Genomic DNA, 243793 nt, shown 5'->3' on the forward strand with positions numbered 1-243793 from the left:
TGAACAAAAACCTTGAGCTTCTCGGTAAGAGATTTGTCTACCATCTTCATCAAGGTGTCTTTAATCACTATGAGCTGGGGCTGAATTTGGTTCATTCCAGGGCGAAGCATGTATTTGAGAGTGTAAGGGAATTTGTTGAGTTTTGTTTTTAACAATGCGTTCATTTAAGGTGAGGAAGCATTTATTTTAGCGCGCGTTTTTAATCTACATTAAGCTGGCTTTCACCCGACAATCAAAGCGAAACACTAAGATGTGAGATTTAATCTTTTGTAAGGATTACCAGGTGCGTTCCTCTCATTGCTATTCACCGTTTTTACCAAATGGTAGATGATTAGAAAAACAGACCCTACGCTGTGCTGGCGCAGCCGATAAAAATCGTAACACGAGTCGGGTAAACATGTGTATTAATATAAGAGACTACCTTCAATATTGGGTGCATTGGAGGAATGTGATAATTCTTTTTACTTTAATGGTTTAAACTTCAAAATCACTATTTAACTCAGTCAGTTATTTTAATTCTTTACTACTCTCCCATTCTTTTTAAATGTAACGACGTTTTATTTCATATTTGACGCAATCGTTAATAAAATGACGTCAAATAACGTTTTTATCGCTTTTGATAAAGTTCCGGAGAAGAGAGAAGTTGCTCTTTAAAAGAAATATTATTATTTATGTGTAAAATGCATAAAAACAAAGATCAACCTTGAGTTATTGATGGAGTTCGTGTAAGTTATGGAGAATCGAACGTGTGTGCTGCCACAAGAGAACGAATGATGGCTCCAATTAAAGTTGACAAGAAGAAGAAGAGAGAAAAAAGTACGTTGCAAAAATGGAAAGCTATGAGACCTGAGCAAGCCAATCGATACTTGTGCAGCGAAGTTCAAGTTCGATACTATATCAAAATAAAAGAAAAATTTCGTTGCGATATGGCTGACAAGAATAATAACGATTCGAAAGAAGTTTCAACGATTTCCAATCAAGATGAATTTGTATCAGAAAGTACAATGGTAAAATCTTTTGATATAAATGAGAAGATAATGTCCTCGCAGAAAGCAACAGCAACAGTTGAGAAAAAACGAAAACAAACTAGAGGAAGATCACGACGTAGAGGACCTGCTGCTGCAGACATTCCAATGATACCACTTGGAGAGAAAACAGTTTCGTTTAAAGAAAACAAAAAGTTTTACCCTCACTTAACGTTAACTAAGGACAAAAAGAACTTGGTACCACCACCTCTGCTACTACCACCTCCGCCCAATGTTGCGAACACTATAGAAAAGCACAAGGAGAATAATAAAACACTTCGACAGAAGGTCGCAAAATCGAAAGATTATCTAGTTCAACAAGGTAAAGACGCTTACAACAAAAATAAACAAGTTAAGCCACCCAATCCAAGTGAACCCAACAGCATTCGTGTCCATTCTGACTATGTGATGAACGTCAGCGAGGAAGATAGCGTCTGGTTAAAAAAACAAGAGAAATTTTGCCATGCGTACGTGGTTTCACACAACGATTTGAGATTAAAAATTCGTTTCAATGTTCCACAAGAAGCTTGCTACGAAATTTCAAAACAAAACGGACTTAAAATGAGATTGCAACGCAAAAGAAAGCAATCAATGTATGAAGATGCTGAAGCAACCTTGATAGCATCAAGCCCTCTTAATACACCATTACCAACACTAAGTCCGCACAATTCAGCAAAGATTGCTCGATTACAGTAGAGCAATCACAACACACGTGGTTTACCATCTCCACATCTAATGGAAAATGATGAACATTTGGTTTGACAATGTCTCCTTTAGTTTACGCTTTGGGAGACGCAATTTCTACAAAGAACAATGGTAGAAACATAACTGCAAGAAATATACAAAAGTGGAAAGTGAATAACATCTGGTTTGAGAATGTCTTCTTTATTTTACGCTTTGGGAGACGCAACTTCTACAAAGAACAATGGTAGAAACATAACTGCAAGATATATACAAAAGTGGAAAGTGAATAACATCTGGTTTGAGAATGTCTTCTTTATTTTACGCTTTGGGAGACGCAACTTCTACAAAGAACAATGGTACAAACATAACTGCAAGAAATATACGAAAGTGGAAAGTGAATAACATCTGGTTTGCAAATGTCTTCTTTAATTTACGCTTTGGGAGACGCAACTTCTACAAAGAACAATGGTAGAAACATAACTGCAAGAAATATACAAAAGTGGAAAGTGAATAACATCTGGTTTAAGAATGTCTTCTTTATTTTACGCTTTGGGAGACGCAACTTCTACAAAGAACAATGGTAGAAACATAACTGCAAGAAATATACGAAAGTGGAAAGTGAATAACATCTGGTTTGCGAATGTCTTCTATAATTTACGCTTTGGGAGACGCAACTTCTACAAAGAACAATGGTAGAAACATAACTGCAAGAAATATACGAAAGTGCAAAGTGAATAACATCTGGTTTGCAAATGTCTTCTTTAATTTACGCTTTGGGAGACGCAACTTCTACAAAGAACAATGGTAGAAACATAACTGCAAGAAATATACGAAAGTGCAAAGTGAATAACATCTGGTTTGCAAATGTCTTCTTTAATTTACGCTTTGGGAGACGCAACTTCTACAAAGAACAATGGTAGAAACATAACTGCAAGAAATATACAAAAGTGGAAAGTGAATAACATCTGGTTTGAGAATGTCTTCTTTATTTTACGCTTTGGGAGACGCAACTTCTGAAAAGAACAATGGTAGAAACATAACTGCAAGAAATATACGAAAGTGGAAAGTGAATAACTTCTGGTTTGCAAATGTCTTCTTTATTTTACGCTTTGGGAGACGCAACTTCTACTAAGAACAATGGTAGAAACATAACTGCAAGAAATATACAAAAGTGGAAAGTGAATAACATCTGGTTTGAGAATGTCTTCTTTATTTTACGCTTTGGGAGACGCAACTTCTACAAAGAACAATGGCAGAAACATAACTGCAAGAAACATACAAAAGTGGAAAGTGAATAACATCTGGTTTGCAAATGTCTCCTTTAGTTTATACTTTAGAAGATACAACCTTACAAACGGAAATGAACGCACATTGTGTATGGAAAATATAAGTAAAAGAAAAAGAAAACATCTAGCTTGCGTATTTTCAGTTTTTGATTTACGATAGATAAGAAATATAACTGCCCATAATACACTTTCCTTTTTTCGTTTTACATGTAAAACCTCTCTAGGGTAGCAGGGTATAGTAAAACCGTGCCACCAGACTGATTCTGAAGAAAGAAATTGAAAAGGTGCTATTTTTCGTTGAAAAAAAAAAAAACAGAATCAAGACTTCAAAGTTTGAGATTTTGCTTTTTCTTAGAATGTAAATGTTGTCTTATGTCAAACGCAAGCTAAATTTTATAGCAAAAATTGTATTTTATGACCCATTATTAAGTGTGTTTGCCATATGAAGTCAGTTGTAAACTGAATTCGTTATAGAAAGGTGTCGGCTAAAAACTGTCCGCTACTTTAAAGCTTTTGTTATGTCATTTCATTTGTTCCTGATAAAAGTTCCGCTGTAGAAAGAAATTCGCTTACTGTATTCATGATTTTTTTCAACATTTCTAACTTCTCTAAGATTTTGATGACTTCATCTACAATCTTCATTAATTCTTTGTTGTGAAACGTAATTTACAATCCATCGGTCCTTCCCAAGTCATTCCTTGTTGAAATTACCATTTAAATTGAACCCATAATAACTAAACATTCGTTTTCTCCATGCATTCTGGTCAGCCCTTTGTAACCGACGAATAACTGCAAGATCGCGAAGACATTTCACTTTACAAAGCACAAGAATCTTCCGTCTTAAAGAGTGACTAATTTCAAAATTTGGTCTACAATTTTTCCATAAAGCATATCATGCGAACTGCGAACTGCTGAAGTTCTCTTACTACTTTCAAAATATTAGATCATACTAATTTTTGCAGACGACAGCAATTTTTGCAGACGACACCAGTTTTCCCAATATTACTCACTTTAGCAGGCCGTCATGTTGACTATTCCGTAATGCGAATATGGCAAAAACTCTGTAGCGCATTTCGGCGATGTTTACATGATCGACATACTTTTGCATATGCAAAGCTTCAGCAGCCAGCCGATTTATTACTACTAGCTCTGATGACATCACTAAATCGAATGGTGTTTAGAAATTAGACAACATGGTATATCGTCATCAGGGGGTACTACATCTGTTTTAGTTGCTTTTACATTGTCCCCATACCGCCAATGCTTTTTTAAGCTAGCGCCCTAACTAACAGGTCTAACCTTATTTTCCTAAAAAGTAAATTAATTTTCACGGATGCTTGATTTGCAAAAAAAAAAAACTTAGGGAGTACTTACCATATAACCATCTCGTTTCCAGAGCTTCTTTTTTGCTTTTTCATATGTGACTAGCACGAACCAGCACGCATATCATAAAGCGAAAAATAAGCTCTGGTGACGAGATTGGCAAGCAATATAATTGATCGCACGTTGTTTCTTTGTGTTTCTTCTTTTCGAGAATTTATTTTCGCGAATTAGGTACCCTTAAATACTTCGCGGGTATTAAATTCAGCAAAAATGGACGAAAAATACGCCCAATTTACGAAAAAGTCTCCCTGCGAAAATCAGTTAACTTCTAGTTAACAGACAATTCAGACACTTCAACGACACTTTCAGTTTTTCGCTGTTTTTTAAAAGTTCGCAAAATTTTATTTACGCAAAAAGTATGGTTCGCCATAAAACGCAGCATTTTTTTCCTGCGAAATGTGCCAATTAGAAATCGTCTTTAAGAATTTTGCTGCCATGAAACAAAATGTGTAAAAAGTAGTCGAAAATAGATGAAAAAACTGTAGAGCAACAAGTTTTTTCTCGCAAACACTTACTTTCCTTAAAGTACTTTAAAAATATATAAATAAGTCCTAAAGAAAATACACTAAAAAGTAAAAATAAAACAAACTCCAGTACATGAAAATGATTTGTTGTCCATGTATCAAAACATTTAGCAGATTCGCCAAAAACAAAAGATTTCTAACTGAAGGTCTTTTGATTGCTCCTGAAATTGTGCATTATATTGAGGCTAGATTTGGTTTAAACATCGAAATGAATGTAATGACAGAAAGACTTTAAAATAACAGTGATATCACTCACAGGTACAAAGAGCTAAAAACATACAAATTCTCACGAAGTTCAAATTGGTTAAGAATAATTGTTTAAAACGTTATTCATTTTTGTATTAAATAAAGTCAACATCTCTCTGGTAATCGTCAACTCCTCATCAAAAACTTTTGGCATATTCTCATGTGTATCACAATAGCTGACAATATATTCGTAACACTCCTTTTCCTTAAGCATGTACTGAATTTTAGTGTCCCTATCGTTGGTATAGTACTTGGAGTAAAGCCTTGACAAACAGAAAAAGGAAGACAAAACTGGTCGCACATCATCTTCTTCAAACGCGGTTGGCAATTGGTTTTCTTTTTTGTACGAGTCAATGAAACCGCTGAAATATTTCGCTCCTTGGAGTAATAAGAAGTTTATTTTCTTAATGGAATTAGCAGAAAACTTTTGTGGGTTCTCCTCTATGATGGCCTTTTTTAATTCTGCCATTTCACCATAGGTCTCGGCAATTTCGAAGGTTAACTGCCTAGAAATCTGTAAAAAGTGTTGTGGGTTGAGTTCAATAAGAATAGCGTTCAACATATCTATACGACGCTTGTGCATTTTACAGCGATTCTCGAAATCGTTATCAAAAAATGCAAGATACTTATAAAGTTGACTAATGTCTTGAGTGATTTCAACAAAGTCTGATACGTAACCATCTAGTTTGTAAAATTCCTTTGCTTCTTGAAGACATTTATTGCTGAAAACAAAAAGTGCTTTTGAAGATTTCAAATCTTTAGCGATCTGATCAGTTACCCGTTCTTCAGTAACTGAAGGCTCCAACCCGCTAAACTTCAGAGATTTAAAATCTTTATCAAAGTCATTTTTGTTTTCCTTTACCAATGACTCACCACTTGTGTTACCTGTAATATTGACATTGTGAGATTCTTTTAAAAGGTTTAATCCATATTTCCCCCAACATCTTAAAATGTCTGCCCTTGATTTTTGTGCTTTTTCTAGGGCACGTTCACGATCACTGCTATCTTCATACTCTTTTTTGCTTACATCACCAATACCCTCCTGATTAACTATCTCAGCACATGACAGACAATACCGAGCAGAAGAAAACTGATCTTGAGTCACGTAATATTGAGACAGCGTGGCACAGCTTAAAGACCAGTCTAATGGCTCGTATTGCTTAGTAGCAATTTGTCTAGCCAAAGTGACATGACAATACTTAGCAGACATTTCAGGTTTTTCAAGGCGGGCATAGACTTGCGCCAAATAATACAGTGTAAGCGTGTGGATACTTTCAAAGTTTGATTCACGTTTAACAATCAAATTCTCGTCTTGTTTATCAGGTTTTCTCCAAATCTCATCAAAGTCAAAAGGAGCACTATGACCACTTTCTTTGATTTGTTTGTACTCATCTTCAGCCAGAAGAAGGTATTCCATTGCTTTCTCGGATGAAGATCGGTTTGACCATAAAATACTTAGCTGGTTCTTTACGCAAATACTAAGGCAGCAGTATTTAGGCGTTTGAGTATATTCTTTAATTAAGGATGCACATTTATTTAAATATTCTTCACCAGTTGATACCTCTTCACATTCAATAAAATTTAAACCAAGATCATAATTTAACACAGCTATCAAATAGTTTGGTGTTACATTATCTTCAATGCGGACCTCTTGTTTGCCTAGAAATTCTAGTTGTACCTCATCAGCTGATACCTCCTGTTCAACAACAACCTCACTTTGATCTTCAATTAAATCTTCAAGTTTACTTTTCAAACTTTTTAAAATTTCCCTTGCTTTGTACTTGGAAGCATAAGGTTTATCTTCTTGATCTGATTTTGAAGTTTCTGTACTAAGAGTTCTAGCTTCTCTGTACTTTTTATAACCATGATCACACAACCATTGTTTTAAATAAGCCATTTGATGCTGCCTAAATACATAAAAACATGACTAACAAGGAGCACACATCTCAATCTCAAATCAAACGCACATCAGTGTCTGGCTCTATATAATACAAAAGAGAACTACTTTTAGAAATTTTGCACTTTTGTAAAAGTCTTGCAAAATTTTCTTAAAATGTGATTACTATTTTGTTTTTGTTTTTCTGCATTTATATTATGATGACGTCAGCAGTATTTGAAGAAAAATTGCATGTTGCCTGATTGTATAGAACCTATAAAATTATCATTATAATTATGTATAAGATCATGTGCTTTCAACGAATGGTTCAGGAGGGTGTTAAAAATTTTGCTGACGTCAGCATGGAACCGCCAATAAAACAATTTTTTTAAGAAATTCCTCTACCCCTTCATGCTATTGTGTAGACTTGAAGTGTCGATTAAGAAAATGTACAGGTTCATCTGCTTTTGAGAAATGGTTACAGAGATATTTTGGTTAGGGCTTTTTAATGACGTTATATCAAGATTAAGGCTACCCTGTTGATGTTGTATACCTAGACTTCAGTAAAGCTTTCCATAAGTCCCCCATAAGAGACTGCTTAAAAAATTCTTAGCATATGAAATTGGAGGAAATGTTACAAACTGGACTGACTCCTGGTTATCTGGAAAGCAGAGAGTAGATATTTCTATTACGAAATCAGCTTGGTTACCAGTACTTAGTGGTGTACCACAGGGATCTGTTTAGGAGCTTGTTCTTTTTATAATTTACCATTAGCGACATAGATGATGACTTAATCAGCCATGTTTTCAAATTTGCGGACAACACAAAGTTATTTTCCAAAGTGAAAAACAGAAGTGATAGATGGGTTAAAAAAGTAAAAACAAACAAGTTAAAATAAAGCAAAAGCTTTTCGGTCTAAAACCATCATCAGTGCATATAAAATGTTCAGTCAGTAATGCAAAATAAAAAGCATAAGATAGAGATTAACTACAAAATGATCTTGAAACTATTGGTCAAAAGACTGGTGTATGCTTTTTAATTTTAATAAATGTAAATGTCTACACGTTGGTTAGAACAATCAACACTATGAGTACTATATCGATAACCACCAGACATTGACAAAGACATCGACAACACAAAAAAAGGTTCAGAGAAGATTTATTTAGATGATCACAGGTATTGGTCATTTACCATACAAAGAAAGACTTAAACAATGAAATGTGATATCTCTGGAAATGAGGAGATTAAAAGCTGACCTCATAGAAGCTCAAAAAATTTGTATGGTAGAATAAAATGCGCAATTAGTATTTGCCAATTTGTCTCCTGTTTGATTTTTCTTTAAATTCAATATTCACTTTTGACAATAAGCAAAACAATAGCTAGTCGTAGTTACTAGTTCGAATGTGTTAAAAATAATAAATAGGTATAAAAATTTAAACCTGGATGACTTTTTTAAACTGAGTGAGAATTCACTGGCAAGAGGACACTCAAAAAAGATATGGAAACCTCATATTAGTCTGGATAAAAGAAAATTTTCATTTGTTCCTTGGGTTATTAATGAATAAAAAATTATACCAGAGAAAGCAGTGTCTGCCACTTCAATAAAAATTTTAAGTAAGTTTATTCAACTGCGTTTGGAGACTGTATAGGGGCTCTACACAAGTCAAAGAAGATTGCCTGCTCCAGTTTTCTAAAACGGCCACTGATGTTGGCCTACTAAAGACCATACCGCCTGGACCTGGTAAGTTACAAAATGCAGACATTGGAGATGGAAAGTGCAGCAAGCGCATACACAGCCTACACCCTGGTGAGGTAAAACTTCTTGTATTCTGGCTGCAGAGCACTGGTCGAGAAATGCTGTTTTAACCAGAAGAGCTAAAACAGACAAATTCCAAATAATGTTCCAGAGAGAGGTGAGAGGATGATTGTGCCAAGTACAAAAATCTCATAAAGATATTCCCAGACTACTTTCAAAGCTTTTTTAACTTGTTTGTTTTCGCAGGAGGTAGTTAAGCATTAAAAAATCTAGAACTATCTTTGTGATTTTTTCACAAATATTTTATAATAAATATCCCTCAGAATCACGAAAACCATTTTATGCTTAGCTAGCTGTACAATACAAACAAGAAACCAACATACCCCACATCAACGTAATATATTCCACCCGCATTACTGAGCCCGCAAGGGCCCTATGTTTGTTCACGTGACCTGACGTCACGGGTAATGCAGCCATTTTGCGAAAAATAAATTGTATAAAATGCAGCCCCAAGACTGATAATATTATTTCCTAAAACTAAATTTGAAACGCTAACAGTGATATAAAAAATCCTTTTTAATGTTGTTATTTCTGATGCGCAAGAAAATTAATATGAAATATTTCTATTTTTGTGCATGGTAACGATTTTAAAACATAGTGTGTTTCCTCCGTATTTTGTGACTTCACAAAGTAGGTTTTACTACGGCAGAGAGAGCACGGCTGGCTGGTTTATGTCTGGTACTTTAATTTTTGTGATATTTTCAAGCAATAAAAGGATGCGATAGCTTTTGAAATTGTCGATAAACTGGTATGCTTGTTTGCTTTGATTTCCTTTTTCAAATGATTTGTTATACCTGTCAGCGATTCAAAATGGAACGTATACGGCCCCTTCATAGGTCCTTGCTTGTGTGTTTAGAGCCAGCGCAAGGCTGTTTATATCAAGTCACTGCGTTATTGATTTGCTTTAGCCAGCTACTTATAGCAGTCACATTTGATACATTCTACACTATAGATATAAATTATTGGCTTGCATATTTATTAAGGTATGCCAAAAATCTGTTTAAAGAGGTCAATAAACATTACAATCAACTTTCATTTTAAAAAAATCATATAGCTACAGCTAATAATGTTTGTAAACTGTTAGTAGTGAACAATTGTTGAAGAAGAAGAATTTTCTCCTACGCATGTAGCTAAGACAATATTACTGGAACTTTTTTAAGCTTTTTTTTTAATATCAATAAATTTCTTTTTTACCACTCTACTAGTTGGCGGACGTCAGAAATATCTGGTGTTAGAGTCATTTAAGCACCAAGAATAGAGTTGGTCGGCAAATGATAACTCAAAAATTCGCAAAATTGTATCTAACCATCCAGCCATTAACGCATGCCATTAAATCGCCGATATTTAATGATAACTTTGGCACCTCGTTTAAATAGAATTTCCGCGCGCCGTTTTCAACTAGTTCTCAGAACCCTTTTCGCATTTTAAAGCGAAGCACAACAATAATAATGGGTAATGGCTGTGGGGAGACAACAAGCATATAATATTTTTTTTCATTTTTCCGACTCAGTATATCAAAAATTTTGATCAAAAATAGGGTTGGTCGGGTGACTCTAACACCAAATATTTGTGACATCCGCCTTAGCTCAACAAAACAGGGAACCATGATCCAGGCATCTGATCCCCGGAACTGGAGATATTGCAGTTTTCACTTTTGTCGGCATATGCACTTCTTAATCAGAAATTATTTGCTGTTTAGTTCATATCTGCTAAAGTATTTTAATAGATTTAACTGTACCAAATCATATATTTTATGCATGAATACACCTTTACGATAATTCGGGAAAACTAACACTCTATCACAGCTTATTTTACCATCAGAGGAGGTAAACTACACACTTTTATTATATTGTCGTGTTTTGTTTTTAATAAAAAGTACACATAAGTTGTATCTTAGTATATTAGTGTTTCCTGGAAATTTGAAAGAAATTTATACAAAGGAAGTTGAAAGATTGGAGAAAACACACTTTCGTCTCTAACAAGCTCTTATAAAAACACGTTTTTTACCTCCTTTTTTCTGATATAGTAAAACGATGCAAAGCCGTATGAATGCATGTACAATTGAATTATCATAAAGGTATTCATCTTGTTTGACATTATTTAAAAAAATCAACATAAGCATTAGGTTCGACAAACATGACACATGGGTTCTCTGTTTTAAGAGTTATATGCAGATTGTTTATTGTAACGAATGCTAGGCATGCTTAACACAAAATTGCACTATTGTTAAGTTTTACACCATTGTTTTTTGTTTGAAAGTCACATTTTTAAACAAATTATTATCATTATTCTAAACATTATATTCGTATATTTTTTTACAAAACTTTGATGAAAACTCTGCAGAATTATTTTTTTAATAGCAAGTCTTTTTCACTTTAACACCTGGTCATATTATAAGGGATTCTCCTGTGAAGAAGCTGTGTTAGGTTTCCACAATATTATTGAGATAACGTTCAAGTGAACTATGACGTCTTATTACTCTTTTACAGTCCCATATTAACAGTTTTCAAGAGAACTACAGCGACATTTTAGTACAGCAAAAGTGTATTTCCAGCCAATAAGAAAGTTTGTCATGCAGTAATTGTGTATATCTTAATTTGTAAATTTCATTGTGTGAGTTTTTTTTCAGATTAGCATTATGACTACTCACACGAGTTACACTTGTTTACAAATTCCAGGCCTTGTCAGGAAAAAAATGCTGACGTGCGAGCTTTGCACGCCATGATACTTTTCAATCATTTTGAGGTGTGCGATGTTCGCACGGCATAATTTTTAATGGTGTGCGATGGCGTGTGCTTATTATTGTTCCATTTTTTCTCAAGTAATCATAGAACTCGAATACAGCAACACTAATTTGCCATGTTTTAAAGCAGGTAATTTGTTGCGACGAAAGTAAAATGTGTGATGCGTTCATTGTTTATTATTTTTTTTAAAAAAAATTTACATGTTTTTTTAACTCAAACAAAGAAAGTGCTGCAAGACGCCAATTTTGTAATCGTAAAAGTAGTTACGTGGTTAAACAAAAGACTAAAATTTTTATGACAATTTATAACAAAATTATTTCTTTAGCTAAAATAAACAAGATGGAAAATTTTCGTCACTAAAGAAGGCTACTTTCCTTATGTGAAAAGCCTCTTATTTTAATTTTAAAAGAGCAACTAAATTTAAAAAAAAATTAAATGTTTGTCTTCAACATAACTTGCAAGTAACATGATATATTTTTAAGATTTACTCGCGAGTAGTGTAATTATTGCGTACTCCCGTTATCATCATCATCATCATTATTCTTGGCTTAACGTCCGTGGTATATTAATGACCCTTTTCCAATCTGATCTAGACTGTGTTAGATCTAAACTCAACTTCCTCTGTATCAAGTCTGTCCTTATAACCTCCTGCGAAGTCTTTCTCGGTCTGCCTCTGGGCTTTGCCCCAGGAACTATCAAGTCTCTACACTTACTTACCCAATTATCCTCCTCCATTCTTTCTAAGTGCCCCAGCCAATTCAATCTTCTTATCTGGATAGCATCTTTAATTCTACGGAGACTTAGCCTGCTTCTTAACTCATCTGACCTCTTTCTGTCTCTCAGCCTGGCGTTACACATCCACCTAACCATTCTCATATCATTTCTATCTAAACGGTCAAGATCTTCCTGCTTCACTGCCCATGTCTCACTACCGTACAACATAACACTTCTTACACAGGTCTCATACAACCTACCTTTTACCTCAATTGACAGGACTCTGCTAGTCAACAAAGGAAGTAACTCCCTGAACTTTTTCCAAGCAGAACCTATCCTGCAAGTAACACTTCTACCAACACCCTTTTCACTGCCCAACATATCACCTAAGTAACAGAAGTTCTTAACTATCTCTAATGAGCCACTGTTGTACATCATTAAAGCTGGAAATACTTCATTCTCTATAATCTCACCTTTGCAACGCTTGCATACAATCTGTATGTCAGCTCTTCACCTTCCACTAATACTACTGCACTTCTTATGTACCCAATGCTTGCAAGTCTGACAAAAAATTGAGTTACTACCAATCTTTTATGAAAAAGATTACTCTTATTTATTTTACTCACACTTGCATTGTACTCTCACTCTGAATTATTTTACTTGCATTCATTGCAGTACTCGTACTCTCAAAGATGTGTAGCTTTACTCGAATTTGACCTTAGAAATAAATAATTTACAACTTATTCGTCGACAGAAAAAAAAGTGTTGTCATTGTGTGAACAATCATTCGAATTATCATCACTTGAATTATCATCGTTAGTTCCACTCTCATTGTTGAAGTGAATATTATTTCTTTTGGTGTGCGATTAGCGCATCCTGAGGTATTTAGTGTTATTTTTTGGTGTGCGAAGATCGCACAGGAACATTCAAACATGGCGTGTGTGGGTGTGTGCGCGTGCAAAGATCGCACGCCATTCCTGACGAGGCCTGAATTCTATAGACTTTACACTTAAAGTATTCTTAACATTGTCACGTGTAGGTCATTGCTAATTAAATAATAAGTTTTTTCTGATCTTATTATTTAGCTCATGTTAATTGCGGAACTTCAGTAAGCCTCTTAGCTATCCTGTAGAATAATATACACTTCTTTGGCCCTGAACTAGTCCAGTATATCGGATAAAGTTGGAGAAAGAGGCACCTTTGAGTGAGTGACCCCAATGGAAGCCTTTTGGGCTTGTTCCTTCTGTTAGTATTGCCTCACTTACCTGCTTGTCAACATCATAATTTCTTGCCTCTACATTGCCTCAGGCACATAACATGCAGTAAATTACATGTCTCATATTTGATAATAGTTTGAACCACTTCTCTCCTTTGTTTATATGACAAAGTCTGGTATTGGATCACATGCTTTTTTGAACAGTTAATGAGATCTACCTCTGGGTTTAATAAAGGATTTGAGATAATTGTCATTAGCCTGTTCACATGCAAAAAAACCTAAAGTTTAAAAACCTGTTTTCTCTATTGCACAGAGCTTGAAATCAAGGAAATGTATTAATTGCTTTGGGTTCCAGAATAATAACAAAAATTGATAGAAACAATGTATTTCTGTTGGAATGAGTTGATACAACACATTCAGTATGCTTAGACTATTTATGGAAATTTTTGGGGAATGGGTAGGAATGAAGGTGCCTCCTTCGTGCTTCGTCATATGCACAAATATATAATGCATAACCTGAGCGTCAGGATATGCGTTATGGGCGTTTTCATGCCCTGAGCGTCAGGTGCATGAGACAGATGAGATGCCCTGAGCGTCAGGTGCATCGACATGTCCTGAGCGTCAGGCACATGCTAATTACTGGTGTTTTTATTCATACCCTGAGCGTCAGGTGTATGAGAGATGCCCTGAGCGTCAGGGCTTCATCATGCCCTGAGCGTCAGGCGCATGTTTCTTATTCACATGATGACTACACTAGAGATGCCCTAAGCGTCAGGTGCATCGACATGTCCTGAGCGTCAGGCACATGCTAATTACTGGTGTTTTTATTCATACCCTGAGCGTCAGGTGTATGAGAGATGCCCTGAGCGTCAGGGGCTTCATCATGCCCTGAGTGTCAGGCACATGTTTCTTACTCACATGATGACTACACTAGAGATGCCCTGAGCGTCAGGCGCATCGACATGTCCTGAGCGTCAGGCACATGCTAATTACTTGTGTTCTTATTCTACAATGACTTTTATCAACACATTACTTGCCTAAACGGCTGACGAAGGAGGCCCAACACACCCAAATTCCCCCATATTGTAAAAAGGAACAACAAGAAGAAACATACTATTGCATAATTCTCCAATATGACGTGATACAATGTAGTAACACAATAATAAATTCACATATGTAATCGACTGACACTGCCACACTTTATTGCACCAACACTCACAGCTGATATTACACAATGCAGTCATAAAAAAAATTAATTTTGAATAAAGAAACTGTTAATGTTAAATAATATTAAGACAATTTAAATATGTCAACAAATTACACTGAACACACAAAAGAAGCCTCACATTCCATAGCCTGGTGTATTAATCATTGGCAATATTATTAAACCAGTTTTCTAAAACATTGTAATTAAGTGAATATATCTGCGATTACAGTCACATCCTGGCTAACCAGATCTTACAGACTCCAAATGAAATTTTTTAACTTGATATGAATGTTAAGAATGTTATTGTCCTATGAACTAAAATCATGTGGTGATAAGTTTGTGAGAGGATTCCATTTGTGTTTGGTAGGAGAGATGTACTCTGATACTGAAAATGGCTGAAAATGTCACTAATACTAAGTAATGCAACATAGTTTTATCGTAGTTAAGAAATTGGCTATCCCTCTAAAACAACAAAATCTCAGATAGATGAGCTGGAGTCTAGCCTCCTGCTAAGCAGTCCGTTGAGCCTGGAGTTTAAAATTTCAATAATTAGTTTGTGATAAATAGATGCATGTGTGAGAAACTCTTTTTATTCTGCCCCCCTTTTTTTCTGTTGTATGTAAATAAGTTTCTTAATGTTGAAGATTATATCATCCTGCTCAAGTTTCTTAAAAGTTTCTTAAAATTTTTGACTTTTCAAGCCAAAGGTTTCTTATAGACTGGTTTCTTATTCATACCCTGAGCGTCAGGTGTATGAGAGATGCCCTGATTTTCAGATGCTTCATCATGCCCTGAGCGTCAGGCACATGTTTCTTATTCACATGACAACTGCACTAGAGATGCCTTGAGCGTCAGGCGCATCAACATGTTCTGAGCGTCAGGTACATGCTAGTTACTGGTGTTCTTATTCTACTTTATGAGAAACTCTTTTTATTCTGTCCATCCTTTTGTCTGTTATATGAAAATAAGTTTCTTAATGTTGAAGATTATCTCATCCTGCTCAAATTTTTAAAAGTTTCTTAAAATTTTTGACTTTCCAAGCCTAAGGTTTCTTATAGACTGGTTTCTTATAAAAAAACCCGTGTAACATGCATAGTTTATTCATGTTTGGCATTGTGTTATAACCATAATAACGCTCTCATATTGGACTGAAAAACTCTCATGGTTTTGATTTGACCATTGACACAAGGGAGGTACTCAAAGATTTTAAACCTAATTCCTGAAGTGGAAATAAAGGTGTTGACAATTTATAGCAGAATCTTTTGTATGCACGAAAACCAATACTTTCATAAAATTGTTTGTAAATTTAGCTTCTGTTAATCCTTGTACTTATATATACTACAAGCTTTAAGTAAATATTTAGACTGAAGATGACATAAGAGTAGCTCAAAACATGTATATGAATTAAAAAAATGTGAGATTTTATTAAATTAGTAGTTATTTTTATAATGCAATAAACGTCACAGTCAAAGCACAAGAGTGACTTAATCTAACAATTTTTGTAACACCAAAGGTGGAATGCCAACATGATAAAATGTTTAATATACATTTCCTTTTCTTTTAAAGAACCCCCTTGTCACTATGGGTGTTACCAAAATAGAATTCCCGTAAATGGAAAGCCTGACCATATTTATACCTTCACTTACTTTGCATCTAGAATCGTTTTTAACAATTTATTTCCTGATTTCCAAACACTCAGTGATCTAATTTATATGATTGTAACAAAATTGTGTGATGATTGCAAAACAGAATTTGTATTTATTATTCTCACAACGAGTGAACGTTATAAAGTCATAGCAAAAGCATGATAAAGTTAATATGCATTTCCTTAATTTTAAAGAAGAATTACAAGGAAAGCCTGTCTAGTTTTATACCACCAATCGCTCAGCATCTAGGGATCAGCCAATAAGGTTATAAATTGTTCTAAATTGACAAAAAGTCATGTACCTAGGCACAAGAGTAGCCTAATCCGACACAAAATTGCGTTCAACATCGATGTTTGTTAATGTTACCCCAAAAAGTGTTTAGATGAAATCACCTTGGGAGCTAAACTCCTTTTTAAGACAAGAGAGAAGAGCTCTTAAGAGGCTTTTCGACTTAAGAACCCATCATAATGGGAACATCTTTGATTTGTTTGCAGATACTCAGATTGATATTATAAGCTATTTAATTAAAAGGATTGCTTGCTTAAAGTTTCATTTTTGTGAGAATTGTCTATTTGTGTTCCTTAACAGGCCTGGCTAAATTAAATTATTAAATTCTTCAGTGTTAAAGGAGGCCGACCATGGTTGAGGCCAACAGGCTAAGAAAATTTTTTAAACTTTCGCCCCCCTAGATTGGCTAAAACATAGTTCAAATTCTGAAATATTGCGCTTGAAAGCCTTCACCAATGCAGGATTATATATAGAAACACCATATTGTATGTAAGATATATTTTCAAAATAAGCAATATTAACATGGAAGCAAAATAAAGATAATGCCCTTTGTAAATTTTCCGAATACTCGCTTCCAGTTGTTGTGTGATTGAATGAGTTGGCAATTTTGATCAGGTCTAGTTTATCAGTCCTACCTTTTTGGAAACAGAGAATCGAGACAGAGTTGAAACGAGATGGAAGTATTGTTAATCTCATACAGAGCATATATATATTAATCAAGTAATTATTAGAACACATGATAACCTTATAAAAAACATCACTTTTTGACAATTCAGCCTGGTAATGTTTCTTACATGTTTCCCAAGTATCTTTATACATTTTTATATAAGCAATTGAAATTATAAAATGGGGCTTACAGAGGCTTATGAAAAAAATGATCAGGCCCAAAATAGTCTAATTGTGTTCAGCATCATTAATTACAATTTAAGTCTTAAGACATACTGGTTAATGCAGATATAAAGAATAAAGAAAAAACTGCTAACGAAACAAAACATAAAAACTTAAGAATATTTTCTTCGGCTTATATATGCTTAAAATGACTAAATTTAAGCCTAGGGATGCTTATAAATGTCATGCTCATAAAATAAACATGTATAAGAATTGGAGCTTCGCATATAGAAAACTTTTATTTGCAGTACCACCTGGTAAAGGAATTCATAATAAAACAGCTATGTGTAGTCATTCTGACACTGTTGTTCAGGAATTTCGAACAGGTTTTAGGATGTTAACAACCGTATGTAAACAGGGAAGCTAGGCAACTTAAGGAATGAATGTATATATATGTGTGTGAATCTAGAAATAAAGCAAAATGAGCCACAACAACATATAGTTTTTCCTGTTAAGTAAGGATCTGTTAGATAATCCTACCTACCACGACTCACAATGTTGGCCTTTGTAGCCCCTAACTACTATTACTTAGTATTAAGAAATGTAAAAGGATGATGAATTAAAACCACAGGGTTCAAATTGAACTTGCATAAAATCCATGATGGCTACTAGAGGTGCATAACTAATTTGGATAACTAAGCTTTCTATTCCATAATACCTTCTCTGCTAACCAGATTTCTTAGAAAGAAGTGTGCTATTAACCCTATGCTGGGGCCCACAGTTGCAAGAGACATGCCCTTTGCCTTCTATAGTTTAAAAGTAACATTGCTTTAACTCTCTTAACATTAATAGATAGTAAATGATATGAAAAGAACTGACCTGGCTACATGCAATGTCTCTTCTGATGAGATATCCAAAGCTTTTAATCTAATGCCTCCTTGTGCAATATAATCCAATATATACATAGAAGGATAATGGCTAGATAGATAGATTTGGCTTCCCAAATAACTGTAAGCTGTAAGGTACATCTGAAGAACTTGTGCAGTGTGGGATGTTGGGTTCTTATATGCAACCATTAATAATCAAGACCTGGGTAGGGTCCAGTTCCTTTACAGGCAAGTGAGACTAATAACCCTGGCAATCTTTAAGATTAGGTGTATAGGTAGAAACCACCCCCACTGTGTCATGCTCTACATGACATGTTCAATGACTAAGGTAAACCTAATGTATATTAACCACAATACTAGAGAACTGTAATTCTGTCACCACAATTAACATGAGCAAAACTTGCAGTTTAGCTCCATTTTTTTGCGCGTATGTGTGTATATATCATGTTCTATTGAAGAATGTTTACACAACGCATGAATTGACCTAGCTGTAAATAATATTTATTACTAAGTTGTATAGCTTTAAATTTATAAGTGCAGTGCAATAGCTTCACTAGTTAATATTTATAGATTTAACGAAATAACAGAACTAATTCAGAATCATCTTTTTCAAACTTTTTATCTAAGACAAAAACAAAATGTCTTTGACATATTCGTTTTATTAGACTTTTAGCTTGTACATGAGCCATGATCACAATAATTAACAAATCTTACTATGACGCTGATAATGTGAAACGTTAGACACTAGAATTGTTGTCATCAGAGTTGTGTGACGTCTCTTTTACCAGTGAGACGTGATACAATAACTAATAAATATTATTAACGATATGATAAACAAGTAGCAAGTGTTGCTGTTTTATTAAACTTAAGCCTTAGACAAATTTTCAAGAAAAGATATATATATGCTTTACTGTCCAGGCATTTAAATATAAGACTACCCTCAATTTTGTTAAAAACTCTTTGCTATTTTTCAATTTATTTATCATTATTCATGTGGTAGGGTCAACCCTCGAATTTAGGTTCATGATCCAGCGCTGTAAAACAATGACCAAGTAAATAAGTAATGATCTTACCTTTGTCAGGTTTAAAAAAAATGCTGGTATTGCTACCTTTTAAAGAAAAATGAAATAAAATAAGTAGATAAAAGATAAAATTATTTTATCAATAATGTAATATTATTTAAGAAATGATTTTTGTGATCCATCTTTAGCATTATTAGCCACCAATCACTTAATTAATGCTCCACTTACGACTTGTTTTTCCCAGCCATGAACATTTCTGTGACTTGAACTGCATTTGCACGCCAAAACAGTACAGTATGTCAAAGGGATTTATTAGTTTACTCTTTTGAATTATTTTTGTAATTTCTGTGTTTTCAGATTACTTGCGCAAATAAAATTATGGAAGCTTAGAGAGTGCAATTTATTTGCCTCGTGCTTTTTTTCTTATTGATAGGCCTTATAAAATGTGGCTTGTAAAACTAAATAGTTTGATATCATTGTTTTCTTTAAGGTTTATACAGCTAAATTTGAAGGGCATATATGTTATGAGTATCACAGATGCATTGACGTCATCTCCACAAAGTTTGATTGATGAAACTAAAGCTTTGTCAAATGGCTCTTGCTATGGGATTTACAATGGCAAAGCAGATAAGAATCTGTCAGTTTGTAATGGACAAAATAAATCTTTGCAGAATAATATAGAGCACAAAACAGAACATGGTATGATGTTTGTTAACCTTTATGTGTTAAATGTACCAAGTTGCTGTAGTGCAGCATATGTATTTCACAACAAGTCAAAGATTGTAGCTTGTGACTTTTCTTGATATCAAATAACTCTTTACCAGGACATGGTATTTTCACTTAAGCTAAACATTGAAAAACAGCATTGTACTTTTATCATTTGATTTTTCAACATTTTAAGCTTTTTTTTTCTTTTCGATTGCGTGTCTTTTTCTACTGTGTTTGCTGGAATAATCATGTTATGACATGGTGTATATAATTATTTTCTCCACAGCGTAGACTAGTTTTTGTGCTAATTTTCAAATTTCAAAAAAAGGTTAAAGAGCAGAAGAAAGTGAAAAAAAATCAAAATCATTTGCAAATATAAAAGCCATTATGGAACATTCCAAGAGATTAAGGGTAGTCTCCACTATCGACTCAGAAATAATAGTTTTAATTTGTATAATATTATATTTGAAACAATCTCTATATGATTTTGAAATTAATTTAAAAAACATTTTTTTTAAAAAAGATTGTTTTAAGGTTGTTTCAATTTGTTTCAAAATAGTTTCAAATCGCTTTATAGAATTGAGAATCATTTTGTAATTGTTTCGCATTCATTTTCCAATAGCTTGCAAAAGATTGCAGTAGATCATTTGAAAACAGTCAAAACAGGATGGTAGAAAGTGAAAAAATCGCCATAGATCATTTAAATCGAAACTGTGAATACACAATTTTGCTAGTCTTTTTTTAAAAAAATTAATCTAGTGTAAATTTTTGTGACATTAGAGGTGAGAAAGAAATGTCTAAAATATAATTTTTCACATTTTTAATTGTTTTCAATTGCTCTGGGAAAATAATTTGTTGATCGTTTCAATTTCAAATTGTGAAACGGTGGTGGAGACAGTCCCTAAGTAAACTTGCATACTTTGTTTTCTTTACTAATTCGGGTTTTTTTTTCTTTTTCAGATATCCATTTTCACGTGCCCTTTCCCTTACTTGCTGGAGAGAACATTGGACAAGTTACACGTGGCAAGGAAGCGCATGTCATACTTACAAACTTTCGACTTTTTGTGTCTGTACCACAGTGTTTTTACAATGTATGTGTTAGTTTCAGTCTGGCTTCGTAATTAATTTGTTATAAAGCGCTGCATTTTCAAGGTTAGATTACAGTTACAGTACTGGAATCAGAACATCTAACATCATGGACCACGTATCATGCGCGTGACGCACGATTCGTGATGCTGTTGCGATAATAAATTTTTTTTATCATCATGAAAGTCAAGATCCATCTTGAGGTCGAATTTCACGATGCATCATGATTTTCGCGATCCACATCGCGACCATCATGATACACTCTTAAGCATTATAATAATATTGCCATGAAATATAAATAATTTTTTTTTTAATCAAGAATATTTTTCGCCATTGTAAGCTTCTTTCTTGTTTATTTCTAAAATCCAATCTTTGTGCGTAGCTATTAAATTTGTCTCGTTTTTGTGAAACTCGCCTCAACTTAATTTCTAAAGTTGATCCTACTAATAAATCCACTTTAGCTGCTATTTTGTCTTGCTTGTACTGATGCTCTATAGGGTAGCTGACAGAAAAAACAAAATATGCATATATATCTAAATTCGCAAAGATGATTTAGAGTTTGTTGGTAGCAGTCAACTATAAACTTGAAAAAAAGTGTGTTTTAAGAAGTGTGTTTTAAGATGACACTATTGTAAAGCACAATGGACTTTGTGTCACGTTCTGCAAAGTCCAATCTTTTTTTCTGAAACATATCTTGCCATACTTATCCATCATAATGGTGGATTCGTCCATAAAAATGATGTCATCAAATGTTTTCCCTTCCCTTAGTAATTTTTTACAGAATTCCAATCTCTTTACTTGAGTTGCTTCCCTAATTAATTGGCAATATTACGCCAGTCAAAGTCCATCCCAGCTTCTGTCTTGTATTTGGCAAGCTTTTGGTAGTCACATCCAAATTAAATTATTTTTAGATAAGTTTTTAAAGATCTAAACGAAAGTCCTTATTAAACCCAGAAAATGTGCAAAAAATACATATGGCTACTAAAAAAAGAAATTCTTTATGAAAAAAAATGTGCAAAAAATACATATGGCTTATTAAACAAAAAAAATCTTCATGACATGCTTTCTCCCAGCAAAAAGAAAAGAAGTAATTATAATTATATAAATAGAAACAAAAAAATTATACCAACAGATGTGAGTTCAATATTTTGTTTATAGCATTTGTCTATAAAATCAAAATGTTGTAAATTCAATATTTTTTGACGCGAAGGCCAGTTTAGCTGGTATAGTGAACAATTTTTTTGTATTTTGCGTTAACCAAAGATTTTGCTTGTCTTGGAATCTTTATATTATCCTCAGACAATAAAATTGAAGAAATTTGGGTGTATTTATTTCCAAGCTTAACAAGGTTAACAATCCTCTGTTGTGTATACAAATTTTGACCTATAGCCATTTTGTCAACAGTAATTGTTAAAGGGTACTCCAGTGAAAAAAATAAAAAAATAGGAAAAAAATGTTATTTTGATAAGACAATACATAAATATGTCAGAGTAAACCTTTTACAATTGTTAAAAATCTTTATTTATACCTTAATCAGGTCTGTAAACATCTTCAATTTTAAATAAATTTGCAAGTTTGCGTAAAGTCGAGAGGACTAGGTCTGAATAAATAAGCATACGTCACATCGTGCAGAAAGTCTGTGAGCTCAGCAGCACACCTTCTAAAAGTTTGTTTACTTACTCTTTACATTGTTCGTTGATAAGACATCTTGTAATAATGCTGAATATTATAACTTAGAAAACATAGAGTCGGATAATTCTCTTCATGAAAAAGATTTTAAAAAGCTATAGCCACACAATTTCGAACCTCTTGTGTCTCACAAGGGAGAAATTAACATGATGCAAAGTGACGAGGTCTTTTACTGACTCAAAGTAACGTTCTTAGCAAAATATTTTCTTTTTAAAAAAAATAAAAATATATTTAATCGCTTTTTTAACATTCTTTTGTCAAACAACTTCATCATTTGCTTCAGTAAAAAAACTTTCTTACTTTACAAGCCAATTTACAGTCATATATATGAATTTATTTTTATTTCATAGTTCAGCAATATTTTTCCTCCGCACATGCTTTTTTGCGCACAAATGCAAACAAATTTTATGTAACGTTGAAATTTTCTCTGTGATGGAGGACCATTCAAATGCGTGACCAAAAGATCGAATAATGTTCGGGTTGTGATAAGTTAGTAAAACAGGGGTAAATAATGTATAAATAAAAATCATTCTTATGATTATGGTAGGTCATAAATCTGTTGCAGAAGCTACTGACTTATAAGTAGTTGTTTTGACAAAGCTGTTTTAGAAACTGCATTATCAGCATTAAACAGTTCAGCGATTGAAGAAAATACAGGGGGAAAATATTCGGCATGTCCTTCCATCAAAAAGCTTCTTTTTTTGAAAAACAAAGAATAGAAACTTGAGTGCTACGAAAGATACAGGTGTAACTAGAAAACTTTTTTGTCTGTCTTTGTATTGGAAATTGGTATAATGTTCTTTTATTTAATATAACAATGTGCAAAACGTTATTTGGTTGTGTTCTGTGGATAAGTACAAATGAGAAACTTTGATCGCACTCACTAGCTGAAATGGCCTTTTTACAAAGTGGCAATATTTTAATATGGAAGTTTATTTCCTGGAGATCTCTTTTAAAAGAACTATCTGTGAAGTGCGCCAACCAAATATAAAAACTTTGATCGCTTGGTAGATCACCTGCACTACGTATTTTGTTTAGCCATTTTTAAGTTCTTTCTTTTTCACAGATTTGATTCTGTGAAAACTTACTTCTTTACACTTCTCTAATCAATTGGTACATCGAAACGCAGAGCAACTCACCATTTTTTAAAGATTTGAACGTAAATTACATACAAAAAGCGATTTAATGTAAGCTATAGGTCTTAACATGAACGTTCTCTGCGCTCGCTTAAACTTTCACACGATGTGATGTCATTTTTTATAATCGGGTCCAGTCCTAAATAAAATCGCGCCTGCCTGTTTTTTATGAGAAAAAAATTTAATATGCGAAGGCAACAATTTTATTCAAGGCGTCTGAATCTGCAAATTTTTTTTGCGAAAGAAGTACCTCTTCTGTGGTTATATTCTGCCAACTTTCAATTTCCTCCCAATCAACACATGACAATGAATTACTATCTACATCTTGTATATTCAAATAGGATTTATATTTCCAGTTGCTTTACCACCTTTGATATAATTTCCACATCTTAAACTGTATCACAGTCCTTGAACTTACACTTTGCAATTGACTTAGCTTTGGGTTTAACGGAACCATCAAACCACCTTTAGTCTTGTGTGTCACTGTTTGTTATATCTAAAGAAAGTTGACGTATGCTACTGGTTAGATTATTTATATCATTGATTTCATCTGATGCAACTTGTCTCTCCTTTCTAATGGCATCCCTTCTTTCTGGTTCATCACTTTGGAAGTTTTGCAAATCAATATCAGAATTTTCTTGTTTTCAGCACTGTCATCACTATCTCCATCACCTACTATTTCTTCATTCACAGGATTATCGGTGGCAGTTAGAGATATTATTGGTTTACTTCTGCAACTTTTTATGGGAGTGGCATCAATCAGAGAAAACCCTGTGTTTCTTTGGATACGACAAGGGTGCACACGGACATCCTGTCCTATGACACTACCAGGACCTTTCCAAGCATTGCTTGTGTTTCTTTTATACTTGTCCCCAGTTTTATCTATTATCAATCTATTATCACCTGACGTTCTTGTTTGATGCCTTAATGCTCTTCTAACCCTTTCCGCTAATTCACTTTGTATGAACGCCTTCCATGCACCGTTCATAGCATTTAGATTTGTTGCAACAATCTCACTGGAAGTCTTTCCTTCTAAAGCTTGTAACTTCGCATTATCGCAATTCGGAAGATTTGGGTTGAATCCAAAAACAAGTTGGTTCGGACTATAGCCATCGACATTTTTCAGGGAATTTTTTGGCGCTCACTGACCATGCTACTGCCATGTCTAAATCAACTGTGACTTTATCCTCCATCATCTTGCTAACATTATAACCAAGAATAGCATTATGTCTTTCCACCAAACCGTTGCTCCAAGGGCTTTCTGCAGCTGTTGTGCATATTCTGATCAAACCTTTGGCGAATCTGACCATTCTTTTAGATCTAATGCTACTGTTTCATTGAATCGTCTTGCCATTGGAAAACCTACAATCGGGGTTGGCTTTGGCTTTTTGAATTTCAAACAAATTTGGCAGGAATGCTCAAGCTCATCAAGATGATTAAAGATCTCAGCATCATTAATATTTGCATCTATCAGCAACTGTTTTAGTCTTGAACTATTAGGATGACTGAACTGTTGATGAAGATGGACTGCAGCAGCCTTCTTCTGCAGTGGTGTTTTCTGTTGTATAACATTACATATCATTACATATTTGTTTTGTTTTCCTGTCCCTGACTTATATCTGAGCATGACTTTGCCCAGTGAAAAACTGATCCACAGATAGCACATCTACTAGGCTCACCATTTCTATCTAATGGGTTCAATCTTCTATTCCCATCTGCAAATCTTCGGGTATATGTTCTTCTGTTGTCTCTAAATCGACTTTGAGTTTTATTTTGTCTGTAGGTAGCTCCATAGTAAATGTCTTCAGTCTTCTCGATTTTGATATCACCACTACCTTGACCAGTCATAAAATTTGAAGGATCACTAAAAATCTTTTTTAGCTGCTCTTTGGCTTTGGTGTATTTTAGTTCTGTCAAAGTCGCTCTAATAAGCTGTTTATGACTTTCCAAAATATTTGAACTGTTAATGAAACGATAAGCTAAAACTCCTTCAGTTAATTCCATATCATAATTCTTGAGCTTGTTGTATAGTCTTTCAAACTCAATAATATAATCATTCATTGTCATTGATGAAGGTCTACAACATTTTTCAAACTTTTCTTATGCTTCATAAGCAGAATGGCGCGAGTCCTTAAGATACAAGGAGTCTAACTTCTTCACAAGTTTCTTAACACCATCATCAGAACTTAACACTTTAAGTTCCGTCTCTAAAATTGCTTCTCGTGCTTGACCAGTCAAAGTAAAAAAAATAGCAGGTGCCTGCTTCTTCTTCTCCAGCGAAGTAAATAATTGCTATATCTGTACTTCTTTTTTCCAGTTCTCATAACACATATCTGTGTTATCACCAATTGTCGGTGAAATATGTGACTAACCTGATAATCGTTGTAGATCTGACTTGAGTTTACGCAACAATCATTAAACACAACAGCAAGGCAACGTTGTACCAATGTATCAGATCTGCACCAAGCAGAACTAAAACCCCATCCAACACTATTGTAATTAGTTATACTGTCTAAACACAAACCGGATGTTAACAGTAACAATGCAATGCTCAAAACTGGAAAAAAATTGAGAGTGTAACCTATTTATAACGATTTTTAATTGCAAGAAAGCTGACATAGAAAAGTATTTAACACCTCATTCAAATGGAAAAGAATTTTTAAATGAAAACAAAACAAAGACACAATATTATGTGTATCTATTGTTAACATTTAATGTTATTTACGATCCATTGCGACAATCACAATTGATAGTGACGATTGCAATAGCACTGTTACTTTTTTATACATTGGGACTTTTGCTGGTAGCAATGACTTTGTGGCAAAAAAAATATCTAAAGATAATATGCAATTATATAAGGACAAAGCAAAAATGACTCACCTGTTTTTCGTGTAGAATGTTTTGAGCTTTGGTTAGTAAACAATGTGCTTTACCCACATTAACAACAATTCCCTTCAAGAAAAAAGAAAACTGACAGACACAGGTGAGCAAACCACAAGGCAGGCAAGCCCTTTTATGCAGAGAATGAGATCTCTGTCTCTAGAGCCTTTTTGTTTACCTATAAGTAAATTATATTTATTTACAGCGTAACCTTCTGTATTAGCTGATAACTTCCTAAAGTAACTTAAACGATGCTAAACATGTGGCTAACGAAATATTTCAAGTTGAAAATTTAATTCTTAAACTTCGTTTGTATCGTAAATATACTTCATATGCGAAGTTACATTACACTGATTCGTTTGATTACTAATTAAATACAGCTCTGTAATAGACTTTATTCTTACTTTTTTGTCTCACGTTTGTTTACAACATGCTGCCATTTTTAACTATCTGAACCTTTTCTCTAATCACGTGGCTATCTATTGTTTTGAAGAATTTTTGCTGCTGACTGCAGCATGCTGAGAGCTTCATTGCATATATCTTTACTTAATGTTTATACATGATTAAGAATTCAGAAATATTTACTAAAAACTGTTATCAGTATGCGCCCTGTAATAATTAAAATGTAACAAAAGAAGAAATTGTGTGGTCAATATAAAAAGCATGATCAAAATTGCAGGAATCATTTGCAAACCTGATTTGTGAATCAATAGATTGCAGCAATTCACAAATCAAGTTTGTTGAATTTACATTTTAGCTTTAAATTCCAAGTTGGAGCTTGTATAAGCTACACTATGATATACATGTTTTATTTTGGTTATTTTTTAGATACCAGTCAAAGCAATTGAGTATGTAGAGATGAGAGAACTTTTAAGTTTGTTTGTTTATTGCAAGGATGGGACGGTCACACGGTATGTCAGTGTATTTTTAGAAAGACAAATGTTTTTACATATTATTTGTCGGTAGATAGACATAGGGGAAGTGATTCACATCTTTAATGTTTTTTTGTAGGAAGATTTTAGTATGAACACCTAACTCTTACTGTTTTAGAATTAGTTTTGATTCAGCTGAAGAGTGTTCAGAATGGTGGAGACATATTACATCCAGTGAAGCCCATCAAACAAAATCTGAAGACTTGTTTGCATTCAAATATTTCCAGCTAATGAAAGCAAATCCACCTTTTTCTAGTTTTTCTGTGGATTCAGGTAGGCTGTTTTTGTCTAAATATACTTTAGTGTCACGATTCCGCATTATGCACACAAAGTAGATGTATTATTTTAAGACATAAATGTTATTGCATGTTGTATGTATGTGCTTTTGTACCTGTTTGTGATGCTCACTGCACTTTGTTGTATAATTTAAGTTTCTAAATACATTAAGGATTAGAATGTCAGGCTATCTGAGTTAGTAGTCTCAAAATGGTTGATTTTAAGTTTATAATTCCCTCTTTCACTACTCAGGTAAACTTGAAAAGACTAATAATTTAAACTATAGTTGGCTGAAATGAACTAAATGACTTTCTTGTTTTTAGATGAATTTGAAGCATCAATGTATGTTAACGATGTAAAGCGAATGGGCTTTAACATTGACAGTATTTGGCGCACCACTGAAATCAACTCTAAATTTGAGTAAGAACGATAAACGACCCAAACTTCTTTTTTAATTTGCATACTGCTTGTAAACTTCATTTTTTGCACTTTTTAATGTGATAGTTAAGAAAGCATATTTTATCTAGAATATCTAAAACATACCCGAAATTTCACATTGTTCCAGCATGGATTACAGATGATGATTTAAAGAAAATTGCACAGTTTCGTTCTTTGAGACGATTCCCATCTGTTGTCTGGAGGTAACTTAAACCTTTAATTTATAAACAACGTGTGATTCAGAGAAAACCCCTAAGTATGACTCAAGAAGGCCTAGAAAATTTAGGAAATTTTATTTTTATGCTGTCTGCACTCAGAAAAACTAGACTATTATTGAACTTTTAACCACAGTCCTAAACTAAAGCTCAAGTAGGGATGGATAATATTTTCTGAAAAAAAATGTTTAAAAGGCATTGCCTAAGCTTGTGTCAGGAAAAATAGCTGTAATTTTCAGGGAAAAGTCCTTGATCTTTTAAAAATTATATTAGGACTGTGAGATGCAATCACACAAGCCATTTTTTTTAAAAAAAATTATTTCTGAAGAAAAACCTGCCAGACCCCTGGAAATAGCCAATGGATTTTTTTAAGGTTGATTTTTATCAAGGTTTGTTTTATTTGATTTTATATAATATTTTTTTACCATTTTTTTGTCTCTGCTTATAATGTTTGATATCCTGCAAAATATTTTTCAATTGGTTATCTTTAATCGATAGAGAAGCTATTATAATTTTTGCTAACCTTGAAAAAAAAACTTGTGAACAAGTCTTTAGGGATTTTGCGAATTTAGCAAAAAATCGCGAAAATTTGTGTCATCAACAATTTTCGTCTTTAAAAAAATCTGGGAAGTCAATGTCTGCAAAAATATTGACATGAATTACAAAGGTTGATAATTAACTGATTAATCTCTTCTTGAACTTTTGATCATTGTTATATGTGCAGATTCAGTTAGACCATTGTTTGTTTAGAAATAAATCAAATGGTGCAGTAATTGTTCGCTCAAGTCAACCAGAGTTGGGTTGGTTTGGCTGGCGATGTGAAGAAGATGAGCATTTACTGTCGGCAATTGCGCAAGCTGCAAGTCTGGATAATCACGCACAAAATCATAATATGACGCTGTCAGGTTTGTTCTGTTTGTTTGTGTGTTGATTGGTTTATTTTTTTATTTTCTTATATATATGTTTTTTATTTATTTTTTTATGTATACATATGTATACATTGAGGGCAAAATAATAATAATACATTGAGTACATAATAATATGTACAACCTGTCCTTTTAACTGTGTCACATCACGTCCTGCAGATTGTCTGCTGCCCACTACATAGTGATTACCATCATTGATTTTTAACTAGCTACAAATAGGCATTTTTTTGATCGTTTTTGCATGTTCTTTGAAACAATTATGTACCAACATAAGGTAAACACTACTTGTTAATATTATTGTTTTTATTTCAGTTACTAACATGGCAGCTGCAAAAACAAGTCAATTTCTCTTGCTTGATGCTCGTTCTTATCCAGCGGCAGTTGCCAATAGAGCTAAAGGTGGTGGATGTGAATGTCAGGGTACAAACAATTTTCTTTAACTTATCAGCCTTTTCTGTACATATAAAAATATGAATAGTTGAAGAAAGGTGTCGGCTACAAGAATGAAAGATGTTCCTAGCCTATTAAGGTTGTTGCGCGTTATCCTGCCTGACTTTTATTTAAACTGCAGCTTGGAAATATATTGAAAAGGCGCACAACTGTAAGCACTAAACACAGGTGTGCAACATTTGTTGTTGTACTAAGTCCTCATCCTGTTGTCACTCATGAATAATTTTTAAACTTCTTTTCGAACTTTTTGTTTTGACTGAGTAACAACAGGTTTTAGCCTGTGATCATGTTTTGGCTAAAAGAAGAGGAAAGTTATTTCTTAAAAAATTCATTACACCTAAAGTGTTGTACTGTTGTACTGCATATATCTGTAAAAGCGCTCAACTTGTATGCACAACACAGTTTATTTGCACTTAAGTGCTCAGCTCAACTAGTACATAACTATACTATGTATACACTTTGTGCAATGTTTTTTGGAAAAAAAATTAAAATTAAGACATTTTTTTCTGTTTTTATTTCAGAGTATTATCCTAACTGTGATATACAGTTTATGGGCTTGCCAAATATACACGCCATCAGAAAGAGCTTTCAGAGTGTTCGTGCATTGTGTTTGATGGGCTCGGACCAAACAAAGTAAGAATAAGTGTTTAAATAACTACTTAAAAAATTCACACACCAGGGGTAGTTTAAACTTTTGGTTACATGGGTGATGTGTAAATATATTGATTGTTCGATTGCTATGAAAATGCACAAAACATCTGTTGCCACATTTAAGTTAAAATTCTTTTTAAGTTTGTAATATTTCCAAGCTTAGTTCTGTCTAACAAGTACTTTTGCAACACTATTTATTACATTCCAATTTTTATTTTACAATTGTAGGAATGTTTTTTAAAAGGTTTGACTAAAATGATCACCAGATTTGCTGTTTTTCCTCTGTCTTTAATTTCTATTGCTCCAATTATCTCCTTCCGTTTTTTTAGTTGGTATTCCGCTCTTGAAGCTACTCGCTGGTTGCACAACCTGTCTGCATTGATCAGGTCAACGCTAACCATTGTTGAAGCAATTGACGTGAAGTCGAAGTCGACACTTGTGCACTGCTCAGATGGTTGGGATAGAACAGCTCAGCTTGTGTCGCTCTCAGAATTGTTGCTTGACCCATATTATAGAACAATCAAGGTACATTTTATTTTTGTAAATGAGTTTATTAGGGTGATCACGCCTCTAAAACAATGAATCAATAAACATCTCTGAAATTTGGACTGAAAACATTGATCCTCCTAAATTCTGCGTAGTAGTTAAATATAACGTTTTAAAGAAGGATTGATCAACATATATTTTAGAAAAGAATTGATTTATTAATGTTCATTTCCTCTTAAATTTTTGTGAAAGCCGCATAAAGTATGGAATTCTTTATATGGTTTTTAGTAAATTTTGACCTTGATACCTTCTAAATTATCCTAAAATCCCATAAAATCGTGAAATCTTAAAGCTGGCCACAATTTAAGTTTCCTACATTAAGAGTTTACCAGCTCAATGATCAGTGGTCTTACCAAATTGCACTATATTGCTGTTTCCATTGGTGGTCATCAAATGAAGTGTTTGTTCACCATAATAAGATGAGTCTGTTTTGTCGACTTCAGCACTTACAAGAATTAATAATGCATTTCCTAAACAAATAATCTTGCATCTTTGCATTTCAAATCACTTTTTTACGGATGAAGATCTGGCACAATGTAACAAAACGGAAGTTAACATTTGGTGTCAATGAATTGTATTTTCTTTACAGTGTATGAACTCATGTGCTTTTCTACTGCAGGGTTTTAGGGTAGTTATCGAACGTGAATGGCTCGAATTTGGTCATAAATTTGCAGATCGATGTGGCCATGGCAAGGACGACCTAAATGAGCGCAGTCCAGTTTTCCTTCAATGGCTAGACGCTGTTCACCAGTGCATGAAGCAATTTCCTGACGCGTTTGAATTCAACGAGTTTTTTCTTGTATGTTGACTAAAATTTTTATGTGCCCAATGCGCACTAACGCCCTGCGTGTATGTGTGTGCATGTGTTAAATATGAATTCATCAGTCATTGTAAGTCCCATTTGCTGGTAATATTTCTTACTTAAAAAAAGTAACTTTATAAATCTGAGAAGTTTAAATTTCTGTGAATTGTTAATTATATCCGATGCGACCCCAGTATATATGTGGGCGGGGGCTATATGTTCCTCGTGCAAAAAATTTTATGTCAAAGTTTTTGTTTAGGTAAAGCTTGCCCAACACGTGTACAGTTGTCTGTTCGGCACGTTTCTATGCAACACAGTGTGTGAACGGCGACAGTTAAAGTTGAAGAGCAGAACGTTTTCAGTCTGGGACCTGTTGCTGTCAGGACGGAGAGATTTTGTGAATTTTATGTACGATGCAGCAAACAAAAAGGTACATGTTTTTTGATTCTTTAAAGTTTGAAGATGAAGGGGTAACCCTTTTGTATTGCTATTCGCTTGTGGAGGCTGGAGTCACACTTTCCATGGTCGTAATTCTCCTAACTTTCTCTCAAGAAATCTTGAATTAGTCTTATATCGTTTCACATATGATATGTCGAAATACCTCAGTGCTATTCACAAGAATATTTATGCCCTGTTTATCAACATGTGAAACCTAAGGATACGGAATATAGTCGTAAAACAGAAATATAAGGATTATATAATTTTTATAATATTATTTGCTAGTGCAGCGTTGGTAAACGAAAAAACTGCGTCTGTATGCATACATGTATTTATTGATTTATTCCTATAGAAATATCATTTGATTTTTTTTCTAACTTGTGTATACACCGTCAGCAGGGTGACCACTCCTCCTTAAATTTCTTTAATAACCTTAGAAAAAGAAAATCTCCTTAAAAGTACTTAAATATACTTAAAAAAATTAAAATTGTAGCTATTCTCCTTAATTTCTCCTTATTTTTTAATTTTTCTGATCGTAACTTTTTTGGAAATGTGTTCATGGATTGTTCATCATCATTGAAATATGACATATTTCTCTATTGCCTGAAATCCCATATTTTTTTATCTTTGAGGGTGTAATTTATATGTATATTTGTATAATATGTTTAATTTTCTTATCATAGAACATAGTATGTAACATTAAAGATAGAGAGCTAAAATTGGTTTTCTCCTTAATTATCATTATTTTTTTCTTTTTGTATTCTCATTCGCAGCAAAATATCCTTAGGAAATGTCAATTTTTCTCCTAATATCCTTACTTTTGTTCTCATTTTATTAGTGGTCACCGTCAGTTGATGTCCACCGTCTGTTTGTTTTCTCCAAATAGAGAAAGTAGAAAAAGACTAATGCTGCGGCGTTATTTCTTTTTCTAATTTATCGTTTTTGTTGCTGTTGTTGTTGTTGTTGTTGTATGTTGTTATGGTTTTTTTTATAATTTCCTTAAATTTATTTTCCAGGTGTTATATCCAAATTTTCAAATTCGAAGTTTGTTGTTGTGGGAAAATATGTTTATGTCTGGTTATAACCACAATCATCTCGATGGATTAAATAACGCCGCACAGTGTATGGAGCTGAGTGATTCGGGAAACTTTACGTGCAACTCAACAGAGTCCTCCAATAAGAATAGAGTTTTCCGAAAGAAACTTTCTCATGAGACATTGCACAAAGTAGAAGTGAATATCGATAGTGAAGTAGACAATAGCAGCGTTTCTTCTTGTGCGTCGGCCAACGGTCACGCGCCGCATGCTAAACCGCTTAAAACAAGCGATGTGGAGAAGAGCACATGTTTCACTTGTAACGGTATAACTAACGGAAATCTGTCTGAGAGCGCAGACAGTGCGATTTCGAACGATATGGCATCTCAACGGGATGTTGGTACGACTGAATCTAATATAATTGAAGAAAAGACTTCTCTAAATAAACTTTCGTGCTTTACAGATAATCCTGGCGGCGCAGAGAACTGCGCGATAAATAACGCAGAGATCTCGACCAATGGAAATAAATTGCTCTCTATTTCACTGAGTGCAAATACTATACAAGAACCAATAACTAATCCTTCTCACGATGAACAAACGGACCATCTAGAAAACATTGCAAATTCGTATAATGAAACTTCTGTTAGTAAAAAAGAAAATTTTAGTTGTCAAGATAGCATGACGGACAGTGTTCGCACTTTAACCGACGAAGTCAACGAGCATCGTAAGAGTTTCGACGATTCGTGCGTCAATGTACGGTCGTCACCGCTCTCCGATGCGGACCTCGTTTCTTTGCAACACCGAAGCAACGGTTTTTTAAGGGCGCATTCGCCTGAAAGTAATCGTTTACAGCGCACGAAATCCGTGCCGGACGTCATGACTACTTCTGTTTGCGTAAACACTGATGTTGCCAGGCAACATCCGTCTGTCGAATTAGCACAAAAACAAAAAGATTTTGAGAAAGATTTAAGTAGATACATAGATTCCGATGGTTTAACGCTGTCGTATAGTTTTATCGATAAGAAACTTATCGACCTACATGCAAAACATTCTGTAGAATTATCTAGGCTACAAAGAAAGCTGGATGTGGAAAGGCAAGCTAGAATATTTTTGCAGCAACAACAGTGCACGCACGACACCTTGTCACATTTACCGGCTTCGATATTGGAAAACTTGCAGGATGACAGAGTAAGTGTTTTAATTTGCCCACACTTTATTGATATGTGAACTTAAGTAAATTTGGGCATTGGAACTGTGAACGTAGTTATTTTGCCATATAGGTTCGTATACTTTTTGACCTACCTAACCTAAACAAGTAAACCATGATGCGAAGTAAGGCTTTAAAAATATACTTGTTTTGAATCATGCACGATGAAGGAGTATTCCAATAACGATAAAAATAATGTTGTCCGTAGATATTAATGAAATAACTTTTTGTTAGTCCGTGAAAAAAATCCACGCATCCGCACGTCGCAAATATTCCAGTAGTCATTTTTTGAATCTTCGTTATTTCGTGCATCCTTAGCTCTTAGCAGGGTTTTGAAAATACAGATGCAATACAACTACTAATATAATTTCTATCAGATGCGAGATGTCTTGATCTTCATTGTGTCATCCCTTTCTATTATATCCCATGTTTTTTTGTTTCTTAAGCTGTCGCTTCCTGACTCAGTGAACGGTGAACGGTCTTCTGTTTCGAGTATTAGTAACGACGACGGCTGGGAACAGGTGCAGTTCGATGATGTCCAACCCACACGGTGGATGCCAGACCACTTGTCGTGCGCATGCGCAAGTTGTGGATGTCCGTTTACTGTAATCTATCGCAAACATCATTGCAGGTAAGAAGATTTGTCTAAATTTTTAGATGAGTAGGATTCCAACCTACGTAATTCTCGCTTTTTGTTTGGCATGAAACCGGGAAGTTAGAATTGCGTGGTTTTAAATCTTACTTGTTCGACAATTTTAACATCTCATAGGAAATAATCTCACCTTTATAAATAACAGAAGTTCGACTCCTGCCAGTTTATTAGCATTCATTTTTTGTTTTGTTTGTTTGTTTAAAGCAAACCTTGCCTTACAGTATTTTTTTCAGGGAACGCCGCCCTCTTATTAACGCCATGGTTTTTATTAAAGGCTATGTAAAAGCCTAGAATTAGAATTCTGAAGGGTTTTCGATTTCACTAAGACCAATGGCATTTCTTCCTAAACTTTTTAGCGAGTGTTATGAACATTTCTAAACCCGACTGACGAAAATGAACTTAAAATCTTTTTTTTTTAGAAAATGTGGTGGAATATTCTGCGACACGTGTACAAATTTTAAACTTACGGTACCGGAAGAACAACTCTACACACCTGTTCGAGTTTGCGCGAAATGCTACGAAAGCCACACGAGAATATGAAGCAGCCGATTTAAATACTACGGCCCGATTTGATTATTTGGTGATTGGCTCGTGGTTGATTGACGTATCCTCGTGTCACATCCCTTTGAATGTGGTAAGACATCAATGATTCCAGAATAGGTTTTTTTACATACGCATCCAGTGAGCTACCTTTAGCTGGCGCAAATGTGAAGTGGTGCAAAAAGGTTTTTAGTTGCATTCATTTGAATTTTGATTTTAATAAAAAGTCGCAAATTTTTGAAGTAATACCGGAACGTGATGTCAATATCGTTTATTTGTTTGTTTATTTTGTTCATGATACCCCTGAACTGAATAAAACATTAAAGGGAAAATTAGAGGGAAGAAGAAAAGTTCTTGAGAAGCTTAAATTTATTAGCCTTTTTGCACCATCCAGGAGAAGCCTAAATTTAGCTTTCCTGCACCATTCTTCAACTAGTGAGCTCTAATTTTAATCACGTGATGAAGCAGTATGAGGAACGAACGAAATATACGGTTAAGAGATGTTGAAGTCAGATTTGTAACATTGCTACAGCCTGCTCTAATCCTGAGATGAACGTCCATTGTCCATTTTGAACAGAACTAAATATACATAATATTCGGTTTACACCGTTTTTTGTACTTCCCCTGTGATCAATGCAACCGACCAACGTTTGTAAATGTTTTTTTACTGTTTTTTTAAACTGAAATTAAAACCTTATGAATATTGGTCTTTCTACACGTCCGTTTAGAACTTCAATATTATATTGTTACCATTTTTTGAGTTTGTAGATATGTAACTAGAATAGATGAATTGAAAATATCACATTGAAAAAATAACTAACTTGTTCACTTTTTTTTTAAAAGACTCAGCCCTAGAAACATGTTGTCGAGTCTCCAAACAATAATCTGTGTATCGTCTCCTTTTTTAAACAAATAGAGATTATGCAAGAAATCTACAAAGTGTTCTAATTATTGCTGACGTCAGCATGGCCATTTTTCTTGCATTTCGAAACACAGGAGTGCCAGAAAATGCGACTGGCAAATTTCTAACGCTACCACCTAACCTAGAAACCTGTGAAAGTTCCACTGTCTCAGCTGCAAAGTATTGATACTTTTATTTATGGTTGATACTTTTAGCTAACTTTGAGATAAGGCCATAAAATGCTGGTGTGTCAACATTTTGGGAAAGGATTGTTGAGATGAAGGAAGCACTGTGTATTGTCCTTTCGAAAGAACAGTTTAATTTCGCTTGCGATGAGAAGATGTTGAAAAATCAACATAAATAGCATGCGAACCATAAAATCCCAACCTAGTTCCCCGCGGTTTTCTACGCCTATAATAGTCAGATGGGACGGCTTATCAGGATATCACAGGCGTAGAAAAACCCTATGGGACGAGTTTTTTTTATCCTCGTAAATAAGGAGGGACGGAGTATTATGCCCCCTTCCCTAAATATCTCCAGCTCTGTAAAGTTGTCGCATGACACTCATACAATGAAACTCAATGAAATACAATGAAATTTGACAGATTTGAAAAGAAAAAAATCATTTTCTTATCTGCGTTCAAATGTACATATATCTTTGGTTTTTATGGTTGGAAGGATTTAAGGCAAAGTCACAAATAATCAGATCGTTTCAATGACATGGAAAACCGATTTAAAAAACAAAAGAATCCCCATAAGCTAATAGGGTTAAGGGAATTAATTTTCACGAATTTTATAACTTTGTAAATAAATTGTCGCGAAAAAAGTTTCTTGCGAAAAGTGGAACAAGGTTTAGATCTGGGAACGCGGTTGAGATCTGAGAACAAGATTTATTTTGCTTGTTTTTAAACAGCATTAAGATTAACTTGTGTGCATATTGTGGCAGTAGACCGAAAATGTAATTCTGCATGATATGTCACGGTTGATCGTTTTGAAGCGGCTCTCGTTCGTTTTATTAGTTAATTTCGCACGATGCGTTAACATGGCTCAATCTGCGGTGGAGAACATATATACAATATGGCGGCACATAGTGAGTATAATATTTTTAGTAAGTATGTGATACTTTTCACCATTTTTGATTTGTCATGAATTTCGAGATTGGTAAAAGTAAAATGAATAGATGTTGGTTTAAAATTATATTTTCCATTCTTTTAACCATCTACTTGTTAAAGGGACTCATCACTTTTCTTTCTTTATCAAATGGAAATTCGTTCTTGAAAATTAAAACGAAATTTTACAACATCAAAAGAACGCTTATCAACTTAGACAGCATGGATAAGCATTTGAAGCAACTGGAAGATATTTATGAGCAGAACGTGCGAGAGTTTTATCGAATATATAACAATTACTACAAGCCAAGACTTACAGATGCTTTTCATACTCCGAGCAGCAGGCCGTTAAATTTAAACGGCGTTAAGCCATCTTGCGCTAATAGACCGTACCTTTTAATTCAAGTTCATTCGGCGCCTTTAAACGTCAAGAAACGCCTTGCAATACGTTACAGTTGGGGCGCTGAATATAACGCCTTTAACACTATCGAGATAAATAAAAGCAAGCATCATGTAAACAGAGCGTTCCAAACTGTTTTTGTGATTGGACGTAGTGGAATACATGGTGTAAACAAGGTCTTATTAGAAGAGTCAAAAGCTTACAAAGATGTGCTTATAACAAATTTTACGGATTCTTACCGGGGATTGTCACGAAAGACGGTTTATGCATTGAAGTGGGCTTCTAATAATTGTCTTCCAATGTACATGTTAAAAACGGACGACGATTGTTACGTTAATGTGAAAAACATAATACAATATTTGACTAATAATTTCAATCCAGTGAATCTATACACGGGACGAATACAGTGGTTCATGCCGGCTAATCGAGACACAACTAGTAAATTTTACGTTTCAGAGAAAGATTATCCACACTTTTTACTACCCCCGTATGCATCCGGAGGAGGGTATTTATTTTCGGGAGCGGTTATACCACGGCTTGTTAATGCTAGCAAACATATCAAACTGATTCCAAATGAAGACGCAAACTTTGGTATATTAATGCATTCGTTGAACATAAAACCCGTCGAAAACATTCGCATTTTACCGTATATATACTGTAACGAATCGATTTGGATTCGGCCAACTTGCGATTTTCTATCGCCTTTTGTAGTACACGGCGTGCAAAACTATGCCCAAATATGGGTGCATCATAACGTAAAAATATTAAATAAAATCTCAGGTATATGCAAGCAATCTTTGAAATATCGGCGTCATTTAAGGCCACCGTTATATTGTCCAACGGATAATAGTTGACTGAACCAACACGAATTTATCATCATGATGTCACTACAAAGTTAGTCAAGCATCATTCGATGAACAAAAGGTGTGCCAGAAAATAGAAGACAATTGATGTTATTTTCATTAATTTTTTTTTGTAAATTCTCTTTCAATTCTTATATATTTTACCGAAAGCATACAAGTTGCCAAGCAACGTAAATACAACAACGAAGTAGCACCACTAAATATACTTTGTGTTCCTACCTTTCTCATGAAAGCAAATCTCCAACCTCTGTCATAAAATGCATGCGTCCATCTTTAAAATTTTTCGAGGAGCTACGGTCGTGTCCATTTATACAACAGTTTCTCCATTTTCTCCTTCATCATCCTCATCATGCGTTTTTGCTCTCCTCAGTAATTTCTTCCTCGATCCTTGTTTTCGACCAATTTGAGGAACTGTCACCGATCTCCATCGCGGAGCGCTTTCAGATTTCCATCGCCGTTCTAATTCTTTTTCGGATATGAACAAGTTAACGCATGCTTTTCGGAGAGCTGTTAGTCGCACCAAAAAAATAAATGTTTTAAAGACAGCGCTAGCCATAATAAATATGATTATTATCTCCGTAATAACTTGCGTAGCCAGACAGGAACACTGTTTGCACAAATGTAAATAAATGCTAAGTCCGACAACAGGCATGTAGCATATCAAAAACGCTAACGTCATATAAAAGAATGTATTTGTGGCGCGCTTTTCGATTTGATAAATTTGATGCTCCTCCAACTTTGCCTGATTCACACACGTAAGTGAAACTCGGCTCATCTTTTTATTTTTTAACATAGTAAGTCCACTTATCTTTCTTACAAGAGATATGTTTTTACTATTGTTTGCATTAGTGTTAGCTGAGGTAATCGAGTCTTGTTTGGAATAGCAAGATTCGTTATTCTGTATATTCTCGTCTGTGGAGTAGGTTCTGTTAAATGATCTTCGCAAGTTGACTTTATAGAACATGTACGTTATAATCATTATAATGGCGGTAATCAACACTATACTTATGGAGAATATAACCAGGTACAAGGTAAAACTTAAAAATAAATATGCTGGAGATAACAACAAGGTAAATACCCAAACAGCTATCAAACTGATGAAGAAATAACGCTTCTTCATTTCACGATATCTTTGTGTAAATTTTAAAGATATAATGCGATCAATACTTAGCACTGTCACACTCAATATAGATGCCGTACCAAGCGCTATTAACCCGAATCGGAATACCTGGGTTTTTAAATCAGATGTTGGGTTGTTTTTCGCTTCGTTTATGTGTAAATCAACCGAAAGAGGACATATGATAACTCCAATGAGAAAATCTGCTAATGTAATGCTAAAAATGATGCTGTGGAAATTAGTATGAAATTTCTTGTTCTTTGCCACCGTGACCAGGACGGTTCCATTCATTGGTACGGATGTAACTATAGCAATAAGTGATAACACGCAGGTAAATATAGCCAGCCATTCTTCATGTTGGCGACAATTTATTTCTGTTAAAATAATCATCGTGGAAACAAGGTTTTAAGTTGCGGTGATGGTATTATTCATTTGCTAAATGTAATTAGTGGCTTACTTTGACAAAATACCATAAAACCAAAAACATAGCCTTGGTTCTTCGTATAATTTTTGCCAGTTTTTTTGCTATCTGCGAAACCATCTGTTACAGCGATTTTTTTTTATTCCCGATAAAAAACTTCTATGATCAATAATTGATAAATTAATATTTCCCAAAACATAAAAAAGAAAAGAAAAAGACGAAGGAAGAAAAAGAAAAAAAGAAAAGAGCGAAATTTTTCATTGTGGGACGTGTAAAAGAAATATAATATATTATTTATGAAAGCACAATATAAGTTGTTGTTGTTCTTTTTCATTCTTTTCATCCTCCCCAATAAATGCTACAATTGCAGATATCATATTTTTATTATTTTCGGGTTTTTCCATGTATTGTTGTCTAATCATTTTATTTCTTCTCCCTTAAAGTTTTATTACCGACCACTGTTTTGTATACATAAATTTTGAATTTTGAATTAAAAAAATTAGTTTCTATGTTTGATTTTAAAAGCCTATTTTAGACATTAGGTAGTCGTGCCAGATGCGACATTTTCCTCTATTTTTTTCCTTTTGTTAATTATATATTTCTTATATTTTTCCTCAAAACAATTCATTATTAATTCTATCACTATTCTGCCCCCACATTTTCTATTTTTATAAAAACGTCAATTTGATATGTGATTTCGGGAAATTGCCGCCTTCATTAAAAATAACATATTTGACCACCCACTTAAGACGAGCTACCAGCAATGACCAATATCCACTGTTCAGCCCCCATATTGACTGTTAATAAAAAAAGTGGATTTAACAAATGGTTTCCATCTTCATTAAAAATAACATGTTTCGCCACCCACTTAAGACAAGCTACCAGCAATGACCAATATCCACTGTGAAGGAAATATTATTGTAATATTTTATCTTAGCAAACATTTCAGGATTTGTAGCATAGAATTGACTGCGCCACCTTCGCAATTCAAAAAAGTTGATTTTTTGTGGATTATAATTTTTGCGATGGTTTATTTTCTCAAATTCAAAAAGTGTAAAAAAAATAATATGAGAGAAACGATATGCGATTTCTGTTGTTATTCTTTTCTCGCAACTTTATACTTGTTTTTTAATTCCACAAAATATCCCAAAATCTGAAATTAAAAAAAGTCCAGTGTACCTCATTCTTGAGACTTTAGTTTCCTTCTATCGTCCTGATGTAAAGAAGAAATGGGCACAAGGTTGGGCGTGAGTAAAATAATTATCAGTTATTGATGACAATCCAAAAATATCCTGTTCCCTCTAAGTTAAAACCTGGTTCACAGAACTTTTCGTTTTTTGATAATGTCTCAGATATCAAAAAAGTGAAAGCAGGTTCTTGGAATGAGATTTTCTTATTCGATGTAAATCAACTCAATCCTCTTATTATAGTGCATCAAGTTAATTTAGCTTTCTTTCCCGTTTGTGAGTAAGTAAGTAGTGTAACGGGAAGTTTTATTTGCCTTGTAGATTCCGCCCAAACGGCTGGCTCTTCCTCCCATTTGACTGTAACTATGTTGCATTACCGCCAGAGATACATATAGCATTGCTCTAACATGCTTGCCTGCCACACAAGCCAATTGCCAGTCAGTAGATGGCACCAAATGGGTTGGCAACACTACACTTACAGTGCGCTGAACTCGAACCCGAAAATGATGACAAACCGAATGCGCTACCACTACACCATCTCCGTTCCACAAATTTGTTATAAGCTACTATATTTAAATTAGCATAATTGATAAGCAACTTTTATATCATTTTTAGAACTTTTTAAGTAACTTTTGTAACATGTCTAAAGTAAAAGTACGTATAAAATACGTGTTTGCAAAATCATTCTTACTGTAAAAATGACGAACATTTTTCTTACTTAACTGTCATTGTAGGTTTTGTGCATTGGATTCAAGGATGTTTTATTTAAGCAGGTATCAGCCAATTACAATTTTTTTATAAACTTAAAGATTTCTAATGTTTCCCAACTCGAACACATCTCGTTAAAATGTTGCGTTAGTTTTACTGTATCGCAAGAAATGAATACCTTGTCGAAAAAAAATATATTTATAAAATAAATAATAAGAAGAGCCCTAGGGTTAAGGTTGGGTATTTAAAAGAACAAAGAACTATTTAAATTTTGGCACATAGTCATATTTTAAAAATAACTTTATCCTGAACAAAATAATCTCATGGTACCGATATTGTGCTTGACAAAAAAATATCAGCTTTTTAAACGAGTACAATTTTTTATAAAGAACCGGGAAATTTGGTTTCGGCCTGTTGTGTTCTTATTTTTAAGGTTATTCCCCATGTTTTTGTACGTTTATCTTTAAGAAAAACGTGGAATATCAGTAAAATTTTAGTTTTTACGTTGTTCTTATTTTTCAGGAATTCCTAACCTCATTGCTTTTTTGAAAAAAAGTGTCGTTCGTTGTCACTCATTCTCCACTAATGTCGAGACCGACTTAACGCCATCCATATGTATTTTTAAAGGTGTTTTCGGCATCACTCGTAACTATTCCATTTTGTCTTTGATCTTTCAGACACTATATTAAGTACGGAATCGGTGCTAGCAAATTTCCGCTTACCTTCTTATGATCCGCCATTACGTTACCCATAAGCACGAAAAACTTTCCAATGGACGAAGTCCATTCAGGAACATCCTTAGCTACTTGGTTTTATATTAGTGTGGATTTCCGGGCTTAAAATCGGACGTCCTGAGAAGGGCTTTTTTGGTGATGACAGGACGGATGATTAAAAGGGCGCGCAGAGGTCTTTTTTATGAACTAGTCTTCAGGTTGTCATTTTTAGGACCGCTCATGGACGTCCTTTTCAAGTATATCCGTAAGTCGTATTGCAAGAGAACATCTTTAAAATGACTTTTTTACATCGTCTAAGAGATAATTCTTTTGTAACAATCCTAAGACATCCGGATAAGAACGTCCTTTTGAAGTCTTAGTTTATCGTCGTTCTAAGACTTAAAAAAGAAGGATTCTAATTCGTCATTTTTTATCTCGCACAAAGCAGACACAGGCAATTTCAAAGGTTAACAAATGGAAACGATATCTTGTCAGCATAGTTTGGAATTTACTTCAAGGTCCCATGGAACTCGTTACCTGTATGTTTATTATCTAATAAACGATCCATAGTTTTCAGTCAATGTCGTGAAGGGATAATTCCTTGAAAAAGCTACACGCTTCCGTGCTCTCTCTTTTGTGATGTGAATTTATCTTTGTTGGAAGTACTCATGCACTTCAGTTTTGGAAACACTGTTATCAATGTGGGTCCTGTGTTTAGAATGTATACATTAAGTATACACTGGCATTACCTACCCAATTTCCCTCATATGGCATGGTTTGACCCGTAGCTGTGGCAAAGGCACTTGCTAAACTTGCCCGCGCTGTGGACCGAACCTCGGATCTTGTTATTACGACGCGAACTCCATAATCACTAGGCCACGCGCCACAAAACACTGGCTACCTCGTAGCTTTATGACATCCCTTGTACTTGCTAATGTTTTTCCTAGTTCGCTCTAACACTGTTTTATGACATTTCTAACTTCCTTTTTTGTTAAGAAAAAGTGACGTGTTTAGGGCATTGATTGGAAAATTATTTATCAATGTTATCATTTTAATACTTTCTTTAATTCCGCCATGATCTAAATCAGTTTATTGAGGAGGGATATGGTAATTCTTGTAAGATTGGTGAGCATTGTAGGATGGAAAAAACACATACTATCGACTGCTGCATTAGTGGTCGTCTTTCTAGTCTCTTTTTGTGCTTTCATTGTCTAGAAAACAATTTCTGCTTTGAAAGATATGGTGTAGTTGTGTTCAAACGTTTTTACTTTAATCATTTGTCTGTTTTTCTTGACCTTTCACTCTCTTAAGGGACGTTGCTTTAACCTTGATATTGTATATTTTATCGTTAGCTCCTTTTTGCACATCGTAAAATCTCTTGACCCACTAAAACTGATTTGAAAATGATACTAATTTTGTTTCTTTTGAGATTGCTTTTAGGTCTTATTACGGTTTAAAAATGCTTTTATATTCCGTCCTGCCAACCCGTTTTAAGCGCTTGTCGTCTCTTTTTTATAACCAGAGTGTTTGTCACTCTGTTCCGGTGTAAAAAAGAGACAAAGAACGCTCGGAACGAGGTTATAGACCTGCATAATTTACTTGGATGAAAGACAGCTTTCCGCTGATATTTTCGTGAAGAAAATTGATGAAATAATCTTATTCTCCTCTTTAGAGTAATTGTTAAATAAATATTCCGTGCACGTTGTCCGGTATGACGTAAAGGAGTGTCCTAAAAGTGTTGCCGTGATGACAACTTGTCCATATTTAGAGCCAAATATATTTATGGATTTATCTTCCCCAAACTGTGCTGTCACCTTTACACTGTCTCGCATTTTTTATCTAGTAGTGAAACTATTCAATGGAGACTTAACCTCCAGAATAGAACACATATTTCTAAATACGCTACATTTATTTTCATTTCAACAGTCAAATATTGCATAAAAGAGTATATATTATTTCTGTAAAGGCTTAATTCGGCGTATACTCCTCCTTCGTATGATATATGCAAATAGTATGACATATTCTCGTCCAATTGCTACGTGTTTTCTTAGGCATACGGAAAAAGTGAGACCCGGGATCCAGGGACATTTAGAGGGTGGGACCTGGGACCCGGTTCACAGGGTAATTCACAGGTTATGCTTTGAAGCATAACAAAAAACTAGAAGTCACTATAATAGGGACGTGGGCGCCAGACTTTAGAAGCGCATTAAAAGAGACCAGATTTAAGCTTCTGAAATGAAATATAAAACGTTCAAAAAAGATAAATCAATCTATTTTTACACTTTCAATGTTTCGTCGACTGATACAACAGACACTTTTTTCTTTTTACCTTGTGTTAGTGACTTTTGATTATTTTTTTATTCACATTCATTAAAATATCTTAAATTCCAAAATTTTCTCTGTGTCTCGGGTACCGGGTCCCACCGTCTAGGGTCCCTGGATCCCAGGTCCCACTTTTTCGTATGTTGTTTTCTTGTAAGATAATAAGTTTGCTTCTTGCACCCCACGTCGGAGGATTCAATCATCTCATTGGCATTCACGTAATCTGTGATACGCCCTTCCTTGCGCAGGTATGTTTTTCATAACACCCTGTGGCATCAAGTTTATTTACATCCTCATCATGCTGGAGCTTGTTTTGTTTATTCTACGGCGAAATGTCTGAAGACATTGTCCAATTTAACAGATGGAAGGGGGAATTGTGTATCTTAAATGCGAAATTAAAAACCTGTATTTGTAATAATTTTCTTTGTTACTAATGTTTGCGTGTCAGCGCAAAAATTTGACAAAAAACGGTAATGTTTGTTAGGCGCAGAAATTAATACACCTAAAAATTAAATTTCCATTTTTTAGGAATATATCCTAACCACTAAATTATTTTCATCAAGATAAAACGGATACGACGGGTGGTTTGGCGGGAAAATGAAGATACACAATTTATGAAATATAGTTTTTGCAAAAAATCAACGAGCAGAGGTGATAGATATACTTTCTCGTGAAGTCGATCAGCCGCAGTGCAATTTATAAGAAATTTATGAATTTGCTGGCCAGTGATAAAATAAAATTTTCAAAGGTATGAGAGCGAGTTTGATTTTCACAGAAAAAAGAAAGGATGTTTTGTAAACAAAAACGAGGAACTTTAAATACGAGAAAACGATAGTGAAAAATAATAACAGAAAGGACGTTCAATCACTCGAACAAATATTTACCTTTGTTAACTTTTGCATATTGTTATAAAGAGACCAATATTTTAGGATGTTCTCTTGTAACTTATGAGTCATCCTAGGGTATTGATTTTTAGACCTCTTCAACTGTAACATTGCTCCCCACCATGGTCCCTGCGTCGTTATTAAGGAGCGGCTAAAATTTTACTGCTATCTAAATCAATCAAAAAGGCAAAATGCCCTGGGAAAGAGGCTGAGCCTACACAAGCAGAATCACTCAATCAGCGATCTTATCTTCTTTCATGACAGATAGTTTCGCAGGCAGCAAGAAAATCGCAAAATTTATGGCACAAACTTTCAGGAAAACATACCGCTTTTAAAAAAAAGCGTCCGCTATGTACAGGTATCCACTATATAAAGGTTATTTTTTAAGGGTTTGATCGTACATGGTACATGAGAAAATGTCCGTTATAAACAGTTGAACTGCATTTTCAAATTTTACAAATATGCAGGTACTGAAGCGATCCCTTATTTAATGGGTATGTTTTCCCTTTTTGATATGAGGGCCAACATTCAACATCGTTTTAAAAGCCTTTTTTTCTTTCTCGATGTCATGGTAAGTCAGCTTCATATCAAAGAGAAAACCATCAAAAAAGACTGTAAAGGAGTCTAATTTTATTTTAAATTTTTTAGTTTATATTTTTTAATTTTTATATTAGTGTTATGTTCAGGCTCAATTATTTGACTCGATTACCTGTGTATATAAGATGTAAGTTATTCCTATCTCCATATGGTAATCTGATCCAACTATAGTCCAGCAAAACCTTCCTATAGCAGGCACTCTCGGAACTTAAAAAGTGTCCGCTATAGGAAACTACTTTTCAAGGTTTTCACTAATTGGCTTATTTTGTTTCAAAACTTACGCTTGGGCAAACTGCGTCAAGACACCACGTTTGGCGGAAGAAAGAGACTTAAAAACGAAAAGTAAAACAGATGCAAGATATCCCTGTGAGGTTTTTATTTGTATTGCCTGGAAAACCCATAAACAGGCTAAAACAATAACAAAAGTCGAATAATTCTTAAACGAAAATGCAAATATGGTGTTGTTAAGGGAAAATATAGACAAATATAACCTCTTTTTAGTGCGTGTCCGCTTTAAAGGGCTCAGTTCTAAGGGGTAATGTAAATTGGAATCTTGAAATTGCGTCTGCCCTAAAGAGGTGTCCGCTATAAGTGTCCATTACATCAAGGAGGTTTAAACCTCCTTGTTTACATATATAGAGCTTATGAAAGTTTGAGCATGATCTCAACCGTTCCTGAGATAAGTGCCCGCTGTATTTAGGCATCTGCAAAGTTTCCCTGTAGGTTTTTATTTAAGAGTAAACAAAATAATCTCTGCTACAGAGAATCTATATTCCCATTAACAAAAACTGTTAGAAACCGAAAGATGCCAAAAATTAAATGAGTTGTTTGTTTACAAATTTCATTGGCTGTGGAAAAGATATAAAGTCGCTCTAAGTATAAAATAAAAAGCACAATATATTTCCGTCGAATTATTTTGTTCGTGGAAATCCAACTTTACGAAGCCTATACTAACTGTTCATAGAGGGCGTCACCAGCAAATATTGACTGACGTCAAAGTATAGCCCAAATGTGAAATGACACAAACCGTAAAATATTTGATTATTAACTATTAACATTTCCGTTTAGAATGTTAGTATAGGTTTTTGAAGTATTTCATTTTCTTAAACTTTTCCATCGCTTCGTTTTTTGTTTACCATCAAAGTTATCACCCCGATATTAATGTCAATGTTATAATTCAATGCGCTTGTTAATTTAAATTTACAGCGCATTGGCCGGAACTGAATGTACATTATTACCTAAAAATGATGACATTATTTTGATTAATCTTTCTGATTATTACGTTAAATTATCCTATTATGAAAGGTTTTATCGGACATTCCTTTGTTTAAGGTGCGTTTACACCGGGTTATTTTTAATTTCACCTTTCTAAAAACATCAAATATGTGTCACACTGTCCGTAGAGTGCAAAACCTTAACTAACTTTAATCTAATGAATGACTCAACACTTTGTTGAGAATTTTTCAAGGAAAGCGTTAATTTAATGTGTACGACACGTTGATATTTTGGTTGAAACAAGTAGACTTCAAAATTATACATCCCTTTTTGGTTGCGCTGTCGACTGTATCAAGACTATATCAACAAAAGAATAATTATTTCGTTATGGAGTCTTCTTTTATGGCTCCATGTGTTAACCAATTTTCAAAGCTAAAACAATATACTATGTTGTCAATCTTATTTCTAGAGTTTTATTTTCGCTCATATGTGTGGCTGGCGTGTTCTGTATTTTTTATAAGAACTGCGACTAAACAAACTTCAGTCCTATATTTGTCACTAACTTCCTTTGCACTGTAACCATACTGTAACGTGATTATTGTCCAAGCATAATTCTAATAATGTCAGATCATTTAGATAGATTCATCAAGTAAAACAGCTTATCAGAATATCATAGGCGTAGAAGAGACCCGAGGACGATATATTTACGTTCATTTCAGTTTTTCACTCCCTCTTCGCCCAGTTTAAGTTCTTTCTTCCTCTTATAACTCTTTAGCAAAATCTTACACTCGACGTATTTTATCTTACGCTAACTTTTCTATTAAGGTTTAAACATGCATTCTGGAGGTACTTCTTTGTCAATCCTTAGTGCATGTGATCTCAAACAAAATTTAGTCATTCAAAAAATAAAAATCATTTTATTTTATAAAATCAATGTTATATACTTTGATGAAACGCAATCACCCAATTCCTTAATAGATTACCAAAATAATGTGAAGTGTAGCAAAGATTATTTCCAAAAACAGTTTTTCCTTTTTTACTAATATACATGAATCTTTTTAGGATTTTAAGTTTCCGCATGATAAACACAAGCAACTAAAAACAAAGAAAAGAAGCACATCATTTGGACGTTCTTCTTATAAAAAAACATGTATCATTATGCCGCCATTTTGAAAGCATACGATACTGCTAGGTTTTGTGACATTTTTCAACAAAGTTTAAAAACCACATTTCTTAGTAAAATATTTTTAACTAACTGAGAGGTTTTTCTCTATCCACTTGTAGTTATGGATCTTTATTGAAAATTTACTTTTTCTTGTAATATGAAGTTGTGTCGAGATATAAATAAATAAATAAATAAATAAATAAATAAATAAATAAATAAATAAATAAATAAATTGTAAGTATGTTACTGGCAGGTGCATAACGCAATTCTAATAACTTGAATATTCTAACATTGTTTTGTTGTGCTTTCTTTGTTCACATAAGCTTTTTTGGTTCCTTCTCATAGCTTGTTTTCGACAATATGTTTACAAATTAGTTGTTGCCATGCAACAACAGGAAGATTCACAGCACAATTGGTGTATAGTCAATCTCTTTTCCAGAGCTCCTGTTTTGTTTTGTGACATATGGCTAGTGCCAGGAGTGCGAGAAGCTTTGGGGAAGAAATCGACGTATAGCATTTCCTGAATACGATCGAGATATTTTGTAGTAAAGTCGTTTTCAAACAATTTCTTGCGGTGTGTGCTCTGGTGAAAAACGATTTTTTTCTTTTTTTGAACGAAGAAAGAGCAATATGGTCCATGACAATAGAATCAATTTCTAGCCGGCAAAGCAAAAACAAAATTCAATATTTTTTTGTTTCCCGTAGACAATAAAATAGTAAAGTTCTGATGAATAAATCCAATTCAAAGCCTATATTTCCATTTGCTCTCCTTCTTCTTTTGAAAAACGAGAAATTTGAGAAAGCTGTTAAAACCTCTTTTGCATGTTATTTTGGGTCTTTGGTACAATTTTAGAAAATTGAAAGCACGTTCATTATTTGATCGAAATAACAGCACTAACTTCTTGTAGAAAATGTGTGAATTTGCACATAGTCATGATTTACATAATGTAGTAGAAACTTTTCAACTGGCGCGAAAAAAAAGCTCTGTGAACGAGATTAAGGTAGTAGACGTGAAAGCAAACGCGATTATACTATACAAAAAAACTAAAAAGGTACATCAAAATGTTAAATTTTTAATTTTATTGTTTTTCCACCTTGTACACAGACAAAATAATTGTTCCTTTCAAAATTTCAGAACAACTTCATCCTCAGGGATTTTTTGCCTGTGACAATCGGTTCCAATTAAAAGGCGTACACAAAAAATTCAATGATCTGGATTTTCCCCCGCCACTTTCTCTTTTGATCGTAATTTACAAAGCGATAAGGTCTTTCACAAAAACGCGTGTTTACCGAAACAACACTTGGACCCCACCGATATGCATTATGCATATACATATACGCCTTTGCATTATTGACCCATTCCCTGCTTCCATGGATAACTTTGGTCTCTTCTTTGTAAATATTTATGGGATTTTTTTTAAAAAAAAAACATATAGTGGTGCAATTATTTGAAAATTTCTTCTTTGGAAAGGGAAAAATTTAAAAATAAAAATTACTGTCAATATTAGATAATTCTGATGTTGCGTGCACGCTTTGCCTTTGATATTTATCCGTTGAAACCAATGCGATATATCTTTCCCTTTATGAATAATTAAAATGGTCAGAAAAGAAAAAACGAAGAACTTCGTGGATTTTCAGTAATTTTTCTAATTTCTTTTCAACTCTCTCTACGAAGGAGTTCAAGAAAGCCAAGTTAGCAAGAAGAAGGACGAGGAATTCGAATTCAACTTTCAACCAAAATAAAAACAAAAACAGTCCAAGATGGCGGACCTCGAGGCCGTCTTGGCCGATGTCTCTTATTTAATGGCTATGGAAAAATCTAAATCTACACCAGCAGCTAGGGCAAGTAAAAAGATAGTACTACCAGATGCATCGTAAGTGCCAGTTCTCTACATTTTAAGTGCACATTGTCAACAATTATCTCTGCGTATATACTTTTTAGCCAGCTTAGCTGCTACCTAAACCTAGCCAGAGGTAGCTAGCTAGCTGGTTAGTTAATTGCGAAATGACAATATGATATGGTACGATAGAGTTCAGCTAACCAGTTAGTTTATCTAGCTAATAGATGGATCGCGATTGTGTACAAACGTAGGTTTTAGCACGTGTGTTTAGTAAGTAAAAGAGTAGGACCATAGCTGACTGGCTAGTAGCTAGCTAGCTATAGATAGGTTAAAATGATTTTTGGCAATTCATAACTATACATTATAAACCCAAGGTACAAAAGGCACTGCCACTAATTTTTTAACTAGCATACAATAATCACATATAACCTTCATTCATCAGACCCAAGGTTCACCCAGAGGAGATACAATTTCACCAGTTAAATTTTTATAGAAATGAAGCAAGATATGCTGGGTAATCTAGTAAGCCTATTTTTAAGCATATTGTAAATTGGTTTACAAATAGGTTTACGAAGTAAATTTTCTCAAAACTATCAAGATGAAGACTGGCGAAATAGTACCACCCTTGCGAAGAAAATAAAACCATAGGTCTAATAATGGGTCTAATAATAATTTTTTAATGTTAATTTCTATAAATTTTTGTAGTTTGTATCTAGCGAATTACTTACGCATGTTCATTATTCTCATCACAAAATTAAAACATTTTATCGTGCAGAAAGTTGTATATTAGTTAACTCTACCCTTTTTCACCTTTTTTAAGTTGTGTAGGTTTAATAGAAAGTTTAATAAAAATAAAAAGTACAATTTTTTGAAATTGTGTGCTTTCTTTTTTTCAATCCTACCAGTCTCTGTTTAATTGACATTGGCAAGTTTGTCAATTGGTTCCCTGTTCCATGTTTATAACTTATTGGTGAGATGAAACATAAATGGAGAAGAATGGAATTGGTTTCACACCATCTTATACTTGCAGTTGCCACGTGAATGCAGTGAGGTGAACTTTAGAGTCCAAATTTTTTAGTTGCAAAATAACTGCTAAAAAGTTAATTTATGTAACACAATAAAGATTATTAAATCCATGGCATTGCACTTGTAACTTTTGGACCAATTCTAAAAATCATATGAAAAAATGATTTATGTGGGTAACTAGGAATTCTTATAAACAAATTTGGAGGAATTGCCCTAAGTAAATTTCAACCACCCTTTGGACAATTAAATTCTTTCCAAAACCTTTAGACTATTGCCTTCTTGTTGGGAATAGTCTAATTTTGATTGATATAAGCTCAACCCAATAAATGCAGTTAAAAATTGATTTAAGAATTTAAAATGACAACAGCACAGTGTCAACACAGTATCATTATTTGTGCCTAGTAACATCAGAATGTGAGTAAAATTATTCATCAAGTTGCATTTTGAAAACATTGTAGCTCTTGTTGTGTATAGCTTGTGTACAGATTTTATGCAGAATGGTATATAGTTAAAAAAGTTTTGAGTAACTTCATCTCTGCAAAGATATTTACTGCAAATTTTTTCGTATATCAATTTTCTGCAGGACGTAACCCATTAAGTTCTTTGTTGGTCAACTAAAAGTATCTTCACTTCTGGAAGTTATTTTAGGAAAAATACTATTGACATATCACTTGCCACTTATGTCACAAATTATAACTTAACTGAGTAATATCCAAGTGATAAACTATAATAGCATGTCAGGTTATTGTTTAAATGTTTTAGGACTTGATTTAAAGGGTTTTGTCCTTATTTTTGAGTATTAATTGCCAACTGAAAAGAGAAAATTAACCTGTGCGTGATTTAGCAAAGAAAATAATAAAATAATAATAATATAGCAAGTGAAGTGTTAACTGAAACATGTACAAGTGAAAAAGATCAGGAATCAGGCTTTGACCCAATCAAATCTAAATCCAATATTGGATTGATTCAGATTCACGTTGCAATGGCATACTCCTGTGAGTATCAGAATGAAATTCAAAGTGCTCCCTGGTCTAGAGCCTCTTAACCTTTTTACCCTTGCTCAATTTGTCATCTAGAATGTTGGATGCTACCTCTTTGTGCTTGATAATAATTAAAAAATGACAAAAATGCAATCTTTACCTGCTTGCAAGAATTGTGTTGCAGTGTGAATTGGTGGGGAAGACTCTGTTAAGGCAATAAGTTTGTACCACAAACAAAAAAATTTGTTCAATGCACTTTTGATTTTGCCAAAGTTGTTAGAGATATGATGCTTGGTATAACTGTCCATCTCATGGCACAACATCATCTTGACTCAATAAAGAATTTTATTGAGAACATTTATTTAAATGTCAAGTTGGACAAAGCAATCAAAAGTGTATGAGCATCAATTTTAACAAGCAACCAGCATAAAAAAAAAGTCTCTAATAGTAAAAATTGTAATCTATCTGTTATTTTATTTTTAAAGGTTTAACAATTTTTTTTTTGAAAAATGCCAGTAAAGCTACAGCTAAATTTTTTAAAAGATCGGATTTTAATTGAAACATGCCAAAATTTAATCAATACTCTACCAATATATTATAATTTGTGGGCAAAGTTATAGACTTTTTTTGAAGGGCTTTTTTACATCAAGATTCTGGAACACTTTCTAGTTTCAGGGTCTTTTAGCCCTCACATCAAGATTCTATAACACTTTCTAGTTTTAGGGTCTTTTAGCCCTCATTCTTTTTAGGACAGAATTTAGTGTTTCAAACCTAAAAACCAAACTGTTTGAAAATTGAATGCTGACCTGTTTTGCCAGTGTGTTAGCAGTCCATCCTAACAAAAATGTTTAATGCAGCTATGTTGACGTTAAAAAAGCATAATTTTTAAAAAAAGTCGAAATACACATTGGTAGTAACTAAAATGGAATATGGTAGAGTTTTTGACAAAACTGCTAAGAATTAAAGTATATATAGTTTTTAAAACTTTTTTTTAAACTTAAACTATTTTTGTCCAGCATCTAAAAAGAATTATATATTATTTTACTTTTCTTTATAGAGTCTACAGTGTTATGCACAAATACCTTTCAGACAGAGAAGAAGTTAAATTTGACACAATCTTTGATCAAAAATTAGGTAAGGTTGTTGATGTTTTATCACAAATTTCGTCACTTTCCACCGTTTTTTTTTTGTAACTAAACAAGCAAAAAATACAAACCCAACCTTGTAAGTATATAAACAAAAAAATCTCCTACGTGGAAGGTAAACACAAGCAATATTTTATGCGTGTGTTTTGTGTCAAAGATCAAGCAATATTTTATGCGTGTGTTTTGGGTCAAAGATCGGTCTTCAACAAATACAATAAAAAAAACTGAAATTGCTTTGAGTGATGTAGCAATATTGAAGCTGGGTGAAGTAAAGTTTATATTTTCTTTTTTCTTACTTTTACAGGTTTTTTATTATTTCAAGAATTTTGTGAACAACAGTGCGATGAACCGGTACCTCAAATAAGATTCTATGAAGCTGTAAGTATATAATGCAGCATATCTGTATATTTTCGAAAACCTTTTGTTGTAATATGCAATGCATTGTTGGATCTAGTGAGAACAACTTGTTCAGATGTCTGTCATACGGATTACTATCTTCTCTTTGAGAATTCAAGAAAACCTTTCAGTCTTGTCAAAGAAAAAAAAGCTAGGTGTATGGTACTTCACATGCTCAAAGTGGGCAATGTATGCTGCTTTTATTGGCATGTTTGCATTTTGAAGTTTTTATTTAACTACACCCTTTTTCTAATTAAGCATGTCACATATCTTTTTCATATTTTTAGTAGTATTTATATAATCAAAAATCTTCATAAATAGGAATATATGCATTGTACTGCACTGCACAAAGGTAAAACAATTTTAAGGGTTGGAAAACATGAGTGTATGCAACTATTAACCGAACATTAACTTGGTAATTTAGGACTAATTTAAAAAGAAGAATGTAGCAATGAGAAAAAAAGGAATCAATAATTTTAAATTGTTTTTCTCGTTATTAGATTAAAGAATATGAAAGTTTACAAAGTGTCGAAGATAGATTAAGCAGAGCTCGTGAAATATTTGATAACTACATTATGAAGGAGTTACTGTCCTGTTCTCATGTAAGTTGTTTGTGCAATGAGACAAATTACAAAGATTGTACCAACCTTCCCTTTCGATTTCTGCCTAAGAATTTATTAATAAAAAAATAAAAATCTGCTCTGACTGGTCAACTGTTTGTAATTTTATTTTCTTATTTTATAGTCTTTCACATTTTCAGCAATTGAGCATGTCCGAGCACTTTTAGTAAAGGGTGAAGTACCTGTTGGGTTGTTTGAGGTTTGTACAAATTTGTGTTTGCATCTATATTATCATTAATAAACTTTCCATATGGTAGCTGTATTTTTTTATGGGTTAAGGACTAGTAAATATGTGATACCCAGTCTTGCCTAATTAATTTTTTTCTCATAACGATGTTAGCAATGTCAAGTATTTTAGGCTTCCAGGTTAGTTGTACTGGTCAGATTCTCATAAATTTAATGTTTTACATCATCAATAAAATCATTCTGCACATGTGCATGTAGTATCACCTACCTCTCCTTAAATAGTCTGTTGGTTAAAATTGAAGTTGAATATGCTAAACAGAGTTTGCCATAAAAGCATGTCACATAATGTATGAAACATCTGAGACATTTATTTAATAAACAAAAATTTACCTTAGCATATCAATCCAAATTAATTATGGAAATCAGTAAAAGTTTTGATTTTTATGTTGTCTTACATAAAGAATTTGCAGTGCAACTTATTTGCTGTGATTAGAACCACGAAAACCAAGATTTTTTGCATAGAAGTCCTGCATCTATTTAAGAGGCAGATCAATTGAACGTGTAAAAAACCAGCAAGGGGCTGATGTCTTTTGAATCCTTAAAAACTATAAATATGTGAAAAGATAGAACTTAACAACTACAGCTGTTATATCTTATTCTCCTCATAGAAACAGGGACAAATACAGCAATATTATAAGTTTAACATGGCAAAGTTGAGATTTCTGTTTGAATGATTTACTGTGAGAAAAATGGCTGATGTTAGCAACAATTAGCACATTTCCAGAGTTAGGATCTAACCAAATAAACGTTGAAAGTTCAAATTGCGTGTACCTAGTATAAAATGACTGCAATCAAAAACATGCAACAAATTTTACCTGAACAAATATTTTTTTTCTTTTAAATTCTTGAGCAGCAGACCAATTACCAGCACCATTTACTACAAAATGCCCTGCTTGCCTTGGATAAATTTGATGCCCTGAACATTGTTTGTTCTGCTAAGATTTTTACTGACTTGAAGAAATTTCTGAATCTTCCCCTGTATTCATTTTGGTCAATTGCTCTGGATGTTTATTTTTAGTGATGTGACTTCATGTGACAAAAATGCAGCCATTGTAGCAAAATCTCACAAGGAATTGATGTCATATCCATGTTAAAGCACTATCACAATGACACTGCAAATGTTTGAAAAATATTTTTTCTTTTTAGCCTTATGACAAAGAAATTAGAGATAGTCTTCGTGGTAGAGTCTTCACTAAATTTTTAAAAAGGTAAAACTTTGTATCCCAACTAGACTAATGTATTAGGCAGACTGTATTTTGAAACTATTTTGTGATTAAATTTGTTTTAGTGAAAAATATGTACGGTATTTGCAATGGAAGAATCTAGAACTTAACCTTCATGTAAGTAACAAGATATGTTTTTACGTTTATTAAAAAAGAGAAAAATTATTTTTGTTTGTCATAGTTTTCCGCCATGATTGAAACCTGGGGGTTAGGGGTGCAGGAAACTATGAATTTAGAGGAAAATAATTTGGTTTTGCCTAGGAGGTGGGGGGACAAGCCAGTTTACTGGGAGGAGGTTTTGCCTGGCGTGGACTGAGCATTGGTCAGTATTACCAGTAGAACTAAATGTTTATATGTTTACTTACTTTCATTATCAGTAAAAGTTTGTATATGGTATTTATTATATTATATTAATTAGATTTAATTGCATGCATAGACAAAGTCAGTTCTTGAACCTGTACCATATTCCTTTGTATTTTTTGAATAAAAAAACAATTATTTTGTTGATTTTTCTGCTGCTTCAGAATCGTTCTTGTAATATATTTTTGTCTTTCTTTTGTAACTTTATCACCCCTCAAGTAAGCCTGTCAAAAAATCAATGATCTTAAATCAATAAGTAATTTACAAACTAGCTGATATATTTGCATATTAAATTTATTTGGCAATATGCACTCCTAATTTTTCTCAATTAAAATTGGATGTCTTTTACGTAGTACACAAAATTAATGTGCCAGCCTAACTAAGAGACAATACTATGTTGTTTATTACGCCTAGAATCTCTTAAACTTTTAAAAACACATTAAGCCACACTAATAAATTGGTGCACATATCTAAAAATAGTCAATGAACTCAAATCAGAAGAAATAACTCATTTTATTGTTCCTGTATCTTTTCTTTTCAGTTAACAATGAATGACTTCAGTGTCCATCGTATCATTGGGAGAGGAGGATTTGGGGAAGTATACGGTTGTAGGAAAGCAGATACTGGAAAAATGTAAGCAAGTTGTGTTTGCTTTTGATGACCATATTTATAATTTTAATTTTTTATCAATGCTTTGTTATTTTTAACAGTAGACAAAACAGTCCTCAAGCCACTAATCTTTTTATTGATGATATATACAAGGAAATTTAATCCATTTTTCTATTAAAAAAGTAAGAACTAGTTGCCAGCCTGTGACCGTCTTGCAATTTTTTCGCAATTACTTGAAACTAATCCCTAACAAGAAGCCCAGGGGCTTGAAGATTTCCGCCATTAGCCTAAAAGATTTTAAAATTTGAAGTTGATCTTGAAAACGGAGAATTATGGGGTAAATAAATCATTGAGTATTCTCAATTATTATTGTAAAGGGACTGATACACTTGTACAATATCACTGAAATATCACTTATAATATCAATATAATTTCTTAAAATATGTTTAAAATAGAGTTATAATTTCTTATAATTTCTTATAATATAGCTATATTATGTATAATTTCAACACCTGACATGTGCGTCATAACCTCATAATTTGCTGCATGGCTATAATATTTGAATAAAATCAAACAAGTTTGATTTTAATAATATTGTTGGTGATCTGGTTTCGAATGCTTTTTGTTTGTGTTACAATAGATCTATTATCTGCTAGCGTTGTTGTTGCAACGATGATGAAATCAAATGAAATTATAAGATATTTTAACAAATTATAAGTATATTGTAGAAAAATTATAACTGTATTATAGAATATATTTAATGATATTATACAAGTGAATCCTGGCCTTAACTAACCTGCAATGTTAAAATACAACTCAATAAATAAAAATAAACATTCATGAATAATTAATTAGTTCTGCTGAATATAGCTTTAGTCTACGTGCTTGAAAAATTGTACAAAAAGAAATGACATAACATCAAAGATGGCGCATTATAAGACGATATTCATTATGCTACACTGCATAAGCTTTAACTTTTGATAGCATATAAACTTTAATAAAGTATTGTTCATTGGATAATAAAACAATCTGTTGCACTGTTAGGATTCTTATTGGCATAAAACTCATTTTTGCCTCGTTCTCAGAATATAATCTGTCAAAACGAGGATTAAAACTTTAGCCTGGATAAGTTTCGGCCGTCCAGCCTAGCTGTGCTGTCTCTATCTATCTCTCTATCTCTCTATCTCCTCAGGATTCCGCCTTTGCTGGCGGAAATCAATTATTGTATTAATTTTTTGTGTCTTTTTTCTTATAGGTATGCACTAAAGTCTCTTGATAAAAAACGAATTAAATTAAAGCAAGGCGAAACTTTAGCACTAAATGAAAGAATTATGCTCTCCATGGTAGGTGTTTGAACAAGACAAAAAGGCTGGCCCTGTTAAGGTTTTTTTTTAATCCTAAATTCACACTTTGTCTACACGAAGAATATAAAAAATCTGTATAGAATTGACAGTTTTTTAAATTCAGGTCTGCAAAAGAAGTGCTGACATAGCCTTATTATTATTAATGTAGTCTGCATTTTAAAAGGGTTTTTTTTGTGAACTAAAACTACAAATTACAATCACTCTAGCCCAACAAAAAAATAACACTTATGGGAGTGGCAACCCTGCTTTTTGACCTGGATTGACCTGGATAGTAGAGTGGACTTTTTTAATGCCTGGAAACTTTCTCAGCTTTAATTACCTGTATCTTCACTGTTATTGTGTTTGCAGATGGAATGATTTAAGGAATGTAGTTTGATGTTTGCAATTTGAAACTAGCACTAAAAAGTCTACCTAATCTATTCTGAAGCCTTAATTTCTTCTCAAATGTTTTAACCTATGTTCTGTTTTCTATTTTTAGTAATTCTACTTTCTTTTCTATTTCTTCTAGGTGAACAACCCATTTATAGTATGCATGACGTACTCCTTTCACACACCAGATAAACTCTGCTTCATATTAGACTTAATGAACGGTAGGTTTTTTTATGTTTTCATATTCCAGATATTTATGATACCAATATGTAAAAACATGTTTTGAATATAAAAACCTTAAATTTTTGATAGTAATAACTTTTAATTGGAACAAAATTGTTACAAAATGTTGATTGGTGCATTTAGGTGGCGACTTACATTATCACTTGACACAACATGGCGTTTTTGACGAAAGCAGTGTAAGTACTTCTATCACGTGTAGTGTTTATCAGTTTTAAACTCTTGTCAATTTAAAACCCTATTCATTTTTTATAAACATAGTGTTGTCAGCCTAAACATGACTTAAAAATCACTAACACAAATTCATTGATAGGAATTAAACACATAGATAACCAGCACCATTTGAACATATTTTGGGTGAATGTTCTGGAAAAATAAGATCAGTTAATTCTTGTTTTGATACAGGTCTGAAATAAAAATTAAGGATCGGGTTGTGAAAGCAAGTGCAGTACAGATAAATTTTTAAGAGAGTGACAGTTCGCTATTTTTCTTTGTAGGCAGCTCAGCCTCAAAATTGTGAATAGTTGAAATTACAAAAACTTACATGGTTAAGAGGACTCTATTATAAAGCTTTGAAGTTTAGTCAAAGTATGTTAAATATGGCTGCTGATGGTCATAAGCAAAACATTATTTCTAATTCTGCAATATTTAAAGTTTATATAAAATATGTATCCATATCTTGTTTGTTTATTTGTTCGTTCCTTTTTTCATTTGTCCATTCATCCATTTATCTGTTTTATGTCAGCCATGTTTTTCTTTGTTCTGTATTTTAGACACAATTTTATGCAGCAGAGGTCATGCTTGGTTTAGAACATATGCACAAAAGATTCGTCTGCTATCGAGATTTGAAAGTAGGGTTGTTATTTTAAAAACACACACATAATTTTAAACTCACTTATTCACTTTCCTCCACAAGTTTTACAACACTGACTTATTGACAAATGCTTTTTTTTAGCCCGCCAACATCTTGCTGGATGAGAGTGGACATGTCAGGATATCAGATCTTGGTTTAGCCTGTGATTTTTCCAAAAAGAAACCACACGCTTGTGTGTAAGTAGTTTTCAGAGAAGAAGTTGTTTTTTCTTGTTCTTTTTCTTGCTTGTTTGTTGTTCGACGCCATTTTTTTTTATCTTACCCAATAATATCACAATATTAAGTTTAATATTATCTTTTTTGATATAAAACATGCATATCTATGTAAGCCCATATTTTTTCACAATCTTGATCAGTCTTAAAATCTAGTTTTGATGAGGCTGATAAAGTGTGCTTTTCACCTGATTTCCAAGACTTTATTATTTAGAGGTACACATGGTTACATGGCACCAGAAGTCCTTCAGAAGTCAATAGCATATGATTCATCAGCTGACTGGTTTTCACTTGGTTGCATGTTATATAAATTATTAAGAGGGTAGGTTAACCAATTTTTTTAAGCTAGGTACAGCCTAGCCGTACAGAGCTCTGAAGCTGGATTAACGTGGATGGATTCTCCCACCCATTCATCCATGCCTACCACACCCATTTTTTCGGGTTTACAATTTGCTTTTTAAACAGCTGGTATTTGTTATCGCCTATAACTAAAACACATGACCAACTCTCTGTCTTTAAATTATACTACATAACACGTGAAGTAATAGTAGCAAGAAATAAAGAAATGTAAATGTCAACAAAATTTGGACACACAGTGATATTTATAGTTTTTGCTCTTTACTAGTCAACTTTAGTTTTAAATCACGCTTTATGGGAATGTGAAACTTCCTGTTTCCATTGAAATAGAGTTGCGTCCTGAGGAAATAAATATCTGTATTTCTATTTAAGTGTAAAATAGACTTACTTTCAGCAAAACTATCATTCCCTGTAGAATTTTTTTTGAACATCCATATTTATGTGCATGTTGTATTTTTAGTCATAGTCCATTTCGCCAACAAAAGACGAAAGATAAACACGAGATTGACAAGATGACACTAACAATGGTATGTACCGTATGTAGCTACTGTATGTCTTCCCGTTAACAAAATACATCCGCTTTTGGTATAATGAATACAATGTGTGGAAAAAGTAATGGCCTATCTACTAAGATATTGTAATGAATTGGTATGATGAATACAATGTGTGGAAAAAGTAATGGCCTATCTACTAAGATATTGTAATGAATTGGTATGATGAATACAATGTGTGGAAAAAGTAATGGCCTATCTACTAAGATAGTGTAATGAATTGGTATGATGAACACAATGTTGGGAAAAGGTAATGGCCTAGTTACTAAGATAGGATAAAAAAATAAAAATGTAAGTATGCATTTTTATAGGATGTAAAATTTCCTGATGAGTTCTCAACGAATATGAAATCTTTACTTGGTGGCTTGCTACAGAGGAGCGTTCCGAGTAGACTTGGTTGTGGTGGAAGAGGGTGAGAGAGCTTTTTATGTTTACGTGTTGTTGTCACTTATAGACAACCTACATATTTTTGTTTTTACTTATGTTAATGATTTTAACAAAGGATTTTTTTGGCGAGAAAATGTTACTATTGTGGGTATCTTTGTAATTTCTTATTTGCATGATTGATAAACTAAAAAATGTTGCCCAAACATTTTCTAAAAAATTAAGTCCTTTGAGCCTTGAATATTTAGCAAATAATTTTTGAATATGTATTGACTTGCTTGACATACTGATTCCTTAATAGTTTACTGTTATGATGTTGCCCATAATTTTGGTTTTAGAGCCGACGAGGTGAAAGAACATAAATTCTTCAGTGGTATCGAATGGAAACAGGTCGAACTGCAGAAGGTTAGTTGTCATAGCAACAAGATGCTTAATATTTTATTTTCACATTTACAGGTCATAAAGTGCGAAGCCATATTATCCCAATAGAATTGTTAACTTTATCCAAGGACTTTAACAATGTGAAAAACGTTGTACCTGGATATTTTTTTATTCTTAGAAAATAATTATAACTGTTAATTCAGTAATCAGTTCTTTTAATGAAGTTCTATCTAAAATTTTGCTTGGATCTGAAATTCAATCTAAAATTCTGATTCGATTTGAAGTTCCATGTAAAATTCGGATTGAATTTGCAATCAAACAACTGCTACGCAGCAGGTATGGACGCTCAGTAGCAGGGAAACGTACAGATAGGGTCTCCAGCGGCCTGACAAAGTGTCCATCCCAGTCACATTATACACATTGTTAAGCAAGATCAGATAAAAAAAAACGTATTCGTGCCTCCTTTCGAAAGTTGGGACTGCTCTCTCCACTTTCAAAAGTATGGACTGCTCTCTCCACTTTCAAAAGTATAGACTGCTCTCTCCACTTTCGAAAGTTGGGACTGCTCTCTCCACTTTCGAAAGTTGGGACTGCTCTCTCCACTTTCAAAAGTATAGACTGCTCTCTCCACTTTCGAAAGTTGGGACTGCTCTCTCCACTTTCAAAAGTATGGACTGCTCTCTCCACTTTCGAAAGTTGGGACTGCTCTCTCCACTTTCAAAAGTATAGACTGCTCTCTCCACTTTCGAAAGTTGGGACTGCTCTCTCCACTTTCGAAAGTTGGGACTGCTCTCTCCACTTTCAAAAGTATAGACTGCTCTCTCCACTTTCGAAAGTTGGGACTGCTCTCTCCACTTTCGAAAGTTGGGACTGCTCTCTCCACTTTCGAAAGTTGGGACTGCTCTCTCCACTTTCAAAACTATGAACTGCTCTCTCCACTTTCGAAAGTTGGGACTGCTCTCTCCACTTTCAAAACTATGAACTGCTCTCTCCACTTTCGAAAGTTGGGACTGCTTTCTCCACTTTCGAAAGTATGAACTGCTCTCTCCACTTTCAAAAGTATGAACTGCTCTCTCCACTTTCAAAAGTATGAACTGCTCTCTCCACTTTCAAAAGTATGAACTGCTCTCTCCACTTTACACTTTTCTTCTTTCAGCTTAAACCACCTTTAATACCTCCTCGAGGAGAAGTGAATGCAGCTGATGCGTTTGATATCGGTTCCTTTGACGAGGATGACGTAAAGGGTGTTAAGGTATGACGTCATAGTGATTTTCTATTTTTAGATGGTGTTGTTATTTTTTCCTCCTAACATGTATTGCGTTATACGTTTGTCATTTATTGTTCTTCCGTTTTGTTTTTGTTTTGTTGTTGGTTTATTTGGCTTTTTTTTATTTCATTTATTTCTGTATTACTAGCTTGCTGATAGTGATCAAGGACTGTACAAAAATTTTAGCTATGTAAACTCTGAGAGATGGCAACAAGAGATAGCAGGTTGGTATTTTTATAACTTTTGTACAACATTTCAGGGACTCGTTATCTTTATGTTTTTGAGACGCGGTGTTTACCAGAAGGAAGAAAAAACTAGATCTAAATCTCCGTGCATTTGATTTTCAAAAATTTGCCATCACATGCAATTAAGACAGCTAAAAGCGTTACTTGGTTGGAAAAAAATCAGTATTTTAAGATCCATTGTAAACTAAATCTTAAAAAAATGGTTGGCTGTTTTTAACTGATAGAATGTCTGTCTTTTAGTGTCTAGTGTCGATAAAAAGGGAGTAGAAATTCAAAATTTTGCTTCTGTCACTCCTGATCCACCATTTTAGCTTTTTTCTACGGCCTTTAGTTTATTATAAGTAGTAAGTTGTCATTTTTATTTTTTTGTTAATGTTTGAATTTCTTACTTTTTTCTTTCATTTAGAAACCGTTTTTGATGTAGTTAACCAAGAAACTGAGCGTATGGAATCAAAGAAACGTACCAAACATAACCTAGCTTTAGGTAAGTCTTGTGTGTGTGTGTGTGTGTTTGTGTGTAAATCAGATAATAAAGGCATCAATCTTGGCAGATAGTAAAGTTTGATTTTTGTGTCGCTTTTGCTATGATTTTAAAGCTTGCGGTTATTGTTACCGAATTGCACCACAGCTGGTGTTAAGGCAGTGAAAATGTAAATAAGCCTCAAACGATTCTAAATTTCGATAATAATAAACGAACAAAAAACAAATATAAATAAGAATAAAATATAAAAAACATTTTTTTAACTCTGCTTAAAGTTTAAACAACTTTTTTTGATGCTTGAATTTATGTTTGTTTGTTATTAGATGTTCAAAATGGCGACTGTTTGTTGCATGGGTACTTGCACAAATTAGGCGGTCCCTTCGGTTCAGTTTGGACAAAGAAATATTTTTACTTATTTCCCAATCGTTTGGAATACAGAGGCGAGCAGTCAGTAAGTTTTAATTTTTTTTTGTGTGTCTTAGTTCAAAGTTGTAGTAAATCTGAATCTTTAAAATTTGTTTAGACGTATATTTGAAACGTTCCTTGCTTATTATGCATCCAGTGACTCTCTTGTTTTTATTTTTGCTGATCCAGGGAGCGACTATTGAAGTTATTTTTTCATTGAATCGAATGTTATCGAGGAAGGTTGTTATCCTAAATAGAGCTTGTTTGGTGGTTTTACTGTTATTTTTGTTGCTGTTGTTATCTTTCGTTGTTGTTGTTATTGTTGTTGTTGTTATTTTTGTTGTTGTTGGAAATTTTACTGCTTATAAATGTTATGAGATTAAACTAAAAAAATCAAAAGTTTGATCTCTCAATAAACATTCATCATCCTCTGCAGGAATCTTCAAAACATTTTTATTTAGTAAAGATGCGTTGTCTCCTATTTTTCGTTGTGTTTGCTGCTTTTTACATACTTCTTTACCATAAGTTTGACTGCCTAGGTGTTTCTTGGTTTAGCGTTCGCATTGGTTATACCTTAGAATTTTTGACATGTTTTACCTGTGTGAGTACATACGCTTGAAATACGGTGAATTATGGCAAAAAATAATTTTAAAACCTAAAGTAATTGTCGTACAGACAGTCTGTTTCTGGCTGTCTGCATTGACTGGGTACACCCCATTTGTTGCAGCATCGGACTCTATTTTTATTTGTAAACATCTCTGTCTGGTTTAGAACTCGCAAAAAATTCTGCTACCATTAGAAGACATACAATACGTGGATGAAACGAACTACAAAGGCTTCAACTGTATCAAGATAATCCTTAAAGATCAGCGAGAAAGTCTCGTACTACGAGCAGATGTAAGAACCACCTCTTTACTTTTTGCGCTAATTGAAATGCGTCTTGAAACATACACCCTGCAAAGTTTCTAACCGACAAGTATACGACGTACACATAAACTTCCCTATAAAGCAAACTGTCCAAAATACAATACGGGGGCTTTTTTAGTCCCGAAAATAAAAACGTCGAGGATCAAGAATCTTGCATTACAAGATTTATTTTTACTAAGGTGATATGTTCGTACAATTACAAGCCTGTTCGTCAGAAAAGCAAAATTTTCAAGTTTATTTGTGGTTCTGGAGGAATGGGACATTGTGGAAAATTTTGAGATTTTAGTGACAATTTGACAGCAGGGTACAGCAGGGGTCCAGGCGCTGTATGCCACCTGTCCCCACAATCCAGGGGCGAAGCTTCTGGAAGCCAACACATTTTTAGAGTCTTGAAACACGCAAAACAGCTATTTCGGCCCTGCTTGTTACGTACTGATTTCGTTAATCGAAGTATTTAGTGAGATAGCCTGTAGGTTCTCTGGTTGGATAACATCTTTTCATGCAGTGATAGAAACACTTCTTGGTAGAAAATAAAAAATATTACTTAGATTTTTTATTTGGGGACAGGTGGCATACAGCGCCTGGACCCCTGCTGTACCCTGCTGTCAAATTGTCACTAAAATCTCAAAATTTTCCACAATGTCCCATTCCTAAAAAATAACGAAACTTGATTTCCGCGGAGTTCTATGGTTATTCGAGGTTATAAAAAGAGAAATTGCAGTTCGCTCTCTGGAATTTGCATCATTAAATTCTCTTAATTTTTTCGGGTAAGTGGAACCATTCTTCTCGTCCCTTGAACCAAATTACACCGTCGTAACTGGAACTTTTGCTCCATTTTTAAAACATTCCAGAATTCCAACGCTCAAATGTGTTTTTTTTACATTCGAATCACGTGCGTGGTGAAACATTACAATAAGTTTCGTTCCACTTTATAAAAGTAACTCACAAAAATTGAAGACGTTATGTTTTATTCTTATCCTTCTGGGACCGTTGACAACTTATTATGATAATAATTATTACAATCCTAATACTAACATCTTGTATCTCTCCGATTTCGCGTCATTGATGGATTTGAGTAACCATAAAACTCAAAAAGATTTGTTTTGATTGTGCCCCTATGAAGGAAAGAAAAAGAAAAGGGGAATTATTGCATGGTGTAATCCACGTAGAAAATGCTCGAATTATGGAATCCGGAAAGGTACGAAAAATCAGAGATTTAAAGCGTGCTGACGCCAGAAAATATAACCTTTTAAGATGTTTGAACTAACCAAAAAACCTAAGATCCAATGTCCTGCCTGAACATTGACAAATAAACAGCTTGTGGTTACGAACTTCAAAATTCCGCCCTCCTATCCAATAACGTATGTCCATGGTTGTTGGTAGGTAGTGACAAAGCATTGGCCATCGTATAGTTCTTTTTTATCTCATTTTCTTGACTGATTTTTGCGTCGTCGTTTCTTTTTATGAAATTTTCGCTATTTACTCCGAAGTGGTTAGCTTAACACCCTCGCTTAAACATTGGCTTCACTTTGAAGAACATTTTTATTGTCCATGAGACTTATACTTGTTTGTTTGTTTGTTTAGAGTGTAACGGAATATAATGAATGGTTTAAAGAAATCAACAAGTCTTTTGAAGAAGCTCAAATACACATACGTACAGGAGCGAAAATATTGACTTCAAATAGCAGTAAAAATTTAGCCTCTCAGTCCAGTCGCGAGGAACTTGATTCTTCAGTGCGTTAAACACACAACGGCCTGTATTTAGTAAAATCTGTTGTTATATAGTCGGCTGCAGCATTACGATTGGTTGGGCTTGTGCGACGTTATCACTGTGTTTTTAGCTGTTAATCACCGATGCAAGTGTATTTTTGGGAGCAAAACCCTATTCTCACAAATTTTAAATTAAAATTCCAATGAGCTTAGAAGGATTTTTTTTAACTGATTTCTTCAAATAATAATGGTGCTGTAGATGCTAAACGCAGTTAGTCAATGATACTAGAAAATAACAAACAAACTCGGTGTCAACATAGCAAGAACGACACAGGACGCTGATTAACTGGGAATTTTTATGCGTATAGAAATTAATGATTAACAAATTTGATGTTGCGCGGAAGAACGTTTCGCTTCACTGCATCTGTGTAAAACACACTTCTTTTTTTTGTTGCATGTATATGTAATTTATTTGGAATACACGGATCTTCCATCTTGTATTGAATGATTTATTTTTTCTGTCGATTAAGCGTAGCCAAGTGTATGCCGAAGGCTCCTTTTACTCTATCGCTCTTGAAGTCAAGGATTTGTTTTACTTGCTTATCCAAATGTTCAGAAACCGTGATTCACTAGTCTCACTCATCCAAGAACTCTGATTGACTTGTCGTATTCTGTGTTAATTTATTACCACGTGCATTTTGAAATATTTCGAATTCATATAATCTATTTTTCGTTGTTATTGTTGTTGCTATTGTTGTTATTATTGTTTAATGTGATCATCTTCAAGATAAATTCTTTGTTCATTCTTCGCTATACATAACAAAATCTAAGTCGGAATGCTAGTGCTAAAAGATTTTTCAGCACTTGCTTTTTATATTGAAACATGTCATTCTCCTTTGCTGATATTAAAAATCTAAATCGTAGTCTCAGTCTCCTTCGCAGAAGCTTTTCGTACGGACACGACTTTTTGATCTTGTACCTCACGATTTTTTTTTAGGTATACACAGAAAATTCAACGGTTATTTATTTTTTTTCGCTTTTTTTTACCTGTAAATTATTTTTCTCTACGTTGCTTTATATTTATAAAGGCAGATTTACACTCAAAAATTTTTTGGGACGAAGAATACTTAAATTTCAGAGTCATAACGAAAAGTGAAGTTGTCTTTTGGGATTTTGTCATGTGTCGTTCTAAAGTTTAGTGTACATCAGCCTAATATCTCACTCGCCATTTTTGTTGCTACGTCACTGTGTGTTGTGAACGATTTTCGTCTGTTAGAAATTTAAATATAGATTTGGTTCGATTGCCTCATACACTATAACAAGTTGTTATCCTTAGCGTGGGAATATGGTCCAAAATTTTACCCAGGGTAAAAATCAAATTTCAACTCAAAATGTGCGCATGCCCTCATCAGTTAACCATTTTCCGAAGTGTTTGCGTGCTTGTGTGAAATACACCATGGTCTAAATTTGCACAAGAACAGGACTTGTACAAAAGAAAAGGGTAAGTTATCAGAAACCATATCAACTGAGGAGATTTTTTTCTGTTAATTCTGGTACCACTGAAACTTTAAAGGGGAACTCCAGTAAAAATCACTTTTTTCTTTTTTTGTTTTATATGTACTCAGAAAAGCATAAAAAATAAAAAAAAACTTACTTCACTTGTTTTCCTTATTTAAAATTGTTGTACTAGCCTTCCCATATTCAATTTTTTTCTCTTAAAAAAACAGACAAGCGCGATTTCATTTAGGACTGGACCCGATTATAAATAATGACATCCCATCGTGCAGAAAGTTTAAGCGAGCGCAGAGAATGTTCATGTTCAAGGCCTATAGCTTACATTTAAATCGCTTTTTGTATGTAATTTACGTTTAAATCTTTAAAAAATGGTTAGTTGCTCTGCGTTTCGATGTACCAATCGATCAGAGAAGTGTAAAGAACTCAGTCTGTTAAAAAGAAAGAACTCTGACAAACATGGCTAAACAAAATACGTCGTACATGTGATCTACCAAGCGATCAAATTTTTTATATTTGTTTGGAGCACTTCACAGATAGTTCTTTTAAAAGAGATCTTCAGGAAATAAACTTCCATATTAAAATACATTCCAACTTTGTAAAAATGCCATTTTAGCTAGTGAACGCGATCAAAGTGAGGAAAAATATTGCTGAATTGTGAAATAAAAATAAATTGGCTTGTAAATTAAGAAAGATTTTTTACTGAAGCAAATGAGAAATTTTTTTGACGAAAACGAAAAGAATGTAAAAAAAAGAAAATATTTTGCTAAGAACGTTGCTTTGAGTTAGTAAAAGACACCTCGTCATAAAAGACACCTCGTCATTATTAATTTCTCCCTTGTGAGACAAAAGAGGTTCGAAGTCGTGTGGCTGTAGCTTTGTAAAGTCTTTTTCATGAAGAGAATTATCCGATTCTATGTTTTCTAAGTTATAATCTTCGTCATTATTACAAGACGTCTTATCAAAGAACAATGTAAACAGTATGTAAACAAACTTTTAGAAGGTGTGCTGCTGAGCTCATGGACTTTCTGCACGATGTGACGTATCCTCATTTATTCAGACCTAGTTCTCTTCACTTTAAGCGTACTACTCGAACCGAAGTTGCATGTTTCATTTCCGTATGTGAAGAATATTAAATATACAACCTTTTAATCTGCTTTTGGACAGCCTTTTCGGGAAGCAAAAATCCAAAATGGCGATTATGTAGCGATGAGCTTTATAAATTTTAAAAAAAATTATTTATTTTTTACGAGAAAAGTTTATTTTTTTGGGACTATCGTTTAAGTTAGTAGGTTAGTAAAAAATATACAAGAAACAGAATTTTGTAGCATTTACGAAAACGTAAAATATATATAAAGAAACTTCTTCGACTTCAACTGTGTACTAGTAGTTAACAGTAGCATCGCTCATGACTGTCCATCACTTCACAGTGTCGCTGCAAAAAAAGTACATCTACTTGGTATATGGAGAAGAAAGTCAAAGACTATTCGACCAAGGAAGGTTCTCTTGTATTTACAAATTTGAAGATCGTGGATACTTGCACATTTTTTTTTCAAACCTGTTTTACAACAATTTAAATGTTTTACTGTAATATGATGGTCATTCGTGCAAAGTTTCATGTTGGTCATTCGTGCAAAGTTTCATGTTGGTCATTCGTGCAAAGTTTCATGTTGGTCATTTGTGCAATTTTCATGAGCTTGGGTACGAAGTTTGCATCTGTGTCCGTCAACGTGAAATCCCAGGGTCGATTTTTTCTCAAAAAATGCTCCAAAAGAAAAAAACGACGGTTTTAAAGAATTTCCTACGCCTTCGGGCGCGGAAATTCAATAATAAGAATATGTAGTCTGAAAATAACCTTTCGTAACTGATTATGTTAAAAAAAATTTGCTGCCAGCTTTAAGATATTTTCCAAGCTGTTTTCCAGAGAAAAAAAGAGAGAATAGATAAATTTTCAGCCTTGCCGTTTTTCTTATTTTATTTTTATTTTAAAATTGTTCTAATAGAGAAATGAAGTTTATGTAAGTTAAGTTAACTATGAACTAGTTACAATAATAATCAAAAATTAAATTTTAAAATTTTAGAATATTCAATGATTTTGTGCCCCGATGTTACTCAGTCCTCTTCAAAGTTGAGTACATTTTCAGATTATTGCTAATGGCGGAAATCTTTAAACCGCAGGGCTTCTTGTTTACATTAGTATCACTATAGAGACAGAGCTGTATATCCCTAAACTTCGTCCGACTTTGTGTAAACTGTGGAACTCATCGGAATACTTGGCGTCTTTGACTTCATCTGACTTGTGTGAATCGTGCGTCTTGTTAAGAAATTGACGTCGAAATTATTCGACTCTGTTTAAATGGGAGTCGGGAAACTTGACATAATGAAAAAGGGCGCAATACTTTACACGAAAGTGAATGAAAAACGACCAACTTCAAATGAATATTTTTTTTATTCATAAAAAATATATATATTTCAGAAAAGAATAGTTTTCATCTCCTTTATAATTTAACAAAAGACAACAAATAAAATAAGCCTAAAAAATATTGAAATTATACCGATAATGTCCCAACTAATAATATCATTTTCTAACAAAACTAAAAAACTGGGTATAAATAACGTTCCACTTCGTCATAAGTCGTCAGATAAATCTTGGTAATTTTCTTACCATAAAAAAGAAAGCTCGTTCCCAGATTCTCCAATCATGCAATAAAGGCTCGTTACCAGTTTACTGCATTTTGTGCTATGGCGCAAATCTTTAATTTTGTAAAAGTGCGCAGGCACGCTAAAATTGCGAGCTTTTTGCGCTACAGGAAAAATGCAATCAAATGCAAACGAGTCTTTAAAAAGCTGTTGCAGAAAATAGTCATCAATTACCAAACTTGCGCCAATCCGCTCTAAAAACATTTTGATAAACTCTTTCTTTAAGAGCAATACTAGAAATGAAGTTATTTTTAGTCATCCTTTTAAAACGAGACTTGGCTTAAACCTTATCCGTGAGTCAGTTTTATCATAAACCACACCACAGGCGCATGTCATGTGCATCTAGTGAATTATATACACTATCTGTTATTATATTTTTTATACTACACTATACATCACTATGTGAAATTATACCGAAATAAAATTCCGATTTTCCGTAAAGTAAATCATGCATTCATGTGTCAATATCTGATAAATAACCTTCAAAGAAATAAATAATCACTCTTTTCACATAAACAATAATTAGCTTTTTAACAGCTGTCACAACGCTATTCTAACGCCCTCAATTTAATCCCACCCACTTTATTCTCACATTAAGATAGCAACTAAACATCTTATATTCGAAAGCAATCTTCGTTGTCAACAATATGAGATAGTTTTAAATAGACGTCTGTACCTAAGCCATGCATTGGTACCAAATTCAAGCTGCCGCCCAAGAAATCCGCGTATGCCAGAGACGACGGTAAGCCAAATCCATATCCGGACAGAGTACCGCAATGTGAATTAGAATTGGCTGCCTTCATAAACCCTTCGAACGCACAGCCATGCTCCTGTAAATAGCGTTCGTCGTCCTCCTCTTTGGTAGTTGAAAAGGAGTACTTAAATATTTCTTCTAGTTGTGCATCCGATATCCCTCCCCCGCGGTCGGAAATTCTATAATGATAATTGTTGGTTATTCTCAAGACAAGATTCTGTCACAACACGCAAAAACTCTATGACTGCCTACGAGAACAACCTTTACATTTCAGTAATTTCTCATTCTGTGATTTTTTCAGTTGTGATATCACTAAGCTTTTAAAATCGTCGCGACATTGCTCAATATCGCCATCCTGTTTGCATCTAACGCTCTTATAAAAATACTAGTCGTTAGCCCGCCTGTCGCAGCAAAGTCGATAAAAATATATGGTATTTGTTATTTGCAGCTTGAAAATTTCGTGTAACCCGCTTTTGACCGACAGATAAAATACGGCTGATATCATTATTGAGAAGGCGACAGAAGTATCTACGAAAAAACGAAAAAATGTAATTTGAATTTTTACCTAATGATCAGGTGCGTTGGGTTGTTGCATATTGTAATCTCTATGGGTGGAATTTCTGACGGTTTTTCAATATGTTTCAACACAGTGGCCCTAAACAGAAAGTTAGTCCACACAAAAGTAAATATGTTTAAGCTTCGAAGTTTTTAAAAATCTTTCATTAAGTAATTCAGTAATCCGATTGCCGTTAATAAAGGAATAAGCGTTTTACTTACTTCATTGCATTCTTAATCAGTTCTTGCAAAATATATTCCATCGGTGCCGGTATATGTGCAAATCTTGCCTTCGTGTGACCGGACACGAAAACTGTCGGTGCGTAACTATATGTTTTTTCACATAAATTCTTGCAGTTGTAAACACACTTCTCCACGATACTTTTTGGCGACATGTTAACGCATATCACACCAATGTAACCAGCCTAAATGTGACAACATTTCCAGTCTAGTTATAGTTCTATACACGTATTTTTATAAACAATTATAGTATGGTGATGTTAGATAAAGGAACAATCCATGTTTTTAGTCGAGGTTTTAAAAATTACACGCAATCAGCTTCCGTTTAAGATTTAGAAAAAAAACTTAATATATTTTAACATTTCTCGCAGTGTTTTTGAATAATTTTCTAAACTGCTCGATTTTCTAATAAGCAACAGATTTAGCAAACTTTTTTATCAATTTTGCAGGCATTTTTCTTACCAACTCAAGTATCAGGTCAAAAGTAAAGTTGCTTTAAAAAAGATTGTAGTTGAAATAAACATAACAGCTAAGTAAACCTTTGTAAAGATTTATATAAACTCGAAGGAGAAGAGCAGATATAAAAAATCTCTGTCATTATATTAACCAAAAAACATCCAAGTACAAGCGAAACACTCCTACGTACCTTTTCAAGTCTCAAACCCAAATGATGCTCAGCAAGAAGGCGAATACCTAACCTCGACTTTAACGTTCTCTCAGTGAGAGAACCAAGAAGTTCGTACTAAAAAAGAAAAGTATAACTCCCAATATTTTATTAAAAACATCCGGGAGAAGAAATAGGATTCAAAAATTGCAAAAATGATACTTTGTAGGAGTATTAGCAAGAGTATACCACATACGGGAATTTGGTGTTTGACTTCGTGAAAAGCTTTGGCCAATGACGTCACAACACCAGTGTGGTCATTAAGCAACTGACTAAGTAAGGTGCTGTACTTCTTCTCATCATCCAATGTTTTTATCTGAAGGACAACAAACAAGTGAAGACATTGTACACTACTTCGCTTACAGATTTTTATAAAAATTCGGCATTTATACTCGACGAGTAAACTACCCGAGTAAACTTAAATTCAAACTTGTTTCAAATTTGGCCACAATATAGATATATCATAGTGAAAAGAAGAGCAGCAGTTCGAAGATCGCAACCACATGTAAATAAGAACGCTGTTGCTATCTAAGTAACATGTGCAGCATCACTTGGCCATTCTGCAGCCGATTGGTCATTTCGAGAAATAGTAAAAAAACGTCTATTTTTACAAACATTTTCTCCAGGATTGTATTTACAAATTCTTTGCAAGAAAACAGGAATAATGCAACAGAGTGACCCCATTGAGTGGGATACTGCATATTGTAAGAGTCACATCAACAACCATATACTTATGAATTTGCAAATCTTTCACTCGTTAAAATAAAAGTCGATAAAAACTTTAAAAGCACCAAGACCGTTCACATTATCGTGCACGGCGTGGTAGTCAGTAAATTTATGATACATTCTAAAACGACGGTCCGTTTTATATTCTCTTTAACAACAAATGACGTAACACTTAAAAAAAACATACATACTTTTGGGAACGTCGTGAGTTTATGAAAAGCGCGAAGATATAATTCGTACTAAAAGAAAAGAAAGATTTTGACTAACATTTGACCTGTAAATAGCGAAAGTCAAGCATGGAATCGACATGTAGCCATTATCTGCAGATGGTCGCTATGTACAGGTTTATATGATTAAATCTCAATTATGAAACGGATGAATGGTGACGTCCTTACCACACTTTGAAGGGTTGGATTTATCGCAACAACGTAGGGCAAACTTTGAAAGTCTTTCACACGACGAGCAATTCTCCGAGGTAACTCTTCCTGCAGAAACTGTGAACTTTTCTAGAAAAGACAAACGACTTAGTCACTTAGTATGACATTATCGAGTTAAGTGGTACAGTGTGTCGAGGGGTTACCGGAAACATTGTATACTATAGAGACATTTGCATATTACACTTGCGGGGATCTGAAACTGTAATCCTTGTTCACTTCAGGTACTGCCCGTCTTGCAAAAAGGGTTGGCGCAACGTTATCAACAAACAAAACCCTTGATTTAATAATTTCTTCTGCCTATTTATGACTATGTAGATCTTTTATCCGGATCTATTCCTGACTATGTAAGCATCAATAGGCTAAATGTCTCATTGAGCCCTAGGTTCATTACCACCGACCAATTCATAAGCAACTTATAGCAAAATGTTAAAAATTTCAATAGTTAAAAATTTTACTAGCAGGTCAGAAGCTACGTATAAAAAGAGAGAATTCTTACCAGTAAGTGAGAACCATTGTTTGATTTCCCTGCAAACATTAATTGCGTTGGCGTAAGTTCTCTTAATGGCTAAAACAACACGGTGGAAAAATCAACTACTTTTTTCTTTTTTCTTAATATTACTTTACACTGATATCTTCATCAATGTACTGGACACAAGATCTTATAACTACAACACAGCCACAACTTATCGCAAACAAATTAAAAAACTAATAATGGCAGATAGGCACATGATCTTTTATCATCAATAGTATTTAATTCCAGCTTTCATGCATTCAATTAGATACGACAAGAGAAATTGCGCCGTGGTTCTACATTACAATATAAGTTTTATTTTAAAACTTATAATGTAACGTTCCCTGCCTGCCTGTGAGCCAAAGATAGTAAGTGCTCGTGACATCCACAGGCGAGCTGTAGAAAGTTATATAAAATTTTCCTATTTGTGAACAAGCCTATGACTGAAAGAAAAAACAATGGAATTTAAAGTAAACGTAGAACTATCGTAGAACTTCACAGTTAATCTAAAAGCCATAAATTCCTGCGCAAAATTGATGATAGAGAAATAAGAATTAAGGAGAATTCATGGAGAATAGCTAAGAATCTCTAAGTGTAGTGGTCCCCTGTACAGAGAACAAAGTATAACCACTACTCACCCTTGAAGCTTCTTTATCTATCGCCTGTTGATTGTAGTATGCCCATTTCTTTTCAAGGCCGTATTCCACCTTTCCTGTGCTTTCCAGTCGGCTTAGAAGCATGCGAGGTAACACATTGCGCACAAGGAGTCGAGCTCCAAAAGTCGTACTGGGAAGCATCCTGAAAAAAAAGTAATCGAAGAGAAATATACAGCTATATCAACATCAAAATGGATATCCAGAACAATAAACAAACAGAAAAAAAAATCATGAACTTTGAACTATGACATTCAATTGTGTATAGCATACAGATGGAAAAAAAAAACCTTTTTTAATTAATTTTAACTTAACAATAAAAGATTCTTTTGTATCTCTAGTCATTTGCATAATATTAATTCATGGTGATTCAAGCCAGTTAAAAAACAAAATTATTATCATCCATTTAATCTTATCTTCAAAATCTATAGAATTGCAAACAGCTATAGCTGACAGAAAATTTCTATTGGTATTTGTTCATAGAAGAAAAGTGCAGTGTAAAACGTGGTTTGCAAATATTTGTCATAGTAGTCGAACAAATACACAATGTTTTTTACAAGCATGATATTAACTAATGTCATCACGCAAGAAATATTTCAGTCTTACCAAACATAAATAACATTTTAAAACTTAAAATCTATATATTAATACGCCTTGTGTGTGTGTGCGCACGGTGAGGCCACGTCACACAAATCACAGGTCACTTTCTTACGACGTGGCGTTACGCTAAAATTTACCAAGTTAAAGAAAACGCAAATCAGGGGGTTACTATATAAATATTTAATTCTCTTTTCTTATTTTTTTTTTAAAATAAAACTCTTTTTCCTTACTCATTAAAATTAATTTTTATTTTAATTTCAAATGGTTTTATTTGTTTTTTTGTTGTAAAAGCCCGCTGGTCGTTTAAGATAGAATAATTAAATTTTACCCCCGGTTTACCATGTGCGCGCCGTATCTCACGGAAACAAAGTTTATTAACTGAAAAATGAAAACCGAAGCGAAGAAAGTTGTCTCTTTTTCAAAGTAATCCTGAAAAAAGTTATTTCAAACAAGGTTTACTCATCACGAGGTTAGATTAAAGCTTATTTGTTTCTTCTATCTTTTTTGTGTTCTGGGACCGAAGTTGCTTTCTTTTAAAAAAACTATCAAATTCGAATGATAATTCGAATCTAAGAAGTAAACAAAACAGAAGTAAACAAAACTGTTGTCATTGTAGAGCGACTGTTGATGTCGAGCGAGAATAAAAAAAGTTTATGTTGTTGCCAGAAATATTTGTTATAAAGAAGAAAGACGTACGATAATATAACGTCAAAAAGAGAACTGATTGGAAATGTATCAGACAATTGTAGCTAGCTATACATTTTCAATTTGTTTTCTTTGGGATGAAGCGAAGTTTAATAATCGAAGTAAAAAACTGATTGGTCTTTTATCCAGAGACGCTAGCTAACTGAGAAAGCCAAAGAAAGGCAGGTGTGTTGTTTAGTTTATCTGGTAAAGAGATAAGTTTAGGTGTGTAACGTTTTTTTTTAACCGTTTTGACTTTCAGAGCTCAGCTTTTCCTTTAAATTTTTAGTTCCTTGTTGAGTCTTGAGCGTAAATGCGTTTTCTTTTGACACAATTTTTATAAGAATCTATAATGTAAAGCGACGTTTTTAAGTCGTTTACACGCTTCCAGCTAAACTTTCCCTTTAATATGAAGTTAAATATGTTTTGTCTTTAGCCTGAACATATTTAACATTTTTTGTAAGAATATACTCTAAACAATGGGTCAGAATATCCTAAGAATATGTCTAAGCTTGGTTGTTTCTTTTAATATAAAAATTTGTATGACTGAACCTTTTTCTCTCCAAAACAATGGGCAAGTACACCAGGGAAAGCTAAGAACATGAAGGCCGAAACGGGGAAAAAAAACGCTATTCTTATAAAATACAGCGTGTATATAATAGAGAAGAGTTTATATAAAATGTAGAAAGTATTTTTTCGTTGTTACTGTTTTTAACGCTGCGAAGTGGTTGATGTCGTTATAATAAACCTTAATGTAAACAAAGTTAAATCAATGTTTACATTTGTTACGTTACCGTGTAAAATAATATTCGATTCTTCAATTCGAAAACACTGCATTGTTATCATGCACTGCACGTTTGCGCATTGGGAAGGTTGCTATATGCAATAGACTAAATAGCTAATTTGGTATGATGCATTAGAATCTGTACGTTGTGGAAACTTTGCAATAACCTTATTTGTGTGACTTATCGATTTTTTCTAATGTCTGGTATACCATTTTCCCTTTTATGTTTCGGGTATGGCAAAGCAAGTATATAGTTTTAACAGATTTGTTAGCCACCTTCGATTTTGTTAAACTTTTTGCATTTTTATTTGTTGCTGGACATTGTTCTGTTTCAGCGGGTACAAATATAATGCAGATTGTGAGCAACTTCAATCCCAGGGTTTTTTTCTCTTTTATTTTTTTTTTTTATTGCTGCACATATTTATTTTTTTGGACGTTTTGTTCTAGTGGTTATAAACTAGAATAATACAAATTGTGACTTTTAAAAATTCATATTACTGTGTTGTATGTTTTCGTTTGGTATCCCTTACATCGGTTTAATGAGAGATTCAGTGGATTCCCCCACGGGTATTCAGCTAGTCTTATATATTAATTTCCTTGCGTGAGTAAAACTGTGAGTCCACGACACGGAAATCACGGGTCACTTTCTTATGACGTGGCTGTACGCTTAAATTTAACTAAAAAGATTAGGGATGTACTTCATAGAAATCGCACATAAGGTGTAAATATATAACCCACTGCTAATAACGATATAAATATATATACCCTTATGCCAAAAAACTCTATGTTAGCATATATATATAGGTATCGCTACATATGAAACGGTATTAGATATTCACAAAGCATACGGACTGTTAAATGAAGTTCCTAGCATAAAACGGAAATTGTGTTTACGAAAAAGATGGCTGTTCTTTTTGAGTATTCTCTACTCTTTCATTCAAATAAATCTTTAAAAAAACATTTGAAGAAGAGCATGGTTTTATAAATTACTCATAGCAAGGTTCTGTAAGGTTTTTTCATGTTTTATTTTCAGTTTTGATTATATTATTGTTGCCAGACATGTTTTATAGCTAGCATCATAAAAAGCCAACCACCACCAACAACTGGCTAGCTAGCTAGGAATATATATATATATGTAGCCATGTTCTTTATACCTAGCTAAGTCTCCAGTTTATATTTAAGTGACTAGCTATTAGCTGCTGTAGCTAGCTAATGCTAGCTTTAAACTAAAGATTCCCAGTATATATATTCCCACAAAACCCATCACACGTTATTAACCCTGAAAATTTTAAACATTTTCCTGGTTTTTTTTGGTTTGCGAAGTTCTTTTCCTCCAAATTTTCTGAAAATAAAGTTCAGAAATTACTTATTTTTAAAATGTAAATTTAATTTGCTTCAAATTGTGGTTTTGACATTTTCATGTAAGAATTTGTGGGCAAAAACCTTAATCAGCATGCTAAAAGAACTGACTTTTCTTAATTTAGAATTACTAAACACAACCATTTTCTTACATTTAGTGTAAACTTTTGTGCGTATGGCTTATATTTAATACACCAAAAGAGCTACTTTGTTGATTTCAATTTTATACTCTTTGTAAGCTATTTTTTTCTTCTTTTTGACATTTCTGTTTTACCACTCAATTTTTACATTTTATAAGTTATTTGGAACAGAATGGTATGAAATAGACCAAAATACCTGATCTTAGTTGTTTTTAATTTACAGGCTGTATCTGTGAAACTTTAAGGGGAACATTTGGTGGAAGACAATGGCATGACATATACTGATAGAACTGATTTTTGTTGTGTTAGATGTTATATCTGAACCTTTTTGACATTTTATGTTAATTTTGCGAGGAAGGACCTTGCAAGCTTTGTTTTTCTATATTTTGTATAAATTCTTACTGGGGAGGACTCCGTGCAATATATCGAAATGACTGATCCTTCTCGATTTAAATTTGATGTGTTCTAAATCGTATATAGTTTTGGAAATTTTGTGTAAGATTTAATGGGTAAGAGCTAGATGCAAAATGTCAAAAAAACTTTTTTTGTTGAATCAGAAGCACTCCCTACAACCATTCTTTTTTTTACAGTTTGTGAAGCTTTTGTGAGGAAAGAGTGTATGCAATATTATCGAAATAACTGATTTTTGTTGCAAACTGTTTTTCATTGGCATTTTGGATTAAAATGTTGTTTTAGAGGGCATATGCAGTAGATATATGTACTGAAATAGTTAAATTTTGCAAACTTTGATTTTGTCGTTACCTCTCATTTTTTACATTTTGATTAAACTTTTGTGGGAGACCACCGGTATGCGAAGGACCAAAATAAGAGATTTTAGTATTATTTAGAATTTGTATTTTGTGTTGCAAAATTGGTGCAAAAATTGACATAAAATGAACTTATATAAAGATTGATTGCTGTTGTTTAACATGACTCATTATGACTTATATATATATTTTATGAAAATTTGTGACAGAATACTATGTGAGATTTGAAATTTTGTTTACTTTATTGATGGTAAAACAGCATGCAAATTGCTAAAAGGACTTTATTAATTTTAGGTTTAAACACCGTTATTTTGTTGGCATTTTGTCTAAAGTTTGGTGAGGAGGGACTGTATGCAATATATCAAATAATGTTTTATTGCATTATAATTTGTCCTTGCAAATCCCTTTTTTTACACCTTAGATAAAAAATTCTGTCAGAGGCACAATTTATTGTTTATTTTTCACATTGTGTGTCAACCTTTGGCAGGGTTTGCAATAAACTAACTGATTTTAACATATACAATGAGAGAGATTTGTGTTTGACATTGATCAGCTTTTTTGTATATATGTGGCGTTTTAAGTGATTTAAATTTTATGGGTGAGATGTATGTTGAAATGCTTTTGGAAACTTCTTTCCGAATAATTTTCGCATTTGTCAGATGGTCAGAGCAAGTAATTTTAGTAGATTTAGATTTTAAATGTCACATAAATACTGCAGTTGTTGAAAACCTTTAATTTTTTTGGTCATTTATATAATAATGCAGATGTAAGATGCGCACTGCTGTATTGTTTGTTTTTTGATGGACATATATCTGCTACATAAATTAAATGGAATACAGTGGATTCTTCCACGGGAAACAGCTAGTACTTAATTAAACTTGCAGAAGAGAAAGTCATAAAATTTAATGAGGCAAATAAGGCAAAGATTTGTTTTAAGGTAACTGTGGTAACACTATCACATTAATAAATTATAAATGTAACAAATATATGTATCTACTTTCTGTTTGCCACAAGAACGGTTACTTTGCATTGCAGTATGCTTTTAGTTTTTAAATTCACTGTGAAACATAAATGTAAAATAACAAGGTACAATGTGTTGAAAAAAAAAACGTCTCGTTTAATGTCAGTTTATAAAGCTGCTGCTACTTTGAATTAGTGTATTGAAACAAATACAGTAGTACAGTACTTTATTTTCCTACTTTGTGTGCATAATTCCCCCTTTTCTTTCACATGGTAATACAACAGGGGCTGGCTCTGCTACCTATAATCTCCGTGGCTCCTAGCTTTAAAAATCAGTTAAATTTACAAATCCATAAAATTATCACATCATACTTTCTTCTTTAATTTTTATACTAATTTACTATATTTCTTGGTTTTTCTAACTATCTGGTCATGTGTTTACAATCACTTTTTACCACTTAAACACAAAAATTATCTTCATCTGAGTTTCCTGTATGATTGCAAAAAATGCTTACAGTTAAACAAATATTCCAAAAAATTGTTATACAATGTTTTTAAAAGTGATTATATATTTTAAAAGAAACTAATTGCCAATCGCAACATTTTACTTTGTTCATAACGAAACTACTTTTTTTTACTCATTAAACCATACTTCCTTCCTGACTAAAGTTCACATCCTACAATTTTTTTCCTTTAGCAAACAAACGTGCTATCTGTGAACTGGTAACCATAACGAGCTTATTAAGTATAATCACCTCTATTTAAGGCAAACCTGATTACATCACATCTTTTTTTCAAATGCAAATTCTACATAAAATTTTACAAAAAACTGAACTCACCTAGTTCACATGGCTGACATGAATTGGAGATTATCAAATCTTGATAAGTTTATAAAAAAACATGTATTACAACATCTTTTTTTGAGAATTAACAGCACTATTGGGTCACAAATATCTATATAATAATACGGAGCTTCTGTCTGTGACTTTTGCAAAGTGGATAAAATTTCTTTGATAAAGTCTTATAAAACATTGCCTATAAATTTGTTCTGTAAATTAGCAAACTTTGACGTTAGAGCAATATTGACGTCAAAGGAAAGTATATTAAGATTAGTGAAGCCATTGCATTGCACTTTTAAATTTAAGGCTAAATAACTTGGAAACGGGTGGAAATAACTGATGTCATCTCCTGCGTGGGTAACTAGGGACTACCTGGGACCAATTTAGGTAAGTTTCCCAAACCTGGGTCCCTGAATCCGTTTCGGAATGGACGGGTTGATGACGTCATCAAAAAACCTTTAAACCTTGATATCTCTATGCAATCGTTTGTCAAAAGTACATAATCCTATACATTTTCTTCATCAGCGTTTTAAGATCTATACGATAAAGACAACAGGTATACGAACTTATAAAAAAAAATTCTGTCTTGATGGGGCCATTGCTGACGTCAGCAAAATTTTTAAACCCGTCCTTATATCTCATTAACAACTCATATCAAAAGCGCATGATCATATACATTTTCTTGATCATCGCTTTAATCTCTACACAATTTTTATCCTGCCTCAGTGGATTTTTCCACGGGCCTTATCGACTAGTGTAACAATAATACCCTGAAATATTATTGTGCCTTGTGCCCATTTGGACTAGATCAAACAACATAGCAAAGATTTTAACTTTTAAGAATAGTGTGTGAATAATAATTTTATTGTCAATAATATGGCAGCGTATCTGGAACTCTAGCCTTTATTTGATTTTTACAAAGGTGGTAATTAGGAGTATCTCTATTATTTGTTGTTCCTTGTACAATAATTTGTTTGTTGTTGGTGAAGATACATTTTGACCTAGGAAGGCCTTGGTTACTAGTTAACATGGATAAAGATGTAAAAGTTGGCTTAGACAATTTAATTGCATTGTAAATACACTTTAAAGAAGATAATTTTGGATAAAATGGATAAAATCCCACATATGCTAACATAATTAATTTAAAAGTTCACAAGGATATGATAAAGTCATAGATATAATTATTACATAATCTATCAATATAACACAAACAGTGAATTTTGAAACCATAATGCAAAGGAACATGCAAGTTGAAAAGGGCAAAATGGCAGACATTTTCATAATAATGAAATTATTGTTTCAGATTTTAAATCACTGTTTTAAACAGTGTACCAAGTTTCAGGCTGGCAGCAGTAATGGTTCTGTATTACCATTTTATGACAACACATTTGCAAGCTATTTTTACAAGGCACATATACTTTAGAGGAGTTATTATATTTGTCCTAATTTTGTTAACATTTTATCAAATTTTGCATTAAATAAAATAAAATTGAGTTAAGGCCGAAATACATGATCCATTCCTGATGGATGAGTCATTGGTCAAAACGGATTGTGTATTTAAAAAAAAATGATTGACCTGCCAAATTTGACCTATCTTTCATTTCAAAAAGATGGGCGTGTTCATTTTTTTTGATTAAACGGATAATCCTTCTCCATTGAAATTTCGTAAATCTATTGTCTTAAATGTTTCACGTCATGTAACACTTTCGGAATATTATGTAAAATACAGTTGAAAACAAGATAGCTACAGTGAAAAACATCAAGATAAAAGCAAGAGAAAATGGCAAAAGCAATGATTTTGAATTTTATTCTTTTTGCTTTGCCATTTGGACTCATTCTCAAAAACTAATGTTGATGTTACACCCAAATTTTCCTTCATATCACCAGTATGGATCTCTTCCTTTTTTTAAAACGCTAGCTATGATAATCACAGAGGCAGAAACCGTAGTGACTTTTGAAGCATGTTGTACGTTTAAACAGATTATGTGCACACAAGAAACCTTTCACAAAGTTTTCCCAACAGGTTATCCATTACGTTTTGACCTTCTATTTAAACGGATCGTGTATTTCAGCCCTTAGGTTTTAAAAAATTTTGTTATTCAATAACAAAATTTTTTTAAAAATTTATCTATATTATAATGCCCGTATACGTCTGTCCATCCATTCGTCTGTCTGTCACGCAAAATGGTAGCTTAGCTGCGACATACGAACCTGTGGATTTTTCCATGGGCTAACGACTAGTTTACAATAATATTGTAAATAAATTTTTGTGAAATGTAAGATTTAGATCAATGATTGTCAACAAAATTAGAATTAATTTTTGTTACAATTTTATCATTTTTGTGATTTGGAGGAAATTGTACTCAAAATACATTTGTTTAACCCACAACTATGTCAAGTTAGCAAATCACTAAATGCAACCGACAGGATTACATTGGTGTTTTTGCATGTAACTTCTTTCAAATTTTATTTGAATGGAATTTCCAGAATGTGAAATGCTTATCAATTTGCAAACAATGCAAAAAATGATAATTCTCACTTCTTCTTAACCCATAAATTATAATTATCTAATAACACCCAATGAAATGTTTACAATATCCTTAAAAGTGGTCTGATATTTTTAAACATGTCTATTATAATATAACTTGTTATACACCTGTTTTTAGGAACATGACATTTTTGGTTTCCATGTCACTAAAAGTACAATCCCTTTTAAATGAAGGAATGACACTGACATTGTAAAATGCAATGCATATAAAAACAATGGAGATCCAACTGTAGGAAAAGGCTTACAATAAGCTATCAGTAATTGGCAAGCAATGCCCTCGCACACGCAAAGCAGGCCTGGTCATGAATGGTGTGCAATCTCACGCGCACGCCATCTTTGCAATCACATTGAGCAGGTATCATTTTTAGGTGTTATTGACATGTATTTCACAACCTAGTGCCCAGGACTTTATTGTTTAATTCCTGTTAAAAATATTGAAAAATATTAAAATTAAATGTATAGATGATAATTTTCATTTTTTATCTTCTCCCCTTCAAGCAATAGGTGACTATTGAAAATATGAAAAATAAATTAAAAATGCAATTAATAAGACACCTGCAACTATCTCCTCTCCATTGCTGCATTTTATTTTATCATACACACTGTGATTGTTGAGATATAAATAGATAACAAAATTATATAAACATTAATGTTCTGTACATCGCTGTTACAGACAATTCGTGATAATTATTATGTTGTTTATTTTTATTTCGTCAATCAGAGACAGGGAAGTTAAGACTGAGAGAGTCACTAGTTCACACACTCAATTCTCGTGTTTGGGGTTCACAAGTTTAAACGTCCCCCACTTATCTTCAGCATTAAAAAACTAATAATAACAAAGAACTAAAAAAACAAACAAAAAAAGCAACCACATTATAAAATAAAATAAATAAAAAACAATAAAAAAATTAGACTCTCGTTACTTATTTTTACACAAGTCTGGAAAGACTCGGTGGACTCGCGCAATGTATTTGATGCGAGTCTGAAAAGACTTGCCCGAAATAGGGTTGGATTTTAAGCCCTATTATGAAATGATTTTCATGATTCATCATTAGCACTGTCATTGAATTTTTATTGTTATTTTTAATATTTCTGAATAGCTAGAGCAAATAAAGTTATCAAACCTTGGAGCATGCGATTAATCATGTGAGTGCACTTTCTTTTTAATAGGCCTGTTAAAATTATGCAGCATTGTTCCCTCCTCTTATCGGATTTATTCCCAGAGTTTGCTGTGAGAAAAAATGTTAAGCTAGCTTAACACAAGACTTCAAGGGCCTTATTAATTCCATTTACCATTTACACATTCACCAATATGTTACCAAAGAAGTCAGACAAATGACAATACTGATAATTTTATACTTACGCAGCATAATCTGCAGCTTTAATACATCTTTTTTCCTTTTACTACATCAGCCAGATATATACTTGTGATGGTTGCCAGTTTACCCTGAGAAAGAAAAAGCTATCTATCAAGCACCTAAACTTATTAAAAATACAGTAACCTCTTTAATTTGTTTTTCTTTAAAAAAATTGTTCAAAAATCTGACCCTGAACATTTTTATAAATTTTTAAAACAATAAGTACAAATACATATTAGGAAACAGAATAAGCAGCAACACACTATATAACAAAATATTTTTTTGAATCTGCATAAAAAAGTTAGCTTTTTAACCTATTCCTTCCCCCTATTTGTAAATGAGTGACATGTCCAATTATTATTTCCAAAAAGAATAAAGAAGATTCTTAGAAGGCTTACAACAAGGTACAATAAGTAAAGATACAATCTCTCTCTCTAAAGACAAACTTTTTAGCTAAGCTAGCTAGCTAAGGTTTTTTTTTCAGATTTATTGAGGATTTAAAAGACAAACATGTTTATCACTTTTGGGTAAGATTAATCCAGTAATTTTTAATACCGTTTGTGCCAATTTATGACGTTACAGAGGAGTATAAAAAATAGCATGAGAAGATATTTGTTTACATTTATTCCCAGGCCGTCATTCCAGATACCATCATGATACGGCCTCGTTTTAATACTAGGCCTGCCCGGTGCTGTTGTTCAAAAACAAATTCCTTTTGTGTGTTGTAAGCGCCTAAATAATTTTAAAAAAAAGTTGCTCTTTTGCTGCAAATGCAAAACATTCGCTATTAAGTATTTTTCATAACGTTTCAAAAAAAAATTTGGTAAAAATTCTAATGCTGAAATAATATATTCGGGCAAATTAATCAGACTTGCCTATAGGCAAGACTTGACAAGCTTTATCAAATTACGCAACGGTTGCGTGAGGGTTCGTTAATAAATATTGTCCAATCATAAAGCACATCAGCCGGCGAACAAGCATTTGCGACAACTTCGTCCCAAGACTTGGCTACTTGTAGTCAATAAAAAAACTGGGTATAAAGTACACTTTTTTCTTCAAAACAACAAAACAAAGTTTTGTCGAAAAAGAACTCATCTGCTGGTGAATCAAACAAGAATACGGTTTAGTTTGCAGTAAAAATCAAAGAATAAAAGTATGGCTTCACTGTCTGAGGAAAAAGAAAATGAATGCTTACCACATAGGGATATATTACGTGTTTGCTCAGAGACAAATCAAGGTATGCGAAGGTATATGGAAGATGAGGTGTCAGTTGTAATTGAAGAAGGCAAAAGAACCGCTTTCTTAGGGGTTTTCGATGGCCATGGAGGCAAAGAAGCTTCAATATTTGCCAGGGACAATCTTTACACTAATATAAAAAATCAGCCTGGATTTTATGATACAGATGCTGAGAAGGTCAAGTTGGCCATCAGGAACGGATTTGTTGCCACACATTGGCAGATGTTTCATGAAGTTGGTATGACTATAGCTATATAATTTAAAGTTTTTCTAGCTATAGCTAGCTAGCTATTAATTTTTATTATTCGTCAAATTTGTTAACAAAATAATTAATTAATTTGTGGCGCCGTAGATTAGTGGTTATAGCTTTCGTACTCTGTGCGGGAGACCGGGGTTCGATTCCTCTTGACGGCGATTCAACATGGGCGAGTGAATGTTACCATAGCCCCGGGTTAACCCAAGCCATGTGAGGGAAATTGGGGAGATGGCACACTGTGTGAGCCGTTGGATGTTGCCGGGAGTTGTCTAGTAGAGCGTGGGCCCTACTAATTGGGTCTGCGTAGCTCAAAATGAGCATTAAATACTCTAGGACTCTCCATCTAAGCCATGGCCCCTCCTGGAAATAATAGACAGGGTATATCCCTCGATATTTGTGAGGCTAGCCATGTAAAATATGCACATCTATCTTAAGATTTTTTTCATGTGCAGTTAAACACTTTAGCACTTCATTGAATAATCATGTGTGCATATTTTACATGGCTAGTCTCACAAATATCGAGGGATATACCCTGTCTATTATTTCCAGGAGAGGCCAAGGTTTAGATGGAGAGTCCTAGAGTATTTAATGCTCGTTTTGAGCTACGCAGACCCAATTAGAGCCCGTGCTCTACTAGACAACTCCTGGCAACATCCAATGGCCCACACAGTGTGCCATTTCCTCAAATTCCCTCACATGGCTTGGGTTAACCCGGGGCTATGGTTACATTCACTCGTCATGATGAATCGCCGTCAAGAGGAATCGAACCCCGGTCTCCCGCACACAGTACAAGAGCTATAACCACTAATCTACAGCGCCACAATCATTATAGAACAACTTCACAATTGATACTGAAATATATACTTTTAACTTGCCGCAATATTGATGCCTCCTGGTTTATTTAAATTCATTTAAAGTCCTAACAAATGCCTTTGTGTGAAGAAGTGGACTGAAAATAACTTTGCTTCACCTAGCACCTCATCTTTTTTCCTGACACGCAGATGCCAGACCTGAAAGAGCTTACCACTGGCAATGTAAACAATGGAATTAATCTATATCATTTTTAAGAACTATTCCTTTTAGTACATCTTAGTGTAAAATGTTTCCTGTAAAAATTATGGATCAATTGTTATCATGTGCAACTGCTGCCTCCTACAATAGTTACATTGCTATGATTGCTACAACATTCAGGAAAAACACCTATTTGGGTGAAATTGCTTACTTTCAAGTGCCTAATAAATTGGAGATCAGACTAAAAATATTAGGTCTGAAAAACTGTTGAATTTTAATAAACAGAAACAGTGTACAGGAACTTGAATGATTTTAAAGTGCTGGAAAGAACAAAAACAGGTTTCTCTAGAAATTAAACACAGAAGCATCTGTCTACTTAGGACTTTCAATGGAAGATATAAACACTTAAAAAAAACGGACATGCATACTGACAAAAAAGGAAACAAAATCAGAGTTTTCAAAAAACTTCATTTTCTTTTTCAGAAAAATTCATTTTCTTTAAAATTAAAAATAGGGGAGGGGGTAATAAAGTGTTTAGGAGTTTGGAAAAAAATATAAATAGTATACATAGGCTATTCGCCTAGTTAGACAATGAATGATGGCTCAATTAAACAAGATGTTGCTTTAGTATTTGAATTGTGTATTGACAACTTATGGTATAACCCCACTAAGAGTGGCTTGCTAACCTGAGCTTGTTAGATCAAATATGTTTATAACAGGTTAAATTGTGAGGTTTAGCTAGAGTTTTCAAAATCATACTTTAATTAGAAAGAATAAACCATTATAAGAAAGTTGTACAAAACCCTTAAAAAAAGTCAAGAAAGTTAAATAATATAAATTAAATACAGACTTTTACACCTGTGTATTTACTTTCTTAAAAATTAGCCATAATTTCATTAATTTAAAATGATTATATTTCTTTTAAATGTTAGAGGTCAGCAAACATAGTTGTGATTCCTATACAGAGGGTTCAAACAAAATACTTTCAACATTACCATCGTAATTTTGTTATACTAGCTTTAAAGATAAGCTTTGTCATTAATATTCATGTTGATGATTTGTGAATAAATTATGGAGTGAGTTAACCTCTTCTGCAATGTTATAAGTGGTATCTTTGTTATAATGTTATAAGTGGTATCTTTATTGTGAACTGTTTATACAAGAAGTAACGATAATAATACCACAATGCATGACTTGTAATTAACCGATTAAAACATGCAATTTGGACATTGTAATTAGGGATCATTTCATGTTATAGACCTTATCAAAAGAATTTTATTGAAATCATCACATTCCAACCATTTTTTTTAATTTTTGACAAGCAGTAAGCCTGACAAATGTTGATGTTCTTCTAGATCATTAAAAAACTTTTGAGAATTCAATGCACTCTAAATACAATGGCTGTATTTTTAGTAAGTTTAAACCAAGGGACTGTTTTACGCCGAAGACAAAATTTAGAGGTAAAATCACTTTTCGTGATTGACAAGGAAGTTACTTTGGTTGCAGACAAGTTATTCTACTTTGGGACATGAATTTAGATCAATCAATTGCCTGGAGTTGATTTGTTAAAATTGGTGGTTGCTTGAAATCTGTATACGTTGATTGAATGTGTTTATAATTTTCAAAGATGTCTTTCTCATGAGACTACATCTCCCAGATTCCAGTCGTAGAATTGAAGATTTGTATGGTTGAATAATGTAAGGCTAACTCACTTCTTTAATAATTCGTTTTTGTTTGGAGGCATATAATGTTGTTCTTAATTATTTATGGTCAAATTATTGAAGGGTGGTGGACAGGTGGAATTTGCTTTAAAGCTTTAGCAGTATATTACATTTGGTTAGTTTTTGTTGCACTGTTTGATTTATTTATTTCAAATATTTATACAGGATATATACACTTTGGCATAAAAACACTGTTTTCCAAGTGGTCCTGTTTAAAAGCAAATGTTAAAAATTAGATAAAATATATTAACATGACACATATAAGTTAAAATAACAATTAATAAAATAATGAAAATCAAATGCACTGAAAGCACATAAAAGAGGTTAGGGAAAAGCATTGAGCAGGTGATAAGATACAGGCGTGAAAGGATGGACACAATTGCTCTGTATTAGATGGGGATTTCCAAACAGTATTGTATAAACAGTATTAAGAGCAGAAAAGAAAAATAATACTGGTTTAATTCTTGCAGATGTCATTTATTATATAGCTTTAATGTTTTCCACCGCACAACTTTGAGATCAGATCTAAAATTATAACCAGTTTAACAAGGCAATGCTGATTATTAGTCCGTATTTTGCAGAAAACTGGCAAAAAATATTTTTTATGATTGTTTGTATGACTTTTTTTGAATAAGCATCTTACCCGTCTCTTTATGTGAATAAAATCCCAACACTTACAATACAAATCGGGTGCCTGCTTTAACAAGGTCACTTAGTATATATTGTTAATTTTAAATAGAACACTTACTTATTAATACATAAAATAGATATTTTTTTATTTCATGTCCAATCTTTATTTTTATGCAGAGAACTGGCCAAAACGGAAAGATGGACAAAACTCTACTAGCGGCACAACTGCAACTGTTGCTATTATTCGAGATCAGAAAATGTACATTGCTCATGTGGGTGACTCAGCTGCAATATTAGCTAGTAAAGAAGATGAAAATTTTGTGTGCAGGGAGTTGACAGTCGATCATAAACCAGACAGTGTAAAAGAAAAATCGCGGTATGGTTATAGATTTATTTATTTTTCTATAAATTATGTGCATGGATCTTATGTGGAAAAAAATTGGTGTGTATTTAATTTTGCAGTCACCAAAATATGGCTTAGATTAATTTTTACCATTGTGGAGATTGAAGTGAAACAAACTAGATAAGTCAAGGGATATTATACAATTTTTTGAAACAACTTGAAATCTTTTCAGAGTATTTAAAGAGAGGTTATCAATATTAAATGGCTTTCTTAAGTTTTGTATGGGGTTTTATTCACAGTTTTCACAATACACGCAAACACAAAGTCCCCACAGCATCTTCTTGGGCACATGATTGAGTGTTAGAATTTTGTGACTTTTTCTAAATTTTACTGAAGATTGTGATTTTTATACTTTGGTGGGGTACTGCATTCTTGGAATGGGGGATTTTTTGTGAATTTTGAAAAGTGCTGAAATTATGAATTGTTTTAAAATGTTGAGTTTGTTATATAAATATTTATTACGGGTTATTTATTATTATTTAATATTTATTATGGGTAGTGGGGATAAAACACAGAACAGATTTAAAGGGAATATTCAAAATAGCTAACTTTCTTCGATATGATGTCAGTTTTAATACCATGACATCATTAAAACTCTTTTAATGTCAAATCATTTTTTGGTAATAGTATACATGTCTACCAATAATCAAGACTTAGTATCCATGACACATGTATAATTTAAAAATGAAGTAAATGGCCTACCTTATTCCATGAAATTAACGAGTCGAGAAATTAACGCAAATTAAATAAACAATCATGAAATTAACGCGGTTCAATGAAATTATTTTAAAAAAGGCATTTAATTAACGCAGTTGAGCAAGGTTGTTTTCAAAAATGCATTTAACTAAGGCGAATTTGAGAATATGTGACATCACAAGCAAAAATTACGCAACAGTCAAATCCACGGTAGTAAAGCAACCCTCTCTATTACAAGGCGGTTTGGAAATCGAAATAAAACTTTTGTTGTTTGGAAAGACAATGTTAAAAGTTTTGGAAGGAAATGTGCTTTCAGTTAATTAGTATGAAGATGATACGAAAGATATTTTAAAAAAGATCGCTGAAAAGAGAACACCGTTAAGCTATCGTACGATGAGGAGAAAATAGTAGAATTATTGTATTTTTATGTTTTTGGGGCTTTTATATATTACAAAGTCACCAAATTAACAATATTTTAATTAACGAGTCATGAAATTGACAATCTTTAAATTAACACTACATTTAATTAACAGTCATTAAATTAACATGAATTTTGAAAAAACACTTGAAAAAACACGTTAATTTTATGACTCGTTAATTTCATGGAATAAGGTATCTTGGTATGTGTGACATCATTTTGATCTCTGCAACGTCATAAATTAATTAAGTTTGTATTCATTCAAGACATTCTACAACAGTAACAAGTTTTATCACTAAGCATAAGTAGTTTGGAATTTATGTCCTGTGTACACTTTGTGCTCCCTCTGGTTACACAGGCTAAAAAATCCCAAGCATCATAGGGTTACACCCAACTATAATTTAATGGACTTTTTTTAGCATTGAAAACCTTGGTGGGCGTGTAGTAAAAACAAATGGTGTACCACGGGTTGTATGGAAACGTGCTGTAAGAAGTTGCTCTCCTATTGATGGTGAAGTAAGCACAAGATACGAGTATGTTCCATTTTTGGCTGTGTCAAGGGCTTTAGGTAAATATTTTTTTTACACAATTAAAGGCCCATAATAATCGATTGACCTTTTTTCTTTATATATTGTAGTTTGAACGCCATGTGTGAGAAAACTTAAACTAATTAAAAACTTAAATCGTTACTGTGAGTAAGGATGACATGATATTAATATTTCATGCAATTTACTTGCTTAAGCAAAAATATCTAAGCATTAGTTTTAGAATAAAGAAAATTTATTTTATTGCAAATTTTTACAGGTGATGTGTGGAGTTATGACACTGAAAGAAGAGAATTTATTGTATCGCCTGAGCCTGAGATTGAAGATATTGACTTAATTCCGGGACACCATAAGTTTGTTTTGCTTGCTAGTGATGGCCTATGGGGTGTTATGAATGGACAGGATGCAGTTGATATAGTCACGAGATGCGAGAGGTCTTCTTCGAAAAAGCCTAAGCAACGAAACTGCTCCCATACGTGAGTTTTAAGTTCTTTTGGCTTGTTTTTACTTTGAGTTAGCAGTTAGAGTCGTATCAGTTAAGAGGATGTCAATTGGAATTATGTAATGCCGCAATAAACCAATCTATCAATGATATATTCTTTTTTAGTTTAATTAATGAGACGATAAACTTGTGGCATAAAAAGCGTTCAAGAGCTGACAATATTTCTGCAATTGTTGCCTTCCTTGATGATGAGTTTGACGCGTGTTGTGAGCCCTCCACCACCCTAATAAATGAAGATGAGGCAGATACTGATGTTATCTCGGACGTTGATGATGACACACCGCCAATGAGTAAATCCAGTTCTACCTTTTCGTTAGTCAGACAGATTGCATTTCAAGGTGCACACACAATATCACCAAAAGTTTCGCTGGATGATGTATCTGAAAAGTTGAAAACATCCAGCAATGAAATTGCAGCTTCATCTGATCAGGACATAGAGATTTCATCGACGCCAGATGCTTCAGGCAAACGTAAAATCGATGCTCAAGATAATCGATCTGAGAAGAAAGTACGAACCACGTTGGCCGGCACACCATCTGCTATCACTGAAGATAGTCACCAATGCCACATAATAACTGTGTTGAGCTCGGAAAGCCTGTGTGATTTGCAACTAGACGAAGATCTAGGACTCGCTGACGACGAGTCCGATGACTATAACACTACAACGATACGTAACCCATTAAGAAATCCACTTTCAGCGCATGCTTTGCCCCGTGTTGTACGAGCGAAACAGTAAGCTTAGTTTTCCAAAGTAATATAATTTATAGATTTTTTTTTTTTTTTTGAGAAGTATATTCTTATTAAATCTGTTGATTGTGATGATGTGTGCAAATAAGTAAATTGAAATTTTGTGTCCTCATGCCAAACTGTGTAACATTGTGTGTCTTTTTTTTGTGTGTTGCTACATAATTTATTGACAAAAGTGGCTTCTGTGAAAACAAGTGTACATTAATTTATTTTTGACCGCTGCTAATATTTTTGCACGCACTGCTGGAAATTCGATAGAGGAGTAAAATTTTAAAACGTTATATGTCATTGGAGCAAGAGGTATGCTTTCTTGTAATTGGATTCCGTGTCGCTTTGTCATAATTTATTTAATTCTTTACTAAGTATATATTTATTTAATATCTGTATCGATTACACGTGTGTATCTATGCTTTATGGTATTGCCTTTAAAGGCTAGTTTCTACTGTGTTTTTTGTTTATTTTTTAACGAATGTAAACGCAGTGGAGTTACTATTTTATTAAAATAAATTCTGCATGTTTTACTGCAGTGCTTAGTAGCTAATAGTGTATATACTGAATGAATAACTGGCCATGATGTGTCAGGTATTACGTCATAATGTGAATAGATTGTATAAAATAGATTTTAACATTTTAAAACTTTTATGTTACACTCGAATTTGACTGCGAAATTTATATATTTACGCACTTTTTAAGCTGGATTTACACTGTTAATTAAACGGATACCTGGTCATGATAGGATGCCTTTTTTTCGACCTAAATTGCACTAAAAGTCATTTTTACATCATTTCTATCGGAATAGAAAAAATAAGACAGAGTGATCAGCAAGCAATGGAATTGCAGCATTCTTTTATCCTGTTCCGTTTTTTTTGTTTTAAAGTGGAAATCCAGCTTAATGTGTATAATTTAAATCATAAGAATCAAACCTTAGTGTAATTAGGGCTTTAATGAAGCATGGTGTGCATAATGTGAAGAAAAGAGAATATATCTTAAAATATATTTTTGATATGTTTCTGTGTATTAAAATCTAACCGAACTTTTTTTTATCTCTAAGTATGATAATGTGTATTTTACAGAACGGAAAACTTGTTCTGCAAAAACACAGCTACAGTCGTTTTTTGATCAGTTACCTATTCTGCATTTTTGGCTCTAAGAACTTTGTGTCGATTGGTTGATTTGGATAGTGTGATTTGATTACTGTGTACTTTTTTGATTCTTTTGAAAAGAGACTGGAAACTAAGTTGTCTTACCTTATTTGTCAATCTTATTGTACAACTTGCCATTTGTATTGAAATATAATATAGTGCTATTCGAAGGAGAAAATTATCCTCATGTATCATCATGAATATAATAATATATTTCCTTAGATAATTTTGTTATTTTTGACTGAGATTGCACCACCGCCCAACCTGCCGTCTCTTTTTGCATATCAGACGCCAAAACGAACAAAAGTCAATTACTTTAATTGCTGTGATCTGATTGGTTGATCCTCTAATTGTCTCCGTAACTATAAAATAACCCAAGATTGTATCATTGCCCGTGGATGACAGCTGTAGCTGTCGAAACGTAGCCTAGAATAAACTCGCTTGTTCTTGACATGATAGTATCTATATTACTCAATGATATTTGACCAGTTCCCAAATGAGAGACTACGCTTTACAATCACTACTTCTGACACTAGCTTTATGTAAAAATTTGGTTAAGAGCTCGTAACGGATTTGGTACCCATTTTCCTCAAAATGTTTGAACGGCTATAACCCTGGAAAAAAATATTTGGGAAATTGTTTTCAGCTCTTTCTCGAAATAGGTAAACAGTATCACGTGGCCAGTGCTTTGCAGCGTAGCCTGCAAAAGTTCTACTTTGGCAGGGGTTAAGCAACATCGAAATTGCGCTAGTCGAACTTTCCACAATGCCCGCCTTATGGAACAATCCATTCCACCAACTGAAAAGGTCTAAAATATATTGGAATTTGGGCGTGCTGACTGCAGCAAAAATTGCACACTTTAAGATTTTGGATCTAACCAAATAACCTAAGATCCGCTGTAAACATTAAAAAGTGAACTTTATTTTTCCACACTGGAATATAAATCCCCCAATGTACTACAAAACTATCATACCAGATTTGATTAGTGTTTCCACGCCTTCTCAAAACTTCTTGAATTCTTCTCATATCACTACCAACATAGACATACCTGTGTCCCCGTAGCATTAGATGATCTTAATACGATGCAATTTGTTTAATTAAATAAAATTGTTTTCTTTTCCGGGTTGCTGCAGCTTGTAACACTATATTACATCTCTCCGTACACCCTTCTTTACCACACTCTACGTTATTCACAGGAAGCGTTTACATGAGAACGAAGCAAAATTTAGGAGAAGAAAAACTCGACACCGCATGGAAAATGGCGACTATTCACACGGTCTTTCGCTTCGGATAGAATTTTATTTCGGGTCTCGTATTAATGACGTGTCAGATAATTCCATTGAATATAACACATTTTGCTTACCACACTCCGTTTAACAGCACACTACCCCACTTTGTATACCATACTCAGTATACCACACTTTGTAATACTCAGCATACCACACTTCGTATACCATACTTTATCCCTACTTGCTCAGTATGTCTTTGACAAATGCGACACAAGAAAACTGCATCACAGCTATTGGTCATTACTACCTTATACGCTCTTCTATGTCCCAGACTGGTAAGTTACCAACCTCGTCCCCCCCCCCCCCGGCTCTTGTCCTATTTCTTTTTGCCATCCGAGATTATCAAAAAACGATAAGGAGTCTTTTGCACGAGGTTGTTTTGTTACAACTCAGGTGTTGTTCTAGTTTTGTGTTCAATGTGGATATTGGTGTAACGAGTATCGCGATAAAACCATAAAAAAGACGAATTAAAGCCCGCCTAGTACTGACAAAGTTATTGTGTGGTACAGAGGAGAAAGAAGAGAACCTTTACAAAATTCTGGAAAGGTGCAAGCTAAGCAGACATTCTGGGTTGAAAAACCTAGAATTAAACGATGCAGCAATATTGTAATGGACATTTTTTTAGGTCTGTACTCGCAATGGAGCGATGGTATCTTGGGTGATATAGCCAACCATGAACCTCTCGTCCTTACTCTTATTTGCAGGCACAGAGTCACTTAGTACCAGGTTTTCTGCGTTCACTTCTTCCATATTGTATATAGAGACATCACTGTAAAACTCTTTTGCTTTGACGGGCTTAGTTTCAAATTTCTACATGAGCATCATCCTTAATTTAATACTTTTAAGCTTATACAAGTTCGAAAAGAATAAAAAAGAGATTGCGGTAAACGTCTTGTATATAACGGGAAAGAGGATCAACATCCTACCTCGATCGGTGTACAACGGACGTACCCTACCCTGACCCTACTAGTAATCACATATGATAAAAAGACCCACTACACGGGCGTCAAATCTCTATCGCGGCTCCTAGGCAAGGAGACCTCGAAAAAGAGGAGTGCAATGCATTTTTGTCTGAACTGCCTGCAGGGCTTCAACACAGTTGAATCGAGGGATAAGCACTATAGATATTGCAAGGACCACGACTCCGTTAAAATCACGATACCAACAGAGGTTGAAAAATGGCTATACTATAGGGATGGCCAACAACAATTCAAGGTACCCTTTCCTATCTATGCAGACTTCGAGAGTCTGCTAGTCCCGGTAGAGGATGCCAGGGGGGGGGGGGGCAAGACTAAAAAGCTGAACAAGCACGTACCATCTGGATGGTACACCTATAGTACCTTTGCCTATGGGGATGTACCGGACCCCCTAACAGTCTACAGGGGCGAGGACTGTGTAGCCCGCTTCGTTAACCATCTGGAGGATGAGGTAAAACGTCTCTACCATACCTACCCGCAACAACCCATGCTGCCTCTAACAGAAGTCCTAAAAAGAGAACATGATGAGGCATCGAAATGCTATATCTGCCTAAAGCCTTTCGATGACTGTGAGAATAACCGCAAAGTCAGGGACCATTGTCACTATACAGGGCTGTATAGAGGCGCGGCCCATAACAGCTTTAATCTAAAATACAAGATACCTAGCCATATACCCATCATCTTCCACATCCTAAGCGGGTATGACGCGCATCTCTTCATACGGGAATTAGACGAGAAATAATACGACAAATAATACGACACCAAGGACATTGGTTGCATAGTGGAGAATACTGAAAAATATATCAGTTTCAATGTTAAAATCAAGGTACCGCTTGGAGGTATGGGATATGGCGATGATGAGACGTATAAGAAGATTGAGATTCGGTTTATCGATAGCTGTTGGTTCATGCCCTTGGCAAGCAACCTCATTGGTACAAACGTCGCTGGTATGAAGTATCAGCAGTGTGCAGACACCTGTCTAGATTTCCATAGCATAGAAGCCGAATACATGGCAAAATTCTGGTGTAAAAATTGCGACTCAAATACCACGAAACAGCTTAATCGGGACAGGGTAAAGGCAAGCGTACCATCCATGGCAAAGTTCATTGAGAAGGATAATGTCTTCAGGCTACTTCTCAGAAAAGGCGTGTATCCCTATGAGTATATGGATGGATGGCAGCGATTCGAAAAGTTGGAGTTACCCCCAAAGGAGGCTTTCTACAGCAAGTTGAACATGAAGTGTATTAGCGACAATGAGTGTGCATACGCTAAAAGGTATGGAATTGTATTACCCCGGAAGGTGATGCGATTATCACGACATCTACCTGACCACAGACGTCCTGCTATTGGCCGACATTTTGGAAACATTTCGGGATGTCTGTTTGACAAACTACAAGCTTGATCCTGCGCACTTTTACAGCGCACCTGGGCTGGCCTGAAAAGCGGCACTCATGTACACGGGAATTAAGCTAGAGCTCCTCACGGACCCTGATATGCTCCTGATGTTCGAGAATGGTATCCGTGAAGGTATAACCCAGACTGTACACAGGTATGCTAGGGCTAATAACAAGTACATGGGGACCAGTACGATTCAGGGGCTGAATCCTCCTACCTGCAGTACCTCGATGCCAACAACCTATACGGCTGGGCCATGCGTCAAGACCTGCCTACGGATGGCTTCAAATTGGTTTCAAATGTTGAGGCCTACCCGAACGCACGGTGGTCCACAAGATTGAGAAATTGGTGCCGAACTTGGAAGACAAGCGGAAATATGTTGTACACATCAGAGCCCTTCACGAGGCCTTAAAACATAGGCTTGAATTGAGGAGGGTACGTAGGGTCATCCAGTATAACCAGAAACCCTGGCTTAAAGGGTACATCGATCATAACACGAGGCTGAGAACAGCTGCCAACAACGAGTTTGAAAAAGACTTCTATAAGCTGATGAATTTAAGACCATGGAGAATATTAGCAACCACCGTAACATTCAGATGGTCACCAATGAGGACAAGTATATGAAGCTTGTCATGAAGCCGAATTTCAAGGCTGAAAGTCGATTCAGCGAGCACCTCCTAGGCGTTGAAATGGGGAAACCGAGGTCAAGATGAGTAAGCCCGTGTAAATAGGGCAGGCTATATTGGATATGTCAAAGCTGGTTATGTACGAATTCCATTACGACTACATGCAGCCCAAATATGGTTCTAAAATACAGCTCTGTTACATGGACACAGGCAGCTTCGTTTACCATATACGAACAGAGGACTTTTATAGGGATATCGCGCAGGATGTTGAAACACGCTTCGGCACGAGTGCCTATAATCCGGAAGATAATAGGCCTCTCCCCATAGGCAAGAACAAGAAGGTGGTAGGCCTCATGAAGGACGAGTTAAATGGAAAGATCATGACTGAATTCATCACCTTGAGGGCCAAGCTATACACTTACAAGAGCCTTACAAAAGAAGGCGGTGATCGCAAAGCCAACGGCGTAAAGCGATGCGTAACCAAGAAATCCATCACTTTCGACGACTATCGGCGATGCCTGGAAGAGGGCGTTGACGTCTACAAAAGCCAAGTGCTGATTCAGAACAAGGACCATAAGGTATATGCCCAAAAGTTATCGAAGTTAGCCCTTAACTTAAAAATTACAACGCTTGCCCGTGGTCATTATCGCCCAGGGTCTACAGGGGAAAAAAATGGAGGCGTGTTTGTATATTGCTATAATCCTACCCTATGCCATGATCGCTTATGTACTTTTTCGTTATAAATGACTACTAATAAAGATGTCTGATGTCGCACGACTACTTCACAATGCCTCCGCAGAATATGAAAATATTGAAAAGCCTATCGATAAACGCCAGGCTTTGAAAAAGGCCCTACGCAAAGGTAAGAAGCACTTTTTCCCAAAGAAGTGTACAGAAGGGTTTGTCGACAAGGGTCCAGACGAGGCCATCGACAAGGTCCATACCGAACGTAAGCTTCATGAGAAGGGCGAGAAGACTGCAAAAGCGCTGACCACCCACGTGATCAGTCTATATGCAAATTTGATTGGGAGCTTTGTCGACATCGACAATGTAGATGAATTACGTCGAGATATCGAAGAAGATCCTATAATCCGAGACTCTATGACAGATCTTGGTATTCTAGTGTACTGCACCATCCGGAGATGTCTCGCCCCGCTCCTGGTAGCGGGCCATACAGCCCGGCATATGTCTAAGAAAAAGGAGGATGCGGGGACTAGCGAGGAAGAGCCTCTGGTGGTGCTATAATAAAATGAGTGAACAAGAAGGGAAACAAGAGGAGAGGGTCATAACCAAGAAAAACGAGGGTCGTGTTGCTGCCGGCAAGAGACTTGCCGAATGGAACCGGAAGAACAAGGCCAACTTACAGAAGAACGTGGGCAAATGTTCTTCGCCAGATAATCAAGAGCCTGCGACAGGTTCTAGCAAGTCAATGGATGTATACCTTTATGGGGTAGGGAGTTTGGCCGTCCTTGCCATAAGGGTTTGCGTCTGGTACAGATTTGGCAGGGGTGGAAATGAATAGTAGCAAGCTGGCGACTCCGGAGCCCCGGCATGGCAAAACTCAGCCAAATATCGATATTTTCAAATTGCGGTAATAATAAATGACAGCAAGCAACGTAACCCCGAAAGAAAAGGAGATTTTGGATATGCTTTACGAGACAGTCGTGGACCTTGGCTTTACCTTTGTCTATGCCATGGTAGGCAAGAAATTCCTGGTCATAACAAGGCCCTCTACCAAGATGGATACAAACGATGTTGGCGAACTTCGCGGCAGGCAGGGCGAGTCGTTAAATGGCCGTCAAGAAAGGGTGGTTGCAGGCAAGCATAGTCCCAAAACCAAAATGAGCGTATAGTAAAATTTCTATCTCTCGTGGAGAGATAGAAATCAATATGGAGGAGGCCAAACAATGTTCAAAATTCTCAAGATCTCTCCCCTTGCGCCATTTCAAAATGAAGCGTGACGGTCAACCAACAAGTACATGCGTTCACTGCCTCGATAAAAAGAAAATGTCAAAGGAGCGCAAGCGCCTCCCGGCACGTACCCTCTACATGAGGTCATGACTATCTGTAAGGCCCATATTGAGGCGCAGTTCTCTGAGGGGTATACTTGGGAGTTCTACGAATATTTACACGTTCACCACAAGATACCATTAAAGTTCCAGGAGACAGGGAGATCTCTAACGCTTGCCAAGGTTGCCAAAGCATTAAACAAGGCGTATACCTTAATAGTAAATGGAGAACAAGCGCTGTAGAGCGTGCAAGCACATTTTAACCCCAGACAAGTTTAAGATTAGGGGTAGTTCGGGTAGACATTGGAAGCACAGTTTGTGGCTACTCACGCAGTCGTATACTGCCTTGCCTAAAAATTTGTGACGACAGAAGAAGGCCTTGTTTTTATTGTACCCCTCGGAGAGGAGTGACATGGGACAAGCTGATGAAGAGACGAACATGATCTCCAATTGGGATGATATAAAAGCATGCCTGAAAAAGACGTGAGATTGGAGCATCCCAGGACCTGGAAGATCCTTGGGTGAAGTCTTCTGGAATACATTACTATAATAGAAAGATGTCGTCGCAAGTTATGTTTAACGCAAGAGCCATCGAGACTCTATCCAACAATCACAATCAACCTATGTTCAAACGTGCCGATATTGGTAGTTTTTGGTGATCGTTGATATTCCTCATATGTTCTCAGATATTGAGACCACGCCACGCGCCGGAGGGGTTGGGAACCCACTACTAAATGAGGCCCAAAATAGGCATGACGCTTTCGTCACATTGGATCAAGCATTGAAGATTGTGCGTAGGTCAAAAAAGCCTAAAGCAGTGGGCCCAATCAAATGGCTTGCCAGGGCAGGTGTGGAGAAGGCTTCTTTCGGGACCGTCCTTTAAATAGTACAAAACACGACTACCCGCCACAATATGGTTCAACCTGTAAGTATGTTTGCTCCAAAAGGCGTCAGTGGCGCGTCTTTTCGAGTCAGCGTGCTCCTCCCCCGGTTGTAGCAAATACAGGTACAGCCCATCCTCAGGTTGTCAGCAATATCCTCTTCGGGATATTGCTGACAATTTTTGCGAGTGGTATCTCATCCAGCTTAATCGCCTTGTTGGGTTTCATCTCGATCATGGCAGTCTTGGTATTATTGAGACTTTTGACGATAGTGTATAAGTGCTTGACCCAAATGGAGCTAGCCTCCCCAGAGATTAGCTCGACTCTACAAAGGCCGTAAACGATGGTATTTTGTAGTAGCCCATTTAATCTCAAGTCCCTTGTCCTCTAGCAACTTGGTTACATCCGATTTAAACTCAGAACCATTGTCGCACTGGAAGGTTTTTGGGGAGTTTAAAGGTCCTGCTTTGTAGATATCCTTCAACATATCCGCGACTTTGCTAGCCTTTTTGGTGCGCAGAGGTCTCGCTACTTTGTACCTTAAGGCTACATCAATCCCCTGAGAATGTACTTGTAAGTATTGCCATACAACCGATCATGGGGCATGTAGAGTAGATCAATGGACCTCGAATGTGTCGTAGAATCAAGAGCTGCCTGATAAGCCAATGAGTAACCTTCTTTTTCAGGAGACCACTCTCCTTTGCGAGTAATTTGATAGTCTTACGCTCGACCCAGAGATGTTCTGGCATATAGTAAATTTGGCCTAAATTTTCAGCCTCCTCCTCGGTAACGATATGTGATGCTTTTGACATGTCTTTTATTTATACATGTTAAAAACGCGTTCTTACAAATACTTGTAAGCCGCAAATCCTAGCAGGGACAATGAGCCAACAACGAATGCCAATTCCCTATCCTGTTGCTCCTTTGAAGGGGTGTAAAACTCTTTCAATTGCGGGCCTTCTCACTTGAGACGATGAAGTATTTGTACATATCGTCATCGAGCTCACGAAGGCTTTTGCCAGCTTTTAGTTTCATCTCCCTTTGCTTGGCGAACCTATCGTGCTTATCTTGCCGTTTCCTAATCCACTCTGCCTAAGCTGCATTAAGCTTTTCAACTGCCACGTCATGACGTCTTCGTTCCGCCGCGCCGTGTACCAAGAGCTTGCTAAATAGGAAGTTGGCCCCACTAAAGACCAATGCATTTATCGCGGCGCCGGCGACGATAATAGCGATCGTAGCCATGTCTCTTTATTTCAGTGGACCACATTATGAAACCCGCCATCTAAGATATTCAGCTGAGCATCTTTGAGCAGGTATACATAGCTCAAAAATCCCCAGTTCCGTCGGCTTTCTTGGGCATATGGATGGTAATGCTGTCACTTAGACGTTGTAGGGGTCGTCGGGAGAGGCTCAAAAATCAATAAACAGCGCATATCTCTCGTTGAAAAACTGGCCAATCATGACGTTACTATCGTGGGCACCAAAAATGTTAACAATCTGCTTCAGATGGTCTTTTGAAAGCATCGCGTGACTGTACAGCTCATTGGGCTCCCCCTCCATCGTGACGCTGATCTTCTTAATTTTTGGATTGTAAAAGACCTTGTTGATGCCTGAATAGGGCTTCACTTTCCCAGAGTCTACGAACAATAGCAAGACGCCCTTGAGGCTTTTCGCGGGGGTATCAATCTGAAGGTTATATGAGGTATCCTGCTTCCTCATAGTGACTATCTTACTACGGAGTATGCGTTCGTAGGGCAGGGCCAATCTTGCATACCGTGACATCATAGCGCTTGCCAGGCCTTCATGGGTGATCTTGTCAAATTCAAGCTTGATATTGGTAATATTATATGCAGCGTCAGCTGCCTTGGCTGCCGTAGATCCTGAGGCTGCCGTCCCTGCATCTTTGATCACGTCACCATAGGCCGGAAATGTAGGGCGAATTGGAGGCGGTCATGTAAACCCGCCGGATACAACGGCAAATCTCTTGCCCAGGGGTATGCAAAATGTTTTACCGTACGCCGCGGCAATGGCCTTCTCTTCATCCGTCCCAACGTGATCACTAGCCTTGACCTGTAAGGCCATGATGGTCCCGTCGTTCAGGTTTATGACGTCTAGAATGAGGCTGTTATCACGATCGAACTTGGGTAGTCACAAATCCCGGTACACTGCCAGGATATTGTAGTTGCTAATATTCTGTACTTCGTTGCCATCCAACGTAATGCGTAGATTCTTCACCAGGCTTTTACCAATGTTGCTGACAATGGTACGTTTCGTATTGGTCCCCGGCAACGTCAGATCAAATAAGAGCTTGAGACTCCCTGGGAAAATGACATCATTCTGCCCCATGTTTGGGATATCCACATAGAGGTCATCATTCTGGTTGATGGTTGAGAAGATGTGGCTTACCTGAACCCTCTGTTTCCGGCCCTTGATACCAAAAAGCTGCTTCGTTTATGCGTAGGAGTCCAGCGTCGTTCCGAATACGTTACTCATCTCTTATAATAATACGGAGAGTGTGTCCGTCTGTCTGTGACAGGCAAAGTGGATGTGTTCATTTTCCTTTGATGTAGCCGAAATTTGCTTTGAAGTCTCCGAAAAAGTTATATCCATTTTGCCAGCGGGTTTACTTTGTTTACATCACGTGATCTAAATGAAGCAACTTGATTTGCTGAAAAAATTTTAACGGCTAACTCCCGAAAAATGGTAACCCTCGACACAAAAGCAACAACAAGAAAACAGCCCCTTCGTCCTAAAAAATTGCAAAAAGTAATTCAGAGAAAGAAAAGTCCAAGAAATTAAGTTAGAAGTGGTAGCTAGAGCTAGAAGTAAAGTAGTAAAGTTAGAAGAAGAAAATAGAAGCTAGAGGTTGAAGTGGATTTGAAATCACAAATAGTAAGAACTTTGATGTTTTTAGACGTTTAGTTTTTATGTCACTGGAGCAAGCAGACTCGCATTTTCCAAGAAAAGCCTCAAATTCTTGAAGTTTCATATTTTAGCGCTTTTTTAAAAACAAACCTAGCCACCATATTTGTTTATGTTTTTGTTGCATAATTAATGTTCCCCTGGTGCGTAACTAATGTGTTTGTCCTAAAATTCAAAATGCTACATAAAGCTGTTAGCTGACTAACAAACGGAAAACTTTGGTTTGTTGAACTTACTGATCACTGTAATGTTATTATTTTTACATTACTATTGTTTCTCTTTATATGTGTTTTACTAAGCATAAATAGCTAGCTTTAGTTTTAGCTAAGTGTTCCCAGTTTAAGTATATATAACTGGGGGTCTTAGCTACTGTTAGCTAGCTAATGTTGTCCTCCATGGGCTAGCTCTAACCTATGACTTATATTGTTATTCCTCTTTTTTAATTATCTATAGCTAGCTACCTTAGTTTCCAAACTTCTTTTCTTTTATGAGCACAAATTATGTTGTAACAAGCTAGCTAGCTACCTACCTACAAAATCTTTAAAGACTTGAACTTTTGCAGATGTATTTTATATTTCTTTTTGCATTTCCTGTAAACTTTACAAAGGGACCATGTGCAATATGACAAGTGGAATATTTTTTCTCTCCACAATTTAAAGCGTGTGTGTTAAGTTATTTTTTATTGTTTTGTTTCTGACATCCTGTTTAACTTTCGTCAGCCTACATGTAAAATGCCAGGTTATTTTTACAGGGGGGTGTAGCTAGACATTTGATTGGAAATTTACATGGGTTTTTGACTTTATTTTAATTTATGAGAGGATGGTCGTTCGGTTCGGAAAGGTTGTTCGTGTTTTTGTTTGTGTTGCAAACTGCTGTTTTTTAAAATTTTCTGTAAACTTTTGTGGGAAAAAGACCACATGCAATATACTGAAAGCACAAATTTTGTAGAATTGGCCTCCACTAAAGGCTGTTGTGTAAGCTAATGGCTTTTTCATAGTTCGTATTATAAACTTTTGTTGGAGAGAACTAAACTGTATGTGATGTCATTTTTGCTGGAAGAAAATTCCATTGTTTCACGTTTTTGTTAAGAATTTTATAATTGTGGTAATATATAACTGTTTTTGGTGATGATGAAAAAACTTTTTTGTTTTTTATATTTTATGAAATGCCTGATTTTTCTATAATTTGATGTGTTTCATAACCTTTTTGTGGAAGATTTATGGGCAATAGCAATATAGAACATGCTAAATGAACTGATTTTTGTTGATTTGGATGTGCTCCTCAAAAACCGAGCTGTTTTACATTTTGTGTTAACTTGTGTGAGGACGGACCGTATATACACTCTGTTTTCCAAAAGTAATATCTTTGTTGATTCAAATTTACTCCTTATTTATTTTTGACATTCACGTTTAAAATGGTTGGTAAAGGTAACTACAGATCATCATACAAAGGAAAATTTTTTTGTGTTCTTAACCTGTTAATTTTTACAATTTGTGTATATTTTTGGGAAACAGGATAGTATGTAATTGAATAAATGTTTTCCAGATAAAAATTTGATGTTTTTTGACACTTCTGATTGAAATATTAAAGGTTTTCAACGAAGTAAATATTTGAGATGTGTTATTTCTGACTTTATTATTATTGTTAGTGTTGTACTTGATTCTAACATTATTTTGATTAGTGTTTCAAGCTCTACACATAATCTTTGTTGATTCAAGTTTATTCTTTGCTCATTGATTTTTTGACTTTATGTTTAAAATTGTTGGTAAAGGGCAGTGCGGAACTAAAAGAGAAAATTTTTGTGTTCTTAACTGGTTGATTTTTACATTTTGTGTAAATTTTTGTGGGAGAGGATGGTAATGCAACTAAAATGACTGACTTTTCTAGATTTAAATTTTATGTTTTCCAAACTACGGCTTTTTCATATTTTTGTATAAGCGTAAGAGAAAAACAATATTTAAAATGTGTAAAAAACTTATTTTTGCTAACTCTTGAAGGCCTCCTTTTTGACACTTCAGAATAAAATACTGAGGGTTTTCAACATAATCACTTATAAGATGTAAATATTTGAGATGCGTTATTTTTGAAATTGTTATTATCCGTGTTGTGACTGTTGGTGTTGTAACTGTCGGTCTTCTTACTGTCGGTTTTGTGAGTTTAGTGTTGTGAGTGTCGATGTTGTGAGTGTCGTTGTTGTATATAACTTTTTATCAACTAGATTTTACACCTTGCAGGCTGTTCTTTTTTATTTTGTGTAAGATTTGTGTGGAGGATTTAATGTGATTTGATATTTGACATTTTGTGTAAAATTTTAAGAACATTTTTTTGTATATACACTGCTGACGTCAGAAAAACATCTAAAAGAACCTATTTTCCCATTGCCCTTCTGCCTAAGTGGATTTCTCCACGGGCCTTATCGACTAGTTTTAATATATAAGGAGGAAATCTTCTAATAAAATGCCGATTAATCCAGTATATGAACCAGATCTTGTGGAGGAGGAGGAGGATAAGGGTTGTGGGAAGGATGATAAACCAGCGTACCATCAACAACTCCCTGGAACACCGGGAACGTCAACGTCAGGAAAACAACGGCAGGGAGGTGAACTTGATAGAATGATGAAAAATAAGCTAAAAAAAGAGGTAAGCGATTTTTACAGGGATCTTATTAATAATAACTGGAACCTGGGGCCTCTGGATGAAACCAGGATAGATATAAACGTAATTCAAAAATTTAAGGATTACGAAGATGTATGGGGTCGGGTTCCTAGAATTAAGTACATTAAAAAAATATGGCCTTACGGCTCAAGATGTTCGAGATATGGGCTTTACCAACTATGTCACTACACCCAACAAAATGGAAGCGGTCTAGAAACTTGCGCTAGAGGTTGATGATATTGTTAGGGAGCGTGAAGAGGAGGACCCGGGTGAGATCATTCAGATGGGAAAGTTAGATAATATCAAGAAAGTTATACATGATGCGGAAACCCTTACAAAAGAAACTTCATTCACTAAATTCACCGAACGTGAATGAAATGGACTTAACCTCGAACATTAAAAGCCTAAGAAATAAGATAATTTCGTATGACAGCGAGATTAATAAGGCAGAAGCCAGGCTGGAACGGCTCAAGGATCAGGAAGATGGGGCATACGATGGTGAGATTTCTGAACTTGATAAAAAAATAAAAGAAAAGCTTGAGAAGAACATTAAAGGTATCGAGGATGAAAGGAATGCCTTACAGGAAAAGGTGAAAGAACTCAAACGTGGTCTGACCATAGTGAGTATCGTCTCCGCTATCGGTCTACTGGTTTCCACCATTGTACTCGCCGTTACAGGAGGTTCAGCCGCGGCAGATGCTGCAGGAGATAGTGCCACGGATGGGGCTGGGAAAGGGTTTGTAGAAAAGCAGCTTGAAAGGCTTGGAAGGTTCTTGAAATATCTAGCAGGTAAGGCAGGTGCCGCATTACCCGGGATTATTGGTACAGTTGTATCCTTCTTTCTGAGAGTAGCGTCAACCATCGTCGAGTATGCAGCTAAGCACCTGTACATGGCCATCGCGGCAGCCTCTGGTTTTGTCGTGCTCTATGTTGGAAAGAGGAAATAAGCCTATTTAAACCAGATGTAGGCAATGATGATCACAACCCCTGCCGTGATTAATGCGGCTTGGTAACCTCGTGTTGATTTTGTGGGGGTTGTTCAGGTATAGAAGGTGGTATGGTATGTTTTGGAGGTGTAGGTGGTATAGCCTGTATAGTATGATCTGGAGGTGATTTGATAGTATGCTTAGGAGGTGGTTTGATAGTATGCTTGGGAGGTGTGGTATGTATAGGTAGAGTAGTATGCTTTAGAGGTGTAGTATGTATAGGTGTTTTGATAGTATGCTTGGGAGGTGCGGCTGCCGTATGCCTCACAATAGGCTTGTTATTCACATCAACCTGTACCCCTACATTTACATTGGCAGGTGCGATCAAAATATTGTTATTATACCCTACAATCTTGCCTATGCGCAGGTTCATATCAGAGGGCAACAAATACACGCCGGGCATGACGGCAAAGGTTACTGGAGTCCGGGCATATTGAAGCACCTTCTGGAATTCAGGGATGTCATGGCCCACGTTCTCCTAGCGTTGGATCATGGCTTCAAATTTATGCAATAGAATCTGCCTTGCTGTGTAGTTGTCTGCACCAGAGCCGATTAAAGATGCCTTGGCACTCGGCTGCAACCCCAGTAACAGGACCACGTAAACCCGGATACTTTCACTTAGCTAGGTCAGGCCCTCTGATGTCAGGACTTGACTTGTGGGAATGATAAACTTGGCTAAGTTGCAGTCGACCTGTGGTCACCAACAGCCATTCGTCAACGATGATATTACAGCTTTAAACTTGTACAAGGCATTAGCATCTGCACCGTATTCGCGACATACCTGCGCATATCCTGAGATGGAATAAGGTTTTTTATACTGAGAAAACCTATCATGATATGGCATGAGTACCTTCATTCTTGCCAGGATGCGGCAAATGTGGTAATAGACATGGAATTTAAAGATCGAGTTGACAAGGGGTATGGAGCCCGTCAGATGATTGGCAGATATGTCTAATGCCGTGTTTGCGCAGTGGGTAAATTAACCTGGATATTCCAGTAGCCCAACGCTTGTCCTGTCCAACCCACCCAAACAGGGTTATTCAGCAAATTAGTTGGTATCTTGATGGCGTACTTGGTAAACTTGGGGAATACCACCTCAATGTGCGAGTCTGTAGGCACGTACAGACCCTGATGGTCCAAGTTGGTTACACCAAGTGCCCATTCTCCCCTGTTACCTTTGTACTTTGCCCTGGGGTTGTATGAATACATGTTCAAGAAAGAAAGGATGAGGCAACTGCACAACCTGAGTATAAGCCCTAATTTGTATACATTTTATAGGCCTACAAGGCCTATAAAATTTATGTTTTTTAATCCTCACTCAGCAACCATTCCTTTTTGAAGTCCTTATATTGGCATTCCGTAAAATGTACCTGAGGGTAGTAGTTTTTACCTTGCACATACACCGATAAAATAGCCAGGATGGCACTGGCTTGGCATGGCTCATCGTAGGGTACTGGCATACCGAGGAATTTAGTCGTGATCGCGTCGTTGTAGTATTTAAGCTTGGCGTTCACTAAGCAGTCCTTTTTCACTGCTCTGTCGTCAATTGCTCGGATATCAACTCCCCAATCTTGAGCCAGATTTGACGATACTTCGCAACCCAAACGGGGTACTTTTCAAAATCAAGACTCATTGCTGGTACTGCATTAGCAGTTTACCGGGTGACTCCATGTGGGGACCAGATTTTTGGTGTTTTTACCCTGAGGGCTACTACGAGGTCTCGTGTATGGTACCCTACTATATACCCTTGATCCTTACCTCCGTTAGCAGGAATGGGATCTGATACTATCAGGTAGTCAACGTTGATATTGCTGATGTCTGTAAAAGTAGCAGCAAATGAGTAGAATAATTTAGGGTTGAAAAGCTTATTCTCAAATCGTAGCATCTTGCGTTATTGAAAGTTTAAACGACATCAGAGAATTGCATGTCATTGTACATACGCAGCCACACCCATTATATGTGATATATTCGTGATAGCAGTACCAGCACAACATTTTACCACTTACCACAAACCTGCGGCCACAGGTGCACCTGTCGTACGCATCGAGTACCCTTTCACAATCTTTACAGTGCTCCATTTATTCTATAGTCTTCAAGACGATCCTCTAGGCCTTTAATCTTCCGGTCATTCTCCTTCTCCCTCTCTGATTCTTGTACCAATGCCAGGGCCATAAGCGGGAGGGAAATACCAATACCGGCCATAAAGGTCATGAATGCTGCGGTTCCAAAAATATCAAATTTTGATTGCTGACAGTTGACGCACACTTATTATAGTAGTATTTTTATAACATCTCTTATACTGCGCATGCGTTGATTTTTAGGGAATTCCCCCTTTCTACTCATTTGCTGCATACTTTGATGTGTGCGTAGACTATTAGTGAATTGCGCTAGAATTTGTTAACTCGTTTTTGTATGATTTTTGATGACGTCACTGCACTGCATGGATTATTAGGGACACTGCCTTGCTATGCACTGATTATTAGGGAATAACCCTTGATAGACATTGATTATTAGGGAATAACCATGGCTAAGCACTGCATGGTCTTGGATGGTACCGGTAAACGGGGATCAGTTGTGCTTGACTGTGACGTGCGCGTGCGCGTATGCGCGACTGCGCCAGAAGGAACATTTTCCTATCTCTAATGTTTTTAACCTGAAATCCCATCCTAATATTCTAATAAATCATATTCTTATAAAACAGCGTGTTGTCAAACCTCATCTTAGAGATGAGGTCTGCGATAGAGCACAGCTTAGACTCTGAGAGCAGCCTTATGACAATCTAAAGACATTCTCAAACTTTCTACCATCCGAAGGACACTGCTTCTAATCATTCTGTTGGGATGATAAGCGGTAGTTGGAGATACTTGTGCGTTTGTACAGTTCCTCATGTTATCCTGATGTGAACATTTTTCAACCTGCATGCTCAGGTACCCCTATAGCCTCTCTGACTATAGTCCGTAAATATCATTGTCAAGCAAATAGACTATGGTTTTCCATCGGCTTCCTTGTGGATGGATCTAGTATAATATAGACCATTCATAAAAAGACGCAGTTTCCTCTTTTTTTCGTTCCCTGCTTCTCGGATAGTGAAATCATTGTTGATGAGTAAGTTACACCATGCAGGTCTAACGCTTATAGACATGATAAAAATACTTCAAAGACTGTAGGTTTGTCATCTATAATGTAAAGTTGCCTCACTGCTTTTTCATGCTCCTTTATACAAATGAATGTCCCCTAAAACGAAAGGGGCAATACAAAAGTCCAACTGCGGCGAATGGCCTCTTGGTATTACTGTCTTCGAGACATCTGTGCGATTCTGCGCGAGTTACTTGGCAAGCTGAGCAGGTACTAGAATAATGGCAGAGTCAGGTCAACTTTGCAGTGCATTGACAGCTTTTGGCATCTTTGACATCTTTACCAACTATTGATAGTCCATGTCTACTGCCATATTCAATGCATAATTGGAAAAATGGAAGTGCCTTTACACTTCGACAATAGTTTTATCCAATACAAGATTTCTTACTTCACGGTAGGATTTGTCCAAGTGTGTGACGGGTATGGAGACTTGATATTGGTGCCTCGGGAATCAACGGCCATTCTGACTACATATTGAAGTTGATATTGGGAGAATCACCACACCTACAAGCCGAAGAATTACCTCTAAAGGCTTCATTAATCTAAGGAAAAAGTGTAAGAGCATACGCTGTGTTCATCTGCGGCTCTCATACAAAGGCAAAATCCTCACTAATTGGTTCATTAGGATATAACTACACATGTAAACAAATTTTACTACAAAACTTTAAAGCGATTGTGTTCACAGTAGGGGAAGTTGGTAAGCATATAACCAATTTTCAAAAGACTTTGCAGCATGCGGTAAGCCCTTATGAATATTTTTGTCATGTTGAGTGTATATATGCTACCATTATGAACATCCACATCGGAAAAATCTATGACTATTACAACATCTTTTTTTTATTTATTATATATATTTCGCCAGTATAAAAGTATGCATACATATAAATTACAATGCTAGTTGGCATATAATAACGGCAGGAGCAAGTAAAAGACACAACGTGTCTTATCATCGAGCCCCTAGTGTTGCGCTTCTATAATAATACTTATGAAGTATACTTTCCTATATTTACAAGAGTAATGTTTTCTCTCACTCTCACTCTCAGTTTTTTTTATGTGTTACACTATCTATTCTAACAATAATTTCTTTTGTCGATAACTGTTCCCAGTAACTTAACTTTTGTTACTTTTTTAAAAGAGATAAATGTATCAATATGCTCCGTATTTTCATTTAAGAATGAATTCCATATAACGGGACCTCTGTGTCGAATGGAAAAAGTAGTAGATTTAAGAATGGTTTATGGAATAATAAAATTACTTTTTGCATACCTGGTATTGTACCTATGCTTGATATTGGAAAATTGATTTGTGAAAATTGTAGGTACCAATCCATGTTTAACTTTAAACATGAACTGGAGAACTTGGTGCACGTTCAATTGAAAAATATTCAGTACTCCAAGTTTATGGAGAATTGGTTGCGAGGGTGTGTATCTGTTCACTCCAAATATTATTCTACAAGCATGTTTTCGTTTATTATATAATTTATGTAGTTTAGTTTGGTTAGTGCTACCCCATGCAATGTTAGCTATGTATGAATGAAAAATGCAAATCACGTAAGCAACGAACATTCAAGTATGGTTTCGCTTTATATAGGACTCCAATATTTTTCGCTATTTTATTTTCTAAAATGTTGATATGATCTCTCCATGATAAAGTTTCATCAAGATAGACTCCCAAGAATTTTACATGTTCTTTTCACATTAATGTCATTCAGTTTTAAACATGGCATCTTCAGGGGGGGGATTATCAATTTTAGATGGCTTAGAAAAAAGAGCGTAATTAGTTTTATTTATATTCAGGGAAAGTTTATTTGCTTTGAACCATTCTGCAACATATTTTAGTTCTTGGTTTACTGTATCAAAGACAATTTTTATGTTGCTATGTGAATAAAATAAGTTAGTATCATCAGCGAATAAAATGAAATTAAGAAATTTGTGACGAACAATGTTTATCGTTAATATAAATTAATAAAAGAAGTGGTCCCAGAATAGAGCCTTGCGAAACGCCACATCTTATAAGTTTCAGGTCAGTAGATTCAGTTCCATACGATATACATTGTTTTCTGTTGGTTAAGTAATCTTTAAACCAATCGAGTTTGTTATTTCGAATTCCATAGAATTTAAGTTTTGATAGTAAAATATCATGTTTTACTGTGTCAAAAGCCTTAGAAAGATCGATGAATATTCCGAGTGATAAAAAAATTTCATTAAAGCCATTTGTGATCTTACTTACTAGTTCCAATACAGCGTGATCTGTGGAATGTTTTTCTTAAAAACCAAATTGTTTAGCATGTAGAATGTTTTTGTCAGTAAAATGTTTGTATATTTTATTATACATAATTCGTTCTAACATTTTTGAAAAGCATGGCAAAACAGAAATTGGTCTATAGTTAGAAACTTCAGATTCATCACCCGCTTTGAAAATAGGTGTTACTTTGGCAATTTTTAATTCGTCAGGACATCTACCCCTTTTTAGGGGTAAATAAATAATATGAAAAAGAGGCTCCTCGATAATATCAAAAATACCTTTCACAACATTTACGTTCATTTCGTCAATCCCTGCACTTTTATTAATTTTTAAACTGTTGAACGCGTTTCGTAGTTCTTGACGGGTTAAGCTAGAATGTTTCATAACTGGATATGTGTCGCTTAAGTAGAATTCAAATAACATGGAACTTGGCGGAATTTTTTCTGCTAACGTTGTGACGACATTCACAAAGAAATCATTTAACTGATTTTCAACGGCTGTTCGATCAGAGCATAGTTCTCCATTTATTTTTAATTGTTGGTGGCTATGTGATGCGTTATACTTACCTATAATATCTTTTATGATTCCCCATATTTTCTTAGCATTCCCCTTTGTAAGTAATAGTTTATGCTCAAAATGTTTTTTCTTTGAGAGGTTTTTTACTTTTTCAAAAAGGTTTTGTATTTTTTATAATTGATTTCGTTTTTTTGTAACTTTTATTTTTTAAAAATTTCTCATACAATTATTGTTTTTTCTTGGATGACTTGAGTAGCCCGGTTGTCATCCACGGACTTTGTGTTTCTTGTCTTCATACTCACCTCAGTTACCGGAAAGGCTTTATTATAGGCTTCTTTCAAAAGTTGCAGAAATGCAAAGTATGCGTCTCCTGGGTCGTCCTTTTCAGTAATAAATTGCCAGTTTATTTTTTGTAAGAGATTTTTAAATTTTGCTATGGAAAGATCAGTAATAATTCGTTTGGTTATACTTTTCTAAGGAACAGCAGCTGGGTTATGGATACTGTTTGCCACTAAGAATGTGGGAAAATGGTCAGATATATCGGTTTTTATTATCCCACTGTCAATTTCAGTATCTGGGAAAAATTATTTGTTATCAATTACTGTTGCAATTAAGTAATTCTGAAGGAGAGCATTTACGAAGCACTTAACTTTATTATTTGATGGATAATCAAGTAGATTGAGGTTATAAGGTCGCCCGCTATATAAATGTGTTTATTTGAATGATTAATTTTTGAAATATGTGACTCAGGATCTTTAAAGGTTTCAAAATTACTAGCTGGTGGTCTATACATGGTAGTAATTATTTTCTTTTTTTCTTTCTTGTTTAAAAGTTCTATTGTCATGGACATTCATTATCGTTTATACTCAACTCATTACGTAAATTATAATTTATTGAATTGTGAACAAAGACACATGCACCCCCACCGGTACCGCGTTGTTGAGCAGCACGCGGTTGATGCATAGAGACATAATTAGGAATTGTTAAATTTGAATCATGTTCTGCATCCCTACTTTGGCACCAGGTTTCTGTAATGCAAATGATTTTGCAATAGAAATTAAGTTCGTTGAGCATAGATTTCAAATTTTCAATTTTTTTTATGCTTCTTATATTTACATTAAGCAGAGAAAATGTTTTACTTTGCAAAGTATGAAAATGTGTTTTGGCCTCAGCTATAGTAAAGCATTGAGTTTCAATTTTGTTATTATGAAAAAAATTCGCGCCTGGATCGTTAGAATTACTCAAAGTTATGTTTTCATTATTATCAGAAATATTAAATGTTAGGTTGTCACCCATATTATTTTTTGTAAAACGTTCAATAAAATAGTACTAAACAAATTTGTATATATAAATAATTATTTAGTGTTCTCACCATTATAACTGGACGAAACAGGTTTCAATTTAACAATCCGATCGTACTTTATACCAACACGTTCTCCCTTTTCTCTCCTTTTTATCTCTTTGAATAGATCTTTTCTTATTTTCATTGTTGCCGGCGAGAAATCTTCGTTGATGTAGATGCTTGTTCCTTTTAGATTTTTTGCAACCTTTAGAATACGTCCCTTGTCCTAATAACTCAGCAGCTTCATCACGAACGTTCTTGTTCTTCCTTTATTTCTTCTTCCTGTTCGATGCGCGCGTTCTATTTGTACGCCTTCAACTTGCAATTTTTCCTGTAGTACTCTCTGGACCTTTTCTTCCACGTCATCCCATGTCTCACTTGCATTGTTCTTTCACTCCATCTATTCTTAAGTTTTTTCTTCTGCATCTATCCTCCAGCACTCTCATTTTATCTTCAACTTCATCAAGGTAACCGTCAATGTCCGTATCCAACCTGTCATTCAAATCCTTAATTTTGCTTTCCGTAAATCATGTCATGGAGGTGGATATAAATGTAATCAGGGTTAAAAAGAAGAAAACACAGGCAACTCACGCAGAAGTTCATTCTCACCACGGGCAATAGCAATGTCAAGGTGCCATGGGACAGCGAAACCGAGGATAACACTTCCAAGCCCTGGCCTACCAGCAAACGAGACAAAGAGCAGAGAAATACGAGAGTAAGACAAGGCTGTGTTGGTCACAACAGTAGTACTGCTATTCTAGCATATATATGAATGATATGCGCAAGTAAGGTTCTGCGTTATACTATTACATTGAAAGCGAACCCACATTATCAATAACGAGGGTCACAGTAGCAGCAACCTTAAGATACAGGTGCGTTCTTTTACCTCCACAACCTCTGCAGCAGTGCGGAGGAAGAAAGTCACAACACTCCCAGTTATACCAGGCAATTCCGCACCTGCTTCACCCGCAAGCCACCTTAAAATAATTGCAACTCTATCAAACAGTTTTTACACTAAACTCTACGCACTACCATTAGCGCACATTTGGCGCCACGGCACCCCATGTAACTGCCAGCACAATTAAGGAAACTAGCATCCCGCCGTAACTATAGCACCTATTTTTATTCAATGCTCCTTAGGCAGGATCTTTAGCTTTTTAGTTGTCGTCTTCTTGAACGCCTCTTTAATCGAGTAAAGCTGGTTCTCTAGTCTGACGAGAGCAATTCATGAGCTTTACGTGCTGCCTCCTAGTCTGCTCACTTCTGATTTGTCCAATTGCTATCTTTCCTCGTAGAGGTTTCGAGTTCTCGCGCAGTTTGCAGTTTCCAATCTCACGCTTAGTAAAGCCGCCTATAAAATTCTAGCGATTGCGAAGTCCTGCAAGGAGTCAAGGAAACAGATAATAAAATAGAGAAACGTTTATCATATGCTGCCCAAAGTCGCGGGTGAAACATTTTCATTAAAATAACATTTTTTCTCCACAATTTTCCTTTTCAGGTATTGGTTACAATATTGGAAAAATAAAAACAATTTCCGATTATAATAAGATATATTTCAATATTAGCTAGCACTGCTATATACAAAAAAATAGTCGCGTCAGTAAGCACGCTTGTAAAATATGAATGGCTCTCAAAGAAATGGAACGGTTAAAAATAATAAATTCACTCTTTCACAGAGAAATAATGTTAAAAATGACACCAGAGTGGCCAGCAAACTAAAAAAATCTTTCAGCAGTTTAAAAATGTTTTTAGTCAATTTTACAGGATGTCCACTAATTGTTGAAAGATGTGTTTTTATATAAACTTTTTCTAGGCCAAACCAAATTCCACCAATTTTGAAATAATTTGTGGCCATCCTGTTTTACCATTTGAAAATCAAACTTTTAATGCTTTTAGAGATATCCAGAACTGGCCACCCCTGGTACATATACGGTATCCTAAAAAAAAAAAACTTTCCAAAAAGCGATAAAAAAGAAAAATCCCACAGAATCTTTCTTTGAATTTGTCATCCATGCATAAACGAGCTTGTGGAGTAAAATCGAGTTCACAATTCATAAAAATACCAAAAAACAAATAAAAAAACCCAGCAACATAGAACACATACGTTCGTTCGCTCATGTTCGTTTGAACGAAAGAAACAGACCCTAGTAGATGAAAATAGAACCAATTGTCAATTACTGTTTATAATTGACACTTCTACTACCAGGTATCTCTCTTTAGTACAAAAAATACTATATTGTTATTAATTCCAGTCAGTCTCTCGACTTTGCCATTAGAACGAAACAGAACTGTAAACAAGCCATCCAAAACTTTATAAAGCAGCAGCTACATGCTCACTAAAATAACAACACCACTTTGCAAAATGCACCACACTTTCCAACCTCATTAAATTTTGCCACCCGTTAATATTTATATACCAACTTTGTCAACTATATAAATACACAAATTCAATGTTAATTTTGATAAAAAAAGCTAAAATTAGTGCCTACCCAATGTTGAGCATTCTAAAACAACGAGTATCGATTTTAAGTGCAAATCAAGGGTTTTTAATTTTTTTAAAAAAATACAACTTCTGTAAACTCTTTTAATTTAGAAACCACAAATCCTTTAAAAAACTTTTCTCGTGTTTTTAACGATTTTTGAAAATATTTTAATAAAATTTCCAAATAGCGAAAATTTGGACGTTAGTAAAGGCCATGTTTGACTAAATTTCAAAAAAAACAAAAAAATAAAGCAGAAAAAATACATTCCTAGGTCATCAGAAAACCTGCAAATAAGTCCCACTTTAAAATGAGTTGCGAAGCACACATCAGAAGAAGTTCCCAAATAAAATACAATATATCATATTTGTATATCTGTACACGCTTAACACCTAAAAAAAGGGAATATAAACGATATATAAATTTGGAAAATTTATATTTTTTTAATTTTATATTGAAGACCTTTCAAGTGAACCAAGTGTTTTCGAGATTTTCTAGTAACCAGTAAATTTTCCAACGCATACTATGACAATTCTTGAAACGATGAGATTTTATAGTCCTTCTTTTTTCTAAAAACTTTGTGACTTGAAAAACTGCAGACCGTCTCGATCAAAACACAAGAAACCAAAAATTAAAATTCCAAATTGAAAGGAATAATAGGAAGGTCCTATATAAATTAATAATAAAAATCTGAACACTATATGTATATATGTATATAATATTACGATTTATCCAACAAAAAACTAAACTTCACTCCATCCAACTAGTCCCCAACTTTCCAGTTCCTTGTTCACACATACCTCCTAAAAAAAGACAGCAACTTTACAAACGATAGCTTAAGACTGGACATGGATTTTTTTTTAGAAAGTTAAACTAGTTTAATCTGGAGTTTAAACACAACCCGTAAACTATCTTGGGCATGTTTCCAAATTGAATTTAACAGACTCAAAGAAGCATGTTTATCAGACCCATGTTAGTATTTTATTAGCAAAAATTTTCGCGCAATAGCAACATAAATAAATATATTCAATTCCACTACAAATTACAGGATAAAAACAGTCCAATTTAGGGTGTTCAACAAAATATAGATGTGAAGTGTATGATCATATCTTCTGTACTAAATTTCGCACGATAAATTATTTTTATACGCAAATGCGCGAAACTAAGTACACACGGAAATTATTACGAATAAGGTTAATACATAATAGTTAATTTTATAAGCCGAGCGCACAGCTGGCCCTTGTGGACTTGTGCCATAGATTTAACAAATAATAAGAAGTCCTGTAGGCTGCTCTATGTTCTTTTGAATGATGTAAAATATCCAAAGCACATGCATCACCACTAAATTAAATAAACAAACGAACACGAAATAAAAAAATGGTATATCTTACCCTTTGATTCTCTTCATCATAGTAATAGATTTCGACACGTTCAACGCTGTTTTCGTTTGTTTTGCAAGCTGCTTGAAGAACCCTTCCCTCCACGAGCTGACCAAATACGTTGGTTGCTGCATATGGATATTCAACATCATCTAAAAATTTCAAATAAAATTTCTTGAATTTCAACAATAGGCTTAGAGTAAATAGGTTCCTTCTGTTTGCACATTTTCTTATAATTATCGCATGTTTTCTACTTGTTAGACCAGAAATTTCAACAATTTTTTTATTCAAAATTCCATTTATGACAGAAGTATAAATAATGTCAATAACGTGTATCAACGTAAATCCTAAAAAAAGAACAACATTGAAAGTAAGTCTAGGAAAACAGTAGCAAAATAGCTGAAAAACTTTGCAACAAAAAAACAAAAACGCAAATAATACTCACTTTCATGTGGTGCAACATTCGCTAACTGACATTCTACTGCCAAAACCGGGACATCCATAAAATCAGGCCTGAGAAACATGTAACAGATTAATTAAGTTATATATATTAACCTAAAGGTTTTTCACTGAGAGAATTTTTGAGCAGTAAACCTATATAATAGAGCAGAAATCTAGTTGCTACAGCTTTAGGCCTTAAATTAGGTCAAAAACTAATCAATTTCCTTACAAACCTTCAGGCATCACATTTATCCCTGAAATATTTACCTTTACTTAGCTACCTAGTTGGATTGTGTCCAAAGTCATCTTAGCTATATCAATGTTTTAGGAAATTTTATGATTTTTTTAAGGTCCAATTTTAGAAAACATAAAAATGTATAAAAACGATAAACAATTTTTAGGAGATTTTGACAAATTTTAGAAAGAAAAAAGGTCTTTGTTCTTTAGGTTATTTGGATTTTAGGGCGTGACAACCTTGAAGTGTGCATTCTACCCAAAATCTGGCTAAATGTGGTACATGCATGTCAAAGTAAAAGTAGTAAAATTACCTTATTTTGAGCAAGATAGTGGTTGGCACTGTAGCATTACCTCCATAATCCAAATAAGTCACAACAGCTAGGTTTTCAGGTACTAATTCAATGATTTTCAACCTGCACCACGTGTTATCAATAAACGAGGCACAGTAATCATTGACTTTGGGTAAATCTTGGTCAGAATACATATACTTCAATCTTGGAGAAGTATAACACTTTGCTAATTCTGTTTGTAACTGAACAATTTTTTCGTCAACTTCTGGGCTGAAAATCTGAACAAAAAAATGGCCCACATCAACAATAGCAGTCACAATGACGTCATTTTTTTTTCCTTCTAACAAACGAGTATAGATAATACTCTGAGTTGTTGTTGAAATATCTTTGTCGACAATCTTTTTCAAAGGTGTAGCAAACCTCGCTCTTAGTAATGATTCAGCTTTTTTAATCTGACTTTGCAAACCTGTTATACTAACAACTCGTTTGTCTCCTCTTACTTCTGGCTCAACACAAATAGTTGCTCCTGTTTTTTGTTTTAGTTCCTTTACATGTTTTCCAGATCTCCCAATTAACTTTCCACTCAACTCCTCAGGAAATTCATAATCAAAGCTTTTTTGGGTGTTGTCAACTTCCCCAGTGTCCACATCACGCCATGGCCCATCTATGCCTTTATCACTGGTGTCCACTTTTTTTGCCTTTGGTGTTTGTTTTCTTGGTGAGTCCTTCTTACTTTTAGAAGATTCAAATTTTGAAAAGGAGCTCTTTGTAGGGGTCTGCTTTTTGGATGGACTATCTTTCACAGTTTTTCTTTTCGAATCTTTTCTTGACCTGAAGTTTGGGCTAGTTGGGCTTTTTTTGGGTGTTGATTTTTTCCCAATATTTTTTTTCCGTTCAGATACTTCAGTTTCAATAGATATGCTTAACTTAGCTAGAGAGACACCACCTATTGTCATAGTTTTATTTAGCAAAGCATCAGAAACATCACCTTCACTATCTGACATGGGAGTACTGCCCCAGTTTATATCTTCTCGTATTACTGATTCTAACGCAGGACCATACCAGTCTCTAAATTTTTCCTCAGTTGCAATTTCTTTACAAGATACTTCTTCAGAAACAGCATCTTCCAAGGAAGAGTTAGGACACTCACCTATGGTACTACACTCAGGAGACTTTAATGAGTCAGAGCCACTGATAGATATATTATCTGAGCTGTAGTCTTCTACAAATGCACTATCGCCATCACAACTGCTTTGATGCCTCAAGCGCTTCAGAGGTACACCCTCTTTTACAGTTGAACTAACTTTTACGTCAGATTTTTGAATATCACAAAGTGTCACCTCTTCAGAACATTGATCAAATTCTCCAAACAAGTTCGTGTTTTCAGACTCTAATAAGTTTTCATCCAAGTTAATGATTTTTTCTTCTATGCACACTTTAACAGGTTCTTCATCTTGACTTACATAACTCACTACAGATTCTGTGGCATATTCGATGAAACTATCAGACAAGTTGTCGTCATCACCATCTTCAGCTTTCCTCTTAATAGAGGAAGAACTTATTTTTGGTTTTTCTACAGGAATTGATTCAATCCTTTCTTCGATATAAATTTCAGAGTCGTCCACATCATCAGGGTATTCTCTTTTTGAAGGAGATTTCTGTAGAGACTCGGAAAGCATAGTGCATTTTGTGTCATGCTCCAATAGGCTGTTTTGTTTCTCTACATTTAAAATTTCATTTTTTGTCTTCCGCTTCCACCACCAAAATGAAAATCCAAGTATGGATGTGGGAACAAGCAAAGCTAAGACAGTTCTGATGCTCATCATTTTAAACTAAAATATATAAAAAAGCACAATTATGTTTGGAATTTTAAGGTTTATTAAAAGTTACACACAATACTTAAAATGACATGTGCATCTAATCAACACTTAGTACAAAGTACTAAGGTATTTAGTGGTAAGTATTTATAAAATTGATGCGAACGTAACAAGCAACTTATTAACAACAAATATTATTATTAATGGGAGGCATAATTTACTTTTCATAACAAATGTATATATGAATAATTTGCATGAAAAAATCCTAAAAAGAACTTAGATAGGAAAGAATTCGTAAAAAAATCTTGTTTATACCTCCTAAGATGCAATCCCCTAATTAAAGGAGTCAAATTTAGCAATGGTCCGAGGTTACTTGGTTAGACTTGTTCAGAAAATTTTTGATATGCAGTGTTTTAGGTATACGCTGTTAAATGTGATCCTTTATTCAACTTCTTAAAGGATTCTGCCATGTTTTGTAATTCCTAATTGAAATTTGGTCGCTTTTTATCATTTTTAGGTAGCTTCAGGAAAGCAAAAGAAAATTTGTTCGTTAAATATCTTACCAACAGTTTCAATGTTATATCTTGTGCTAACACACATTTGTGTTTGCCACCTTTATCTCTCAGCCATAAATAGCCCTGAAAAACCTGGTCTTTGTAGGGTAAAGTTTTGCACTGATTCTATTTAGTTTGATTTAAAATCTTGGATATACACCTGGACACAAGGATAAGTTCAGGTATTTTTTAAAAAAAGCGTGTCAACTTGAAATCACACAAAGAATTACTGAAACTAGCCAGAAGCATTCAAAAAATGTTTTTAAGCAGGATAGTTCCATAATGATGAATGAAATTCACTAGATGAAACTTAGCACAGGACAAACTCCAACACAGAAAAGGTTGATGCATTGATATGTGCAAAGCTTCGAATTAGTAGCGCACAATTGGCAATTTGCAATTCTAAATGCTGTTTTTGCAAATCTAAAGGTTAAAATGGTAAATCGCGTTTTTTCACCAATTGTTTTATCACCTATTTCTCTAATTGTTGTTCCAAAAAAATAATTAAAAAGGTATGAATGTATGACCTACAGTGCTTTCAGACCACAGCTGCAAATGTTTTTTTTCTATATACAGTCAGTATTTTTTGCAAGCTGACATTATATTTCTAATTGAAACTCTGAATGGTCTATGGGTAGTGTATCTATTTTTCTTTTTAGCTATTTTTCTTTTTGGCTTTGCCTATGTACTCATATATTTACTAAACAGATGAAGCTTGTACATTATTTTGAAAATTTAGCACATCAAACCTTTGGTCAAAATGTTGATCAAAAATTAATTCGTTAAAATCTGGGAATGAACGAAAGTTTGTCAAGCAGAACACTTTGGAATAAATGTTTTATTGATTTTGATGTTTTATTAAGTTAGGCTGACGTCAAAAAAGACGTGTTAGAGCCACCCAAATGACCCTAATTTTTGATTAAAATTTTTTGATATAGCGAGTCGGAAAAACTAAAATGACAAAAAAATATTTTACACTTGTTGTCTCCCCGCAGCCATTAAACACCACCATTGTTGCGTTTCGCTTTAAAATGGGAAAAGGGTTCTGAAAACTAGTTGAAAACAGCACCCGAAAACTAACGGGGTGCCAAAGTTATTATTAAATATCAGTGATTTAATGGCGCGCGTTAATGGATGGATGGTTAAATACAATTTTTTCAATTTTTGAGTTATCAATAATATTATTGCTGACCAACCACCCGACTCTATTTTTGGTGCTCAAATGACTCTAACACCAGATATTTGTGACGTACGCCTTATGGTAAAAAAGGAAACATTTTTCACAGATTATTCCTTTAAAATACTTGAACTTCCATTGAAATTAACACCCCTTAAAGTAATTTAAGTGCTGGGTGAAATATTTTTCAGCAGTCCCTGGTTGTCAGCTAAGTTTAGGCAGGCGTTTAAGTGGGACTGTATGGTGATCCATGGCATATAATATAAAACCTGTGAATGCTGTTGGTGTGGAGAGCATTGATTAATTGAGCATTTGAAAAATAAACTATACTTGCAGATCAACGTGTGAATATTAATAGAATATGGGAGATAATAATTTACTTGTTGTGTTATACATTGTTTTTTTTTTGGATATTAGTGACTTGTTCAACCATGTTTAACAGGTCATCCTGCCCTTGTAACCAGCTTGCTATAGTTCATCAAATTTAAGGATCGTTATATGTCTTAATACGTTTATAACCTGGAAATCATAAGCTATACAATAAAATTATAAAAATATTCCGTTATGTATAATATATGAATGTGTTAAAATACCACGTGTAACTTCTTAGCCAGCTAGCATTGTCTTTAAGAATAAAAATAAATGTCCTAAAAAATAAAGCGACATAACGAGAGCCTACCTTTATTTAAATAGATTCCTGTAAAAACTTGTAACTTATGCAAATCTGAAAAAGTATGCCTATAGCTAGCTATATAGTCAAAAAAGACAATGTTTTACTACACGATGATGCGACAAAACAAACCCTCGTGGAGCGATCGGCGATCAAGATGACCTCGTTTTCATTTTCTTTTGTTATAAACACATGTGACGTACGTAAACAAATGTTGCGCATGCGTATGATGTATGGCGGGAACAAAGTTGGGGAAAACAAAACATGAAAGCAAAATAAACCAAAATGGCGTTAACCAAAAATGTAATAAAGGTAAAAACAATTTTCTAAGCTTCGTACAGCCATGTTTACGTCATTTTTACACGAAATGGGGTGATTTCTAAGGGGACGGTATTTGATTTTATAGGTAGATGGGAACAAATCTTAAGCAAAAATTAATTTTGTTCTGACGACTTTCGTCATAGAATTATAAGAACACTAACAATGAAGAAAAGTAAAATAATTTTTTTGTGAAAAATTTTGTAAAGAAAAGTTACAATTCCTTCACATGTGTTTTCTGTAGAGTACATACTAAATGTTTATGCCATGAGACTAATTATGTCTCTAGAAAATGAAAAATATCCATAATGCCTACGGTCAAGGTCATTAAATTCGCTCTGTTACTTCCTTTTTTTAATACAAAAAAATGAGCTTAACTCCCGAGAAAAATCAAGTTGACCTAAATCGATTCATAACATCTTCAGAAAAAACAATTAAACGTTTATTTTGTTAAAATCACTACAGTATTCAAGAAACCAGACAATGTTTACCTCATGTTTTTAAGCCTTCACCTCACTTGTTCGCCATTTTGCAAGTGAGCATTTAACGGTATAATTATGCGCCTGACGTCACTAGTTAGAAGCTCACATTCGGACCCCCGGGATGAGAGGCGAAACTTTGCGAATGTGATTTGATGTGATTTGTAAAAAAAAGTTCCACACGTTGATGAATAAGGACGAATCCTTTTTTAAATAGTACTATGGCTTCTTGCCCACTTACCTAGTTGTCTTAACCATCAAAAGAAACAAGGTGTATTTTTTTCAACTTTCCCAAAGATCCAAAACAACGAACTATATGGATCAAACTGATCAAGAGAGAGGATACAATTCCAAAGAATTTCAAGATTTGCGAAGCTCATTTTACTTCCGAGTTCTTTGACTTTAGAACTGAGTTTGAAAGAAAAAAAGAAGAAGGTTAGAAGATTTTTTCATTTTTATTGTCATTCATCGGACTCATGCGCTATTATCTAATTCGAATACGTTTACATATCAAAACTCACTGATCAAATTAAAAATATTCGCAGATTCTAACTCGCAATAGCAACGACACTCCGCTTCGCTCGTCATTATCTTACACTTTCCACACTTGCACCACGTCCTTACAGCAACAGCAACACGTGAAGCGACTTCTTCTTGAATAGTATCCTCATCACACCTCTCCCAACTGAAATTCGAGTCAGTGCTTGGTCTAGTATTTCGCCACAGCTTCTCAGTATTGCAATTGAATGATGATTTCTCAACCGAAGTTAGTATTTATTTTCAAAGTTTCCTGATATTTTCACGGGGGTAAACATACTCATTACCAATGAATTTCACTATTAAAGTTTGAGTAAAAAATTTCAATGTGGAAGATGATTTACGATCTTCTAACAGGTGACGTCAGAGCACTCAAGGTGAAGAAATTTATAAAACAACATTGCGGATGTTTTACCACGTGTCGGAGGTGAATTTTTGAATCTTTGAATAGGCATTATTAACTTATAAGTGCGAATTAAGGAAAATAAACTTTATATTCGTAAATAATGTATGAATATGAGCCAATTTAGGTCAACTTAATTTTTCTCGGGAGGTAAGCTTTAAACTGTAAAGAGGTGTATTATATTTTAAGTGGTTAGCCTCACTAATTTTGAAGTATATAAACTGGTAATTGTTTCCAAAAGGGACCACTAATGTGTTTTCTAAACAGGCTTGGTACGTCTGGTAAAATTGTTTGGGATTTGTTTGGAAAAGTCTACAGTTTGTCTGGAAATTCAAATTTTTGGAAGAACGTGTCGGGAAATTATATGTTTTTTATAGCTACAAATTCAATTTATCTATGTGTTTTTCATTCACTAGTAAAAGTGATATATATTTTTGTTTAATTTAATTTGTAAATACATTATACTGATGTGGAAAAATGATTGATATGTTTGTGAGGAAAAAATGAAAATTATAGGCGTGTGACACTTTAAATGCTCAAAATTGTTTCTATGGTGTTAAGGCGTGCGATTATTAATTCTTTAATTACGGTTGCAGTAACCGTTATAAAAAGCGAATTTTCTTTTGTTGCATAATTAGTTACGAAAGGGACTTTCAGGCTAAGAATCCATATTTTTCTGTTATAACACACTTGTCACTATTTTATAGCTATATATAATACTATTATCTTTCATTAGAAACATTCACCCTCAGCAATTCCTCTTTAAATTGAAATTCATAAATATAGCTTATACAGAATACGGAAAGAGATGACGTAATTATTAAAGAGAAACGTTAATAACAAAGATGGCGCATAAAGTAAAAATAAACTCCAATATCCATAGCGCCTCACTCTAAGAGCTCCAACTTCTGATAGCATTTTCATTTCTATTTAAAGGGGAAATAGCATTATTTTAATGAACATTATGTTCATTTCTCAAATTCTGTTTTAAATTTTGAAAAATAAATAATATTTTAAAACATGAAAATCAGGTCAATTTCCTATTAACTTTTCTTTCTTAATCCAGCAAGGCAGTTTGTAAATCCAGCTAAATGTTATTCGATCAGTGATGTGATAAACCTATGACATCGATATTTCTTTACTTGAGGGCCAGCGGTTACATAAAAGAAATAAAAATAATAACGCAACCTTCAACATCAGCATGACTTCACATTTGTCACCCAGCAACTGTATTGCGCAACCATCTGGAGACACTTCTTCGTTTGGTAAAATATTCACTCTATTGGCAAAGGAACGAAAAGAAGCAATAAAAAATTATACTCATACATTTGTAATAAAAGTTATAACTACTGCGCTGCAATTTGCCGTTGGTGTTAAGGCGTGCGATTATTAATTCTTTAGTTACGGTTGCAGTAACCGTTATAAAAAGCGAATTTTCTTTTGTTGCATAATTAGTTACGAAAGGGACTTTCAGGCTAAGAATCCATATTTTTCTGTTATAACACACTTGTCACTATTTTATAGCTATATATAATACTATTATCTTTCATTAGAAACATTCACCCTCAGCAATTCCTCTTTAAATTGAAATTCATAAATATAGCTTATACAGAATACGGAAAGAGATGACGTAATTATTAAAGAGAAACGTTAATAACAAAGATGGCGCATAAAGTAAAAATAAACTCCAATATCCATAGCGCCTCACTCTAAGAGCTCCAACTTCTGATAGCATTTTCATTTCTATTTAAAGGGGAAATAGCATTATTTTAATGAACATTATGTTCATTTCTCAAATTCTGTTTTAAATTTTGAAAAATAAATATTATTTGGATTGATTTTAATATAAAAGTTTCCCCTTCTATGAGCGAATGGTAAGCACCATTTAAATTTTCTGAGGCCACAGCTGATTCTTGGGACTGTTATATGGTGACGTATCTTACGCTGAGGAAGCATAAGCTTGCGCTGAGCGCAAGCAGCGAGATATGGAAAATTTAAGCTTCTGCTTAGACTCCCCTATTTCTAGAATATTCAAGTGACTCTAGTGAAACGTCAGTAACAGGATGTTACAAGAATAAGTCTGAATACTCAAAAGCAGAACTTAAAAAGTGACTTATAATGCTAGTGATAGTGAAGAAAAAGACGAATTAAATTCAAGCAGATTTGAAAATTTGCATTGGTGTACCTGTACATGTTGCGTTATTTTCAATTCCTACACTCTTGTGGAATGCAAGTGTTGCCAAGAATTTTCCAATTTATTGAATGACAACTTGAATAATAACAAGTGTACAAGGATTTTGAAATTCTATGTTTGAACCGCACAGAGACAGCCAGCATATGACATCGACGATACCAGAAAAATATAACAAATTTTCCACATATACTAATAAGTATGTTTTTCTTCAAAAAATTTGTTTCCCTTATATTTTCAAAGACCATATTTCTCATAGTTACACCAAAATAAAACATTCTTCATATTTTCTTATCTTCTCACTTTTCGCTTTATAATCTTACAGGTCCACGCGCTATGAAAATACACACCATCACAGATTATTTAATTAAATTAAAAATAATGTCATTTCTTGAATATGTAATAAAAAAGGAGAAGAGCCCTTGTCCTTCAAATAACAATTTGTTTCAAAGAAGTTTTAATGAATGAATAATTTCAATATATTTTATCCTGGTTTACACTAACTTAAACTTTTATTCCTTGTATGGAAATGAGGTACACCAGTTACTGACAGTACATGGCCTGGTTAAATTATTATGAAAGGCTTGGAAAAGGATGTTGCATGGTTATTCTAGCTTGTATTGTGCGAAAAATAAGGGAAGAATTTCCTGATCCGAATGGAAAGTATACTGGTTTCAAAGAATTTGTTGATATATAATGGGACTTAGCATTTTCAAACAAACAATAACAACAACAAAAAAAACGAAATGAAGTACAACGAACCAGAGTTACTTTTTTTGAATCGTTACGTTTGTTCACATTGTGTAAACAACTTTAAAAAAGACGAAGAGATCAAAAAATTGAAATGAGCGTAAAATACGTCATAGATCTCCATTGCAGATATTGCTTTGATTTTAACACTGCGATTACTGTTGTCAACTTTTATGCTAGAAAAGGGATGTAAATTTAAAGAATTTCAATTTTTTATATACCATCAAAATATTTAACGTTTGTAAAAGATATTTCCGATTTGTGCTTAATTCCCTTTTTAAAGTATTTTTCTTTTAACAGTGGCTAGATGCAGCATGATATGGTAATGAGATTTCTTTCAAAACAAATAAAAGGCTATTGTCAGAAGAATATAAAAAGACAAAAGTTTTCAACACACACTTCTGAAAGGAACAACCCAAGGTTTATTTTAAAACAGAAGTCAATGTAAAATCATAAGTTTTTTCATAAGTTGGAGCTCATAAAACTATATACTCGTTTTCTTTTTTATTGCATATTTTTGAGTATATCTACTAAGTTAGTGTTGAAATGTAAACTTTATATATTTGCAGAGTTGCTTCGACTGCTCCAATAACTTTATGACTCTATGACTCTAAAATTTACAAGACGTTCTCCTATTTATATATTAAAGATAAGATACTCTAGAATGTTCTAGTATATTCCAGATGTTCTATATTTACTATTAGTAGTTTCTAGTATAGTTATCTTATTTCTGGAATATTCTCCAATGTCCCTTATATTTCTAGATAGTACACAAGGTTCTAGAATGTTCTTGCGGCAAGAGTGCCTATTTTCAACACTCCTCCTCACTCGCAGTCCGTAAGGTTCTTCAATCCGATCATCGTTCGCAACTTATCAAACTGTACTCGTCCGATTCCTTTCGTCATTATATCTGCGATCATATCTCCACTTTGACAGTACTTCAATTGGATTTGGTTTGATTTAACTTGCTCTCTTACGTAATGATATTTCATATCGATGTGTTTGGCTCGTCCGTGAAATTGAGGATTCTTTGTCATTGCGATGGCTGATTGATTATCTTCATTGATGATTGTTGCGTTTGGCTGCTTTTCTCCCATGTCTGCTAAAAGTCGTCGTAGCCAAATCGATTCCTGTGAGGCTTTTGATAATGCAATATATTCGGCTTCTGCAGTTGACAAAGCTACACATGTTTGTTTCTTGCTGTTCCAGCTGATTGCTGCTCCGCTCATCATGAATACGTATCCAGAAGTTGATTTACGATCATTCAAATCTCCAGCCCAATCTGCGTCAGAAAATCCTTCTATTGTTGAATTCTTTTCGTACAAAAGACCATAATCAATTGTTCCATTGAGATACCTCATGATCCTCTTAACGGCAATCCAGTGTTGTTGTGACGGTTTTGATGAAAATCTGGCAACATTGCTCACAGCATAAGCGATATCTGGTCGTGTTCTCGTAGAAAGGTAAAGTAACTGTCCAACTACTGATTGATACATCTCTGGATCAACGAGTTTATCTGTTTCATTTGATTTGATGAGTTTGCTTCCAATCTCTACAGGTGTTGCCACAGGTTTGGAATTCTCCATTGAAAACTTTTTGAGTAGATTTCTTGTGTAACTTGGTTGTCCAATCCAAATTCTTCCTGCACTAAAATATTCTATCTTGACTCCTAGAAAATGGTTCATCTTCCCCATGTCTCTGATGTCGAATCTATCTCCAATCATCTTGATAAATTCATCAATACGTTTTTGATTGTTTCCGGCCAGTATGATATCATCAACATATACAGCGATTATGAATGTTTCTTCATCTGTTTCAAGCGTGTATATACAAGGATCGTTGTTTGATTGTTTGAAGCCCATACTCTTTAGATGTTTGTCAAGTGCTTCGTTCCAACATCTAGATGATTGCTTCAATCCATAGATACTTTTCTTGAGTTTACAAACCAAGTGTTCCTTTCCTAGAATTTCAAATCCCTCTGGTTGTTTCATATATATGGTTTCGTTAAGTTCACCGTTCAAAAATGCAGTTCCAACGTCGAGTTGATGTAGGAGAAGTTCTTTCTTGACTGCCAATCCAATCAACGTTCGTATTGATTCGAATCTAACTACCGGAGAAGTTGTTTCGTCATAATCTTCTCCATATCTTTGATTGTATCCTTGTGCAACCAATCTTGCTTTGTATCGTTCCACATTCCCATCAGAGTCTTGTTTCTTTTTGTATACCCATTTGCTGCCAACAACTTTTCTGTTTGGAGGTAATTCAGTCAACTCCCATACTTCTTTTTTGTGTAGAGAATCCAATTCGGCTTCCATTGCTTGCATCCACTTGTCTGCATCATGTCCTTTGATTGCTTTAGAAAATGTATTTGGATCTTCTTCTTGAGTGATGTATACCCATTCTCCGTAACGATCAGGAGGCCGTCGTTCTCTTACTTGTCGCTCTTGCTCCTCCTGTATTTGATTATCTGTGTTTTCTTCACGAGGTTGTAATTCGATCTCTACTTTTGGTTCGTCTATGTCACGGTCGTCTTTCAATTCACCACAGATTTCATTAAATGTCACATTTCGGCTGTAAAAGACTCTCTTCTTGTCGTTGTCATATAGACGATATCCCTTGATTCCATCACCGTATCCAAGAAATACACTCTTCTTGGTTTTTGAATCAAGTTTCTTTCTTTCATCTTTTGGTACGTGAGCATACGCATCACATCCGAAAATTCGTAGATTTTCGACATTTGGTTTCTTTCCAGTTAATACTTCAAAGGGTGTCTTCCCTTTAACTGCTGTCGTTGGACATCGGTTACGAAGGTACGTTGCTGTAGCCAAGGCTTCGGCCCAAAATCGTTTTGGTAACTTTGAATCTGCTAACATTGATCTTACAGATTCCACGAGTGTTCTGTTCATCCTCTCTGCAACTCCATTTTGTTGCGGTGTTTTCGGAATTGTCAACTCATGATGAATACCTTCTTTCTTCAAATAGTCTTCGAACTCTTTGGATGTATATTCTCCACCATTGTCAGTTCTAAACGTTTTTATCTGAATTCCAGTCGATTTTTCCACAGTTGCTTTCCATTCTTTAAAATTCTCAAACACTTCACTTTTGTGTTTCATGACATATACCCATACGTATCTTGATTTATCGTCAATGAATGTAACAAAATATTCTGCACCACTAAGTGATTTTGTTTCTATCTTTCCACAAACGTCGCTATGGATTATACCAAGGAGATTTTTCGATCGATCTCCTCCTGTCTTCGGAAACGGTATTTTGCTTTGTTTCCCATCAATGCACGGTTCACAAAATGTCGGTTTCTTTGTTGCATCATAATCAAACCCTTTAACAAGTTTGTCCCTTGCCAATCGTTTAAGATTCTGCACACCGAGATGACCGTATCTTCTATGCCAAATTTCTTCCTTTGTTGTAGCGTTATTATCACATTTCATAACTGTGTGATTCTTCTTATTTCTCAATCCATTACAGTTGAGATGGTAAAGGTTGCCATGCTTTGTTGCTGTACCAATGATTCCGTGTTTCGCATCCACGATGTCACATTTGAAATCTTCAAACTGAAACTTCTTTCCATTTGTTGCAGCTTTTGATACACTAAGTAAATTGTACGAAAGTTGTGGTACAAATAAGACATCAGATAACTTGCATACAACGTTTCTGTTTTCTGAAATGTTCATTTCCAAGGTTACTGTTCCTTTTCCAATTGCTTGTACTGAATATCCATCACCGACAGTGATATCTTGTGGTATTTCAAGTGACGAAATTTCTTCGAACAATTCCTCTTCGTTACACATGTGACATGTTGCGCCTGAATCAACTATCCAGTTACTTTTTCCTTTGACTGCCAAAGTATTTTCAGCAACTAAACTGATGATTTCTTCGTCATCATCTTCTTCTTCTTCAGCCGTATACACATTTTGCGGCTTCATTCGATTTTTACCGTACGTCGAAGGAGTCTGTCTCTCGAACTTCTTCGTTAATTCTTTGCAATATCGTTTCACATGACCAATCTTTCCACAGTGATAACATCTGGGTCCCTTTCTTGGCTTTCCATGATTCGATGTCATTGCTTTGACATTCGTTTCCAAAGTGTCCTTATCTTTCCGCTTGCTTTCCTCGTGTAACAATCGTTCAGTTACGACTTCAAGCTTCGGTACTTCAGCACTAGCCTCCAGAGCTGTAACTAGCATATCATACGAGTCTGGTAAGCTTGCTAACAAATGAACAACTTTACTTTCATCATCCAACGGGTCTCCAATAATTGCAAGTTCATCGAAAATTTCTGTCAAAGCTTTAACGTGCTTTTGAACAGATTGCTCATCTTTCAACTTCAAGTCATACAACTTCCTGCGTAGTGTCAATTTATTACTCCATGTCTTCTTTTGGAACTGGTCTGCCAACTTCTTCCAAACCTCAGTAGGATCTTCTGGATCTGGTCCAAGCAGGTATAACAGCGTTGGTTCCACCGACAAAACAATCGTTGCTAACGCACGATCTCTACGCAAATTAAATTTCGGAATTTCTCTCTCTTCAGTTGGAGCATTTTCTCTTCCATCAACAATTCCCCAAAGTCCATCTTTGATTAACGCCATTCTACACTGTACCTTCCAGGTAGCATAGTTTGTTCCATTCAATGGTTTTATCAATACTTTGGTGCTTTCCATCGCCATTTGTTCCGTATTCAACTAATCCGGATAATCCGTTTCAGGTTTCCACAATACGATTTTTCGTGCGAACTTTACACCAATCCAAACCAAAATCAAAACAAACTCGTCGGACACACAAGATGGCTTCTTCTTCTTGAATATTATTTCTGTAAATATTCAATCTTCTTGGGCATAGACTGGGCCCATAACCTGTTGAAATGTAAACTTTATATATTTGCAGAGTTGCTTCGACTGCTCCAATAACTTTATGACTCTATGACTCTAAAATTTACAAGACGTTCTCCTATTTATATATTAAAGATAAGATACTCTAGAATGTTCTAGTATATTCCAGATGTTCTATATTTACTATTAGTAGTTTCTAGTATAGTTATCTTATTTCTGGAATATTCTCCAATGTCCCTTATATTTCTAGATAGTACACAAGGTTCTAGAATGTTCTTGCGGCAAGAGTGCCTATTTTCAACAGTTAGCAAATTAAAAAATTAAACAAAACTGTTTCCATATCCTTGAAAGCCAATATTTTCAGGAAATAATAAAGAAAGTTCGTATTGATAATACACTGACTGAAAAATCCGTCTGTTTAAACGGCGAAAAAAGGGTTACTGCCACCTCAACTAGGCTACAACAGAGCAGGGTTTTTTGACAAGCATATTTTTCCTTGCATTTTTGTTTTACGCATGTTATTAATTAATGTTTTGTTGCAAAGGTAAAAAATTAATTGTCTCATTAAAAAAGCAAATGTTATGAAGCAACAAGTTTTATTGTGCTGTTTTAAAAGTTATACAGCAAGAATTGTACTGTTTCGATAGTTCTATTAATGTATTTTTTGTCTGTGAGAAAATCTAAATCTGAGTACAAAATCTTTAAGGGACTTTATTTTAGTTGACAATATTTAAAATCTTACACAGCATTAAATTTTTTTAGAATTAACAAAGGAGGGCGTCACAGTAGGCATATCCTACCTTGTTTTTTGCATATGTTTTTCCTATACATTGGTCTATTTAACACAGTCTTGTAATATCTCATTAAATTACCGTATTTTCGTTAATGACAAGGAGAAAGACGTAATAATCATAATAAGAAGGGGGTTACGACAAGCATATTCTGCATTGTTTCTTATATTATTTTTCCTATTATTTTAGTGATGGTCTTGCAGTATTACATTTTAGCTAGCATATTTTCACTATCGTATATAATAATAATAACGAAGGAGGGTGTGGCAATAATAATCTAAAATTTATGTTAACATTAATCTAACTTGTTTCGCACTTGTATTATAACTATTTTAGCGAAAGATAGTCTTACTATACAGCTACAATTTAGGCAGTTTATTTTTGGTATAAATGACATAAAAAAATTTATTTACATCATTTATAACGTCAATTTTTTAATTTTATTTATCATTGATAAATTTTACGTGTGCGATTAAGACCTGTAAACTGACGTGTGCGATTAGGACCTGAAAACCAAATGTGATGTTGTGCATGTGCGAGTGGAATGCACAGGCTAGAATGACAAGACTTATAAATCTACTGAATGTACTGTATTATTTTTCTTTAGCAAATTGTTTGCTGTCGTGATACCGACAATCTGCCACCTAATCCTATTGTTCAGATTCTGGTGAGTTGTTATGTTGCACTAACAAAAACAAATTATTTTACTTTATTTCCAAGCCACATTTGGACAGATGCAGAAATCCCTGATAACCTTAACCAGACTTTTTCAGGAATATTTGAGTGGGTGTGCAATGATTTGCACGTGCAAATCAAGTAACACATGCGATGTAAAACGCACATGCAAAGGATATTACGGGTGTGATACGGGGGTCCAAGGTTAATCTTTGTTGTGCATTCATTTTGCGGTAAAAAAAGTGCGGGACATTTTAAATCTTGAACCCCAAACATGATGATGGAGCGTCTACGAATAGCGACTCTTTCGATCTTAACTTCCTTTTCAACATGTCGGAAATAGTATGCATAACTATACTGCCATTTTCATAAATTTATTTTTTATTTTTCGGGTCATCACAAGCAAACAGGCAAAAATATGCTTCACTTGGGTTTCATTTAAAAATTGTTTAAATAAAAATAGCACTTGTGGCATAAAGAAAAAACTCAATTAAATTCGGACCTGCTATGGTTTCCAATTGTTTTGTCAAATGAAGAAATTATTTACAATTAAATCCATGATAAAATGTATGTTCCGCCTGTAAGTGCAGTTTTCCAGACTTGCTTTATCCGTGCTCCGTCTGCGTTCACCGCATTAGTTAAGAACCCCATGGCTGGATTTCTTGTATAAGACCTGGTTACCAACAACAAAGGGGCCAGGCAAAAGAGATTTATGTCTACGTAGTTCTTTTAACTACCGTATTTTCCGGTATATAACCTGCACATCGTAAAACCCGCAGCTCAGCTAATTTAGGGAGTTATAAACTAGGTGCTATCAGATAGCCCGCACCTTTGTATAACCGGCATAAAATTTCAATCAATGTGTTTTATTTTTCAGCACCTTCGCATAACCCGCATCGTGTTAAGAAAAAAATTCAGCGTATTTTTATTTACCCTAATCATTTTATAAACATGTGTGTGTGTTCTGTTTTTTTTTCATGCTGGAGACAAGTGGGGGACGTTTAAACTCATGAACCTCAAAACATGAGAACCGAGTGTCTAAACTAGCGACTCTCTCAGTCTTCTTTGTCTCCGATTGCCGAAATAATAATGAATTAAAATTAATTTGACAAGTCGACCTTCTGCTAATGGCAAAAGTACTGAATCAGACAATGCTGTTTTCTTTTTATTTGTAGACATTAGTTTCGACCAATAATAACTCTTGCTTCCTGCGATTAAACAAACAAACAAACAAATAAAAATTTTGGCATAAAAATAAACAACATAATAATTATCACGGATTGTCTGTAACAGCGATGTACGGAACGTTCTTTTCTAATGTTTATACAGTACAGTCCAGATGTAAGCGTACTTTAGGTTTATAACCTGATAGAATGGTTTTTTATTTGTTTGTTTGTTCAATTGCAGGAAGAGTTATTATTGGCTGAAATTAATGTTTACAAATTAAAAGAAAACAGCATTGTCCGATTTGGTACTGCCGGCATTAGCAGAAGTTCGACTTGTCAAATTAATTTTATTCATTATTATTTCGCCAATCGGAGACAAGGAACTTAAAAATAAGAAAGCTAGTTCAGACACTTGTTTCTCGTGTTTGGGGTTCACAAGTTTAAACGTCCCCACTTGTCTCCAGCATGAGAAAACAGAACACACACACATGAGTATAAAATGAATAGGGATTATTAAGTAAAAATACGCTGAATTTTTTTCTTAACATGATGCGGGTTATGCAAAGGTGCAGGCTAGTAAAACACATTGATTGAAATTTTATGCGGGTTATACAAAGGTGCGGGCTATCTGATAGCATCTAGTTCATAAGTCCCTAAAAAAGCTGAGCTGTGGGTTATACGATGTGCGGGTTATATACCGGAAAATACGGTAAGTTTTCATCACTTCGTTGAAGTAAAACTGACTTTCAGTGGCATTTCAATTCTGTCAGATTAAGATTTATAAAATTGCAAACCAGTACACAATGTAAAGGCTTAATGTAGTTTTGTCAGTGCACATACTTAAAATTCATGAACATAAAAGATTCAGCCATTTATGGGCCACATCCAAGACTATAAATTCAACCTGGAGTAAAATATAAATAGTTGCACGGAATTTCATTTTGCCTGAATTTTTCTTTGGTCCAATGTAAACACTGCCTGAGTCAAAAGGTAGCAAAACGCTATGTATATATTTGCTCATCAACATTTAAAAATTGTTATTAAATTCTATCTTGTATATATAATGGCTTAACATATTCCTAACAACAAGTACTTCAAAGCAGTCTTATTAAACCTATCTATCTTTTATTCCCAGGGTATAAAAAAGCTTGCTGCTGGACCAGGAGGACAAGACCGTTATAGGTTAGTAACTGTTTTTTTCTCTAAGTCTAATCTTTGTAGGACACACAAACTAAAAAACAACATTTTGAACAAGAATTAAAAATAGTTCCAGGTCAATTTTTTTCACTGCAACTAAAGCAAGCTAAACCTTTTGCAAACCTGGAAGATGTTAATCTGACCCTCAAAGTAAATTGCTAACGTCTTCAGAGAAGAATGTCTCAAAGGGCAAGAAAACCATGATTATTGTCTATATTTTTTTTGATAATGATGAATGAAGTTTCAATATATTAATTAAGTAATTAAGTAATATTAAGCCCATGCTAAAGAAAATAATTCAGAAATAAGTGTCTCAACTTTTTCTCTAGGAAGTGTGCAAAATATTAGAATTTTTTTGTTTGAAAACTTTTGCTATATTGAGAAACCATGACTGATGTTTTAACAATTCTGAACTTTGTGAAGGCTTGTGCTTAAAACAATAAAGAAAAACAATAAAGAAAAATATGATTATAACTACTTAATTTTAAAAGTTAAATGTTAAACATATTTTTTATTATGAAACAAACTTTTAAAACATTTCAGCAATAACAAGTCACTTTTTAACTATTATTTTTATGTCTAATTATTTGAAGAATATCTAGCAGAGAATGGTAGTGTTTTGTCATGCTAGCTTTCTAATTTCATGGATTTAAGTCACAATTTTAAATACCAGAATTTGATGTTGCGGAATTCAAGTTTTTGACTTAAAAAATTCTTCACTACTCTTTAATAACGCACAATACTTGCTTCTAAAAACAATAACAACAAAAAGACCATATAAATAGGAGATCGTCAAAACGCTATCTGCATGTTTTTAGTTGTTGAAACTTTCATATTTTGACATTTTTATCATGGTATAGTGCTACAGACTAAAGGCCAGTTATTTACTGTATGTTTAGGCTTGTTTTATCAGATGGAGTTGATTTTTACACTTGTAAGTCGTCTTTTAACATAATTTTTAGTAGTAATAAGGTGTAGGTTTTTATATAATGTATATTCTGTAATTTTTTTCTTTTAGCGGCCATGCTTGGCACACAGTTGAATGATATGGTTCATGATGATATGGTGGAAGTGAAAGCAGTCATACAAATGAATCGCTATACGTGCAATGTTGTACAGAAGACCAGGTGAAGGCAATTTAGTTGTCTTACAGGTCAGACTAACAAGCATTCCCTGTGTGGTGTACAGGGAGAAATGAATTTTATTACTTTGTTTGATCATTTAGCTTGGTAAATGTTAATCATATGCTCAGAAATAATTTTTTTTGTAATTTTTATTTTGCCAACCTCCTGAACTCAAGTGATAATTAAAATGTGCTAATAAATAATATACTAGGCTGGTATTAACTTATGACAACAAACATCAAAATTAGTTGTTTTTGGCTCAAAGTATTGAATCTTTTCATAAATATTTTCTTCAAAAGCCTTCTAATTCCAGTTAAAACAAGGCAATTGCTAATTTGAAAGCTGACATGTTAAGAAAGTCAAAAAACATATCATCCCAAAAAATATTGAATTGGAAAGGCGGCATCAGTAATTATTATTGAACACTTGCTTTTTGCTAAACAAGAGTATACTTATTATTTTCATTGTAAAACATCATCTTCTTAAAAACAGGGTATATAATTAGTACAAAGTTTCCAGATACATACAGAAAAGCATATTTTAAAGAATGTTATATCTTTAGAAAAATTATTGTGGTCTTGGAATTAACAGTTCTTCAGAAAGCTGCTGAAGTTGAGGGTAAGATAGGTGAACCTACCCAGTTGTCTGACTTGGTTGAAGAGCAGGCACAAATGAAAGCTGTCATTAAACAAGGTAAAACTAAAAAAAAAATTTTTCTGATTTTAGGCTGTTTGTGGATCATTGTAATTTGTGACATAATTGTGAAGATAATGTTTTCAACATTTACGTCCTTCTGTCATTTCTGTTAATTTTTGCTCATGTTTTTTGTTTGTAGAATCTGTGGATAACAATAACCAGCCTCCTAAACCATACAGCAACAGCTTCAAAAAAACTTCAAACAGTAATGATTGTTTTTATTTATTCAGATAAACTTTCGCAAGAGACTTCAGAGGTTTCCTACAGAGGATGAATTTTTTTTTCATTTTTACCCTATAGCCGTAAATAAGCAATACAGCAACTTCTTTTAGTGTTTTCACAGATGAAGTGACCCATGTTGCTGATAACAGAAAAAGGAGACTATTGTTATAGGATCAATATTTTTGAGTACATGCGTTTAAAGCATTATTTTTTTAGTTTCTAGACATTATGTGACAATTCAAAGTTAAAAAAATAGCAGATAAACTTTTGCGAATTAACAATTTAGAAACTTTGTACTGAATAAACTTTCATGAATGGTCATTTTTTAAATTAAAAGTTTATTCAATGTTACTCTTAATATTTATCTATTTATTTTAATGTTTATCTATTTATCTTAATGTTTATCTATTTATCTTAATGTTTATCTATTTATCTTAATGTTTATGTATTTATCTTAATGTTTATCTATTTCCTAGGTATTGCATATACCAAGCAACCTCCCCCGAAGCAATCATTTTATGGAAGGTAGAAGTTTTAAATAATGTTTTTTTCTGTTTGGTTTTAAGCAACTCTGATGATTACTATGCATAAGATATAGTTAATAATTTACATAAAATATTTTTGTTTTGCCTAAAACTCAGTTGATAAAAGTTGTCTTGAAGCTTACCTCCTGCAAAAAAAAATTCACCTCATAAATGAACTTGGGAAATCTTAATTGTTTTTGGAGATAGAGGATATAAAAGTTTTGGTAATTTTACTAGTTTATGACATCATAGGTTAGACGGTAAGAAATAATTACTGGATAATCAGAAAAAATATTCATGTAAATGTATGTTCAAAATATCAAACTGAATGGGCACAGACTTGTTTATTTCCATAACTCTCATGTTTTGATAAACCATTTAAAACTCAAATACACGATGCCAGGTTTTTCAAAAAAAAATTAAGATTCATAGACAACTTACTCGTTGAAAATGTTTTCAAGGTTTAGAAGGGGTGTTCTATAGCATGCATGTGCAGGGTGAAACAAACCCAAAATTCCAAACTCTATGAGAGATGCACATTTTTTGCTTTATACTATGCAATATTTTCCAACTTTGTGTTTTGTTTTATAAAAAAGCAATAGGACATGCAGTCTCACCTTTTTGAATCAGATAGGGTCAGCTTTTTGGTAAATGAAAACAGTTTATTTGTATATATTTATAAAAACAAGCAAGACAGACCTCAAAAGACAAGGCAAACAGTCAGTTTTTTTTCTGCACCTGCACATGTGTAGACATGCGAATAATTTAGTTTTTAAAAATCAGTTCATCACTAGGGTCACTGGAACTTAAAAGTTAATGCTTGGTAGTTTACTTTCTGTTGCATACAATTCGTGTTTGGGGTCTCAAGTTAAAACCCCACAAGTTTTACTATTTAGCAGGTCTAAAAATATTTCACTTGTGAAGTCTATTATTCAAAGCATATAAAATAACATATTTCGAACACTTGCAACTTAAAATTTTGCTGTGGTGAAAGTAAATTAATTTTAATCATTTTTTTTGGAAATAATGTGCAATAATCTATATAATAATACGACAGTTCTGTCTGTCTGTGACTTTTGCAAAGTGGATTATATTCTTCACCATTTTCTTTGATAAAGTCTGTAAAACATCACCCATAAAATTGTTCTGTAATTTACCAAACTTTTAACGTTAAAATAATATTAACGTCAAAGAAAAGTATATTAAATTAATGAAGCCATTACAGTGCACCTAAAACTTAGAGGCCAAATAACTTGGAAACGAGGTGGCGACGTCAATGATATTTCACGCGTAGGTAATTAGGGAGCACCTAGGACCAATTTGGGTAATTTTCCAAAACCTGGTTCCCCAATCCGTTTCGGAAACCTTTAAACCCTTAATCTCTGCAACCCTTTATCAAAAGTAAATGATCCTATACATTTTCTTGATCAGCCTTTCAAGATCTATACGATGGAAACATTAGATATATAAAATTCTGGAAAAAATTTGTGTGTTTTTGCAGGTCTTTGCTGACGGCAGCAAAATTTTTAAACCCTTATATTTCGTTATACGTTCGTCGAAAACCCATAATCCTATACATTTTACTCATCAGGGTTTTAACCTCTACACATACAGGCAACCAATAAACTAAACTTCGCTATTTTTTTTTGTATCTGCACTGCTGACTTTAGCAGAAAATCTAAAACAACCTATTTTTTTATTGTCCTTCTGCCTAAGTGGATTTTTCCACGGGCCTTATTGACTAGTCCATATAATAATACACCAGTTCCGTGTCTCTGTGACAGGCAAAGTTGGTGTTGTATTTTTTTTCTAAAGAAACAATTGCGGTAACATGTCACTTTTGCTAAACTTTTATTTTTATTCTGTCTTTTATGTGCTTTTTCAAATTGATTTAAAATTTTTGTTTTAAAAAAGTCACGGTTAGTTTATTTTATTTTTCTTATAAAAACCTTTGTGTAATGATGTAAACTTTATTACACAAAAGTCACGGGTAATTAATTTTTATTATTTCTTTAAGCATGTGTCCGTTGTCTACTGTTATATGAAAAACATTGGTTTTATTTATTCCCGCTTGAATGGAATTAACAACAAAATGTTTTGGAGAATAGAACAATGACTTTTATGGTTAATTTCGCTTACTATTTCGCTGTTTTTTTATTCGGTATCTATTGTGGATTTTTCCACGGGACTAAATACTAGTTTATTTAATTAATAAAGATAATATTTTCTATAGCATTTAAATTTCTGTAATTTAATTTTATTATTTATTTGTCCCCCAATTAGATGCAGAGTTTCAGCATCTAACTACAGTGTTTGCCTACATGGGTTAAAAAAACTGATTGCAAGCAAAGCTGGAACATGTTTGTTTTTTCCTGTTTTAAAATTTTTAACTCGGGATTTTGAATCAGGAAATTAGATGTTATTGCTGTTATGTTAAAGACATAGCAGCTAGCATTCATATGATTATAACATGCTACTTTGTTGATACAGTTTTAAATTTTTCATGTTGCTTAACAGGGTATTTGTCGGAACTTGAAAAAAATTAAAATCAGACTAAGTGACTGTAAAACTTGAATATCCATCATTCTCTGAAAACCTTGAAATAAGAACACTTTTGAAAACATACGTGTTGTTGCTTTCTGCTAAGTTTTGCAGTACAAGTATTTAACTTTTCATAGCTTCAATACTGCCATTTTTTAATTTTTTTTCACTTTATTGAATACCTACACCCCTTTCTTTCTTAGTAATACATCACAAACTACAACTAAAAATGTATTTCCCATCTCTTCGCTTACACCATACCAAAACAGGTTAGTACGCTCAATTGTATCTAGCATGGAGTATGTAGTACCAGACTATGTAATACTAGAGTATGTAGTACCAGACTATGTGATACCAGAGTATGTAGTACCAGAGATAAAACCCTCAGAGCCTGTAGTACCAGAGTGTGTAGTACCAGAATATGTAGTACCGGAGTATGCAGTACGAGAGCAGTACCAGGGTATGTAGTACCAGGGTATGTAGTACCAGAGTATGTAGTACCGGAGTATGTAGTACCAGGGTATGTAGTACCAGAGTATGTAGTACCGGACTATGTAGTAGCAGAGTATGTAGTACCAGAGTATGTAGTGCCAGAGTATGTAGTACCAGAGTATGTAGTGCCAGAGTATGTAGTGCCAGAGTATGTAGTTAGGTTCTCATTTAATTGATGCATAAATTACTTTCTTAGGTGGACGATACAAGCTAGGGTAACAAATAAAGCAGCCATCAGGCATTACAGTAATGCTAAAGGACAAGGAAAGCTGTTTAGTTTCGATCTGGTTGACCAATCTGTAAGTAACGTTTTTTTTTATCTGTGTCTGGTATATAGAGGGTATCACAATCCTTATAAGTCTACAACCATCACCAATAAGAAGATAAACTGTAAAGTTATGTAATTTAAGGTAATATATTCACTATCCATGCGTTTTCCAAGAACTAAGCCATCCAATTTTTCAATAGGGTGAAATAAGAGCTACAGGCTTTAATGAGGTTGTGGACAAATACTATGACATGCTGGAACAAGGAAAGGTATACATCTGTTAGTTTTTTAAATAAGCTTTTTTAAGGGATTGGAAAAAGACCAGTATGTTAATTTTGTTAGTATGGAAATTGTTTGTCAGCTTTGGAGAAACATAATTTCTCCTTACATCTGAAACCAGTAGTGTTATATTCTTCTTTTTTCGCAGGTGTACTATATTACAAAAGCCTCATTAAAGCCAGCAAATAAGCAATACAGTTCTTTGCGTAACGACTACGAAATGTCTCTGAATAATGATACTATTATTGAACTGGTAAGTTTAACTCTAAAGGTTTATAACTCAAATTTTTTCATTACAATTATATTTTTATGTGCAAATAATATTGCTATTATCATACTTTTTTCAGAAAGATAGTGGTAAGAAAAGCACATGCTAATTGTTCTAGGCTGCTTTCAGTTTACATCAGTGAACTTCTCATAATGTCTAGCAGTTTGTGGGTGTTATCGATAGCATGCCTAATTTTTTTGCACCTTGAAAAAGTCTATTTTCAGTTTTATTTGAAACTTTCTGGAGTATTTTAATTTTCAAAAAGAGCGCCGCTTTCCAAAATTATTTCGATTTCATTTTCGGTTCATTTCGTAGAAAATTTGTGAGCAAAAATTTTTAGGAATTTCATAAAAAAGCCGAAAATCTCATGGAGACTTGCATTTGCAAATTTTTTTGCCTTAAATAAATATTAGTTTAAACCATGTGGATTAATCTTTTTAAAAGTGTAATACACCAATAATTCTGCATGATTTCTTTCAGTGTTTAGCTACGGTTGTAAACACAAAACGAATCTTATGGTTACTTTACAACTTGTTATGTATATGCCCTTATGTATCTGATTTCTTTTAGTGTGAGGAAGCCTGTGATCTACCACAGCTGCAATTTAACTTCAAACGCATAAAAGACATCGAACAAGTAAATAAGGATTCATTGATCGGTAGGTTGCTGGAATTTTTGCTTTAAGAAAAATGACTCCTGCGTATATTGAACGCTAAAATCAAATTAAATTGAAAAATCTTTTTTTTCTTAGATGTGATAGGCGTGGTAAAGTCAACAACTGATGTTACTCAAATCACCACAAGAACAACAAACAAACAAGTAATAGAATATACGGATGTGTATTTTTGTTTCATTAACCAGACTGATATTATGAAACACGTGAAAGTGTTTAGCTCCACTCAGCGACAAGCCAATAAATTTTGTCAGATTTTCTCCCCTTCTGTTGTCAGAAACCTAAATTAAATAGGATAATATATCAGGGTAGTTTGTTATCTATAGTTTTATCTTCGGAAGGCTTGTTTATCAGGGAAAAGTATGGAAATTCAGAAATGCCTCTTGACATAGTGTATCAAATCAAGGTTTTTCACAATTCTTGACAATTTTGCTTCTACTTTTAGGTGTCAAAACGAGAGGTTACGCTTGTTGATCAATCTGGAGCTGCTATAAATGCAACCCTCTGGGGTGGAGAGGTATGGCAAAAATTAAAAATTTTCTGGATATTGTTTGTTTACATATTTATTAAATAACTGAGTACCACTCATTGCACAGGGTTAAATTAATCTCCGCCTTCAGCGCGTTTTGGTTGACAAAAATCAAAATTTATACTTGAGTCAATATTTCTTAGTGTTTAAAATTTGTCACCTCTGAAAAATTACATTTAGTTTTTTCAGAATTAAAAACCATGATTAGAAACAATGTTCCAAGGACAAAACTTTTTGTAGTATAAGTAAATTGTTCTATGTTTAGTGTCAATATGAATCTAGAAGCTTTATTGTAGTGTTGAACGTTTTGTTACATTTAGGCGGAAAACTTTGAAGAATACGTCGGCAAAAACCCTGTGATAGCTATTAAAGGTGCTAAGGTGTCAGATTTCGGGGGCAGGTCATTATCCATCCTCGGCTCGAGTGTTTTCCACATCAATCCTGATGTACCAGAATCACATGAATTGAAGGGATGGTATGTCACTGAATATTCTATTTTATATCAGAATTGCGTTGTGCCTTCAGTAGGTTGTTTAACAATCTGGAAGGCTGAAATTCTAAAGAATTATTAGCCTTGGGTAAATTAGTGCTAAAGTACTCAGAAAAAGAAGTTCGTTATTGTAAAGGCTCGTTTCCATTCAACTGCATTTTCCGCTATAGCTCAAAAAGCTCACGAGTGTTCTTGTAAGTGCGTGCGCACTTTGGCTGATTTTGAGCACGCGCTAACAAAGAAGCATGTCAGCTCTTTGCGCTATGGCGGAAAATCGGAAAGAAGCCTTTATAAAGAAGTCTTTGTTGTTCTATTAAACAGTACCTTAGAATTTCGTTTACTTTTATAAAAATTAATAAATTTTGTGTCGGATATTGACTAGTATTGATTAGTATTGCACAACTAAGTTTTGTTTATTTTGGAATAAGTTGTCCATCATACAGAATTTTGGGAGGGTTTTCAACTGCGAGATCTAAAAACTTTTCAATGCTACACGTCAAGTACTTACATCTCTATAGAATTAAAGTCATATTTTTTAGGTTTGACAACGGTGGAGCCAGTGAGCAAACTGCATCATTGTCTGGACAAAGAATGGACGGTATAACAATTTACTTGTGAAAGAAAATCTTCATAATATATTGCTTTGTAATGTTTTGAACTATTTGAATACTTCCTTTCTCATTTTGAATGTTTGGTTATGTTATTTTGTTTCCTTTTACACTCACCTTGATGTTACCCACGTTTATTTCTTCTGTTTGTTTACTTACGAACCTCTAAAGATAGCAAAAATTCTAAAAAAAAAATACCTCAAAATAGAGAGAGAGAAAACTTAAAAAACTTGAAATCTTGTTGAATCATAGGGCTGGGCAGGGGAATGACCTATTTCTTATCTAAATTGAGAATTTACCGGCTAGTTTAGATTGAAAAGAGACTGTTTCAATTGGAGTTATAACACTTTAGACATCTGTAAATTTTAGGACGGAGGCGGGTTATTTAGTTTCTATAAAAATTGTAGTTCTTATCGGAATCACTTTTTTCGTTAGGAATGTCTGGTGGAGTGTATAAGACGATAGCTCAAATCAAAGATGAAAACCTCGGCATGGGTGAAAAGGTAACTTAACCACGCTCCCTTCTTTTTAACGCGTATAACAAAAGAATTTTGGAACCTTCATTTTAAGCGATAGGTCAAAAATCGAAAAATGCGTGCTAAAATGTGAAAATAAATATCGTCGATTATAAAATCACAAGCACTCGATCATACGCTCTACGGAAGCGTGTTGACTACAAGTCAGTTTGAAGTACCTTGAGGATTTAACTCCCTCTTTTCTCTCTGGTGTCGAATTGACGTGGAGCGTAGCATTCTAGATTTGTGAATCACACATCTATATTGCTTTGTTATTCACACAAATTGCAACCTTTTTGTTTTATAGGCTGATTATTTCAATTTGCGTGCTTATTGTGTTTTCTCCAAGAAAGAAAACTGCATGTATCAGGTATTATTATTTTTTGTATTTTTTAAGTTATCGAACTTAAAAGTTGTCACTTAAACTAAGATGTTCTTTTAATTTTGTCAATATATAGCGCACTAAATCTAATGACAGCGTATCAATTTTACCCAGTGGCAATATGAACGTATTAACACGTGTATTCATTTTCACGCAAGTTTAAATTTACCCACTAATAAAAAATTATTAAAAAACCTTCCGGCGATTAGTATTATTATCTGGAAAAAAGCATATTTCGCGAATGTTGAAAATTAATACGAATAAGGTAGTATTTTCTTTGGTAACCCCTGCCTTAAACAAAGTGTACTTGCAGTTGGTCAAGAGGTTAGTTGTGTCCTCGCTAATCCTACATGTTATGTTGTGCTCATTTTTATAGGCGTGTCCCAGTGCAGAGTGTAACAAAAAGGTGACAGAAGATAATGGTCAGTACAGATGTGAAAAGTGTGATCGAACGTATCCTGATTTTAAATATCGAATGATTTTATCGGTATGTCTGAGCCATTGTTCAAAATGCTGTAGTAGCGAGCCTTAACGATTGCTTTATGATTTAACGATGAATAGCAATTTGTTGTTTCCGATTCTACAACTAAAGCGCACCCTGTTTTTTAGCCAGTGTGTCCTATCCTTACACGCACACTTAAAACCAGTAAAATTTAATTTTTGCCTACCCCTAGCTTCTTTTTAGTACATTAAGTTTAAGCCAAAATTGAGGTTTCATGTTTGTATAAAATTGATTTTTTGCAAAAAAGAAAAACGCGAACCATTTATTTTCTGAACTATTGTTGAGATTTAAGAGATTTTTATTATTTAGTCGAATATATCTGATTTTACTGGAAATCAGTGGATCACATCTTTCCAAGAAAGTGCTGAAGTTATCTTAGGTGTGACGGCTGAACAGCTTGGTAACTACAAAGACAGCGAAGTATGGCTGCTTTTTCGTTTGTCCTCCGTCTTAAATGTTTAATATCTTGTATTTTGTTATATTGTTATTCCTTTAAGTGCAGAATCTTTTGCGGATGAAACACTTTTATGAAATGAGTCGTATAGCTTTTCTCCTTAATTTCTCCTTATTTCTTAATTTTTCTGATCGTAACTTTTTTGGAAATGTGTTCATGGATTTTTCATCACCAGTAAAATGAGACATATTTCTCTGTTACCTGAAATCCTATTTTTTCTATCTTTCAGGGCTATCTTTTCTATCTTTGTATAATATGTATATTTTTCTTATCATAGAACGTAGTATGTAACATTAAAGATAGAGAACTAAAATTGGTTTTCTCCTTAATTATCATTATTTTTTTATTTTTTTATTCTCGCTCGCAGCAAAATATCCTTAAAAATGTCAATTTATCTCTTTAATTCGCCTTAATATCCTTACTTTTATTCTCACTTTATTAGCGGTCACCCTGTATATGTATTTGAAAGATTTCACGAACATGAAGTTTCGTTAAACAGTGCTCTTAGAAACATTAATTTCGCTACTCAGCAAAGTCTAGCCTTCAAAATTTTAAGAATTGAACCTTGAAAACGCGTTCTATTATCAAAGCATGGAACTGAAACTAAAGTAGCCTCTTTGGTCGAAATTTTTTTTTGCGTTTTCCAAATTTAGGCGATATAAACTTTCGCGAATTTGGCCAAAATTTGCGATAGTTTCTGCCTGCAAAGTTTATGCACTAAAAGTATATAATTACTATTTTAGGACCAGGAAAAGTTCGAATCAATTTTCAAGGAAGCCGCTTTCAAGCCATTCGTTTTTAAAATACGCGCTAAGATGGAGAGCTACCAGGTACTTATAATTTGCATTAAAGTATAAAATCCAATGATATTTTAAATTTTAGTCGTCACATATATATATTTTTATTTTTAGGATGATGTGAGGTTGAAGTGTTCGTCAGTCTCGGCTATGCCTATGAATTTCAAACAAGAATCGAAAAGACTGATAGAAGAAATAAAGAAATTAGAAATGTGTTAAAACGAAAATCAAGCTGAAATATAAAACGCAGTGACTTCAGCTTATAAACGTAACTTAAATCCTTGTGAACAACAGAGAGACTGCTCAACAATTGTTGGAAACAGACACGATATAAAATAGGGACGTTCATCAGACTTAATAAGTAAATTAAACAATCTTAGTTGGAATTCAAAATGTACTATAGACAGTGTTTACAGTAGAATTTTTTTTCTTTTTTCGTTTTCTTGCTTTGAATACAGAACTTTTTGTTATACACATTTAAATATCTATTTTCTTTAGTTTTAAAAACCCTAGGAGCACATAATCGTTAACACGTTATCCGGATTCTTAAAACATTTCTTATTTTGTAGAAGCCTAAATATAGTGGAACATCCATAAGCACAGTGAAACATCAATATATATAGTAAAACCTGCATAAGTTGACCGGGCACCTCTTCAGGGTGTGTAGGGAATTAATTGGATAAAATTCAGGGTTATTGCTGAATAATATCGTGACTTAGGGGTACAAAATTCGTAGCAATTCGTATTAAAAAAATTCGTATATGCTATACGAATTTTCTTTTGCCATACAGTGATTAAATTCTAAATTCGTATAAAATTCGTATGAGTTTTTTTAAAAAAAAATTCGTATGAGTTAAATTCGTATGAGTTTTAAATTAAATTCGTATGAGTTTTATCAATGAAATGCAAGAAACTGTAAACATTGCTTTTCTTAAGAAGTCAAACATCAAATGAAGAGAGAAAATAGAAGAAAAAGCAAAAATGTCGGGACGAAGCTATCTGATGAGGAAAAGGCAATTTTAATCGACTTTTATAAAACAAATCCTGCGTTATTTGTAGTATACTACAAGAATGAAAACAAAAAAAGCCATAAAGCAAGATCTGGTTAGTAAATTCAACGGCGCATACAGCTCCGATAACCTCAAAAACACTTTCCACTCCCTCCACATCTATGCTTCGGGAGGTAGAAACATTTAAGTCAAAGTTTTTCATAAGAACATTCTACAGCAAGTGAATGCTATGAGACATGTTGCATAGCGCACGCATAAAAATGTTCCTTGTGACCCCTTACCTTTAGATGCGTATGTTTTTGTTTTTTAAAAAAAATTCGTTCGAGAATCTCTTTAATAATAGCCGTATTCCGTCTGTCTGTGTGTCCGCGAAAGCGGCGTCTTGTAACGGAAACACGAAATTTTTAAAATGCGCACGAATATCAAATGCGATATATTTTTATCCACCTTGTTACGACGGGTAAATTTAAAGGATGAGCGAACACGACGGGCGACCCCGTGGATTTTTCCACGGGTTAACGACTAGTCTATATTATAATACCCGTATACGTCTGTCCGTCCGTCTGTCTGTCACGCAAAATGGTAGCTTAGCTGCGCAGGTAGCGAGACGCACGCAATGCGGTATAAAAAGGACGGGCGAACCCGTGGATTTTTCCACGGGCTAACGACTAGTTTATCAAATTCGTATATGGGTTTTTTAAAAAAAATTCGTTTGAGTTTTTGTAATTAAATGCGTATGGGTTTTTTTAAAGAAAAATCGTACAAGTTTTCTTATTAAATTCGCATGGGTAAGAAAAAGAATCTTATATAAATACAGCACAGTCCAGATGTAAGACTTACATCTTTTTCTCGGAGGCGGTAGTTGTTTGTCTTTTGTTCTTATTAATTATCTTGCGAGTCTTGTTAGATCGCGTTTTAAAAATTTAAGAACGAAGAACGGCGATAGAAATGCTTCGTTGGATCGCATTTTTAAAGATTAAGAACGAAAAGCAGTGAGAGATAATTATTTAATTTCACCTTACAAGTTTAAATCATTTTTGTTTATAAGTACCAGTCCTTCGAAATTCGCACGAACAGTGTTTAGAGAACAGCGTTTAGAAATTGTTAATGTTTATTAGATTTAGATTTCTATGAAGAAATTATATTAAAAATTAAATTCGCGTGATCATTCGTTTAAAAAATCGTATTAGAAAATCTTAATAATTCGTACGAATATTTGTATGAAAATTCGTATAAGTAAGAATATAATTTGTATCACAATTCGTATAAAAAGCGTATAAAATTCGAATAGGATTCTTTAAAAATCGTACAACTAATGAACACTATACGAATTGTATACGATTTTTATACGAATTATAAGCAATTAAATTCGTATATATTTGTATAAAATGTCATGCGAAATTTGTGGATGACCTAGGGTTTTTGTTTGATTTTTTAGGGTCAAAATGAAGGTTTTGATTCTATAAAGGACTATAATGAAATTACCATCATCACTAAAGTAATTTACGATGGGTTGAAAAAACAGTGTTCTGTGCATTAAAAGTGCTGAAAGGCCATTTTGGCAAACTGGTTATCACAAAACTTCTTAAGGCCACTTGTTTGAAATTCATGAGTTTTCAGGGTCTGATAAATACCCGCTCTTTAGGACGGAGAGTTAGTTTGACGTGCCTCAGACGAATTCTTAAAAAACTCGAGGCGGTTATATATTAAGAAGGGTTAATTTTCGCAGGGCTTATTTTACGTCCAAAGCTGGAACTTTACGACTCTTTCTTCAAGGAAGCTTGTAGGTTAGGTTAGGTTAATTAGACTGTCAAAATGAACTCAAACGAAAGCACTGAACTGTATCTGCTACCTGGAAATCGTTTTGACTAAAACATTTTTCTTATTTCATCAAAAAATTATGTGACAAAATGTGAATACAGGGTTCCTCAAAAACAAAGAGATAAGGAAAAACTGTATAAAATTTAAACACAATGAATAAATTCCACGGTAGTGTTTACTTTACTCGAAATCTCATGATGGCTATTTCATGTTTCTCAGGAAAGCCATAAATTTATGCTTTTCACGAAAAAGAAATAAATTTTGCTTTTGCGATTAAGAGGCCTGAAATGAAAATTCTGTATCTTACAAGTATTTTCATTTTGTATATTTTGTAAGAAAAAATATAAAGTGTTTCTGCGCATTATGTTGACAAAAAATATTCTGCCATATGAAAAACCCTCTTAACCTTTCGCCTTTTTTAATTAGTTTGATACCGCTGACCGCTTTGTAATAAGTACCCAGGGAGCAAGAGACTCGGGGTACGAGGATAGGGGTATCTATAAAGTACGTACGCACTAGGAGGGGCAAGACTAAAAGCGTACCGGTTAGTACATTGGGAAGAGTTTTGCAAGTACGTTTCGCACGTTGAGCGTCTATAAATTTAATTTTATTTACATTTCATGTTTCCAAACCTCTTTATGCTGTTAAAACAATTTTTTAATTAAGAAATAAATAAAAATAAATAAATAAATAAATTAATTAAGAAATAAATAAAGTTATTTCATTTACTGTAAAGATTTTATATATACGCTTTTGTCCAAGCTAAACGCTCGGAAAATTCCATTTTTTTGAAAAAAAAATGAAGATACTTTATTTTAATCTCTGTCAATTAAATGACCAATCTGAACAGAGAGTGTACTCTTCGTGTGGCCAGAACATTCCGTGTGCGGCCATGACTAAAAGTGCTTACATTTTGTTGGTCGCCCCTTGCTGGTCTCTTTTTTTGGTCGTGGTAGCGTTATTGAGGGGGAGCTAAGCACTATTTTTTAAATTCGTGTATTTTATCAGGTAAGAATTATTTTATATATAGCTAAGTGAGAAAGGTGTACTGGCTAGCTATCTCAATTTTTGGTACTGACTTGGATCTCCTTTTGATTGGTGCTGACATACCCCTTTTGATAGTCATGGAATTAATTACTTGCTAGCTAGCTATAGAGCTAGCTACACAAAATAGTGCTTTGATTAGAATGCATTTTTTTCTTAAAGAGCAAGCAATAAAAAACCTTTATCCTGCCTTGTGTAGTTCTTCCATGACTGGACACTTAACTCCTGTTCTTATGGGAAAAAGGGGGCTTAAAATAACTTCCAAATGACACTTTGTGGCACAGGATTTTTTTTTATATTATTTGCAGAAAAGTTGTCGCAACATGACAAAAGTTTATTGTTGCTTGCACTGAGCAGCCGGTGAACTGATAATTAACCTGTAACAATATATAGTTAGCCGATGCAGGATAATTAGTCTTTGTCTTTGCGTCTTTTCTATGTTTTTTTCTTGAAATCAGAATAGTTTTGTTGTTTAATACTATATACGACATATGTACTGCTAGCTACAGTACAATAATAGTTTTTTTGCAAAATCGTTTCTTGTTCTTTCTCTTGATTTTAATTGAAGCACAACTTTATGTTGATCTATATAAATATAGATGGCTATGGGGAGATCGATAACGAAGAAAAGTGAAAATTTAAGTAAAAAGATATATATCGTATAAGTAGCTGTATAAGCGGCTAATTATACTGTACGCACTGTATATATAATTATTCTGCATAGATAAATAGAATGTCTGTATATTTTATATGCTTAACAAATCCTGTCTATTATTTCCAGGAAAGGCCATAGCTTAGATAGGGAGTCCTAGAGTATTTAATGCTCATTTTAAGATATGCAGACCCAATTAGGGTCCTCGCTCCACCAGACAACCCCCTGTAGAATCCAACAGCCCACATAGTGTGACATCTTCCCAATTTCTCTCACATGGCTTGGGTTAACCCGGAGCTATGGTAGCACTCACCAATATTAAATTGCGGCGAAGGGAATTCGAACCCCGTTCTCCCGCACAAAGTGTCAGATTTATAACCACCAAGCTATGGCGCCATTGAAAACGGCTAACTATTCTCTTACTGGCTAATTATCAGTTCTCCTGTGCCTAATTTGCTTGAAAATCTTTCTTTAACTCACCGAAATGACTTGATTTTTAAAAATCTCACGAAAAGGCCCCTCGATTTTTCAAATCCGCAAATTTATTGTGTGTGTACCCTTTAATGTTTCAACTTGTTGGATTCAATTTGTCAATTTGTCAAACAAAACAATGACCAATCAATTTCCTCAAATGAAAACTTGCAACTAATCCGACTTCCCGAAAGAAATTCAAATTTGAGAATTTGAATCAAAAAAGAATAATAAACAATCAGTTAAATTCAATAAATCAATTTCAACAAAATAAATCCTGTTTTGTCAACATGTTTCAAAATCATGCATTGCCTGCTTAATATGTTACTTGTTTAAGAAAGATATCAAAAGCCGGCCTGATTAAATTTATATATATACATATTTATATATATAATATATCTGTGCATCACATCGCATGGATTTGTATCTTTGTATTAAATTCCCTTTTTAAATCAAAGAGGCAAAGAGACGTTAAAGAGACAATAATTAAACAACCTGGTTTTAATGCAGTTTATGGTAAAATTGTATTCTTGTTTCTTATTTTTAAAACGTACTTTTTTAGATCAGCTGTTATCAGACCATGTACCATCATCATTTTCAAAACATTTTCAACAAGAGAGTAAATTTTAAAGGCCTAAATACTGAATTGCTAATATGTATTTATTACTGAATTAATCAACAATGAACTACTTCATCATTCAAATTGAGCTCGTTCAGAAGTTATCATATTCAAATCGTCAAGTTTCTACATAGCAAGATTTGTATTCTGGAATTTCCAGAATTTTCTTGATCACTTTTAAAAATATCCAGTTAAAGTTTTAACTGTTATTTTAAAATACTTTATATAGCTATGTAAAATTTTTATTTTTTATTTATTGAGTTGTATTTTAACATTGTAGGTTAGTTATAAAAATAGTTGAGAATTGTGACACTCGTAATTTGTTTACCCCATAATTCTCCGTTTTCAAGGTCTACTTTAAATTTCAAAATCCTTTAGGCTAAGGACGGAAATCTTAAAGCTGCAGGGCTTCTTGTTACTTTTCAAATCAATTTCAAGTCTGAGGCATGGGTCAAATGTTAGTGAGTATATGTGTACGTAAGCAAGGGAGGGGGGCAGGGCAAAAACGTACAGGTGTGAGGAGGTTGAAAAAGAAAGAATTTGGTGCGTGCGTAATTTATAGGGATTCAGTATGTTCTACGATACTGCTGGAAATATAATGTTGTATTGTGAAAGGGCCTTATTTTCAAAGATTTGATGTGCCGCATGATTTTTCTTTCATTTTTACATAGGATGAGTAACATGGTTAAAATTCTCATGGAAAAGTTGACAAATGTTGAAATTTTAAATTACACAGCAATTACACAATCTGCTGCATCCATTTGTTTACTTCATCTTTCCCAACCTCCTTTTTAAAAATGAGGCATAGAATGATAACCGGCAAATAGAAAGTTATTGACTACGATAAACACGTCCCTCTGGTCTTCCTGATTGCACGAATAACAAACTCATCTTCCTGAACACGACTACAACAATCCCGTTACTTATTTTTAATAGTCATGAAAAAGTAAAATAAGAGAAACGTTTAAATTCTGAAGTTTTTTTGCAAATAATAAACCATTGCCTACTATTGTAAAACTTATTTTAGGGAAGTGCAATTTTAAAAAACATATTGGATATAAACATCTATCTGTAAAAATTCTATTCTAAAATTAAACGATCTAAAAATTAAAATTCCAATTACGCGTATATACCTGAGAAAAAATAATATCATTTACATATGATGTTAAAGCCCCGGGTTACTTTCACAGCACACAGGTTAAACTTGAGGTGTTTTCTCCAACTTGGAAACACAACAGCAAAATATTTATCAAATATTACGCCGTCGAAAATCTTCAAATCAGGTGAAAACAGAAAACGGCTACTTGTGTTTAAATTAAAAGTGTAACATAAAATATTAAAAACAGTTATAATACAAGTACAGTCGACTCTCTAAAACTCGAGCATGCACGGGGGTTAACTTTTTCATATATAGTCAGTTCAGCGTGATTCTATGTTGTTATAATTTATTTTGTATCATTTGTTTTCAGTAGCAACGGATGGCATGATTGCTAAGTTTCAAAACGTAGATTATCAATATATTCGATAAACGAAATGTAACGCAATTGAGTCGTTCGACTTGACATTCGAATCATGTAAGGCTTCCGATACAAATAATGTTAGAGTTATGGAGAGAAAATATTTCATGGTACAAAATTAATTGTTCTAATTAAGAAAGTGTTCGAGTTATAGGGGTTCGAGTAATCGAGAATTACAAGAATTTATTTGGAAATAAAAACCGTGCCAGAAGAACCGTTCGAGTTAATTCAAGTACCAGAAAGTCGAGTTATAGAGGTTTTACTGTATATTCGAACAGTTTCTTAGTATCACACCGAAATATAAGTTTTATTCGTTTAAGTTTCTAGTTCATCTACTGGACTTTCTGACCCTGACGGGCTTACGTTTAGTAGCAATTTCTTCGTTCAAATCTTCTATATTGTTCTTAAATAGTTTTCAAGCTAGTTTACACAATGAGGGTTAGAAGGTGATGCCACTGTGTCGTGAGTTTGATGCAATCTCTACCATAAATAAATCTATATTTCACTACCCGTCCTACTAAAAGTTTCAGTTCAAACTAGAAACAAACGGCACTGTTTATGGCGTAAACTCTCTTCCTGACTGTGGTGATTCCACCAGCGGACTACCTTGAGCCAGCTTAAATTTCTGAATGAGTTCTTGGTTGAACATAGTGCAGGTCTCGTTATCCCTTTCTGCTGCCTTTCGCTTCTTATGAACTTGCGCGGGAGTTATAAAAGGATCGCTAAAACAAAGATAAAAAAACAAATGAAAACATATTTACATTAAACCTTGTTTTCTGAACACACGGACGGCACACTATTACAATTTACTGATCCCGAAGATAATACGAGCCTCCAATACAACTGCGGCTGTGGTGGGGAGGGTGGTCATTTTAAATTTGCCCTTATTAGAAAGGGGCTGTAACTCAAGATATTATTGAGGTAACCACTTATTATGGGAAGGGGATAGACTGCATGATAAGTTTTATTTTTAAGAAATTAAGTAAAGATTTTAATTTCTTATTAAATTATTGTATAAGTTTCGCTCAGACATTTATTTTCTTTGCTTTTTAATAAAAATCATTTTTCTCAATTCTACCTTGTGTGTTTGTGATTTTGTTACTATGCAGTCTTTTTCATTGCATATTAAAATTTTTGCGGTGCTGCAAATAAAAAAATGGGTGCAAGTGGGAGGAAGGATGGTCCTGAAAACTTAATAGTGGGGATACCTGGGTAAAAAAAAGGGGTAAAAAAAAAGGTAAAAAATAAATGGGAGGGGATGGAAGTAAATTCACACCATAAAAGTACCTTCTTAATCCTTTCGTGCCTGGTGTCTACATATGAGACCAAACAGGAGTCGAAGGGGGTGTCAAGCCCCTGTCGTGTTCAACGTGGGAGAAGGGTACTGTTATGTGCTCGAAATTAAAAGAAAGAGGAATAGCTTATCAACAGTAGTTAAATAGCTCAGTGCAAGGCAGCCGTTACCGAGGAGATTAACGGCAAAGTTTGTCACTTTTGTAAAATCTTCCTTGACTTCCTTGAGAAAGCACACAGGCAGTTTTCACACACAAAAAAAAGAGAAAAAAAAATATTCGAATACCTGTTCTGTGAGATTGGTTTTAAAACTTTCCTGGTGTTTGGATTTTTTAAAAATTCCATCATTTTAGTAAAATCACATCCATCCTTGTTTGTTTTTTCTTTATTAGAAACAGTTGTTGATTTTAAGTGCTTCCGTTGTTCAAATATCTAAATAAAGCATCATAGCAAAAACTAATCACCTGAACTCAGAAAATACAGGTTACCCGTTAAACGTCCTATACATTTATCAAATCTTCAGATTTTTTACCAGCATAAGTAAAATTTTGTTGGTTATAGATTATTTTCATTTCTAAAATTATCTAGGCGTTTACTCTACTTAGGGTGTTTGTTTACTCGAACATTTACGTTAGCATAGCATAAAACTGGTGAGAACAACACCGGCTTTCGATTTTGTCTTTAAACAAACAAAAAAAACCAGTTGTTTTGAGATTTTCTGTGGGTGGAACAATTAATGAAACTTCGCCCCTTGATACTTCAAAAATCATCTTTTTTTTTTTTCGAACACTGCATTTTTTAAAGGACCTTCAAAAGTACCACAAGCTAAAAAGGTAAAACTAAATATACCTGATTTGTGTTCAATTGTGTTACATTTTCTTTCTCGTTATCAAGTTGATTCTTATTTATTTTAAACTTTGTGTCATGTAACATAGTGCTTGAAGGTAATGGGGGTGGAGGCGGTGGTGGCGCGGTGGGTGGTATCGATAGTGAATTGCCACCGTGATTAAGCGAAGGCGGAATAGGAAACATTGTTTCATGTTGCTCAACACACGACTGTCTTTTCTTGACATAATGTTGGTTTTGATCAGCTGCCACTTGTCTCCATTTTCTTTCGGCAACCCTTCGTGAAAATCTTCGCACAGATCCTTTGGCCTCTAAAAAGTAACGTAAAACAAAACACAAGAAGAAGAAGAAGAAGAAGAAGAAGAAGAAGAAGAAGAAGAAGAAGAAGAAGAAGAAGAAGAAGAAGAAGAAGAAGAAGAAGAAGAAGAAGAAGAAGAAGAAGAAGAAGAAGAAGAAGAAGAAGAAGAAGAAGAAGAAGAAGAAGAAGAAGAAGAAGAAGAAGAAGAAGAAGAAGAAGAAGAAGAAGAAGAAGAAGAAGAAGAAGAAGAAGAAGAAGAAGAAGAAGAAGAAGAAGAAGAAGAAGAAGAAGAAGAAGAAGAAGAAGAAGAAGAAGAAGAAGAAGAAGAAGAAGAAGAAGAAGAAGAAGAAGAAGAAGAAGAAGAAGAAGAAGAAGAAGAAGAAGAAGAAGAAGAAGAAGAAGAAGAAGAAGAAGAAGAAGAAGAAGAAGAAGAAGAAGAAGAAGAAGAAGAAGAAAAATAGCTGGAGTTGATAAACCTGTACTAGGTTAAATGTATTGTTCAAGAAAATAGTTTTTAAGATTAATTTTAAATACGTTAAAAGATTGCAAGTTTCGAATTTGAACAGGAAGACTGTTCCAGAGAACTGAACCAGAAACCCAAAAATTACGAAAAAGGGTGGGCGCTTAATAAAGAACTGGATCAAAAACAAAAATTACGAAAAAGGGTTAGCGCCTAATCCAGAATTTAAGGTAGTGTCATCCGATGAACTAACAACACAGCAAATTTATAAACAATGATTTATTTATATATAAAAATATATATTACCTTGACCATAATCATATGACTTAATAACATTTTCTTTAAATTCTAAAAACTTTTCCTTAGCCTCCCTAGATGTTAAGGCACCCAGCTTTTCTTGACTATACAACCATGACATCATTTGAAACTTAAGAAATCCAAAAAAACCATTATTATTTTCAACCTCATCCTTTTTTCGTTTCGCAACAACGTCGTAAAATGCGGTCGGATTATCCTCCAAGTAATCCAACAATTCTTTTAATGCATTTTCTGTTTGAACGCTACTTTGTCTCTCAAACTCCAGCGTGGAAATACGAGAACAATATGACTTGGGAGCAGGGGAAGGTGCATCAAATTCTCCATACACACCAGCCATTTTGATATTTGCTTAAAAATTAAGTTAAGTAAAAATAAAAAACAAAAAATCAATTTTGGAAAAGCAGTTTAAGTTTTAAAGAATGATGTGTTTTGATTTTGTGAGAATAAAGCACCAGGGAAGGTAATCAGGTAGTTAGGTATGTACTTTACAAATCAAAAATAGATGCTTAGCTTTCCTTAAAACTTCCCTTCAAAATCGTGAACACAAAGAGCCTAACCTGTCCACAAACATGGCTTCCAGAATAGAAATTTTAAAAGTTTCTTGCTTTGTGACAGTTTTGATAATTTCAAAATTGCCTCACTTGTAAGTGAGCATGTAACATAACAACGTGCTGCCACAAGAATGACTACCCTAAAAACATTTCAAGTTTTCTTGGTATCTTGTAAATATTTTATTCTGCACACAACATGCAGTTCTTTAACAACCATTAAACACCACTTAAACAAACCATTGACATAGGTGATCTGAGATAATAATACAATAATAATAATATAAAAAAAGATATGTCTTCAAAATTTAGTCAGGTCATTTTATAAGATTTTAGGTAGGCGCATGGCAGATGGCACATTTTAATTACTAAGTTTATGGAACATGTGCACCATGTCTGAATTTTACAGACGTAAATATATATTGGGTAAGAATAAAAAAAAAAAAAGAAAATAATCAAAAGTTTTAGTAAATATACCATCGTTAGTGCATTGTAAAATAATATGTAAGATTGTTTAAAAAATGTTCATTTTTATAAGTTTGTAATTTTATACAGATGTGTTAAAAGCGTAATTTAGGTTGGTCATTACGAAAGATGGAGGGTGTTGGATTTCACCTTAGTGCTCAGTTGTGGTTTCTTTAAGACATTCCATGATGCTTCTAAATTCTTTCTTATTCAATAACTTTTTGAGGGTGGCATCAGTAGTTTTTCTACTCTATTCTATTTCTATTTTTCTATTGTGGTTTTGGTTCTCATTGATGTGTTTATCAGGTTCAGATTTTTTTCTTTGGTCATTATGCTCTGCCTATCTCATTTCAACGTTTTTATTTATCTCTCCAATATACGATGCTCCACATTATTTACACACCCCTTCATATCGAGAATTTATTAGGTGAAAATTTGTGTAATTTATGCAAAAAATACTTTGATGTTTCTTCATTAGCAGGACAATACGGAATTTCAAATAATGTTGGTGGTATTATAAAACCTTTTTGTTTTTGTTTTCGTTGTTCAAAAATTGGTTAATTAAACTTTCAATAAAACGACACAGATCATTATCAGTTTTTTAAATCTACTAAAATTAAATAAAAATAAACCGGATTTTTGGATGATATGAGTTCAACTATTCCAACTTCTTGAATGTACTTTGATTGCATATTTTGGGTAATTTATTGTTAATATAAATTTGATCTAAAATGTATATACTTAATAGATTCATTAATTGGAACAAAATTTCTTGATCCTAATCCGATATTTTTTTATATCATAAAACACAAAACACAAAACTCTTGAAAATGAATTCTGCCACCTTAGATCAAACCTAGCAAAATAAGTTTTAGATAAAAACTGATGAAATGGCTAATCTATATTATAATACCTGTATTTGTGTGTCTTTCACGCAAAACCGCAGTAGCAAGACACGCAAAATGCGGTTAATGAAGGACGGGCGAAGCCGTGGATTTATCCACAGGTTACCTACTAGTGCATCTAATTACAGACCAGCCTTAGTTATTCCATGTTTCTCAAAAATACTTGAATGTACAATGTACTTTTTGAATGCAAATGATATTCTTTATAAAAATCAATAGGGTTTTCAAGCTGGCCATTCTACTGATCATGCAATTCTTTTGAACTGTTGATAGAGGAAAAACAAATTACTAAACAATTATCTGTGGAGTTCCCACAAGGTTCAATATTAGGACCACTTTTATTCCTTATATATTTATATGATATTAACAAAGCTTCATTATCTTACATTCAATTCTATTTGCAGATAATACTAATCTCTTTTATGCACATATATAAAAAGATATTAAAACACTATATTTCACACAGTGAATATTGAACCCTCCCATGTGTCAGAGTGGTTTAAAGCAAACAAACTTAAATATTTCAAAAACAAGGTATTTACATTTTTCCATAGACTAAATAAAAAGATGAAGTAACATTAAATTTGCAATGTTGCAATGAGAATAACTACAAAAAATAGACTATCAAGTCCATGCAATTACGTTATGAATGGTTCCGCCCTTAGAAATACAAGTTGCGAAGAAGATCTTGGTGTATTAATAGATAACCATCTAACATTTTCAGACCACATTTCATCAAAGGTTAAAAAAGCAAATCAGATTATGGGCTTGATTCGAAGGACATTTGACTATATGGATAATGAAAACTTTGTCTTGTTGTTCACATCCCTTGTCAGACCACATATTGAGTATGCTAACACAGTATGGTGTACATTCTTGAAAAAGGACATGTTGATTGTGGAAAACGTACAACGTAGAGCTACGAAAATGCTCCCAGGTATGAAGGATTTAACATATGATGAAAGGCTCAGGTTACTGAAACTTCCCTCATTATTTTACAGAAGAAATTGAGCAGATATGATTGAGACATTCAAGATAACTAATAATGTTTATGACGAAGCTGTTACTGAGAACTTGTTATTGCCAAAATTGTCTAACACCAGAGGACACAATAAAGCACTTTTTAAAAGAAGCTGTAACTTGGATTTGCGAAAGTTCTCATTCACGAATCGTGTAGTGACTTTATGGAATTCTTTACCTGAGGACACAGTGTCATGTAACACAGTGAATCAATTTAAAATGAAGCTAGACAAATTATGGTCTGATAAAGACCAATTATATTATTATGATCTGGATATTACTAATTTCATATATTAGATAGGGAGGAGTGTCTTTGTGAATGGGGTGTTTGAACAATTTTTTTTTTTTTTTTTTTTTTGAGATTAACCTTACTAATTTCGTTATTATCATACTCTTTTCTTGTTTGTTTGTGTTTGTTTGATTTTTTTGCGATCATTATTTTTTTTTAATTGCCTTTTTTTCAAATTTTATTTACAATCTAAAGCAAAGTTAAATATTTTACCAATTACATTTTAAAAAGTATTAAAAATTTAAAATCATAGTATTTCATGCCTGGTACACAGATGTATTCGAAATCGCAGTGTAAATGTATTTACTCAAATTGACTGAGAAGCCTCCTTGTTCAATTGCTTTTAGGTAGCTGCTATTAAATTTATTCAAATCTTATCCATGTTCTTTACCAAGCTTCCATTCTTGTCCAAGGAGTTTATTATTTAATTATTTTTATTTTCTGTTTTTTTTTGTCTTTTTATTTTTTTTTATCTATTTATTATGAGCTGACCCTAGAGGTTGTTGTAACCTGAAATTATTGTCAGAATACACTATACTATACTATACTATTAAAACTGCCTAATTTGTCTGTTAATAATAATTAAATATCAGTCATTTAACATTGTATTATGATTTAATTTTTATATTAGTTTGTTCCCTGTCAATTAGGGGCCAGAAGTTTTTTTCATGCAGCGTTATATCACTATTAATAAGGAGGTGGTTATAATTATTTTTTATTATTATTGTTATTTCGCTGTTAAAGAATATACATTTTTTGTAAAAATAAATACAAAACTATAACTATTATAATGTAGAATCTAGAAATATGTGATTGTATATGTATCCTTAGGTGCAACTAGAGTAGGTAAAAATGGCAGGAGCAAGAAGAAGACTTTAGTAGTCTTATCACTAAGCCCCTAAACCTTCTATAAAGATTAGCACAGAAGATACGGATGTTGTGCAATTAAACTGTTTTGCGATCTAAAACAGATGTAGTTAATAGTTTGCCTTTGGTTTCTGTTTAAATTTGTGAAGTGGTGAAAGAGTTTTCATGTCTTTGTCAAGGAATTTGTTCCATAGTATAGGGTTCTAATTAGCAGTTCGCAATTTGCAATTTGTGAATCAAAATGCCATTTGCCATCGAATCACTTTGCGAAGAAAATGATAAAATTGCGAATCGAATATTTTAAGTGGCGACTGAAATGCTGTTTTAGATCGCATTTTAAGAACTTAAGAACGAAGAACTTAGTGATATTGTATAATTACTTCTGGGTTGACAGAAGCTGTTACACGAGAATCGGGAAGGATACTTATTTTGTATCTTCCAAAACATTGTTTAAAATACTCGGATTGTTCTCAAGTTTGAACATAAAAATAAGAGTCTGATAAATGGATAAATAGTTGGTATACATTTCATACATTTAGTTTTTGCAGTAAAACTATGGAGTGAGTGTATTTGTCAACATTTAAAGTAAGTTTGATTGCATGTTTTAGTTTATTTTGCAACACTGGTGCTGCACCAATGTTGGCAAATATAATTTAAATATAGCAGTGTATACAAGAAAAATATATGTTTTTTAAACAAGTTTTATATTTATCTGCAAAAAAGGAAAAACAAGTAGTCAAGGAACTCCTTGAAATTGAAAAAAATCTTATTTAAATGGAAATCTACAAAAAAGAAAAACAGTTTTAGAAGCTATCAAAAAAAATCCTAAATACTTTTATTCATATGCAAAAAAGTTTTCAAAAATAAAAACAAAAATTGGACCGCTTATGGATCACAACAACAAATTAACACATCAGAGCAGAGACATAGCTGAAATTCTTTCCTGTCAATACCAAAGAGTATTCAGTGAGCCAAAACATGTAGAAGACATAACAATCAACCTACTCTAACACACATCAGAAATTCCAAAATTCCACTTCTCTCAAAAAGACATCATCAATGCAATCGATGAACTCTCTGACAACTCTGCACCAGGCCCAGATGGCTTCCCGGGAATTTTTCTGAAGAAGTGTAAAACATCGCTATCTGTACCAGTTCTTCTGTTATGACAAAAATGTATAGACTGTGGTGAAATTCTCCAAATTCTAAAGCACTCACTAATCACCCCTCATTTGAAAGGGGGAAAGAAATCTGATGCATCCAATTACCGCCCAATTACCCCAAGGTAGTGTGATTGGACCACTTATCTTCATCAACTCCTTGGAGATATAGACTCAAATGTCACTGACAGTATGTACGGTCATTTGCTGATGATACAAGGTTTACCAAGAGCATCAACACTCTCAAGGACATGGGCAAGTTGCAACGTGACCTACAGAAAATTTATTAATGGGCAGATGATGCAAACATGTAATTTAATGATCTAAACTTTGAGGTCATGCATTATGGCAAATTGTGTTATGGCAAATTGCACATCGTATCTTTCCCCCTCTGGATCCATCATTACCGAGCGTGAGGAATTGAAAGATCTTAATGTCATATTATCCACCAACTGCTCCATGTGGGAATGCCACATATTAAAAGTATTAAATGACAGTAAAAACATGACGTCTTGGATTTTAAGAACTTTTTACACCAGAACAAAGTATCACCTTGTGACCATGTGAAAATCTCTGGTTCTTCCTCTATTAGAGTATTGTTCAGTCCTATGGAGTCCACATAAAGTTGGACAGATACAGATAATGGAGGCATTGCAATGGTACTATATACGAAGAATCTGAAACTTGACCAATCACAACTATTGGAAATCATTGAAGGAACTGAAATTGTATTCATTGGAGCGTAGAAGGGAAAGGTACTAAATAATTTATATTTGGAAAATCATGGAACAGTTGGTACCAAATGTCAATCTGAAAATCCAAAGTTATCATCATCCTTGGCATGGGCGGAAAGCAAAACTTGCATGTGGTCAATACAGTAGGGTGGCAGAATTCAGGTTATTAATCCATTAATATTCTCTCCAAATCCATCCGCAATATGTCTGGTTGCACACTGGACCTCTTTAAGAACAGCCTTGATAAATATCTATTCCAGATACCAGATGAACCACAAATGGTAGGATACACCACGTTAAGACGGGTTGATTCAAACTCGATTTATGCACACATTGGTGTAAACTGGATGTTCAATCCAGTGGAGGACTGGCACATAACTGCTAATCCTGAAGACTTTCTTCGAAAGCCTACAACAAGGTACAACAAGGTAAGGTTATCTAATACAAATTTTAATGGCAATATTATTTGTTACTTTTGCTCTCCAAGTAAGATTTTCATAAAGAATATAGCTAAATCCTAAGAATTTTATGGATTGTGCTATTTTTTTATTTTAACAACGTTAATGATCATTACCTAAAAGAATATTCTGTCACTGTCAAAACAATTATGATGCTTTTACCACAAAATTGGAAAGCTCAGAAACTGTTGTCATACATTTGACACTTTTCTGACTTTAAAAGGGTTTCAACATAATGGAAATTATTCTTAGCTATAAATAAACAGTCGAGGAATAAATAAATAACAGAGAAAACATAATTCGAAATAAACAGAATGGATTTTTATAAAAGGGTTAATACAAAGATTTTCAGTAAAACATCTGAGGAAAAGCAAAAAAGAAAAAAAGTTGCTGCACTGCACACCACGTACGAAGTAATGAGATGTTTTGAAAAACTGCGCCGTCTGGAATTAACCGTAGTTTTATTTAGAGCAAAGTTGACTTTACAAAAACCTTTTTTGTAGAATATGAATGTAATTTGCAAAAAAAAAAGTTTATACACTTAACATAACGCTTAGCTAATGTTCTCAGATTTTTATATCTTTTTTGAATAAAAGCAGTAGATGTGTGCAGCCAATATACTAACAGTTACAACTTTGTTATCACTTAAAAGCACGTGACGAACGTAGTGTTGGCTAAGACTACATGTACGGCTACATCGACTTACAATCTGCAAGGATAAATAATATGTAGGCAAACTTTAGCAAAATTCGCTAAGTTTAAACCTAGCGAAATACATTTAGGAGACTCTAATTTTTCCTTTTTGCATTATTAGAAAACTCCGCCTAGATCAATTATTATATTTATTCTAGTTAGAATTCTAGTGTAGGGGATATTATTTAACATAAAAAAGATTCTCTCTCTCTTAAAAAAAAATAAATGTGAATCTCACACAAAATTCCAAAGATCGCGTACCTGAAAGTTTCGCGTGCCAACGCGGGCAATAACTTCATTTAGCACCGGGCTAAGTCGTACCGACATACAACGTACAACATAATTGCACCCTTCATACTTTATCGACATAAAAAGTCCAACAGACGTTCATTCACAGTACTCCAACCAAATGGACCCGACAGATAAACCCTCATTGTCCGACATCCTCTCTATCGTTCCATAGCAAATTCATATTTTTTTGTCAATAATCCATAACCAACGTAATATCGCATAATACTGCATAATATCTTTATAATAGTCTCTATCGTTACATAAAGTACATATTTTTTCTGTCAATCGGCCATAATCAACGTAATATGCCACAATATTTCGCATGACTGCCATTTACGGAAAGCTGTTTTTATAAAGTAGACAAAGTTTGAGGTTGGATACACATCCATACACAAACAGAAACGATATTTCGCTCAACTAGCTTTTTGCAAAAAGACATATTAACGGCCCTATTGCAGGCTAAACAAAGAGACGTTTTTGTACAATATATTGAACGGGCGGTAGTGTTCTATGCCCTTCGATAACCAATAGAAAAGATATTTTGGATAATACGCCCCTCCCTCCCCCCCCCGCGAAATTACATATCACAAGTCCTAAAAAATGTCAATCTGAGGCAAGGCATTATACTATACATTTACCAGGCTTTACTGTTATGTACTTATCCGTACAGCAGTAGAAACAAGTATCCTCCCTGAAAATGACGTATCAAAAGTCCTAAAGCAGGCCAATCAATCCAAAGACAAGTGTTTTTTTTTCAGACTGTGCAAAAGTGTAAATTCTATCTCTTTTTTTTATGGAGTTATATGTGGGACAATATTCGTGTATAGTTTTCGTCGCGTCGTAATGTTTTTCGTCGCGTCGTATCTTTCTTCGTGGCGTGGTTTTCTTCGCAGCGTAATGCTTTTCGTCGTGGCGTATTACTCATGTTAGTGTGATCTCATGTTTCGTCGTGTCGTATGTCACGTCGTGGGGTATTTCACTTTGAGGCGAAATAGTTATGCTTTTTTTACACGGAATTACTAATTTCGTGAAGCTTTTACACAATATATTTCACTTTCTTTCTAGTGGCTTTGGGTAAAGCTAGCTATTATTTTTGTCATTTTCTTTTAATAAACGATACATTCTTAGCTATATTACTTAGCTACCTAGCTAGCTATACATTTTAAGCATGCAACACTGTATAATCTATTATCTATTTTGCAGTTTAAATGGATTCTAATAAAAATATCAAAAATCAAGTAAACTAATTACATAAACATAAATTATTACATAAAACTTACACAACACATAATATTTCTTCATAATCACAAATGTAAACTAACTTAAAAATAGAATATAATTTTTAGCACTAAACTAAAGGTTTTGTTTATTTTACTGCACTTTATTCATGTGACTTGGATTTCTTGTAAGCGCTGCACGAATTTAGTAATTTCGTGTTAAAAAAGCATGAAAATTTTCGCTACAAAGTAAAATACGCCACAAAGTAAAATACGCTACAAAGTAAAATACGCCACAAAGTAAAATACGCCGCGAAGTGAAGTACGCTACGAAGTGAAATACGCCGTGAAGTAAAATACACCACGAAGTGAAATACGCCGCAAAGTGAAATACGCCGCGACGAACACAAATACGACTCGACGAAAGGTTAACCACCCCACAAAGAAAGATACGACGCGACAAAAACCACACCACGAAGAAAGATACGACACGACGAAAAGCATTTACGACGCGACGAAAACCGTACACGAATATTGTCCCATATATAACTCCATATTTTTTCGGGGCAGTATTTCAATAGTATAGCTTGATTAGTTCTTAAACCAAATAAATCTCTTAGATGCATAAAAATTCAAATATTCCAATGATATTTGTCCGACTCAAGAAGCTGCTGCCGTAGAGAAGCTATAGCACATTAAGGATTAGAGCCGTTTACGATGAAATTATTCCATTGTTGTTTGAAGTAAAAACAGGTCATAACTTTTTATCCGCAAAGGCTCTTAGGCTGAAATTCTGTAGAAGGCAAGTCAGTAATATAGCGTATCATTAGGAAAAAGAAAAAATACTGTTTTAACAGATATGGAAGAATTCCAAATTAAAAGTCAAAACTTAGGTGAAAAGAAAAATGACAATATTTTCGAGCAAGATGTAAAATTTTGCAAATTCTTATATTTACATGGAACAAGGATGTTCCAAAAAGGCATAAGTATAAAATTTATCTCATTTAAAGAGTCTCCGTGGATTTGATATTCCATTGAAGTTAGGATCAGAGTAGAAAAGTTGAAAATAGTTCTAAATAATGTAATCATTATTGGCTCCATCCTCGTGAGAAACTGAAACTCCTATTTTGTGTATTGCTTCCAAAGTCACAAAATATCCTTTCAAACAAGAAATTTTGGGAAAAAGAGCGTTCTGGGAGGAACTATTCCAGTTTTTTGCTAAGAACTACGTCTTTGAAAATGGAATGCGACATGATTATAAGCTTATTATATTATATAATGATGATAAGGTATTGATGGGAAAGGCTTGAATAAGTTTTTCAGTGATTTAGATTGATAATGAGCTGTTCGGTAAGACGATATTCCACCGATTTTCTTGATTTTTAAATTCTGATAACCTCTTCCATTTTAGAGCATATGGATAGAAAAATCACTATCCATCAACGTGTATCGGACTTCCAACTAAAACACTGAAGGGGAGTAACATCAATTAAAGAAGCCTTCTAGAACGAATTATTCTTCTCTTAAAGAGGAGAATAATTTTTTAAACCATCGATCAGAAAACATCTATTGAAATTAGATACCGTTGTAAGATTACAACTGAGGTTGCTAATTTTTTATTGGAATTCTTTCAATCCTTGAACCCTCTTAGTTATGGAATTCATTTCTTGGTGGCGTTTTTAAAGTGTCTCAAAGACGTAATTTGGCCAAAAATGACATACTGAGACATCTTCATACAGCAAAATAAAAACTCAGGACAGAAGTTGTCAATATAACGAAGTTGTGGAATTAGTGTTAATGGAATTAGTCTTTTCACAGTGCTCCTTAAACTGCTTTAGTTTATTTTGTTCCTATTATAAAGTTTCATAAATATGTTGTATTTAGTTTGACTTAGTTTAAAAAGGAACTGATCATGTTACGAAAAATCTGTCTCCTATTCTGGGTGTAATTTGGACAACACCGTGCGGAATATCTAATCCATGCTTGCTCTTTAAATTATTTTTTCAGTAATCCATTTTAAATTCATGATTATTCTACAAATAATTACAGCTTCCGAGGGTTGTTGCGCAGTTTAAAGTTGTCTTCGTAGAGGCTTTTTGTTTAAAATAAAACGTCATATTTCAATGGAATAATCCATTAAAAAGAACACCTTGAATACAAACTTGCAGTAGATAAAATTGCAATTATCGCGATATTGGAATATCTAATCCAAGGAAGCTCTTGAAAATTTGGAGTACATATTCCCCATTTTTTTAAACATCAAGTGGGAAAATTTCAATTAGAAATTTTAAAAACTAAGTTTTAACATCAATCTCTGTAAATCATTAAAGGCTTGCTTCCCACAACTTGTCTCAAAATACTTGTATATAGAATTAGTATTTAAGAAACCTTTTTTGCCGGATTAGAGAGTACTAAGGTAAAACAAACAAGAGCAACTAAGCTAATTAGTGTAAAGACTTTTTACTAATTAGCTTTCGCGGAGGGTATTTTGTCAAAATATATTTTCTATTAGTGGATGGATTTGTATCCTACCTCAATGCTTGTCTATTCTATAGTGCAACGTGTTCCCTCAGATTGGTTTCTAGTGTAAAGCCTTCGCATTGATTGGTCTGCTTAAGGACTGTTGATGCGTCATTTTCAAGGAGGGTATTTCTCCATAAAATTGTCTCTATTTGTGTATGGATGTGTTTCCAGCATAAGTGTTTGTGCAGGGTACAGTATAAAATTTTCTCTTTGATTGGTCTTTTAAAATATCTCAGATTTTATTTTGCGCATCCCTCAACTTCTAAAAGTGTTACCTCAAATGACGTATGGATGTGTCTCACATTTACAGACTTCCTTTTAATTTTTCTGCTAAGATTTCGACCTTTACTTTCATCCAGGTTGTTTTTAGCCATGTATTGTGGAATATCCCATACTGGTTTAGTGAGGCTTTATTTGAATAGATCTATTAGGTCATTTTTTAAATAGTGTTATCCAAGCTATCACTCCAAAATGTCGTCTCTATTGCATGTGCATAGGTATAAAACAATACCGCCTTTTTAGTACATACTATACATCTTTCCTCAAATCTAACAGCTTTAAGACTTTTACTGTGTCATTTGCGAGGGGGTATTTGTCCAGAATATGGTTTCTGTTGGTGCATAGATGTGCACCCAACCTCACTGAATGTTTAATTTAAGGTGTAAGTCTTCTCTTGATTGGCGTGCTTTAGGACTTTTATATATCTTTTCGCGGAAGGGTATTCGTCCAAAGTTTAGTGTCTATTTGTGAATGGATTGTTATCCAACATAACTGATGTTGGATAACATTGGTTTGTTTTATAGTGAAAAGTCTTTCCTTCGATTGGTCTGCTTTGGGACTTTTGATGTGTCATTTTCTTGGAGGGTATTTAGCCCAATTATCATTTCTATTGGTGTATGGATGTGTATCCAATCCCAATATTTGTTCATTACAGTGTAAAGTCTACATATTGATTAGTCTGCTTTAGAACTTTCATTTTTTCATATCGCGGTAAGGTATTTGTCAAAAATATAGTGTCTCTTTGTGTATTGACGTGTATCCAACATCAGTGTTTGTTTAGTTTAAAGTATAAAGTCTTCTCTTGATTGGCGTGCCTCCTGCGAAAGGACATATTAAAAGTCCAAGTCCAATTTGTCCAAGACATAGTGTCTATTTGTGTATGGATTGTTATCCAACATCAGTGTTGGTTTGTTTTATAGTGAAAAGTCTTTCCTTCGATTGGTCTGCTTTGGGACTTTTGATGTGTCATTTTCTTGGAGGGTATTAAGCCCAATTATCATTTCTATTGGTGTATGTATGTGTATCCAATCTCAATATTTGTTCATTACAGTGTAAAGTCTACATATTGATTAGTCTGTTTTAGAACTTTCATTTTTTTATATCGCGGTAAGGTACTTGTCCATAATATAGTGTCTCGTTGTGTACTGACATGTATCCAACATCAGTGTTTGTTTAGTTTAAAGTATAAAGTCTTCTCTTGATTGGCGTGCTTGAGGACTTTTAATGTAGGACTTTTGATGTATCATTTCGCAGAAGAGAATTTTGCCATAATATCATTTCTATTGGTAAATGGATGTATACACAACCTCAATTGTTGTTTTTTTCAATATGTGATCACTTTGCATTAATTGGTCTACTTTAGAAATTTTGATACGTCATTTCCAGGGAGAACACTTGTTTCTACTGCGGAATAATGTGGCATATTACGTTGGTTATAGCCTATCTACAAAAAAATGCATTTGTTATGTAGCGATAGAGAGTATTATAAGGGTAACATGCAGTATTATGCGATATTACGTTGTTATGGCCATCGACAGAAAATTTATGTACTTTTTTTGAATTATAAAGGTATTATGCAGTATTATGCAGTATTATGCGATATTACGTTGGTTATGGATTATTGACAGAAAAAATATGTATTTGTTATGTAGCGACAGAGAGTATTATGAAGGTATTATGCAGTATTATGCGATATTACGTTGGTATGACCATCGACAGAAAAAATATGTATTTGTTATATAGAGAGGATGTCGGATAATGCGGTTTCATTTGTCGGGTCCATTTGGTTGGAGAAGTATGACTGAACGTCTGTCGGCTTTTTATGTCGATAAAGTATGAAGGTTGTTAGTTATGTTGTACGTCGTGTGTCGGGACCACTTAGCCCGGTGCTAAATGAAGTCGTTGCCCTAAACGGAGTCGTAGCCCTAACGCGGCCACTGGTTATCTCATGCGACCTAATATGTAGTAACAACCAAGCTTTTATAAACAAAATAAGGAAAAGGCAGCTTTGGGTTGATGGACAGAAAATTTTAAAGTGACTCGCTACAAAATGGAAAGATCACAAGACAAATCAGGATTCTTGGATGCAAATTCCAGTAAGGCTTTTTTTGGTTTATTAGTTTAAATTAATCAATGAACTTCAGAGAGAGAGAAAGAGAGAGAGAGAGAGAGAGAGATCACATTTAAGGGAAATGCATATAGTTAGCTAGCTAGCTAAACACCAATTTGAATTTATTATGTGACCTATTCACCTAAACATTTTTTGTGGATTGCTTGACCACAGTATTTAATTTTAAAATGCACTAATCTTGGAAAGGTAGCCAAATGGTTGGGGGTTGATTGCAACTAAAACAGTCAGAAAAACTGACTAAGGGATTGTCTCACGATCGTTTCAAAAATAATTGTTTCAATTTGTATAATATTTTATTTGAAACGATCTCTATACGATTTTGAAACGAATTTAAAAAAAAATTGCAAAAAAATTGTTTTAAATTTGTTTCAATTTGTTACAAAATTGTTTCAAATCGCTTTGTTGAATTGAAGATTGTTTCGTAATTGATTCGTAATCGTTTCCTAATAGTTTCGCATTCGTTTCTCAATCATTTCAAAAAAATTAAAGTTAATTCGTTTCAACACTTCGTTAAATTGGTTTAAAATCGCTTCAAAATCACTTCAAAATCGCTTCTAATTTAACACATGTTTATCACACATCGCCGATTTCTAAATAAATTTACTATCAAATTTATATAAATGTGTGCATTTTTATTCAAAAAAATACCAAATTGAATCATAGAAAGCGAAAAAGATCACCGTAGATTGTTTAAGAATCATGACAACGGGATTGTAGAAAGCGAAAAGATCACCATAGATCATATAGTTTCACGTAATAAATTTGTCACGTTTTAATTGTTATTTAATTAATTTGGGGAAACAATTCGTTTCAGAACTTGTTTGGTAATTCTTTTCAAATTTTGTTTCTAGATTCGCTTTTAGTTTCGAAATCATTTCCAATCGTTTCCCATTCGCTTCCACTTTGTATCATTTTGTAGCTTAACAGATATAATAAACACAATCGTTTCTAAATCATTTCAAATTGCTTCATGATAGGTTGAACAATAGGCTAATGGTGCTGAAAATACTAGTTAAAAAAAACTATGGTAAACGTTTTTAGCACATATGCACTACAAGCTGGTCTCCCAGAATAACAAAATGATTCCTTTTTCAAGGACCTTTTCAACAACATTATGGCATGTAAAGATGACGAATTGGTTATTGTAGGGGGCGACCTAAACGGTCATGTGGGTGAAGACTTGTCTGGTTTTAAGGGTTACCATGGCGGTTTTGGATATGGATTTATGTGTAACCACTGATTTTCCGATCACTAACACATTTTACCAAAGGCAGAAGCAAGATTTAAAAGACAATTTTTTTCTTTGACATTTAACAAATTTTGGCCGCACCTTTGTGCTAAGATGCCTCTTAGTTCCACGTCAATAGTTCACAGCTGGTGAATTTGGCTCAATTAAAGAAAATACTGTATTAAATGGAGCTACACTGCACAATCCTGTATAAAATAGCATTTTTTGTCCGTTTTTATTTGCATCCATGTAAAGCTGTGACTTCTGTTATTAAAGATTTCTCGCCTTGTATAGATATTCTCAGTTTAAGAGACACAGCTGAAAGTTCTTTACTCAAAGAATTATTACTTCCTGCTTGTCAGTACAAGAAAGACATGGCTTTGTATTTTCTTGTCTGCAGTACTGGTGGTCTCCCTGACTTAACTGATCAGATGTGCCGGGTGACAAGGTACCCTTTTTGGCCTTTTTAGGACGTGGCTGATACCGCTGTCGAATGGGTTTTCTTCGAGGAACAGGCTCTTTAAAATCATACACAAGTTTTAATGATGGATACAGATTACTGCAGGTTGGTTCTGCATCCTCAAAGTGCTCACTACAAACCCTGTCACTTGGATGTGGACTCCACAAAGATTTATCATCTTTTTCTCTCTTAACTCTCCGTACCCATTCCAAATGATTAGCTAAATAACGATTGGTACTGGGAAAACAAAACAGGCGATATGCTGGTGGTTGACAGGAGGCACAAGTTTCTTTAGTTTGAGGCTGACTATTATGCTCTGTGCAAATACTTTTCCTCCACTTTTCCAATTTCCTTGTGTTATTCATACACCCAACAACAGCACAATTAGCAGGACCCATCTCGATAAGACTAGAAAGCCAAACAAATTCTCTCACTACTTTACTCACAACACTGCCAGAAACTGTAACTGCCAGAGCGGTTTGTTTACCCAAAACTCTGCCCAGCTCTCCAAATAAAAATGGTAGCCATTAGGTTGAATTGGTGTATAAATATAGATGAAGCTGTGCGCATTAAGGCAAAGAAGGGTCGTTGTCTTCCCACATTCCACCTGCCCAATGTTCTGTAACTTCACTCCCTGCAGATAATATTAAGCGTTCAGAGTATGTGAATTTGGAACTAATACTCCCACCATCATTAAATTCGTTGTATGTCCCAGATGACGAGGGTGAGTATGATCTCAATATAAGAACAGCAGACTGCAACCCACAACTCTCACTTAGTAGTAATGTTTTGGGTAGGCCTAAGATTAAGGACTTCGTCTCTTGGTGCAAGTGAGAAAGCTGGTCACCCATCAAATTCTTTTGTCACCCAGTTTGCCAACCAATACGTCTTCTCCGCTGTGTGTGCCTTTGACAAACCGCATAGGCTGCAGTTAGCTAATGATCCTTTGCGACGATGGGACCAGATTGACGACTTGCTCGTTACTTATAATTTGGGAGAGGCTTTCTTGCTAACTAAATCGTATGCCTCTTCCACCTCTGCCTTGACATTAACTGCTTACGGCAGCAGGAACATTTTGCAACAAATTTTACTAGGTTCCCCCAAAGGTTCAGAATGCTTTCCAGTACTTTCCCGGCAGCGGCTTCTATCAGGTAAAATTTTCATCAAATCCCAGAGTGTGCTGGCAGTTTAATAAAGGCCTGTATTGTTCCAACAGATGTCCCTTTCCACACAAGTGCACCTATTGTTCCAGAAATCATCCAGCACACCGTTGCTTATTTAGGCCCTTTTTTCCAATTAAGTCCTCTGATTGCACTTCTGTAATTGTTTTATTGTTGTGCAAATTATTACTTTTGCATCCCAATCGGATCTTAGTTAATTTTATCCTTATGGGTTCAAACTAGGGTGTCAAACTGGATAACTTTTGACATCTACAACTAATAACAAATCCTCTATGAAATATTCGAGAAAAGTTGATAAGACTATTTTAAAAGAGTTGCCCCTCCTCTGATTACCCTCCTCTTCCAAATTTTTATTGCTCCCCATTGGGTGCAGCTCCTAAAAAGATGATACAATTCAGGTAATTTTAGACCTTTCATCAACACAGTGATTTTTAGTTAACGATGACATCTCTAAGGAATCTTATTCGGTTACATACTCATCATTTGAGAATGCCATTGACATGGTACGTGAACTTGGCTGGCACTGCTTTTAAGCAAAACAGATGTCAAACATGCTTTCCAGTTGTGTCTGGTTCACCCAGATGACTGGCATCTACTTGGCTTCAAATGACAGGAAAGATAATTTTTCGATGTTATTCCTTTCAGTGGGAGGTCATCACCATTTAATCACTTGCCAGACTTAGTTGACTGGGTTCTTTATTACCTGGCTGCCATCTGGCAGCTGTTTCATTATCTAGATGACTATATTACAGGTGATCCGCTAAAAGCAGCATGCCAGGATATTGTTTATTTAATTCAAAAGGTCCTTTAGCCCTAGAGAAAGATTAATGCTCCATCCTGCGTCCTTACTTATATAGGTATTGAAATTAATACCACTCAATTTATTATCCATCTATCTAAGAAAAATTTTTATGCTGTTTTGTCCCTGTTGAGAGTGTGAAAAGGAAAACTGCAGGAAAAAGGAGCAACTGTCACTCATAGGATTGTTGTCTTTTGCATGCAAAGTCCTAAATGTGATTGTATTTTCTGCATATAGGTTAATTTACCTTTCTACCACAGTAAGTAGACTTCACCATCACATTACCATTATATCAGAATCCAGCAAGGACATTGAGTTGTGGTTGATTTTCTACTAAGTTGGAACAGGATGGCAGTCATCCAAATAAAAATTACGTCAGAAACTATAAATATATTTACGGACGCTTCCATGAGTGGTTTAGGCAGTTTTTATGATGGAAAATGGTTTTCCATTTCTTTTCACAACACCAATAATTACAGCATTGCCTTGCTCGAATTACTTGCTGTTGTTTTAGCAGTACATATGTGGGGTGAGAAGTGGTCTAATACCATTTATACAGAACAGGTCATCATTTATACAGACAACAAGCTCATAGTTCACATATGAAGTACAGGTTCTTGCAAATGTGAGCGCATCAAGAAACTTGTTTGATTGTTGTTCTTTTTTACTGCAAACCACAACATTAATGTTTTGATGCACCATATTAGAACATGTTCTAATTTTTATGCAGACTTATATGCCCTGCCTACTTCGATTATTTTTCTTACCCAACATCCAGATCCATTCCTCAAATTTATGAATTGTGTTCCATGCACATGTAGTTGCCTTTTTTTTTCTACTTCAGTGCCATTACTTTTTTCATGCTGGAGGTAAGTGGGGGACGTTTTGAAAAAAAAAATAACTTTTATATATTTATCTTTTTTTAAATGATCTTTTGAAACACAAGCTGTACTGAAGAAAAAATTTAGAAAGCACGCTGTATGTCCTAAGAAGCACAGATGCATGAGACAATTGAGATGCCTTGAGCTTCAGACGCATCAAAATTTCCTAAGTGTTAGATAAACGCTAATTACTGTTGGTATTCAAAACCCTAAACAGCAGGTGCATGAAACAATTAAGATGCCTGAGTGTCAGGTAAGTCAACATGTCTCGAGTGTCAGGTGCATTTTTTTATTTAAGTGACGAACACAGTTATGTGTTATGACTGAACTGATGAGCAAGACAAATTCTCTGAGTTTTAATTTACTATTTATACTTATTATTGCGTTACATATTCTGCTACAACAGACACCACAGCAAGTAAGATACAATAAAATGCCCTGAGGGTCAAGCACATGCTAATTACTGGTGGTCTTTATACTCTAAGCGTCTGGTACATTAGACAGTTGCATTTTGCCTACATAATTTCTGCACTTAACAAATACGTCAGTAAACTCACTTTTTAATTTTTTTTGTCATTTGATAACATATTAGTTAGCATTCTTGCTTTACATGATGCCTTGTGCCAAAGGTTAAAAAGTGGTTAAAAAATGTTTTTCATGATTTAGTTGAAGTACAAAATATATGTTACTTGATTTTTTGCTAAGAACTTTTGTTTGTGCATTGCCATAGGGGGCAGCTAAACTATGCTAAAAAAACAATTTCTTTTTATCTTCTTATATTTTCCACTTCTTTTTCACGCATGCGTCTGCCGCAAATAATTCCCAATGCAAGGTTATATATTTCAGTGATTACATTGGCAAATACGAAGTGCAGTCGCAAATTACAAAGGCTGCAGTTAAGATGCCCTGAATATCAGACAATAGCAGTTAATTATGCACCCCCAATTTGGATGTTTTAAAAATTAATTTTTACTTTTTTTTAAATTTTAGCGTATTATCGTTTCGTGGTGTTGCTGTTTAACTGCATGCTAACATTTGGTTCATATTTCTGTTTTGACATGCCCAGGTAATGTGTTTGACTACCATCAATAAGTAATACTGATGATGGCTAAACACTTCATATTTTTCTTTTTAGTGTATTGCAAGATACCTTCACAGGAGTAAGTTCTAATTTTCTTCCCTTTTTTTAAATTCTTCTATTATTGTTTCCAGAAAATAGTTACATCTGATTACCATATTTACTGGTAATCCTGCCTTGAGGAATTACTATACATATATCTTCATTGAGTTTATACATTACCTAATTTCTCTAATATTCCGACGACAAAGCTGTGTGAGTAGGGTATCAAGGATATAACAAATATATATAAAAGTTGTGGAAATTGCATTTTTTATTGTATAATAGAACGGATTTTTGCTTCACTTTTGTTTTTATGGTTTTTACAGTTTTTTAAAACTTGCAGAGTTCTTTGAATTGAAAATAATACTAATCTGGCATTCATGTCTTGGAAAAATAAGCCTCTCTTCTATTCAGGCCTCTTTAGTAAACCAGCCTTTATTTCTAAGGTTGAAACACTAATCCTGCAGCAGGGATAAGTAATACAGTAATTTAAAACCTGAAAATTCAGTACAACACATGTAGGAGTATGCTTACACTAAGGAAAAGTTTCTGGTTTCTCTTCTAAATATAAGATATCTGCTAAAATTATCCTCATTTTATATATTTATTTATAAAATCACTTAACCTTCAAAATAATCCCTAGTTTTTAGAAATACCCTATTTTAGATCAAAAAAAAAATTTTCTCTCCAAAATATAAGCTGCAATTGATGACTAGAGAAAACACCTAGATGGTTTAGTACTTTACTTTATGCTGAGAAACTTTCGTGAGAGAAACTTTGGCGAATTTTGCGTTTTTTGGCCTTTTTCACAAAACTTTGTCTCACAAAACTGTCAAAAATGGCCATTCGCGAAAGTTTATTTAGTACAAACTTTCTAAATTGTTGATTCGCGAAAATTTATCCACTAAAATTTAAAAGAAATTTGCTGGTTTTAAAAGTTATACTTCTTGACTCGCCATTTGGAACGGATTTTGGGACCTAGCTTTGGGAAAATTTCCCAAATTTGTCCTAGGTGATCCCTAGTTACCCATGCGGTGAAAAATCATTGATGCCATAACATCAGAAAATTTAACATATCAGACATACCTTTTTCGGCAACATTAAAGGAAAATTAAGATATCAACTTTGCCTGTTAAAGAAACACAGACACACTCTCTGTATTATTATATAGATAATATCTTTGTTTATTCTACATTAACAGAAGAAATTGAAAATATAGAGAAGCCAAATTTATATATGTATGTTATATATCTCCTTAATTATATGCACGCTAACCTAAGTTTGAATTCTTTTTAGACATTTGGTTACAATTGCACTACTGATAACTCTACAAATGTAAGAACTTGTGAGGAACATCTTGGTTTAAGTGAAACCCAATATGGACTGCTTTACAGTGTTTATGCATGGATGTAAGTACCAAAGTAACAACAGCAGTAAATGTTAGATGTAAATCTATGACACTACTTCTCTGTCAGTCTGTCATTGTAGCATGTGTGGTTACACTTATGCGTCCACACACGCAATCACACAACCAATATCACACATGCAAAAGTTTATTTTTTGAAGACAGACTAATTGGAGAATTTAAATCGCACACCTGGACACTATAAAAACAATTTGAGTGTGCAATTTGCTACACACCAAGACTTTTTTCATTGACAAGATGATTGTGTGTCTGTTTGTAACAGCAAAGTAGATTTTATTTTTTACAGTTTTCTTTAACAGCACCTCTAAACTATCCCCTGTAAAACTATTCTGTCATTTATAAAACCTTTGTTTGCATTTTTGATGGGCTTAACACAAGTTATGATTTTATCAGCTGAAAATGTGTTTACTATACCTTATGTAATATTTAGGGGTAGATTTAGAGGTGGTGTACTGGTGCATTTGTATTGGTAAAAGTTTTGTTAGCAAGCCAGATCTCTCCAACCAATTCCCAACAAGTGTGGTCATGCATGCAGTTCAATGTTTTAATTAATAGGACTGGAGGGGGGAGATATGACGAATACTGTACTGTAAAAATGAAGTTTTGGTTGTCTTGAGCTAAATCTTCATGGTTGTAAGAGGTGGAAAGTTAAGTTATAACAAGTTGGCTTCATATGAAAGAGCTTGAAAAGTTGTCTATGAATCTTTTTATTTTTTTTAAAAATGGCTTTTAATAATTATGTTAATTAATGCATGACATCGTGTATTATGAAAACTAACTGAGTTTTTTTCACCATATATTGTTTATTTGATGATGCTGAAATATAGTATAGTAACATTGAAATATAGTAATTAAAGAAATAGTCTAGGATGAAACAAAATTCATTTCCCTAAAATGCAAAACTCCTTTTTATTATAAATTTATTATAAATTGGTTTGTCAAGCAATAGGTGGAATTAAATTAAAATTAAAATAGATGACAAAGAAGCAATAAACCTTATTTAAAGGTACTTTTGCCTATTGTTGACAATAATATTCTCAAAAGTAAAAACATGATGCACCGAATACTTAATATAGTTAATGAATTAGGTTATTCCATAAAGCCACTAGAATAGATGCCAATTTATGTACTTTATTTATTTTTAGGAATGCACTTGTTGTTATTGGTTCTGGTCTCCTAATTGATAAATTTGGACAGAGAGGTAGTTTTCATTTATAAATTTCACCTTAACCATTTAGCGGATTTTATTATTTTTTTTGCTATGCTGTATGGTTATGACACTTACTGAGCTTTTATATTTATCTATTAGGTAACTGTATGCCAAATATTTAGGTCCCATACCTCACAGAGCTTCAGATATTGGCTATAACTCGAAACTACCCCTGAAAATCTCTATATCACCCACTGGTAGCCTTGTGGTAGAGCATTCGCTTCCTATGTGGGAGTTCTTGGGTTCAAACCCCGGCCAAGTCATGCCAGAGTTAGCGCTCAGCATAAGAATAGGATTGATCTTAAGCTAAGAAGATTCACTAATTATGCATGATGTCATGAGTATGCTCTGCAAGGGTGTTATATTTAACATTTTTTGACAAGCCATATAGAGTTAAAAAGGCTTTCTGGCCGGTCACTTTGACGTGTCACTTTGACATTTTACATAAATTTCAATATTTAGTTACCATAATTATGCTCAATGCTAACTCATGACGTCATAATTTCGCATATTTAGCGCAACTTTTAAGAGAAGTATCTCGAAAAAGGATTTTTAGAGAACTTTCAAAGATCTTTCATATTTGCTCAACTTGATTTTTCGCAGGAGGTAACCTTTAAGTTAAAATTTTGCAAATGTGAACGTAAGATTTAAAAAATATATTGTTGTTTGTGATTTTCTCATGCTTATTGTAAAATTTGTAATATATGCTAAATTATTAACATGTCACATCCCCCATATTATATCCCAGAGAATCATAAACTACATTTGAAGTGAAAGTCAATGATGTAGTATTTGTGCACTTTGTAGCATGATTTAAGATTTTGCGTCAGGAATTCCTTATTTTATTTTTTTCAAATTTTATTTTCTTCTATGTCTGCCCTTGCACTTTGCGTTTATTAATTTTTGTTTTTAGTTAGGCAATGAAATCTTGACAGAATTTTTATTTAGTTGGTGCACTGCTTTTCTCGGCACTGTGCGTTATTGGCTCATCAATTTTTGCTGCTGGTTACTTTTTCAAGAATGGAAATGCTATGTTTCCTGTGTTCCTTTTTGGACGTTTACTTTTCGGGTATGAGTCTGTTTCTTAATTTTATGTTCTTCATACCTTTCAAAGATAACTATTATAATTTCAATCTATTTTCTTCTTTAGTGCTGGCAACGGATCACTTACTAGTACGTTTACTTTATTTTTAAGTTTAGCTCTGTTTACACTTCGTGTTGAATTTCCGAAAGCAACGAAGTTTTATTTTTTACTAAAATTACGGTTTTTTTTTACCAACTTGGTAAAGCTTCTTTAAAATTTTAGAAACTTATTGTATGTCTGAAGGTAAGAATTCAAAAATAATCAGGAAAAATATTCAACCAGAAAATAATTAACAGCCAATGTTTTTGTTAATGTTTACCGCCTACACTATGTGAACCTTTATGTGTGTTTTTTTTGTGTTCGCTAAATAATTTTGTATTCTAGTTGCACAAAATAGAATATCGGCATTTTGGTTTGATGGCAAGGAACTAGCATTTGCATTTGGTTTAACACTAGCATTTTCTCGCTTAGTAAGTCATTATATATACCCCCTACATTGTTTTAATGGTAACATTTTACTGATAAATACTTAATTGTAAAATATGAGTTCCAGTAATTTAATAATAACACTTGTTTTTTTTTTTACCGTAAAAGTATTTATGTTCGTGAATTTGCAAAAGTTTGCTATTTTTTGATGTGATTCACAAAAATTTGACAAATGTATCATGGTCAGCCATTCACGACAATTGTGAAAATTTAATATTGTCTGTATACAGTGGTTATGTATTGGAGTATAAAAAAGGGGGGTTATAGTTAGGTTGATTTTTTTTTCAAAGAGATGGGATGAAAAGAGATCACAGAGAAATAACAGTGAGAGGTCTGTTCTTTTTAATGATTTGCAAACATAAAAATAATTTCTGCAAAAAAAAAAAATTGTAAACACCTGATTTGCAATAATTTCTTTTCGGGAAACAGAGAATAAAATCTAAAACAAAAAGATTTCAAAAAATGTCTTCTTACAAAATTACTTTTCTTCAAGTAACAAGTAATGATTTTATAAATATAATGACTTTTTTCATTTACAATTCTTTTATTAAATTATTGTTTTAGGGTAGCATATTAAACTTCTTGCTTACTGAAAATTTTGTAGCCAAATATGGTTTAAAATGGACATTATGGGGAGGTAAGAGTCATAGGATAGTTAGTCTAATATTTTTTTTACCAATGCTTTAGTATTTTTGTCCATAATATACTAAATAACACGAGTGTTTTAATTATTTGTGATTTCTTGTTAGGTGCTTTGTTGTGTGCCCTTGGATTCCTATCCGCTATTTTGCTGTATTACTTGGATAAAAATGGAACCAAACAGTTAAACAAGGTATATAAGAGATAGTTGTGTGTACTAAAGATCTAAATATTAGTGTGAATAAAATATGCATTTTGGATATGCTTGCAAAACTTACGCATTTTCTTACATTTCTTACATGATTTCTTATGAATGGTAGAGAAAATAAACAAATTTTATAAACAACTTATTTCATTAAGTTCTTTACTTGCAACAATGTCTGAGATCAGAATTTTTGCACAATGTAGTGATATACAGTTTTTTAGACATCTAAGTTTTTAGCATCCATTTCAGTTTTTTAGCATCTAAGAAACTGTTTACATTAGACCAATGTGAAATTCAGGCGCTATGAAATTCCACACCATGGTGAAATAGCAACTGTCTGCATGATATTTTACTTTGGGTTAATTTTAATTTCAAGGGTGGCATGTAAATGACCACATCTTTTGTGTCTGTGACCTTAAAACATGTACGCTGATTGAAAGCCGCATTTCACTCTGGGGTATTTACATAGAAAATTTGCACTGTTTTTTTTAATTTTACTCCTTCCAATTTGACTGAAGTAAATACTACCCATAGAGAGTTTCACTTTGCCGAAAGTAATAAAAACACATGTATACTTCTGAACCCATGTGCTATAAATACAACAACTTTTTGAAGCTAAATAATCTGCAACTTGTACTTATTGTGTTGCTGTAGGAAGAAGACATGAAGCAAGCTTCTAAAAAAATGGTTAGTGCTTTTAGTATCGTTGTATCACCTCATTTTTTTATCGCCTTAGTTTTTTATCACCTTGGCAACACATACAATTTAAGCGTATTTTTTGTCTTTTTTTTTAGAGGTTGGGTGATATCAAATACTTGAAGTTGCAATTTTGGTTACTAGTTATCATCACCATGTTTTTCTACAACACCGTTTTCACGTTCATGGCCAACGCAAAGTAAGATGTCTGAAAAGTTATTTTGGTTTGCTAAAAAGTCTCTTTACTGATCTTTTCAGATTTTTAGAAATTTGAGTAAAAAAATAAAAAGTTCTGGCCTGCATTACGTACACTGATTGGTGTCTGGGAATTACTTTACAAACCAACGAGAAGCAGTTTGTCCTAAACTATGTGTAATACAACCGCACATTTGAAATGTTTTTAATATTTGGATTAAGTAAAAGACACTGCGTGACAAAGATGTACTCCTGGATAAAAACTGTGTGATAGTTGTACTCCTGAATAAACACTGTGGGGGGAAGATGTACTCCCGGATCTGTGTAATAAGATGTGCTCCTGGTAAACACTATGTGATAAGTTGTACTTGTGGATAAACACTGTGTGATCAAATGTGCTCCTGGATAAACACTGTGATCAGATGTACTCCGGGGCAGTCCCTGCGTGAAAAAATGCATTTCTGGATATATGTTACGAAGTTTTATTATTTCTTTTTTGATCCTCTTTTTAGGAAGTTTATTGAGCAAAATTATGGTTACGATCAAGACAGCAAAACACCGGCGTACATAGCCGGTAGCGTATACGACGTCTCTCTTTTTTTCACGCCTATCTTTGGAATACTAGTGGTAAGTTTGCTTTTTAGTGTAAATTATTTGACTGAAATAACTAGAGTGAAAAATGATTGATGTTAAGCTCAAATGATATTTTTAACGTTTGAATCAAGTTTAAGCTTTCACAATCTATTTTTTAAACATTTTAAGGGTTTTAATAGCAAAAGTATGTTTCCATGCTGAATGTTGTACACATTGTATTCCCAAATTTCAAAAGATGAAAGAATCATCCTAATAAAAATGAAAATTTGAATTTAAAAACAGAAGTTGTTGTATGTGATCATCTTAGTAGCTATGGCAATAAAATTATTTTTACCTAAGAATTACTTTTAAAGCTATTGCATATTTCTGATAACAGGGAAGGACATTTACTGTCTAAGGCCCTGTCATGTCATATAAATAATCTAAATGATTTTGCACAAAGCTTTAACGAGCAAAGAGGGAGATCAAATAGCAACCAAGTTTCTTATGAGAGCAAACATTGCAAACCAAAAGTTTTCAATTAACCTCAAATGATTGATAACACTTAAAAAACATAAAAATTAGAAGCTGAAGATAATATTTAATAAATGGATTCCTCTTCTATGTCTGTAGGATTACATGGGATACAGAGGTGTTGTGGCTACAATATGCGCATCTTTGAGTATCCCCGTGTTCGCCTTTCTCGCCTTCACACATTACACGCCGCTGATTGGTACAATACTGCTTGGTGCGACCTATTCAGCTGCAGCTGTAAGTAAATATTGTCTCCGACATGTTGGTATTGATTTGCTTACTTTGTGTGTTATCGAGTCAGGACAGATTATTCTGAGGGAACGTTTTTTTATGCCAGAATAACGAAATAATTTCGCGTGTAGGTGATTATAAGTGTAGTCGTATAAAAATGGTCGTATGGAAATGCGAGACAAACATAATTATTGATACTTTGAAATAAATGACTTGGCAATGCTTCCCAATCAATTTCGCAAGTAATAATCTTCGCAAATTTAACAAAAACTCGCGAAATTCGGGAAAATTAATTCCAACGACTCACGAAGTTGCTTCTTTGTCGTCATCGTTATGTATTTTTTTTTTTTTTTGGTGGGGGGGGTGGACGAGCAATATAAATTTTATATATGCCCCTCCGGGATATCGCTCTATCAATATTTTAAATATACGCTGAACGAATTTCTAATTTAAAAAAACACTAAATGGAACACTACGTACGGTCTTCACTGTAGTCGTTTCTCCTGAGCAGTATTAGTACATGTATATGTTTTTTAATCCAAATTTTAGAACATGCTCAGGTTTGGGTAACAAACTTTCATATTTAGGCTTGCAATATGTTTAGTGGTTACTTAACAAATATACTTTTCAGAATGTATTTTTATCCAAGAAAATTGTTTTGCTTATCTAGCCGTCAATTTTTTGTTAACTTTCACAGTAACGTTACTCTCGCCTTTTTTCGTCGCCAATGTTGATAGTTTGCCGAACAAGATTTCCCAGTCCAACGGTCTTGACGATGCAGCGATCGTAGAGTCACTTTGACTATAACAATGTCGATAACTATCTTTTTAAAAAAATGAAAAAAATTATGTAGTTTATGTTCACGCTGTTTTTTGTCACCATCTTTCCTTAGCATTACTGTTGAGCCTAGGTAAAGTTTTCAAAACTAACTCTTAATTTTGTTATAACGCAATTTAAATAATGTCGGCGTGAATTATGATAGGAAGATACAGACCAAATGCAAATCAACCAAAACCTTAAAGACTTCACTCTTTTTTCGTTTTTTACAGTGCAGTTTATGGCCTTCTGCTCCGCTAGTGGTCAATCCTGGCGTTTTGGGGACAGCTTTGGGATTGATGACGTCCGTACAAATGATAGGCATCGGATGTTGTACACTTATTGTTGGGGCTATACTGGATCATACAAAGTAAGTTTGCTATTGTTTTCTTGAAGTAGGAAAATGTTAAATGTAAATATGAAAGAGAAGAATGCAAGAGTGTCAGTCTGTAAGAAAATCAACTCCATACATCAAGTGAATGTTTTAATTAAAAAAAAAACAGTTATTTTCTTGAGGAATTAATCGCATCAAATTTTTTGCCAGAAATAATTTTGTAAGTAATAAAGTGACCCACTTGCTAAAATTAATTGTTTTACATGGTATTGGTGGTAAATATCGAGTTTGCGAAAAATAAGAATTTTTCTCTCATTTTCGCACCCACTCAAACAGTAAGTCGTGTGGAATCAAGGGTTTGATCCTTCTTAACATTAAAAGATACGATGTTTTGTTCTTAAAAAAACTGAGTTTATTTTAAACTTGCATGTAGGTCTCTGTCTTTGTTTGTTTGTATTTCTTTACTATTTTAAGTGCTTTGACTAAAAGGTCTCAGTAATATGTTAATGGTGAATAAAAAGGATGGGGTGGTAACTGACAGGTTTGTGGGTGTTAGGTGATTGGTAGGTAGAAGTGTGGGTGATTGGTAGGTAGAAGGGCGGGTGATTGGTAGGTAGAAGGGTGGGTGATTGGTAGGTAGAAGGGTGGGTGATTGGTAGGTAGAAGGGTGGGTGATTGGTAGGTAGAAGGGTGGGTGATTGGTATAATTGGTGAACCTACTGATAGCGTTTGTTCTTTTCCAATTGGGAAGTGAAAAGTAGTATAACATATGTTGTTGTGATGTTGTTTTTATTTTTTTATTATTCTCTTTTTTAGTGACAATTGGAAATATGTGATGTTGTTTTTATTTGCTAATGCTGTAGCATGCGTATTATTTTCGATTTTGTTGAACATTGTTGATTGGAAAAGGGTATGTTTCATTATCTGATTACTATTTTTATGATCAGCACATGGGCTACAGTGTGGGGCTATTGCCTAACTTCACGCCTTCGAGCGGAGATGTGTCTTTCAAGTATAAATGAGGCATGACAGGTGGAGATGGCGCTGTCTGTTGGACGGTTGGTCCAATCGGTCGGTCTGTTTGCTTGTTTCTTCGTTTTTTCGTTTGTTTGTATGCTCGTTCGTCCTTCCGAACATCGGTTCATTTGTTTGATCATTCTGTTGTAGGGTGGTGTGTTGAACAAAACACGTAAAAGGGCGAAAAAACATCGACCAGTAACAGAAGAAATTCCAGATACAGACGCGTTGATTAGTGACGAAAATAGCGTTAACACTTAAAATTTTTGGGATTTTAGTGTTTTGTAAATAATTTTAGGAGAGCAACTTTTTATAGTGTGATAGACAATTTTTGTGCAGTGTTCACAAATTTCAATTAAAAACAGGTGTTCGTATGCTAAAAGAACACACCACTTGGGTACAATTATTTTCGACACTTTTCGTTACTGATAGCACACAAAAATTGGTACGTTCGAGCTAAGAGGATATGTTTGAGGTATGCTATATGGATAGGAATCCTTTTTTCTGTCCTTATGTATGTATCTAAATAGCATCCTCTCACCAGGGTTTAATACCTGATGCCAAAGCCGCCAGCCTTTGATGACAGAAAGCATAAAACCCTGGGGAAGAGGTTGTGTTAAGATAAAATTTGCTACTACGACGCTTACCACCCAAGAGCTCTGGGGACGAGAATGACTTCTTACCAATGGTTTTATTAATATTTTTTTACACAAAATTGTAGTTTTAATATAATGTAAACAAATATAACTGACAGAGTTTTTTAATCTGCTTTTTTTTATATACTCCCTGCCTCAAACCCAGGCTTCAATGCGATTTTTAAAAATACCGTGTATTTTAAGTAATCCAGAAATTTAATTCGGTTTGGTTGCATTAAATTCGATGCATCGTACTCGCTCTCCACCGTAAATTGGCTCCTCTTCCATGAAAGCGATCTCGAATGATGCAATCCAAATTCGTCTTTAATGATAATTACACAAAATTCGCTACAATGAATTATTATTGTTTTTCTTCACATCTACCTATTCGTAACATTCATGGAAAGTCCTAGATAGATGTCAACTTATATCTTGTCTTAAAATTAGTCAACTTCTCATTGATCTAAACGAATTTTTTTTTATCAATTCAAAACAATTCTCATTTTATATTCGGATTTCGCCATTCACAACCTCGTCGCCGGAGCTCTTGCCGTCCGAGAGTCTGAGAAAGAGCTCTGGAAATGAGATTGCGCCGTTTAGTTATGTTTAGGTTTCAGTGTCGTCCGTCTTTTTTTAATCTGTTGATGGTACTTTAAGAAATCGCTTATCCCTCCAAAAATTCCCGTCACCTCTCAAAATTTTTGTCTATTATTGCCGTTTTATTATTATTCAATTAAGAAAAAAATCACTTTTTAAAGAAATTTCGTCAGGCTTAATTTTTTGTTAGTACAAATTTTTGTCACTGGAGGCCCAACATCGTTTGCGCTTATAAAGTACTTTTCTCATACACATCTTCTAACCGTCTAATGTTTGAATGATTGATTTGCAGTCAAACATTAATAATAGCTTTTATACGATAGCTCTGAAGGATCAGATGCTACGTGCATTTATTTTTTTGCAACGCGCATTTATTTTTTGCAACGCGCATTATTTTTTTGCTACCCGCATTTTACACGTAAAATATTTTTTGTTATAAAAATACAAAATAACTTATCAACATACAACGTTTTCTATCTTGGGAGAAACAATATATTTATGTCATTTTGCCATGCTGCAATGTTAAGATGACGGATATACACGAAGCAGTTCATAGATATTTTGAAGATGGTCTGACATACACTGAAATCTTGGAGTTCCTTCAAGTTCGTCACAATTGTGACATAAGCGCTTCCACCTTAAAAAGATGGTTCCGCAAGAAAGGTATGAGAAGACGTCCTTTGCATGATATGAAGTGCTAGGAAGGATGTAGTGAAAGCTGTTGCAGATGAATTGAGTGGTTGTGGATCGAGCATAGGTTATAGAAGGATTCATAAATCATTACCATCGAAGGGATGCTTTTGTAGGCGAGAAGACGTAAGACAAATTATAAAACATTTAGATCCAGATGGAGTTGGACTAAGAAGAAGGCGTAGATTACACCGTCGAAAATATATGTTGCAAATAGCCCGAACTTGTATGGCACATAGATCGACGACAAACCGAAGCCGTTTGGTTTCAGCATCATGGGTGTATTGATGGCTTTTCCAGAAAGTTGATATGGTAGCAACAAGAAACAAAGTGCCAGAAGTGGTTTCTAAGTTCTCTCTTGATGCTATTCGTGTATGCTGAGAAACACCGCTGCAAATCAAGGCTGGCGATGACACAGAGCACGCTCAAACCTATCCACTTGTATTTGTCCTCATTAAACGGAGATTCAGACGATAATAATTTCAGTACAATAACATCTACACGAGTCATTTTGACCGACACTCCAAAGGGATCGTATAGGTTGGTGACATCCTCCCTGATTACTCAGTTGAATTTTCGCAGTTCGCCCTGACACTGGCAAGAGATAGCAACAGGAATACAGCAAGCAATGTGTGGGAGGCTTTACACCTGTACTTATTTCTCGTGGAAAAGATCGAAGAATATAAATAAAATAAATATATATAAAGTTTTATATTTTAAAAAAATACATAATAAAATCATAACATGTATCTAGTAGTAGTAGTGGTAGTGGTAGTGGTAGTGGTAGTGGTAGTGGTAGTGGTAGTGGTAGTGGTAGTGGTAGTGGTAGTGGTAGTGGTAGTGGTAGTAGTAGTAGTAGTAGTACAGCACCGCTACTTGGGTTGGAATTACCTTCGACACATGTATCTCTATCTCTGTTATATCGCTCTATTTCTTCTCGAATGGTTTTTTATCCATCTTGCCTTGTCAAGCAAGAACAAAGAGAGAGCCTAACACACACTACTGCCTCGCTTTCTCTGTTCGTTAGTTTTGTTTTGATTAACTTAAAAATAGTGGCTATGTGGCGGGCTTATAAAAGATATTTTTTTTTTAAAAAAAAGGGCGTTGCATTTTTTTAAAAAGAGTGCCTCACATTAATACAAGCGCGCAACATTTAAATAAAAAAGCGCATTGCATTTTTAAGCCGTGAAACATTTTAAAAAACCTCGTAACGTTTTTAAAAAAGCGCGTAGCAGATAAATAAGCGCAATACAGTGACCCTTGGGGTCCATCACACTTCTAAAAGTTCAAAATGTTTTTTTTCATTTTTTATTCATACAGGAGCATATCTTTTCCCTCCAAAATAAAATACGTGTCAAAGTGACAGTGTATGTATATAGTGATAACTGAAGAAAAAAATGTTTTCTTCGTAAACAATAGTTATCCTTGCATAGATGAATGTTTATCATGACACTTCCGTGTTTTTCGCAACTATTTGAGTTTATTACTGACATATTGCCGCACGTAGTGTAGTGGGTTCGTCTGCGGCTCCAAGTTCTGGGGACCGCAAATCGAATCCCGCTCGCTGCCAGATAGTATGTTAGTGATAAGCATAGTAGTTCTTCTTCCATATGAATATTTATTCTCTGTCTCACGTTTTCAAACCAATTGAGAGGGGTCTTAAAAAAAGGCACGCCTTTGATTACGACCATTTGCACACAAACTTTCAGAATAACTTAAGTTGATTAATTTTCGCGAAAATAATTTTATGGGGAAAAATAACGCAAATTCTAATAATGTACTGCGCCTTTACTTTAGGTGAAGAGTTTCTCATAACGATTATGCCGTCATAATCTTCCTGGCTAGTGTACATTATTTTTTCTGATGAGGTTGATTTCGAATACAATTAAGCTGCCATCTTGCTAGTCTGTATTCGCGACAGTGTCGAAACATTCTATTGCTTTCTTATAGATCGTGTTCAACAAACCAAGTCTGATCTTTTTTGTTAATTTTCAACTTTTTAAAAAGCTGTAAAAGACTTGACACCATCTATTTTAACAACGTATTGAGTATCTCCAATTCAAATATGTTCATGATATCATTTTGCTTATTTCTTTTTCTTTTCACTTTAATTTTAAATCCAATTCAGGATACGTTCTTCAACAAACTGAAACGTCGACTGCAGAATAAGCGCCCTGTAAAGAAAAAACAAGGATCAACACCTAAAAGATCTCGGTTTTATGGACAACAGATTTTGAAGAAATTTCCAGATTACGAAACTCCTGATCTAACTTCTGTAGATGAAGAAATAAGCACCCCACTGAATGATGACCATCTATACGATGACTGTAAAACAGGTGCTGATGATTCACCCAATCCAATTTCAAGGGTAAACAGTATATGTTCACAGAGCGAAAAAATGGTCCATAATGTTAGACATATGATGAATATGAATAGCGAAATGGAAAAAGCTAAACCCAATTTCTCTAACATGATGGTATACATAGACTTGCTGTTAGTGCGGATGTGGACAAATATAGTGTTATCTGTTATGAAGTAATCAAAAATAAAGAAACAAAGCTATCAGATTTAGCTGATTTGAAAAAATAAGCGGAATGCTAGACAGAAATCAACCTTGATAACAAGCCAAATGTTATTAAAGGCATCGTGGTATGGATACCCTTTTTACACTTTACATCCTTATGCTTATCTACGAGATCCAGCTGAAGATGATCCAGATGACGATGATCCAGATGAAGATGATTGGGATAACGATGATCAATGAGGACTAAATATTTTTTGTAACTTGTCAAAGCCACACAAAAAAAACATCCGATCTACCACTTCATCACATGCTCTGGAGGTATTTCTACATCTTCGGGAATCACCATTAATTCTTCCGCAACAAAACTACGCCCTGGTCCGTCTTTTAAATAATACATGACACGACTGTTTGGTTCTGCCACAATGCAAACCAGTCTATACATCTTTTTGCTCCAAAAGGCATCGGTTGCACGTCTTTTTTGGTCTCCATGCTATTCTTCAGGTTTTAACTAATATAAATACAACCCATCTTCACGCAAAGGTTTTTCATCGGGATACTCTACTTTTCACAAGTGGTACAACCTCCATCTTGATGGCTTTTGATGGTTTCATACCGATCATTGCGGTCTTGGTGTTGTTGAGGCCTTTCACTATAGTGTACAGGTTTTTTTACCCATATGCTACTTTGATCATCACTAACTAACATTTTTGTGCGTTTTGGGGCTTAAAAAGTCTCTCCGCAAGCACTTTGTTGTATGACTCGACAAAAGCTGTAAATGTATGATGATACTTGGTTTTAACTTGTTTAATCTCCACCCCTTTACCTTCCAAAAGTTTTGCGACGTCTGATTTAAAATCTAAACCATTATCACACTGGAAGGTTTTGGGATAGTGTAAAGGTCCCTTTTTGTAAATATCCTGGATTCTCTCTGCAACCTCAGCTGCTTTTTTTGTACGTATAGGTCTCGCTACTTTATATCTTGAGGCGACATCGATGCCTGTCAGGATATATTTGTACGTGTTTCCATAAACTTTTTATTTGGTTTTGTAATTGTAAAATGGGGATAATCAATCTTTTTGGGGCCTCGAAGAAAATCCAAACACGGCTTCCAGCACTTTGAATACATGTATATGGATACGGACAGTGTATATTTTGTGATCTCTAGTGAAAATCTTCGTGATATTGTTGGACCTAAGCTGCTCTAGAAGTACGAAAAAGATGTAAAAAACTGGCTCGTGACTCATAAATACTCAGAGCGAACGCCAGCATTTTTTAAGCTTAAGTTTATTGGTATAAAATGCTTGCGTTGACTGCAAAATGTTACTTTTGCAGTGGAAAAAAAGGGTGCAAAGTATAGCTGTAAAGGGATGTAAAAAATACAATATGATCTTAATTGGGGCCGTTATATGAATGCATTGCAAAATGGCCTTGATAAGGCGCGAAATACTGGCTTTAGAATACATGACCAAGGTACAAAACGTACGAGCAGCAGAAGTTAGGATTATCCGCATACTATGACAAGTGCATAGTTTTAGATGATGGTATACACACCTCTCCGCTTGTGTTTTAAAGTTTTTGTAGAGTGTAGTCTGTGTTTGATCAAGCACACTAGACAATAAATGGAAGTTTGTTTATATTTTATTAATTCTATCTCATATAATTTTACTACTCTTTTTTCTAAATTATAGACGTATAATAAATAAAATGACTGAACTTGCTAACATATGTGATATTGTTGATACCCCCGCAGAAGCCTTACAACCGCCGGAAAAAGTAGTAGAAAAACGTCAAGCTTTGAAAACTGATCTACGTAAAGGCAAAGGGCATCTTTTACCAAAAAAGTGTACTAAAGGAAAATTGTTTAGAAAGCGCCGTCGCAAAAGTCTTGGACCACGATTTCTAGAAATGGTGGTCGCACAATAAATTGAAACGAAATTGGACTACGCATTATTGACCCGCCTCCCGCTTCATAGGAAAGTCATATACCAGGGTAGAAGGGTACAGCATATTGGCATCGTAACCTAGTAAGGTCTTCATCATTTTAGCTTTTTTACCATAAATATGTGATCTGATTCGCGTCTTTCCACGTTTGTGGTATCTACAAAATACAGTCGCTTGATCACCTACCATACTTGTCTTTAACAGATCGTAAGCTTGATTTTTGCAACATTTTACGCATTCATTTTTTATTGTCTTACATTGTTTGCATGCCTTGCCCTTTTACTTTTTTCACATGTGTGTATACAGGGCTCACCAGGTCCATACAATTCGCACTCAGGGTTCTTCTCTAATGCTTTGTTCAACACGTATCGCATCGAAACTTCAGGGATATTTACCGCATCTTTTAAAATATCAATTTCATCATTGTAGTATTTTTCTCTCGTTTTGTCAACTGCTTCGATAAAGGGCTCAACGTCGGCAAGATTGTACTCGCGCAACCAATCCATCATCGTGACGCAGCCACGTCTATAAAACTCTTTTCTAAATTTTGTTATTCGGTGCGTGAGATGGATTTCTTTTTAAGACTGCTGTAAAAGTCACAGTGCTTCACAGGTCTTGCGTGGTTTAACTTATCATAGCTCGTTAACCACTCGTAAGGAAATACTAATTTCTCCAGTCTGCAATCAAGTGATTTACACCACCTATCATAACTCAAGTCTAGTGATGGAAAATTTTTAATATCAAGAAATTTAAACCTTGATATTGTCAAAAACATATAATTATTCGCCTTTCGTGCAACAAAAATAATATTGCTCACTTGCTCATCTTCTTCGTTTTTTCAGAGATTTTCTCCACAAATTTTTTTTTAATCAGGTTAAGGTCATATTTTCAAGAATTAAATCAAAATACAGGCACCTGATTTAACCATTCGTCCCATGCTTTTTTAAACTTCATTTGGTAACATGTCAAAATCATCAGTTTTTGGATACATTTTTCCACTACAATCAATTGTTGCCTGCGTTTAAGATCGTCGACAAATTGACCAATCAAGATATTTGGATCTTTGTGCTCGATAAACGTTGGTTTACCATTAAAATTATCATGAACCGCAACACTGACCGCCTTTTGCTTTGATATATAAGTTAGGTCCTTTGTGCACTGTTCGTTCACAATTTCTGCAGCAGCCTCAAAATCAAACACGATGTAGCCTGGGTATGGTGTAATTTTTTTTTTAAAAGATATTTTTTTTGTGGTGGTTTCTCACATTCCCAAACAGATACCACGTTGTACCCAAGCTCTTTGTTGATTCGTTCGTTCCACTTTGTAGCTATGTAACGACCTTCATCGGTATTTGTTATTTCTTTATGCAGGTGCAACCGTGCCATTTACAACCATGATATTGATAGATTGTTTTAGTTGAGGGTTCATATCCATCTACTTTCCAGAGCTCTTTTCCATCTTCGTTTCTGGTCACACGTTCACCACCATGACGACACAATGCATGATGTATATGTAAACCAGTTTCTTCGCTCATATATTCAATCCACCGGCAAGCCACGTAACTTAATGCTGACTTTTCACCATAAAAAAATGTTTATGTGTTGAGTTGATGTATAAATTTCTTTTCGTTACAAAACGATCTTCGTTTTTCCTCCAGTGCATGTATCATCGACCGTATTTCTGATGAGATTTTTGTGCTGTGTAAATACCTGCTTACACGCCACACATTCCCAACCCTTGCATGAAACATCAATATTTTTGATGCAAAAACAGTGGCCTGTATGCATTCCAAGGTTGATCTAATCCTTGTTGGTGTTGGTTTTGCCCATATATCAGCATCCATGATGCTTTTTCTGAGCATGTTTTGGGCTCGTAAATCCTAATGTTTATCTTGAATTTTAGCGATATTCCTTCAATATCCACTAACCTCGTTGCACGCACGTCTTTTTGTTTAAGCTTGTCATTTTGATAGTATTTCCTAGCCAGTTTCAATGCATCTTTTATAAGTCGCTTCTTGTAACCTAGGTAGTGTAGTGCTAGACATCTCCGCATGCATAGGTTGTCGGTGCGTTCGTCTTCTCCATCGATCGCGTAAATACATCGCTTTTTTCTTAACCAATCTGGTTAAGGACTGCATCCTAGCAGGGGGCCGTTTGTTGAAATAATCTTAATCTGAGCGTGTATTAAAACAACCTTTCCGCAGTAGGAGCCTGGTGTGTGGATGGTTTTTTCTGCTGGAAGGTAGGCATTTCCCCAAAACTCATAGTCATCCAAGTCTAGCCGCTGCGTCTCGCATCCGTCAATAATGGTTATAATGGGTCCACGTTTCACCTCCTCCTTTGTGTACAACGCATTCAAAACTATAAACTACATTGGTTCTCATGTTAATGTTAGTGTGTAATTTTTCCCATAATTGGCTCTGTCAGCTGTCCGTTCAAATTACTGTTGATTCTCCATGTTTTGACTAGCGTTCCATCTTCCAACATCTTCATGTCAAGCTCATCAAATATGTGTTGGATATCTTCAATACATGTGGCTTCCTTCTTTTTTCGTGGGAATATGTGTTTGATATCTTCGATTCCATGATATTCGTCTTGTATGTAGTCTTCCTCAGCTTCGATATCATCGTGCAGCTTCGTCCCTCTCGAAAGTTGCTCCTTTGCTTTTTAATAATCGGTAATAGTATCCCGCACACTCTGCAATCGAGCGGTAAGAGAATCACGAGTTGATGCTACTGGAGCTGATACAGCGTTGTATAATTGTGTCATTGCATTTCTGAACCAACTCATTTTATTATATGAAAAAATTTTATCAATATTTTTTTACATGGACAGTTTGTTGAATTAGGGGAGTTCCCTAACTCCACTTGCACATTGTGATGACGGCAACCGACATAATTTCTGTCGGATGACGTCGATTGTTGTTGAAGTTTTATGCCAACCTCGTCCCCAGGGCATCTTGTATCTTTTCTGACCCCGGGACGGCGATACGAACATGGCCCCGGAGGAGGCTGGCCCGATATGAAACCTGATTGGCGCGGATATGTCAAATAATTAATGCGTCATACAAAACATTTTGGCGAGGCGGCGAGTCTGTGACCAACAGGAGGAAGCTGTTCGTATTAAAATGGCGGAGGAGGTGTATCAGCAGTATCAAGTTTTTTTCAAAGTGAAAAATTTAATAAAAAGCATTACTAAGAATGAGATTATAAAATAAGACATCATAAAGTAATACTGCTTACATGACAATATTTCAATAGCTGGGAATGTTTAATAAAGAACTATCAAGATAAGAACAAAAGAAAGAAACTCAACTTGTTTCCAAGTGGCCAGGTTTAATTTGCACCTTTTTGCAAAGAATGATGTTGCATAAGATTGCTGCCCATGTCCTTTATAGACAAAATAATTTTGCACAAAATATCGAAAATGTTGTTTTTACAAAATATATATCTTTATGTTTTAAATTATATCAGGTTGTTATTAGTGGGCATGTTTTATTACCTTATATGCTTTGGTTCTATAAAAGATATAAAAAGCCAGTAGGTTAACCGTTGGAGCCATTTTATCATTGAATGCACATTTACCCGGCCTAATTCAAGAAAATTCAAAGTGCAATAGCTTCAGTAAAAAAATAAAGTTATTGACTTGAAACTTGTTAAGGAGTACTTTTAAACCAATCTGATAAAGTATAATTTTTCACGAGGCATAAAAAATGTACAAAGCCATTTTAAGGAAGAGAAAAAGGTAGGAAGATTTTCTCAAACTGATTCTTGCTATGCCTTTTTTAACACGCTATGAAGAAATTTCAGAAAATCGAACTCAATCAAATTTGATTGAGCCCTCAATCAGGCATATGGTTAAATCCAGGATGTACTGAAGATGGTAGTAGATATTTAACAGCTCACCACTGTGATATATTATCTCAAGAGTTTTGATACAAATTACAAAGCAGTGAACATAAAAAATAACAAAAAAAGTCTAAACCGAGTATATAGTTTATATAGCGTCCCATAACTTCAGTAGAAATTAAAATATTGACTTGAGATTTGGTATGATATGGTTTTAGATTGGTTTGATGAAATTGAGCCAAAAAATAGTTCTATTATCATCACACTTTTTGAGTTTTAGAATTTAGCCCTTTTCAGAGACTCTGATAAGCTGTTTCGACAGCATATCAATTTTGACCAAGATACAGATTCAGAAAATTTTAAAATCTATTCTAACCTCAGAAATAGGTCAGATAAGATTCAACCTAAAATTATGCCAGTAAACAAAATATTTAGTTGCAAGGAATATCTCTTTGCTGATATCTTTTTGTGATAGGATGCTCTTATGAGAATACTGAATTAATCTTCACGGTTAGCTAGTTTGGCATTTTAAATATTTTCCAAGCAGAATGATAACAATAAATAGATGTATATATCAATAAAAAATCGATATTTGAACAGCAGCAGAATTTTGATGAGCTCTAAAAAGTGCGAATTTATGAAACTAATTTTGGTCCAAAATCCCCAAAATAATTTCCTCAAAAAATTATTCTAGAGACATTTTTTTCTCAAGGTAGCAATACTTTGCTGTTGGTAAAGTTTTCTCTTAAATGGAACACAATGATAATGGGTGGAATAAACTGCTTTCGATCCAGATAAGTCTGATTGCATATTTTAGTATATTTTGTCAACGTTGATGTTGCACCAAGCAATGTTTGCATAATTTAAATAGCAATGTATAAAAGAGAAAATATTTGTTTTTTAACAAGTTCTATCAAATTATAAAAAAGATGCCATTATTCTTTGCGATTTTTTCTTCTACAACATTTATGTGTTCTCTCCAAGATTTAAGATGAAAATCTTACTTGGAGAGAACACATACTTTCTTGAAAGCTTGGATGACTAATTTTGTCAGTTTGATTCTTTAATGTTTGTATTACACAAATATACTAAAGAAACAAACATTTAATGCTGATTTTTAAAGAGCAGATCAAAAACCCTAGACGATATTAAAAAAAAATAAAAAACAGTGCAGAGCTTAACATTTCTGATGTGATGTTCCAGTTGTATTAAATATATTGCTGGCATTTTTTAGCAATATTTGGAAAATGTCTGATCTGCACCGCGGTTAAGACGGATCGGATGATGAGTGGTGACTTAAGGTATTGAGCCCCTTCCTGGTAGACGATCAACTGTCTCCCAGGTAGAAATTGAAGTTGACACTAATCTTGATATATTACACCTTAAGCAGGAACGAAGTTAGGTTATTTTGAAAAAGAAAATACACTAAATTGAAATAAATACATAAATATATTGACTGATTCGTTAGAAAATGGTTAGCATATACAATTCAAAACACTACTTAAAAATACAAACAGTCCCAAAAGCTAACATTTTATGTCAATCAAGGCTGAATAATATATTGACTTTAAGTACAAAGACTAGATTTCCTTAACAAACGTGATGTGTTGGGGGATTTCACAGATTTCATGTACACAGTAATTTACATCATCAGCCAATGTATCAAGTTGAGGTGAATGAAATGTAATTTTGTCAGTAGCTCTTAAACTATAAAATTTGAGTTTACATTTTTTTTCTTATTTGAAACTTTGATAGCCATCGCGAGTACGCATCTCCAAGCCATTACTTGAATGTGTCGAATCCTGAAAAAAAAGTTTTCGTTTCTAATAAAACTGGTATTGCTGTTGAAAACCCTCTATTTTTTATACAACGCGCGATCATGAATCTGAACCAAGAAAAAGAAGGCAAGGAGTAATAAAAATAACGTGCTCGGAAGTAAATATTAAACACAAACCAAGCGAAGGTTTTTCCTCCCTCCTCCCTCGAAAACTAATGAACCTTTGTTACATTAGATATTTGAAAATATTGGGAAAAATCACGAAAATTGCCAACATGAACCTACCGAGAGAGTTTTGCCTTTCGTTTCAATTGGCAGCAAGAGAGAAGCGATGACACAAGCAACCAGAAGTGCGGCGTAAACACCCACCACCAAATAAAACGAGTGATGAATTAAAACCTAGTGACGAAGTTTATAACCTTGATTGTCAACTTGAGATTGATGCAAAGAATTCATTTGCAACTTTCTTGATTTTATTCTTAGTTTTGTCAAAAAGCAATATTTATAACAAAACTCAGAATTAAAACAAAAAAAATAAACCGAAAGCAATGCTTCAGAATTAATACACAGCAAAATATGAAATAAAACCGCACCTGTGCAACAAAGGGGGTTGCCATTGCACCCACCCTGGCAAACATACTACAAGCACCCAAACCAACAGCACGTACGTTCGTTGGTAACACCTAAGAAAGAAAACAAGTAATTTAACTGCCGATAACTCGAACCTCTTTCGATTACTCGAATTTCCAGCAACTCAGTCCGACTATTTAAGCGGTCTCCTGGGCTAAAATACTTGTGATAACTTGATCTCCAAAGATAAAATGCAGAAAAATCCTGTGCAAGTTATTGTTTTTTAAAAAAATAAATTACTTAATTAATAGAGATGTAATCTTTCCTGCCCTAATAGACTTCGAAGACATAAGAGCTTATTTGTAATGATTGTACACAAGGTATTGTTTCTGTTTCACAGTCAACGTAAAAAAGAAGAAAAAGGAAATAAAGTCAAGTAAAAGAATTCAAATTCCATAAAACAAAGCATATTGGTGTCCTTTTGGAGTGCGTAGGGTTTAAAGTAGCGAATTTTGAAAAAATTTGTTTTTTTACATGGGGGTCTTTTTAACACCGGTCTTTAATGGCGGAAGGGCGATTTTTGAAATCGGCGCAATAAGGGCAAGCGTAAGTGGGCCCGGTGGTAAATTTGGACCGGCGTTATAAGGGTCGATAAGGTGGCATACTGTAATTAAACACTAGCCGAATATTTCAGGTTTTCAGCTAGTGTTTTACGACAGCGCATTTTATGCTGACCTTTGATGGGACACAAAAAAATACAAGAAAAAATGAAGCTCTTACTTCAGGTGTATATACATATGCAGCTTGAAAACTACCAGTAACAAAGCCGCGAACAGCAAATATGAAAATCACCGACATTGTTCTAAAGCAAAAATAAAAACAAATATAATTACTAGTACAATCATAATACAATCCTCGAAATTCGTTTGGTGTTGTTAAGTTTCGTACAGATTCATTAAAAATATTCAACAAATTCACAATTTTCGAAATAATTAAAGCTAGCCGCTAGTCTGTGAAAAATTCCACGTGAGATCTGCCGTGTCTATATCTCCCACATCGCTATTTCGCGCATCCTTGCCCTTTGTTAAGATAAGTAATGAAGTTTACTTGGAAGGGGATTAATTACTATGAATATTGATGCGATTATAATGGCGTTTTCGATTACAAAACCCCTGTTTTTAATTGGCTCACAGACAAACAAAAAGACAGCGAATATTATAATATAGTCGTTAACTCGTGGAAAAGTCAACGGGTTCGCCCGTCAGCACGTTATTTACTCTGCATGGTACCGAGAATGAAGTTTCGGCGCAGCCATTTTGAACAGAATAGGTCTATTATTATAGAGATTCAGGACCAAATTTGCATGAAACTTTCTTCTATTAAAGAAGATTAAGTTTTGGGGTTTGCACGTGACTGATTGCAAATATGACTTCTTGGGTCTGCACGTGACTGATTGCAAATATAACTGCTTACCGTCCCGTGCATATAGCTAGTAACATGAAAGAGATGGAAGCTAATCCAAACAACACAGCAAGCGTTTTCTTCCTGCCGATCCATTCGATTAAAATGATGGCGAGCAATAAACCTGGAAACAAACATAAAATTTTCTACCAATGTGCTACTGTATTTACTTTCTGAGAAAAATTTTATTGAACGTCCGCCTTATTTTGAAAATAGAGGGGGTGGCGCTCACTTAAAGAGAGAGAAGACGTTCAAAGGGAGGGGGCGGTTGGGGTGCTTATTTTGCTTATGTAAAAAAAATAGTATACCTGGAAACTCTGCGATACTGGTCAACATAAAATCGACGTAATCTTTATTTGATAATTCTTTGCACGTTGTTATTGTATTTGTGTCATCTAAAAATATGGATGGATGAATAAATGTACGAAATAAAAATGAAATAAATGAATAAAATAATTGGTGAATAAATGGAATGAATGAATAAATGAAACAATAATCTAAAATATGTGTGGGGATGGATGAATGAAAGAATGAATGAATAAAGGAATGAAAGAATGAATGAAAGAATGAATGAATAAAGGAATAAATAAAAGAATGAATAAAAGAATAAATAAAAGAATGAATAAAAGAATGAATAAAGAATAAATAAAAGAATGAATAAAAGAATGAATAAAAGAATAAATAAAAGAATGAATAAAAGAATAAATAAAAGAATGAATAAAAAAATAAATAAAAGAATGAATAAAAGAATGAATAAAAGAATGAATAAAAGAATGAAAAAAAGAATAAATAAAAGAATGAATAAAAGAATGAATGAAAGAATAAATAAAAGAATGAATAAAAGAATAAATAAAAGAATGAATAAAAAAATAAATAAAAGAATGAATAAAAGAATAAATAAAAGAATGAATAAAAAAATAAATAAAAGAATGAATAAAAGAATGAATAAAAGAATGAATAAAAGAATGAATAAAAGAATAAATAAAAGAATGAATAAAAGAATGAATAAAAGAATAAATAAAAGAATGAATAAAAGAATAAATAAAAGAATGAATAAAAGAATAAATAAAAGAATGAATAAAGAATGAATAAAGAATGAATAAAAGAATGAATAAAAGAATAAATAAAAGAATGAATAAAAGAATAAATAAAAGAATGAATAAAAGAATAAATAAAAGAATGAATAAAAAAATGAATAAAAGAATAAATAAAAGAATGAATAAAAGAATAAATAAAAGAATGAATAAAAGAATAAATAAAAGAATGAATAAAGAATGAATAAAAGAATGAATAAAAGAATGAATTAAAGAATAAATAAAAGAATGAATAAAAGAATAAATAAAAGAATGAATAAAAGAATAAATAAAAGAATGAATAAAAAAATGAATAAAAGAATAAATAAAAGAATGAATAAAAGAATGAATAAAAGAATAAATAAAAGAATGAATAAAAGAATAAATAAAAGAATGAATAAAAGAATAAATAAAAGAATGAATAAAGAACGAATAAAAGAATGAATAAAAGAATGAATTAAAGAATGAATAAAAGAATGAATAAAGGAATGAATAAAAGAATGAATAAAAGAATGAATAAAAGAATAAATAAAAGAATAAATAAAAGAATAAATAAAAGAATGAATAAAAGAATGAATTAAAGAATAAATAAAAGAATGAATAAAAGAATGAATAAAAGAATGAATAAAAGAATGAATAAAAGAATAAATAAAAGAATGGATAAAAGAATAAATAAAAGAATGAATAAAAGAATGAATAAAAGAATGAATAAAAGAATGAATAAAAGAATTAATAAAAGAATAAATAAAAGAATGAATAAAAGAATGAATAAAGAATGAATAAAAGAATGAATAAAAGAATGAATAAAAGAATAAATAAAAGAATGAATAAAAGAATAAATAAAAGAATGAATAAAAGAATGAATAAAAGAATGAATAAAAGAATGAATAAAAGAATAAATAAAAGAATGGATAAAAGAATAAATAAAAGAATGAATAAAAGAATGAATAAAAGAATAAATAAAAGAATGAATAAAAGAATGAATAAAAGAATAAATAAAAGAATGAATAAAAGAATAAATAAAAGAATGAATAAAAGAATAAATAAAAGAATGAATAAAGAATGAATAAAAGAATGAATAAAAGAATGAATTAAAGAATGAATAAAAGAATGAATAAAGGAATGAATAAAAGAATGAATAAAAGAATGAATAAAAGAATAAATAAAAGAATAAATAAAAGAATAAATAAAAGAATGAATAAAAGAATGAATTAAAGAATAAATAAAAGAATGAATAAAAGAATGAATAAAAGAATGAATAAAAGAATGAATAAAAGAATAAATAAAAGAATGGATAAAAGAATAAATAAAAGAATGAATAAAAGAATGAATAAAAGAATGAATAAAGGAATGAATAAAAGAATGAATAAAAGAATGAATAAAAGAATAAATAAAAGAATAAATAAAAGAATAAATAAAAGAATGAATAAAAGAATGAATAAAAGAATAAATAAAAGAATAAATAAAAGAATGAATAAAAGAATAAATAAAAGAATGAATAAAAGAATAAATAAAGGAATGAATAAAAGAATAAATAAAAAAATGAATAAAAAAATAAATAAAAGAATGAATAAAGAATAAATAAAAGAATGAATAAAAGAATGAATAAAGGAATGAATAAAAGAATGAATAAAAGAATGAATAAAAGAATAAATAAAAGAATAAATAAAAGAATAAATAAAAGAATGAATAAAAGAATGAATAAAAGAATAAATAAAAGAATGAATAAAAGAATGAATAAAAGAATGAATAAAAGAATGAATAAAAGAATGAATAAAAGAATGAATAAAAGAATAAATAAAAGAATGAATAAAAGAATGAATTAAAGAATAAATAAAAGAATGAATAAAAGAATGAATAAAAGAATGAATAAAAGAATGAATAAAAGAATAAATAAAAGAATGAATAAAAAAATAAATAAAAGAATGAATAAAAGAATAAATAAAAGAATGAATAAAAGAATAAATAAAAGAATGAATAAAAGAATGAATAAAAGAATGAATAAAAGAATGAATAAAAGAATGAATGAATAATAAACGAATAAACAAACACGACGAACTCACTTTTATTGGGATGACATCCGTTTAAACCGGTTTGAAATATTTCAGTAGTCAGTAACACAATACCATAATACGCAAACGCCGAAGTAAACCTGAGAAAATGAATTGAAGAACATCTGTAGGAAATTATATAACGTGATGTAGTCAAAGGTTGTTAAAAAACATGTTAAAAAATAATCAGACATTACATTGTAATTAAGCTGCTGATAAAAATTATTTTAATAACTTTAATGTGACTCTTCTCAGTCGACAGGAGCGATCTTACTCATTTCCTGAATGTAGCAAATTTGTTTGCGTCCGAATCCTGGTATATTACATTTAAAGTCACGTAGTTAGGCGGTGGTGCCGTAATTAGGAACATAAAGCGTGCCAAAGTGTCATTTTAAGAAAAATATTTAAGGTGTTCATTACCAGTTCCCTTGTACCTTACGAAGTAGAAAATTGATGATCGCGGAATTAACACGAATGACTAAAACTACTTATAAAAAAGAAATTGATAAACGTGATTCAGCTGAAGTACTTACTATAAACATTAAAATATATTTATCTTTATTCTGAGAAAGGGTTCATTAACAACCAGTTTCTCTTGCTTTCTTCAAGACGTTTACAATATCAGCTGCCCTGCAGCCTACCCTAATCACATTAAGTGAGTGAACCGTGTCAGGACGATACTAATTTTTTTTTCGTTAATCAAAGAAGAGCGAAATACGCGTATTTGAGCTTTGTATTATGACTGCTAGAAAAAAATATTTTTTTAAACTTTAATTACAGGTTTTAAATTAACTAGTAACTTTTTATATTTAAGGACCTGATACACTTGTATAATATTACTGAAATATACTTTATACTAGTATATAGTTGCAACTACTTGTCGCCCTTGTTTACCGTGATATGACAGTTGTTCTTTCAAATCTGATACATATGCACCCCTTATTTTCCAAAGCCATGATTAGCCCCAACACCAACCTTGACCCCAGGACTGGTTCTCTTTTTATAAACCCTGGGCTCGAGGTTGCACCAACACGCGAAGTGCACAATGAAAGGATACTCAGTGCGTTTTATCTGATCACGTGTGCACATTCTACCTCCGCATGCTAGGTTTAAATCTGGAAGTTACATCAACATTCGATTTTATTTCTAGTGGACTTTTTCAAGAGCAGCAAACAGTTTATAACTATTAGAATCCGGAAAGAATAGCAAAATATTTCAGTTAAATTTTTTAAAGAATTATTTTGCACAGTATTATATACAGTGATATACGGCTGAATTTCATGCTACATTCTACCTCACTATAAATAGGACTATATTTATACTGTTTTACGTGCACAATTGATACTTTCGTTTAAAATGCAGTCTGTGAAGCATTTAAAATAAAACTTTATAAATATTTATTTAAAAAAGGAATTAAAAAATCCCAATCAAAAAATAAGATTTTAGGACAAATAACACTTTTTTCAGACACACGCATAAAAAATGTAAAAGTATATATCATACAGCATAAAAATATAGAAAAAAATCCAACGATTACTTTAAAAATATAAAAGCTGCAGGTCTACTATAGACCTGCAGCTTTTATATTTTTAAATCAAATTTATAGCTTAAAAAATTTAAAGGCATAATCTATAAAATCTGCAAAAACAAAATCTATAGATATATGCATCAGTTCATGTTAATGGTGGCAAGTTTTGCTGCAAGTTTAAGCCAAAAACCTTGTGGTTTACTGGTTGTAACGTATCAGAAGGACTTTACCTTTAATCATTTACAAGTACGTCTTTTATATTTCCAGTTAGGATCTCCATTAAATTTGTCCTTCTTTTCAGTCACATGCGGGTAAAACAGACAAAAATCATTTGTCAACAACTATATAATGGGTCTATTCAAAAATGCGTACATACTATTAATAGTCAATCTTATACTCCATTGTATGCTTTGCTTTCGACTTACCCCTTTTCCGAGTTACAGATCACCCCTCCCCGAAAAATCAACTTAATGACTATTAATTATAACACGTTACTTGAAAAAAGGACAATTGGTAACTATGGCAGGTTTAAGGTGTTAAAGTTGAAATAACCACGCACTTTTTGCAGAAAAGATACCTAAAAAACCGCACTAATTTTTTAAAGCGTATATAGATTTGTAGGGCCTTTGAAGACCCCCTTCCCCTTGTACACTTTGATACGCTACATGGACGTTTGTCATGGTGGGTGGGTGGCTTCGTGAGAACGCCAGGAGCAACTGTAGGATTTGTGCAGAAAAATCTTGGTTATCATATCAAAGCTGCAAACACAAATACGCACTTCTAGCTACACACAAAGAATGAGAATTTCCAAGTGGACTCAGTGAGTAAGTGTGTAACTGTGTTGCAGTTTATATTTTATTAAATTTTTTTGTGTACATTTTCTGAAGTTTAGCCGAACGTCAATTGGACGTTTGGAAAAATGCGAGTGCTCTCTCTTTCCCAAATCCAAACTTACAGATTCTTTTTGCAGGACTTTACAGAACTTTACATAAAGAAAAAAAAATTAAAATGCTGCAGCTACTTACATTACATAGACATATAGCTAGCTACCTCCAGGGTGTAGGCTTTTTAAGCAGTGTGCAAATGATGAGTCCAGCATGGAAATTGATCTAGCTAGCTATCAACATTATCAACAAAGTGTTTTTCACAGCTATGTAATGCAAGAATGTATAAAGTTGTCATCATTAAAAGATTCTTCCAGATTACTGTCATCTTGGCATCAGTGTCAGTTACAATACTCACTCAAACCTTTCTATGTTTGCCGCCATGACAGTTTGATGTCACAAACCTGGCTTTTAAGTACAGCTTCACAATTAATTTTTCTTAACTTTTCTTAGGTTCTATTCCTTTATTTTAAAGTTTGTGCTACTTCGAAGCTGTACTACGTAAGTAGTTTGTTTACACGAAATCAAGTAGCACAGCACGAAACGCAAGATTTCGCTCAGCAAAAAAACTTTTTATTCACGCCTGGCGGACTAAGAGCCGCCCCTTATGGGGCTGCAAATATTAATATAATTTCTTAAAATCTCTTACAATATAGCTATATGTTTAATTTCAACACCTGGCATGTGCGTCATAACCTCATAATTTGCTGCATGGCTATAATCTATATTATAATACCCGTATACGGCTGTCTGTCTGTCTGTCACGCAAAATGGTAGCTTAGCTGCGCAAGTAGCGAGACGCACGTGATGTGGTATTAAAAGGACGGGCGAACCCGTGGATTTTTCCACGGGCTAACGACTAGAATTTGAATAAAATCAAGCAAGTTTGATTTTAATAATATTGTTGGTGATCTGGTTTCGAATGCCTTTGGTTCGTGTGACAATAGATCTATTATCTGCTAGCGTTGTTGTGGCAACGATGTTATGAAATTAAATGAAATTAGAACGATATTATAATATTTTGGAATAAGGTATTGCAAGTTATTAAAATGTGCTTTGTATATATACAGTTGACTCTCGATAACTCGAACTTTCACGCGAGACCTTAAAAAAAGTTCAACCTAGTTATCGAGAGTCAACTGTGTCGATATTTTGAATGAACTTACCAAATGATCCAAAGTAACGCAGTTGTCTTTCTCCATTCTTTTGTAAACAAATCGAAAATCCTTCCACGCTTAGTCTGAAAAGAACATAAGACAAAATCTAAACACTTTTCCGACATAGTCTAGAACGAAGCGAAATCACCCACTCTTCCCCACGTCAGCTCAGTCGATAAAGGAAAGCGCTCGATTTGTGTCCAAAAGGTAGTCTGTTCGATCTTCACATAAGGCTGTTGTCCAGATGGGAAAAAATTTAAGATTTCTATGGATCATTTGTGGTCCCTCCTGAAAAATTTAATAGGGTACATAGCACGAAATAAGTGAGGCTAACCACGTCAAATATAAATCACCACCACTACTACAATGCTGATAAGAAGCTTGGGTATGCAAATCAACTTCAACCATCAACATTGTTTAAAAAAATAAAAATAACATACATTAATTTCGCCGGTCACCAATACGCCTTTTGGCATGGGCACTTTATTACTCTTCGAAATTCTCTCCAGCAGGTCCAAAACCTTTCTATTTTTGCCAGTAGTCATCAAGAATCGAGGTGATTCAGGAAGCCACTAGAACATAAACAAAATTTATTATTTTTTGGAAATGCATAAAGAGGCCTTGTTTTGATGTGAAATTACAGCGTCTAAGTTTTCGATACTTGGATATAAATTTTTAAAAATGTTAAAGAATGTTGTGCAATTGCGCACTAATAAGATAATCGGTAATCGTGTTCTTCCGGGCACACAATGAAAAGCTGAAAACTGGTATATGATTTCAAAGAAACGCTGCAACCTATCCAGTTTAGCGCAGCTTAGAATTCAATCACTAGAGTACACCTTTAATTTCGTGAAAAACAGTTTCCCTTTGATTATAGTATACTGCGCAAAAAATAAAAGTTAGAAAGAAGAAAAAACTTTGATAATGGTATACTGCGCAGAAAGCTTAATATAAAAGTTAGCAAGAGCAAAAAATCTGTCATAACAAGTAGCAGTTCAAGAAAAAAAAATACAGTTAAACCATACGCAGACCAAATTTTTTATTTCCCCAATTTTGAGATTGTTTTAATAATTTATTTTAACATTTGCTGCAACTTATGAAACCAAAATCATTTCCCTCATATAAAGTGAAAATACAAAGAAACATCTTACAATCCCAGTCACCATAAACAACAGCATTGGTAGAGTGATGAGGATGAGATACCATCTCCAGTTCAAACTCGACATAGCACTAATGGCTATAGCAGCAGCGAAAACTGACCCAATGGCCCAAAAGAACTAAAAGAATGAAATGATGCAATTATTGTGGCTGTGAGTTGCGTATCTGGATGTGGACGGATTTTTATTCTGAAATTGGACTTCTTTTTAACGGTGCACATTGAAACTGTCTAGTTTCTTCACAGGCAGGACGGTCAATAAAAATTCTTTATCAACAATATTATACGCAATCCGAACCAACATCCAAGCCACGTTACATAATTACCACACAGTTTGGCACTTAGTTTGACTTGAAAACATCTGTGACTTGAAAACATCTGTGTTTGAGTAATCGCTAAAACCCCCTTCAGCATAAAGCAGAAATCTTCAAAACTTCAGAAAGCAACAAATAAAACAAAATTTCATACCTCTAGGAAGACAATAGACCGTCCCCTTGATGATGAAGGTAGTAACTCAGTTACTATGGTAACACTAAATAAATTAAATACAGACATGTCAAACATGTTTTTTTATTAACGTGTAATTTAGTGTAATAAAACCTTTCCCAATAGCTTGATAGCAGAACAATTCGCTGGAAATATCCAAAAAAATTCACACCAGACCTGAATCTTATTAGACAATATTAGGATCTAAAAGGTGATTTTAACATTTACAAACCTATTTCAAAGATGGCAAAGTAATCTCATTCTTTTGTCAACACAAAAGGTAAAAATTAAAATGATGAACCTAATTTTAGCCATATAATAGTTTGTTACATAAAAGATATTTTTGAAGTAATAATACAAATAAACAAAAAAAAACACATACGCTTGGGGTACACCGCCAATCCCAAATCCAACGAGCAGTCGAAGTAGAAGAATCCAAACATATGAAGGTGCTTGTGAACTGAGAATGCCAAAAAATAAAACCAATGATACACTCAAATATAGAGCCTAAAAAGCGTATTATCGTTTATAAGCAATAAACTAAGGTCAGGTCAGTGAAAAACATCCTACTCTGCTATCACTGTAATTCTGCTTACTATTCACGTGGGTATTTGCTTATTCCAGTCACTATCATGTTTTCCCTTATCCCAACAACTTAAAAATTCAGGACTTGAAACTCAATTTAACGCATTTCACCATATATACTTGTAGCGTGACATAGTGTTTATTTTACGTATGTTCTTTGGCTGTCATATATCCTTACACAAAAAAAAACTTTTAAAAAAAAGGTTTATGTAAACAAATTTTACCAAAAATACACTTGAAATTGGGTATTATAAACACAAAAGATATATCATTGGTATACCTACCTTTTTTCGCCCAAACTTGTCACTGGCAAATCCCCATGAATAAGAACCAATACCTTGACCCAAAAAGACCATCTGCAGGAAAAAATTTTTAGTAATGACTAGATCATTTTTACTATGACATGACATAAAACACGGCGTTTTTATATAGAATATCTGGACCATAATATGAAGGAGGGGTGGGTTATATAACAAAGCAACCAAAACAGACATACTGTTGTAATTAAAGCCTCTTTGAAAGTTGTCAAATTCCATTCGCACATCAAAACAGGAGATAAGATGGATAGTACCATCATCTCCATTGCATCTGCCATCTATGAAAAACAAAAAATGGTAACAATACTAGTTTTGCACCTTGTATTTTCATATAGGGGAACAAGAAAACTTAAAATCATAATTGCTAGCTCAATAAGCTGAATATGTTCTGGCTTCTGCTGAATAAAAGGTAAGGTCTTGGTTCAAACCCAGACCCTTTCAACTTATTTGCATACTTGTTATGGTACAGAAGGCTCATGATAGAAGTAGCACCACAAAAATTTATCACCCTGGTCGAGAGAACTTCCTTCAAGTTTGAATGACAATAGGATTTTCCAACCAAATATGCAACTTTTTACAACTTAATGCATTTCATAGGCTAACACTCATACCGCACAAAACGCAGCAAGAATCTTCCTTTGTTAGGTTTATACATTATGCATATGCACATACGCATTTTTAAAGCATAAAAGTTTATTACCCATGATAAGCCAGCTATCAGGATAACTTTGATTTGAAAAGAACCGAATCCAAAGTGTTCTATAGCATCGTCAAGTGTGTAACTTTCTTCACCTAAATAAAATGAAGCAGAAATCATTAATACAAAATATTTTATGGTAACTAACAAACAGAGTTCTATGCAATTTTTCTTGTTTTGGCAGAATTAATTACTCAGCAAAAGCTCTTACACATGCTTACAAAGTCTAAGAAAAAACTTTTACCAAGCACAACAAGGTTAAACTATGGAATTTGCTCCTTAAAACAATTCTTTTTTTTAAACACTTTTTAAAGCAAAGATCATCTCCAACACAACGAAAAACAGAAAATTATCCTTATCCTAAATAAACTCGCAATTTTTATCACATATATACAGTTATGTTTAATAAAGCACAATAATCTGTTTGTTAATGCATGTCTGTCAATGTTGTGGTTCACCACAATTTTTCTCTATTTAATTGATTGATTGATGAAATGAATTGTAGTTTGTCATGAAATTTCAAACAAACTTTTAAGAAAAATTAAGCCCAAATGTTTCAATATAATTAATAAAATTCCTCTTGTAATTATATACCTACTGTATATATACCTACTATCTACTGTAAGTGGAAGTAAGAAAAATTGTTTGCGAAATAATGTTAAGTGGTAAGTGAGTTTAGGTGTGCAAAAAGAAACAAGAGCAAAGACAGAAACTATCACGCATTCACGTACAAGAACAAAAAATTATAAATTTTCAAAAACTACAAAAAAGAACATAGGAATTAAAGCTTTTTAAATATAACTATATAAATATATAGATAAAGCCCCATTTCTGTAACAAAAAAATCTGAATATTGAATTTAATTATAAAAAAAAAAGTTGTTAACATAAAGTTGTCTAAACAAAAAATTATAAGCAAGAAGTGTAAATGTTGGTGTACATCAGGGTTCTGTACTTAGTCCTTTGTTGTTTGTTCTAGTCTTAGAAGCGCTGTCGATGGAGTTCAGAACAGATTGTCCATAGGAGTTATTGTATGCAGATGATTTGGTTCTCATAGCAGAGTCGATGGAAGAATTAGTTGAAAAGTTTGAGAAGTGGAAGAAAGGACTAGAAGAGAAAGGGCTAAAGGTAAACACAGCAAAGTCTAAAGTCATGATTAGTAGCATTGCAGCCAAGTGTGACCTTGTAGTTGGAAAGTGGCCTTGTGGAGTTTGCAGGAAAGGGGTTGGTAGTAACTCAATTTTTTGTCAGACTTGCAAGCATTGGATACATAAGAAGTGCAGTAGTATTAGTGGAAGGTTAAGAGCTGACATTCAGTTTGTATGCAAGCGTTGCAAAGGTGAGATTATAGAGAATGAAGTATTTCCAGCTGTAATGATGTACAACAGTGGCTCCTTAGAGATAGTTGAGAACTTCTGTTACTTAGGTGATATGTTGGGCAGTGAAGGGGGTGTTGGAAGAAGTGTTACTTGCAGGATAGGTTCTGCTTGGAGAAAGTTCAGAGAGTTACTTCCTTTGATGACTAGCAGAGTCCTGTCAATTGAGGTAAAAGGTAGGTTGTATGAGGCCTGTGTAAGAAGTGTTACGTTGTACGGTAGTGAGACATGGGCAGTGAAGCAGGAAGATCTTGGCCGTTTAGAAAGGAATGATATGAGAATGGTTATAGGTGGATGTGTAATGCCAGTCTGAGAGACAGAAAGAGTTCAGATGAGCTAAGAAGCAGGCTAAGTCTCCGTAGAATTAAAGATGTTATCCAGATAAGAAGATTGAATTGGCTGGGGCACTTGAAAAGAATGGAGGAGGATAATCAGGTAAGGAAGTGTAGAGACTTGATAGTTCCTGGGGCAAAGCCCAGAGGCAGACCGAGAAAGAATTGGCAGGAGGTTATAAGGACAGACTTGATACAGAGGAAGTTGAGTTTAGATCTAACATAGATCAGATTGAAAGAGGGTCATTAATATACCCCGTCCAACCCATGCTAGCATGGAAAACCGACGTTAAGCCGAGAATGATGATGATGAGAATTGATACCTTAAAGGAATTAAGGGTTTTTCCAAATTAAACAATTTTTTGTCAATTTTGCGAAAAATTAGTTCTTGCAAAAACTTGCCATTATTGCTATTATAAACTCTTGAAAATTAACTCGAAATTTGGATTTCTTTCCTGTTTGAAACACACTTTTCTACTGATTTACATAGAACTATATAAGATATCGCCATAATACAAGTGTGCTGATACAAGGAGAATTGGTTTAGGTAAAAAAACAGCCTAATAATTTTTACTTTATTTAAAAACAAAAGATAATATAAATTTATTGTAAAGTAAGACTGAGAAGTGTGAAAAAAAAGTAATTGCAAAGGAAGTTTGCTAAACAAGAAATTTTTTACTTAGTTCGATGTATATTTAAATTAGTAACGCTGAAAGAAAACATAATTGACAAAGGAAGTATTTTAAACAAGGAATAACTAACGTCTTTGAATAAGTTAATTTTTTTTATTTATTAATATCTTAGGTCTGTAATACTTAAAAATTAGATACAGTAAATTAGACATCAATAAGATCAAAGGAATTGACGTCAATTGCATTTTAAAAATGAGCTAAACCATAGCAGTGCACTTGAAACTTAAGGCTAAATAACTTGAAATCGGATGGAAAAACCTGTCAGGTCACTGAACACCCTAATCGTTCACTGAAAAAAACACATATATAATCTTTATTAATTTGACCAGTGTTTTAAGCTCTGCACAGTAAGACAAATTTCTAAAGAAATATTTTTTCTCTATGAAAGAGTCATTCTTTAAAAATTCAAATTGTTTATCTTTTCTATTGTTCTTCTGTAAGATTTTTTCACAGGTCTAATAACTAGTATAATATTTAAATAGGTAAAAAAAAAATATTGAGAATAGGTTGTTAATAAAACTAAAAGCAAAAATACACATAAGAAAAATATTAATGGATTTGCTTGGACTTGCAGGGTAACAGAGTCTCTTGACTCTGATATCGGCTCAGCACCAATATAAATTAACTACTCAGTAACCTGTGGAAAAGTCTACTGGGTCGCCTGCCCTTTTTATGTTTTCGTAGCACTTATTGTTTTTTTGCAGACAGGCAGGCACAGAATACGGCTATTATTAAAGAGATTATTGTGAGTTTTTTTCTGAAAACTTATCCTATTTTTATTTTTGTTATAATTTTTTTGATGTTTAATTTGCATAATATTTTCACACATCTTTTTAAAAAAACTATATCTTTATTCCCATTAACATCACATTAAATTTGAGTTAACGTTAAAAATCATATACATAAAACGAGAATACACATCTTTTTTAACTAATCCACACATAAACAAAATTTAACAAACAAACTTTTTTCTTTTCTTAACCAATTAACACATTTTACATTCATCCCAGTGAAAAACATGCACTACTTGTAAAATTACAAACAAATCCTACAGGAGATGATGGCATGCCGTGAATGCACATCAACACACCCTTGCCCACACAAATATTTTGTTTTTATGATACACAAATATTTTGTTTTTATGACACACAAATATTTTGTCAAGACACCAACTTAACAAAATTTATTGTGACATAAATGCTCACACAATAATTCAGAGTGCAATCTAGCATTGTCAGTAGCAGTTGAACAGCTTTTTCTAATTTATCTGAAATTTCCCAATTTATAAGAGAAGCTAACTATATTTACTCCACAATTTAGGACTTATAACCCATTTCATACAAGTTGTGAAACAATAAAATTTCATTAATATCCCTCAAAATATGTTAATGGAATTTCCATTTTGGATTTAACAGCCCTATTTTAGATTTCTGGATTACATCCTTTTATTTCATTAAACTGTATAATCAAGTAACTTCTTCCGAAATTCCCCAAATATATACAGCATAAAACATTCAGCTAAATGTGGATTCAGCTAAATGTGGGACCAAACTAGTATCAAGTGATTTATTCAAGCATGGTCAATCAATCACTACATGAAAAATCCGTCTGATAGAGAAACACATTTTCTCAACATTTATTTCTTAAAAAAGTGGTATAAATGAAAACCTTATCAACTGCACATGTGAATTTAAAATATACGTTTAAAAAAAAATCTGCATTACAATTATATTATATACATTAAGGACAGTCAAAGTTTTAAACAAAATCCTTATATAAAAATCAAAATATTTAACAGGCTAAAAGAAGTCTCACCTTCTGATTTTGTTTTTTCTGCATGATACATTTTACTTTATTTATGTTCCCATATATATCTTTATTGTTCTTAAAATTTGAAATAATATAAAATGTAAAAAAACATCAAGGAAGGTCAATAATACACAAACCCTTGTTGTGTTTGCAAACAGATATAAACACAGATTAAAATATAACTGAAAAATGTTTTCTTTATAACTTCTTGACAACAGTACAATAACGCTAGAAACATACATATGAGTTAGATTCAACAAGCTGCAGCACATAATTAAAGACCAACTATTAAGGAAAATATAATCACCATAGCATTTTTAGAAATTAAAATGAAGCAACAATATAACCACAGGTATGCTAACAATTAGGTGTTGCATTTTATAAGTTTGTCTACTAAAACATGTAATTTGAGAAGTTTGTTTACTAAAACATGTAAGTAGAAAAAGATGTTAAAAACATTTCATGAAATTTAACTACAGCCCAAATCATCACCATTCCCAATAAAAAAAGTTTAAACCATAGAATTTGTTTTGTTTTTAAATATATTAACCGTAGAAAGTCGAAAATAAACTAATTGTATCATAACATTACCATTAATTGTTTAGATCTTTTGAGCATTCATCAATTGAGCAATTCCACAATTATATACAATCTAATTCTTGTGTCTAGCTCTCTCCTGCATATATAATTAAAATCTTTAGGTATAAACTTAAATGCTATAAATACATGATTGATGAATCCAACACGCTTGGAATTATAAATTTGCACAATTGAAAATTGTGAAAAAAATTCTGTTTGTCGGTGAAAATAATGTGGTATTGATTCTTGAAATGTTACTAAATTTTTAATGCATTGAACATGAAAAAAATATCAGAGGACAGCGAAAAACGTAATCAAAATTACGTAAACCAACCAACCAACCAAAATTAAAACTTTGAGGTGAAAGACATTTATATCATCATCATCATCATTCTCGGCTAAACGTCCGTTTTCCATGCTAGCATGGGTTGGACGGGGTATATTAATGACCCTCTTCCAATCTGATCTAGACTGTGTTAGATCTAAACTCAACTTCCTCTGTATCAAGTCTGTCCTTATAACCTCCTGCCAATTCTTTCTCGGTCTGTCTCTGGGCTTTGCCCCAGGAACTATCAAGTCTCTACACTTCCTTACCTGATTATCCTCCTCCATTCTTTTTAAGTGCCCCAGCCAATTCAATCTTCTTATCTGGATAACATCTTTAATTCTACGGAGACTTAGCCTGCTTCTTAGCTCATCTGAACTCTTTCTGTCTCTCAGACTGGCGTTACACATCCACCTAACCATTCTCATATCATTCCTTTCTAAACGGTCAAGATCTTCCTGCTTCACTGCCCATGTCTCACTACTGTACAACATAACACTTCTTACACAGGCCTCATACAACCTACCTTTTACCTCAATTGACAGGACTCTGCTAGTCAAGAAAGGAAGTAACTCTCTGAACTTTTTCCAAGCAGAACCTATCCTGCAAGTAACACTTCTTCCAACACCCCCTTCACTGCCCAACATATCACCTAAGTAACAGAAGTTCTCAACTATCTCTAACGAGCCACTGTTGTACATCATTAAAGCTGGAAATACTTCATTCTCTATAATCTCACCTTTGCACCACTTGCATACAAACTGAATGTCAGCTCTTAACCTTCCACTAATATTACTGCACTTCTTATGTACCTAATGCTTGCAAGTCTGACAAAAAATTGAGTTACTACCACCCCTTTCCTGCAAACTCCACAAGGCCACTTTCCAACTACAAGGTCACACTTGGCTGCAATGCTACTAATCATGACTTAAAACTTTGCTGTGTTTACCTTTAGCCCTTTCTCTTCTAGTCCTTTCTTTCCACTTCTCAAACTTTTCAACTAATTCTTCCATCGACTCTGCTATGAGAACCAAATCATCTGCATACAATAACTCCCATGGACAACCTGTTCTGAACTCCATCGACAGCGCTTCTAAGACTAGAACAAACTACAAAGGACTAAGTACAGAACCCTGATGTACACCAACATTTACACTAAATTCATCACTAAGTGAATCGTTAATCTGACACAACTTCTAGCATTGCTGTACATAGACTGTACCATCGTAACTAGCTATCATCCACACCTAATTTTCTCATAACCCACCAAATAACTTTACGTGGCACTCTATCAAAAGCTTTCTCTAAATCTACAAAGGCAAAATAGAGATTCTTTCTCTTTCCTAAATACTTTTCCTGAAGCTGTCTGAGCAAAAATATTGCATTTGTAGTGCCTATTACACTCGACTGCCACTCACTCGGAATAGCACCATCCTTTATAATCTGGTTAGCAAGACTTGTAATAAGTTCAACTCCAATATATCCAGATGCTTTTACCATCTCTGCAACAATACCTGATAATCCTGCAGCTTTGCCAATCTTCAATTTCCTAATATCCTCCACTACCCATTCTGTCTTGATCTGCATAGCTGGCCCTTCTACAACATCATCATCAGACAAATTATCCTCATCCCAATCAAACTCAGTGTTAAGCAACCTCTGATAATAATTCTTCCAAGCTACCCTTTTCTCCTCCTCTGTGCTAGCCAAAACACCTTCATCATTACGTACTTCTTTTAAATAAGAAATTAAAAAAAGAAACATTGTGTATATCCATAACATCCAAACAATAACATATGCATTTAAAACTTAAAAATTATATTTCCAAAAATCTCTTAACAAATATGAACCAAATAATGAGGAGTTTCCAGAAAATGTGTATTACAGTCAAAGAGTAAGATTTGATGTTTCTCCAACCCATGCTAGCATGGAAAACAGACGTTAAGCCGAGAATGATGATGATGAATGATGAATGATGGTATAGCAGATGGTAAAAAAATCCATTTTTTGTTGTTTTTAGCTAATTTAAATTTCCTGTTTTTAACATTCTCATGCATGTAAGTCGGACCTTTCAGTTGAGTGCATTTAAACAATGCCTAGTTATTAATTTAAGGGAGATTACAAAATTATTTCTAAATTTCCAAAAAAATCTTTCGGACTATTTTTGTTTTGATTTTACAGCACTTTTAGAACGTTTTCTCCTCTTTTAAATTTTTTAAAATAAAACATTTTTATAAGGAATCGTCTCCGAGATCGTTTCAAAAAAAACTGTTTCAAATAGTATATTTCAGTATATCTATTTTAGATCGTTTCAAAATCGTTCAAGGTGTTTCTTTTACATTCTTTTAACATATAAGGAATAAAAGAAATTATTAATCTTATAAAGGTCTCTCAATAAGGGATCGTCTCCGAGATCGTTTCAAAAAAAATCGTTTCAAATAGTTTCATTTTTTAATTAGCATAGCATGTGATACGAATTTGAAACAATTTTAAAGTAATGTTTAATTTTTTGAAATTGTTTCAGATCGTATGGAAATCGTTTCACTATTTTGTAAATCGTTTCATTAAAAAATAAAATCGTTTTATAATCGTTTCATAATCGTTTCAAGATTGTTTTATTATATTCTTGAAATCGTTTCACATAACCATAATTCGTTTCAAAATCGTATCATTATGATCGTTTCAGTATATTTATTTTAGATCGTTTCAAAATCGTTTCAAGGTGTTTGTTTTACATTCTTTTAACATAAAAGAAATTATTAATCTAATAAAGGTCTCTCCATAAAACCTACGCGCTGTCACATAGGTAAATTTCTACATCGTAAAAAATTGCGTATATAAAAACATTATTTATAAAGATTTGCTTTCGGAAATTGTTTCAGCATATTTATTTGAGATCGTTTCAGGATGTTTGATTTAAATTTTTTTTTACATAAGAAGAATAAAAGCAATAATTATTAATAGAACTCATCACGTTAGGGCATCATTAGGTTGTATATCGCAGAAGTCGCCGGTGACATGCTTCGAAAATGCTTGTCACCGGCACAGTTTAACATGAAGCAAAACTGTACAGGAGACTCAATTGTTAGAGTCTTCGCAGAACATCTCTTCTCACAAAACCAAGGGCAGGGCTGACTTATTGCCTGCTGTGTCGTGTGGGAGAAAGAACTTCTGGACTTCTTTTTAATACGATATACAATTTTTTCGATTATTATTACGAATCGAATGGTACCACAGTATTTCAGTAGCCTGAGTGATTTTAGTTAGTGATAATGGCTTAACTTACTAAAAATAGATTTTTTTTCTCTGTAAATACCAGCTGTTCATTGACGTCATACCGATTGTGAGTAAAATTGTACCTGTTTCAAAACATGAAATTGTTTAATATGATTTAAGAATGCTGAACGTCGAGAGCGTGTTTACGTTTTTCGGGGGCACTTGCAAACTTTTTTAACTATCGCTAATATAACGACGTGGGAGAAAAGAAAGAGAATAAATTTTTGCTGAAATATCATAACAAACACTATTTACACACTTTTTATAAAAACATATACAAAAATAACGGTATGTTAATGATTTTATTAGTTCATTACGTTGTTTTCTTTTTCTTCCAACATTTTTTTGACAACAACCCTTATTAACAAGTTCGTTCATATTTGTAATGGTTTCAAAATCGTCTTTAAAATTTTTTCTAGCCAGTGAAAGTATTGTTTTTAGTCGATTTGGAGAGAGGGCTGTTTTGACAATCGTATCAAATCGTTTTAGAATTTTTTCTAATCGTTTCAAAATAGTTTCAAAATCGTTTCACAATCGTTTCACAATCGTTTCATTTTTAACAAAATCGTTTCGCAAATAAAATATGAAACATTTAATTCGTTTCATGATACGATTATGAAACGATGTAAAAAAATTATTGAAACGATTTCCATCGTATGGAAATCGTTTCAATTCGTATCAAAACTGAAACGATCTTGGAGACGATCCCTAAAACCTACGCGCTGTCACATAGGTTTTTCTATCAGTGCTTTTCGTTCTTAAGCTTTTAAAATGCAATCTTTAATAAAGCTTTTTTATCGCCGCATTTCGTTTCTTAAATTTTTAAAATGTGATCTAAAAAAGCATTTCTATCGCCGTTTTTCGTTCTTAAACTTTTAAAATGCGATCTCAATAAGCTTTTCTATCCCCGTTATTTTTAAATGCGATCTAAAAAAACATTTCTATTACCACATTTCGTTCTTAATTATTTAAAATGCGATCTAACGAAGCTTCTCTATCGCCGTTCTTCATTCTTAAATTTTTAAAATGCAATCTAAAAAAGCATTTCTATCGCCGCATTTTGTTCTTAAATTTTTAAAATGCGATCTAACGAAGCTTTTCTATCACCGTTCTTTGTTCTTAATTTTTTTTCATCGCAATATTTTTCATTTTAAAGGAAATTGTTACTTTTAAGAAAAACTGTTTATTTTTAGTTTTGAAAAACTGTTTTACGATATTTACGATAACAGATGTTGTTGATGATGTGATGTTGTGTTGAATAAAAGAAAGAGAAACAATAATTTTACATTTATATATAAGTTTAATTGGTTTTTAATTAGTTCAACATCGTTACAAAATTCGTTTCAATAACTTCAAAGACTTTTACATCGTATCACAAATAATATTTGGACAATCATATCAAATCGTTTCAATTCTTATAAAAACTGAAACGATCTTGGAGACGATCCCTTAAGCAATAAGGATTACAGGCTTCAGTGCTATTGTTGTATTATACTAAAGATGTTCAGTCCTCAAAGCTGCCGGGTACACAGGCACTGTTATAAATTAAAAGTGAGAGGATTTACCTATTATTTTAACAAAAAAAAACATAAGAAATTAAAGTATATACTATTATATAACTTTTAAATCTTTAATTTTTCAGGAAATTCATAACTCTTCTTCTTCCTTACTTGGAAATAAATCAAAAATGTTAATTTCTTTTACGTGCCTTAAAGACAAATGGTCTTTGGTTTGACACAAAGCGCACACATAAGTACTTTGCAAGCATTTGTAAGTTGGCTATAAAAGTTCAGCACGTCAAACAGTCTTACCTTCTTTTACTGACTCACATTTTTATTTATATACTCAGCTATATTTTTATATTAGGAAGCTAGAATTGTGCCAGGACTGCAGGAGGACATTTATATAGGGCTTAAAATTAAATTTCTGAAAGCATAGGAATAAAGAAAAAGAAAGAAAATATAGCTAGTGTCTTGGCTATATCTAAGCTAGTATAATGTGTCCTTCTTGCTTCCAAACGCACTTTTAAGAATCATACCCAAAACAAAATATTTACCCGGGGATTGTAGCTCAGTTGCTGCATTAATATTGTCAGGACATGCGATTCTTTCTTGTTTCGGTTTTTCATCTTCCATTTTAAATACTTTTTTTCTTAGCAGTCATTTTTTGACATTCAAAACAGATTGGTTGCGACGTAAACATAATTTTTTAAAAAAAATATTTACCACAAATTACAAATGGGTTCCTGTTGCACTCCTACATTATAAAAGTTAAATTATTCAAGTACAAGTGCAAAAAGCACTATGGTGGAGGCTTGAAATCTGTGTATGCACCGCCCCCTAATTAGCGCCTACTGCGCCAATACCTACGCCACATACATACGCTTTTTCCTTTGCATCTACATCTTCTCTCGCCTTCCCATTTTCTTTCCTATATATTTTTTTATATTTTTGACAAGTGTTTACACCACACAAGTAGAAATATCGGGATGGATTTGATCGTATTTTGCACGATTGAGGGCGTAAAAAAACTTTTTTTAAAACACATACTATTCTTTCCTTTCTTACGTCAGCTACAGTGTAGCAGTCAATGAATTTATAAAATAACGTGAATGCTGTAATAAACGACCAGCCTCCAGAAAAAGCCTGCCTCCAGTAAAAGACCACTTCTGAACTTGAAATATTGAAAAAAATAGTATATACGCCCAATCTCCAATAAACACCCGTCTCTAAATAAAGTTTATCATGACTATGGTCAAAAAAGGCGCTTATTATGAATTTCATCAAGCAATTACAGAAAAATAATGACACGGATTAATCTTTAAGTTTTAAACTTTCAGATGATTAAAATTATAAAAATATGGACACTGACTTTAATTTGTTAGGCGAAGAGACGACAGCAGGTGAAGAACAATTAGACAAGTTACTCTTTTGTGTTTAATTGTAGAGGGGGGGAGGTCAAATTGCACTTTTTCGAATTTTTCACCCCTAAAATCATTTTATAATGACCCCCTCCATTTTATCGAATTTTGAGAATGAGACCCACCTCCTCATTTTATTATCACCCCCCATAATAAGTTTGTCGGATATCACAAAGCAGCATCTTTTCTTATAATCAAAACACAACTCTCTTTTGGAACAAATCTCAAGAACAAATACTATTTACAGGTTAAAAATAACAAATATCAACAAAATGTCAGCACAGTTTATTCCTTAAACATGTCAAAAGCATTGTTATCTTTATTTTTAGTTGTTTCACTAGTGTTAGTTTATTTAAAGTTAGTCGTTTTATCCCCCCCCCCCACTTTAAGAAATTTTCCCTGGAGTACCCACCCCCCCCCTGCTTATTCGACCCCCCCCCCCTACAATTAAGCACAAAAGAGTACATCATTATTGATGTAAACTGCAAACAATTTTTGAAAGTTTATTTGTCATGAATTTACGACAAAATTAATTCAAAAATGGAATTTTGCCTTGTTGATAAGTTGATAGCGGCGATAATATTCATTGTTAGTAGTTTGCCACTCTGTAATAACAGCTCAGGGGACACAAGACCCTGGGAATGGCTGAAAAATAAGAAAAGAAAGAGAGACTTATTATTAATATAAAATTCAACATATTTGATAATTTGAAGTTTGGTCATTTTTTGTCCCTTAAATTAACACCTTGGATGTTAAGACTTTAATAATAGTGCAAACTAATTAAATAAATTTTACTTATTCAGTTGAATGTTATTGAAAAAACCATGCTCGTGTCCAGGGTTTGTTGTTTACAGTCAAAGCCGCTATCGCTTATACCGCGGCCTCGATGTCACAAGGGAAAAAACCCTGAGAAGTAGGTTGTCAAAAAACATACGATGTTCTAAAAATTAATGTTAATTACCATAATAGCTGCCATTCAAAGTACTTTTTTTGCTCGGCTTTTCTAAGTCACCTTGATGAGGGTTCATTCCCAGGGATTTTGGCCTTTTTGAGATATGAGAGCAGACGGCGAAACAGAAGTTAACACAAATCCTAGTTAGGCGTATGTCTACCACAAACCTTTAAACTGATTTTCATACTTCTTTTCAGTATTGGAGTAACTTGTTATATTGGTAGGAGAGTTAAAAGAGGACTAATTTTTGTTACAATTCTAAATCTTTGCGAGAGTCGTTGAGATTTGCTATCTTTTATGTATCCGTCCCTACTGGAACTTGATGACCACCTGCCGTGTTTACTTACCATTCTGTCAGTGACGCCGTTATTTGCAGCAGCACTAGCTCCAGCTGAGCGTAAAGAATGTAACCCAAAATTTTCCGGTACTTTTTGAATAGTATTCAAATGTTCGTGAAATGTTTTGCTGGCACTTTCGTAGGATGAAGAAAGGTGCCCTAACACATTGTGGCCTGTCTTTGTTTTCGCTAAACGACAAATTAAAAAATTGTTAGAACATCCTTCCATGACCAAGTTGTTAAAGTAAATACATACGAAAAATGGGTCGGCAGGACAATGGTTGACTTCTGTATATTTAGATCTCCAATCTACCCGCTTTTGCTAAGCTCTTTTGTATTTAATAATAGTTTCCTTCGCGTAAGCCGCTTTTAGATAGATAGATAGATGTGCATATTTTACATGGCTAGCCTCACAAATATCGAGGGATATACCCTGTCTATTATTTCCAGGAGGGGCCATGGCTTAGATGGAGAGTCCTAGAGTATTTAATGCTCATTTTGAGCGACGCAGACCCAATTAGGGCCCGCGCTCTACTAGACAACTCCCGGCAACATCCAACGGCCCACACAGTGTGCCATCTTCCCAATTTCCCTCACATGGCTTGGGTTAACCCGGGGCTATGGTAACATTCACTCGCCCATGTTGAATCGCCGTCAAGAGGAATCGAACCCCGGTCTCCCGCACAGAGTACGAGAGCTATAACCACTAATCTACGGCGCCATAAAAGTTGTGGTAAATTTGCTGCTTTCGACTTAAGTGCAGTGTTTTGTATCGCGTCTAGTTTTTCTTAAATACCAATATTGATGTGATCTGTTAAGAATAAAAGAATGTAAATAAGCCTCCTATATATGATTTTTTTAGTGGTTCTGGCTATTTTAATGCACACGTTCGTCCGGCGATTTAAGACATACGCCCGTCCGGCGGTCCCAGTTCGGCAGTTAAGTAATATACACAAGTCTGCTAAGGCATTTTTCACCCATGTGGCAGTTGTCCTTGTGTCAAATTCGTCACAGAGAAAATAACAGGATTTGATTTTTTAATCTGATTTCACTAACAAAGCTAAAGATTTAAATTTAGCAAAGCCTTCAAATACGGTTTTACTGGTGGTATAATTATAAAAATAAGGATCTAATAACAAGTAATCTTTTGCAAGTTCGTAAAACTAATAGAGCGCCTTGACCGTTACAAAGTTTTAGATGATTTAAAACATCGCTCACTAACGAAATAGGGGGAACAACCAATTAAAATCACCGAACCAATTGTAAGTGAAGGCGTTAACACCACGTGAATTCGGACAAAAATATTTTGAGTTAAAGTTGTTAATTTTCTTATTTATGTCATCGGCGAAACGATCGACTGTAAAAATGCCAAGCTTCTGTTGAATGTAATCAAATGATTCATAATCTATCCCCCAGTTGTCGGAATTCCTTTGTTATTTGCCTTCCTCGGGATCCACGACGATTGTAATTTGATATTATAACTCATTGAAGCATTAAAGATTTCTAAAGCGACATTCGTTGCCAATGATAACACTACATCCTCTGACGCAGCTACGTCCAACGATACCATCAAATGTGGCATAAGTTGATTCTGTTCCAATATGACAGAAGATAAAGGCACCATTTCAGGTCTTCCTTTTCTGATATAGACAAGCGCACAAAATGAGACATTTCTTTTACGGAATTAGCTTTTGATATTAGTCTACTTAAAAACGGTCTGTTTAGATGAACTATTTGACATTGCAGTTTGCCTAATAAGGATAGCAGCATTCTTGTCCTTAGACTACTGGCTGTTAAGACCTGTTGCAGGTAACTTCCTGTGTTTTCAAGGGCTGGTATTTTTGTTTAAAGAAACTGTGAATTTAATTTTATGCTTAAATAAGTCATTATTGTGAAAGGTTGCACAGTCTTGTGTTTAGCGACAGGTATAGGTAAAGATCTTAACATCCTTAAACAGGTGTTTAGGTCATTTTGGCACGCAGACAAATTTGCATGCGTCGTCCAGGTAATGCGAAATTTAGCTCCTAAGGTCCTCAGATTCTAACGGCAGTTAACTGCTCTGCCAACCTCGATCCTTTTTTTCTCTTTTTGATATAAGTGATAATTTCTTTCTTGCTGTCCCTTATATCAATTCCCACTGCACTGTGTCTATCTTTTTCCTCCTTCAAATATTTTTCTACAACTTATGGAGCTTGATGAGCCGATGGGTTGTTTTTGATGCGGATATTAGGTCGCTTCGCTTCGCATTTCAACCAATGCTAGATCCGTTTTGTAGACCGTCCAATACGTACTCACCTAAATCAGTGGCTAAATTGAGGCGTCTCAGAGTATTCAATGCTCATTTCAAGCTATGCGGACCTAATTAGGGTCCAACTGTACCAGACAACTCCTGCAACATCTAACGACCCGCAAATTGTGTCATCTCCCCGATGTCCCTCACATGGCACAAGAGGAATCGAACCCAGGTCTCCCGCACAAAGCACAAGAGTTATAACCACTAAGCTACGGTACTAGATGCTCTAAATATGCAGTCATAATCTAGGCACCCGTTATCTCTCACCTCCCTGGCTGCCTTTGCCATAAGCATAGTCTTATGACTATGCCATAAGTAAACTATAATCCACAATGTCTTGCATGCATTGGGGAAACAAAACACTGTAGAGACTTCAGCCCAAGAGGCGTAACCCGTAATGTCAGCCAAATCCACTTTTATGAGGTATTTTTGAATGATTTCCCGACGCGGGTAGGTTAGCTAGATTAACTGATATCAGAAGTTTTAAGTCAATGTACTGTGAATTCAAAACTTTTTGAACAAGACAACCCAAAACTGGAGCACAACATTTGGTGACTTTCACAGCTGCCTCGTTGGGGCCAGAGAGCAGGGCGGTAGCAGATTCTTCTCTCTCATCTCTTATAAAGTTTGGAGAGATCTAACCCTGTCTCTAGAGATGACCAAACTGGGCTTGTAAGGCTTCAAATTTTTCGTTAAATAAGTTCACCAGCTCCTGTTTCAAGCCCTCCCTTGCCACGACCGATGACATTGCCGTACTACTTAGTAACGGATCCTCGTCCTGTATAAAAAACATACTCGGCTGTTTGGATCGAGAGGCCATGGTAATTGAAGACGATTGCAAGCACACAACCAGGTTTGTCTCGTGCGAGATTCGAGCTTAAATGATGAACATCGAGTAATCAAGGAGCACTGGTAACTACGACCTCCATTAAACTCAATTATACTGCGCATAATCGTCCTTTTCTTTTAGCCAAAACTTTAGCGTATTTAAACTTTGACCCCCTTTCTCTCTAGAGCCTATATATATGGAAAAGGGCCGCACTTTTGACGAAATATCTGCTAAACATTCGACTTTAAACCCTTCGCCTAACCCCCCACAAAACTTGTTGCAGAACAGAACCCTTGCGATCATAACAAGATACGCCATAATCGACACTTGTGGGAGTAATCTGAGTATTCGTGAAGGAGCTAACTAGCTAAGTCTTTCCGTTTTTTAACTCTTGTATTAGAATGGTTATGGAGGAATGGATTTCTAACGATCGCTCAACTAGGCGATTTTACGTTATTTGTCTTACATTAGACGGTATTCCTTTATTTTCTCGGTCAAATGGCAATCTTCCAAATTTGCCATTTCCTGTCATGGGTTCTTTAAATGGTGTCCACATGTTTGCAAAAAATAATCTTACAGAATTGGGTTTTACAACAGCTGACAATGCCAGTATTACCTGGAAAGAATTTCATAAAATTAAAATTATAATCATAAATTTTGACAGAAATGTTACAGAATATCATTTAAACTTAATGGTTGAGAATGTGTACAAATGCATGGTAATGACAATAGGTGAAAACGAATTCACAAAAATAAATAATGTTGAAAAGCTTAAAAAGAAAACAAAGCTGTCACTTCCACTTGTTATGAAATGTTTAAACCCAACGCAACTTTTGAGCAACGTTACTCAAACAACCGATATTGTCTTATGTTCTGAAATAGCTGTGATACAAAACACATTAAATGCTTATACTGAAGAATGTCAAAGTGAGTTTGGTTGTTTAATTTTGCATGGAAAAGTCATTGCTGGAACGGAAAAATTTTGGCAACTTCTTCCCATTGAAACATCACTAATGCTTCATCTAATGGAAACTATACCTTTACTTTCTGCATCAGACATTCCAATATATCTCCCAAATGGTAGCCCAACAGTTCCACATAGACTTATTGCCATCAATTTGCTCGAAAATATAAAAGTTATGATTGTATGTGGGCCTGAACCCTCACTACAAGATGTGCTACATAAATATGCGAAAAAATATTGGATGCCCTTGACACAAATACTTCAATCATGCTCTCGATTGTATCCTAGATGGTTTCCACCTGAGATAAAACTTGACATCAATTTGTTAGGATTTGTACTTGTAAATGTAACCGAAGGAAAATGTTTATCCTCTTTTCATCCACATGGTAATATGACAGGTGCTGATCAAGTTTATTTATCTGAGAAGGAGAAAAGAAAGTGCGCATTGGTTTCGTTTTATCGAACAGTTGTTGGTGATATTTTTGTAAGAATAGATGAAGAAATGAAATGCAAGAAGTTTCCTCATGAAGTTATAGAAACTTACAGCTGCACAGATCAATATAAATGTTATGCATTACAATCTTCAAACCATCAACTTTTTACTCTTTTTGGAAATGATGTTCCTTCATATAGTCTTGGGAATATCACAAAGCAGATTTTAAGACAATTAACTAAGGATAGAATTATATGATACTTTCTATATATATATATATATATATATATATATATATATATATATATATATATATATATATATATATATATATATATATATATATATATATATATATATATATATATATATATATATATATATATATATATATATATATATATATATATATATATATATATATATATATATATATATATATATATATATATATATATATATATATATATATATATATATATATATATATATATATATATATATATATATATATATATATATATATATATATATATATATATATATATATATATAGCTTAGGGGATAATACAGGTAAAATACCATTATATGAGCCATATTGAGTCCACAAGTTTGGAACTAAAATGCAGGCCATTCCTTGAGACAAGTGCGATTGCACGTGCACTCGCCCGCACACTCGTAAAAAAATTTACGAGTGCTTTTTATTGCACTCGTGAATTTTTTCTTTTTCTACAATATTAGCTATAGATTGATGAAAAAAGCTTTTGTGATATTTAAACGATCTACAGCGATATTTTCGCTTTCTATGATGCTGTTTTATGATTTTTACATGATCTACAGCAATCTTTTTGCTGTCTATGATTCCGTTTACATGATTTTTAAACGACCTACATCAATCTCTTCGCTTTCTACGATTCAGTTTTCCTGATTTTTAAACAATCTACGTCGATATTTTTGCTTTCTACCATGTCGTTTTATGATCTTTAAACGATCCACATTGGTATTTTCACTTTCTAAAATCGTATAGAGATTAATTCAAATAAAATATTATACAAATTGAAGCAATCATGGAGACCATTCCTTAGTATTCAAACATCATTTCTATACAGCTGTTATGTTATGGAAAACAAAAAATAGTTAGTGTGAAACACACTTGCAAATATTTACATCGCACTTGTAAATTTTGCTTACGAGTGCGATTTTTTGCACACCATAGCACTCGTAATTTTTTTAGCGGGTGCCTTTTGTAGCTCTGGCATAGTTTTACTTAAGAAATGGCCTGAAAATGTAAAACAGGAAAAATTAAAAAAAACACAGAATAGGGGTAAATAGGGCGTAGCTCAGTTTGCCTCCTACAGTAATAGGGAAAGCTTTTTTGTCTCTAAATAAAAACATATGCCACTGCCATAATTAATAAAAACAGTTTACATCCATTTTTGGTTAAATTAAGTAATACAATTTATAAATATTGTTTTTTTCTGTCTCTTAAATCAAATATTCTTCACAATTCTTAAACCCAGCAATAGTTAAACAAAAATTTCTGTGAGCTTTTAATTTTTTTTGAAATTTCTGCCACTGATCCTGTATCCAAATATGCCTTAGCCATACAACCCTCAAAATGAGTCGATTTCAGTATAAAATTGTCAATCAGAAATGTTTTAGCATTTGAAAGCTTTACAGAAAACTAGGAAGCAAGAAGTTTGTAAATTTTTGCAAAAATGTGTGTAAAATTAGATAAATGAATGGAATTTTATTAAAAACTTTGCATTTTTTAATTGACGTATTGACTATTATTATATGTATAGGTACAAGGAAAAGAGTGAACAAGCGCTAAATTTACAAACAATGTAATTATATGTAATTAATTTCAAATTCGGTGTGCAGCCTTAGCCCTCCAAACTGAGAATAGTTGCGCACTCGCTATGAAAGAATGCAGCAAATTCTAGTGGTACGAAATCAAGACTGTGCAGTATTTCCAGTTTTTACTAACCATTATTACACCTTTGTGAACTGTGTAAGTTTATTTGGAATTAGGTTCACCAACAAGGGAGAGTGGAGAGGCGGGTAAGAGACACCAATAAAGAGGGCAAGATGAGAGTACAATGCATGTCATATTTTTGAAGCTACAAATTTACAGATTCTAATAGATTATTCCAATTGAGTTGAACAACCTTATCAAATTTTTCTATTAGATTAAGATATAGTCAATCACGTCCACTTGCCTCCTCTAACCTGCTTAACGTTAAACGCAGTCTAGGCGTGCGAAGGCCCTAGCCTTTGCACGCCTAGGTGGCGTGCATTGAATTTGTTCTCATTCTGTTGATCCTCATTATCCCAGATACAATTTTTCCTGAAAGAACATTGACTTCATTTTTGCATTGGGTTTGTGTTTCTCCCGAGCCATATTTCATTACTTTCAGCAAAGTGATGACACTATCATCTACTAATAAATTATCATCATTGATACTTGTATCTTGAGCAGTTTTTGTAACCTACCAAAACTTTTTCTGGGTTAAACGGAACATTAACACATTTCGCGAAACCTACTTTTACATTCTTTTTGTCATGCTGCTATAGTGGAATTGTCAGTAGTCTTAGCAAAGTTAGAAAAAACTCCTTTGGTATACTTTTCTTTTTTACGGCCCTCCCTCTTTTTCCATTTTTCAAAAATTTGCCTGCATGCCATATTGGGCGAGAAAATGCAACATCTAGTGGTTACGTCATGTGGGTAGAATTATATACATGGTAAAAATTACTTCTAGTAAAAGATGAGAACTTAAATGGTCTCCAATCATCAGTCAATTTGTGATATAAATATATATACAGCAGAAAAGATCCCTTTAACCAATGCACTGCACTGAGTTGACAAACTTAATATCAGCCCCATAGTTTTATTTAGTTCGGCTTATGGTTCAAAATGGTGTAGTGACCAAGTAAGGTTGTATTATCGTTCTCAAGAAAAACAAAAACATCAGGATTAACTCAGTTGAATTTGTTGATGTTTGATACTCGTCAAGGCTTGGCATCAATTTATATTCTTTCATTTTAAAAAGTGCCGAAGAAAATGCCGCAGTCTGCCGAAGCAATTGCCGAAGGTTTTCAGTGCTTTTGACCATTGTCTTTGGCATTTTTTCTGCCGAAGGACTGCCGCAGTGATTTTAAAAAATTGCGAAGTTACTTCGGCAATTTTTTGCCGAGGCAAATATATCTGAAATTCGAGGGCTGTACGTTTTATTATAGTTTTAGTTTTAATTATATTGAATGTTGATATTATAATTTTGTTTATTCCATTTATTCTTTGTAATAATACTTTCAAGCGATATAGTTTGTTTTGAAAGCACATGTACAGTGTTCATGACCATTTTCGAAATATTTTAAAATTATTTATATCTTGCCTCCCCCCCCACCCCCCTCCAAAAAAAATTTGCCAATAACACATAAGGGATATTTTGAAACAACTTTCTTTAGCATTTATTGTTTATTACACACTCCTCTTGTATTAGTCCCATTTAAGTATGAACTTTTTCTGATTTTAAATTTATGTAACTGGTTATGTTAAATATAATGTATATCCTACTTTCCATTGCTTTTTATTTTCCAGTATGTTTCTAACTACGTTGAATTCCAAAAGAAACGGAGAAATTATAAAAAGATTATACCAACTCCATTTGGTGAGTTGCTGTGACGGTTTATTTCAACTTCTCGATAAAATTGATTTCAACCTGAACGATATTAAAGAGAGAAGAAATTTGAACATGGCTTTATTTGCACCGACTGTAAAATACTGTGAAAACATTTTGAAGCAGGTATTTGAATGTACATTGACATCAACATCGACAACTGCAGAGACACTGTCTGATGAAACAGAAGCATGTCCTATAAACATCACCGAAAAAGCTACAGAATTTTGTGAGCAGTACAAGCTTGATTGCAGTTCAAGTAAAGTTTTTGTAAATAATATTGACTTTAAAGTAAAGCAAAGAGAGCTATGGGACTTTTTTGAGTACTTTGGTAAAGTGTTGAGGTGTAGTATCATTAAAGACAGGAAGACCAAAAGATCAAGAGGGTATCCATATTTGTATTTCCATGTATAAAGTTGCAATTGATCAACTCTAAATATTTACCTGATAATTTTTTTTTCTATTCAGGTTTGCATTTGTTATTTTTTCGAGTCCACAGGATGCTAACTCTGCAATAAATGCTAAAAATTATGAATTACGCTTAAACGGGAGGTATGTAAAATTGACAGCAACTTTCAAGCTATTGTTGATGATTCCTGCTTTATTCCACGTTTTTATTTTCTAAACAGGTTAACATAAATCCCTATGAAATAGATTTTCAGGGTATTTTCCAATAATGTAATGATTTCATTTTCGCTACAACTTTACATGTTTGTAATAGGGTGATGGTTGTCAAACCAGCTACTCGACAGAAAAAATCAAGTATATACCTTTTCATGTTTCAATCAGCAATTTCTTTTCTAATATCAAAGCTACTTATGCATTTAGTGTCTTATTAACATTTTAGCTAAGTCAGAAGAAAATACATCACTTTCTAAAGCTGAGCAAAAAATGAAGGTAGGATTGTAAAATTATGAGCATTTTATAATACAAGTATAACCCAAAAAACTTCACTGATAACTTAAACTTCCAGGAACTGAAACAAACAGCTTTTTAAATTTCCTTCAACAGAACTTTTTTATACAAAAAATTTAAGTCAAACTCTTAATAACTGGAACATTTATTAAAAGTTGAATTTTTTCCCTGTCCCCTGTGCCTATACCTCTGATAACTAAAGCTAAGGCATTTTTCAACCTTGTCATCACCAAAATTATAAAAACTAGATAAAAAACGCCTTCCCAGCACCAAGATTATTTCTGTTTGAACTATATTCAATTGTTTGCCAAAGTTCAAGTTATCAAGAAACATGAGGGGAATACTGTATATCAATATCATTGACACAAATCTCTGACTTTGTTTTTTGGAAGGTTTACCCTGTTCAATTTACATGGTTTTTTGTAATTTGACCAACACAGATTTTTTTCATATTTCATTTTATTCAGTACTAACACAGTTATCTTAAGAAAAAATCTCATTTATATAATATCAATTTATTTTAGGATGCTGCACAGTATTTTTTAAATAATGACTTGGGCGAACAGAAATGTCAGTTGTATGTTTAATTTTTTATATGACTACTTCTATGTAAGAAAGAACTTTAGAAAGTTTTTAGAAAATGTATTTATTAAAGTCTCCCTACTTAACAAAACTTACATAAATTCTGTTCATTTGACTTTGAGAAACCTCATTTGTCTTACTAACATTGTAGATTTATCATTAAGGGTTTCCCTACTTCCTTCTCTAAAAAGATATTAGGTTTATTGTAGAATAATGTTGTGGATTTTAAATTAAATTTGTCAATCGGCCAAATTTTGTAATTTTTCTTATTACTAGTGTAAGACTTGTCAGAAATTAACTTGATTGCACAGCAATAGTTATGCGCTATTAAAGGCCCAACATGAAATTTTTTTTGATATTAAAGCAAACATGAACAAAGCAATTTTCTGGAATTTTGTTTGCCTTGACACTGCTCTCTTGAGTAAAGTATTTTGAATTTAGAAGATTATCTGTCTTGTTTTTTAACCAGGGAAAAAGAAATATGTCCATTTAAAGTTCTTTGTGATGACATGATTCTGGAGATATTTTCCTATCTAGATCTTATTACAAGAATAAAAATCGAATTAGGTATGTTTTTATTTGTCTTCAGCATTTATTCTACATGTTAATATTCTTGTACTAAATAAGTTGTGGAGTGTATAATTCAATGAGTAGTTTATATGTGAAACTTATCTCTGTATTACAGCCAACATTAGTGCTGACGGTTTAAACATTTTGTTTTTATTGCATGCAGCTAACTGCAAAGAAGACGTATTTGTTTATACTTTTTGGATGATACATTACTAGCCACGTAACTGTACAACGACGAGGGGTTAGAGTATTTAATCTTCCTAATTTCATAAAGATCAAATATGTATATCTACCTACTGTCGAAGCAAACTTATATTTTTGAAAATAGACAAACTTGAATTAACTGAAACTGAAACCTACTTTCCTTATTTCTACATACCTACCACAGTCACAATTGACACCCACTTGCAATTTTAGTATAAAAAGCTACTTTTTTAAGGCGTCAACCTGCTCTACATAGCTAACAGTCAATTTTAACGGCCAAAATTACGTTTATTTGATGCAATTGTTTTTGTAAAGGCATTTAAAGAAAAAAAAATAATTTATTACTAACAACTTAAACATTTGCAGTCCAATGTTGATAACACTTGATTTGTTTATTGCAATGAAAATTGGTCAAGATAGCCAATGATGCAGGACTTGTTTTTTGGCTGTTATACAAAGATTCTTTATGAGAAGACCACCTGTCCAAGATGGACGTCTTAAGTAAATTTGAATATATGCTAATAATGCATGTAAAAATTGCAAAAAGCAGCAGAAAATTCATTTTTCTAGTTGCACATGAGAGAAAATACACTTCCATTTTTTTCATTTTTTTTTCAGTATGTAAAAAATGGCAGAACCTTGCTATTGAGTCTTGGGGAAATGTTCACCATGTTGACTTTCATGGTATATTTCAAATATCTCACAAATATGCAGGTAATGTGGTTTTTTTCTTCCTTAGAATTTATTTTTAAGTTTCATTCTAATATGCATTCTGCAAGATTTGCATTCAGTTTAAGCTACTTATTGTTAGTATTTGCAAAAAAATGGCAAACGGGTTAAACTTTTTTTAACTAACAAGCAAGTCTATTGTTTTAGGGGTTTTTTAATGTTTCGTGTGGGTTTAGCTTGTATATACAATGCAATTTTATTGTTTTATTTTATTGGTGAATGTAATAAGTGGCCTGAATTTTATTTTTTAGGTTTAACTGATCGAGTTTTGATATCATTATTAAAGAAAGGTTGTCAAAACCTCATATCACTCGATCTTTCTGCCTCTCCATATCTTCTCAGTCATTACAGCTTGATATATATTGGTATGTGCAAAAAACCCCATTTGTTGTTTTAACGAAAAACTACTTTATTTCTGGATTGTGGTAATGTTTTTAAATCACATTCTAAGTCTGATTTGGGTCACATTTTTCACATTTTTTTTGTATTACTTACTTGTGGTAACGCATTTTAAAGGATTGAGAATTATTCGCTAGGAATTTAGCAAATACTATTCATAATATTCCCTTATAGTACTTTCAAATATTATATTGTTATTGAAGATATTGTTACGGTTTGTCTGTTCAGTATTCATATTACTCTGGAAAGTTTATCATTTCTTGAACATGATAGTTTAGTAGGCAACGTTTCGGGAGATCCTTCTCCCATCATCGGGCAAAGTAAAATGATGTTGAGCATGTATTTATATAATTGCAGAGGATCGAAATTCATAAAAATTAGCCAATCAGAAACGAGCTGATAATTACAGTTAATTACGGTTAATTTCGGACCTAGATGTAGGTAACTACTTCTTCTGTAGGTATCAACTTCCTAAGATTTGGTTACCAGCCCTAAGATTTGGTTACCAGCCCCTGCTCAACATCATTTTACTTTTCCCGATGATGGGAGAAGGATCTCCCGAAACGTCGCCTACTAAACTATCATGTTCAAGAAATGATAAACTTTCCACAGTAATATTATATTGTTGATAGGAAATGGTAATGTATTTTAGATCCACAAAATCAATACTGCTTAACCAATATATCTTTTTTCACATCTAATGTAAGATAAACGTAAATTACCAATCTAAGTCTGTTACTTTTGTTTTTACGGCTTTTGCTTGTTTCTAAGAATTTTTGTTTGTTTCAATTGAATTTATAGAAACAGTTAACTGATGAATATATAGTATATTTTGTTTCAATTTGCAGGAAATATATGTGAAAAGTTGGAGAGCATAAACTTATCTTTTACTTCTGTGCAGAACAAAACATTGAAACATCTTGGCTCAAAACTTTTGCAGCTTAAAGTATGTTTTTTTTTCTACCAGTTTTCTTTCGCGACATGTTTTGTTGACGATGTATGTTGTAGCCACTAGTGTTGTACTTACTTTTTGAGTTTTTTTAATTTTTTATTGTTACGTTTAGAAAATTAATCTTGCTAGGTGCTTGCATGTTGGTGAAAAAGGGTAACTTAAGTTTCTTAATCTTTCTGATTTTCCATGGACACTTCACTCAAAAAGACACTAATGCATCATTTCCTACCTTTTGTTGTTATTAAATTGCAAGCTTTTTCCTCTCTTTTGAATTTTTTTTACAAATTAAATTGATTGATTTGAATACAATATTTAGTCTGTGGTGGTTGTTTAAAGATTTAAAACACTTGGAATATTTGAAACTTACAGAAACAACAAGACTTTCGGGAAAAGTAAGTGATCGAATAAAAAATGTTTACTTTGCTATGTTTTCAGTTGTGTTTAGCAGTCTACTTAATATATTTATCAGAATCAATACTTGTTACACATGGGGGATTCGTATTTTTACTCTATTTAAATTGAAGCGCAAAAGACCTTTAATTGCAATTCTCGAGATTACTGGAATTGAATGGATTATATCATGAAAATGTGAAGGTAGGGTGCAACCCTGGAACGTAATTAATAAAAAAGCAGAATAATAATAATATCTCGTTTTCTTCCAACACCTGGTCTTGGTATTTTGGATATTCAGCTAGAAAATTTGTTTACGTGACCAGGCAATTTGATATTTATGGAGAGAGAGGGTAATAGAATGTTTTCATTTTAATTTTTTATATTATGTCTACGGTTATTAAAAAGTTGTTATTTGTTTTTGCTATTTAGTGCTTGTACATGCTTCCACCTACATTAAAAACCGTTGATTTCAATACGTGTTCAAAGGTAAGAGTGAGTACATTTGGTTGTGTCTGCATAACAAATGCAGCTTTTTATTTAAGACCAACCTGTGATATTGTACATTTTTTTTTCTGATTGTAAACATCCTTTCGGTTTTAAAAAATTACTCAGAATAATGTTCTTGTAAGTGATCAAATTTGACATTGTTTGATGATATAAAATTTTTTGGTCGTTGCAGACCAAAATACGTTGCGATATTGCTGTGTTGTCGTTAGGGACCATCTCAAATTTGAAAGTGAAAGCAAGTCCGAAATTCAGTACCTTATGCAAAAAAAAAAAAAAATAAATAATAAAAAAAATTGAACAACTTCTCTATTTTTTATTTATTTGTATATTTATAGGTTTGTGATTAATTGAATAAAGTTCAAAGGAAAATAAAATGTGAAATTACATTTTATTTTCCTTCTAACTTTATTTTTTCAAATATAGTTTACATATTTTTGTGGGACTCACTGTAGAGTAGAAGCAGAGAGAGGTATATGAGTAGAATTTTTTGTTTAGCTCTCAGATCTGGGATTGAAAAATCTGGCAATGCGATGTCCAAACTTGACCAATATTAATATTTCGTTATGTTTGTCGATCACCAATGCTGGTGTAAATGCACTATTAGAAGTAAGTGAAACAAAACTTTTGAAGAAGATGGAGAAACGTTTTGACTGATTGTAACATGCTCGTTAGGAGATGCCTTAATTACCGACTTTCATACAGTGCAGTCTGGGCACGAATAAAGCGCTTGTAGGGACAAATTTTTAGCTTGTTTTTGTTTGACTCGATAGCCCAGTCAAGTTTTTTGGTCACTTTCTCACAAAGAATTATTTGTGTCATACGAAGAAAGGTCGTGAAATGTGTAACCTTTTCTTGTTTCTCTTCTAATTCTTAACATTTGGTGCTGCTAGTCCTCTCTTTGGTATATTATCTATATTAAAACAAGAACAACTTACAGTTATTAACTTTTACAAAGTTTAAAAGATGGACGATGGTAAAAGTGTATTTTTAGCTCTGTGCCTGCAGGCAGAGGCAATGAGCATGGACTGAAGTATCTATAAGAAAATACATGACGCACTGCTAGATATTACACATTTTTTCCTTATAATCAACCTTCATGGTATGAATTAAATATAGCTAGCTAGATGGCTGAAGACAACCATATGTTCAATGTAATGTATGTTTGGCTATGGCTGCAACAAGGACAACCAAAACGAATTAGAGCTAGCTAGCTTATTGTTGCAAAAGTAGAAGAAATGGATAATCAAATATCAAGCTAAAAGAATCAAGATATGAATAATTATCAAAGAATATTTTTAAATTTGGACGAAAGGCTATTAAAAATGCCACAACTGCATATGTAGCTTATATATACTGTCCTTATTACGTGATTATCTAGAAGCGAATATTTAACCCCGCCAACTCCATAACTTTATGGTTTAGCATCTCTAAAAAAAACTTAATTAATTAAAAAAAATTAAATTTTTTTTTAATTCAACTTTTTCTGGCTAATTTTTTTTTTTGAGGAAAAGATTTTCAGGATGAAGGTAATCTTCAAATGATAGATTTTTGCAGAAAGAAGTTTTCATGAGTTTTTTAGTTTTTTTTTTCTTTAGTTTACAAGTTCACAACAAATTTTAGGAGTCAGTCATGTGTTTGCATGTGTTTACAACTTATTCACTGAAATAAATTCTTGTCAATAAGTTTAAAGAGAACATTTTCTTACTTGCATGTAATTTTGCTATGATATCTTTCCAACCTTTTCCTATCCTTGTCAGAAAATTTGACCCACCATTTCCCTTTTAGTACTAGATTCCTAACCAGTTATATATATGCAATATTAAATTTTAGCTAATCTGGCAATTTTGGAGTTTTTTGCAAGAATTAATTTGTTTGTATCAAGTGTTTATTATTAACTAAAAGATTATATATATCAAATGTTGATGAAGACTTTTGCAAAAACAGTTTGCTGAGGCTGAAGATTTAGTAATTTTAGTGAAAGAAAAATCAGTATTGTTAAATAACGAAAACTTTATTGTGGATAAAAAATGAGACACTTTGTGTTAAAAATTTGTGGATGTTGGATTTTAACTTTTTTTTGTAAATTTAAGGTTAACGTAGATGTAACTAACAGCTAACATAATGATAATAATAGAAAAGTATTCACAGTGATGTTTTCCTTGCCCCTGTGCACTGGCCAGGCTAACTAAAGCTAAATGGCTTAAACTACACCTTTCATCACACCTTTCGTCAGCTATTTACCTAGCTAGTTAACTAACTAACTGCACTTGCTTTGTTTTGAAATATAGTGGTAGTAACTATTGGGGACAATACTTTTTAAACAATAAAAATTAGCAATGTGGTGCCAACAATAACATTTCTTTCTGGTAACACGTTGGACACTTAACTTTTAGCTGGGCTAACCTTCAGACGGAATCAGCAATCTTTAGTCATTTAATAACCTTGAATTTTGTGTCTTTTGGATAGAATACAGTCCATAAACCATTAAAGAATACCCTTCTTTAATTTTACTGTTATAATAGTAAAGCAGGGAGGTATAAAAGTTCTTTTATACCTCCATGGGTAAGCCTTAAGTTAAATTTTCTGTTAATTTTGTTGTTGTTTTCTTCTTGTTGCGCTACCATTATGAAAAATTTGTCCCTACAAGCTTTTACTCGTGCCCAGACTGCGCTGTATGAAAGTCGGTAATGATGCGAATTTATTATGTATTTGTACACATTTGTAACTTTTTAAATTTCTAGTTCATTTTTGCGAATTAGTTCAGATCTCCTTTAAAGGTTTTCGCTTGTTATTCAAAAGCAGCTTAGTCCTGTACCAACCTCGTTCCCAGGGCAAATTTCCTCTGTTTTGTTATCAAAGACGACGCGAAGAAATGGCCCTGCTGTGGGAACGAGGTTGAGTCTCGTGCATGGAGAAGTATTTGTTGCTAATTTATTACAAATATTACGAAACAAAATGTTATTTTATTTTAGACTTGTACAAACGTTTTTAACTTAAGCATGAAAGGTTTGAGCCCAACACGTAAGTGATATATCATTTCTTCCAAGCATTTATTTGTCTACATGGAAATTTGAGTCAATTTCTATACTGTAAATGCTTTAAATCGTGATATTATGATACTTTTTCAGGAAAAAGGAAGATGTTTAACTAAAGGGAAAGAAGGGTTTTATTTAGTGGGAAACAAGGTTTTAGGGGGTGTTTGATTGGTTGTTCAAGTTTTACCTCGTGCTTTTTTTAAGCTTTTTGGGGCCTTTAACTTCTTGCTAATTTTAAAATTTCTTGAGAACAGATATTAACAGACAGTTTTTCCTTGTTTAGTTGTGACGTCACGTGGTCTTCTGTCTCTTCGCAAGTTAAACAAGTTGGTAAGGATACAAATATTTTTTATTATGTAATCCTTAAAATTAATAATTAATTTTGACTAGGTCTAGCTTTAATGTATATAAATTAGGGCCATGTCGATGAGAATCTTGCCTCTTCTTAGTTCTGTGTGCCTTACCAGAATGTCATTAAGCATGCCTTTTTATTCCCTTGATTTTTGTCACCTCTTTATGATGTTTACACGTACACGCTCATAGTTTTTTTACACAAACATAATTTATTCCGCAAAACAGGTTGAGGTACTCGTTTTGTAGCTTTCTTCCCAAAGTATTTTCTTTTGTGGTGGAAGAAATAGATAACTGGGTACTTTTTATTTTTCTTATGTCATTTGATACATTTTCAACAATTGAACTGTCTGACAACTTAGGGAATTGATTTTCGCAAGAATTAATTTTGGAAATTCCTGCGTAAATTAATTGCCTTAAAGTGCACATTTAGAAACATTTGTAATGTTTCTTATTCCTTTCTTTCTTTACTTTTTAGATATCTCTCGACATCAGTCAAAATAGTTCAGTTGATGATGACGTCATTAAGACTGTGAGCAGGTCCTGCTCCAAATTAAAGTAAGGAAAAGTTTAGGGACACCCTGACACAGGATTTGATCGTTCCAACTGCTTCTGAACTAATTTGCAAGCTTGATCGCAGTTCATGATAAACATTGGACAACCAAAAAAGTGTATTACATACTTGTCATTGA

At 33.8% G+C, this 243793-nt stretch overlaps 16 protein-coding genes across 21 annotated transcripts; 10 read left to right on the forward strand and 6 right to left on the reverse strand.

Moving 5' to 3' along the window:
* Window positions 1-4858: 4858 nt before the first annotated feature.
* LOC130622877 (KIF-binding protein-like) lies at window positions 4859-9229 on the reverse strand. Its single transcript, XM_057438330.1, has 2 exons — window positions 9164-9229; window positions 4859-7055 (listed from the first exon to the last, which is right to left on the reverse strand). The coding sequence occupies exon 2, from the start codon at window positions 7043-7045 to the stop codon at window positions 5207-5209; it is 1839 nt and encodes a 612-aa protein (XP_057294313.1). The 5' UTR covers window positions 7046-7055; window positions 9164-9229; the 3' UTR covers window positions 4859-5206.
* Window positions 9230-9446: 217 nt separating this feature from the next.
* On the forward strand, window positions 9447-36818 carry LOC130622874 (myotubularin-related protein 3-like). The gene is made up of 16 exons (XM_057438327.1): window positions 9447-9588; window positions 19883-20091; window positions 21061-21191; window positions 27720-27802; window positions 27942-28096; window positions 28423-28519; window positions 28627-28740; window positions 29503-29657; window positions 29991-30098; window positions 30650-30761; window positions 31109-31304; window positions 31945-32124; window positions 32387-32557; window positions 33582-34787; window positions 35253-35437; window positions 35878-36818. Exons 2-16 carry the CDS (start codon window positions 19917-19919, stop codon window positions 35996-35998), a joined length of 3189 nt encoding a protein of 1062 aa, XP_057294310.1. The 5' UTR covers window positions 9447-9588; window positions 19883-19916; the 3' UTR covers window positions 35999-36818.
* An 856-nt stretch (window positions 36819-37674) lies between these two features.
* On the forward strand, window positions 37675-39472 carry LOC130624004 (beta-1,3-galactosyltransferase 1-like). The gene has a single exon (XM_057439562.1). The coding sequence runs from the start codon at window positions 38045-38047 to the stop codon at window positions 39260-39262; it is 1218 nt and encodes a 405-aa protein (XP_057295545.1). The 5' UTR covers window positions 37675-38044; the 3' UTR covers window positions 39263-39472.
* A 5-nt stretch (window positions 39473-39477) lies between these two features.
* LOC130624006 (5-hydroxytryptamine receptor 1D-like) lies at window positions 39478-41303 on the reverse strand. The gene has a single exon (XM_057439563.1). The coding sequence runs from the start codon at window positions 40776-40778 to the stop codon at window positions 39579-39581; it is 1200 nt and encodes a 399-aa protein (XP_057295546.1). The 5' UTR covers window positions 40779-41303; the 3' UTR covers window positions 39478-39578.
* A 9980-nt stretch (window positions 41304-51283) lies between these two features.
* Window positions 51284-68313, forward strand: LOC130623550 (beta-adrenergic receptor kinase 2-like). The gene is made up of 23 exons (XM_057439044.1): window positions 51284-51474; window positions 54505-54581; window positions 54897-54970; window positions 55489-55590; window positions 55733-55807; window positions 57001-57062; window positions 57143-57194; window positions 57979-58070; window positions 59302-59389; window positions 59919-60000; window positions 60146-60198; window positions 60793-60870; window positions 60975-61069; window positions 61320-61427; window positions 61923-61989; window positions 62325-62425; window positions 62736-62802; window positions 63935-64030; window positions 64194-64269; window positions 64697-64774; window positions 65095-65222; window positions 65948-66073; window positions 67688-68313. The coding sequence occupies exons 1-23, from the start codon at window positions 51362-51364 to the stop codon at window positions 67844-67846; spliced, it is 2049 nt and encodes a 682-aa protein (XP_057295027.1). The 5' UTR covers window positions 51284-51361; the 3' UTR covers window positions 67847-68313.
* A 3442-nt stretch (window positions 68314-71755) lies between these two features.
* LOC130623859 (3-methyl-2-oxobutanoate dehydrogenase [lipoamide] kinase, mitochondrial-like) lies at window positions 71756-87287 on the reverse strand. Of its 3 annotated transcripts, none has more exons than XM_057439392.1 (11): window positions 87225-87287; window positions 86610-86693; window positions 76551-76710; window positions 75898-75966; window positions 75360-75470; window positions 75156-75203; window positions 74435-74554; window positions 74221-74316; window positions 73557-73759; window positions 73345-73434; window positions 71756-72958 (listed from the first exon to the last, which is right to left on the reverse strand). In XM_057439392.1, the coding sequence occupies exons 3-11, from the start codon at window positions 76707-76709 to the stop codon at window positions 72640-72642; spliced, it is 1215 nt and encodes a 404-aa protein (XP_057295375.1). In that variant the 5' UTR covers window position 76710; window positions 86610-86693; window positions 87225-87287; the 3' UTR covers window positions 71756-72639. The 3 variants fall into 3 exon arrangements, with proteins under 3 accessions (XP_057295375.1, XP_057295374.1, XP_057295373.1); XM_057439391.1 differs by having other exon boundaries at window positions 87160-87267; XM_057439390.1 differs by lacking the exons at window positions 86610-86693; window positions 87225-87287 and adding an exon at window positions 82099-82450.
* Window positions 87288-87666: 379 nt separating this feature from the next.
* Window positions 87667-96137, forward strand: LOC130623858 (protein phosphatase 1D-like). The gene is made up of 5 exons (XM_057439389.1): window positions 87667-88078; window positions 91636-91834; window positions 93395-93543; window positions 93780-93996; window positions 94128-96137. Exons 1-5 carry the CDS (start codon window positions 87760-87762, stop codon window positions 94756-94758), a joined length of 1515 nt encoding a protein of 504 aa, XP_057295372.1. The 5' UTR covers window positions 87667-87759; the 3' UTR covers window positions 94759-96137.
* Window positions 96138-118419: 22282 nt separating this feature from the next.
* On the reverse strand, window positions 118420-126085 carry LOC130623861 (A-kinase anchor protein 1, mitochondrial-like). Its single transcript, XM_057439393.1, has 5 exons — window positions 125943-126085; window positions 121737-123547; window positions 121193-121260; window positions 120760-120899; window positions 118420-120171 (listed from the first exon to the last, which is right to left on the reverse strand). Exons 2-5 carry the CDS (start codon window positions 123539-123541, stop codon window positions 120112-120114), a joined length of 2073 nt encoding a protein of 690 aa, XP_057295376.1. The 5' UTR covers window positions 123542-123547; window positions 125943-126085; the 3' UTR covers window positions 118420-120111.
* Window positions 126086-126145: 60 nt separating this feature from the next.
* Window positions 126146-151120, forward strand: LOC130623862 (replication protein A 70 kDa DNA-binding subunit-like). The gene is made up of 23 exons (XM_057439394.1): window positions 126146-126245; window positions 136854-136913; window positions 139223-139269; window positions 140184-140218; window positions 140303-140411; window positions 140971-141101; window positions 141244-141309; window positions 141803-141851; window positions 144595-144660; window positions 145080-145182; window positions 145352-145420; window positions 145579-145683; window positions 146269-146356; window positions 146450-146517; window positions 146817-146888; window positions 147221-147375; window positions 147930-147988; window positions 148434-148501; window positions 148821-148883; window positions 149272-149382; window positions 149707-149817; window positions 150595-150681; window positions 150763-151120. The coding sequence occupies exons 1-23, from the start codon at window positions 126219-126221 to the stop codon at window positions 150865-150867; spliced, it is 1854 nt and encodes a 617-aa protein (XP_057295377.1). The 5' UTR covers window positions 126146-126218; the 3' UTR covers window positions 150868-151120.
* Window positions 151121-157331: 6211 nt separating this feature from the next.
* On the reverse strand, window positions 157332-161948 carry LOC130623626 (uncharacterized). Its single transcript, XM_057439125.1, has 4 exons — window positions 160986-161948; window positions 159925-160232; window positions 159362-159507; window positions 157332-158504 (listed from the first exon to the last, which is right to left on the reverse strand). The coding sequence occupies exons 1-4, from the start codon at window positions 161332-161334 to the stop codon at window positions 158339-158341; spliced, it is 969 nt and encodes a 322-aa protein (XP_057295108.1). The 5' UTR covers window positions 161335-161948; the 3' UTR covers window positions 157332-158338.
* A 1612-nt stretch (window positions 161949-163560) lies between these two features.
* Window positions 163561-163926, forward strand: LOC130623128 (uncharacterized). Its single transcript, XM_057438620.1, has one exon. The coding sequence runs from the start codon at window positions 163561-163563 to the stop codon at window positions 163924-163926; it is 366 nt and encodes a 121-aa protein (XP_057294603.1).
* A 10456-nt stretch (window positions 163927-174382) lies between these two features.
* LOC130623470 (major facilitator superfamily domain-containing protein 1-like) lies at window positions 174383-190456 on the forward strand. 2 transcript variants are annotated; one of them, XM_057438963.1, is made up of 17 exons: window positions 174383-174542; window positions 180117-180192; window positions 180262-180286; window positions 181543-181655; window positions 182818-182873; window positions 183831-183951; window positions 184033-184055; window positions 184351-184436; window positions 185017-185089; window positions 185202-185284; window positions 185951-185983; window positions 186091-186191; window positions 186700-186814; window positions 187394-187531; window positions 188575-188711; window positions 189492-189585; window positions 189843-190456. In XM_057438963.1, the coding sequence occupies exons 1-17, from the start codon at window positions 174497-174499 to the stop codon at window positions 189951-189953; spliced, it is 1431 nt and encodes a 476-aa protein (XP_057294946.1). In that variant the 5' UTR covers window positions 174383-174496; the 3' UTR covers window positions 189954-190456. The 2 variants fall into 2 exon arrangements, with proteins under 2 accessions (XP_057294946.1, XP_057294947.1); XM_057438964.1 differs by lacking the exon at window positions 174383-174542 and adding an exon at window positions 176359-179379.
* A 10900-nt stretch (window positions 190457-201356) lies between these two features.
* Window positions 201357-224251, reverse strand: LOC130623381 (synaptic vesicle 2-related protein-like). 3 transcript variants are annotated; one of them, XM_057438856.1, is made up of 16 exons: window positions 224113-224251; window positions 213672-213763; window positions 213151-213249; window positions 212939-213010; window positions 212452-212576; window positions 212052-212115; window positions 211579-211704; window positions 210868-210999; window positions 210437-210510; window positions 206871-206959; window positions 204043-204129; window positions 203747-203858; window positions 203054-203135; window positions 202297-202386; window positions 201989-202102; window positions 201357-201728 (listed from the first exon to the last, which is right to left on the reverse strand). In XM_057438856.1, the coding sequence occupies exons 1-16, from the start codon at window positions 224189-224191 to the stop codon at window positions 201663-201665; spliced, it is 1503 nt and encodes a 500-aa protein (XP_057294839.1). In that variant the 5' UTR covers window positions 224192-224251; the 3' UTR covers window positions 201357-201662. The 3 variants fall into 3 exon arrangements, with proteins under 3 accessions (XP_057294839.1, XP_057294840.1, XP_057294841.1); XM_057438857.1 differs by lacking the exon at window positions 224113-224251 and adding an exon at window positions 217883-218009; XM_057438858.1 differs by lacking the exon at window positions 212939-213010.
* A 3828-nt stretch (window positions 224252-228079) lies between these two features.
* LOC130624013 (protein fuzzy homolog) lies at window positions 228080-231042 on the forward strand. The gene has a single exon (XM_057439569.1). It carries the CDS (start codon window positions 229789-229791, stop codon window positions 231040-231042), a length of 1254 nt encoding a protein of 417 aa, XP_057295552.1. The 5' UTR covers window positions 228080-229788.
* Window positions 231043-234353: 3311 nt separating this feature from the next.
* On the forward strand, window positions 234354-237449 carry LOC130623938 (uncharacterized). Its single transcript, XM_057439488.1, has 7 exons — window positions 234354-234850; window positions 234933-235016; window positions 235186-235226; window positions 235312-235361; window positions 235904-235949; window positions 236431-236528; window positions 237354-237449. The coding sequence occupies exons 1-6, from the start codon at window positions 234387-234389 to the stop codon at window positions 236472-236474; spliced, it is 729 nt and encodes a 242-aa protein (XP_057295471.1). The 5' UTR covers window positions 234354-234386; the 3' UTR covers window positions 236475-236528; window positions 237354-237449.
* On the forward strand, window positions 237224-240369 carry LOC130623129 (uncharacterized). Its single transcript, XM_057438621.1, has 9 exons — window positions 237224-237236; window positions 237354-237449; window positions 237716-237829; window positions 238712-238809; window positions 238928-238968; window positions 239132-239207; window positions 239638-239694; window positions 239888-239944; window positions 240211-240369. The coding sequence occupies exons 1-9, from the start codon at window positions 237224-237226 to the stop codon at window positions 240367-240369; spliced, it is 711 nt and encodes a 236-aa protein (XP_057294604.1).
* The last annotated feature ends 3424 nt before the right edge of the window (window positions 240370-243793 follow it).

Source organism: Hydractinia symbiolongicarpus, chromosome 13 (genome assembly GCF_029227915.1).
Source record: "Hydractinia symbiolongicarpus strain clone_291-10 chromosome 13, HSymV2.1, whole genome shotgun sequence".
NCBI classification, from domain to species: domain Eukaryota; kingdom Metazoa; phylum Cnidaria; class Hydrozoa; order Anthoathecata; family Hydractiniidae; genus Hydractinia; species Hydractinia symbiolongicarpus.

Bases quoted from the DNA above. Each gene is read 5' to 3' on its own strand.
- LOC130624013 (XM_057439569.1), top strand. From the start codon at position 229,789: ATGGTTATGGAGGAATGGATTTCTAACGATCGCTCAACTAGGCGATTT.
- LOC130623861 (XM_057439393.1), bottom strand. From the start codon at position 123,541: ATGATGAGCATCAGAACTGTCTTAGCTTTGCTTGTTCCCACATCCATA. The intron at 120,900-121,192 runs GTGAGTATTATT...TGAAATTTTTAG, and splicing joins GAATGTTGCACCACATGAAA to ATGATGTTGAATATCCATAT. The intron at 120,172-120,759 runs GTAAGATATACC...GTCTTTTTTTAG, and splicing joins ATGATGAAGAGAATCAAAGG to GAGGTATGTGTGAACAAGGA.
- LOC130623938 (XM_057439488.1), top strand. From the start codon at position 234,387: ATGTTTCTAACTACGTTGAATTCCAAAAGAAACGGAGAAATTATAAAA. The intron at 234,851-234,932 runs GTATCCATATTT...TTTTCTATTCAG, and splicing joins AAGACCAAAAGATCAAGAGG to GTTTGCATTTGTTATTTTTT. The intron at 235,950-236,430 runs GTCAGTTGTATG...TTTTTTAACCAG, and splicing joins TGACTTGGGCGAACAGAAAT to GGAAAAAGAAATATGTCCAT.
- LOC130623862 (XM_057439394.1), top strand. From the start codon at position 126,219: ATGGCGTTAACCAAAAATGTAATAAAG. The intron at 146,357-146,449 runs GTAGGTTGCTGG...TTTTTTTCTTAG, and splicing joins AAATAAGGATTCATTGATCG to ATGTGATAGGCGTGGTAAAG. The intron at 149,383-149,706 runs GTATGTCTGAGC...TTTATTATTTAG, and splicing joins AATATCGAATGATTTTATCG to TCGAATATATCTGATTTTAC.
- LOC130623129 (XM_057438621.1), top strand. The intron at 237,450-237,715 runs GTAATGTGGTTT...TTTATTTTTTAG, and splicing joins AATATCTCACAAATATGCAG to GTTTAACTGATCGAGTTTTG. The intron at 238,810-238,927 runs GTATGTTTTTTT...TGTTACGTTTAG, and splicing joins CAAAACTTTTGCAGCTTAAA to AAAATTAATCTTGCTAGGTG.
- LOC130623626 (XM_057439125.1), bottom strand. From the start codon at position 161,334: ATGGCTGGTGTGTATGGAGAATTTGATGCACCTTCCCCTGCTCCCAAG. The intron at 160,233-160,985 runs GTAATATATATT...GTTACTTTTTAG, and splicing joins GTCATATGATTATGGTCAAG to AGGCCAAAGGATCTGTGCGA. The intron at 158,505-159,361 runs GTATTCGAATAT...TCTTTGTTTTAG, and splicing joins AAACCAATCTCACAGAACAG to CGATCCTTTTATAACTCCCG.
- LOC130622874 (XM_057438327.1), top strand. From the start codon at position 19,917: ATGAGTATCACAGATGCATTGACGTCATCTCCACAAAGTTTGATTGAT. The intron at 32,558-33,581 runs GTACATGTTTTT...TTTATTTTCCAG, and splicing joins ACGATGCAGCAAACAAAAAG to GTGTTATATCCAAATTTTCA. The intron at 34,788-35,252 runs GTAAGTGTTTTA...TTGTTTCTTAAG, and splicing joins AAAACTTGCAGGATGACAGA to CTGTCGCTTCCTGACTCAGT.
- LOC130622877 (XM_057438330.1), bottom strand. From the start codon at position 7,045: ATGGCTTATTTAAAACAATGGTTGTGTGATCATGGTTATAAAAAGTAC.
- LOC130623128 (XM_057438620.1), top strand. From the start codon at position 163,561: ATGAATGGTTCCGCCCTTAGAAATACAAGTTGCGAAGAAGATCTTGGT.
- LOC130623381 (XM_057438856.1), bottom strand. From the start codon at position 224,191: ATGGAAGATGAAAAACCGAAACAAGAAAGAATCGCATGTCCTGACAAT. The intron at 213,011-213,150 runs GTATGTCTGTTT...TTTTTCCTGCAG, and splicing joins AAGAGGCTTTAATTACAACA to ATGGTCTTTTTGGGTCAAGG. The intron at 201,729-201,988 runs GTAGGTTCATGT...CTTTTTTTTCAG, and splicing joins CGAAAGGCAAAACTCTCTCG to GATTCGACACATTCAAGTAA.
- LOC130623858 (XM_057439389.1), top strand. From the start codon at position 87,760: ATGGCTTCACTGTCTGAGGAAAAAGAAAATGAATGCTTACCACATAGG. The intron at 91,835-93,394 runs GTATGGTTATAG...GACTTTTTTTAG, and splicing joins AGTGTAAAAGAAAAATCGCG to CATTGAAAACCTTGGTGGGC. The intron at 93,544-93,779 runs GTAAATATTTTT...AAATTTTTACAG, and splicing joins GGCTGTGTCAAGGGCTTTAG to GTGATGTGTGGAGTTATGAC.
- LOC130623859 (XM_057439390.1), bottom strand. The intron at 74,555-75,155 runs GTATGTATGTTT...GTTGTCCTTCAG, and splicing joins AACTCACGACGTTCCCAAAA to ATAAAAACATTGGATGATGA. The intron at 72,959-73,344 runs GTAAAAATTCAA...TTATCATTATAG, and splicing joins CCAACGCACCTGATCATTAG to AATTTCCGACCGCGGGGGAG.
- LOC130623550 (XM_057439044.1), top strand. From the start codon at position 51,362: ATGGCGGACCTCGAGGCCGTCTTGGCCGATGTCTCTTATTTAATGGCT. The intron at 59,390-59,918 runs GTAGGTGTTTGA...TATTTCTTCTAG, and splicing joins AAAGAATTATGCTCTCCATG to GTGAACAACCCATTTATAGT. The intron at 61,428-61,922 runs GTAGGTTAACCA...TTGTATTTTTAG, and splicing joins TTATATAAATTATTAAGAGG to TCATAGTCCATTTCGCCAAC.
- LOC130623470 (XM_057438963.1), top strand. From the start codon at position 174,497: ATGGAAAGATCACAAGACAAATCAGGATTCTTGGATGCAAATTCCA. The intron at 174,543-180,116 runs GTAAGGCTTTTT...TTTAAATTTTAG, and splicing joins ATTCTTGGATGCAAATTCCA to CGTATTATCGTTTCGTGGTG. The intron at 180,193-180,261 runs GTAATGTGTTTG...TTTTCTTTTTAG, and splicing joins TTCTGTTTTGACATGCCCAG to TGTATTGCAAGATACCTTCA.
- LOC130624004 (XM_057439562.1), top strand. From the start codon at position 38,045: ATGAATTTCGAGATTGGTAAAAGTAAAATGAATAGATGTTGGTTTAAA.
- LOC130624006 (XM_057439563.1), bottom strand. From the start codon at position 40,778: ATGATTATTTTAACAGAAATAAATTGTCGCCAACATGAAGAATGGCTG.